Raw genomic sequence first — 288358 nt, 5'->3', positions numbered from 1 at the left:
CGACTGTTCTGGTTTAGTAATAATCTATAAGATCGTGAGTGTAATAACGAAGATATATTAACCATAGCAGTGGGTTCGAAACCCTTTTAAAAAATTTGTTTGTCATTGTTTAAATATTATTTATAAGGTTTATAAATATCGATCTCACTATAATGATTTCGAAAAGAGCAGAGATAAATTTTTAATTCCAACTTTTAAAGGATACGTGTACGTATTTTTTGTATTGTAGGTATATCAATGTATACGATAATATTTAAAGTAAAAGCAACCAGCGAAAAAAAAATGTTTTTAAAGTAAAACTTATTTACGCGTGCTTAACTTGGGGAGTAAGCTGGTGAATGCGTGACGAGAGCGTTACGAAAAGTGTGATCGGGTGAGACGAACGGAAGTTAGTGAAGATAGAAAGAGAGCGAGTTACGTTTCGTACATTACTGTAGGGGCAAAGGAGAGAGTTGTTTATTATATAAAAATATACATATATATACATAGCAAAAGAAGTTTTACTTCAGTTGTGTTCTTATGAGCGTTTTTTTTTTTACATTTGTTAAAATTACAACGTAAAATCAGAATGTCTATATGACATACGTCTTAACAGATAACCTATTGAGACGGAAATATATATCGGGAATTCCAGAACGCTATAACACTACGGTCTCGGGGAAGGTATATAATGCCCGACGGAATATTCATTGCAAGATGGGATATCCTATTCATAAACATCGGACTATTAATATAGCCTCATACAACGTCATAGCGGGCTAAAACCTTTCCAGTACTTTGGTACTTAGCAGTACTAAATATTTCTTTTGATATTATGAGGAAATCTTAACTCTAGAACTACTCTAGAAACGTAATGAAATGAAATGAAAACATTTATTTCATCATAAGGTGATATACACATTTAAGGAAAGTCAAAATCATGTCATTTACAAAAATAATAATACAAATCAATTAAAATAAACTCGACAATAATAAAAGAAAGTTAATGCAGCAAAAAAATCAAACAATAAAATAAAAATTGATATCTTCACATTGGGTACATTACAAACTTAGGTAATATACCTAGTGTTATGTGCAACCTTAACTTAGTCAAAATATTAAGTTACTTTAAATTTCTAATGTCTCGGTAGACATTACCTTCCTATTATGTCCTCGGATTTATTAAATATTACAATAAATAAGATAAACTAATGTCCCCGAGTATAGGCCGAGAGAAAAAAAAAGCCGGACGAAAAAAACTCTCGGTACTCTTTTAAAAATTTAAAGTCAATTAGTTATACAAGACAAAAAGTAACATTATGACCATGAAATGATCAGGACAAACACGAGACAGCCAATCGTGTGTGTCGAAACCACCACGTCACCTGCTCACAATATTTTAACTATATCTATTTACAGATTGAGATCAAAGACAGCCTGGTCGAGCTCTATTCAATCCCATGCCTTTTCATCATTAAGATATTCATTGATGTTATAATAGGACTCACTACAGTAATTTTTAACTTCAGTAAAGGCAGAGATTGAAGCGCAGCCGAAATCTTATTGTATGATAAGATAGACATTCTTATAAAGGAACTACCTATTCTCTGAGTCGGCATTTAGGAAATATTAATTTGTGGTCGATATTACATCATGTGAGGCATGTCGATCACTATGACTAACAAATAAATGCGTACTTTTCCGTATGTATATTATATTTTATAAATATACTGTGATGCAAAGGTCAGGATGTTTATCTCTATAAATTTCTCTTTCACAGATTCTTTACATCCCATTTTGTAAATATAACGGATAGCCCTTTTCTGCAGAATAAAAATGACATTAATATCAGCCGCAATGCCCCATTGCAAAATGCCATAAGACATTATACTATGGAAGTAGCTGAAGTAAACTAATCTAGCTGTATCTGTTAAATAACGTTATTCTTTTAACCGTGTACGCTGCAAAACTCAGTCTATCCGTCAATTGACAGATATGGGGTCCCCACTGCAACTTTGAATCAATGGTGATTCCTAGGAAAACGGTCTAGTTAACTAAGTCCAATTTATCACCATTGAGTTTTGGATGCATATCAATTTGTTTTACATTTGGAGCAGAAAATTTGATACAATCAGTTTTTTTTACTTTTGAGAAGTAAGTAGACAAAACAGGAATTGTTCTAAAAACCCAAAAAATTCAATAGAATTTCGCATGTGTTAAACATTTCGCAGATGTTACCACCTCCTATTACGTAGTTATCTTTACATTTTTTTACTATTTACGAACTATAATTAGCATAATAGTAAATTACCAATGCAATATCTTAATATATATAAATCTCGTGTCACAATGTTTGTCCTCAATGGACTCCTAAACTACTTAACTGATTTTAGTCAAATTTGCACACCGTGTGCAGTTTGATCCAACTTAAAAGATAGGCTATATTTTATTTTGATATATTATGTTATTATTATATTTCAGAAAAAAATAAAGTGATACGAAGTTCGCCAGGTCAGCTAGTATATACATAAATTACATTAAAAAGAAAATAACATTACATTTAAATTTTGAATATTTGTAAAGTAGTATATACTGAGGTAGGGCACAGAAACATGAAAAAACAAGAAAACATGTTGCTCAAAATTCTGAAGCAGCCTTGCTAGGCAAGTATCCTTACAGATTCCTTACCTTACAGACCTTACAGATTCATCACAGCAGCCTTTTCAGTCCACTACTGGACATAGGCCTCCACATGTTCACGCCAAAAATGCCGTGAACTAATGTGTTTTGCCCATAGTCACCACGCTGGGCAGGCGGGTTGGTGACCGCAGGGCTGGATTTGTCGCACCGAAGACGCTGCTGACCGTCTTCGGCCTGTGTATTTCAAAGCCAGCAGTTGGATGGTTATCCCCCCATCCGTCGGCTTTTTATGTTCCAAGGTGGTAATGGAACTGTGTTATCACTTAGTCGCCTTTACACCTTACAGATTACAACCAAGTAATACTGTTCTATAGAAGTAATCCTTTGATGAGTAAGGCAGCTTGAAATCCTCGAGTAACGTTGTGTACGCAGCGGATCTAGGGCTGGCAGAGCACCTGATGTTGCAGGCATCTACGAACTACATTTTTACACACAGACGACATATATTTGTATAAAAAAGTTAAAAAAATAAAATTAATATTATTTATAAATAATATTTAATGTATGTTACAGACGTCATCCCGCGTTCAATTAAAAAAAAGTGTGTGTCAGCTCCGACGTACGACTGTAGTTACACGTTCAGATCGACTGTCTAAATAGGCACAAAAAGGCTTACTAGTCTAAGAAAAATTGGATACCATTACATCAAATGGTAAATAAATGAAACAAATAACGCCATCATCAAAAACGTAACGAGGTCATTCGTTCAGTAAATTTTACTCATCATATTTTTTTCATACCGGAGGCATTATATGAAAATCGAATCTTACGGAGTGAACGTCAATAACCTAAACATGATAAAACACATTATAACGTGTATTTAATAATAAACAGAAGCCAAACTAATCTAATTTATTGTTTATCGGCATTTTGTATTTTCAAGGCTACACCGGAAAACTAATAACGTTAATTTATAGCAAGAAAGCTTTGTTTCAATTGAAATAACAAACGTGTATCAAATGAAGTCGTGTAAACGCCTATTATGATTTAAATTAAGAGAAAAGTGCCCTTAACTAAACTAAAGAATAAAACTTATGAAGTGTAACTTCTTCAGGCGCATGAGGGTAAATTTTTTACGGATGAAACGACAACGTTTTGATGAAACGGCAACGTTTTGATGAAACGGCAACGTTTTGATGAAACGGCAACGTTTTGATGAAACGGCAACGTTTTGATGAAACGGCAACGTTTTGATGAAACGGCAACGTTATTGTCGATGGCGCTGGAACGGAAATCTAAAGCTTTATATTTGTATAAATATAAACGAGACTTAAAAATTAGTTTGCCAAAGAAGTTTCACTTCTGACATGTGTACTTTGTACTCACGCACTTTTTTTTCTAATAATGACTTAATAATAGTGATCCTAAGGAACATAATGACTACATATAATTTAATAGAGTTCTAATAAAATAACAACATGGATACAAAGGATACTGTAGGCTACTAAAGATTAGATTACTTTTTATTGCTGTTAAGATAAGACCACTTATTTCATTGCCGTTTTTGTCTGTTTGTATCCGCATATCACATTAAAACTGCAAAATAGATTTAAATAAAATTCACCACGATTTAAGTCCATACTAATAGGAAGAATATTGGACTCTTCAACTTTGGGAAAGGAAACGAAACTCAAAATGTGTAATCGTGACAAGGCCGTAAGTAAGTATAACCAGTTCCTCATAGACGTATAAACCAATTACGAAACAAGTAAATAATGGATTCGAATAATAAAAATTACAGTTGAAACGTGAGTATTCCGTGTAGCAACTGACCTAATTATCCACGCCGATAGCACACGTAAATGACATATTTTAAGCATTTCCGGGGAGACCTTGAAACATTGGGCAACCTGGTTTGAGACATGTAACTACCAGGAATTGTAACGATAAAAAACCTATTCGTTTAATGTATTTATTTAGGACATACAATTTTTTAAATAAATTATCTAAATTAATCAATTAAAATAATGTTTCGGCTTAAAATGTCAAATGTTATATCGCTGGCCCCGGGCAATAAAGCGGTATACGCCGGTTACACCCTTTTTAATGTTATTTAATTTTTGGCTTCTCTGAGTATCAATCTATCACTCTTATTTTTTTCAGTTTTTTTTATTAATATTTCGTTAGAATAAATGACAATAACCGTTTTATTGCATGGATAATTCTCTTACGACTAAGCTATGTATTATTGCATTATTCTTAAGAAAAATAACACAAAAAACCGGTGAACATCTTTACAGTAATTGTTAATGATCTTGCAATTAAAATAGTATCATCTATGAATTGTATTATACATTTTTTTAATTATTTAATTAAAAAAATATACGATTTGTTTTTAAAAAAATATTTTTAAACGCTTAAATTGGTAAAAAAAATAGCTTTCATTTGACATATTGAACATCTGTTTTGGATCACTGTACACTGCACTATAAACAAATTAGCTTCTTTTATTTCTCCTGTAAAATTTGATTTTTGATATTACCGCTTTATTGCCCGGGGACAGCGATATGAATTATTATGGAAATTAAAGGGTATTAAAATGATATCAAGTGTTACTTGTGTTTATTTTTTACCACTAGATGTTAATTACGGTGTCACTTACGTTAGGTTTTAATAACCATCATGTACTCGTATATTTATTGAACGGAACAGTATGTAAATTGTCATAAAATTGTGCGAAGAAGTATTTTCTATACAACTATCAAAATTAACATTAAAAATTACTTTTTTCAAATAAGCTTCAAAATCACTTTTGAATCCCACATTTATAAATTAAAATTATATTTATTTTAATAAATAAATTATATTTAGAGTACAGCCACCGTTTATTCATAATGTAGATTTTGCAGAGACAAATCAACCAAGAAACACCGAATTTTCTTTAAAAAAAACTATGTTTTCTTATAAATTCAGTCATATTTAGACAATAGTTGAATCTTAATCCGCCAAACTAGATCAATGCATTTTCTCTACCTACAGTTTTTTTTTTTTTTACTTCAGGTATTATTGATAACAACCGGAACCGACAACTTCGCATGTCTTCCGAAGCACGTATCAAACAAACTACAAAATACTCGTAGATTAGTAGAGAAATACAAGTACTTATCTGCTCCGAGATAAAACCGAACCCACGAGCATGAGAAACGATGCTTCATCTATTAGCACTACTATAGAAAAATATTACGTCAATTTAATTGTAATAAATCAGTCTGTATTTACATACTCTATTTAGATTAGCTGAGAAAGGCTATTTTCATTACGTAGAATAAGTTTTGGAGCTTAACCTACCACGCTGCTCCTCCGCAGGTTGGCAGATGATTTCCTTCTATGAGTTGGATCGTTATCAGCTGTCCACGATAAGAACTAGGAGACGGTTCCACGGTTCCCGCAAGAACGTACGTCCAGACTAGAATTAAATATTTGTGTAAACATAAATTTGTGCCCAAAGAGAGTCCATGAAATATTGTGACTGATAATAAGTTAAAATTGGTGAATAATACTTTGTAAATAATCTAAGACGTAGCTTTTTTAAATTAATTTTTGTTTTTGCTGAAATTGTATTTATATTTTTTGAGAATGTAGATTTGTTTTAACGTTTGAGAAGTGTGTATAAATGCACTGTGTATCATACACGTATATAATATCTTACGGCATTTTTTTTATTTCATTTAATTTTACTTCTGGTGCTAAAGCAATCATCGCACCACTACACAAGAACAGTTGTCATATCAAACTTATCAATTAAATTACTAGAAATTATACCTCCCACCCAAGGCTAACTATAATGACATTACAATTTTCCCTAAGTCACATTCCACTTTCAAGGCAAAAATCATTCAATCTAATAATGCATCGTTTGTTATTACGTAAGTACGTGATAATATGGTTGTAGAAGTAATTCAAGGTATTATGTCACGACGCGAGCCGATAACGTCGGAATGTTACGGAGAAATCACGATATATTTAAAGTTTTAAATTGATAAACATTTTTTAATATCATATCAAAAATCGACTTGTATCGAACCTGCATCTCCGACTGACCGTTTCGGTATTCTAGCCAGTTAAGCTATGGAACGATGTACCCGCTAGATCGAAATTTTTGATATGATTATTTTATATTCGGTCTAAGCGACTGTGGCGCCGTCTATAGTGAGTTCTTTAGAGAAACCCGAACTATTCAAAGTTTCATATTATTGGAACTAAGCTCCTTAAGGCAGGCTTGACATTTGCTAGGCGACCGAACTGAAAAAAATGTGATAACAAAACCGTATGAAAAATATATAACGGAAGTGACGTAATATCAGTCACACGACTGTATAATATGAATAGTGAACAGTCTTATTTGGCTGTGACCTTCTGTATGGTTGAGATGCTTAACTAGTCAGGCAACACCGGATTATGAGCAAGATATTTCCTGCTGCACCATTCAATTGTTGCAACTGACGAAAAATTGTTTATTTCGCAAACTCCGATGCCTATAAAAATCAATGTCGCTGCTTTCTTAATAAATAAAATTCGTTCCTTACATATAACCAAAATAATGTCTTTTAGGCATAATAAGCATTTTGATTCTGATGTAATTTCAATAACGGTATATTTTTGTGATGGCTATCACTAAAATCTCATTTTTCAATAATTTCAATAGGTATCATTTCACTAATAATCGCTGTGATTAAGAGTGACAGAAGTATGTAAATTTCGTCATGCCAGCTGAACATCGTTCTATGTGATTCAGGCCGGAAAAGCAGATTAGATATAATGACTAATCAATACGCATTCTAAGTTAGTTATAGATTGCACTGCAGCATACTGGTGTACATAATGTGTATTATTCAAATTCCGGTTTGAATCGAAATATCATTCGCTCTCTCGTAGTTATACAAACACTATTTTTTTCTCTTGGAATTTACTCACTACTGGAGTAAGACGAAGAGGCTTATGCCCAATAGAGATTTGTCCCTTGGAATATTTATAGGCTAATTTAATTCCATTCACATTAGATGCAAGAATATACCTGCAGGAAACTCGATAACTTTACACTATAATAAATAATAAATAAATAAATAAAAATACATAATCTTTCTGTCTGTTTGTCTCTTGTTTCGTAGCTAACCGAAATGAATTTTAATCAAATTTTATTTCTGATTTATATGGAACTTAATTAAGTGTTTTTATAAATATTATTTTTAATTTATCCTTTATGAATTTTTCGTTCGAATTTTTGATTTCGTTTCATTTCCTTTAATTTTCAATATATTAAACACAGTTTTAAAAGCTGATATATACTGATAACTATATGTTCAGATTTCTTCCGCATGACCTATCTATCATATCATCATCACCATCATCATCATTCCAGCCTATCGCAGTGCACTGCTGGACATAGGTACCCATAAGTTCTTGCCAAAAATGGCGTTTAATCATGTGTTTTGCCCATAGTCACCACGCTGGGCAAGCGGGTTGGTGACTACAGGGCTGGCTTTATCGCACCGAAGACGCTACTGGCCGTCCTCGGTCTGTGTATTTAGAAAGCCAGCTGAAGGATGGCTATCCCGCCATCGGTCGGCTTCACTACTTTCATGGTGGTATTGGAACTTCGGAATCCCTTAGTCGCCTCTTACGACACCCACGAGATGAGAGGGGGTGGCTAAATTCTATAGTGCCGTAGCCACACAGCGTATCTCTATATCATCATATAGCTATGTTGTATTTAATTGTTTTATACAGGTTTAAAATGTGTCTATCTAGAAGGTGAACTGTATGAACTGTCGATGTATATTATCTATTACCATTCACAAACAAATAAAATAAAGTTACTAAATATAAATAAATAAATTTTAAAAAACTAGAAGGTCCAATATGGTTTCATTCGCGTTGTCATATATGTCATACTGCCTCATTACTTTATAGTGATGTATCTTCAGAGAATATAGATAAGTAACAGATAAATGTTTCCTCATCTAATGTTAGTAGACATGAATAAATAAAATAAATAAAACGCACTCAAATCAAAACATTTTAATCTATTTTGTTACTGTAGATAAAATCATGATAATATCGATTACATACTTATTTTAAAGTCATTGCAGGTGTTGTATGTTGCTAATTATATCAATCGCGATCTTATTTAAGGTTACATTTATGTACCGAAATTCAGATATGTAACTGAATAACGATATGAAATAAGTTTGTAACTTGTGTAAAAGTAATATAAAGGTCATGTGTATTTTGCGTATATATATTATCAAAGATGAAGATAAATTGTAGAAAACTAACCTAACTGAGGTAGGGCACAGCACGAAATATCCTGCTCAAAATCTGGAGCAGCCCGACTGGAAGAGTACCTCAAACTTACAGAAGATCACAGCTAAATAATACTATTTTCAAGTAGTGTTGTATTCCTGTAGTAAGTTGGCGGGTGCTTCTTTGAAGGGTCAGGGTTAAGGTTAAGTTAAAGTTTAAGCGTTTGCAATGCTTCTGGTGCTGCAGACGTCTACAGGCTACAGTAACCGCTTACCGCTAGGTGGAGCCGTACGCTTTTTTGCCATCTTGGTCGTATAAAAAAAAAATTAAGTAACATGATTTAACTGAGGTAGGGCACAGCAGGAATTTCCTGCTCAAAATATGGAGCAGCCCGACTGGGGTAGTACCTCGACCTTACAGAAGATCACAGCAAAATAATACTGTTTTCAAGCAGTATTGTGTTCCTGTTGGTGAGTAAGGTGACCAGTGCTCCTGGGGGGATTGGGGATTGGGTCGGCAACGCGCTTGCGATGCTTCTGGTGTTGCAGGCGTCTATAAGCTACGGTAATCGCTTACCATCAGGTGAGCCGTACGCTTGTTTGCCGACCTAGTGACATAAAAAAAAAATGATGTTATACAAACTACAAGTTTAATCGTATAATTATCAAATTCTTATTACAAGAAAATTCCACTCTTCATACTAATTCTCTTACGTAAACAGAAGCCCTCGAAACTTACGTCACAGACCTACGCCAACACCTACTATAATGTATACTAAGTTTTTACAAGCTTGTTGGGTCTTGAATAGTAATGAAGTCTTAGATATGTTTTACTACATCAACGCTTGGAGATGTTTTCTTGTTATTAACACTTTTATGCTTATTTATATATGTGTTCAAAAATTTTAACTTTACATACCTACGTCATAAACAGCTTTTTTAGATTTTATCGCGGTTTATTAAGTTTTTTAGATGCCCGACGTTTCGGATGCTTTACCGCACATACGTCAATGGAACATTAAACTTATTTGATGTATTATATAAATGAATGTTATGGCGCGAACTTGTGGAGGCCTATTTCCAGCAGTGGACTGCAATAGACTGAAATGATAAATGATGACTAATACAGTGTCTGAAACGCGATATGTTTTGTCAATATGAAAGTAATAGTGAACGTGAAAACTTAATTTATTAATATACAATACAATAATATATATAATATACGGTTACGTTTTTCTTACATTTATGTTAAATTTACTTTACAATATATAGGTACTGTAAGCTTGTTTTTTTAAGCTTTTTATAACTATGTAAATAAATTTTTTTTTTATGTATATAAAACAATCTTATTTTATAATTTAAATAACACAATACAAATTAATTAATTAACTATACAATTATAAATTTATAGTACCTATTTGATTCAGATCACGTTTTTCTTTAACAAGCTAATGACATATAACATAGCAACATCATTACTTCGTTAACTGTATTACATACATAAGAGATCGCTAACAGAAAAGCTTTACAATGGTTTTAGTTTTGTTTCGTGGTAAGACAACTGTTAAACTTTTAGTAATAAATCACTTACTAAAACTTATAATACAAAAAAAATATATTTTGCACTTATTTTTTTAAGTCTAAAAGATCTAATTCTTATATAGTAATTGAACTAAATAAAAACATGAGAATCCTATAATCAAAAAATATATAATTCCACGTAAAACTGCTATTATTATATTGTATAGAATGGTAATACTTAATGGAATAGTTATTCTTAGTATGGAATAGTTGTGGATTAACAATGCGACGCGTGACCCGCAGAAAGGTACGTAAAACGTGATGGCCAAGGCCAGCCGTTGACGTATTAATATGGTTTATCAATAATTGCCAATTACCAGTTCTCGTGTCACTCGTTTGTATTAGATGATGATTACGAAACATTTTAATATGATTGATAACGTGTGATTACGTGAAAATTATATCGGCATTATATCAACATATATTGTACAGAGTAATAGCGGAATTACCAGTCGATAACTGTTTTGATATTACAAGAGGACATACCAATTTTTTTTTTTTTTTTTTATTAATTTTATTTATTTGTATAGATACGTTTAAGTTGATAGCATACTGAATTTCTCAGTTTAATATTTTGTTATTTCACTTTAGCATTGAAAGTTTGATGGTTACAGTGTTATTTCTTAATTTAAAGGAAACCCCTTATTGGCAATACTATGTAGCATACACATATCTGTAAGGTACATAGTTTGTAAAGCTGTTGGTTTTCTGAATAAATAATAAAAAATAAAAATAAAATAGGAGACTCGACGTGTCAACGACTACTATTATTACTACTTCTACTACTACTGCGGTTGCTGTAGTAGTAATAATAGTAGTCGTTGCCACGTTAGATTAGCCTTCTATTTTTTTTACTACTCGTTGTGGGTTCTGAGCAATTAAGAATTTGGGCATGAAAATAATGACAAAACCTACTATTTTAAATTTTCTGTAACTGTATGAAATTTTATTTTTTTAAATTAGTTTTTTTGCGTGTATTTTGGAAAAAAAAAATTTCCAGAAAAAGCAAAGGCAGACATTTAAAAATGACATATTCATCCAATTAAGAAAAGTAGTTACGAAAGTGATGATAACGAATTATTCGTAAATTTGATCGCATTATAATTTTTGTATAATTATTATTATTAACTGGCTATTACGTAATAGAGAGAAATTCGCAATATCACCAAATTGCAATATTGACTAACAGTACAGTCATACAGTTCAAGGCAGTTTCATTTTGGTAATGGTGGATATAGAATAAAGTAACACATTTAAATTTTGTTTGTTACTCTACAGTTTCCTACACCACCTATATGTCTTAAATAACATGAGTTATATAACCCAAAAAAAGACAATCACAGTTACCCTAGTTAGTTATAGTTAACTCCTGGGGGAACTGGGGATAGGGTCGATAACGCACTTGTGATGCTTTTGTTCTTGCGTCTATAAGCTACGACAATCACTTACCATCAGGTGAGCCGTACGCTTGTTTGCTGATACTTTACGATTAACTCCTCTACCAGTACACCAGGTTTTATAAAAGCACCGAGACCAATAGTACTACGCGCTCTCAGATGCAAGGACACACAAGATCATACATACAGACCAGAAACAATTTGGCTTTTTTTATTTGCTTAAAATAGGTATCAAACCCACATTTTTAATAGAACTGTCTGGCTAATGGAAATGTACCACTCTATTCCAAAAAGGATAACATACGACGAAAGCCTTTTATACGTGTAATCAACTACGTCAACACCACAGACAATGAGACACACATACAAAGTCGCACCCACTCAAACAACCGCATAAAGCGATAAAAAGTTCGAACGTTGAATCTCTTAAATTATAATAAAAGAATTTCTCTTTAGAATACGAAACAATGTAGAAAATTGAGAAATCGCAACGTGACCACCGTTCACGTGGCCCAAACAACACGTGAAGCGAGATTTCAGGCTCGTTATGTAAGGACGACGGTTTATAGGGAGGCTCCAGCAACCGGGAACAAGGCGTGATTCGATAAATATTATATTTTTATTATAAAAACCTTACGACTTTACCTAATTTCAGTGTAGTAGTCGGTATAAAGATATAAAGAATTTTTCCATACTTTTATTTAATTAAGTTATCGTCAATGACTTGGTATTCAGCATCACAACGTGTCGGCAGATATATCGTTAATAATAATAATAAGCTTTGTTTTTCATATAAATTTTAGAAGTGATATTATGTATCATCATCTTTACAGCCTATACAGTCCACTGCTGGACACAGGCCTCCACAAGTTCGTGCCAAAAATGGCGTAAACTCATGTGTTTTGCCCATAGTCACCACGCTGGGCAGGCGGGTTGGTGACCGCAGTACTGGCTTTGTCGCACCGAAGACGCTGCTGCCCGTCTTCGGCCTGTGTATTTCAAAGCCAGCAGTTGGATGGTTATACCGCCATCGGTCGGCTTCTTAAGTTCCAAGGTGGTTGTGGAACCGTGTTATCCCTTAGTCGCCTCTTACGACACCCACGGGAAGAGAGGGGGTGGCTAAATTCTTTAGTGCCGTAGCCACACAGCACTTATTTACATTATATATATTATTACTTACACACACAGATATTATGTATACATTTAACTTATGCCAAGGTTTGAATTACACCAAAAGTTTAGATAGATGAAAAATGCTATATTATGCGTCTTTTTAACGTTACTCGCGTGATTTAAATCACTACAATTGTGAATTGATATATTTCAGTAAAATAAACAATTGTGAATTGATATATTTCAGTAAATATACGAATTCATTCATATAAAAATGTTTCAAATAAATTACGTAATATTTTGACATCAAATGAAATTGGAAAATCGTCGTCAATCCAGCCTTATCGCTTTGTGATACTAATATTTAGGGAATACACGAGGCACGAGTTTGCAACATCAGCTATCACATACCGCTATTGTGTAACACATACGACCGATATTCGTAGCTCTATGAATTTTATCAGTAAACATAATCAGCTACGGTGAATGATGTAATTTTAGGTTAAACAAACTCGATAACGACGGATTTAACACTCACCTATATTTGTGTTGCCCAAGAGAAATAGAGTAATGATAAAATCATTGATGAATCATTGTATTTCTAACTCTAAATGATCTAATGTTTGGTTAAATAAGCAAGTCAATTTATTCATAGAACATAAATCTGGCAATCAGCTTTGGTCACTCAAATATTAACCTATACCAATTATTTTGTCATATGAAAAAATCTTTGTATATCTCTGCTTCCTTTCCGCGTTAAATCTCTCTCACACTGCTTCTTCCTTTTTTCTTTTTCTCTTCTCTCTCTAACTGAGGTAGGGCACAGCAGAAAATTACCTGCTTAAAATATGGAGCAGCCTGACGGAGGTAGTACCTCGACCTTACAGAAGACGACAGCGAAATACTATTGTTTTTAAGCAGCATTGAGCTCCTGTTGGTGTGTAAGGTAACCATAGCTCCTGGCGGGGATTGGAGATACGGTTGGCAACTTGCTTGCGATGCTCCTGGTGTTGCAGACTGCAGTGGAAATCGCTTACCATCAGGTGAGCCGTATGCTTGTTTACCGACCTAGTTATATAAAAAACAAAAATAAAAATCTGTTCCTTATTCTTCATTTATAAAAGCATTTTAATAATTATTCTGATCGTAAATATGACATAAAAACTAATTATTTTATAACATGCCAAATTTAATAGTAATGTAACATTTGTATATATTTTTATGATTTTAAAATAATAACTGTAACAGTCATGGCGGCGTGAACTGCTATCGACATTTCCCAGTTGAATCATACTTCTAAAGTCCAATTTTCGAATTGTCTGGACAAAAATGAGTCAGCATTATTCATACAAAAACAGAATTTATTTATGTATTCCCTAATATATGTGGGTAGTACAATATTTCGGAAAAATCGCGTATTTTTATAAAATTTAAATATATTATAACATACACACCGTCGTCTGTTCCTATGGTAAGCAACTTAATGCTTGTGTTACTGGTAACAGCCGGCTGATATAGCTAAAAACTTTTTGTTGATAAATGTACATAGAAATATTACATTTATAAATACAAAAATATTACACCCAGACTCAGGCGGGAATCTAACCCGCAACCCGTGGAACAGAAAGCACTTACAAACTGCGCCAACGAGCTAGTCAAAATATAAATAATCATATATTTTCCTTAACTGAACAATTAGATAAATAGAATTCACGGTGAATCAATTGTATGATGACCTACCAAATTAAATTTGTGTAGTTAATATTTTAATTAAATCATTTTGTGTAATAGAAATAAACATCGTCGTAACACGTGGTTCAATAAGTCCCGAGACTAAGTACTAAAAAAAAGGTCTTTTTTATAAAATTAATTTTTATTCATCAACATAGTCTCCTCCAAGAGCGATACAGTCCCTCCAACGCTTTTCTAACTTTTCTATCCCATGTGTGTAGAACGATTTGTCTTTGGCTTCAAAATAAGCCTCCGTTGCTGCGATAACTTCACTATTTGAGTCAAATTTCTTACCCTGAAGCATTTTTTTGAGGTCTGCAAACAGCCAGTAATCGCTGGAGGCCAAGTCTGGCGAATAAGGGGGATGAGGAAGCAATTCGAAGCCCAATTCGTTAATTTTGGCCATCGTTCTCACGGACTTGTGACAAGGCGCGTTGTCCTGGTTAAACACCACTTTCTTTTTGTTCATGTGAGGCCGTTTATCCGCAATTTCGTACTTCAATCGCTCCAATAAGCACATGTAATAGTCACTATTTATATTTTGCCCCTTTTCAAGGTAGTCGATGAAAAGTATTTCATGCGCATCCCAAAATATAGACGCCATAACCTTACCGGCCGATTTCTGAGTCTATGGACGCTTCGGGCGGCTTTCACCAGCCGCTCTCCACTCCGCTGCCTGCCGATTGGATTCCGGAGTGAAATGGTATATCCAGGTTTCATCCATTGTTACATACCGACGTAAAAAATCCTTTTTATTATGATTCATCAGCGCCAAACATCGCTCTGAATCATTGATACGTTGTTCCTTTTGATTAGTTGTAAGCAAACGCGGCACCCACTTAGAAAAAAGCTTTTTCATGGCCAAATTTTTATGTAAAATAGTGAAAACACTACCAGCTGAAATCTTCACTACCTCGGCTATCTCTCGCACTTTTACCTTCCGATCTTCCAATACGATTTTGAGGACTTGGTTAATATTTTGTTGAGTCACTGCTTCATTTGGACGACCTGAGTGTTCCCCATCATTGGTGTCCATGCGACCGCGTTTGAAGTCGGCATACCACCGACAAATGGTTGCTTTAGAGGGAGCTGATCCTGCATAACATTTTATAAGCCATTGCTGTGCTTCAACGGTATTTTTTCCCATTAAAAAACAATGTTTTATCAACACGCGAAACTCGTTTTTTTCCATTGTATCGAAATTACAACCGTAGCGTCACTTAAATGTTTCAAAATCAATAATTTTATTGTTCCATTTTTAAAAATTTGACACATATTCTTGTATTGATAGCCAGTACTTTTTAAAAATCAAAAGAGTTTTTAATATATGCGCCATTTCCAGGTTAGTCTCGGGAGTTATTGAACGATCTAGTAGGTACTTATCGATACCTTATGTAACACAACTTACATCCCTAATTTTATATAACAATAGTTCGTTCAAGTACAATGGATATATTTAAACCCTTTGAGCAATTGTTAATTTATAGAAGAGCTCGAGAAAATTCTTTCGAAAAAAATTTCTTACGCAGTTATTAAGTTTCAGTTTTAAAAAGTATTTAGCATGTGACCGACCGTTCTCGTGGCTTCTGAACCAGGCTTTGTTTCAACTTGTTTCTTTACATTGTTTCAACTTTCGTTTGTCCTTTTTATTTAAATCAATAGACTACGAGTACTAATTATATAACTTGGTAAATTATCCAAACGTTTTGTTTATAGAACTCCGTGGAACAATGTTATAATAACTTTACGTCAAACAGCTTTTAAAACAAAACACTGAAATTTCTATGAAGTACTGTAAGAGTTTTAATTTGTGTATTGATACTTAGGGTATTTAGGTTTTTGCACATGTATATACTAGACGCTCCGCGTTGTTTTATCAGTATTCAGATCCATAGACACTTACAGTTAAGCGGTAATACGTTATTTTATTTAGGTTTAAAATATATATATATTATATATATAAAAGGTATGTTTAAATTTACGTTGAAATTATTATTTTACTAGTCTAGGAAAAGCAATAGCTTCGAATACAGGTTTCACAGATAAAAGCCACAGGGTAGACAGGCGACTGTTTTATACAAAACAATTGATTGGATGAAAATTTTATAAGAAAATTCAAGTTGACAAAGTGACATATAACTCTGAATTTTATTGTAAACATAGAACCTGTTCACTTAATAAAATAATAACACAAAGTTTAAAACAAAAGCAGAATAATATAAGATACAAAGTATATTTGACAAGTGACCATTCTGATAATATGGTTACCGTTTTGACGTGAAGAATCCATAAAATCTTAGAGTTGTTCTGGTCTGCAGATAAGTTTTTATGTTTAGATCTTCCCACAAACGCCTTTACAATAATTAACTACTTTTCGCAGGCAAATGATCCGGTAATCCGCATGGATGCAACGTGGTAGGAAAGATCAACAAGTCTATACAAAATAGATCATTCATTGGGTCGACCTTATGCTTTGGCCAATAGTGGACCAATTAAAAGCCAAAATAAAATGTATTTATTATAATAATTTATCAAAACATATTATACACAAAAAAAAAACATGTAAATAAGCGAGTGATTAAATTCATCGGTCCTTACATTAATTTGTAAACTTCCGTTTTCAAACATCGTCAACACAAAATATTTTGATACGAAATTATTTAATAAGCTCACTGTTTATTTGCGGTTACGATTTGATAATGCTAGTTACGTAATCATATAGGTACTAATTAAAACAATAATAATTTGACTAGAACACCGCATAAAAACATATACAATCTTAATTTAATTAACCTAATTGTTTGATCTCATAATTGTAATATATCCCAAAATAAAATTAAACGCCTTTTTTTAGAGTCAATAGCGAGTCGAATAGCAAAGATATTCATTCCATTGTACAAACTCAATGAGCAATAATTGTCTTTACACGCAAATGAAAAAAAACAGACTTCAATTACATCGAGAAGTACCTAATACAATATAAGTAGACGAAAATAATCAAGTAAATATGCATTATTGGAGATAATTCAAAAAGTACTCATTTGACCTCGATTCAATTTAAATGACGCCATGTGACAAGCACCGGCTTTCCATTAAAAAAATAATTATCAAAATCCAAGTACACTAAGTAGAAAGTTATGAGGTAGCACAAATAACAATTACATCGTCCAAGTTGACAAAAATACTCATAAAATAAAAACTACTGAGCCAAACTGAACCAAGAGACCAAATGACAACGATCCCGCATAAAACAAACAAAAGAAAAAAAATATCACGTAAACAGTATCAGAAATCTAATCATAATCGATGCTCATAGATAGATACATAAAAAATAACAAGCGAATTAAGAACGTCCTCATCTTTGAAGTCGGTTAAAAATACCGAATTATCACATTCAATGTCTATAATTTTTTCTTATAATTCTTTATGTAAAAAAAAATTGTATACCTTGGATTATCCATATATCTTTTCTTATGAACTTGGACTATCTTTTTGTCTTGCAATATCTATGTATAGGTAGGTATGTGGCGACTAGTAAGGACCATCTAGCCATCAGGACCCATCAGGACCTAAGTGGTTCAAAGTTGTCCAGGGACACACAATGTTGTTCCTACACACAATTTAAAAAATAAAGAATTCTATCTATTCCCTATGATATGTAAACTGCACCTAGTTATTTTTTTTTTTACTCTTTTTTTGGGTAAACAAACAGTAACTATAACAAAAGGTATAAAAACAAAAAGTACTTAACGAAACAACAACACCGTTTACTACAGATTACTTCAAATATCCCTACTAATATTGTAAATGTGAATTTAAGTTTGTTTGTTACGCTTTCACGCCAAAACTACATAACCGATCATCACGAAACTTTGTACACATATTGTTGGAGATATTAAAAGTAGCATAGGATACTTTTATTTAAAAAAATTCAATCCGAGTGAAGTTGCGGGTAAAAGCTAGTTAAAAAATAAGTCGATAAAAGACAAACAGAACTTGTAAGATAAAAATTATAAAACAGTATAATGTTCGACGCATATTTTTACGCATCTATTTAGTAACAAAGTTACAATAACATTAAATCACATCCATACCTATTCACATCGCACGAGTGTAACATTCTAATCATATAAAATTGTTATAGTCTTTTCCTCAATAAAGACCTATCTGTGTATTGAACAATAAAGCGCTGTTAAAGCGCTACGTATGCTTTGTTTTTTATAAATTAAATACAATTTTTTTTAATATTCATTTTAACTTTTTTTTAATATTATTATTATTATAATTATTACGGGGCGTTCATAAAATACGTGAGATGTTTAAAGGGGGGTCGCGTCAAATCTCATCTAATCTTACGTTGGAGAGAGGGCAAATCGCACGCGATTTTTTTTCTGATTGAAACAAAAAAAATAATACTATTTTGGTCCATTTAATTCAGATTGTACATGCTTAAGATTTAATCTTAAGCGTAATCGTAATACGATTAAGATCATTCACTAATTCGTTCGAAAGAAAATAATTTCATTCATACTTCGACGTTATAATATGTACATCTACTGACTGTCGGATTTGTTGATTGTGTCTGATTAAGTCTTAACTAGTCGTAAATAAAAGCACAAAGCAATTATTTTTTCTTTTTACAATAACAATCCAACGCGTTTACATAAGAAACCCATATTTTGAAAAATCTCACGTGAGATTGGGGGATGGGGGAGGGGGTTGAATAAAATCTCACGACATCTCAACAGGGGGAAGGGAGGGACAGAAAATTTAAAAAACACCTGACGTAATTTATGGACGCCCCCTTACAAATAACGAAATAAAATATAGCCTTTATTTTAAGTTGAACATAGGTATATATATATATATATATATATATATATATATATATATATATATATACATATATATACATATATATATATATATATCTTTGCAAAATTACATTTAAAATCGATCCAGTAGTTTCGGACCGGACCCGGACAAACATAGTGACTGAAAACTTTGTACATGTATTATGATATCTATCAATATTTTCAACTTAAAATTTGTCTCACTCATCATCATCATCACTTCAGCCTATCACAGTCCACTGCTGGACATAGGCCTCCACAAGTTCGCGCGACAAATGAACTCATGTGTTTTGCCCATACACGTAGGGCAAGCGGGTTGGTGTAAAATTTGTCGACAAAACGTTAACTTAAAACTTGAACTTTTTGTACAATTTCGTTTTATGTACGTAACGCGAACGTGTAGGTACGTTGTTTTGTGATAATTAAGAGTTCCAGTGATCAGTATGCTATCAACCACCTCTTATCAACTAGGCACTTCCAGCCCGGGGCCCAGCAATCAATGAAACCTCATTAGCCCCTCGTTATCATCACCATTATCATCTATATTCTGCGAAAGTCAAATGATGGTTCTTAGTTCCCATTTTTCTAAAGTGCCCAAGTCCCCCATTACAAGACAGATATAAAAAAAAAACTTTCAATTTTCTAACCAATTAATTGTTTACTCTATAACCTAAATAACTTTTTTAATCCAAATTCAGAAACGGAAGAGGTTCTATTCGACTGTATTTTTTATGTGTTGTATTTGTGAATGGTTATCTCGTAAGTTTTTACTGGGTGAAATGATTTGTCACATGAAATCATGAAAATTTGATTAAGATCTCGAATGCTTTTTGAGCTAATTATTTCTCATAATAAGCTCATATTTGACCGTTTATTTTCATTAACACATTTTTATAACTGTAAACTATATTCATTAGAAGTTGTTTTAAATCTGTATTCGTTTTGTATTATAATTAAAAGTATTTTAAAATATTTATATTGTACGGTAAAACATTAGTAAAGTTACCGCGTCACGGTTGTTACAAAACGAAAAAAGCTATTGCCTCAGTTAGGGTTTATTTTAGGTTAATTACGTGATGATATATGAGTTTTATTGACATTGGGGCATTATTCAGTTTTGAGCAATTTTCCCTTTGGACTACGTGTGAGAAGCACGTAGGCAATAGGCAAACAAAAATAGACTGTTTCACCAATTCAGTGAAAAAAATTGATAAGTGAGTAATTTTTGGATTTTTGGCTGGATGAGGATTGCGGAAAACCGGGATATCTGGCGCGTACTTGGAGGCCTGCAGTGGACTGCAATAGGCTGAACTGACTGACTGAGTAATTTTTTGTCTTTGAAACTCCATAATATTGATGTAAATATATATACGACTTTCATTCGCCATATTTAAATAACATGACAAAAAATGTTTATAGAAACAAAAAATTATTTTAGCATATTTTCGTCAATTTGGTCGTTCTTCTTTAATATAAACGACTTACAAACAACAAGTCAAAATATAAAGAAATCTAACTCGTCATTATGGAATGGTAATTTTTTATTGAAAATTGAAAAAAAAAACTAATTAACATAAATTTTTACACTTTTGCACGTAATAAGTAAAACTTCTTAATACCAGAAACTTTTCTGACGTTGGAAAATGCTAAAACAAGTAAAACCTACTGCAGCCTGCAGTTTTCATAATAAAGGATGGCAGCGCTGTCAGATATATTGATATTACGTAAGGTGACCTTGCACGTTGCGCAACATTCACGTGCGCCGGCGTACGATCACGCCTCATGAGGGCTTGTGCCACCTGGCAGGAATTCCGGGAATACTTCTAAAATTCTACTCTAACTACGGAGATTCTTATCATCTACGTATATGTTCTAATTTTAATGAAAATAAAAATAAAATCGCCGTAAGTTCCGTAAAATAAAAAGTGTTTATTGTACACGCTACGAATCTTTATATACTTATATGAATATAGGAATAAAAATTAATTGCCGAAATGTATGTACTTATTATATATGTGGCTACAACAGTAAAGAATATAGCCGCCCCCTCTCTTCCCGTGGGTGTCGTAAGAGGCGACTAAGGGACAACACAGTTCCTCTATCACCTTGGAAGTTAAAAAGCCGAACGATGGCGGGATTACCATCCAACTGCTGACTTCGAAATACACAGGCCGAAGATGGGCAGCAGCGTCTTTGGTGCGTCAAAGCTCTGCGGTCACCAATCCCGCCTGCGCAGATTGATGACTATGGGCAAAACACATAAGTTCACGACATTTTTGGCGCGAGCTTGTGGAGACCTAGGCTGAAGTGATGATGTACAGGTATAACTTCCGAAAAACTACGCCAACGTAGATTTTTCTGTGTTCGCTATTGTCAATTATTGTACATATTAGAAAGATAAAAGTGTTTCAAAGAAGTAAAAACAAAACCTGATGGTATTTACAGATTATATTGGAAAATGGGCAAACTCGCAATTTCTTCCAAACAACCCAAAACGTAAAAGGAAAACTTAATATCGAAACCGGGTCGTACATCGTACATCGTCTGTAGTTATATAATCAACTTACATACTAACATCTTTATTCTAATGTTTATACCAAATACGTGCATAAAAAAAAAAATATATATATATGTAATACAACTTATCCATCAAATTAATAATTATTAATAAAAGATAATCATAATTAAGTCTGAAGCAACAAACATGTCAATAAGTGAATTAATTGCACATTATTTTGATAAATATATTTAGCTTGTGTTTTATTAGTCTAGAATACCTAGTACACGTAATATGTTTTGATACTTTACTGATAAATATATAATAATATTGTCGAAGAAAATAATAACGACGCAGTTTTTCAAAGTGATTCATTTCCGCCTGTTATATTCAATAACAACAAATATTTGGCTACGCAAATAATAACCGGTCTTCACGATCAAGTTTATATTAATAATGGAAATATATTACTTATATTATGTAATTCTTTTATGGAATATGGTATTAGTGCAACTTGAGTATAAGTAAATAAGTATATATATGTACATACTTGCGACCCGGTATGGGAATCGAACTCAGAACCCGCGGTGCAGAAAGCAGGGTCACTACAAACTACGCCAATGGGTTATTTAAATAGTTAATATATTTTAAGCTAAATACACAAACAACAAACAATTCACGCTCCCAAACAACGGCTAAGAGATCCTGTATACCTTCCTGTAGGTAGAAAATCCTGTATATATACATAAATTGCCTCACTCATCAAACACACCCACAATAAAAATATGAACTCCCAGGCTACAATAATCATATGCTTACCTATACAAACGTTTGGCCAAGCGATGTGCAAGCGACCCGCAATCTCTAACACAACAATTAGTTCTGGGGACTTCCCAAACCTATCGTACAAAAGAAATCTACCATGGCCGTTGCTTCTTTGGGGCGTATAAACACTAGCAACAAATATTTATTGACTATCGTTGGCGCCGTGTGAAAATTATCGGTCCTGTCTGTTGTCATAGCCTAATAACAATCATCACTCGTGGTAGAGAAATAATCCGCCAACGTAGTATCAGCGTAGTGGATTAAGCACTTCTCCTTACATGGACAAGAATGCCTTGCCCAACAGTGGTATTTACCAGGTGGTACAGGAACTTTGTACATATTCTAAATCCTGTATACGTAATTAATAAATCATAACGTCATCAAAAGTAATACAACAAGTTATCTAATATATAAAATTTTCGTGTCGCGGTGTTTGTAGTTAAACTCCTCCGAAACGGCTTGACCGATTCTCGTGAAATTTTGTGTGCATATTCGGTAGATTTGAGAATTGAACCACATCTATTTTTCATCCCCCTAAATGTTAAGGGTATTCCACCCCTAATTTTTTTTTTTTTTTTCAATAAATTATTTTTATTTTATTTTATTATGTTTTGGCGTTGAAAAATACATACAACCTAAATTTTCACCTTTCTACCACCAACCCCTATTTTTAAATAGCGTTTAGCGGCAAGACAATGTTTGCCGAGTCAGCAAGTATAGATATAATATTCATATTTTCCACTTCTTAACATCCTGAACGTGATTAAAAATCTCGGCGCTATGACGTTTCGAATTGAATAATACTTTGTTAGATTACGTCAGATTGACGTAAAATTTTAGGGGTAGGGTCGGCAACGTGCCCCCAATGTTTTTTGGTGTTACAGGCGTCTAAAGGCTACGGTAACCGCTTAAGTGAGCCGTAAGCCTGCTTGCCACCCTATTCATATAAAAAAGGTTGATGATGACGCTTATGATGTCCATTTGAATCTAGAACGGTACACCCTGCGCGCGTTCGTACCAAACTCTTGTAGGCTCATGCACACAACTTTGCTGAAGATCATGACATGATCAATTAAACATCATGCATTATAATTAAGCTTATCCTACAGATGCTAATGTGCTACAGACGCTTTATCACTTAAGACTACAGATCGACAGTCCTGCTCAGTAAAGCTGCCAGAGGACACTGTCGGTAGCTATGTGTTACAATATTTTTTATCTGTACATTGTTATTTTTTTTTTTTTTCGTATTTCGTATAACTAATAACAAAATGCTGCTTTTTATGATGATTTGCAATTATTTAAGTATGAAAAATAGATTTCCCTTATAGACACAAAATAGTAATCCTGTAATTTAATTATATACATGACAAAACAACTAAAATTATAAACAATACTAATATAAAAGATCAAAAACGTTATTATATATAGTACGTAATAGGGAAATAACATTTGTATTATGTTATGTCCTGTTAGCTGATAATTCTTCTTAACAGTCAAGCATGACGTTTCAATTAATACCTGTATTTTCTTCGAACTCGAAATAATGACGGAAGCGATTTCATGACGTTCACCATTAATGACAACTATTAACATTTGTGACGTCACTTCTCATTTATCTTATGTCAAGATCCGTTTGAAATGCCCATTTTGAGTTGAAATAGTTTTAAAATAGTATGCTTTGTGATTATGTTAAAGCAATGTTATTTATTACTTATTCATTTGAAATAGTAATCGGTTTACATAGACACGTTTCTTTTACAAAGGTTACGTGGATTCAAGAACTAAAGTTCATTCGCATTAAGAAAATAGTCCATCGCTGTCTCTTAGCTTAGCCCCACCCCTTGATCAATTAAATTATAGTTAACTAGCAACACGCCCCGGCTTCGCACGGGAGCAATGCTTATACTAAAAAAAGGTTACTGTGGGTTATTCCTAAGAGATAGACGTATATCATTGCAGACTTTTTTGTATACTTTTTTGTAGACCTGTTTGTTGTTTTAAGGTGTAAAATACTGTAGTACATTATTTTGATCTATCTCGGAGGATTCAGTCAGCGTATGCAATGTAAGCGCAAAAAAAAGTTTAAATATGACATAACATTAGAAACCTCTACAACTATCAGCGTTCCTCTACTATTTTATGCATATAAACCTTCCTCTGGAATTACTCTATTCACTGAAAAAAGCCGCATCAAAATCTTTTGCGTAGTTTTAAAGATCTAAGCGTACAGACAGCGGGAAGCAACTTTGTTATATACTAAACTAGCGACCCTCTCCGGCTTCGCACGGGTATAAAATATAATTATAACCTATGTCATTCACTCAATAAATGATTAAAATCGATCCAGTAGTTTTGATTTATTCATTACTGCCCGTGGCCCGCACGCGTTAACTTTAGAGTAATAGCCGGCCGGAACCGTCGCAAACGCTACGTACCGCAATTTTTAAATCTGTAATATCTTCAAAAATATTCATTTAAATCATATGCAGTAAACGGCCATATAGATCTATATTAAATCAACAATGTGTTTAAGGTATTTAATTAGATAAGAATTAATGCTGTATTGGTTAAAATCGCTTTGAAAATTAGCCATTATTTGTCGTAAAAAGTAAATTAAAAAAAAATGCTATTGTGGGATATCCATAAGAGATAGACATATACCATAGCGGAGTTTTCTGTAGACCTTTTTAATGTGTACAATACTTAGTACATTATTTTGATATATCTTGTAGGGTTCAGGCTGCATTTGCAACGTAAGCGGAAAAAATGTAATTATTTACGACATCACATTAGAAAGCTCAAAAATAACAGTATTTCTCCACTATTTAATGGATGTTATTATACATATAAACCTTCCTCTTCAATCACTCTATCTATTAAAAAAACCGCATCAAAATCCGTTGCATAGTTTTAAAGATTTAAGCATACATAGGGACAGCGAAAGCGACTTTGTTTTATACTATGTAGTAAAGATGCGCCGAATGTAGGTTTAACCAAATACGAATGTTCGGCCGAATATTCGGTCCAAAATGTACCGAACCGAATGTTCGGCCGAATCATTCGCTTCATTTTTTTGCGGTAAACAGGTTTTTACGCCACCGCTCCCTCCCGTCCCTTTGCTGAATGAATTGCAAAAATAGGACGACGCGTTGGCGCAGCGGTCACAGAACTGACTGTTGCGCTGGTGGTTGCGGGTTCGATCCCCGCTCACGACAGATATTTCTATTGACCATATAGATGTTTGTCTTGATCTGGGCGTTTGTGCTTGTGTATTGTGTGTTTCCGGATCCCCAACACTGGAGAAAATCCTACTGGGGTCCGTTGAGTGTGAAGCGTTTATTTGAATGAGACTTTATACTACGCAGTATGAGTCCTTTTACATGGTAGGTAAAAAATCAAGGAAAGTATGAACTCATGGCTATTTTAGTCAGAATTTTTTTAACTTCTCCGGCAACGACTGTGTGCACAGTTATTCTCGGAAGCAGGAAATGTATATTATGTAAAAATAGATTGTTGCCTCACAGGGCTGAGAATCTAGTATTTCTACATCATAATTTACCACTCTTAAATTTTAATTATTAAATATGTTGTTTAAATTTAAGTATGTTAAATTTACGATATGATTATTAAATGATATAATAGTAATCCTATGGATCAGATTTTATTTTGCTAACATTGTCACCTGTCAAAAAAACTTAATTTGATTTTTTACAGATATATTTGTTCATTGTTGATTTGATAGATCAAAAAACTTGATTAGATTAAAACTACAAATAGTTATGACAATTCTTAGTTTTTATGTTGCTCAGTAATTATTTGTTACTTAAGTTTTTTTGGTTTTATAAATTTTATTTTGCGTAAATAAGCATTAGTGATGTTCCGGATATCCGTAACGGGTATCCGCGGATATCCGCGGGAAAAATGAGATCCGTATCCATCACTTTTCCATACCCAACCCAGCCTGACACAACGACGCCGATACACCGACACCGACATAATGACACACCGATACACAGACACAATGACAACGATACACCGACATAATGACCCACCGACACAACTACACCGACACCGATACACCGACAACGACACCGATACTGACACAACTACACCGACATAATGACACACCGATACACCAACACCGACACAACTACACCGACATAGTGACACACCGATACACCGACACCGACACAACGATATATCGATACACTGACACACTGACACAACGACGCCGATACACCAACACTGACCCCGACATAACGATATACCGATACACCGACACAGTGACACAACTACACCGACACCGATACACCGACAACGACACCGACACAATGACACGACGACACACCGACATAATGACCCACCGACAACATGACACACTGACATAATGACACACCGACATGGTGACACACCGATACAACGTTACACCGACACAACGACACACCGACAACGTAACAACGACAACGACACAAACACCGACACAATGACACACCGACACAATGACACACCGACACAATGACGCCGATACACCGACACCGATACAATGACACACCGACACAATGACGCCGATACACCAACACTGATACACCGAGACCGACACAACGACAACGACACAGACACTAACACCGCGACACCGATACGCCGACATAGTGACCCTCCGACACCGATACACCGACATAGTGACCTACCGACACAAGTACACCAACACCGACACACCGACAACGACACCGATACTGACACAACTACACCGACATAATGACACACCGATACACCGACACCGACACAACGGTACACTGACACCGACACAACGATATATCGATACACCGACACAGTGACACAACTACACCGACACCGATACACCGACAACGACACCGACACAATGACACGACGACACACCGAGATAATGACCCACCGACAACATGACACACTGACATAATGACACACCGACATGGTGACACACCGATACAACGTTACACCGACACAACGACACACCGACAACGTAACAACGACAACGACACAAACACCGACACAATGACACACCGACACAATGACGCCGATACACCGACACCGATACAATGACACACCGGCACAATGACGCCGATACACCAACACCGATACACCGACACCGAAACAACGACAATGACACAGACACTAACACCACGACACCGATACACCGACATAGCGACCCTCCGACACTGATACACCGACATAGTGACCCACCGACACAACTACACCGACACCGATACACCGACAACGACACCGATACTGACACAACTACAGCGACATCATGACACACTGATACACCGACACCGACACAACGATATATCGATACGCTGACACACTGACACAATGACGCCGATACACCAACACTGATACACCGAGACCGTCACAACGACAACGACACAGACACTAACACCGTGACACCGATACGCCGACATAGTGACCCACTGACACCGATACACCGACATAGTGACCTACCGACACAACTACACCAACACCGACACACCGACAACGACACCGATACTGACACAACTACACCGACATAATGACACACCGATACACCGACACCGACACAACGGTACACTGACACCGACACAACGATATATCGATACACCAATACAATGACACAACAATATACCGACATTATGACACACCGATACACCAACACCGATACACCGATACATCGACACAACGACAACGACACAGACACTAACACCACGACACCGATACACCGACATAGCGACCCACCGACACAACTACACCGACACCGATACACCGACAATGACACCGATACTGACACAACTACACCGACATAATGACACACCGATACACCGACACCGACACAACGATATATCGATACACTGACACACTGACACAACGACGCTGATACACCAACACTGACCCCGACACAATGACACAACGATACACCGACATAATGACCCACCGACACATCTACACCGACACCGACATAATGACCCACCGACACAACTACACCGATACCGATACACCGATAACGACACCGATACTGACACAACTACACCGATATAATGACACACCGATACACTGACACCGACACAACTACACCGACACCGACATAGTGACACGTCGACGCCGATAGAGCGACACTGACCCCGACACAATGACACAACGATACACCGACATAATGACCCACCGACACATTTACACCGACATAATGACATCGACACAGATACCGACATAATGACCCACCGACACAACTACACCGACACCGATACACCGACATAGTGACACACCGATACAACGATACAACGACACAATGACACAATAACACACCGACACCGTAAAAACGACAATGACACAGACACCGACACAATGACGCCGATACACCGCCACCGTCACAACTACCCTGACACAATGACACACCGATACACCGACAACGACATTATGACACACCGATACACCGACATAATGACCCACCGACACCGTATCGATGTCGTATGTCGGCGTTGGTGTATCGGTGTCGGTGTATCGGTGTGTCATTGTGTCGGGGTTAGTGTCGGTCTATCGGCGTCGATGTGTCACTATGTCGGTGTAGTCGTGACGGTGTCGGTGTGTCATTATGTCAGTGTCTGTGTCGATGTCATTATGTCGGTGTAGTTGTGTCAGTATCGGTGTCGTTATCGGTGTATCGGTATCGGTGTAGTTGTGTCGGTGGGTCATTATGTCGGTGTCGGTGTAGATGTGTCGGTGGGTCATTATGTCGGTGTATCGTTGTGTCATTGTGTCGGGGTCAGTGTTGGTGTATCGGCGTCGTTGTGTCAGTGTGTCAGTGTATCGATATATCGTTGTGTCGGTGTCGGTGTATCAGTGTGTCATTATGTCGGTGTAGTTGTGTCAGTATCGGTGTCGTTGTCGGTGTATCGGTGTCGTGGTGTTAGTGTCTGTGTCATTGTCGTTGTTTCGGTGTCGGTGCATCGGTGTTGGTGTATCGGCGTCATTGTGCCGGTGTGTCATTGTATCGGTGTCGTTGTATTGGTGTGTCATAATGTCGGTATATTGTTGTGTCATTTTATTGGTGTATCGATATATCGTTGTGTCGGTGTCAGTGTACCGTTGTGTCGGTGTCGGTGTATCGGTGTGTCATTATTTCGGTGTAGTTAAGTCAGTATCGGTGTCGTTGTCGGTGTGTCGGTGTTGGTGTACTTGTGTCGGTAGGTCACTATGTCGGTGTATCGGTGTCAGTGGGTCACTATGTCGGCGTATCGGTGTCGCGGTGTTAGTGTCTGTGTCGGTGTCGTTGTGTCGGTCTCGGTGTATCAGTGTTGGTGTATCGGCGTCATTGTGTCGGTGTGTCATTGTATCGGTGTCGGTGTATCGTTGTGTCATTGTGTCGGTGTGTCATTGTGTCGGTGTTTGTGTCGTTGTCGTTGTGTCGGTCTCGGTGTATCAGTGTTGGTGTATCGGCGTCATTGTGTCGGTGTGTCATTGTATCGGTGTCGGTGTATCGGCGTCATTGTGTCGGTGTGTCATTGTGTCGGTGTGTCATTGTGTCGGTGTTTGTGTCGTTGTCGTTGTTACGTTGTCGGTGTGTCGTTGTGTCGGTGTAACGTTGTATCGGTGTGTCACCATGTCGGTGTGTCATTATGTCAGTGTGTCATGTTGTCGGTGGGTCATTATGTCGGTGTGTCGTCGTGTCATTGTGTCGGTGTCGTTGTCGGTGTATCGGTGTCGGTGTAGTTGTGTCACTGTGTCGGTGTATCGGTATATCGTTATGTCGGGGTCAGTGTTGGTGTATCGGCGTCGTTGTGTCAGTTTGTGTCGGTGTCGGTGTATCGGTGTGTCACTATGTCGGTGTAGTTGTGTCGGTGTTGGTGTATCGGTGTGTCATTATGTCGGTGTAGTTGTGTCAGAATCGGTGTCATTGTCGGTGTATCGGTGTCGGTGTAGTTGTGTCGGTGGGTCACTATGTCGGTGTATCAGTGTCGGAGGGTCGCTATGTCGGTGTATCGGTGTCGTGGTGTTAGTGTCTGTGTCATTGTCGTTGTTTCGGTGTCGGTGTATCGGTGTTGGTGTATCGGCGTCATTGTGCCGGTGTGTCATTGTATCGGTGTCGGTGTATCGGTGTGTCATAATGTCGGTATATTGTTGTGTCATTGTATTGGTGTATCGATATATCGTTGTGTCGGTGTCAGTGTACCGTTGTGTCGGTGTCGTTGTCGGTGTGTCGGTGTCGGTGTACTTGTGTCGGTAGGTCACTATGTAGGTGTATCGGTGTCGGTGGGTCACTATGTCGGCGTATCGTTGTCGCGGTGTTAGTGTCTGTGTCGTTGTCGTTGTGTCGGTCTCGGTGTATCAGTGTTGGTGTGTCGGTGTCGGTGTATCGGTGTGTCATTATGTCGGTGTTTGTGTCGTTGTCGTTGTTACGTTGTCGGTGTGTCGTTGTGTCGGTGTCGGTGTATCGGTGTGTCACTATGTCGGTGTAGTTGTGTCGGTGTTGGTGTATCGGTGTGTCATTATGTCGATGTAGTTGTGTCAGTATCGGTGACATTGTCGGTGTATCGGTGTCGGTGTAGTTGTGTCGGTGGGTCATTATGTCGGTGTATCGTTGTCATTGTGTCGGTGTATCGCTGTCGTGGTGTCGGCGTCGTAGTGTCTTGGTGTTGGCATCGTAGTGACGGAGTCGGTGTTGTTGTGTCGGTGTGTCACTATGTCGGTGTATCGGTGTCGTGGTGTCGGTGTCTGTGTCGCTGTCGTTGTGATGGTCTCAGCGTATCGGTGTATCGATGTGTCATTATGTCGGTGTCTGTGTCATTGTCATTGTGTCGGTGTCGGTGTATCGGCGTCGTTGTGACGTTGTGTCATTGTATCGGTGTATCAGTGTCATTATGTCGGCGTAGTTGTGTCGGTATCGGTGTCGTGGAGTCGGTGTCTGTGTCGTTGTCGTTGTTACGGTGTCGGTGTGTCGTTGTGTCGGTGTATCGTTGTATCGGTGTGTCACTATGTCGGTGTATCGGTGTCGTGGTGTCACCGTCGTAGTGTCGTGGTGTCGGCGTCGTAGTGAAGGAGTCGGTGTTGTTGTGTCGGTGTGTCACTATGTCGGTGTATCGGTTGATTTAAATTATTTGGTTAAAATTTTATTTAAATTGATTATTAAAGTTCATCTTTTTTATTTTGTCAATAAATATTTGATACAAAAGGAATGTTTCTTTCATTTACCAAAAAAAAACTATGCACAACTTTCGCAATAAACCACACTTATTTAGTAATTACCTTACTATCTAATTATTCGGTAATTATTCGGCAAATATGCTGAATGTACCGAATACGAATATTCGGTCAAACATTCGGCGCATCTCTTAATATGATATCTTATATAAATAATCTTCTATTTTTTTACATAAAACAATAAATTAAACTAAATTAAATTTCTATGAAAATAACAATTTTAAGAACACTGCTTTGAGTAATAACTTTTCTTAGAAAATATTTTTTTAGAATATAATATAATAATTACTATCTTTAGCAACCAACATAAGTATTAAAATATATATATAATCAAATTAAGTTATTTAAAATAAATGTCTATTAGTGATGTGCCGGATCGTCAAAAATGTATATCCGTGGATACGAATCCGGATACGGATATTTAGTGTCAAGATCCGCGGACACGGATACGGATACGGATCTTTATTTATTCGCGCAATCGGTGTCGGTGCGTGATCTGAAAACGATAGTTGACGTCACGCTTGCCGTAACGACGGGTAGGACAGGTTTTAACTTGCATTGCGCGCGTATTTTTTTATTCTTCTTACTTTCAAAAAGTATGAGATTTTCAATTCATCTGTATTTTTTATGTATGATGCTGCTACCTCGTCACTTTTTACTGAATGGATCGATTTCGATGATTCTTTTTTTAATCGTGGTGCCATTAAAATTTAAATGAGATTAAAAAAGTACTTTTCCAGTTATATCTTATAATGTGTATTTACTGGACTATTTTTTCGTCGATTTACGTTTGTATTATACCGTGTGGTGTCAGCTGAGTAGAATAGCACCACCCCCTTTCTTCCCGTGGGAGTCTTAAAAGGCAACCAAGGGATAAACCTGGCTCAAAATCATCAGGGTCCTGGAGAAGGAAAACTTCGTTTGAAACCCGAAATGGAGTCTCCGTCAAGCATTCGTGGCATAGCACTAAAATGCGAAAGGCTCCTACAGCCGAACTGGCTCCACACGTTTCAACTCGTCGTTCCTGTGGGCCTAGCCAGTGAGGTCGAGAGGGTGGCGCAGAGCTTAAGCAACTCTGCGTTTTCCTGAAGAGTGTCCTAGGCGACACAGTATCTATCTGACACTGTCTAAATCGTCTGCAATAGACGGACTAAGGCCAATGATGATGATGATGATATACCGCATAACTTTTCACTGGGTTCACAGATTTTAATAATTCTTGTTTTAATCGAAGTCTGGTGCTTGTTTGTAGTTTAATTTAAATTTGATCAATATATAATGAGTAATCTTTGATGACCCGTATTATATATAACGGTGCGTACGCGTCGTTGTCGTCACTTATTTTCCCTTTAACGTTATTAGAAACTCCTTCGGTTTCAACTATCCTATAACGTACTGAGCTATGTTATCCACTAGAGGGCAGTGGCAGTTTATTGTTTATAAATAATTTTTATGATTTTTGTTTTAATCGAACGCTGATGCTTGTCTTGTGGTCCCATTTAAATTTGATCGAGATTTAATAACTAATTTTATAATTGGTCGTTTTTATTTTCGTTTGCGAGAAACAATTATTTAGCAACCAGGTCTAGGAACAGCGATAAAATCTTAAAAAGTTGTTTCAATAAAAAAGTTATTTGTTTTTCATTTTCTTATATTTATAAAAATAATGTCATAACTTTCTATGTGTAATAGTGATCTTATAAGATAGTTGATTTAGTATTTTTGAGTTCTATACTATTAGTATGGTAACTTACTAGAATATATGTTTGGTATTAAAGGTACCAAATATTTGATTTTAAGAAAGAATAAAAAATACTCTGAATAGGATTTTTTTTTAAATTATGCTACTTAATCACATAATCTAAGTTATTTTGCAGCATTTTATTCTGTTAACTGAATTTGAAAATTAATAAAAGATCCGTTAAAGATCCGGAAAAATCCAGCCTGCTCTGGTGGGTGGAATTCGTCGAGTCTTCTGGCGAGACGATTCTAACAACCCTCGAAAACAGCTTATGGACGTGGCTCAGACGTAAGATCAGTCTGTATTCACAATGACACACTGACACAACGATGATACATCGACACCGACACTACGACGGCGACACCACGACACCGATACACCGACATAGTGACACACCGATACAACGATACACCGACACAACGACACACCGACACAACGACACACCGACACACCGACACCGTAACAACGACAACGACACAGACACCGACTCCACGACACTGATACCGACACAACTACACCGACAAATGGCACTGATACACCGATACAGTGACACAACGACACAACGACGCCGATACACCGACACCGACACAACGACAATGACACAGACACCGATATAATGACACGCCGATACACCGATACGCCAACACCGTCACAACGACAACGACACAGACACCGACACCATGACACCGATACACCGACATAGTGATACACCGACACAACAACACCGATATCGACACTACGATGCCGACACCACGACACTACGTCGCCAACACCACGACACCAATACACCGACATAGTGACACACCGATACAACGATACACCGATACAATGATACACCGTCACAACGACGCCGATACACCAACACTGACCCCGACACAATGACACACCGATACACCGACACCGAGATAATCACACACCGATACACCGACATAATGACCCACTGACACAACTACACCGACACTGATACACCGACAACGACACCGACCCTGACACAACCACACCGACATAATGACACACGGATACACCGACACCGATACAACTACACCGACACCGACACAACTACACCGATACACCGACATAGTTACACACCGAAACAACAACACCGACACCGACACACCGATATACCGATACACCGACACAGTGACAATTACACCGACACCGATACACAGACAACGACACCGTCACAATGACACAACGATACACCGACATAATGACCCACCGACAACATAACACGCTGACATAATGACACACTGACATAATGACCCACCGACACAACTACACTGACACCGATACGCTGACATAGTGACACACCGATACAACAATACACCGACACTACGACACACCGACACACCGACACCGTAAAAACGACAACGACACAGACACCGACACAATGCTACACCGACACAATGACGCCGATACACCGACACCGATACACTGACACCGATACACCGACACCGATACTCCGACACAATGACACACCAACACAATGACGCCGATACACTGACACCGATACACCGACACAACGACAACGACACAGACACTAACGCCAGGACACCGATACACCGACATAGTGACCCACCGACACAACTACACCGACACTGGTACACCGACAACGACATCGACACAATGACACAACAATACACCGACACCGACATAATGACACACCGCTACACCGACACAGTGACAACGATACACCGACATAATGACCCACCGACCTTACTTGCGCGAACACAGACGTTGTGTGAGACGTTGTCATAGTGAAAAGAAGAAGAAGAAGTTGTCGGTGTATCGGTGTCGGTGTCGGTGTAGTTGCGACGAATGTGAGAAAATACGCCAAATGTACCGAATACGAATATTCGGTCTAACATTCGGCGCATCTCTACTATGTAGTGATAATGATTAGAACCCCCGTCTCAAGCTTACTTGAACTGGTCAATTTAAAGACTTCAATTTGTAATCTTACGTATTGTAAACTTTATTTATTTATGTTTCACAGAAAACGTATTTTAAATTTACATGGTCTAAACCTTTTTCATACTTTAAAAATAAAACAAAAATCAAATATGATAACAAAGTACTTAAAATTCAAACGTTACTCAACTTTTACGAAAAAAAAATATTCAAAATGGAGTGCATGTTTTCGTAAAAATATACCGAATACATCAACACTGATGCGTGCTATGTCTGAAGGTTGCGCATGGAATGTTATGGCCTTGGCTTTTATACGTAATACCATCCCGACACCTGGTCGGTTCTTCAAATATTTATCGCGAATCACTTCAGAACATGCGACAATTGTAAAAATACGTGTTATGTAAGATGTTTTGAATTGAAACGACTAAAACAACTTGTATTCGCTTACCTAACTATTTATCCAGTAGTTGGACAAACAAAAATCAGGGACGCTTCTCTGCTATTTTAGTCATATTCCAAGTCGTTTTGCGATGAATTTTATTTTTATTTTTTTTTTTTTTTGTTCGACGGTATACAACATTTGTGCATATTTAGGTACATGTTATACAATTCTGTGATTTTATAGGTGTTTATAGTTAATGCTTCGTACGCATGCTAATGAGCATAGCGCAATAGTTTAGTAGTAGCCGTAACTTAGAAGACTGTTACTTTGCTAGTTTTTTACTTTGCTTTACTCTGTACTTTGTTTACTTTGCCAGTAGATCCTGATTTTAGGTCGTTAAAAGTAATAAACAATTATTTAGCCTTGTACATTTATCTTTAATAAAAATATACGAGTGTAAATACATGTCAGAATATCTCTCGATAAACGCATTTTGAATCACGGTATTTTGATTCATCTACAAATGCTAAATACATTTTTATATATATTTATCCCACTTAATAAACTCAATCATCATTATACATGATCATTATTCCGATTGAAATGGTGATTACTGGAACCATCAAAAATTAAACTCCAAACTTAGTCATGGCTACTGAGTATTTAGTACCAGAAAATGATGCGTAGTTTTTCGACAGCAGCCAACACTCAACGTTCATCCTTCCATCAAAAGTGGACTTTCCAAAAGTGTTCCCGTGAAATAATGACACACATTTTTTTCCTGTGTGTGTTTTTTAGGTTTGTATAAAAAGCAATTAAAAAATTATTGTTGCAAGATTCCATCCTAACAAACACATACTTACACAACATACATTGCAAGTTAAATAAAAGCTTTAAAAAAGACATATTTGGGAAAAAATCCAGCGTCACCTATTATCATATAAATATTTTATAAATAAACTAATGTTGATGTTTTTATTAATTACGTCGGTTCATTTGGCGGTGATCCAATTGTTACGACGACCTGCCAATCTTATGAGTATTAAATGCCAGCTGTTTCGTGCAATTTAGACTAGGTACGTGATTTTGTGCGTTTCGTACTTAAGAAATATAGGTATATCCTAGCTTATTCCTCCATCCTATATTGTTTCACTGAAATTTCATTGGCGGTATTTGACAGATTTATCAGCATTTTTTTTTAAATTGCTTTGTGATTTTTTTTTTACTTAAGCCCTCCTTTTTAATCTTCTAATATATATTTTTAACTATTATCAAAAAAAAAACTATTTAAAATGGAAATTTTACGTAACTGTTATATTTTCTTTTTCTTTTTTTTTTAGGTCTTTTCCTTCTCTCCTGCAAAAGAAAACAGAATATTTGGCCAATTTTACCCACAAACCAGATTAATCTATATGATCTAATTTATAATTTCCGTTAAGGAAACCAGGATCTGATGATATAATCCCAGAGAAATCGAGGATATCCTCGAAAATCGTAATGACGACTAGTGCGTTTCTTAGCTTTTTCCTTTAATTACGTTATATTACTTGTCGATAATTATAATTGAAGTCGGTTTTTTTCGTTTGCGAGCAAACACAATTGTTAGTACAAAGAGTTACATATGAGATCAAATTCGGCAACATATTATATCCCATGAAAAAAGTCTAGAATATTGTTTTAAGATAATACGAAACACACACGTGTTTGTGATATTTTTAGTGCAATTCGGTCGCAATAGTATGAATTGCGCAGTACAAAGCACATTCAATAAACATACCTATTACTAAGTACGAAAGTTTAATTTACCTTATAGTCTGGTATGTGTTGAAGTTTACAAACAATAAATGTACATCTAGTATTGAAGGACTTTATTTGAGGCTACGAAAGTATTAAGGAAATTACGTTTCAATAATAAATATTTATCTTTATAATCTAAATTTAAAAACAGTTTGTCTGATAAACAGACTATGACAAAGCAAATTATGACTACTATTTAAAAATTAGATAACAATCTGAAGACAAAGATGTTTTGTCTGGTTAAACGCGTTAATCAAAAGATTTTTTTTAAAATAATTGTTCTTTTTATTAAAAATCGTATTAGTTGAGAGAAATATGTATATATATTTATATATATAGGAGGCTATAAAAGAGCAACCTACGACATATGGGGATAAGGAAGTCAATGCGGGTTCACGGGTTGCTAATGAAAAATACTGTTTTTGCTAAATCTGTCAATAAGGAACAATAGAGATACTTTAACTTATTACTAATAATGTGAGTAAGTTACATTATTACATAATACAGACTACATCACGGTCAGTGACTAATTTTATCCCTACTTAATATTATAAATGTGAATGTAAGTTTGTTTGTTACACTATCAAACCGATCATCATGAAATTTTGTACACATTATTCTTGGGTGTATTAGAAGTAACATAGGATACTTTTACTAAACAAAATTCGAAGCCGTAGGTAAAAGATAGTAGACATACATACATATAATCACGCCTCTTTCCCGTAAGGGTAGGCAGAGACCACTTCTTTCCACTTGCTACGATCCTTACATACTTCTTTCGCTTCGTCCACTTTAATTATTCCATTCATACATGCTCTTCGTTTTAGGGTACTCTTGACCTGGCCTTTTTTCAAGACGTCCCTTATTTGGTCTCGGAACGTCCGCCTAGGTGTACCCCTTCCAACCCTTCCATTTACACTCGCCTTATACATTTTTTTCGTCAATCGTTCTTCACTCATTCTCTCGACATGACCAAACCATCTGAGCATACCTTTCTCAATTTTGGTCACTACATCTTCTTTTAGACCACAACGTTCCCTTATCCTGTCACTCAGTTTAACTCCTATCATACTTCTTAACGCTCTCATCTCAACTGCATTTATTCTGCTTTCATGTTTCTTCTGCCATACCCAACTTTCACTTCCGTACATGAGTGTCGGAACCAACACTCCCCCGTGCACAGCCAAACAAGCCTTGTTAGACACCTCCCGACTGCTCATAAAGGAGTGCAAAGCTCCATTCACCCTGTTTCCTGCATTAACTCTTCTTTCAATATCACTCTCACACTTTCCATCTCTTGTAAACTTTGAACCCAGATACACAAACTCATTCACCTGTTCAATTTGTTCATCTCCAATCAAGATATTGCAGTCTGTCACTGCCTCATCTCTTTCAAACACCATCTCTTTCGTCTTCTTTCCATTAATCTTCATTTCCTTTCTTACATAAGCTCCACTCATATCAGTTACCATCTCCTGCAACTCCTCGGACGAAGATTCAAGTAATACTTGATCATCAGCATAGAGAAGACATTTGACGAGTAACTCATTCATTCTCAACCCACTTTCACTCTCTTTTAAATCTGTCAAACAATAGCTAGAAGACAATAAGAGCTACTTATAATTAAATAAAATAAGTTATATAATAATGAATTATTATTTTTATAACATTATATTATTTACAAATTAAAACCAACAGTATAAATATGTATGAAAACTCTCTAATATATATGAAATATTTAAAAAAAAGCTTTTTTTTTCTAAAACCCAAATACAAGATCATTACTTTAAGTTCAATGGCATGTAACACGCATCGTAAAAAATAATTTGTCGATCTATTTTTATAAAAAACAACATTGCTATAATGTAACAAACAACGGTGACTCACCGTTAATAATCAAGGTTTGTTTTCAACATTACTCGGAAAAATTCCTGAAATATAAAAGTAGATAATGAAAGTGCATAAATACCTAATCTATACACAAGTAAAACATCCGTAGACAGGTCGATCATTATTGAATATTAGATCTGGGAAAAAGTTTCTTCGTATTTTATATAGATATTCAAAGTAAGATTTTACAAATTTTATTTACACTAAATATAATATGAGATGACTTACCGCCATTGCGTAGGTAGTGACAGGATTTCACTGCTGTAGAAATTTCGGGACTTCTCATTAAAAAAACGCGACAAACAGTTTTGACAGGCGTCTCTTGATGTTAACTTTACATTACCTAAAGAATTATGTAGAGCCCGTAGCAGATAGAAGTCTGAGTGTGCAAGATCGGACTATATGACGGATGCATTAAGACTTCCCGTTCAAACTCTCTCAATTTTTGATGAGTGGCTAAAGAAGTATGTGGTCGGGCGCTGTCGTGATAAAATACCACACCTTTTCAGTTGATCAATTCTGACTGCTTATTCTCAATTTCTTGCTTAAGTCTAATCAACTGTTGACAATAGATATCCGAATGTTTTTACTCGGCGGTAAAATCTCATAATAAATGATGCCCTTACAATAAATACCACCATACACTCAACATCACCTTATTGCATGTGAACCCGGGTTTCGCAATAGTCTGTGCAGCTTAAACGACCTTTGACTACGATTTATTTTGTACATTTTTGCCGAAGGTGATCTACTTTTCTTCACCAGTGATCAAACTCTTCAAAAATGGTTCGATATCATTACGTCTTAAGGGAAAATCGCATATGAGTACACGGCCCATAAGGTTCTTTCAGGGAGTTGATGTGCCACCCATGTCTCGAGCTTTTTTGTATAGCCCACCTTTTTCTAATTAAATTTTCACGAATCAAATTTTTATGAGTAAATTTAATTCAATTTGGCTCAGTAGTTTTTTTTATGAGCATTTTAGTTAACATGGACGATGTAAGTTTCACGATACCTTGTTTATATGTACACCGATTAATTAAAGATTTCTGATGTGATTTGCGTGATTCTTTTTTTTTCAACGCTAGCTATAGTTATTATACGTGTATAAAACAACACGTTTTGACTCATAGTAGCGAAAAAACGTTAAAAAGAATATCGAGTAATAATATATAATTTGTTTCCTACACTTCATTTCAAATGGATTTTATTTATTTATTTATTGTTTATTTATTTAAATAGACTATTAAACATGAATTGTCGAAACATGACTGATTGACAATCGATTTGTTTAACACTAGCTTTTTCGACGTATTTGCCCGCTTGGATTACAAGATTTTGGCTTTTCCTTTTTTTCTCGTTAAAATATAGCCTGTATCACTTAATGGTAACTTAGCATTCGAAAATTATTCGAAAACGGGATATTTACCATGTTTATTATTTTCGCTTTGCGGAGCTCGATATTTCGACATTGACTTCGAATGTCTTGATCACGAGTCTCGTGAGGTAATGTAAGGTAGGTAAATATCCCGTTTTCGAATAATTTTCGTAATAGAAGTAACCATGTTAATCTAAAAACTTAGCATTCTACTGTTTAAAGAATTTTTAAAAAAAGATTCAGTGTTTACTATGTGTATCCATCACAAGCAAGAAAAAAAAACAATTTTTACTTTTTATAATATTAGTAGGTATCGGTTAAAAATTACCAAAACTTTCTTTATCTATATCTATATATTAATTAATACGGGAAGCAAAAACCGTGTATTTGACACACACGCATATATAATCTTTTTTTATTGTTAAAGTCTGTGATCAAATTAAGAATAGATTATAGATTAATATTGTTTGTCTTTATTGAAATTTTTATTTAAATTTCATATAATGTTTGAAAAAAAGTAGGCAAATTGATAGTGTAGCCTTAATCTGTTAAATCTGTGATTACAGATGTATAGTTTCTGACAACAGAACCTTAATAATGTTTAAGCTAATAATTTAAATTAATTATGGTCGAATTTCGACCACTGTGCGACAACTAGTTTTTGAAGTGTAACTTCTTTTAGCGCATGGGAGTAAAATTGTTACGGATGAAACGGCAACGTTTTGATGAAACGGCAACGTTTTGATGAAACGGCAACGTTTTGATGAAACGGCAACGTTATTGTCGATGGCGCTGGAACGGAAATCTAAAGCTTTAGGTTTGTGTAAATATAAACGGAACTTAAAAATTAGTTTGCCAAAGAAGTTTCACTTCTGACATGTGTACTTTGTACGCACGCACTTTTTTTAAGTCTCTTTGACTAGCCCGTTGGTGCAGTTTGTAGTGCCCTGACTTCTCCGCGGGTTGCGGGTTCGATTCCCGCCTGAGTCTGGGTGTAATATATATATTTATTTATATATTTATATATATATATATATATGTATTTATATATGTATTTATATATGTGTGGCCGTAGAAGAACATCTTGGCTAAAAAATCTACGCCAATGGTTTGGGAAAAGCACCCGTTCGTTATTCAGGGCTGCGGTATCAAGGATACAAGTTGCCAAAATGATCGCCGAACTTCGTGAGAAGATGGCACTTTAAGAAGAAGATGTGTGGCCACATCGAACTACGCGACTACGAACTACGTAACTAGAGAAAAACTGACGTATTATTATTTATATGTATGTTTATTAAAAATAATTGTTATAACAGTCGGCTGTTACCTGTAACACAAGCATTAAGTTGCTTATCATAGAAACAGACGACCGTGTGTGTATGTTATAAGAGGTCTCAAGCCTCTAAGTCTTTACGTAAATCATATGCCTTTAATCATTACTATATATTGTGCAATAGTTCTTATCTGCATGTATCGAGATACAAAACTTGTATAGTAAACATTACATGTAAAATGATTTTTAAAATAATAATGTATCATTTTATTTATCTTATCTATTTTGTCTAAGCCGGTTTATCGAAGGAAGTTACACATAAGCGCTATTTAATATATATCGATCTTATAATTCAAATAAATAACTTTAATAAGGTAACCAAGCGTATTTTTATACTTATATTATAAAGCTGAAGAGTTTGTATGTTTGTTTGTTTGCTTTAATGCGCTACTCACATGAACTACTGGTCCGATGTGAAAAATTCTTTCAGAGTTAGATAGCCCATCTATCGAGGAAAGCTATAGGCTACATATCATCACGCTAAAACCAATAAGAGCGGAGCTCCAATGAAGATAGTTTCAAAATAGAGTTTTTTTTTCCATTTGATAGCTTCCCCAGTTAGCCCAATGTAAAACTATTCCACGCGGACGAAGTCGCGGGCAGAAGCTAATGTATAATAGAAGTAAATGAAAAAAATTTGTTTAATTTTATATATATGTTTCTAGTTCTTGATTATTTTTTGTAATTTTGTTGATTGATTTTTAATTAAGTGCATAAAAGTATTTAGGAAATTTAATATTTTAGAAAATAACAAATACCGTAAAATAAAATAAATCAAACAAAAAAATAATAATAATTCAAACTATTAAGTGAAATAAAAGACATGCGTCCTTATTTATTTTTGTCGACAGTATAAAATTACATAAATAATTTAAAAAAAAGTTTATTAGTATTATAGGTGATTTTTATTAATCAATTCTCATTAATAAATTCTATTACTGAAACTAAACTGGCTTGTGGTAACTATATAAAATAAGATATATATGATTGCGATTTTTGTTCAAATATCTTGAAAAAACAATATCAATAGTAGTACCATATCTCGTTGTCGATTCTTTTGGATTTTTGTTAATACGTAAGTTAAATTTTTCTAAAAGAAATGTTTTTTGTGGTTGTGATTTTTCATCGGCAAAATTGACGCCAGACAAAATCATCGGAAGCTGATGGAAATTTTCACCAAGTATTCAGAAACCTCTTTAGTATATTCTTTCAGTGCTCGATGGATGAAATGTTTTCATTGTCAATTTTCGTATTTGGCGAAATGTAAATTAATACTATGACAATTTTAACCCCATTATTCATTTTAAGATTATGTCCATATTTGGTGTCTAAAATATTAGTAGCTTGTTGATTTCTTTTTCGTTGCTGGAACTCTTCTTGACGCTGTGCCTTAGTTTTTGGAACTTTCTCGGTTCTAAAAATTATTCACATTATAATATAATTATTAATATTATAATGATAAAAATAAAATAAATAATGTATTGAGAGTGATACATATTATGTACACATTACATTACAGTAATCAGTAATCCTTATTGCAAATGCAGTACTTGCAAAATGGTGGTTTGGAGATAAACGCGATAAACATATTTTTTAATCATATTATCACAATCAAATTTTTTTTTAATTCGTATTTATAATCAATCTACAAAACTTGTTTCAGAAACAATTTTTATTATAGTGTTTAAATATATTATCACAATTAAATTATTAAATTATTACATTTTATTTTTAATTTATTGTTTTAATATATATTGTTATAATTTTTATTATTTTGAAATATATTATTTTTATTTTTTAAATATATACCTTTACATATATAAATTAAATTAGAAATAGTAGTCAACTTCCAAAATCTATTGGTCTACAATTCTAAATTATAGTATCGAAACTAAATTATATATTAGAGTTATTATCACAATTAAGATGGTTTCATTGTTAATTATTAATGTAAACAGTCTCATAAACTTTGCTTTGGGAACATTATTTAATTCTACTAAAAATATCGTAATGGTGTTGTACTGCATTTGGCTTTAGTTAGTATTTGTTGGATAAAAGTTATATGCTAAATGAATATAAATAATCTTAATTAAAAATATCTAGTCAACTTCCAAAATTTATTGGTCTACAATGAACTATAGTATCGATTACTGCAAGTGCAATTAGTATGGCAGAGTATACAAATATACAAAACTAATTATTTATTAACCATGTACATTAACTATATTTATAAACTAATACTTACGTATTTAATTTTGTGCTAATTAATTTTCAACTGGCAGCATTTTCACTGGCAGTTTCATTTAAGTATCTTGTTAGTTCACTTGCCATTGTTACTATATTGTACCTATATTTAATATCGTATTGAAGATTTAAAGACTATACAAAAACAAACGTGTTTACTTGTTCAGTAATTCATATTTTTTAAATTTTTAATACGTCAATTATGTCATTTCAACATCTTTTTTATAAGGCAAATAGGGATGTGGTGATTACATTTTTAGAGGTGAAGTATAATTGAATGAACAAAATGAACGATAAAATAGGCCGTATTCTTTACCTATATTTTAAATTTTCACGAACTACAATTTGTTATTAAGTTATAAAACAATGTTACCTTAGAGCGATTTGTTATTAAGTTTATTTATTTATTTATTTTACTGGAAAACTTACAGCTAAATAACATGGATTTAAATATACAAATAGGTAAATAGGTACACAAAGGCCAATTAAAAGTTTCCTAGATATAGTTATACAAGTAAACTTAAATATAGGACAGACACGTACACTAATGCGCTAACACAAGACTAGAGGACTATAGTTAATACACAAAAAAAAAAAAAAAAAAAAATTTGGTTCCCTAAACCAACAGGCTACCTATGGTTGAAAAATTGATCAACCATAAGATTAAATTGTTAAATATTGTTTGTGTTTTTATTATTATATACAAATTATTTATAGATTATTATTATTTTATATTACAAATGGTAACCTTTTATAGTAGTGTTTTGTTGTAAAGGTTTTATTTAATATTATGAATATTTTTGAATATAAATTTCACCCTGAACATTTTTATCGCTATCCCATTTAATATAAAATAACTTTGCCTTTTATAAAGATGCTCGATTATTTATTTATTTTTTTCATAATTCTGTACCTCTGCTAATTCTTAACAAAAATATTCAATATATTATCGGTTTTGAAATAATTTCAACAATATTTGAATATAAAATGAATTTTACTCTCATCTATGGCTTATTATTATTGTTATTATTAGTATTGTTCATTCATTTGCTCTTTGTGTCACTTTACTAAATTACACTATTACTCTAATTTTCTGTAGTCGGAAGTACGGTTTTAGTCTTACATTTTTTTCGGTTCGGTCGCCCAGCCAAATCTCTATCCCCTGCCATTGAAAATAAATCCACTAATACGAAATGATAAAAAATTTATTAGTTTATAAAATTTATATCAACATCCCGAATATAACTGACTATTAAACATATAAATTATTCAAAAAAAAAAAAATAAGACAACCATGGAAAATTGATACTATTTAGATAAAGAAACTCAAGCAATGTTGGACTGGCGCCATGAGTTTGACCCCGCGATAAAACATTAAAATGTCTACCTTGAAAAAAAGAAGATAGCTAATTGATTATAATAAAAAAGTACTTCTAGGTTTTACTGGAAATTTATATGAGAAGCTTAATGCTTCTCAAATAATCGCCGATCGTGACATAGATATTCTAATATAAAAAAATTCTCGTATACCGAACTCCTCCGAAACGGTTGGTCCGATTTTTATGAAATTTTGTATGCATATAGGCATGCATATAGATATGCAGATAGGTCTGACAATCGGTCAAGATCTATTTTCCATAACCCTAAATGATAAGGATGACCCACCGCAAAAAAATTTTTTTTTCATTTTTTGGCAATTTTTTTTATTTTTATGTTATTATGATTTGGCATTGAAAAAGTACATACAACCCTATATAGCAAAACAACGTTTGACAGGTCAGCTAGTAACATATACATATTTTTGTGTATGTGTAACGTACATAAATAAAAATGGATTGCACAATTTAAAATAAAAACACATTAATTAAAAGAAAACACACAGAGTCACAAGTTAATAATGCAAACACGGTTATTAACTAAATTATGTTATGCATTCTTATCAGTAATTTATCAGAAATTCCGAACATCCTGCAACGAAGAACAAAGAGAAATTTCACAATAATATTATTACGAAATTATCGTCCCTTATCGAAGCGATAACGACCCTATCAGGCGACTTTCATGACCATCGTCGAAGGGCACATAAAGAACTTCCGTTTGTTCCTCCTTTGTTAATATAATGAAAATGAAGCGATTTTCACATATTTATGTGAAAAAAAAAACTAAAAAACTATATAATACAAAAAAATATATATATATAGTACAAAGTAATGCTACAACCAATATTCTATATCTGGCTGAAAATAATTATTGTAAACGCGTAATTAAAAAAGAAAATAGCTGTCAAAATCAGAAATAATGTTAATATACTCGTAAGTAATACGTATAAAAAATTTGCCTTATAAACAGTTTTTTTAATGTTTACCCTGCAGATGCTGAACCGATTTTAACAACTTTTTACCTATTACAAATATATAGTCAGAATTTAGCAACCAAACATCAAGTTAAAATGACAATTGTAACAGAAACTATAAATGTCAATACAGGCGTAACCGCGAGAGACCCCTTCTCAGTTCAACACTTATCACAACAACCCCTGAACGACTATCTTGTGTTGGAGGTCCGTAAATATACACACAACAAAAACACAAACGCCCAGACTACATCAAATATGTTTATGAGCTATACATATCTATTTTTTTATACAATACATAAATGCAACTATTCACTGTGACCACTGTGCCTATACGTCATTTATATACTTATCGATTTAGTTATATAAAATACGATTATTACATAATGTTTAATATTCGGACGTATGACTGGACAAAGAAAAACGCTGAATAATTCTACCGCAAACACAACGTGAGTGCCGAGTACCTACACATTCCATTACATGTAGGTATCTAATAAAATTATAACACCTATGTTTTATACAAATCTGAGATAAGTATGCTTATGAACACTTACCTACTTACAAATAAATAAATAAATTACTTTACTTTTTCATTTAACAATAATTAGTACATTACTTTTTATGAATATAAAAATGTAAATGCAGCAAAAACGTTTTTCGTAAGCAATATTCGTTCAAAAATCCAGCACAAACTTGAAGAAAAAAAGTATTTATAAGTAAAATTTATACATCGAAGATGTGTCAAAATAAACAATTATATAAAGTTTTATATATACTTGAATGCATTTAATATTTTTTTTTATAATGTTAAGTTGAATATTATTCAAAGGAATTATATTTTGAAGACGACAGGTGTTTACATGGGTCATTCTGGTACAACAGTTAACATTATTATTTAAATTCTTGTACCTACTTATAAAAAGTTTTTTTTTATGAAAATAAATAGGTTTTTTATTACATATTAAAATTATAGTCCAAAACGAATAGTAGCGGCGGTATTACCTTTTCTGTTTTAATATAATGAAAGTAAAATTTTAACAAACTCAAAACGAAAGACGAAATGAAAATAGGAAAATCTCCAATAAGCAAAACTGTAATTGATTAATTTACACCTTAAATAAAGAAATTTGCTCTGAGTACTATTGACAGAACTCTGGGTAATTTGATTTTGGTACTTGTTATTCGATTGGTAGTAAGTCCCTAATCCCTTTTAGAAAAAATAACGTGTATAATTTAGAATTCCAAGATCGGATAATGAAAAACAGTGATAATAAAACTAATATGGAAAATTATTCCTCGTCATAAACAATGTTTGATTCACACAAGATGTCGCTTCCGTTTCTTGCGAATTGCGAATGAGTCATGCCGAGTTGGCGCCAAAACTCGATGTTAGTTAGGTACGTTTTTATTTGGTGTTCTCGAAAATGACGAAGTTATGTTCTATATATCTTTCTTGTTTTTCCTTTTTTATCATAAATACTTTTTATACATATATTAGAATTTAATTATATTCTTTATCAATAAATTAGTTTATCTATCTACTTAATAAAAAATCTTCTTACTATGCGTACATTATAGCACGTAAAGTTATTTAAATTTACTTTTAGTATAATACTAAAACAATAAGTACTTACCTAATTCCACCCTTTTCTTCACAGTATGCACCACCTGTTTTCCGCGGTCTTAACAACGTTCATTTTACTAAATTATTATATATGGCCTATAGACTCTTTCGGTTGATAGACTACCCGGCACAAAAATAATTTTTCTATTCGAATTTCAATCTTTCAAAACAAAAAAGCTCTAGCTTGTTTAATATTAGTAAAAAAATTAAAAAAAAATTACGATCAATTTATTTTACAAATATGTATTTAAATTAGAATACACTATTAGAAAAAAAGTTTACAACTTCATTAAATCAATAAGTTAAATACTAATAAAAACTCATTGCAAATTAAAAACATTATCTTAACGATTTTAAAAATAGAATAAAAATGAGAGAATGTATTTAATATTTAAAAAAGTCCATAGATACAAATATCTTTTGGCGTCTGGTCACAGATAATAATAATCAATGAGTTATAACATATTGCATAATACTGAGTCTGAGATGACTTATACGTCACGATCACGAGAGCAAAGTGCGTGTAAACATTTTATATAAACAATACTATTGTATAACGCGATTTATATTTATAATAAAGATTGTAATATTAAAACGCTGTACGATATTTTAATGCATTTATACAAAATTAAAAATATATATATTCGTGAGTATTTATTTACATGGTTTTATTTTTTATGTATTTAAATATATTATTTTTATTTTGATAGAATTTTTGGTTATTTTATGACATAAAGTTACAAAAAAAAATTGAACTACCAATATTCATGGCAGCATAATCTTTTGCTTAAGTCAATACTCTCGTAGCAAAAAAAAAGTTATGTCCTTAATAAATGCGTTTTAGGAATTTTTAACAAATTAATATATTGATATATTTTAGGTCTTTGAACCAAAGCGTGTATTCTCAAGGATCAACAGATTAGTCATGTCTAAAAGAATTTTGTTATTTTGCATCTTGTTTACAAACGAATTAGTAAATTACCACATAACATTGGCCAACTCGCACAATAAACTACTACTGCAATTTAAAGCTCAGCGAAAAATAACTAATTTTTGTACTACGTGCTTTTTGATCTATTTAATTTATTTAAATGACAATTTAAAAGTGCTTTTGAAGTCCACTTGAATAAGGTAATTTTTTATTTTTTATTTATCCTACTTCCCACTGATATTACAAATGTGATAATGATGAAGATAGACGGATTTGCGTTACACTTTCACGCAAAAACCACTAAAATCACTGTGATAAAACTTGATACGTACATAGCTGGAGATTCAGGACAACACATAGGCTACTTTTACTCCGACTAATTCGAAATTAAGTCGAATGATACCGCGAGCCAAACTAGTATGATTGTATGGTAAACAACATCAGTTCCAAAAATCAAGCAATATATCTTACATGGTAAATTATGATAGTTATCAAAACTTACCGCGTGAGAACAACTACACCCTAGACTATTCGCAATAAATCCTATAACGACTTACAAAAATTGCGGTTTCTGTTTACCATAACGGCTGCAGTGATGTCATAGTCTCAAAAATTTCTAGGAACTCGACGACTGATCTTTTATTAAACAATTTAATAATTTAGGCCGACGCTTACACGTAATTTATTATTCCTTGTTATTTCCTGGGCTGTTTTTACCTATCAGATAAATAGTAAGTCATCGTCTGGTGATGTTAGGATTAATTTAAGAAAGGAGAGAAGATAAGAGTCACCTTTCGTGTGGTTGAAAAGCCTTCCTAGTGACATTCCTGTCAATCTTACTTGCCACGTGTTGCTCTACCTATAGCAACTATAGGTAGATTAGATCTCTGAAAAATTACCCATTACCATTATTTCCTGAGTTATTTTTATTGAATAAATAGTAAAAAAGGTAAAATTTGAAAATGGAAGCAGAATAAGAATAGTTAAAAATCGATTTTAAGCGACCACGTTAGATAAATTAAGAACAAATAACTGACTACCCCGTCGGCGAAGTTAGCTTTCTGCTCTAGGGGTTTTGGGGTTGAATTCCCGCTCCGAATTCAAAAATAGTTGTGCAATACACGTATTTATTATATATGTATGTATATTTATCAGACGACAGTGTGTGTAGGTATGTTACAGATATCTATTTATTATTAAATATATTTTATCAAATTTTTACAATCTTCTTATCTTTCTTTACCTAGACGTCTGTCTACCCATTTCTACAATAAAGTTCACAAGATAAATATTCTTACCAAAGTCAATGTAAAATTACCGTAGCATACAGATGACAAATACATAAAAAATCGTACGCAACTAACTCATTAGCAAACGAACCTAATATATAACACTAATAAACAACCCTATTATATATATGTATAAAATATGATCACCTTAATTGAGACAGGCGAAAAATTATCATAGCAGAAAGAAACACAAAGAAAACACATTGCAAAAAAATCTAATTCTTAAATGTTGTCTGCGAGGCACAGGTCTCTCTCTCCATATTAACGCTGTTCCACTATGAATTGGGAGATATTTGCCTACCACTGAGGAAGAGGGCAGAGCTAGTAATATCCTGTTCAAAATCTGTCTGAAATCTGAAATGTATTATTTCATAGTTGATACAAATATATACATCCCAGACACAAAATATTGTACAATAATATCAAAAAATTATCGCAACGGTAATTCCCAAATGACCGATAAACAAATGTCTGAACCAACGTTTGACGCGAAATGGAGCACGTGACAACAATTCTGAAAGATTACAATTTTTTTTGTGATTATTATTATTAATTTTCTTTTTTTTTTTTTTTTGATGTAATGATTGTCTAAACTATTTTAGATATACAATTTTAAAGGATTGTAAACTAGCTTTCAATTTATATAAGTATATAAACAAAAAATTATAACTCTTTTATTATATTATATCATACTAATACATTCACTTCTCGATGGTCAAATATATTGGGTTCAATATTATTATAACTTTTATACAAAAGAAGTTATATCTGTTTATTATAAACATCTTTATCACGCTTCATTGTAAAAATATGAAACATAAAATAACTGTACTAAAAATAAAGTACGCCACTATTTATCAGATCGCTTCGTAGAAACAATAAAAACGCTGGCATTTCCGTCGTAATCTAAATTAACGCGATGTTACATCATGGAAGCGTGCGATACGGAAAAACGTGTTTTTAAAGATATATTATTAATGTGTGTATGCGTAAAAAGAAATTCCTACTATCAACGGGAGTGTAGCAGTCACAGATTTTATGGAGATAGCGCACTGTAAAAAATATCTGCTCAAAGACTGGAGCAGCAAGACTAGGGAAGGGAATAGCACCGCTCTTAACTGGTGTTGTGTCCTTGTGATAAATAATGTAGGCAGAGCTCCAGGCATCTACAGTATGGCAGGCTACATCTACTCTGCTTACCACTAGACGAACCGTACACTTGATTACCCTAGTACTTAGTATACGCGGAATCGATCCCCGCACATGACAAAATGGATTCTTATACGACAAAACAGCAAAGACATAATCTATAATAATATCATAAAGAGGAATGGTTTGATTGTTTGTTTGTTTGCATTGAATAAGCTCCGAAACTACTGAACCGATTTGAAAAATTCTTGGCTGATTAAAATGGGCAAAAAAAATTACAGATCCTTACTAAAACTCCAATTATGTAACCAAAGGTGTAAAAAAATAGACGACGCAAATAAAAGGGTTTATGTGTGTGTATTATAAATTTTTAATTTGAAATTTTTGTAATAAAAAATAATTTGTAAATAATAAGTATATATAGGGGTGGTGTAATATAGGGGTGGATCGTAGAAGGTTGAAAATTAAGGTTGGTATATATTTTTTAATGTTGTATCATAAAAAAATAAAAAAATAATCTAAAAATTAAAAAAAAATAGGGTTGGACTACCCTTAACATTTAGGGGGATGAAATATAGATGTTGTTCGATTCTCAGACCTACCCAATATGCACACAAAATTTCATGAGAATCGGTCAAGCCGTTTCGCAGGAGTTTAACTACAGACACCGCGACACGAGAATTTTATATATTAGATTTTATATCAATACTAATTTTATCATTCCTGTAAAATCTGATGAAAACCAGTTTTGACTTACTTCAATCATTTCACGAGCATTTCTACAAATCCATCATTTTCTGTTTTATCAAACAAGTATTATGAAATGTTTTTGTATTATATAAGCTTAATACCTTTTATATATATATATCTATATCTGTCAATATAATTCATTATAAAAACCTTAAAATTTTTAAATATTGCATTTTTGTTTCACGAAATTATTATACAGCAAACAATTAACTACGCGTTGGAGCAACGATCACAGCACTGGTTTGTGGCTGTTGCGCTGGCGGTTGCGGGTTCGATCCCCGCACATGACAAACATTTGTATTGGCCATACAGATGTTTACCGTGGGTTCGGTGCTTGTGCAGTCCTTGTGAATATCCCCACCATGCCTTGGAGAGCACATTAAGCCGTCGGTCCCGGTTCTTATCATCTATACCTGATAACGATCGTTACTCATAGTAGGAAATATATGCACCAAACAGCATTGGATCAGCATGGTGGATTAAGCTCTGATCCTTCTCCTATGTGGGGAAAGAGGCTTATGCCCAGCAGTGGGATATTATAAACAATGAACGATGCTTATCTATTATGACATTTTTTCTTTGTGTAAGAACCATCAACAGAATATTATTTATTAGATATTTATTTATATTTGTGTAAGTAATAATAGTGACATTTCTTTTCAAAATGTTCTCATACATTACGGTTAATACAAGGGAATAAAATATATTAAATTAAACCTAAACAAATATGAATTATATTTAAAAGGGTCTTTCAAAAACCCAATAACTAAAAACTTCAACTGTTCTCAGAAAGTCGAACGCATCACAGTAAAAATTACGAGCTTTAGTTAACAAATAAAATAATTTAAAATATTAATATATACCATCACAAGTTAACCTCGCGACCAAACGATGACGTACGAAAAGTAAAACTGATGAAAAGTGAGCACGAGACAAAAACTGACTGATTCTATTCATTAGAATACTATGAAGTATTTTTTTAAATATGTTGTAACATACAGTCGTCTGTTCCTAAGGTAAGCAACTTAATGCTTGTGTTATAGGTAACAGCCGGCTGATATAGCTAAACTTTTTTATATAAATATACATGGAAATAATACATATATTACACCTAGACTCACGTGGGAATCGAACCCACAACCCGCCGAGCAGAAAACAGGGCCACTACAAACTGCGCCAACGGGCTAGTCTTATGGACATAGAATTCAAATGTATAAGAAAGATAAAGAAATTAAGATTTTTAGTACATTGGTACATTGGTAGTGGTGATTATTAGCCATTACCGACCCCGGTAAAAAATGCCACTATTTTATAACAAGTGACAATAAGTGAATAGAATAAAAGTGTTATTCTTTCAAACTCCCCTTTGTAACGTTCTTCAATATGTGCTTGTGTATTTTGTTTCTGGAACCCTAATTCAAAAGTAATCTTACTGAAGACCGTCGAGTGTGAGCATTATACAAAACTTGTTTTGAACATATTGTTATGAAGGTTGATAAGTTATACATTGACTGAAAGCATAGAGATAAAAATTGTTATGAGTAGGAAAAAATTACAAAAACAATTAAGATAACACTTACGAGGAAAACACAAAAATGCAAAAAAATACATATTTGACCTTGAAAGACAGCATATGTCCGTGAGGAATTTGGCATTTTATTATTTAATATCTAATCTGAGCTTTTTTTCATGTTATATTTAGAGCTACTGCTCATTTATATGGATCCTAGCGAATTTTTGCAGCCTAAATTGTGGTCAGTATAAAAACGTGGTTTATTGAACAGTAGAAAATATTTTACTCACAATCAGAATCAGAGCGACTAGGGCAGTACTTCTGTCTTAAAGGAAATCACAGCTAAATAGCTCTCATGTAGTGCAAGTCTCAACACTTGCAACACCTGGTTTATAAAAAACAAGTGTGTCTATGACTACGGTAACTGCTTACCATAGACCATACGAGTATATTTTATTGACACCCAATTGGTAGGTATTTAGACTATAACTTATTTTTGATATTACTATTTATCAGCTCACACAATCTGAGATAGCATTTGTTGTTGCGATATGTTTCATCGTCTACAAATGTGTAATTCTCTGATGCATCCCGTAAACACATTTAGTTATTAAAAATATACGGCAGTAAATTTGATAATCGTTTATATATTCAGTTAATCAATTTAATATCTAGTATTTACGTATATCATAAACTAAACTAACAAAATAACAAAATTATAATTAAAAACAAAATTATAATTAAAATAACAAAATTTTAATTAAAAGTGATACAATGTGCAACCACCCCTATTTCTAACCGATTTTTTTTCCTCATAACTATTTTGGGTGTTCCGATTTCGATTTTCATTTGGCCTCTCTATTCAAAAGCTTGTCACGTGGGCTCATTGAAATAGCGAGAATTGACAAGTTTCTGAGTTATTGCTAACTATGCGTATTTGAACTAGATTTTTTTTTTGTTTGAGAAAAACACAATTATTCAAGGAATCAAATTACACCAATTTATTTCCTAGAAATCGAAATGTGATTAGTGCTTTAAAAAAAAGGCGTTTTAAAAAATACGCGTCAAACGCTTTATTAAATTAAGTATGTAAAATTTTCAAAATTTATGTCAACCTTTTTCATCACCACGACGTGTTTTTTTTTAAATAACTTATAGATAGCATTAGTCGCTGACGTTCAAATACTAAGTAAGTTGTTTTTGGCAGTCACTAAAAAATTGAAAAAAGTTTTGTTTGAGGTAACTATTAACAAGCATATTCGTGCAATAAGAATTTCTAAAATAATATAGCAATATTTATAGTTATATTAACTGTAAAGTAACTGTGACGCCGCGTTGGCGCAGCGGTCACAGCCATGGATTGTATCTGTTGCGCTGGCGGTTGCAAGTTCGATCCCCGCACATGACAAACATTTTGTATCAATTGGCCATACAGGCTCCCCACCGTGCCTCGGAGAGCACGTTAAGCCGTCGGTCTCGGTTGTTATCATGTACACCTGATAGCGATCGTTACTCATAGTAGGGAATATATCCGCCAAACCGTATTGGAGCAGCGTGGTGGAATAAGCTCTGATCCTTCTCCTATATGGGGAAAGAGGCCTATGCCCAGTAGTTGGATATTACAGGCTGAAGCGAACTGTAAAGTATACAGTTTTTCAGTACCTAAAAAGTTAGTTAACCAACATAGGTACATAGTGTGAAAATTTTATCGACGATATAAAAAAGCCTGCTAATAAACTAAATATATCTATATAAATAAAAATTAATTTCGAATTTTAGTTACGCGCATAATATCCGAACGACTGCGCTTAATTAAAACGCTTATTAATTAATAATTTTTTCGTGTCAACAAGGGTGACAAAAATAAGTTTTTGTATTAGTTTTTGTATTATTATTATTTATGCTACTCACGACTGGCGTTTACTCCCTGAGAACGATTATTATCATCATATTTAAAAATATATTTATCTCTTTCTCACAAGGTATATTTCGCAGTAAAACGCCAAACTCTCTCTCGCTGTCTCACTCTCTCTCTATCTCTATCTTAGGTCACACGATTTCATTCCCCCTATCTTTATAATATGAATATCGTTCGACCTTTTTTAAAATAATTCGGCCAGTAGGTAGGCAGTAAATCAAACGAAAACCAAAGTTATGATAGTGGGTCGAGCGGGAAACCTATCAAAAGATACTCTCAATAGGGGCGTTAACACCGTCGATCGCTACATTTATCTAGGCGCCCAAATCTACAATGACAGCAGTTGTGTCCCCGAAATAAGAAGGGGTATTGGAATGGCAAAAGATGCTATGATGCGTCTGAACAACATTCGGAAGAAAGGGGGAATTGGTATCAGAACCAAGACCAGACTGATACGAGTCCTTGTATTCCCTATCTTCCTCTATGGAGTTAAGACATGGACAATCCTGGCCCGAGAAAGACAACGGATTGATGCATTCGAAATGTGGTGCTGGAGGCGAATGCTGAAAAAACCTTGGACTGCGAAACGCACTAATGCATCGATCCTGGCCCAGCTTCATATAAAAACCAGGTTATCCACCATATGCCAACAACGTATTTTGTCGTACTTCGGCCACACGATACAAAGAAGCGATGAGAATCTGGAGAGACTGATTGTGGTTGGGAACACGGAGAGCAAAAGATCGCGCGGTCGTTCACCAGCGAGATGGGCAGACCAAGTCAAAAAATCATCTGCCACTAAGTTTTACACGGTCGTAAGAGGCGCCATGGACAGAGACCGGAGAAGGCAAATCATCCGCTCCAGATGCAACCCTGATGCTTACCACGATCCTCAGAGATGAAGGACCGAGACCAGAGAAAGAAAGGGAGAGGTAGGTATATAAAATATTCATCAATTTCAATAACATAACATTTTAGTCCGAAAATAATTGCGTGACCAACATCGATCATCATTACTGTTATCAGTTAATTTATTGCAAAATGTTATAAACACTTGTGTGATTTGCAGATTAATTATCAAGAGAGACCCCGCCTTCCTCAATTACGTAGGTATTATTATATATTGACGATCTTTGGTCATAATTCTGTATAAACATGAGTTAAGCGTTTCTATTATGCAATGACCTTTTAGTCCTGGAGTTGTGGGTCCGATTGCCGTCTCTATCATTGATATAATGTGTGCATTGATTTGTATTATATTTGTCTAATACATGAATTAAAAAAGTTTTTTTGCGATATTTTTAAAAATATCATTAAAATCGTGTGTCATTGAAATTTAACCTTATCGATTTTTTTATTATGTTATACTTTATTCAAAGGCTATATAGGTATATATCATTTATACATCAATTTATTCTTTATATAATGATGAAATGAATTTTTAAACAATGATGTAATGAGTTATAATAATATGTATAATATAGGTATAATAATCTATATACTTGTTTTATAGTAACGAACAAATATATAAAAACACAAAATTAAAATAATGTACAGAATGTATAATAGTGATAATCTATCGACCCGCTAGCGCAACGGTCACAACACTGGTATTCGTAGCTATTGCGTTAGCGGTAGAGGGTAGGGTACAATCCCCGCATACTGTATACATTTGTATTGGCCATAAAGTCATGTACCGTGATCTGGGCGTTTGTGAGTGTGTTTTGTGTGTGTTAGCCGGACACTCTACATAGAAATAAAGCCTAGTAGCGTCCGTTTAATGTAAGACCTTTATTTATTATTTAATTACAATTAACTTTTGGGTTAGGTATGATATAGGTAAATATTTAATAGTGATTTTTTGATGTTTTTTCACCAATGTTTATAAAATTTTTACTCTAAATCATCCTTACGGTTTTTACTTATACTTATAATCATAAGAATAACCGAGACTTACCGCCACCGGTGACCATGGTGTCTGAAACGTAACCAAAATATCAAGAATCGCACAAAAACAATCGTGTTAAGTTCCGACACTTGAAAAAAATATTAAAATCTTTAAGTGTTTTTAAACTTAGAATAGATTAACATAATCGCTAGTTTATGGCACGATTACGATCATACCTAATACTATATCTAACGCGGAAAATAACGTATCCACGTTAAATATAAATATTAATACATTATGTAATAATCCGTATGAACCTAATACAGTATTTACAATAGCCCAATATGAATTAAATTCAAAGTACTCTATAAACCTGAAACATGAAAACTCTTTCTCTCTCTCTAAACCTGTAGCTTTAAATATTTCATGAGAAACAAACATTCTCACTCAAAAATGGTTTAAATCAGTTCAATAAATCAGCGAAATACTCTTAAACAAAATCCTATACTTCCACTAGCCCGTTAACGTAGTTTTCAATGGCCCTGATTTCTGCTCTAGGGGATTCAATTTTGCCTCTGGTTGAATATGATCGACGTATTTATTTTTATATGTATGTTTACCAAAAAGTAAGTATTTATAAGTAAGTAGCTTTTATCTAAAAGAAGTATTAAGTTATCGATCTTAGAAACAGACAATCCTGTATGTGTGTCAAAGATATTTATTATTTATTTCTTTGCTGCGTCAGCGCTCCACCATTTACTTACTTTGTTATAAATATTTACAATTAATCAATGTTGAATGTACGAAGCGTACAATCAATTACGATGCGAGAACAATTAATGGAATTTGAAAACAGTTAATGCATTTGTGATTATTTGTTTAAACAAGCTTTGTCTATTCAACTGTGACCCAACAAACAATATGTAAGCAACATTGCCGTAAAAGTGTTACTGGTTTTGTTTCTGCTGATATTTCTATACCGCTACGAGGTAGCACCAACTATTCAAGGTAACTACTGATTGTCAAACTTCTAGAGATAGAGACTGAAACTTGTCCGGAAAAAAGGAAGGTTGGCGGTAACCCACCTTAATATACTGCGAATAGGGGAATACCTCTGGAGGTGTAAGATAGTTTTATCTATGCTAATGTGCATAAAATTCCAGTCAATACATGCAAAATAAATTTTTTATAGTTATGTTATTATTCAAATGACCAAAATTTTTATATCTCGTGCACGTGTGTAGTGTGTGGTGTTGTCACAAACACGCACTGTACAATGTATTTACAGTACCAAAAGGATCTACGCCGTAGCAGCTTTTTTTATTTATTTACGCAATTAATAATATATAATAACCTAAAAAAGTTACATTAATTATAAAATAATAACTCATTATTATTATCTTTTTACAATTATATAAAGTTTAATTAACATGATAACGTGGAAATAAACACGTTTAAAATTTTTTAACTAATAAATTATATTATGTGTACTTAACTGACAGGTAGCGCAGACTTGATACTTCTGATCGACAGAATTGACAATGGCATAAATAAATAAAAAATAACGGTTCACATTGAATGATTTTAACTAGGATTTAAATCTGGCGTCGAAGGTTAAGTAGTAACCCTTGGATCACAATAAATACCTATATAACAGCCTATACAAATATTTTGCAAGTGCGAAGATCGAGCTTACTAACGCATCTGTCAGATGCTGTAACTTGCATATCGATATCACTCGTGTGTCGAATATATACTCTAAGGGCTTGTTTCGCCGGTTATGGATAGCGCTAATTGACGAATAACGGTATCCAACATATAAAAGTTTTTGACATATTATTCTTTTTATACCATCTGATTCCTTTATATTTATGATATAATTCTATTTGCAAATATAAATTTAAAAGTTGTAGTTTATTAATTGATGAGAAAAGGTTCTATTAATCTATTCTACCTTCTGCTGTTAAAGTCTATTCGTAACTTATTTGCTGGATAAACTTTACTCACAACCGGTTAAACAGGCCGTTAGCGGTATTCGTAATAATTATATAGAGGTAGGTATATAGCAATGTACAATAACGAGTGGAGTAAATATTAACCAAATAATAAGTATAAATGTTTATTGCGTACATTTACTTTGTTTTTTTTCAATATATAAGAATTAGATATAAAAAAATTTATAATAAAATCAAGACGTTAACCAAACCTTTACAGGCAAAAGACAATAAGCGCAAACATTGTTTACATATAAAACACCTAATACAATAACTAAGTATCGTATCGCATATACAAATAGAATTACGAAAAAATTTATATATTTTTTATTTTATATATTGTAATTTGTTGGGAACGATCCCAGCAGTCTTATTTCTGCGTTCACCTGTCAATTAATCTCAAAATAAACACGCTTGATTTAATAAATCATAATAAATGCAATTTTACTCTAATAAAGTGTTATCATGTTCTTGACCGCATTTTTTTTCAAGATATAAACGTCAGAATTGTGTTATTCTCGGTAATTCTAAAACAATAACATTATTTTAGACAAGCTGATTCGTTCGGTTTCGCCTGCATTAATATCAACAGTAACTGCTCTATTGTAAACGGTACAGCACGATATTTTATTCCATGTATTACGAGTAATATTAACAGTATAATTGTACAAAGTTTCATTGAAATAGTTCGAGTAGCTCCTCAAATTTACGAATTCGTAAAAATAGATATATACTGACGAAAGGTTACTACAAAACTTTAAATACATTAGTAACTACAGTGTGGAAAAATATGGTTTCAAAAACGTCTGAACTTTACAGAACTCACTTCGTTACGATTTTATTATATACAATAAATTTTCATAAAACATTTCATGAAATATTCATAAATTATTATCATTTAAGACGTAAATCATTAACGATTTAAATGTTTTAAGCAATTAATTGATTATGAAATTTTCTATTAATTTAAATAATCTACCGTTTTCTTCGTTTGAATTCTAATTTAATTTGTATCTTTATTTATAGTTATCGTAATAAATATATACTTATTATAAAGTTTGTGGATTTTTTATTTCAGAACTGACCAGATAATTAACTTCTATGATGAGATTTGAACTTAATATAAAAACATATACTGATTCAAATTCAAATTCCAATTTTGAAAATATCAAGTCTCTGTTCCTAAAACATAAATGATCCTATTACAGTCGAACAAACAGCAGAGTCTTAGCAACAGAATTGTCTTTGACTCATTGGTTGCGGAACAATAAAGAGGTTGTATAACGTCAAAACAAAGCATGTCGATGTAGGCCGTATGTAAAATTGTTTTTTTGTTATTCATTCCAATTCATGATATTCTTGATAATAAAAATTGTGACTATAACAGTTATGTTTTATTCATCACCTCCAAATCATGAGAGTACAGTAAGCCACAAAATACTAGATATTTTTAAAATTTCCAACCCAAATTACTTTATTAAAAGCTTAGTAGTTCCTTTTAAACCTAACCCGAACTCCTATCAAAACTTTTCTTAAGTTGTTCAGGATTATGTGTACCTAGGCCACACTATTCAACAAGGCCGAAACAACTTCGAGAAGAAAGCTGATAGGAGGATTTGGTTGGGATGGGCGGCGTTTGGTAGGCTTCATCTAGTCTTCCCTTCGAAAATTCCACAATGCTTGAATACAAAAGTCTTCGAGTAATTCGTCCTGTCTCTTTTAATATAATATGCCGAGACGTGTACACTGACAAGAATACTAGTCCACAAGTTTAAAGTCGGTTAACGTGGAATGGAACGGGATATGCTTGGGTTCTCTCTAAGATAGGATCAGAAAAGAGACTATCCACGAGAGAACGAAAGTAACCGACATAGACCACAGAATTAGCAAGTTGAAGTTGAAGTTTAAATATTATTATATTCTTATATTTAAAAGATATTTCTTCCAGTCAACCCAAAATCACAAAAAATGTGTTGTATAGCGAGACAGGCGGTGCAAGACGAACTTAATTTGACATGAACTAAAAAGTTATTAAAACAATACCGTCAGCGTCGTACCACGTCTTAGCTTGCCTAGGCAGTAACGGGACTGTCTGATAAATCGCCTATTGGATAAGGATAAATACAATGCATGATACATATACATATACAATGTATGAGGATTTTAGAGTCTTTGGATATTAATTATAAATAAAAATAATAGCTATTATAAACATGTTATCTTAATTTACAAATAAAAATCTAAAGAGTTTTACTTCACCGCTTTTGTCCCATGTATCATTGTGTAACCACTGCAAGACTATGTCCGTAGATACAGATAATTTCAAGGTTATGAAATATTCCAGAATCGATATCGATGAATTCATTCATACCCCGGAAAATATCTTTTGTAATAAAAACAATGTTATACAAGACACGAGGCTTACGTAATATGTTTTTTTTTCCCTTTGCTGCGCAAAATGTTGAAGGTTAAAAAGTAGAGTATATACCTACTTACGTCATCGTTGGAAATTTGTCTCCGGCTATTTGCCTAAATAATTTTATAGGCTTATATTTATTAAGAAATTGGACTATATTTAGACAGATTACCATTACCATTTATTTAATCATATAATCATTTATTTAAACATATTAATTACCATTTATTTTTAGTTTTTTACATAAACTGCTGTGCAGGCATTTAATTAATTTATTTATTTATACTTTATTGCACACTTACAATAAGAAAATTAAAAAGAAGAGAAAAAAACATACTGAATAAAGTGCAAAGGGTCTACTTTCATTTTTATTGTGTCGGTTTACTTTTATTGTGTCCATTTTTTTTTGTTTTGGCCCTTTTTACATTAGTGTTTATTGAACAGTGTTTGTAAGTGATGTCCCTCACAGGTGTACATATTTGTTTTCAATTTTCAAAACTACGTTGAACATCTAGGAGTATTCTTATTAGTTTTATTATAATTAGTAGAATTATATTTGTTGTTTATTGCAAAAAAAAAACTCTTTGCAACAGCGACTACCGCTTTCTGTGCAGGGATAAATACAATATTTTGTTAATAAAAGTTGGCAAAGTCAACCTAGCCACCTAGCAGATGGTCATAGCCAAATGATACTACTCGCAAGAATTATTGTTTACCTATTGGCTAAGATAGCCAGAGATTCTAAGTAGGATCAAGGATAGGATCGGTGATGCGCTTCTGATTGTCTTCTCGTTCCAGCCATTCATAAGCAACGGTAGCTTATTAAGTTATTATACACGTACGCTTGTTTGCCACTCTTATTGTATTTAAAAAAGACATGCACAATATTTACTGGCTTTTTAATCGTTGGGGCCAAAAAATAATAAACTGGTATGTATTATTTCTTTTTATGACATACCTGGGTCAAGCACACGTGCGGAATATTCTTTTGTTTATACAAATACGATGTCCTTTAGTATTTTGTGATGGAAAAGTGCAATAAAACAAAATTGCTTAAAAAATCACAAAGAGAGAGAAAAGATTTTTTAACATGAGTTTTAAAGTATCTTACATTCTTTTACAACAATTTAATCAATTGGTTGTAGGTATCCGCTTCAAAATTGAGTTGCAAGATTTCACCCGAACTTATTATTATCATAAATTGCAAGTCAAATAAGAGCTTGTAAAAAGAACGGGACTACAAAGACAACAATAAAGGGGAAAGGCAATACCTAGATTCCTACCTCAACTCATTGTTTTTGAATTTGCTGCCAAAAACGCTTTTATATGGCAAAAACTGTAGTGGTAACTAAAGGACGTCAAACGTACATAAAACAAAACACAATGGGCGCGTTCCACTAAAGGCCCGTAACGCCATCGAGCAAAACCACTGAAATTGCCGCTATACTAACTAAAAAACGCCGCGGGCGTTGTAGGCGAGTTTTATAAGTAGAACGCATATTTTAGCGCTGTCAGAGGTCAGCTATGTGCTCGCAATTTGATATTGACAGTTGTTTTTTTTTAAATTCCCGCCACGTTTTGATGAAAGCTAACTCTGGCTCACCTATACTTTGTGGGCGAAGTGGGCGCGATGTGGTCGCTTAGTGGAACGCTCTAACGCACTAACTTAAGTATAAACTTTTCTCAATTTTTGTCACTACATCTTCTTTCAGACTACAGCGTTTCCTTATCTCACTATTTCTTATCCTGTCACTCAGTTTAACTGCTATCATAGGGAATAGTAATACTGTATATTATAAGTATATCATACACAGACATAGTCGAAATACATATAACATTATATAAAACTAAAAAAAAATTAGGACGTAAGCAAAGTAATGAAATAGCAGGATAACGTCGTAAAAACGAGACTTATAAACGTACGAAATTTGTTTGCCAAACTTGCTGGTAAAGCGTCACGTTTTCAGCATTGACACATCTACACTTTATTTCAGTTATTTTTGTTTACATAATCTTAGCTTTTCGTACTTTGGTAGACATTTTATTTTACAAGCATTGCCATAAACTTGTTATCAAACATGCAGCCACGCGTATTTATTTTTTAATAAATCGAACACGTAGAATGCTCGTGAAACTTCTCAAAAGGTGCATACCATTACCTCAATGGGTCTTACATAATGCGTACAAAAACACTTTTGCAAAAAAGCTAGGTACCTAATTTCTAGGACTTGTGATCATGAACGGCCACAACTTCACCGAAATATCACGAGTTTCAAAAGGACAATCGTGAAAAGTCCAATATTCGCAAATGTATGCGTTTTAACTGTCCTTTGCACTGGAGCAAGTACTGTCTATTAAATATTATGTTAATCAAGTACCCAGGTCAAAAGATGAAAAAGACAAAAGAGACTATTTATGACTCTCTATCTTCTTAATAAATGAATATTTTACAGGATACTCGAGACCTATTTATAATTTGAAAGCTGAAAAGAAATTTGCAGGTTGTATCAATACGTAGAGCTCATCGAAATGTTTTATTGAACGCGTAAATTTTGACAAACGACATGATCGTTTACAAGGTTATTTAATAAAATATTAAAATTATTCACATTGCTTGATAAACAAGTCGTCGGAAGCACTTATTCCGATCTTGATTTGTTGAAATATTCAGCACGTGACCAAGTTGATAATGTTGGCCCTGACATTCGTATACACAATCAGAAAATCTTCGAAATGTTCCAAATCTTTTCATTCGGACTCATAAATAGCACATCTTGTCACAAGATATGGATCAAACCATACATAAGTATTTAAAACTTATCTACAAATTTGAATAATCTAAGTTTATTTTTATACATATAAAAATTTTAGACCTGTATTTGGTCTGAGCAACGGTAATGAGCAACGTTACAAATAACAAGAGATAATTTCAAAAGGCGGAATGAGGAATCTCTTCCAGGCAACCTTTCAGCAGAGTAAGTGGTACATAGATGGCATTCAGTTTTCATACAACCTATACCATCATACATACCATAGATCGTATACAGTTTTGATCTATACTCATTCGACACATTCGGATAAAGTAAAGAATGTAAAAATAAAAAACATAATAATAGAAATAGCAAAAGATTCATATACATATATATTCAATAATGATATGTATCAAATGTTGAGGTAATATACGCTTCAGCCTGTAATATCCCACTGCAGCCCTCTTCCCCCATCTAGGAGAAGGATCAAAGGATATATTCCCTACTATGAGTAACAATCGCTATCAGATGTACATGATAACAACCGTAACCGACGACTTAACGTGCTCTCCGAATCACGGTGGGGAGACCCGTAAGGACGGCACATACACTCAGACTACGGCCAACATCTGTATGGCCAATACAAATGTTTGTCATGCGCAGGGACCGAACCCGGATCCGCCAGCGCAACAGCTACAAACCTGTGCTAAACCGTTGCGCCAAAGTGACTTAATATAGCATTCACGTTATTAATTTTAATTATGGTCAAAACCATTTCGAAGTTTTTACAATAAAATTATAATAATTTAAAGGATAATACGACGGTTTTTTGGGAAAACACGTATGTGAACAATTTCCCAGTAAACGTATTATTTTTAATAAAAAGTTACAAATTAAATGTTATTTATTTAACAATACTCGATATCATATTATTACATTAGTTTTGAAACAAAAAATAAATGACACGAACAAGGAATATTGTATTTTTAATTGTGCTAATAATGCCTTGCTTAAATAACAATACAACAATCAATAATACTTTTTACATCTAAACTAGATAAGTAGAATTTCAAAGTAGTGCTGGAGATAATGGCGGACTGATTTGAGTGCTGCTACATTCGGCTTTGCTCGAATGATGCGATAAACAACTCAAAACTTTCGTTGGATATCGATTAAATTTAAATAAGACCGCTTGACATGCACTAGCTTTCAAATCAAATGAATAAAAAACCGACTTCAATTACATCGACAAGACATACAATGTAGGTAGAAGAAAAAATAGTTAAGTAAATACGCGTTATCAAAGATTACTCAAAAAGTTGTTATCAAGTCTCGGTTAAATTTAAATGTGACCGCATAATAAACATCAGCTTTTGATTAAATTAAAAATCATTAAAATCGTTAAACCCAATAAAAGTGTACGTGGAACACATGAAAAAATTGTCAAAATAGAGAACCTCCTCCATTTTTGACGTCTATTAAAAATGAGCACAATGTATCAGACGCCATTAATGTCGTCATTAAATATCTCGATGAGTCATTATTAGAATATTATTTACATAGATTATTATTAATATTACATAACACATTGTGGTTTACAATGAGTCATACTTTTTAATTATATTGTTTTTTTTTTCTTACTAAAATCGTAAAAAAATAATCCTCTGGTACTGCTCTTTCTGGTTTAAATATTACACGTACTTATTAGTGTGTAATATAATATCTGTAACACTGTTAAATTAGTTTTTAAAATTACAGAGAAACAATCATTTTATAGGTGTTTGATAGGAGGAATACAGATATATCTATCTACATTATCCTACATTCTTGCTTTCTACCAAAAACCATACACTACATAAATTCAAAAAAAAAAATTATAAATAAAAACATCTGTGCCGCGCGAATAAAAAACCCGCAGTTATTGGGAAGTCAGATTTTTGTTACACCAAAACAAAACAAAATAGGTCAATATCGATAACAATATTATTAAAAAATATTAAAATAAAATAAAAAAAATATAAAAAGTCGAAGAATTCATTACTAGTAATAACGGTCCTTTACACTTTGTTAAGATTGAACATTCTAATTTTTAATGTTATTTTAATTAAATTTAAAATGGGCAAAAAGGTAATAACTAAATATATGCGTTTGCTGGCAAACGAAAAGAAACCGACTTCAATTACCTACATCGACAAGTAATACAACGTAGGTAGACGAAAAAATAGTCTAGTAAATACCCATTATCAAAGATTTCTCTAAAAGTTGTAATCAGATCTCGATGAAATTTAAATGTGACCATTTCAAATAGACATGATAAACATTGCCTTTCGATTAAATTAAAAATCATCAAAATCGGTATATATATACATTTACGGTCGAATTGAGTAACCTCTTCCTTTTTTGAAGTCGGTTATATAAAACAAATAAGACAAATAAACAATTTGTCACAAATTCTTGTATCTTCAACCCATTTCCGTCTACTATTTAAGCGAAGGCCTCCAATAAGGTCAATAACACGCCACTGAACTTCTCAAAATCAATCTCTATCAATCTTGATAAAAACAAAAACAAACAAAATATTCATTTTTATCCAGAAACAAATCATCTCAATTTCGTTCGCTTCTAGGTAAAGGCATCTAATAGGTCAATAACACACCACTGTACTCATGACTCAACTGAATCTTCAGCCGGTCAGCCCTTCCTTGCGTTTCCATACATCTTTGTCTATACAAATAAATTATTAAGCACAAAATCTAAGTTTGTGTATTTTAATCATTGTAACTGTTGATTTGATTTTAAAGTTCCTATAAAACTATTACAATCAAGACGATACAAATATTTTACAATCTACAAATAAGTTAATAAAATTAAAATAACGTTACCAATATTAGTAGTTATCAATAATTATTAATACCATAATTATAGGTAGGTAAATAATTGTTTTTACGTTTCATTCAAATGCTGTGAGTAAGAAATGAGAAATAACAATCAAATTATAAACATTGAGTAAAAGTCCACAGACTAACGATTAAAATAATTCTATAGAAATATAATACAATATAAACAAAAAATAAGACAATATTTTATAAATACGCCACAATACTTAGTTTTTGAAATTACCGTTTATAATTTGGTTCATAGTAAAATTCGACTTATAAAATTAATTGCTACACAATTGCATTTGAAATTATTTGCTGAAATAATCTTAAGAGTTCTGAAATATCACAAAGTCTGAGCTTCAATATCTACCTACATTGCTATATTTTTACGTCAATTTGTTACAATTAACTACCGAAAAATTTAACAGAGTAAAATTTAGTAGAAAATTTGCTCACACTACAATTAATTCATTACGCCATTTTAAATTGCTAAAAAAAAACTAACGCTTATCAATCGATTACAGATTTCGTTGAAACACAAAAACGCCACAAATACATGACTCAATCGCAAATTAGCTAAAAAAATCGGACACTACATTGACTCAATAGCGCCGACTAAAATGATTACACACAGCCAGGTTACGTAAATAAACTCACACAGACTCGGATACGCACACATGCGTAGCTACACACACAGACGTAAGTTACGCTTGTGTGAGTGCTGCAGACCGTGAGTCGGTCGACCCCACTACAAAATTTAGTCGCACTCTAGACTTCGCAGAGGATAGACAAGTCCAAGTGACTAGAGTACTACGCCATTCACAGTGAAAATTTCGTCATAACAACATTGTGATAGTGACAAAATCATTCGGGACGTGTAAAGTGGGTGCCTAACATTTATTGTTCCATTTTAACGCACTATAAACTATACCGAAGACGGTTTTGTGATTTGCTGTTTTTTGTGATATTATGACATTGTTCTCACTATTTGGATAATTCCGGATAAGGAGTGCAAAATTACCGCAAATATTTTTGTAAGTATTTCTTGTGTATAGTTTTATTTTATTTTAATTTTAGTCGGGTTTTTGAAATTTATTCAGGAAAAAAATTGCTGATATTTTTATTTGTTAATTTTGAGGTAAGACACTTGTTGCACGAAACGATTCTCTTTAGTAGTAAACAAATGTTGAAATACGAAAATTGTAAACATTTAAATATTAGTTTGCAAATTAGTTTTATTTGCATAATAATTTTAGATTTTTACTCAGCTTAAAATAAATATTCTAGTTGAAAAAAAATTGTTGTAATTAAAATTGTAATGTAAAAAAATTCAATTTAAAACTTTCATTTTTCATTTTCTTTTAAAATGCGCATACTGCTCGATTTTTAAAAATCAAATACAGGAATCGTTGAATAAATTAAAATTTGAAGATTTTCTCGAAAATTTTAAAAAATTTAAATAATTTCAAGAATAGATGAGTCAGTCAACTAATCGAGTTGAGTTCGTCGTTTCATAGAAATATATAATGTCATTGACATCGGCGTCAAAAATTTGTTTACTCATGGTCGCATTTCGTGCCAAAAGATTTTCATGTTAAATCATCATTCAGATTTTTCTCCTTGTTATCATTTCAGATTAACCATTTTTTTTTAATTATTCAACACTTTTTAAACGGTTAGTTGTCCTGAATGAAATTTAAAAAAAAAACTTTTTTGAAATTTTTATAACTTTAATGATGTAAATTTGGGATCCTTGTTTTTTTATATAAATGAATGATATGGTAAAATAAATTTTTATTTAATTGGTCACGGTCGATTTGTTTTTCTTCCGTGATAATTATTGTTTGGATATTTCATGTAATTTTCAACTGTTTTCCTTTTTATCTTTGTTTACACCAATATGATTCTTTAGATTTATTGCTTATCTTCTTCTTCATTCCTTTGTTTTATAATGCAGTTTCTTTGTCTCTATATTTTACGTTTTTATTTGGGCAGTAAAATTTATATTTAGGATTTTTTTACTAGTATTGATACGTTAAAATAAAAATTTTTAGGTACGGTTTTTATCTTATAATGTTTAATTTAATATTACTCTAATTATGCATGAAAAATATCGACTTTTTCAATGAGTATATTTCGGTCTATAGATAAATTAAAGTTGAGAAGGACATCTTAAGTTAATAATTTATTTTTAATTTTTGATAAAAAAAAATTTTTTTTGCACACTAAAAATACTGAGACATATTTAAATAGGTAATTAAGGGATTGTGATTGTTAGTATCCATAGTGTCGTAAGCGGCGCCTGGCACGACGGCTCTGTCGTAAGCCATTGTAAACGCTTACACAACTGGTTCAAGGTTCCAATACATCGTGCAATCGCCTGCGGATGTACGGAACTATGTACACTTAAGAACTGTCAAGTGTTATACTTATTAATTTTTAAGTATTTTAATTGTCATTTTGTATTTTAAAAATGTTCTAAGTCTTAATATTTTTAAATATGCTTTTAATAATGTCTTTAACATAGCTTTATATTTCAAAAATAAATTCACTTTCAACGCCTACATCTAACCAAAAGTACAAAAGTTATATCAACTTAAAGATAAAAAAGAGTCCAGAAATAACTTACTGTTGAAACAATTGAAACGAATCGTTCGGAAGCAAACCTGCGGCATGAATCGATCGCTTAAAGGTCAGTTAGCTATCTACGTATGACGCAACGTCCCTAGGGCGGCATTGCGCAATCCACTGCAAACACAACCCAACACTGCACACAGATAATGAGAGAATTTATAACAAACTTAAACACGAACTAGAAACGGAGCAATGTTAACTTGTTTTCTAACTTCCGCACTCTAATAATAACTGTCAGACAAAGAAGTACAGCACTAAGAGTAAAATGCATTATCGGTACGCAAGTGATGTAATACAGGAAGTGAGAAGCAAGGTCATCCGGAAGGTACAGCAAAGACCTTAAGGTCACACCCGTATGCATTTGGTTAAACATGCATCGTGACTATGCGATACACGTAACCATAAATTTTAATTCCCATTATGTATCCGATTGTAGTGTAATTACGACCTTGGTTTTATTTGTTTTGGCTCATTCGATGAGATGAAATCATCTTCGTAATTGTTAATACAGTATATTGTAATTAATGTTTCGCACATTGATTTTCAAATCGATCGTTCGTCAACACGAGCCTTATATAGAAAGTAATTTGTTTTATATAACAGTTATCGTCCTCGTAAACTGAAGAATAATCCTTATCGGTGTAATCGCGTAACGCGTATAGATGTTATAGATCATCGTTGCCCATAATGAGCACACGTTACGTAATCTACAATTTTTTTCACGCGCAATACAACGGCCGCTGATAATTTCATCGTTACGAGGACAAGCAAAGATAACTTGACCTATTTTTTTTATCTCGCCCGCTCGCGTAACTAACCTACTTACTGATGTGCACGTGAGTGTTCACAGCCAATTGCGACAAAGTAGACCAGTGTGCGACGTATCACGATGGACGTCCTTAATTTCCACATCACGAGAAATAAAGAATAAAAATTTAATAATCGTCTATCGACGAAACGACATGATAGTTATCATAACGCTTATTGTGCTTTAAAAATATTACCGGGATATCCCGCTGAGTCATACAAACCAAAAACGGTAAAACAATCTATTTGTATAACGTAAATATATAAAGCTATTACGCGAATGAGCAATAGGGGAAGTTGAAATGCTTTAAGATCTTGGCCCTGCACACTATACTTCCTAGAAACAATATATTGATGTTGCGTATGAAGTTAAAGTGAGCAGTTAAATTCAAAGAATCTAGCTCATGAAAATAGGTTAAGTGTTTCTTAATAATGTAGCAATTAACAGTGTAGAGCAAGGTCGGTAATGAGTAGGTTTGTCTTTGTCTCATCCACATGCGTAACTATTTAAGGATTAATTTTATCAGATCGGGAAGTCTCTGCCGGAAAAGTAAGGAAAAGAGCCTTGGCACATATCGTATTAGCCGTTTATCGCTCGAGGAGTTACGAAACGCAGCCTTGACACCAAACTATTATCGGGAGACTGAGAAGGCGATCCAAAAATAGCATGTTCTTTAATTGGGCCTTCGCTAAATGCGAATATGAAAATCGGTCAAGTATACGCAATTTTCAGCAGAAAAATGTTTGAAACGAATCCAAAACGTCGACCTCTCTCGTGATCCTCAACCTGAGGTTAAATAAAAATAACAATACAATAAGGATTCTCGACAGACACAACAGTATAAAACACATCGAATGTTTTGAAAACATCCTCATCGTGACCATTCACAATAATCGTTACTCAAAGATAATTGTATGTAGGCGCCATCCACAGTCAACGCCAGTTTGATCAAAGAAAAATACAACGCGCCGAATCAAATACAAAAATTATTTAATCTTTACTATCTAACACGTATGTTGCACCTTTGGGATAGTAAAATGTCAAATGAAAGATGGCGGCCGGCCTACTTTTCCCGTGCAATAGCGGCGAGCGTGTGGAAAGTTACCGCTGTACTACTTTCTCTACTTTTTCCAAGATGGCTGATATTGTCTACGAGCATTAATGTAAGCCAGTAATTGTCTTTGGTAGGTCAAGAGCGTGAATAACGCTTTATTAAGGCTTTTGAGTGTTCTTTAAGCAGCAGCACCATTTATTGTATGCATTGCGTATTCAGTCTTCTTAGATTAAGTTCTATATTTAAAAATGAATAGAGAAAGGTACGAGTACAACACTAAGACTAAACCATTTTAGTTCAAGATCGTAACATCTAATTAGCTACTGATTAGATGGCGTTAATTTGAATAACGGTTTGGAGAAGAATGTGCTATTACGCAAGCAACGTGAGTTCAAGTGCACGTGTCACGGGCCGCGTGACTGCCCGCCGACGACACACGTGCAGGACAATAACGTTAAGGTCATGTCCACTGAGCCACTGTGAGCCAACTGAAATTTACATTTTGGATCATAAGGTCCTCGCACGAATTATCTTTCTGCGTCATTTAAAACTACTTGACCTTTGGTATACTGCAATGCGTGACTGCATTTTAACAATTTTTAACAATGATAAAATAGCATTTCTTTTTTAATTGTAGTCTTTAAAAAAATTTAAAGCGATATAATTCTCTAACACCATTAAATGTGCACGTCCTTTAAATACGAAAGTACGAAAAAGTATACAGTCGTTGAGCAGCAGTTTAATTGTGATTGCAAATACGTTATTAAGTAACTTGTTTACAATCCAACCTTCAAAATTATTACATAAGCGAATAGATAAAACTATGTACAATTATTATATGATAAATAGACATCGACGCATAACTATACTATAATTATTTAGTTACGACTTATTTTCGATAAAGAAAGGTCTGGAACATCGGTTATCTTACAATTATGTAATTGAGATGAAAATCAGACTTACAAGGAATGTGTTGAGTTATGTATTTATTACATTTAATTAAATTTATTTGTTTGAAATTGTACTCAATCCTTGCACATTCATTAATATACAACTTTTTTTTTACTTTTAAGTATATCTACCTCTTTATAATCATCAAATATTAAATGGCAGTAAAAACCTTCGCCCGTGTAGGAGATTGCATTAAAAGTAATATAATTTCTAAAATAAATTGTTCATTCATCATACAAATTCTATTAAAATGAATAATATATTTATCACTCGCTTACTCATCAAGATATGTAGTACGTGAGATTAGTTTACAATAAAGATAAAGCATTTTAAATGTTTTATATTGTATTTATATAAAGTAGAACAGAAGTACTGGATTAAGTTGCATTAATGCAGTTAAAAATAACTGAGGGGGGGTTACACGTGACCCCCCCCCCACGTGTCCCTTTACGTACCTGAACGTGCAACGTGAGGCAGCCACGTGTGCTAGTTCAATGCGAAGGTCACTAGAACATAACCTAGCTCAATCCGTTTGTACTGAAAAAAAAAATGTTCAATTTACAAAAATAAAAAAAATGAATTTTAAATTAGAACGCCAAGAGCTATCTGTGTTGCCCAACCCAACCTTGACAGCGGTGACGAAACAGCAGTTTCATAACGAGTTTTAGACGAGATGAGCATAAAAAGTTGTACCGTACAGTGCCAGTTTTTGGCTAACGGTGAAACGAAAGTACATGATTAGCGATAACTGTTCAAACGTCGAATTGTTATACAAGACGACCGTTAGACGCGAACCCGATAGTAATATCGGATTCTGGTATCGATTTTGATAACTTGTGTGTATTTCGTAACTAGTCTAGTAAAATGTTTTCATTTCGTTTTCGAATTTTAATTTGATTACGCTTTCATAGACTTCAGTTAGGCCGTTTACTATTAAATCTTTGTACTTATAAAAAAAGTTGTAATGGTTGTGGAATACAACATAACTTCTTCGTACTGTAAATCTTACATAATATCTATTCAATATTCTTGCAATGTCTGTCCGTTACTCATTAACCATATTTAACCGTTTGTGCCGCCAACCGTCAAATAACGGACACTTTTTTAGTTTAAAATAGAGCAGTTCTTTTTTAAACTGTAAATCATTATACATATTTGTGCAAAGAAAAAAATAGAAATAAAAATCAAAGAATATAAAATTAACGGATCAAAATCTTCTAAACTAAAATTATTCAGATTTCAAAGTTATAAAAAACTTCTCAGGTCCCGCAATTTCAGACTCGTATGACCTCAATTGTCATTAACACCTACCGTGAAACGGTAAAAAAAATGTAACCGTACTCTATAGAAATATCATAAAAACTACAACGGAACTTTAATATAAAGTTCCTATTAAAATATTCTTCTATTATGATATGACAGAAAGTTATAATGCAGTTATGTAAAATTTTGAAACTATCTTTCACACTGACACACATACAATTACATGAATAATATAACACGGTATTTTTTTTTAAAATCGCTCGAAACGTAAAAGATCCACTGACATTTCGGCCAATTAGAGCTGGTTCTTAATCGAACAGTTAGCCGTAACGGGTGCGCGCGCGCATCTAGAGCGGCCTACTGACACCGAACGAGTAACAATCCGTTCGTAACCTGCCAACAGCGTCTGATAGTTCCGTATACTGTTCTAATAATTCTTTATCACATTATTAATTTTATTTATTTTTTAATTTCAATACTAAAAAGTATTATATCTAATGTCTTATCTGTATTAGTAATAATGTACCTGGCAATAACATAACAAAATTTAGTGTCATTTATTTTAAGTTTTTATTTTTCCAAAGTAAAAGAACCCTGAGTTTAAAGATTTTAGTGACGCGGCCATGTTCTTCTCCTTACGTATGTGTGTATGTACGTTATTCTTGATTACAACAATACTATGTCAACATAACTGTAATTGCATCTGTTACATTTACTCTGCGGTCGCAATAAATTGTCTACAATTTAGTCTTTTTTTTTAGTCATTGTAAAAATAAAAATTATTCGTCTCAAATACTTATAACAATTTACATGAAAGAAAGATATATAGATACAGGAAATGATTATATAAAGCTTTCAGAATGTAATGAGATCTTTCAAAAACATATTAAAATTCTCTTGCGCCGTTCTAATGATCTTTTTCGAATTTCATAAGAAGTAAATTGTGAATAATCCCGTATAATAGGTTCCGAGCACGTGTCCCGAGCTCCGGAATAGTTAAAATCACATGCAAATAGCTTCGTAAACGAATAATATCTGAAATAGAAAGAACTCTCACGTTGCTCGCGAGTTCGCCGCGTGTCAACTAACGTGACCGTTTAGCTCTTTTTTGTATTCGCCTGTAAAACTTAAGAAAAAAGTGACCAGTTTTATAGCTTCTCTACAATGGGTGATTGGCTTGATTCTTTCATTGTTATCCACGTCTGATAACAATAATTTTAGTCTTTTTGCTGCAAACTTCCTGCCGTTGTTTAATTTTGCCATAATCGGTGATAGGATATGCAGCGCGGACCTGAGCTCGGTGTGCTGAACGATCAAAGTGTGAAGGTAGCGTTACGCAACGGTCATTGACTTCGGGTCGATAGGGTCGTGAATTTTATATTCAATAATTAAATGCTGAAGTCGGCGTTTTCCGTCCACGTCGCTAACAACGTGAGGCTTGCGAAATCTAAATATTATTGTTCGAAAACCGTTATTAGCTGATAAAGCACCTACTCGACTCTCGTCACATGCACTCAGGCGTGGATTTTTCTTCATTTCAGATTAAATTGGTTCGAGTAACGTTTAAATTTAAAATTTGTTCGATTAATTAATAAACAATTATTCGTTATTTTGCAAGAAGTTTTATTTATTTTATTTTGAGTATACCATTATCAAAAAATGTTTTATATGTTGGATCACGAGGTGAAATATATTTTATTATGCTTAATATTTCAAAGGGAATAAAAAATGTCAGTGTGGCAACGCTATTACACAAAGGTGATCCGCGTGCGAAGTTGCGAACGATCTTGCAACAGCATTTTTGCAAGCGTATTTTGTAAGGCTATTTAGAAAATTGCGACGTTTTACTAACGTTACGTTTTATTTGTTACAGAACCACATTCAGGATCCGTGCGGACAAGGCGTCGTCCGCCGAAACATGGTCGCCGAGTTTATCTTAAGCCAGCAGCAGTTGCTGAGCGCGGGAGGGGGCGCAGCTCTGGGCCCGTCGCCGACACCATCTCGCGTGCCACCGCCGTCACGCTCCAGACTTTCTGTGTCACCCCATTTTCCACTAGACCAACCACTACCATCCAACGGTAGTCCTGGTGACCCCAATGACTATAACAATAGCTTTGATTATGCTAAGAGGAAGGAATTCTTCGGACAACGAAAGCAGAGGGAATTTATTCCCGACAATAAAAAAGATGATGGATACTGGGATCGTAGACGGCGCAATAACGAAGCCGCTAAGCGTTCCCGTGAAAAACGCCGCTTCAATGACATGGTACTTGAACAACGCGTCGTTGAACTGTCAAAAGAAAACCATGTATTAAAAGCTCAGTTAGATGCTATCAAGGAAAAATACGGTATTTGTGGGGAAACACTCATAAGTATCGATCAGGTCTTAGCGACGTTGCCAACTTGTGATCAAGTTCTTTGTGTAACTAAGAGAAGTAAACTCACAAGCAGTGCACTGTTCCCACCGGCACCACCACCGCCACCTCCAGTTCCTCCAGCGTCTCCACCATCGCCCCCACCTCAACGTGCTCCGGAACCTTACCAAGAAAGGCTCCCTGCACCTGAAGCTTATTACCCACATCCAGCACACTATGAACCACCCGGTTCAGTACTCAATCTCTCCAGATCTCGCCGCGCTCCTTCGCCATACGAGCTATCATCTCTCTCCGGTTCCGGCGATGAAACAGCAGAACAATATGCTCCTGAGAATAATTGTCTCCCCTTAAAACTGCGCCACAAATCACATCTTGGTGACAAGGACGTCGCCAGCGCGCTCCTTTCTCTTCAACACATCAAGCAGGAGCCCGGTCCTCGTTCCTCACCTTCCTGGGATGGAGAAGGTTCCAGCGACGAGAGGGATTCAGGGATCTCATTGGGCGCAGAGTACAGGCCTCCAAGGTCTGACGAGAGACTCGCCGAAGAAGAAGACGCCCACTTAAAGGCAGAACTCGCGCGGCTCGCTACTGAGGTAGCGACCCTCAAGAACATGATGCATCAAAACAAGGCACGCACGCTCGAGCACTGAGCCGGGCGGTTGCCTGAGAGATGCCCCGCGCCTGCGCCTGGACCGCGCAGCGTCGCGCTACATCGCTAGTTGCGGCGACTACTCGTGTCGCGAAAACGTGTCGATCTTATTCGTACAAACTGTCTCAACCTGCCCTCCCTAGTAGTCGAAGTTACCAAGTTGTAAAGAGAAAATATATATTTGTATGATATTGTGCAGCTGTACGCGGCTAAGTCGCATCGCCTAATTGTAATCCTTCCTAGTAGTCGTATCGTTGTACTATTCGTAGGGTAGAGATAGTCGCAGTTGTCGACGCTTTCGTGGACCTTTCGTGTATGAGACTAATTGTTCGGTTTACAGACTTTTCGAGCAGATAAAACTTATCTACTCAGTGATAGATATAAAAAAATGCATTTTTAGTGGTGAGCTATGTATAATGTATATGTAATATTAAGTAAGAAGTAGATCTGTTTCATCTATTCGAAGACTCGGTATGAAAATCGATGGCTTAAGACTATTTCTCTTTTAAGCTAGCTTTAAGTCTTAATTAAAATTAAGTCCAACTTAGATGTTTATTTATAACTTTTAATGTATAGTCTTTCTCAATCGGAATGCCTGTTTTGTTCGAAACCAAAAAAAATGAGATAGATCCTCTAGCTGTCAATAATTCGCAAATTAATTTTAACTTAAATCCTATTATAATACAGAGTATCGGTTAATCAGACTAAGAATACCAGTGCCTTTGACAATACATACCTACCTTAAAATAGCTACATTAAATTAATATTTTTGTAAACTTATTAGAAATAAAACATGGTTATGTGAAACGACCAGGGGCTTTCAAATACTCTTGAAGCATAATTGGATAAACAGATTAGACTGTTTCGTTAATAACTCTAGAAAAAGTTTTTGGAAATCCCTGGTTTGTACCATCTGGTCCTCACCATGAGCCGCACTCGTTGCGATTGAATCGCATTTATGAGTATTATAAGCCCTGTAAAGTTTCCCTAATATCGATGTTGCGTCTCTTTAGTGTCACCCATCGTTGGGACTATTATATCAAATCCTATTAAGGCTAGATTGAATATTGTAAGTTTTCATACTCCTAATTGTCCAAAAGGCATGTGATAGGACTGAGGCCTGAGGGAGTTATACTAAGTATTTATTTATTCGGACCGAGAAAGAGGATTTTACAGTTTATTATCTTTGTATAAGAAACACTATTCGATATAAATAAATTGTGTACATTACAATTAAAAATGAATTTTATTTTACTCTACTACTACAGCCTGTAATATCCCACTACTGGCCATAGGCCTCTTTCCCCATGTAGGAGAAGAATTACTCTACTAACCCTATATAAATTATAATTACGATGAAGATAAACGTACTATAATAACAGATCAAATATCTCTCTCTCTGTCTCCCATAAAGGAGACACTGCTCTACTGCAAGTCGACTGTAAACATTTCTCAGAATTTTTTTAAGACATTGACAGCCGAGTACTAGATAAATTTTAAAGAGTAATTAACTAATTGAACACAAATGTACGGCGCTAGCCAGAAGTTTGAATCTGTGCCACCTCGACAAACAAGTGTCTACATTCTTTAATTATATTCGAACTTTAAAAAGTATCAGTTCATTGTAAAAAAAATTGTACTCTCACTAATTGCTATCACTTCTGCCTATCGCAGTTCACACTGGATAAAGGCCTCCACAAGTTCGCGCCAAAAATGAGGTGAACTCATGTGTGTCGCTCATAGTCACCACGCTGGGTAGGCGGGTTGGTGACCGCAGTAATTGCTAAATACATAGTAGTATTTATTACATTTTAAAACATAGACATTTTACATTTGATTAGCTGGTGATGTTTCTGAATTTAAAGAAATTCAGTTCAAGTTCGATGTAAAATTAAAAATAGTTATCTTACATAGAAAGTTGTTTCACAGACATCACAGCTAAATTAATAACCATAAAATCTATGACATCCGCCACACAATCGCCGGTATGTGTTCCTCAAACCTACATGACACGGACGCAGCAAAATGCTGCATACGTACTTCTTACAATGTTGAATTTAGAATTTGTAGTTGAAAGCAAAATTAAAACACCTATTACTTTGTCGCTGAGCTAAAAAAAGTAATATTACTCAAAAAGAAAATTATTGAATTTCTTTTCACATTAGATAGTCTCTACCTTGATTAAAGTAATAGTAATATGAATAAATAAATAAAGGCTTGAAACTCAACGGCCCACCACGATAAACACCTATATGGCCAATATAAATGTTTGGCATGTGCGGGGATCAAACCCGCGACCGCTGTTCGCAAGTCAGTGCTGTGTCTCAACACGAGTGAAACCGGAGTTGTGATGTGATGGAACGACAACAAACAAATCATAATAACAGAGTCGTGGGTTCAGTTCCCAATTAGCATGGATACTATACACTAGATATTTGTATTAACGTAAGTCAGGATTTTTATCTTGGGACCTCTCCGCCATGCCTCTATGTGCCATTTTTGTTGCAAAAATTATTCTCGAGTAGGGCTTGTTCTCGTCCTAAAGGTCAGTTACACCGTTAATACCTATCAGATCTGGATTTTCATAATTAAGAATCCAGTTAACTAGAGTACGACAGGGTGTGTATAATAAATATGAGTATATTTAATTGAAATAATTACTTAATTACCCGGTTCTCTAGAAGCTCAGAATTATATGAGTTTTTACAATTTTTTAATATCTAAATAACATCCAAATCTTTAGAAACTTATTAAGGACCATTTAAGTAGATATACAAAAATCATTATTACACAGAAAAATAAAATTATATTAACTATTTTAAAGATGGCGTTGATGTCATTCTCCTTAAAGAAAAGAACCAGGGCGGCGCGCGATGTTTAAGCTCTTCTGAGTCTAAAATAAAAATAAAAAAACAAAATGAATTTTTAATGATTATAAATAAACCTATCCTAGGATGTAAAATGAAAAAAAAAATAGTTTTTTTTTTTGGTTAGTGTATTTATAACATATTTGAAACGAATCGACTGAGAATTTTTTCCACGCGCCAGGCTCAAGAAAATTAAATTTGAACGTATTCTTCCTTACGATTAATTAGCTAATCTAGCACCATATAGTATACCCGCAGTCCTTTCAAACTTTTCAAATTCTTCAGTTTTTTCACTTTTCGAAACTAAAATATTTCCCTTTACTACATACAACTCAGGTAAATAAACCGAAGATGGGTTCCACCGAACAATAGAATTACTCACTTGGCTGACCGGTTCGACTACCTGCTTTGGCGCTGACCTTCTAAATAGGTTTTACAACATTAAATACTGAAAACATCGTCACCAAATTTTAACGAATCGTAAACCACGTTAACTTCAGCAAAGTGTTGTGCATGAGCCCACAAAGGTCTGATTTGCTACGACCAAAAAAAAAATTTAAAAAAAGCGTAGCAACGCGCGCATGGTACAGCTAGTTTACTATATTTTTTGTTGGTCATTTTGAGTTCTCGATTTCAGAAAAGGTTTTTTATTTTACTGATAGACATATAGGTCTTTCTAGTAAAATTATTAAAATAGCACATTAATAATTATTTATGATTAATTAAATTAAAAAAATAAGAGGAGGATATATCATACTATATAATTGTGTTTGTAGGCAAACGAAGTAAAACCGACTTCAATTATATCGACAAGTAATAGGTACAACGTAGGTAGACAAAAAAAATGTCAAGTAAATACGCATTATCAAAGATTACTCCAAAAGTTGAAATCAGGTATCGATGAAATTTAAATATGACCACATGATAAACATCGGCTTTCGATTAAATTAAAAATCATCAAAATCGGTACATCCAGTAAAAAGTTATGCGGATTTTCGAGAGTTTCCCTCGATTTCTCTGGAATCCCATCACCAGATCCTGGTTTCCTTATCATGGTACGATACTAGAGATATCTCCTTTCCAACAAAAAAAGAATTATCGAAATCGGTACATAAACGACGGAGTTATCCCCGAACATACATTAAAAAAAAAAACATATATATACGGTCGACTTGAGTAACCTCCTCTTATTTTTTGAAGTCGGTTAAAAAGGAAAAGTATTTTATCTATTTGTCTTTTCTTCAATTTCAATTATAAATGAAATAGGAGTTTATTTATGCATTATAATATCTGTTTATTATGGAAAGTAACACACGACAAATAATTGTGTTTGCTCGCAAACGAAAAAAAAATCGACTTCAATCACATCGACAAGTAATACAACGTAGATCGACGAAAAAATAGTCAAGTAACAACGCATTATCAAAGATTACTCAAAAAGTAGTTATCAGATCTCGATGAAATTTAAATGTGACCACATGATAAACATCCGCTTTCGATTAAATTAAAAATCATTAAAATCGGTACACCTAATAAAAAGTTATTGCGGATTTTCAAGAGTTTCCCACGATTACTCTGAGATCCCATCATCAGATCCTGGTTTCCTTATCATGGTACCAAACTAGGGATATCCCCTTTCCAACAAAAAAAGAATTATCAAAATCGGTACATCCAGTAGAAAGTTATGCGGTATAATACAACGTAGGTCGACGAAAAGCGTCAAGTAAAAACGCATTATTAGATATAACTCGAAAAGTAGTTGTTAGATCTCAAATAAATTTAAATGGGACCAATTGGCACACACCACCTTTCGATTAAAACAAAATTTGTCGAAATCGGTCTACCCGGTCAAAAGTTCTGATGTAACATACATAAAAAAAAAAAATACAGTCGAATTGAGAACCTCCTCCTTTTTTGGAAGTCGGTTAAAAAATAAACAATAACCAAAAAAAGGTGACGGAAACCGCGGTATTCCTATTTCATACTAATAAAACAAATAAAAAGCGATTTTTAACTTTATTTATATCCATTATTTTATATTAAGTATCATATACATTTCATTAGCTTTGCTATAATACATCACAAATCCGTTGTTATCATATATTTAATAATCACACAGAAATTTGATATTTTTTCAAAAAACTCAAATTATAAATTTAACAATATCGAAAAAGAGGGTTAAGGTGAATCGAAAATGTTATTATATTCTGTAAATTAGATAAAAACAATAATTAAATGTTATAGGTATAGTGAGTAATTCATGGAAACGTACGTTTTACAGCCATCATAAATACTCTATAGAAAACATTTCAATGTTAAATACCATTAAAATTGTTTTGAAAAAAAAATCGACGATTCGTTTTGCATTTCGAGTTCGAAATTTGAAAACTCGTAAGTAAAACGAATGAATCGAATCTTAAAAAGACCATTAATCGTCATTTTTATCATATAATCGAAATGTATTATAAACAACATTCAAATGATCACACGATTGGATGTTGTGACTTATCGAAAAACGGTAAATCATTGTCTAGACACACAGTGGAACAAATTTTATAAAGTAATCTGCTAACGGCCCGTTTCACGGGTTGTAGATAACGCTATTTGTCGTATGACAGTATCCAGCTGATAAAATTTAATATAGCTTTTTTTACTATCGAATTCCACGTCAGTTACAAGATAAAAAAAATTATTCCAAAATATGAATGTAATAGTCTTAGTTTATTTATTCTACTTCCTGCTGGTAAAATCTATTCATAAGCTATTGGCAAGATAAACTTTATCAGCAAGCCTTAAGGCTTACATGCAATTATATTATGAAACAAAAACATCCGAGGCAACTATACTCGAATTTTTTTTTTTATATGTGGATTTCATTCCTTTTTATTTTCTCGTATTACCGTAGATATCATATTATGCTTAGCTCAAACCCTGGATTTATTTGCGTTTGTCATTCATAAATCAACACTTCCTTGTTTGATGTCAGCAAAATTGCAACAATTATCAATACGTTTACATCATAATTATTACATGCAACGATAATGTATACGTTATCATATTACTGTTATATAATATGTCACATACAAAGTAAAGTAAATTAACAATCTTAAAGAAAAGTATTATATAATGGTCGAGCACACTAATCAACGCTTATAAGGTTACAATTTGACTCTTATTTTCACTTGACCACTGTCAAATGTCCAATGAAATTTATTTAATTCTTTTCCAACGACGTCTTTTATGATGTTAATTCCTTAAACATTATTTTAAGTTAATCTGTACTAAAAAAAATACAATATACTAAGTGAAATTGTAGAAAAATTAAGATAACAGTTTTAAAAATTATACAGGATTCGGCACTCGAAGTGTTACTAACTTTACGTAGCCATAGCAACTAAACTGTTTACAGTATGGCGCCCATTTTTTTAAATTCCTTAGTCTATTGTATTGTTAATAAACTTACAAAAGCCTATTATTTTTCGTCGTTGTTAAAAAAAGTTTTGCGGATGGAAGTCAAACGAAACAGTGTCATTTCTTTGTATTTGGCTGGAAAATCGCAGTCAGTCATCGTTAATGAGCTAGGAGACATTTACATTTGAACAAAATGTTTGTGTATCGGACCATCACGCGTTACAATGATACGGGTGGCATCAAAAAACGCCATGGAGGTGACATCCAACAACAGCAATATCATCAGAAATGGTTCGAAAGGTAAAGGCTAGAATTGAACGAAATCCACGACAAAGTGCAGTTAAATTGGCGAAAAGTCTTAATGTATCTGCCCGGAGCATAGGACGCATATTGAAAAATAAACTTCAACTGAAGCCCTACAAATTACAAAAAGTGCAAGACCTAACACTTGCACAAAAGGCAACACGTCTAGAAAGAGCTAAGAACTTAAAGCACTTGCACGTTGGTAGCATGCTTGAAAATTTGGTATTTTCCGATGAATTTTTTTTTACGGTTCAGCAATATGTGAACAAACAAAATAATCGCGTATGGTTAAAGTGTAAATCAAATGACAATTTAGACCAACGAATTGCCTTGCGAAAGCAAGCACCAGCATCTGTGATGGTTTGGGCTGCGGTAACTGCCACGGGACGCTCACCTTTCGTTTTCATTGACCAGGGTGTAAAGATAAACCAGCAGATCTACGGTAAAAACATTTTAAACGATGCTTTGTTACCTTGGGCACGTAAAAAATTTGGTAGAAATCATTGGACCTTTCAACAATACTCGGCACCATCCCACAAAGCACGTGACACCCAATTTTTTTTACAAGAAAATGTTCCGAGCTTCATTTCTTCGCAACAATGGCCACCATATTCCCCGGACTTAAACCTAATGGATTTTTCTATCAAAATTTTTCGGTCAATTCTAGAAGCCAAAGTGTCAACAAAAAAATATGTGACGGTCGACGCCTTAAAGATTGCTCTCCGCCGAGAATGGAACAAAATACCAGCAGACCACATTCGTGCAGCGTGTGAAGCCTTCTCGGTCAGACTCGATGCTGTTATCCGCGCTAAAGGTGGTCATATTGAACAATAATTTCTTTTTTATTTATTTTATAGGTTTTCTTTTCGATACTATAGTTTTAAAATAAATATGCTCATAATTAACAAAATTACAGCATTTTGTATTAGTAACACTTCGAGTGCCGAACCCAAGTGGTTCATGACTGACATCATTATTGTTGACATTGACAGTGTTGACGTTATAGTGATGTATCTATGACGTTTCAAAGTAACATTACGTACCTTTTTAATTTTAGTATAAAGTATAATGACAGATTGTGAATTAATTAATACTTGTTTATATTATATTGCATAACTTTTTTGTAATTTAAAAAAAATAAAATTATTTTAAAATAAGAGCCTGTTTCACCGATTGTAGATAAAGTTAATCCTGCATTTAAGCTATGTATAGACTTTGTCAGAAAGTATTAAGATAGGTTATTAAGACCTGTTTCGCCTCAATTAATTAGTTAAAAAATTTCAATTTTCAAATTTTCAATTCATTTTTCAAGAATCGAATAAATATAGTGGATTTTGATGCTAAAAACGTTAATTTATTATAAACTGTAAATAATATATTATCATAATCTATTGCATACCGTCATCCGTCAAACAGCGTTAACGATAACCAGTGAAACAGGCCCTAAGTGCCTCTATACCAGGGATGTCAAAGATACGGCATGTAATCGCAATGTTTCATAGAAAGAAGAATCATGACTTCACTCGATTCCTTTGAGGAAGCTGTAAAATGCACCCACTACATTTTTTATATGAATCTGGCCCATCTACACGTTCTAAATTTAATATATGGCCCTCTGCAAAATTGAGTTTGTCATCCCTGCTCTATACACTATTAAATGTTTACATGTCAAGAAAAAAAATAAGGTTAATACTTTTGATACGACAGATGTGTTCACTTTAGAAGTTCACAAATTAATTAAGAGCTGTTTTTAATGACAATATTAATGTACCTATCAAAACTTTCTTTTATACACATTTTTTATTTTATTTTACACTTTATTATCTCTACCGAGCATCCCAAAATTCTAAACCCTGCAAGAACCAACCGGAAAATCGTTACATTATAATTTTACGTAAATATACAAAATATATATATATTAAATTCAAACACATTTATTCTAATAAAAAAATTTTTTTATATATAATAATGGAAAAAACTTCATTGAAATTAAATTTTCTACGTCTTTTGACTTGGTCTCTCGTAAAACCTAAGTAATATATTCCTATAGTTTAGACAATGACACCTCGCGTCTATTTCAGGGACCCGAGAAATGTAATATAAGTTCATATATTTATTAAGAAATTAAAGAATCAAGATTGAAAAAATACTTTATGAAACAAAAGATTACGTACGCTAGTTATATACAGCGTAAGCAAGTTAGAGATCTTACATATGCGATAGATTATGAAGCTGTATAGTAAGTACAAAGAAAGGTACTTAATTGTATAAGTTAAACCCTTAAAAAACTCGTATATATCGGTTTTACTTTTTTAAACCAAAACGTTATAACAAACGCTATTTTAAGATATCAATCATATATAAAACAAATGCATAAATTGTAATAAAATACATTATAAAAATTAAATAACAATATTATTTACATAGTGTTTTCAGTTATACTTTTATTAATAAATACCATAAACATATTATTTATTTCCGTATTGAATACTTATACATAAAATTAGTTACCATAATCTTGATTTTAGTTTTTTTATTGTTATATACCTAATGTATATTTTCATTTTGAACTATTTAATTTTCCAAATGTGACCGATCTTATGCCATGGATTTTGTGAAGACAATAAATATTTTGACACCAATTATAAAATAGATACATGTTTATTTCAACACTTATCATAGTTGTGACTCGAGTCCATATTTGTGCGTCACCGTCAAAATCACAAAATTTTATTGCACTACAAAATAAAAATGAGTAAAATATGAATATAAACTCTTTTATAAAACTACCTCTTCCAATGTAAAACAGAGTAAACGCACAGAGAAATATTAAATTATACCGATTAATATAATGTAAGTGAAATCAGCTCACTCTGTATGTAGATAATAAAAAACGAACTTAAAAGAAATAAATTATAATTATATTATTATAATTAAAAAAAAAACAAACTAATTAAAATACAGTTTAAGATACTACTATTTTTCTATCGTTGTTCTATATTTACATACAAACGAAATAATAACATTTAATAAATAAAATTTCGTAACGACTATCAAAATTTTTTCAAAACAATCTATAAGCAACAAACTCAAACCGCAAAAAAAGAAAGTTGTCATCTGTCATTTTGACGTTGACAGCTATCATTTGAAACTTGCCAAAAGTAACCCGAACAAAAACCCGGTAATCTCTTACATATGCTTACGAGACCGCAAGTTCTCTTTCGGGCCGAGCTGGCCTCATTCCACTTTGGGGATGATCTCCCCGCAGCTGAGGGGGTGCGGCTCGAGGGAGGGAAGTGCAGGGGCGGTTGGACGTAGCTTAGCAGAGCTTAACTCGTTGCTTTGGACCCAGAGTTCCACCTAGAAATAAACGAAAATTAGTTTAAATTAGAAAAAAGTTATGATAGCAAATGTTCCGTAAAGCTCCTTCGTGTGACTCATTTAAGAGGCAAGTTAAGGGGTTCTTCTTAGCCAAAATTTAACCTAATTTGGTGAACTCAATAAACACTGTTATTGTGTTTTGATTATTGTGTGTGTGCGTGCGTGAGGGCGTGCGTGCGTGCGTGCGTGCGTGCGTGTGTGCGTGTGTGCGTGTGTGCGTGTGTGCGTGCGTGTGTGCGTGTGTGCGTGTGTGCGTGTGTGCATGTGTATGTATGTATGTGTGTATGTATGCAAGTTTGTATCTGTTTATGTATGTATATATTTGTATAGGTATATATATGAATTATTTTCCCTTGTATATAACATAACGATTGCCGCTAACTTTATTTTATTATTCCTCCCTTTTTTTCTTCTTAATGTGACTTTTACTAATACTTAATTTTACACACCTACAAACGTCTGCTCTTGTACGTCCTAAGGTTGGCTGGTAGAGGATTCTTTTAGCATTAAGCCCGCCTTTTGTACAATTCTTTAATGTATTGTGCAATAAAGTATTAATAAATAAATAAATAAATCATTTAGTCGTAAAAATAATAAGGGGCTAAGTCATAATTTTGCTGTACAATAGATTACACTCACTCACTTCAGCCTATCGCAGTCCACTGCTGGACATAGGCCTCCCCAAGTTCGCGCCACATATCCCGGTCTTCCGCAATCCTCATCCAGCCTACACCGGCAATCTTACGTAGATCGTCGGTCCAACGGGCCGGAGGACGTCCCACACTGCGTTTGCCAAGACGCGGTCTCCACTCTAGGACCCGTCTACTCCAACGGCCATCGGTCCTGCGACACAGATGACCAGCCCACTGCCACTTCAACTTGCTAATTCTGTGGGCTATGTCGGTTACTTTCGTTCTCTCGCGGATAGTCTCATTTCTAATCCTGTCTTTGAGAGAGACCCCAAGCATAGCCCGTTCCATTGCACGTTGAGCGACTTTAAACTTGTGGACCAGTCCCTTGGTCAGTGTCCACGTCTCGGCTCCGTATGTTAACACAGGCAGGACGCATTGCTCGAAAACTTTTGTCTTCAAGCATTGTGGAATCTTCGAAGTGAAGACTCGACGGAGTCTGCCAAACGCCGCCCAGCCCAACCGAATCCTCCTATCGGCCTCCTTCTCGAAGTTGTTGCGGCCTAGTTGGATAGTATGGCCTAGGTAAATATAATCCTGAACAACCTCGAGAAGGGTACCATCGACCGATACTGGTATCGGTATGACTTGGTTGTTAAACATAACTTTCGTCTTATCCAAGTTCATACAGAGACCGACACGTCGAGAGGACTCGTTTAGGCCGGCCAACATTTGGCCTAACTCATCCAGCGTCTCCGCAAAGATGACAATATCGTCGGCGAAACGAAGGTGAGAGATGAATTCACCGTTGACGTTGATGCCCCGTTCCCCCCAATCTAAGGTCTTAAAAACATCCTCTAGCGCAGTGGTAAACAGTTTCGGTGATATTACATCCCCCTGTCTTACCCCGCGCCGGAGGGAAATAGGTCTTGTTCTTTGGTCATTGACATGAACGGTCATCGTCGCCGCGTCGTACATAGATTTTAGTACCTCGATATATCGCCAGTCGATATGACATCTCTGCAGAGAGTCCAGGACAGCCCAGGTCTCGACGGAGTCAAAGGCTTTCTCGTAGTCCACAAATGCCATACACAGCGGTTGATTATATTCTTCCGTCTTTTGGATAATCTGCCGAACAGTATGGATGTGGTCCACGGTGCTGTAGCCATTTCGAAACCCAGCCTGCTCTGGTGGTTGGAATTCGTCGAGTCTTCTGGCGAGACGATTCGTAACAATCCTCGAAAACAGCTTATAGACGTGGCTCAGAAGTGAGATCGGTCTGTAATTCTTTAACAGAGACTTATCGCCTCTTTTAAAGAACAGCACCACCACACTCCTGGACCACGCCTCCGGCGTGGTACCTCGGTGGATGACGGCGTTAAATAGTCTTGCCAAGGCTTTCAGGACAGGTCGCCCTGCGGCTTTAAGGAGTTCAGTGGTAACTCCGTCATCCCCCGGGGCCCTCCCGTTTTTAAGCTGCCCGAGCGCTGCACCAATCTCATCCTCTTCGAAGTCCGGGATACACTCCGAATAATGGCGCAACAATGGTGCCCGTGGATCTTCGGTGTCCCAAGTCGCAGGCTTGCGTGCGCTCGACGAGTACAGCTGTCCATAAAAATTCTCAACCTCTTCTCGGACCTGAGGGCGAGAGCAGACGGTTCTGCCATCTGCTGTTTTAAGCTTCGCAAGAAGGCTTCTCCCCAATGGTCTTTGGAAAACTTTAGACCCCCTATTCTGCTCAATCAGAGTAGCAACCTCTCTCGTATTTGAGCAGCGGAGGTCTCGGCGAATAATTTTCCGTACCCTCTTGGAAAGAGCCCTCTGTTCTGGCGAAGCAGCCGGCAACTCGCGCCTCTGCCGCATCAGATCCAAGGCTTCGGGAGAAAGTTTGGACTGCTTCGTTGGCTTTGTTGGTGGAAAGTGCCTGCGACCCAGTGTACACACCGTCTTCACCACGTTGTCGGTTATCTCGTCCACGTCGCTAGTAGTTTCCAGCGAATCGAATCGGTTTTGGAGTTCCAACTGAAACTGCTCGGAGCCACATAGTATTTGGGGCAGCGTAGGTCGGAGAGTAGATTTCATCAAGCGGGTCCGCTCCTTTCGGAGACATATATTCAGAGTGCCCCGTACTAGCCGGTGGTCGCTGCCGGTGTTAAACCTGTTAACCACTGAGACATCTCTGAATATATGCCTTTTATCCGCTATGATGAAATCTATCTCGTTCCTCGTCACAGTATCGGGGCTTTGCCATGTCCACCTCCTTTGGGGCTTCTTCTCAAAAAATGAGTTCATCAAGAAGAGCCCCTCCGATTCGAGGAAGTTGACAAGCGTCTGCCCCCTGTGATTCCTGTGCCCCAATCCGTGTGGTCCGATGCTCGATCCGTCGCGGCCTTGTACTCCCACTTTAGCATTGAAGTCTCCCATAACAACGCTGTAGAAGGTCGAAGTAGTGCCATGTATGGCCCTTGTAATATCTTCATACAAGGCTTCGACTTCATCATCAGAGTGTGCCGAGGTCGGCGCATATACCTAGATAGATACAATTGATTAATATATACAAATTTTCTTTCTGTTATCTTATCTTTCGTGGAACGAAAAACGGTAACTCAAGGAGTGGAAAAGCATCTAATATTTCAATTACTTACAACCTTTTCTTTCAATCTTTCTAATTTGAATTGCCTTATTTAAGCAACACTTTTTTGAGAGCGTTACGAAAAATGTAATCGGGCGAGGCTAACGGAAGTGGAGAGGGTGATATAAGTTAGATGGAGCTAAAAAAGTTTTACTTCAGTCGTATGGTCTAAAGCACACTTGTTTTTTTATAAAATCTAACTATCGAATAATTTAATACATTTAAACTAGAATATTTTATCTAGATTTATTTATTTTTCTCACCAAAAGATTGCAAACAAAATGACATTTGATAGGCACATGAGCATTATTATTGTGGGAGACTGGTGCCTAAGCTAGGCTCGAGGCCACCCCTTAATAAAGTACATTTCAATTATCATCATCATACGGTCATTAACAATTTTGTTGTAAAAAAATAAAAGAAATAATATATCATTGTTCATATAAAACTTTTTTCATCAAGGTATGTGTACATAATATCTTGCTCAAAATCTGAAAAAGCCTGACTGTCAAATACCTCAACCTTACAGAAGATCACAGCTAAATATTACTCTCAAATAATGTGTGTTCTAGTGGTGAGTAAGGTATCTAGAGCCTGGAAAGTGTTGGGACTAGAGTTAACAACGCACTTGTGCTGCTGGTATTGCATGCATCCACAGGTTACATTAGGTTAGGTATTGTTTTGTTAAATAAAGCCATCAATACTCACCTCGGAAGGCATCTTCTCTGGAGGCGACTTACAACTCCCCGAGCAATGTAATTGCAGCAATAGTTCAGCAATCGCCGCTACTGACGTATCAATTATCCGCTGACGACACAGCGCTACCGCGTGGACGAAACCACCGGGACCAATGAACTCATGTTCCATAAAAAACGTCTTCTCATCCCAGAAAATGGCCTGGAAACCCAAAAGTAACAAATATGTAATAAATCAGTTATAATATAAGTTTTTAAGCTTTCACGATCACTATGACTTGATTATACTGACTTCTGACTCTTTTGATTCTACGGGACTTACCGCGATTAGATATCATTTTAAAATTCTCAATATTTCTTTTCGACTGTTTATACGCGAATCTCACTCATTGTAATGAAACAACTTTTTCGGATTAATCGCGGTTTATTAGTTAGTCCTCCTGTGACCATGGTTGCTGTAAAGTATCCGAAACGTCGGGCATTAAAAAACCGCTATAAAATCCAAAAAAGTTATTTCATTATACTTTCAGATATTTCATTCGATATTTGAGTAACACTTGAACTTTTCGTCCGCAATGTTACCAAAATTAAAGTAATCCAAATAAAAAGTAAATCGTATCGTAGTATCAGTATCAATATATCGCTTAGAATCAAAAAATAATAACAGATATTTAACAAACTAGTTACTATTTAATGGAATATAAAATGTTTTATTAGTACAAAGGTGCTGTTAAAGTTATAAATACAAAAACTTGTGTAGATGGACAGATGTTTATTACTTTTTCATGTAAAAATACTGTAAGTGATTGTAATGGGTACAATGATAGTTGGAGATCCAAGATACCACACTGGTTACTTTTTCCTTCAATTTTCACTGAACCGAACAGCGAAAGAAGCAAGAAACCGCGAGGCGCAACTGTTATAAAAAAAGACGAAATCTATTGTTTCTACCTCACTGCGACATACTTAGTCCACCTAAAAATAACTTCATTTATTCAAATCGTAATCGCAATGAAGTAGCTTAAAGATGAGAATTCCTATAATACGTAATGCAATTCATAAATATATATATATATATATATATATATATATATATATATATATATATATATATATATATATCTATAATATGAAAATGAGTCGCTGAATGTGTTGCTAAGCGCAAAACTCGAGAACGGTTGGACCGATTTCGCTAATTCTTTTTTTAAAATATTCCTTGAAGTACGAGGATGGTTCTTAGGGAGAGAAAAATTCTAAAAAAAAAAATTTAAAATTTCCTGAAAAATCTAAAAACAACACTTTTCTATACTCCCATACAAAAGATTTGTGATAATACTTAAAAGTCAATTTGAACTTTAATACCATACGATAAAGTTTGTGTTAGGCGATACGAAGTTCGCCGGGTCAGCTAGTATATATATATATATATATATATATATATATGTTTGTATATATATTGATGAAGAATAAGGAAGATCTAAGCTATAATACAATTATGAGTCACAATAATAAGTTTAGGTAACACAAGACATCACATTTCCTAATCTATGAGTATGTACTTCAAACAACTCTTACAAGAAACTGACACTGACTGACAACACATACACACATAATATACTCCCAAGAACTCATAGAACATTTATGCTGTAGGCATATTTATGCTTTAGGCTAATAAGCAGGCTTTTTAAAACAGCACCTAGCGATGAGGTTTTATTTGTTCTCAGCGCAGATGACACAAGAAAGTTTTTTTTTTCCAAATTCCAACATTTTACCTTATCTTTTGTATCAATAGAAAAAGAAAACACACAGGCCTTGCACACATGTATAAATCTTATTATCTTATTTATTACATATAATAAAATGGTAGGAAAGTCAAAACTCTACATGAATATTTTTTTAAAAGAATACTTGGGGTGTGATCTACAATCGATACCGAAGCCAAAAATATAGTTTTTAGAATTTTTGTCTGTCTGTTTGTCTGTATGTATGTCCGGGATAAACTCAAAAAGTACTGCATAGATTTACTTCAAATTTGGCAGGAATATTATTAAGAAGTCGGGTCAACATATAGGCAACATAATATCACGCTATCACCTACGGGGAACGAGCAGTGAACCTTTATTTCTTCAACGCATTCTGTAACAACCATAGATCAAGTAAAAAAAAGTAGATAATGCGCGGCCTTTGTTGTTACTGAAGCCACAAAACTCGGCTCCTTCAAGTAAACACACGCGCTCACGCACACATATGCATCAAACTACGCTCATTTTCGTTAGTATCTCAAAATGCCGTTCTTATGTAATTAAACGGTGCAAAAACAATACCAAAGTGAATAAAAAGTCTGAAGAAATATCGTTTCACACGTAAGTACATACAAAACTTTATATTTCTTGTTATTCCAAAATAATATTGAGGTTATTCGGAACTTATAATTTCGATGTCCCGAAATGACGTACCGAGGGAGTGTTACCAGTAATCTTTATTTCCATTAGCACAAAATGCGGGTACGTAAGTTGTAGGCAATCATAGAAAAATAATTAGTAGAAAGTGGACAACATTATTGTTTTTTTTTTTTTATCGTGTGATTTTTATGTTCCTAAATTGAAGTCAAGTTACATATGAATTTTTAACTCGTTTGTTTCTGTTTAAATTTGTGAATTAACTACTCATATTTTACTACTAAATGTCATGGTTTTAGGTTTCCAACGAATATTTTAATAGGAGATGAATGGGCAGCTGCTTTACGACTGAGCCGAAATGAACTACAACGACAGCCATCCTCATCTAGTTGGTTTGTTCAAACCATTTTGATAAAGTACAGTCAACTACAAACTACAGTCATGGGATACTCATCCCAACTTACCTGTCCGGTAGTTGTGGTATGGTATACGGGTATGCGACCCCGGCTTCCCTAGCTATTACTGCCCTATCCCTTGCACTCCTGGGTGGTAATATCCTACATTTCCTATTTTCCCACTCTAACTTACCAATCTTCCTTGTTCACACCACCTATTCCCTTCCCTTTCCCTATTCCTACCCTCCCCGCCAATCCAACGTCTGCCGCGCGGATGGATGCATGGCTAGGGGCAAGCCTAGTCGTAAGCGTGCCATATTGCCCTGGGACCGGGCGACCCAGAATAAGGCCAGCCTTACCCTGGCATGCGGGGCTCTGCCAGGGTGGACAAACTTTTCCCTAGCTACTCGTGGGAACGCAATGGATAACCGAAAAAATTTTATTCATAAAAATGGCGGCGGTGTGGTTCGCCACCCATCACGTCTCGTTTCTCGCGGGGGCGAAAAGCGGCCCATGGAGAGCCGCTTTGCTACGTTGAATGTAAGAGGAGGAATGGATGGTAAGGTAGATGAAGTATGTCAGATGATGGATGAAAGATTCATAGATATTTTGTGCGTGAATGAAACCAAGAGGAAAGGGTGTGACACCACGGTACATGGACCCTACACGGCATACTGGTCGGGAGTCCCCCAAACCAGCCGAGCCTGTCAGGGAGTTGGTGTGATCCTTTCCTCTCGAATGGTTGAATGTGTGATGGAGCATGAATGTGTAAGCCCAAGACTCCTCTGGATTAGGTTGAAAGTCGGACTCACTCGCTTGTTTATCCTTGGGGTCTATGCACCGACGGATCTGCGCGGAGGTGGGTCATTAAAAGACCAACAAGAGAGAGAGGAATTTTGGGATAGCATGAGAGAGGTCTTGAATAAATGCGGCGAAAATGAACGGATCGTAATGTTAGGGGACTTTAATGGGTGGGTTGGAGTAAAGCGTGATGGGTATGAAAGAGTTGTGGGTACGTTTGGGGACGAAAGAGTGAATGACAATGGGAGAAGTCTGCTTGAAGTATGCTTGGAATGGAATCTTTGCGTGGTCAACACAATGTTTGAACACAAAAAGATCCATTTGTATACAAGAGATGAGGGTGAGTCTAGAAGTATGATTGATTTTGTAATTGTGGATGAAAGACTGAGAAAGAAAGTGCTTGACACTCGGGCATACCGCGGTGTTGGTCTCGACACAGACCACTTCCTGGTCATAGCCCGAATACGTGGCCTCTTTAAACGATGGCGCCACCGAGGGGCCGAGCCTACGAGTGTTTTAGCCAGAATAAAAGTGGAAAACCTACAAGGAAAAGAAAAGAAAGATGAGTATGTAGAGAAACTGAAAGAAAGTTTTAAAGGCATAGAAGAGATAGGTGTGATTGAGAATTTGTGGGAGACTTTTAAGAAAGGGGTCGTGAATAGTGCTATTGAGGTGTGCGGGGTAGCTAAAAGAAGGAAAGGAAGAAAGAACTATAATGTGTGGATGGATAAAGATGTACAAAAGGCTGTGCAAGAAAAGAAGAAAGCGTGGTTGGATTGGTTAGCAACAAAAGCTAACCAAAAGGTTCAAAAGGCAACGGATGACGAGGTAAAGGAAGCAAGAACGAAGTATAAAAGATTGAAATCAGTAGCGAAAGAAGTTGTGTCTAGAAAGAAAGAAGAACGAAAGGATGATTTTGATAGGAGGCTCACTGAAGATTTCCAGTCAAACATTAAGTTTTTCTGGAAATCCATCAAAACAGCCAGAGGAAAAATTTCCCCCTCGGAGCTGAGCACAATCAGGAGTCAAGATGGGAGCGTTATAAATGGAGAAGAATGTGTGTTAAAGAGATGGAAAGAGTATTTTGAAAGTGTGTTTGAAAGAGAGGAAGTGCAGGTACAACATCCGGCACCTTCCATTGAGAGTAGTATAAATGTCGATGAAAGTGAGATAAGCATGGATGAAATAGTGAAAGCGCTGAAAAGTATGAGATTAGGTAAGGCTGCAGGGTATGACAGGATCACCGTCGAGATGCTGAGGGCTGGACAGGGTATAGTGGTTAGCCAGCTGTACTGCCTTTTCAATTTGTGCTGGCGAAATGGGCAAGTACCGGAAGACTGGTGCAAAGCCGTAATCGTGCCGTTGTATAAGGGAAAAGGGTCACGGCAGGACTGCATAAATTACCGCGGTATAAGCCTTCTCAGCGTCGTCGGTAAATTGTATGCGAAAGTGTTGATTGAAAGGGTTGTGAATGAAACAGATGAAAAAGTATGGGATGCACAAGCGGGATTTAGAAAGGGAATGGGATGTACGGATCAGGTCTTTTCCTTGCGGTGCATAGCCGAAAAGTTTTTAGCAAAAAACAAAAAGGTCTATTGCGCGTTCGTGGATTTGGAAAAGGCCTATGATAGAGTGGTGAGGAATGAATTGTGGGCAGCATTGTCCGTGTACGGTGTGAGCGGCGCACTCATGCGAGCACTACAATCTCTTTATAGGGATTCTAGTGCTTGTGTGAGGATAAACGGGGCATACACTGAATGGTTTAATATCGAAAAAGGTGTTAGACAGGGATGTGTAGCGTCACCGTGGCTGTTTAACTTGTTCATGGACAATTGCTTGACAGAGTTAAAAGAGAATGAAAGTGGGTTGAGAATGGGTGAGTTACTCGTCAAATGTCTTCTCTATGCTGATGACCAAGTACTACTTGCGTCCTCGGCCGAGGAGTTGCAGGAGATGGTAACTGCTATGAGTGGAGCTTTTGTTAGAAAGGGAATGAAGATGAATGTAAAGAAGACGAAAGTGATGGTGTTTGAAAGAGATGAGGTAGTGACAGACTGTAATATCGTGATTGGAGATGAACAAATTGAACAGGTGAAAGAGTTTGTGTATCTGGGTTCGAAGTTTACAAGAGATGGAAAGTGTGAGAGTGATATTGAAAGAAGAGTGAATGCAGGAAACATGGTGAACGGAGCTTTGAACTCCTTTATGAGCAGTCGGAAGGTGTCTAAAAAGGCTCGTTTGGCTGTGCATGAGGGGGTGTTGCTTCCGACACTCATGTACGGAAGCGAAAGTTGGGTATGGCAGAAGAGACATGAAAGCAGAATAAATGCAGTTGAGATGAGAGCTTTAAGAAGTATGATAGGAGTTAAACTGAGTGACAGGATTAGAAATAGTGAGATAAAGAAACGGTGTGGTCTGAAAGAAGATGTAGTGACAAAAATTGAGAAAGGTATGTTGAGATGGTTTGGTCATGTCGAGAGAATGAATGAAGAACGACTGACGAAAAAAGTGTATAAGGCGAGTGTGAGTGGAAGTGTTGGAAGGGGTAGACCTAGGCGGACATTTCAAGACCAAATCGGGGACGTCTTGAAAAAAGGCCAGGTCAAGAGTACCCTAAACCGACGAGCATGTATGAAGGGAATAATGAAAGTGGATGAAGCGAAACAAGTATGTAAGGATCGTAGCAAGTGGAAAGAAGTGGTCTCTGCCTACCCCTACGGGAAAGAGGCGTGATTATATTTATATGTATTTTGATAAAGCTGACATGTACGGTACAAAACGAGGACTTCGCAGAGTACCATCAAGTACATACTGCTACTTACTACTACGTATTTTAATGTTATATTTTTTGTTCTAGGACCCACCGGATGAGTCTAAATCAGTCGTTAACCAAGATTCAATCTTTGATACACCTAGAAAACATAAACTAAGAGAAAAGTTAAAAAAACAGGAACTTAATTTAAAAAAATGTAAAAATAAAATCAATTTATTACAGCAAAGAGTTAGACGTCTTTAAAGCAGGAACTTGCTCCTCAGAGGAATCATCAATTACTTAAAAACGCAAGTTTTCATTGACACAGATTTATATAATTAAATAAATCAAAACACGGCTATAATAGATTTATGTAACAATTTGAATCGAAAAAAGGAATAAATATATTTAAAACTATAAACAGGTTTTTATTTTCACATACCCATTTTACCTATATTAAATTAATTGTTTAATAAAAATTTTAGGGACTTTTTTTAAAAAGTGTCAACACTTCACTCACTCACACATCTTTAAAAAAGTGGCTTCAGTTTTCTGTTCTAGGTGCATTATCTATTTTTTTTTTACTTTATCTATGGTAACAACGTGTAATCTAACGACGCATATTTGAATGTTGTTGTTATTATGTTAATAACCATGCTATAAGCTAGCTTCACACTATAAATAAAGACATTCTGTAGTATATTTAGTATCACCATATTGCACCCGTGCGAAGCCGGGGCGGGTCGCTAGTTATTAGTAAGACCTTTAATTGATTGATTATTTAATTCCATCACTCCTAACCAATATAGCGGTCATATTTACACTGCAAGAGGTGTGAGTGTTTGTTTACTTATTACAATGTCAATATAACTGTAGCATACAATACAATTGTCACCCATTCGATTAAGAAACCCAAAATAGAAAAAGAAGTAAATCACCTTAGAAGTGATGGTAAACTTGGTGAAAGGCTTCAAGTATCGCCTGTATCTGATGGTTGTAGCTGCTTGAAGCACAGAGCCTCCAGCTGCCTTTATATTCGCATATAAACCACTACGCTCGTAGAAGTCAGCACGAGCAAAGTCCAACTCACGAAGATAGCGAGCATTGTTCATATGGTACAATAAGGTATCGATATCTGTCAAAAGGCACCAGGCTGAAAGAATAAAACGCAAGCAATGTAATAAACAAAAATCTGAATAAAAATTTCGCTAAAACTTGATATTTGCTAATTTGACTATTAAAAACTAACTTTAAATTATTACAAAACTTATAGTAGTAATCGCCATGTAATTGCATTGACCATAAGATATAGCCTAATATATTTTTAATGATTAAAGTGTAAGTACTAAGAGCATCATAAATTTCTACTAACTAGCATTTTCATTCATGTTTCTTCTGATTAACTGATTGATTGGTTCAGCTCATAACATTCTAGTGCTGGGTATAGGCCTCTTTCTCTACGTAGGAGAAAAGTTTCTTCTGATATATAAATACAAATGTTTTAACACAGAATAACTACGATCTGACCTTAGGGAACTACGAGTTCGAACCACTAACAATTATAGATTAGAATAATTATCCTACTAAACTAAACAATATTTTTATGTTGGGTGACGAAAACCGACACCGATGAAAAAAATAAAATACAAAAAGGTATTTCGATCTAGAGTTAATTATCATTATTAATTACTTACATTCTACTTTTGTTGTGTCCAAAATGCATATCTTCTTTCTAAAGTACCTAGCCTTTGCAACCGTATACATCATACGCGCAAAATAAGCCACGTCCAAGGTTCCATACAGCAGCAACGTGCCCGCTACCATCATAGCTCCCCATCCGGGTACGCAAATAGTCCACATGTTGAGTTCCCTATCACGTTCTTAGTCTAAAGAAATAAAACTGTCATTGAAAACATGATCTAAATTACTTGTTAATATTAAATACGCAAATAAACAACGGAACTTCAATAGTAAAAAAAAAGTATAAAACATTTTAACGCCTGATATAACTTTTAAAAAATATTTACCAATTAGAAATTGGTAAATATTTTGTTCAGGCGTTAAAAGGGTAAGGCGTTGAAGCTATTACAAAACATATTTAGTCTATATTTTTTTTCTTAATATAACAGTAATTTTATTATATATCTTTCTAAATAGTCATACTAATGCACCAAAAGTGAAATTTTGAGCACTTGATTGTAAGAAATGAAACTGTATGTAGTCCATTACTAATACTCTAAAAACAATATCCAATATAAGGTATTAGACAATTTAATTGCTTAAAATGTATAAAACTAAAACTTACGACAATATTTCTTGAAGCCGAAAAAATACTAAAACATTATACAACTATGTGATAATTAAAACCAACTTATCTTTTAATTGTATCTCAGGTTCTTATATCATTATTTCGTAAATATTCTTAATAAAACTAACTTCTTTTAATATTTAAATAACCTCTGAGGCGGTGTCAAGAATTTTTCTCCTACAAAATAGTGACATTTTATAAGATGCGCGCGCAGACCGATCGATAGTCAGTCTATGTGTGCCACATGTATTTACAAATTTTTAACCTTATATGCTCTTATGTACTAAACATATATATATATATATATTTTTTTTTGATTTATTTAGAAGCTCCAAAAATTTATCGTAATGTAAATAGATATTTTGCAATTCCAATAGTATTGCTCTATGTATGCACACTATCGTGTCAAATAGAAACCTATATTTTGTTAAAGTCGGTCAAAAAAAGAATTGGAAAAAAATAAAATATACAATCACTCATCATCACTTCAGCCTAATATAGTTTACTGCTCAAAATAGGCCTCCGCAAGTTCGTGCCAAAATGGCGTGTACTCATGTGTGTTGCACATAGTCACCACGCTGGGCAAGAGGGTGGGTGACTGCAAGGCTGGCTTTGGCTTTGGCTATATCGCACCGAAGACGATAAAAAAATTCAAATCTAAACATAAATATAATTGTTTGTGCTTTCAAACGAAAGAAAAAACCGACCAATTACATCGACCTGTAACACAACGTAGGTAAATGAAATGAAAATATTTACCTGCTCACAATATTAGTATCTAACTGTATCTATTTATTACAGCTTTATTCAATCTCATGCCTCTTCATCATTAAGGTATTCAATGATGTTGTAATAAGCTTTACTACATAATGTTCGCTTGATAATTGTTTTGAAACTTCAGTAAAGACAGAGATTGAACCGTAGTTGGAATCTAATTATATATTAAAATAGACATTCCTATAAAAGAACGACTTTTTTCCTAAGCTGGTAGATGAAAAACTACACATTATTAGAAATAACTCAAAAAATACTTATCAGATCTCAATCAAATTTAAATAAAACCACAAAACCTTTCGATTAAAAGAAAAATCATTGTAATCTGTCCACCCAGTAATAATACTGATACACATAAAAAATGAATACTTCTAATATATTATATCTTTTGCTTTGACCACATGAGAATTATTAGCTTTAGATGTAAAAAAAAATCATCAAAATCAGTACACCCAGTAAAAAGTTATGAGGCATAATACAATTTAGGTCGGCGAAAAAATAGTCAAGTAAATACCTACGCATTATTAGGGATAACTCAAAAAGACCTTGTCAGATCTCAATTAAATTAAAATAGGAACACATGACAAGCACCACCTTTCGATTAAAAAAAGATGTAATCTTAATATTGAATAATTTTAAAGATACGTATCGAAATCGCTCTCAGTAAAAGGTTATGAGGTAAAACGGAAAAAAATAGTATTAGAAATCTCCTCCTTTTTGACGTTGGTTAAAAAAGCGTAACTATTGCTTGCTCATATTTTACTCTTAAAAGTTGATTCATTCTACAAAGCTACATATGACTTGTTCCATATATGTACCCATTAGATGTCATTAAAAATAAATTATTAACATCGGTTAACAATTGACAAAAATTGTTATAGGTGTCGTTACTGATTGTAACAAAAAAATCAGGCGTAATAAAATATTGTCATTATTGACTATCTTTGCTCGTTTTTGAAAAATAAAATACGAAAAACACACACAGAACTACTTAGTCCTAATTTTTTTTTAAGGTTTATACGCCGTGACTACTGTTTAAAATCTCAGCAATAGCATAATTTCATATTAATTGTTCAGTCAACTTGTTTATCGTCAATGAAAATCAATGTCTGCAGAAATTGTGATTTGAATTTCTATAATTACGAAAGTAAGCCGTCACGATTATTCTAACTAAGAACCACTTGCAGAGATCTTTAAACGTTACTTCAATGATATGTAACAGAGACCTTAATAAAACGGACAACGAATGTGTAATTGACGGGCCGAAGTACGCGATACAAAGTCGGTGACCTCGGTTGTTTTTATCTCTCTCTTTTTTTTAAGCTGCGTTAGAAAGAGATGTAAAGATACGACACGATCCGACATTTTGACGCCGCGCAGTGACGTGTTAGCTAAGAAAGTGTACACAGTATTTTCGTTCTGATTGAACACAAATAATTTACACAAACATTGTATTACTTATTATTTTTAATATGAGGGAGTTTAAATACGATGTTGTGCAACTTATACACGCTGTGAGAGATCGGCCTTGCCTTTGGGATAGAACTTTAGAAGTGTATAAAGATCGTGCAGAAAGACGAGCGGCTTGGGAGGATGTGTTCGGACTTCTTGATAAAGGATACGAGGAAATGACGGCTGAAGAAAAACGCGTGACGGGTAGGTTTTTCAGATGTGTCTTCTTAACTAAATAGATTACCTACATAGAGATCAAGCTGTCGTCAGTATGTACTTATGTTTTTGTACTACCGGAAAAATGCATAACATTTTGTAGTAGGTTAGGTACCTACATATACATAATTATGTATATAAAGATTACTTTCTTTTCATTTTTAATTTATTTTGTTTACGGAACCTATGGACATATACATTTCATTATTAGATATTTTAGATGTAAAAAAATAAAAATGAATAATATATCTTTTAAAAATAGGATTTATGTTTGTTTTCTTTCTTTTTAACCGACTTCCTAAAGGGAGAAATTTCGCATTTCGATTGTATTTTTTTTTATTCCATCGTACCTTCTAAACATAACAACCAATGGTTAAGTATATATGTTCCTGCCCAATTTTACAAGCAAATAAATATTACGTTCTCTGTTAAATTAACTTTCTTACACATAAAGATATTTTCCCAAATATTAGCAGTAGATAGTGTCTACAAAAAAAAAAAAGAATTAACTCTAGAATCCTCCCTTGTATCTAAATTAGGTACCTACACCATAATATGAACATTTAAAATGTGTGGTCGTATTTTTTATTGTTTCTCATGTCTATTGTTTTCAGGTGAATTAATACTTAACAAATGGACAAACATCAGAGATACCTTTGTAAAGACGCTCAAAACAAAAATGGGCAGACCAAGACGGAAGTATCTTCTCTATGAACATCTCAAATTCCTCATAAAAGTGACATCAACAGATGAAGACTTTACCGTAGATTTTAACACAGAAGACAGTTCATCCTATATGAAAATAGAAAGAGAGAGCCCTAAAGATAGCACTAGTCATAGAAAAAGGTCGCGAAAATCTGATTATTATGAAGAAGAAGCTAAAAAGAGTAAGGACTCTGATAAAACAGAAGTGGATTATGTTGAAGTTGATGAGTGCAATGACCCGAGAATCATGAATGAGGATGAAGCCTTCTTTGCGTCTCTCCTGCCATCAGTGGTTAAATACTCTGAAGATGAAAGATTAGAGTTTAGAATAGAGGTTTTGGCGGTTATGAAGAGAATAAAAGAAAAAAGTAAATGGTCTAGTGATGTGTAGAAGTGGACTATGGAACTCGTGCTGTGCATTTTTTTTATTTTAGTTTTATTAAGAACAGAAGTACGTCCGCCTAAATTATTTTTACGTACAACCAATAAGTATGCAATAATAATTATTATAATACTGTCTCGTTTTATTGCACTAATATCACAAAAATAATTTAAATTAAAAGAGAGTAATTTTTGTATTGTTCAATAATTTCTGAGTACCTATAGCTGTAAATATTCGGGAACAATTGTACAATTTTTGTGACGGTATAAATACCTCTGTTCTACTCTACTTTACTTTTGCTGCTAAAAGTTAATGATACGTTCATATTTCTATGAAGACGCTAAATTCGGTACACAAAGCAGTTTAGCATTGTAATTTACCACGCTGTACTACTAAGAGGAATATGTTTGATTCAGTGATGTAACGAATGTTGGATTTATCATATTCGCGAATGCGAATGTTGAATTTTCAAATAAAGTCCGCTTCGAGAAGTCAACTTGGCCACATGCAAAAAGATCCTGCAGGCCTACCAGCGAGGCAACGAAAATTTAATTATGGTGCTGCTCGATGAGGCGGAGGCAGCCATATATAATAATGACACGTCAGTAAAATATATAGCAGCTCTAGCTGTGCCCGCGACTTCGTCTGCGTGGTATTTAACAAAAAAGCTATTTTTCAATTCGCAGTTGTAAAATAAATAAATTTCTAAAATAAAAGTAGCCTAAGTTACTCTTTATTACATCCGGAAGTTACTCTTTATTACAGTGGAAGTCCCGTGATAATCGGTCCAGCCGTTTCAGATATAAGCCGGAATAAACAGACAGACAGGCAGACAAAAATTGTAAAAAATGTTATTTTGGTATATGTGCAATGTTACATCCATAGGCATTTATTTTACCCTTTAAGTATGGACGTCATTTTTTCTTAACACTACTGCGGACGTGTAGTCTCACAGACACTCACAATTTTTTGGGGAATTTGATAAAAGATCGCTTTAAAACTGATTAAATATTAAAGTTATGTGATTTAGCTATTAAATAAACTGCTTATATAAACAAATTTCATTTAAAAAATTATAGAAATATTAAAAATCAAAAATTATGGCCCTTTTCAGTCTAAATCTACTTCGGTTACATTTTTAGGTAATAAAAACAGCCAAACTTATTCGTATAACAAAATAAGTCTTTTTTCTCAAAATATAATGTAAAAGAAACCAAAAACACAAAACACCTACTTCATGTAACAAATATAAAAAATTTTGACAACAGTCAAATAACGTAAATTTATTGGCAGTCAGTGCACAAAGGTATAGAGTATTGGAGACACACGTTTGTTGCACCCCTTTTTTTTTGATATCGCATGGTAACCCATTTACGGTTGATATCCAGGATGCCCGGGTAGGCATTCCTAGACCGTATGTCGGCTTCAGCACTTGGGGGTGCACTACCGACCAAAACCCCTGCGGGAGTCTTCAGCCGCTTTAATTGGAGGGTCCCGGATCTGCAGGCAACAGGATCCCTCCAGCGACAGGCTGGCCTCGGCGAAAAGACCAGACTTCTCCTCCATGGGGACTATCCGGCTCACCTCTGAACAATCCCGACGACGCCATGTCTAGCAGGACCGGGTTCCCATCCCGACCCGACATGGGCACAGGGGCGTTACTGGAAACGCATTAAGTAGCGCCTCCTACGCACCCCCGTTCGTCGCCTGCGGACGGAGGCCTCGTCGGCGGCCCCCTCTCTCATCCGCTCGTCGTTCTCCTTCTGGGACATTACTGTCTCGCAGAAGGAGACCATCGCCTTCCTTTCCGCCTTTGTTGCACCCAATACAAGCATGGGTAATCATCCTATGTTTTTTCGCTGTTTTCTTGATCCTGGACATCTTCTGTTACCATATAATTACCTAAAACTAGAGTCATGGTCAACCTCAGCTATCTTGACAGTCGTGTATTTATAGAACGTCTTTGCACATAAGGCACCTTGTGGTGTACATGCGCTATTTTTTTTTTTTTTTTAAATCTCTCCGCAGCTTTTGATTGGTGCATCTCATATAAAATGTACGCATTCATGGCACTCAAGTCTAGGACACGATATAGCAACACCATGGGTTATCTCTATCACTACAAAATTCTTCTCCTAGGTTCTGGTCCTGGTCTTCATCACTGTCACTGATGATCATCACTTTCATGTTTTTGTATCAGTTCGGATTCCAATATAAAAAAAATCTTCAGTACTCTCTTAATTGTCAGACTGATCCGAAGCCAAAACTCACTCACTTCTTGTTAAAAAGGTGGATCTCCTGCACAAAGTTTTTCTCGCAGGGCCCTGAACAGAACTCGTAGATGGATGGCTTTATTGTTTTTTGACATTTTGTACTTCTAAATCTGATACAAACATAATCGCGCTTATAAAATATATCATGGGGCAAAAATGGACGTGTAGCCTGACAGGCTCCGGTCTATATTTTGATGATCATTACTTAGGTGATATTCATTGGAAGACGCAACCTCCACTCTCGTTGGAAGTTTTATAACTAAGACAAAAGCTACTGAGCCGCTCAACCGCTGGGAGTTAGGGCAATTAGGTGAAACTAAGAAAACGAAAACGTCTAGTAGCCTGTGAGACTCCACGTCCACACTTAAAGGTTCTACAACATCCATTGAGTTACGGATCGTCGACAATGTAAACCGCCCGGCGATGAATAATCAAATAGTTGGAATTGATATCGAGGAGCAGATGCCTAAAGGTTCGAACAGTACTTTACAAAGCAGAAGCCGATGTTCCCATGTGAAAGTGAGGTCCCTGCTCAGAATTCCTAGCTTTTTTGCAGCCACTGGCTTTGATCTTCAAGTGATTCCGGATTGTGCATTGTGTTTCGTTTTTTATGCCTAAGGGTATAGCTATTATTTTATGATTCAGTGTATAATATCCCACTGCTGGGAATAGGGCTCTCTCCTTGTAGGAAAGTATCGTTATTTATTATGGTGAAAACGGTGCTGTGACACTTTTTATATTTGCGCATAAGGGGGAAACCCTTATGCGCAAATATCGTCAAGAAAGTTTTTTAGTATTTTAGTTCCAAGTGAGTGGATTTGAATAAAAGAAATTGTAGTAGATAAGTTTTAATGATCATTTTCTGTAGCATTTTTAAAAATAATGTTTACATAATCACAAAAACGCATTTTTGGGTAATTTAAAAAAAATAATGACGAAAACTCCTAAACGTTATCAAGTTTTCATTTATAGCTATTAAATTATTAACTTCTAATTGAAAAATAACAAAACGCATCTTCAATAAGTCTGACAGTAATATCGAAGGTAAACCGACCTACAATATCGAACAATAACAACTTACTGGATTATATAAAAAACTCGAATCTTACTTTTAGAAACGGCAGAAAAACTGTCTTTTAGAGAAAAAAAATATATATTAAAGGTTCCAAAAAACTTACGGAAAACACGCGTCCCGATATTTGGACATTCGCCTTTAGCCTGACTTCAAAGCGTTATCTATCGAGGTGTTAACCATTCAAAAATATTATCAAACCATAAAAGTCGGACTAAAGTCTTTATATACACATACTGTGAACTTTACCTAATAACACTATCTTACGACTATCTGAAGTAACATCCTGAACTATGGTTTATATCGAATATACGACTCGATTACGAACGCACAAAACATCTTGTTACATTTCACTATAATAAAACCGTCAGAGAACGATCGAGCTCACTAAATTCACTAATTATCTTACCATCATTTTATATACAAATCATCGCGTATATTTAGTACGACGAAAAAAATCTGTCATCAAAAACAGGGGTTTTTATGTCACTACCAACATCCATTTCAATTTATATACAAGCGGCTAAATACTGAAGAATAGTGGCTTTAAGCCGAAAATCGGAGTCCGATACCGCATTGAATCTAAATATACGATATTCTAACGGTACGATAGTGACTAGATGGTCCCCAGAACAATAGTTGGGGACGTAAGTTATTTACACCCGTACATTGAATATTATTAATTCACACTAACTTAATATAATTCTACTATAAATGTTTTTATTTTATTACAACGATACGTCAACGCCCTCTGCCGAATGTAAATTAAGCACGGATTGACCAGTATTGGCACCGTATGTTCTCGAATAACTAAAATCTCGAAAAATAAACCGCCAAAGTTAAAGCTCACCGTCGAATCGACGTTAAATTTGTGCAGTTCCCATGGAAGTTGCCATTTTAATTAAATTACTAATATAGTACAAGTATAGAAAATAAACCTATAAAATATCGACATCCAATTTAAATAGCGATACACTAAGAAATTATCGTGTCAACATCAGTCTAGCTTTATAAAGAAGGGCTATTATATAGATTTCTTCTTACATCTTAAGAGACAAATTCACATTTGAGTATGGCCTGTATTCACTAAACGGAAACACTTAACTTAATATGGAGATAACCTATGTAATACAATTATTTTTATACAATCTATATATTATCAATACACTATATATAAGGTAATTACATGAAATTTAACAATCAAATATAAATATTTTTATAAAATCATATTTATCATTAAGAAAAAAACTATAAAAATTAAGTTGAAATAAAAAAAAAGATTTGAACTAATCGGTGTCAGTTTTATTTTCTAAAAACTAAAAATTATAACAGCTAAAAGAAAAGTTTTAATATTATAATAATTTTTAACAAAAAAATTACACATATTAATCTGAACGAAAGCTATTCGATTAATGTTATTTACAAAACAATTTCAACAATTTATTAATATATTACACTTAAGTGAAACCTCATTGTTTAAGAGATCGCGTTCAGTCTGGCGCGAAAGGGGCTTTCCCGCGGCCTTTTAAGTCGATTAATCACTATACTTTAACTAGAAACTTGGGAGTTCCCCTCGATTCAAAGTCGATTAACCACTGTAAGTCATTAATTGGAAGTAAAGTCCATGGTTGGTTTTCTCTGCCTAGATTTTTTCGGCCTAGATGGCGCTGGGGATCCATTACAGCAATGGCAGCCACGTTTCACCACTCCCCTATTGGACGCCCTTCGCCTGACTTCGAGGCTTTCTGACCTCTCCTCCTGGAAACCAGCTCTAGTCTTTCCAGACATACTCCTCTCTATTTCTCTGTCGATTGTATGGTACATCCGTTTAGCAGGATAAGTGCGTAAAGGCGGATGTGTGTCATCAGCTGAAGACCCTTCCGCACTACCGCTTCTCTCGATCCCTCTAGCGTCCTTTATAACTGAGTCGAGTCTCATGTGAGTCCCCACACCGCTAGAATCCGTAGAATTAGTTTCATCATATGATGGACTTTTGCAACACTTTTCGCTATCACTGCTGAAATCCAAAGGTCGTCTGCTCTCTGATCTTTCAGAAGCGGAATTCGACTCCCAAAATAATTCCGCGTGTCTTTCAGGCGAAGAATTACCATCGTCTATTTCACCGGCCATAGATTCGAGCGTTGCGTCTCTAGAGCTATCTTCGGCTACCATTTTAGCATCGTCACCAGCAATAAGAGCTTCGGGTTCATCCATTAGGAATCTTGTATCTCTCTTATCGTCTTCATAACACACTCGCCTGATAACTTGAGTCGCATTTCCAGTTGAATGAACAATCGCTGATGCTGTATGAGAAAGATGCAGTTCTCTTGAATCCGTGAGTATACTGTCGAATTTCGTAAGTCTATCGTCTTTGACCAGTACTGAGGAAAGATTGAGATTTCCATGTGTCACTGGTGAGGAATTGATAATTTGGTTGATGTTCGCAAATTTAACGTTATTGTGGGCGTTGTCCGGTGTTGCTTGCGATATGACGGTTGTTTGAGGAGGGGTTACTAGCACGGTGGCTGGAGCTCTTCCAGCGTGGAATATAGTCGATGTTATGTGACGTCCTTTTAGTCCAGTTATTGTGAATGGTTGGACCTGAAATTTTTTTTTATAAATATAGACTAGAAAAGTTTGAGTCCATCGAGTGATTTAAAAAAAAAATTGCTGGCTGAACATTATTGTTCATTAAGTTATATGTGAACTAACTGTTAGTTAATACATAAAATACAAAAATGGTATCTACCTCTCCTTCATCTGTGGGTTCACTATGAAAAGTTGTATTGGGATGAGATCTTGCAAATTCTTCTTGATCTAATGCTATTGTCGCTTGCATACCATCTTCGCTTACAGTAACAATACCCTCATCCAACCCAAGTGTGACTCCAAGATCTTGCTGGTCATCAGTTACATCGTGATGTAGGAGTCTATCGGTGGCTATTTGATCATCTATATCCGGTTGAGGTATTCCACTTTGGTTAATGATTGTTGGCTGAGCTGCAATATGATTTTATATTTATGCTTTGTGGATTGTAATTTAGATGATTGTATTGTAGGATTTCGTAACTAAACAATTTTAATTTTTCTTTTACTAAAATAAACATTTGAAATAATTATTATATCTATTTCAATTAATTTGTCGACGCGTTGGCGCAACGGTCACAGGACTGACTCATGGCTGTTGCGTTGGCGACCGCGGGTTCGATCCCCGCACATGGCAAACATTTGTATTGACAATACAGATGTTTGCCTAGTAGTAGACTAGGCGTTTGTGCTTGTGTATTATGTGTTTCCAGACTCCAGTACCGACCGCTTTTTTTAAGCGTTTGTGAATATATAATAAAAGTAATTCAGTTTAATATTTTCTTACGTGTATGAGAGTGTTGCGGTGCATCGTGAGCCGGTGATGCGGCGAACAATAATTCGGCTTCTGGAAATAGTTCGGAAGCGGAAGGAGAGTCCACGCCAAGATCTTCACACTCCTCCGATAAGGATTTCTGTAAAAAGGCTGTACCCTGGAGCCAAAACTTTTATTTAAATACTACTACTATGTAAATAAAACAAAAATTGTTTACCTTTCGAATAACGTATTTTAAGTACATATCGTCGGCTAAGCTACAAGCGTCGTTTAGGACAAACAAGAACAAGATTGCAATCAATCGCATTTTTTTAAGAAAAAATTAAAATTTGAGCTAAGTGTCACGGTCTTTCGATGCCGATTTTTTATATAAAATTAATTTTTTTATACTACTAGAGTGGCAGATAAGCGTACAATACTCCTTGTGGTAAGCGGTTACAGTAGCCTATACGACTGCAATGCAAGAAGCATCACACGTACGTTCCCTGGTGCTATTTTTGGCTGTGATCTTCTGTTTTTACGATCTTACGATTTTAAGCAAGATATTTCCTGCTGTGCCCTAACCAATAAAAATAATGGAAGACACGGCAACTAGATTAGCCGACGATAAGTTATTATTCTTACTAAGTTTGTTTTAGTTACTATATTTTTTGCTCTTTAATTATAAACGAAGTAATAAAAACATAAGAAAGAAAGTGATGTGTTGGCAGAGTCGTTAAAAACTTCATTCCCTTGAAATAAATGTAATAAATGAAATTATGATTGATTTTACCTGTAATCGTAATTCATGTTCCAGTATAGCGTATTTATGCCTTAGCGCTGCTGCAGATACATGAGTAAGCCGATGTTGGCGATGTGAACTGCCGTCTTTTCTCTGAACCACCTGAATGAAATAATTCCCATATTATATAATATATGTTTTGGCAAACTCAGTAGGCGAAATCAGGCCAGGTATATTTGAAGCGTATTTATTTAAATTTTTATGTAAAATTACAAATAAGTTACGCAACTGTTACTTATTGTTTTTTTAAATACAATTTGACTAAGCTATCAATGTAAGTTTTGTGGCTAAAAGCAAATATCCATAGCTAAGGGACTTATATTTTTTTAAATGAATATTTTTTACTGACCAAAATACTATCACAGATACAATTTAAACCTAAAATTTATTCAAATTCATAATTAATGTGCGAGGGTTTACATACATCGAATATATCCGTAACTAAAACATCTATTAAATTAAGGGGTTTTTAATTGAAATGTGTTATAAAAATAATTTCAAACGTAGGGATTGATGTCATCAATAACGTAAAGATGAGTTGCATGCACAATGACTTGTCGCATTGATTATGGAACAATAACGACGTAACTGCCACATGCAAAAATTAAAGGCATTTTATTTTCAACATTTTAGTTCTACGACGAGAAGATTCGTAAACAAGCGTATACGAGACACTTTTTAGTACATCTGTTTAGAAAATACAAAGAATAAATTATAGAAAATATAAGAGAAAGACTATAATTCGGAAAACATTTATGAGACTTTTACAACAAGGACTTTCTTCGTTTCGGTTGCAGGATGCCATATAATTGACTATAGAAGCGACGTTTTTTTTAATATATTATTGAAATTAAAATCATTTTTCTTGTTACGCATCAGTTATTCTGCACAGCGGTAACATTTGTATTATGTATTATTAATGCAAGCAAGCTTTAAGCGATGTGTCTTTAGAGAAATTACTTAAAAAAATATGTTTTGAATGACTTAACCTTTGAAATTTCAATATTATATCTTGTCGTTCAAAATGTAGTAGTATGAAGCAATGATGTCGCATCTATAATACTTTACGGCAAACTAACACCGAACGAAAAAAAGCATATAAAAGAAACTGATGCGTGCATGTCTACTAAGAGGCTTTCTATGTCTTAGGGGTCGGCGTCAGAACTACGATATGATCACCTGGTGGTAGGCCTTATCGTCGCTATCTGACGCGTCAATATCGTATGCGCAACGGGACGTATCGTCTTGAGAATCAACGATGTACGACCTTTTCGAGTCAACGTCGAACATCTTATCAAATATCCTTTGCGCCTCCATTTCGGGACTGTATCGATCTGGGATCGCGTCCTGAAGTTTCAAATTATGTTAACCACGATTTATCTACTTGGTTAACGTTTTGTTACACCATTAGTAGATAATACACGCGTACCTACTCAGATTTCGAAATGCATATTGAGTCAAACAAATGTTACAGCTTCAGATCTGTAAAAAAATGCTGTTACAAAATACCTAAGGATGTTAATGAATACATTTTTTTTTTAATAAAAGTATTTATACAATTTTTTTAAAAGAAATAAGGAAACAATATATTAATTTCTTGCTCAATGTAAAACTCGATTCTGAAGTTGCAACAATTGTGAACAAATAGAGGACTATATAGCGAGATAAAAAATGAAGTTTTAAATACTTACAAGAACAGTTCTGTCCATATTGTCTGTCCGAACTGTTTCTTCGTAGGTGTAATCATGAGGGTCGGCGGATGATGGTAGATTCCACGGCTCCGAATCTTCAGGACTGGATCCGCGTTCCGGTTTTATATCTTGAGACTCACGATCAGTCCAGGGCGAGCCGGCGGCTCTAGTTTCTATAAGTTCAGGTGGAGTTGGGGCCGAAGCCGCCGAAGCTGTGCTATCAGACGGACGGATTGTTGTTGCCGTCGCAAGATTAAAAGCCTGGAGATTGTGAAGGGCTGCAGTTGGTAAGCGGACATGACGGACTCCTGGACGAGCTAAAACCGGTTTCAGACCAGCTGGCCCAATAAGACGTTGCAATAAAAGGGCGTTGGTAGCTCCACCTTCACCTCCGCCAACCGTTAAGAGTTTCGGGCCACGGTTTGTCACTATAGCAATCTGCTGACCACCTTTAACCATTGAAACGGGCAAAATGTAATTCGCGGGCATTAAAACCGCTGTGGTAGGTTTGCCTGCTGTTCCTCTAGCAACAGTAATGGTTTGACCATCTGCAACTATCACATTACGCTGAGGCTGTGGTCTTGGTCGGTTTGTTTCATTTTCAAAACTAAGTTTTCTAACAACTTTGCGGGGACTATCTTGAGGTGAATGAGTCTCAAGGCAACTCTCAGTGCAATCGCCTTGTGAAGTACCACAGCTACTATCTTCAGATCCCATTGTACGACACGTCTCATCACCGTGTACTGGACTCATATCCCGACCACCAGGTCGCCTAGAACTACTAGAGCTTTTTTTACGTTTTGATGATCCTGAAGGGTTTGAAGGTGGATTGGACCTTCTTCTAGGAGCTGGTTTATCTTTATCAGGAGAATTCTCTACTTGTTCTTTATATTCTGCTAATATATAAAGTATACGTTGCGTAGTCTGTTCATCTTCAAGAGGCTTTTGAGTTGACGTTTTTGGAGGAACAGTATTTATTTTTAGCGAATTTGGTGGATGTGATGATTTTGGTCTTGACTTTGATTTAGAACCTACTTTCGCCGCCTTTTGTTGATTGGGCTGGGTTGTGCCCTCGCTAGAAGACGTTTCACTAGTAACAGTATGAGGTATTTGTACTTGTGTTGAAGAAGAGGGAGACTCAATAATACTTGATGAATCTGGCGATCTAACAAATGCTGACTGCGTGGGCGTTGTTGCGTTAGGTTTTCTGCTGACATACGCAACATTAACTGATTGGTTAGACCCAATGGAATATAAAACTTGTTGGGTTGATTCTGTGACGGTCGAAGTTATCGGTGTGGGGTCAGTTGCTTCCGATGTTGGCGTGTTCAGTTTTGTATAAGTATTGTTTACGTTTGGATTTGGTTGAACTGTACTTCTCTCCTTAACTTGTTCTAACACCATATCGAATTCCCGTAGCTGTTCAAGGGTAGATGAACTCATTTGAGATTCCGTTGAAGACTGGCTTTCGGAATTAACTTTTACCGGTCTAGTCGTTTGAGTTTGCGGTAAACGAATAGTATGTTGACCAAGAGGGGGCGCTGCTGTTAATACTAATTGTTGATAAACGGGTTGATTGGCTCCTCCAATCACATTCCGCTGAATTTGAAAAAACGACGGCCGTACTACTCTCGTTCCAGATACCATTTGAGGAGCTTTACTTAACATTGGCAATTTTATTCGCATTTGAGTTAAAACTGGCTGATGTTGTGATGGCGTATTTTGTGAGTTTTCATTTGGTGGCGGAAGATGACTCAAACTTTCGTCTGAATTACTATCTGTATTAGAAGTTTGATTTTGAGGCACAATTTTTATAATTGGTGAATCTATTTCATTTTGATTAACAAACTTAACATCATTTTGTTGTTTTTGATTATTCTCATCAATTAGTTCTGTACTAGGAACTGTTATTAAATTAATTGTTTGTCCTCCGCCAATATTAACGGGTATTTGACGAGTATAAATAACACCACCATGCATTGTTTGTATATTCATAGGAGATATAGTTTGTTTAATTTGTTGCATTAAATTAGGTTGAGCCGAAGGTGCTTGTGTCGTTTGAGGTGTAGTCTTTCTCAAAAGCAATGGTGGGCTGTTCATTTGTCCTATGTGATCCAAATTCAATGCAGAGTCAGAGGATTGACACTCAGGATTTTCTGTATTTAAATTTACAGATGGTAAATGAGACGTATTCGAGTTTATGTCATTTGATTTTTGATTACCATCTTGAAATACTTGCTTCCCAAAAGCTTGATTAAATTTTGGTAAGCTTGTGGACTTTTCCGGTAAGGATTTATTTGTGGAACTCTGAATAAATTTAGCATAATTTTCTTCATACACAGATCGTGACTTTATTTCATGCTGGGCATTAACGGACTCTTTATTAGATGTTGTTATGTTAGTATTTCCTGAAGGACTTAAATCTTGAGTGTCCGATTTTTGATTAACTTGAATATTTGACGATTCTATTGGTTGTAATCGTAATACCATGCTTCTTTGATGTGAAGCATTTAACTGTATAGATTTGCCATCTGCGGCTTTACATAAAAATTGGACCATTTTTTGATCATTAGTTCCTTGCACATTTGACAAATTAGTTAAAAGATTCACCCTTTTTAACAATTGGCCTGAAGTAGGATTTTTTTGATTACCAGTATTTACGATATGAAGAAGCTGATTATTACCCTGTTGCAGACCTGTTTCTACTAATGATAATCCACCATAAGTAGCGGATTGTTGTCCAGCGTTTGTATTTGATGTACAATTGGTGTTTGCTCCTTTATTTTGAACAATATGTAAGACCGAGGTATTAGAATTATTAATTACTGAATTCTGTGTGTTGTCTACTAACGTAAGTTGGCTTCCATTTGTATTTTTACCTTGTACAATATGTAAAACTTGTGAAGTTGCTGTCGAATTAGTGGCTGATTGATTATTATCCTGTGAGTTAGTCTGATTTAATGGGGGCGGTAATATTTGCGCCAATGCCTGATGCAGGGATATTGCATTAATAGGCGGCTTTGAATAATTATTTGTTTGAGAAACATGATTAGTAGCATCTGATCCCATTTTCGGAGACATTATATTGACTAAGCCTCTTTGATTGCTAATTATTTCTGATGTAGTTGTTATACCAGCAGCATTCATGGCATGAGCAATTTGGTCTGTTTTTTCAGCAGAACCATTTTGTTGCTTCTGCTGAGCTATAAATTCCGCGTTATGTTTCTCTAACGTTTCAAATATCATATCATTATTTGATTGTGCTTCTAGTGACGAATTATTTGCATTGGAATCATATGAATACTCAACATTATTTATGTGTTTGTTTACTAATGATTGTAAATCATCATTATCATTATAATCGTTTGGTTCATCTTTTATAATGGGTAATTCCTCGTGTTTGACTTCAGTCGTTACTTCCATTTCCACTGGTATATTCTCATTACAAGTTGGTATTTTCGACGATTCTTGGGATTTCATATGTCTTTCATATTCTTGTACTAAAGGTAAACTGAGATCTGCAGTAGTTAATTCAGTATATTCAGTCTTAATTGGTGATTGTGAATCATCTTGAGGGCTATTTTCGACCGAACACTGTGATGGACTAGCATCTGTCACTTGTGTGACTCGTGGATCACATGTAACAGGATTTTGGGCTGCTGCACTGACGGGTAACTGACCTACCTGAACCACTTGCACAACAGCTTCAACTGGAGCAGGTTTAATAAAATCTGGATTAACCAAATCGTATGGAAAATCGTGATTACTCTTATTATTATCGATGGACATCTTATATGTATTTTTTAAGTTGTCTTTAACCCAATTATAATTCAATTCTAAACTTGTTTTTTTAAAAAATGAACGCACTTTATCTCGCAGTTGAATGTATGAAATGTAACGTTTAAAAATATCAAACTGGTCTTTATTAAATTTACATATTTCTACACATTTGTCAGTATTTTCCTCATAGTCCTCGGACAATAAAAACGGCTGAGATTGCTTTACGTCCGACAGAGTCGCAGCCGAAAATTTTGAAATATTATCTCCATCTTCCGAAATATTTATGACTCTGCCGGACCCCTCACCAAAACCCATACTAAAATTGTTTTCATTAATTTGATCGCAAGAAAATTGATGCTCGACGTACTTAGAAGAAATTTCTTCAGCTAACGTTTGTTGTAGGGGATCATAGGGACGTTCTTTATCAACATTTTCATCTAAAAATAGAACACTTTTATCATCAGTTGTTTCAGAAACGTCAATAGCAGTTTCTCTGATAGGCCAACATTTAAGTACACCCGAAACGTCGACGTATTCTTTATGAAATGGCCGTGAAAATGAAAATTTTATAGAGCTACAATAATTAAATAATCGTTTATATTCTTTAGTATAGGACGACTCAGCCATAGCGGTAACTGTAATCTTTGGATAGTCAATATTTTTGCCTTTTCGGTATCTTTTTTCATTCAACTTATTATCACCGCCATCAGTTTTACGTTTTAAAGTTTTCCTTTTTAACTTTTCACTGTTTTGTTTTAGAATATTGTCTTGGATTCTTTGTCTTGAATATGTAATTTTTGGTACAGTAACATCCAAATTATAGGAATTTTCTCTTTCTTCAAATTCGTCATTTTGATCTTCAACAACTTTATTTTTTAAAGCTTGAATGACATTAATAGTTTTTTCGTCACATATATTACTGCAAGCAATTTCACCGTCATATGAGGTTTTATTTAATATAGGGAACACATAACATGTACCAACTACAGGATCTTCATATATTGAACCTTTTAAAACAACGCTAGAATCACCTTTATAAACAAGTGTAACATTTTTCTGTAAAGCATTATTTGAAGATTTGGTAATCAATTCATTCTGTAAAAGTTTACAATCAACTGAAGTCTTAGTATCTCTGTCTTCTACGTCAATGTTATGTTGTAACTCTTTATCAATGACATCATTATTTTTGTTTTTAAGTATTATATTATCAATTTCTCTATTCTTATTCTCGTTTACTGAATATTCTTGATCAATTTGATTTTGTAAATTATTTATTTCACAAAACATTTCGGTATTTTTATTTAGAATAATATCTTCTAACTCTTTATTGCAATTTGTAGTTTGTACATCATTTTTATAAACAGAAATAGAAGCTGGTTCTTTAATATCTCCTTTGTTTATATTTTTATCAGTGTTTCGATTTACTTCTTGGAGATTATTACCCTCAACTCGATGTAACTTTGTTTCTCTGCTTTTATTATCAGTTGTCGGTTCTTCGCTTAAGCAGTTATACCTAAAATTAGTTGAATTTAATGGCAAAGATTGAATGTTTTCGTCATCAAATTTTTCTAATGGTATTATGACTTCAATTTTATCATCATCGTCAGAACATTCCGTGAAAGTTTTTCTTGTTTCAATCACGTTATCAGTAAAAATTGATGTTGGTTTTGATTCATTATGACATTGAATCTGCTCATCTGGTTTTTCAGTACTCATTGGAGGTTGAGAGATGGCGTTTATTGTTAAACATGTTTTCTTTTCTTTTTGAAAACATTTGCTTGAGTTTTTTTTATTAAATATATTCAAATGATAGTTTGGAGTGTTTAAAACAGAGTCATTTAAATCAACATTTAATTCATTACCACTCATATTAACATCGTCATTAAACGTATCACTGTCCTTTTTTGTATCTATCTCATTCAAACTTAATATTTCATCATTATTTTTATGGGAAATACCCTCATCGATTTTTTCTCTATCGACTATCACATTATTTTGAAAATTTTTAATATCTACGGTTTTCATTAATGAAAGGCTTTCTTCTTGTGATACTACTTGATTATGAGAATCAATTTTATTAATTCCATCGCAACTCTGTGGGAGAATATATTCTATTTTTAAAATCTTATTGCGATTTTTATTCTCAGTGACACCTGTTAATTTTCTTTTTAATGGAGATGAACTTGCTATTGGCTGGGTATCATTATTTTGACGAATTGGTCTCAAATCCTCAATTATATTGCTGTTATTGATAAAATAGTTCACAATTATTTTAATAAGACTTGGCACTTCGTATTTTATTTGTTCTTGAACACAACTATTATCTTTTTTGATATTCGCCACATTTATTGATGTTGAGATTTCAAAATCGCTATCACAATCAGTTGAAACGTCGTCGTATTTTAAATTTTCGACATCGAATTCACTTCCAAATATAGTATGTGCATTTTTGTGATAACAACGATGTAAGTCATATTTAGTCATTAGCCAATCTGCACTACATTTATCTAAATGTTTTTGAGTTTGTTGACTAAACAGTGCAGCATCAATTGATATGAGATCATGATTTTGAATTTGTGCAGAGCCTTCAATAGACTTACTTTCATCTAATACCAAAAAGTCGGTTAATATTGATAATGATCCACTTCGCTTCATAGTTGAACTTCTTTCCGAAAGTTCATCTAAAATGGACATACTCTCTTCAGAAGAATTCAGTATATTTTCTGATTTTTCTTTTGAGTTATTTAACAGCAAGTGTGAGTTATTTCCTAGGTTTTTTAGAGTATCATCACACCTAACTAAACTAACAAAACACATATTTTTTTTAATTTGCATTTTTTCTACAAGTTCATCACACTTATCTATCCTTAAAAGACATTGTTTTGATTTTTCTTCATCATTACCGTCAGTTGTTATATTTTTGTGTGGTAAGTTAGCAATGGCTAGTTCGTTTAAACTATTTTGTAAGTTAATTGTGGTATCTTCAACATTGAAATCTTGAAGTAACAGATTTTTTAAGTCATCGATATTTTCAGTTAACTTTATCTTCTCATCCGCATTTGGAAGAATATGAATTATCTCACTTTCATTTGAAAAATCATCTATTTCTATATAGTCAGCTATAGGTTCCTGTAAAGATGATTGTTGCGAAGACGTACAAGAGTTTATGTCTTTATCAGATTCACATAATATTATTGTTGAATTTTCTTTAGATTTTTTTTTAATTTTCGACAAAATAGAACATCGTTCAAGTTTCACAGTACACTTTTGGGATAATCTTTTTTGATGTTTAAGAAACAAATCTGGATTCATAAACGCAATATCATAATTTCCAAACTCTGTTTTAAAGGTTTGGGTACTATCCTCATCGTCACTTATTAAGTTAATAGTTTCTGTATTTATCACAGGAGCATGGACATATGATATGTCATGTACTTTTGTCACAACAGTTTCAGATTTATTGGCCGTCTTTATCGCAACTTGTTTTATATTTAATGTACATTTTGTATTGTTTTTTATATTTTTCCATAATAAACCTTTTATCGCTGGATCCTCAAACAGTGAATCCACGTTTGTATTTAACTTGCCAGATATAGTAGCTTTAAATGTATTTCCATTCGGAAGTTTAATACGAACAATTTTTTTAAATGGGTCTGTACTATTAGTTGGTATTTCTTCGATAATAACTTTGCTTTTACATTCTAAAAGTTTATCATCAATTGATTCATTTTGGATATCTGAGTTTTGGTTACATTTTTCAATAATTTGAGGGATTTCAGATGTTCGTTCATCGCCTCTACTAATTGTACTTTTACTAGATTCATCACTTACTATATTATTAATAGGTTTTACTTGAGTACTCACTGATATTATTTCCTTATTTGGTATGACATCTTTACTAACAGTTGACTGATAGATTGTTTTTGTGTTTTTATTTGCACATATATTATTAATCTCATGTTTTTCTTTCTCATCACCTTTTTCTATTTCCTCGTGAATAGATTTCATTATATTAGTAGACTTGGCATGTGCTCTCAGATTCGATTCTTTGGTATTTTTATCCATGGAAGATGTAGGGTGCTTCTCCGTTGGATTTAATTTATTTTTAACTGATTGATTGATTGTTTTTGTGTTTTTATTTGCATCTATAATATGAGACTCATGTTTTTCTTTCTTAAAACTTTTTTTTATTTCTTTGTGAACAGGTTTTATCATTTTAGTAGTACATTGGGCATGTCCATTTAGACTCGATTCTTTGGCATCTTTGGCCATGAGTGATGTAGGATGATTCTCCGTTGTATTTAATTTATTTTCAGTTGATGGATTGATTGATTTTGTGTTATTTGCATCTATTATATAAATCTCGGGTTTTTCTTTCTCAACATTTTTGTTTTGTTCGTTGTAAAGAGATTTCATCATTTTGGTCGTAGATTGTACATTTTCTTTTAAATTCGATTCAATGGCATCTTTATCCATGGGTGATGTAGGAGGATTCTCCGTTGTATTTAATTTATTTTTAGTAGATTGAATGATTGTTTTTGTCTTATTTGCATCTATTATGATCTCAGGTTTTTCTTTCTCAACACTTTTTTCTGTTTCCTTATAAAGAGATTTCATCATTTTAGTTTTAGATTCTACATTTCCTATTCGATTCGATTCAATGGCATCTTTATCCATAGAAGATGTAGGGTTCTTTTCTGTTGAACTTAATTTCTTTTCAGGTGTTTTCTTAATATTATTCTTTTCTATGAAAATGTTAGGAATTATAGCCGATGTTATTTGTTCTTCGATATCGACACATGTATAATTTAGTTTCTCAATAGTTCTGTTTACAGAATCTGTATTTTTCATATTACTTTTTATAGTACTTACTTCAGTTTCAACATTTATTACATTACTTTTTTTAATCTTTATTTTATGTTTTATTTGCTTTGCAAGCTGTTTCGGCGAATTAGTTTCTTTAGATTTTTCAGAAATCTTTTTTAAGGCTTTGGCTATGACAGGCTTTTGAATGGGAAGACGTTTCTTCAGTAACGATCGCTGCTTTGGTTTCATTTTTGATTTAATTGCTACAGATTTTCGTTTGGGAGAAGGCAGTGCCATCGAATCGTTTAATAAACGCAATGAAATACGCCGAGAAGGGGATACAATACTATTTTCACTGACTGAACTATCGTTGATGGAACTATCGATGGTAGAAGTATCAGATGATTTTTGAGAAAATTTTTCACACATGTTTAAATCCACATTTTTTTGCAATAAAGTTGTCTTCTTTTTAATATCAATATTGAATATTTCATTGTCATTTTTATTGTGATGTTTATATTCAGTGCTTATTTTTTTGTTATCATTAATAACACTTTCTAAAACGTTGTCTTTATTTCGTCCTTTATCGGATTTGTGAACATTATTCCTTGATATAAGTGATTCATAACTAAGAGCTATGGGTTTTTCATAAATATTATGTTTATTTTGTCTATTTATTATTTGCATTCGTTTCTTTTGTAATCTATCCCTTGCTTCTTTTTCATATATTTTATTTAAGTGTTGGTTATTTTCTTGACAAAATTTTATTTCAGGTATAGGACGACCTATAAGTGATTGTTTTACTTGCTCATGGGCAATTTCTTTTTCTATCTTTTCAACTTGTTTCAACGATTTATTATTTTCTGTTATATCGATTGTTTTTTGTGTCGATTCTTTTGAACTCAGTTTAGTATTGTGATTGTTACTCTGTATAGTTTCTAACAGTGTGTTGTTATTTGACGTATTATTTTTTGAACATTTTTCGATATTATTTGAACATACGTGACTTTTATTCTTTTCAAGCATTCCAGAAAATGTATTCGAAATATCTATTTTATTTTCAGACTTTTCAATATTAGATTTTGGGACTTCAATTTTTAGTTTATTTCCCTGACAATTTCCGGTTTCAACTTCATTTTCCTCGTGGAATTTTGCACACGTTAATTTCTTTTCAGTTTCGGAATTCATGGTTTTTACATTTGTATTAGAACATGAAATTATTGACATATTTGGCGACACCCTTTGAACAACGGGCAAAGTGGTAGAACGTTCAATAACAACAGGATTCACACAAGGGGCGACAAACTGAGTTGTGCGATATATAGTTAAATTTGGTGCCCGATTTACAGGAACATAAGTATTAACATTTGACTGATCTACTTTTACTGTAGAAAAAGAATCGCAAATTAATTCGTTACCAATTAACATTAAATTTGGTGTTACATTTCTTTGAGGTACTGTTAGAATAACTCTAGTTGGATCTAAGGCAATATTTTTGCAATAAAGCAAATTGTCAGTATTAGTCTTTTGTACTTCTTTGATGGGTAAATCTTCAATTTTAGCTTTGATATAAGCATTTGGAAGAGTACTACTTGTGGACATTGTATTTTCAGGTATAACAGTTGTTTTCGATTGTTGAATGACATTGTCAATTTTTAAATTACCTGGTTGATTAATTATTGGCGAAGTTATTAGTTCATTAGAAATTCTTTGAGGTTTTTTATTTGCATTATTACTAATCAGTGTATTTTTATTACAATTTATTTGAAGGACATGGTTATTGAGTCCATTACAGTTCAATGGCACATCTATTGTCGATTTTGGAGTTATAATTATATTTTTATTTTGAAGGTCTAATTTTTGGCAAGAATTAGCAGTTGCAGTCTTTTCGTCTGTCATTGTATTCAACTTTTGATTTGGGTACTTAATTAAAAGTGAATTTACAAGTTTGTCATTATGAAAATTCTTTGATTTGGGTGTTTGAGTTAGTGTACTATAAGCTTCTTCATCTGACATAAGTTCTCCAATCTCTTTGCGCAAGTCATCGTCCATTAATTCTTCTAGTAAATCATAGTCAGAATTAGGTATACCTGATATGAATGGATCTTTAGTATTTTGAATAATACCAGGAAAACGTTTCTCAATTAAATCTAATGGACTACTCCTTCCTAATTCTATGTTTTTGTTCTTAATACATATTTTCTTATCCTGTTTTAGTTTCGGTTGTGGCTGAATGGTATGTGTATTTCCACTGCTTACTACAGATGAATTTGATTGTGTAGTTAACTTTTTTAAGTTTGCAGAATCTGTAGCAGCTCTTGTGTCAGTACTGTTATGATTTGTTTTAGTATTTTTATTTTCCATTTTATTAGAAGACCTAATTTCAAATGAATCTTTCTTAAGTGCAATATCAAGCGCATTAGGACCTCTGCTCGGAGTTTTATGCGCCAAAAGTGCATTCATAACACTTTCCCAATCAGAAGTTTCATTATTCTTTACTGTCTGCTTTGGATTTTTGCCGCACCCTTTTACATTCCGTACCTTTTTTTGTTCGGATAATGTCAATTTGTTGTTTGGAACTTTGACTGATATATCTGACCGAGTTGTAGAATTTCCTAAATTTGGGACAATCTCATTAACAACAGACTCTTTAGGTCGAATATCATTGATATTAGAATTTAAGGTCGATTTTATAGTTGTGATTATTGTTGAAGAGTTATCAAAAATAACTTTTGGGTTTTCAGTTATGTGCTGTTTCATTGGAGGATTCATTTTAGATTGTTGCCTTAATAACAATAGTAAATCACGCTTATCACTTTCTGATGGATAAGTTGAATTTGTTAAAGGTTCTACTGGCGTGACAGTATTATTATGTAAAATAGCTCTGTTTTCACTATCTTTAGGTTCTTTTGAGTCAAAACTCTTAGTGTCGGAAATCAACATTTTTGATATTATTGGGTACTGGATATTAAGGCGTAGCGGATTTTCTTTTGACAAACAGTTGAGGTTTTGTGTCTTTTGTACAACAACCTTAGTACTATCATTCGAAATAGTTTTTGATTTATCAACTCTCGATATGACTATTTCACCTTTAGACTGTAAATGACTTACTTTGTCAATATTTAAGCCCAAATTTGATTTATTTGCAGTAGAGCTATTTGTAAGTTTAATTTGATCAGCCATCACTTTATTTTTACCATCATTCTGTTTATTTTTGTGCAAATAACTAAGCCTTGAAAACGTATTAGGCGCATTGTCTGCTCTCTTCTGTTGTTTTACTTGGATAGGGCTACAAACCTTGTCAGAGACAGATAATTTTATTTCAGATTTCTCTTTAGAAGCTCCAGCATTTATCGATGCCTTTAAATCTCGTACGAAACTTTTAATGTGATTCTGAGTGGGTACATCAACATTAGCTGTACTTTGACCAGGAATAATTTTTATACCTTTTGTAGGGCATAGCCTAGGTTTTTCCAATGGCGAATCTAGTACATTGACTTTATCGGAATTTGTTTGCAATATTTGAGGCTTTTTAGTTGTTGATTGTTTTATGATATCTCTCTGAATAATTTCAGGTGTTACATTTGCATTATTTAAATTATGCCTTGAGTTAGAGACTAGTTTAGGAGGTTCTCTAACATACTGCAATTGCTTTGGACTGGATGTATCAATTACATTGCTCACTTGAGGACGCGTTTCGACGACGTCATAACGTCTGTTCTTAAGAAACTCTTTGTATTGAATTTGACTAGGAGTTTCAATACTGTTTACGCAACTGGATTTTGGTATCTTTTGCTCGAAAGGATCATTTGCTTTGCTCACTAATTGTTTGTAATTTCTAACTGAGCTACTTTCTTGTAGAGAATCTCTATTTATAACCTTATCAATGGTGCATTCTAAGTTTATTTTATTTGTTGCAGTGTTTAACTTTTGAGGCTCACTTCCAAGTGTTGAATGTTCAACAAAATTTCCTTTATTACCGCAATTTCTTAAAATGATGTCTACTCCATCCTTTAAAGCATTCAACTGGTTAACTGCCTTTTTATTTACGAAAACTTTAGGTATATTTAACTTTGTTTCTTTTTCTGTGACAGTTTTAGTGGTACTTGAATTCTGATTTGTTGATAGCGAAATTTTACTAGCAGGAATAAGTTTTGGATTGAGTATTGGAGCAGCTAGCCTTGTAAGTGCTTCCCTAGAATTTTTGTGTCTCCTAAACTCGATAAGTTTCTTAATACTTTTTTTAACTTCTTCTTTAACATCATTTTTTGTGTTAGTTTGTGCAGCAAAGTTTTGTGTTTGAATTGGAATAAAGGGCATAGCAGGTACACTGAGAGAATTATTTAATATACCATTTGAAGCTCCAAAATCTTCGAGCTTAGGTATTAAATTTGACCTCTGAATGATATCTATAGATTTTTCAGGAGACTTTATTTCATCCATAGAAAATAACCCATCAAACAGAACGTCAGGGTCATTGGCATCGGAATTTAGTGAAGATTTACCTTGACTATCATAATCACTGTCAGTAGTGTATAAGTTATTATTGCTATTTGTGTCTGGTTCGCTTTTCTTAAATTGTTTGTTTATATCAGATATTCTTGCAACTTTCATGCCGACAAGTCTAGATAAGGGGCCACTTTGCGGCGGTTTTTGTTGCTTTTTTTCCAACGGTTTTTTCACCGCCTTATCTTTCTTCTTTCGCTCTTTTCTCTCTTTCTTCTTTTCTTTCGTATATATTATGCCATCTGTTTTTTGGTTTATCAAGTGACCTTGTTCTTTAATTTGTTCAGTTACATTGGCTGGATCTTCTTTTATTTTATGCTTATCTTTTCTCTCTTTTCTATCCTTACTTCTTTCTTTGCTATGTGGTCTCTCTTTTTTTTCTGATCTTTTTGAATTTTCTCCAAAACTAAGTGGATCGGTTTCTTCATCTGAGAAGTATTTTAACCTTTTACTTTTCTTCTTTCGCCTCGGTATTACAATGGGTAGCTCTTCTACACTGTGTGCACTATCAGTTTTTTTATTATCATCTGATACCGCATCTTGCCATATTTCTTCTGGTTCTTGGAATTCTACTAGATGCTCGTAACCTATTTTATTAAAATAACTTATGTTTTACACTGTCATATTTCAATTCAATTACATATCTATTTTTATGCATTTTAATACTAATTTCGATACAATCTATACTCTTACTAGAACTAGAAATCTCACCTTTTTCAATACCATAGAAGGCGTCATTTTCATTGTCGATTTCCTCCGGTAAGTGTTGAAATGACCGTGGGTCCAAGTTGAGGTACTTCAGTTCGGTAGTGAGAGCACGCGTCCCTCCGTGTCTACGCTCCATATATTTGCGACAGCTATCAAGAAGTAATTCCCTGAAAAATTATAAGGTTTTATATTATTTTAATTGTAATTTACGCACATTTTTTTTTTTTGAGAAGTGTTATTACAGGATATACATACATTTGACATATATCTTTTGATAATCAATTTATTATCCCAACAAAAATAAATCGTAGTGGAGACTTTTGAGACTAAGGTGATTATTTACTTAAAGAGCAAGATTAACACTTACTGTTTATTGATAATTGCTACTACAACTAAATGTATATTAATATAAATTTAAATTATACAGGAAAGGATATTATAATATTAATTTTGCTGTCACTTTTTCTCAAAATAAACTTTTATATATTATCGACATTAACTATAATATATTAAAGACATGAAACAATAATAAAAATTCATTATTAACAAAAATATTATTTGTATTTTTTGTTGTGTATTTTTTCTTTGCAATGCTTTTTTTTTAAATATATAGTTGATATAATACCTGTCCATATCCCAAGATAAAGTTTTAACTCGTGGGCCAGAAATTAAAACGGCAAGATCCTGGCAGAGTTCTGCACCGAGCCCTAGGGCTTCTCCTTCGGCAAATATCGCTGTTGATAGAACATTAGCTTGTTTCTGTGTTTGTTTTAGATTGAGTGTTTCGGATGTTTTAACCAAATTTGTCTGAGTCCGACTGTCTGTCGCCCAACTACCAAACTCAGAGTTTGTTTCGAATCTTGGTTCTTGAGTATCCTGTTGAAATATGTAAGAAAATTTAATAAATTTAAGTAACATCAATGAAAACATTTTCTACAGTATAAATTATTTAATTAATTAATAGTAAATAAATTTTATTTTACACGACATTTTTTTCTTGTATAAAAAGTGAAAAACTAAATTATTATTTTTTTACACGAATATGTTAGAGAAACTTGTGCAATATTGCAAATCCAATAACAGTGTCACACTTGCATTTCAATAAAATACTACAAATAAGTAATATATTGGTATGTTAAATGCAAGCACATATTTTAAATTTAAAGACCAAGATTTTTTATATATATATAACTAAATCTCTTAAGCAATTACTGTAGCCTATAGACGCCTGTAACACCAGAAGCATCGTAAGCGCGTTGCCGACCCTACCCCTAACTCCCCCCAGGAGCTCTGGTTACCTTCTTCACCAACAGGAATAAAACACTGCTTGAAAGCAGTATAATTTAGCTGTGATCTTCTGTAAGGTATAAAACATGTTATTGAACTGACGTCCATCCATTAAACTGCGATATTAGAATCGATAAACCCAATATGTCGATATAACCCAAATATGTAACTTACTTGCCCTAATGCTTTATAAAAATTATATAATTAATTATTGAATAATTATTATTTATAAAATTACCGCCGTGTGTAATAATATTAGTGAAGTGTAAATAACCGAATTATCTGAGTTTACAGCTAGGTCTGTTATATATTTTTTTGCCAATTTTCCCATGTCTTCGCAATATTATTTTTTAGTTTGTCGATTTTAAAGTTATATAAGCTTGTCGTATTAGCTATATTCCCTACTGCTTCATTTTTTTCACGTATAATTTCAGCTATGGTATACTTCCAGGTCATCTATATGGCCCTAAACGGAAGGTCGCCAGTTTAGTTACAGATTGTATATTATCTACCTTTAGTATAGGAGCAAGTAGCGGAGCTGCCTCAACTCTTTTGTACATAGATGACGATGGGTGTATTGAGAAAGCCGTCAATACACATTCATAGTTCATACGAGAACTTGAAGATAGCAACGTCCCCAGCTGAATGAACCATGTTGACAGGGTTTCCTCTGTAGAACGAGCCTCGGATTCCTATAATATATTAATTATAATTGATAGAACAATATACAAGGTCATATATTTTTAAATGAAAATCATAAGGTATTAATATTGGACAAATTCTTTGAAATTTTACAAAGGATATGTGACTTCACTTCAACATAAATAATAAATTTAGAACATAATAGGAAAAAACAGTTTTAAATAAATCAGAAAAATTTAGCTTTAAGTCACAAGTAACATAAATAACGCATTTGGAATACGAAACCTAAAAACAGTTTTGAAAATATATCACTTTGTCCTCAAAAATACATTTTTCATTATTTTAAAACAAGCTTAAAGCATTTATAATTTTAACAATCTAAGGGTATTTATTATACATATATTTAATATTTATTTAATATTTAATATATTTTTTTTAATATTTATAAATTTCAAATATTTGATACATGCATATATTATACACTGCAGTTCCTTTATCCCAAAAACTATATGGCATAAAATGTTAGATGAATATGTCCATATAAAAATTTAAGTATAATCCACGAAAGGACACCTAAGGCTCAGTTGAGTTTCAGATTTCATAGTTTTTTGTTATGTATTGTAAAATTTTAACTAACTGTCAATTACAAACCTTCTCAGTCTTAAGTTTGAGTCTCTCTAATTCATTCATACCAGCAGTGATTGCACGCACGAACAATTCGCATACAAAAGATTTTCTTTCGTCTTTGCACTGAAACAAATATTATAATTATTACATTTATTATTATAATAACGACTGATGACTACAAAAGGTTCAATTCTTGATTTGTATTATAGTTTATTTGCATTAAGAAAATAGTGACATTGCTGTCACTGAGCATAGTCATGTCCTTTGATCAATTCGCTTCAGCCTGTAATATCCCACTGCTGGGCATAAGCCTCTTTCCCTATTTAGGAGAAGGATCAGAGCTTAATCCACCACTCTCCAGCTGCTCCAATGTGAGTTAGTGAATCTTGATCAATTATATTATGGTAAATTAGAACGCCTGTTCGAAGGCCGTACTTTAACTATTCAATTTAAACACAGCAAATCAAAAATTATTATCTTTGTATGAAAATCTGACGAAATAAATAATCCCAAATTACTTAGATTACTGACTATATACAGTTTTAAGCTGCCAGTGAAGTCAAATAAATTTGAATAGATTATACTCTCGAATTTTCGGTGGTATACTTGCTTCTCCAATGTCTATCATATTGTTGACGATTGATGTTATCATATTATTGACTCATTAACCATGTTTGATTGTAGGGTTAGAATTAGGTTATGATGAGACAGTCATGTACATGTGTATAAAAGCCCTCAAATTTAATAAAGAAAAGAAAATAAAAAAACAGTTAAGCACTATAGAGTATTAATGACATTTTACAATTACAACTTACAGTTTTCACTCCAGATGTACCATCACTGACTTCGGCATGTACTGCAGTAGCCAAAATATACAAGTGTTTGGACGTAGCCGCTGGAGCCGCTAGGGCTGCCGCAGCGGGGGGCAACTTGTCTACCGGTAACAGCCTTACAAGGGAGCGAGTGCAGCCGTAGAGGGCAACCCTAGCCGCTTCGTTGCATGTTGGTACCACCATGCATCGCGCTATCACCACCTGAGACATTGAAACATGATTAATAATAATATAACTCTTTATTGTATAATGGCGAAATGGGTACTGGTCATCTAGTATACTATATAACAAACCTGTGCAATAAGTGTAGCAACATCCTTGGCATTTTTCCATAGTTTCTTGTCCTGCGGCGACATTTCAAGCCGACTTTTCAAACGTTCCACCAATGGAGGACCATTGCGGAGTGGAGTTTGTTTAGCCTGACAAAATATTATAAATTATTTTAAATTATTATTAAATTTTAATACATTATAACATTGTGAGAGAAGAATAACATTTTTATGACATATTTATAAGTAGTAACTGAGGTAGGGTACAGAAGGAAATTTCCTGCTCAAAATATGGAGCCCAGCTAAATGTACTGCTATATACTGCTTTCAAGCAGTGTTGTGTTCCCGTTGGTGAGTAAGGTTGCCAAGTAACCAGAGCTGTTGGGGGCAGGGAAATTGGGGATAGGGTCGGCAACGCGCTTGCAATACTTCTGGTGTTGCAGACGTCTATAAACTATAGTAATTGCTTACCATCAAGTGAGCCGTACACTTTTTTGCCAACCTAGTTATATAAAAAAAATAATAAATAATTAACATGTCAATATATTGCATACGCCCTCTTTTATTATTATTTTTTTTCGTGTTAGTTTCTAAGCCTCAAATTGAACAAATAATGTTTTTAGTTCTTATCAAATGCGATATAACAACAGTGCACCTTAGTACACAACAATAATGTGACAACGACTATCTGACAATTGTGATGACAATTATTATGACATTAAAAACCAACCTGAGAACGGAGAAGGAGAAGGAGAAGGAGAAGATGCAATTTATTAAAGAACTTTTATTTATTTCTTACCTTTACCTCCAACAAATATATAACAATTATCTTTCCTAAGTTTTTAAATACATACATATACACGTATAGATAGTTACATTGTGTATAAAGGTTTGTAGAAATGTTAATGAAAAAGAAATGCTTACTTAAGTTAACATAATGAAACTACTTTTTCGGCTTTTACTGTGGTTTATTAGGTTTTTTATATACCCGACGTTTCGAATACTTTATACCAACCATGATCACAGGACTGAGGTCTCAGTCGTCTTAACGTTACAAAAATATTCGAAACGACTCTAAATATTCGAAATTTACTCACCAGTTCAATGCACTGTGAACGTGACTCTCCTTTGTGCAAGAGTACAAATTCAATGTCCGTTAACAGCTCCCAAACATCTATTGTAAAGCCCGCTTCCTCTCGCAATATATCCATAAATGATGGCTCGCCTTTGGAAGCTTGGGATGGTTCTGATGGATAAGTATTAATTCTTATATATAAAAAAAAAAAAACATAATTATATGATATCAATCTAATTTGTAAACTTGATTATTTATTTAGTATTAATAATCTTTACAGAAATTCACAGTTCACTATCCAAAGTTAAAACTTAATAATCAGTCATGAGATCTTGCATGGTATTTTACAATTCCATTTAAATATGTTATTAAGCATGAATCTAATTTTACTAATGTATTTATCAGCATTATCTATAATACATTTAGAATGTTTAAAACAAAAGTGTAGAGCAGTCTCTTGCTCAAGACAGCTAAAATCGTATGTAAGAATTATTATCTTTTTATTATTTATTTATTTAAATACCAACAGATAAAACACAAATTTTAAAAGTCAATATAAGTAAAAAAAATCTCACTGTCAACAAAGAATTCTATGATTCATTCATCTTGTAATACATACAGACACAATAAATATACCTGTAACGCCCGCTGCTTGGTCTATATCCGACACTACAGTAGTACAGTCCCTCGCTCGGGTCATAACAGCCGAGGTAAGCAAGAGAGCTAAGTCGTCGCATTTCGACGCGGCGAGTTGACGAAGCCGCGTCACGAACATAACCTCTCTCTCTTCTCTTAGCCATCGTAGAACTAGATATATTAATAGATAAAAAAACCATAATTAAACCTTGTATATAAATCATTTATATGAATTTACGAATGTAAGAATTATTAGTTTTCCAACTTTTCAAATCACTGTATTTTGTAATACAATGGAACTATTACAAAATACACTTCAAAACAAGAAATTCACAAGGATTTTTCTCGGTCAGTCACAAAGCTTTCTAGAACAAGTGCAAATTCATTCAAATAAAAAATAATTATTACATATGTCATTAAATTGTAATCTTACATTAAAATATTAAGTTAAAAAATTAAATAACCTTCATCATTCGTTGGCTGTGGTCCCCTAGAATCCAATAAAGCCTTAAGAACTGGGTGACCCCATGGGTTTGATAATATTGTTTTGAACCATTTCGCCCTATGGAGTAACTGACTCTCCCACGATTGAGCATCTCGTGTGACTTGACACTCTTCAATAAAGGCGTTGATAGCTTCTTCAAGCAACGAATGTTGATCCTTGCTTTTAGGTGACTGCCATTCAGTCTGAAAAATATAATAACTAAGTTTTAGTTGAGTACAATGTTAAAAATATTTTAATGCTAAAAATAGTTTAAGTTAATTTTTATAGTATCATTTGTACTTGTACGTTGTGTTTTTTTCTGGACCCAGGAACAAGATATTTTTTTTGTTTGAGATAGCAGTTAAATTACAGTTTTATATGATAAGCACAAACTACTGGATATGCTGTCTACTTAGAAATACATAATCCTCTTATAATTTTTGCAGTTGAATAAAGAGCTTTTCAATTAATTGTGATATGAGGCCCAATAAAAAGTGTAGGCTTGATAGACATTTATAGTAATACTAACTGACTTGAAAGATATACTCCTATTGTATTAATCCCAAGCATCTGAAATTCTAAATTATCATCAATTAATTTTTCAGTCACATTGTGTTACCGAACTCCTAAACGTCTTGACTTATTTTTATGAAATTATTGGTGTATATTTTTTAGGTTTAAAAATAGGTCGAAGGCTACTTTTTATTCCGCTAGGTTATAAGGGTGCCCCTATCCCTATGGCAGACAATGTTTGCCGAGTCGGCTAGTGATCTGTATATACCTGTAATATAGTATATGAGGTGTGACGCTGGAGCCATGTCAGCAGGTGAGGGTGCGTTTTAGGCGCAGAGTGCTGGCACAAACTGTATATGCGGCGCCACGCCTCGCACACCAGTCGCGTGCGTTGCTCGCCTGTACACTCGCCGCTCAGACCCGCTTCGAGCGACTGAAATTAGAAAATTACTAATAACTAATCCACCAAATTAGATTTAATATGACGTCACTTTATTTTATAGTTATTCTCAGTAAGTCCTTTCATTTGATACCATTATTGTAGGAGTGCATTAATAATAACTACTCCAATATGTGTGATGTTCCGCCATGTTGGATTTAAAATGACGTCACATAGCTAACTATGCATTATCATAATATAAATAAGTATAACGAATTTTATAAAAGAAAAATATAAAATCAGTACATCCTAATATTAATCACTTAAAAAAACACTGAACTAAATTAATAAGTTTTGACTGTAAAACATTTAAATTATATTAAAAGAGCAATTTTGAAATACAGCGTTCACTAAGTTATGGTAAAATATTTGAATAAAGTTAAGCTTAGATGTGTTAACAATATAGTTACAATTCAATTTAAATGGGTAATGATGCTTTATAAGGACAAAGAACAAGTAAAATGTATAAATGAATAAGTTTTTATTTTTCATCTTGATTTACTTGTAAAATATTACAAAATGTTAAAAGCAGAACAGCAACATACAAAAATAATTAAAAAGCAGTAATAATTGAAAATAATAATAATTGAAAAAAAAACTAAAGATTTTTTATTATATATTTTATTTATATAGATTATCATTATTTTATGTTTTTGTGTTTGTGAGATAGTTTTAATGTAACTTAACAGTTACTGCTGTGTGGTTACAGCAGTAAGGAATACAGCCACTCCCTCTCTTCCCGTGGGTGTCGTAAGAGGCTACTAAGGGATAACACAGTTCCACTACCACCTTGGAACTTAAAAAGCCGACTGATGGGGGGATAGCCATCCAATTGCTGTCTTTGAAATACACAGGTAGAAGACAGGCAGCAGTCTTCTTTGCGACAAAACCAACCCTGCATTCACCAAACCGCCTGTCCAGCGTGGTGACTATGGACAACACACATGAGTTCACGCCATTTTTGCGCGAACTTGTGGAGGCCTATGTCAAACAGTGGGCTGCAATAGGCTGAAGTGATGAACTTAGTAGTTTGTTTTAAATGTTTCTTTATTTTCCCTTCAATATTTTTTTTTATTTTAATTTAAAAAGAAGGTCAAAATGCATACCTTTCTGTTAACCTTTATTTTTCTATCAGTAAAAATTATTAATAATCACACTTTTTTCCAGAGATATGATTAAATATTAACAAAATAATTAACATTCTATTCATTTGTCTTTATTCCTATTATCTATTTTACATTTTTAAAATGTTTGTTACGCAGTATTTAAAGGGTTAAAGATGCAACAAGTATGTCATTCAAATGACAAAAATGTTAATGTTCATTAAAGTAAATAAAAATTAAATAATTTAACAATTTTTATAGAATTTTAAGTCAGGTAGTTTATATATCAGATAATTTAGTTTGTTTTTTTTTTCTAAAAAAAATATAGATGATATTTTAAAATGAATAATTATGTTTGCACACAAACGAAAAACAAAACGACTTCAATTACCTAAATAAGTAATACAACGTAAGTAGGCGAAAAAAACAAACGCACTTGTCGTCACTACGATATTCGAGGGTTTCCCTCAAAAAAAAGAATTATCAAAATCGGTTCATAAACCACGAAGTTATCCCCGAACATTTATAATAAAATTATATATAATACACACGGTCGAATTGAGTAACCTCCTCCTTTTTTGAAGTCGGTTAAAAACAAAAAATATTTTATCTTAAATTAATAATTTAAACGCAACCTGTAGTAGAGTGGCATGGTGGATTAAGCTCAAATCCATGTCCTATGTGGAGAAAGAGGCCTATGCCCAGCACTGGGATGTTACAGGCTGACTCGTCAAATGTCATATTTATTATGTTTAATTTCTAATTTATTTTAACCCACAATGCAAAGGGGTGTAATAAGTTTTATATGTCTCTGTGAATGTCTGTGGCATTGTAAATCCTATATTTGGCATTGTAAGTCTTAAACAAATAAACTGATATTAAATGTATATTTTTTTAGTTAGAAACCTAGATTATTATGGATCTAATAGTAAACCTATCAAGTTTTATCTAATACAAGGGGAGATTCATCTACTAATTTGTTCATTTCACCTGATGACGTAGACCGTAGGTGAATCATATACGGAAAGCTTATCAGCAAACCCACTGTGAGCCTATTTGTTTTATCTGTCAGTTATGAATCATGTTATTGTAGCAATCATGGGCTGCATCTTCACTTACCATCAGGTGAGATTGTAATCAAGCGCTAGTCTATATATTAAAAAAAAAGCACGAATTAAAAAAAAACATGAATAAAACAAAAAAAAAGAATGTTGCTATAGAATATAATAGCTATACCATACTAATGTTTTATAGTATAGAGTATTAACTTCCTTATTATATTTCTTTTGAAAATAGTTTTGTTATAATTAAAAATAAAAATTAAAAACTTTGCTGATTAATTAATTTGTGGCTAATGTTTATCCTGTAAATAACTTATGAAAACACTTAGAATAAGACCAGTTTCTAAAGAAACTACACTTTTACAGAATAACCTTTAGATTCATATTTGAGAACAAAATATCTCATATATATATATCATATAAATATAAATAAATATAGCAGAATTCAATAGTAAAAAAGAATAATGTGTCAATAACTTTTATCACATTGAAGTATTAACTAGACAACTACATATTGAACAAGTGTATTGTCTGTCTCTAGAATGTGTCATTTTGTAATCTTTACACTTCAGTCAAAGTATTTGATACAAAAAATTTTATTTATGTTGCAAGAGTAATTAATAAAAGCTATTCAAACAAAAACTTAAGAATCTATACAGTACAAACATATACGATATCTTATTCTGCATAGAAGAAGTCTATATGCAGCAGTTGTTCAATCTCAGTCTTTTACAGTATTCTATTTAAATTAACTAACACCATAAATTTATGTGACCCATTATAATATATATCCAGAATATTTTCCTTAGTAATTAAATGAAAATCAACACAACTTGGACATACAGAATGTTAAAAGAATGAGTAGTTAGTTATTAGAGTTAGTAAGTAGAGGAGTTAGTTTATTGAAAGTTTTTTTTTTTAATTTTGTTTTTCTTTTAATTTTATTATCATAATTCCATTACTTTTTATGGTTATTTATCTTATAGTATAAGTAAATGAAAATAAATAGAAGTTTTAGTTTTTTAACCACACAGTTTAATTATTTTTCTTGATCATATATAGAATCTACTATCATATCTAACTACCATATCATATCATTGTTACTATTAAAGGAATAATTTTTATTTTACAAACATATTTATAATAAGTGTAATCATCATCATAGTTTTGGGATAATACGAAGTTTAAGTATTTAAATATTTTAAGATAAACAAAAATCTTCTGAATGTTTAAGTTAAAAAGATAAGCACTTGTTTTGTTACTATAAGATGTATGATAATGTTGTAAGTCGATATTTTTCCTTAAAATAACCAAAATACTGAAACACTGATAGTGACATACCTAAGATGAATTACAAAAAATTATAATATTATTAAGTTTGTAAAGATTTATAGCAAACTTGACATGGGCGTTACTGAAATGCCGATTATCTAATACTCATTGCAAATTACATAATCTAATTTGAAAAATTTTAGGCTGTTCGCATGTTGACAATTATTATTTATATTATTTTTTATTATTGGAACGAAGTTCCTTACAGCAGGCTTGACATTTGGCTGGACGACCGAACTGAAAAAAATATGATACTAAAACTGTAAGAAAAATATATAACGGAAGTGACGTAATATCAGTCACACAACTGTATAATATGACGTTTGTAGAACTAAAATATTACTAGTCAATTTTTTTTTAATTATGTATGTAATTTTATACTGTCGACAAAAATAAAAAAAGATGTTTTTTTTTCTTTCACTTAATAGTTTTAATTATTATTATTACTTTGTTTGATTTATTTTATTTTACCATATTTGTTATATTCTTTAATACTAAATTTCCTAAGTACTTTTATATAAAAAAATCAAGAACTAGAAAATATATATAAAATTGAACATTTTTTTTTCATATTGTGTTGCTTCTGTACTATCCAAAGGAACTTCGTTTTAGGAATTTTTGCAAAAAAATGGTGTAAGTAATTTTATAAAATAATTTTATTCCTTTTTTTTATATATAAAAAATATTAAGAATGTTAAGAATAGTTATAAATTTAGTATTCTAAAACATTATTACTGTTACTATTTATTTATTCATTTTGTCATACAAGACAGCAGGATATTATAAAATACTATTATGAAATTGATATACCAAACTAAACAAATAACAATGATATCATCTTGGCATGACCAAACACTACACATATTATGGGAAATTTTATACATATATAAATGTGTGGAGTACGTGACTTTTGGTGAAGTATGGCTGTCAAACAAATGATCATCACACATGATTGACAAACTTGATATCCATACTTTTCGTATTCTAATTTAAAAGACACTACGTATTGTGTAGTTTCAATGAAATTGAGCACTATTTAAATATCCGAAATGTAAGTAATATCTAAATTTAATTGAAGATTATACCATCGTTTCTGATGCACGTATTTACTCCATCAAAACCAAAATAGAACGTGAAATACTCAAATAATGTATTCTAAAGATATGATATGTTTTTTGGGGCACACTTTAATTACGTATAGAATGAAATTACTTTTTTAATTACAAAAATATAGGAAAACAAGACTTCGCAGAAGACAAATATGGCGGACCTAAAGTGAACTTTACGACCACAACGGCGTCACATTATTTCTTGTTATCTCTAAAAATAAAAGAATTACACGCACCTTGTAAAGTTCAATATAATAAGTCTTGGCTTTCTGGCCACTTGTTTGATTACTTTTCACGTCTTTTCCGTCATTTGTAGAAGTCATTTCTCAAGAAAATATCGCGGAGAGACATTTATGCGCTTGTGTTTTCGTAATGTGCTGTCAAAGTTATACGTAGTGTTGCTATAATCTCTTATTTTACTTCCATATATTATATTTTTTTCGTACGAAATAAAATTCGTAGTACAACACTACAACTACAAAACTACAAAATGGATTCTGTGTTGGATAATGGATTTCTTTTTACTTGTTTGAACTCTTTTATACTTATTATAAAAAAATATTTTAAACCGCTAGTTTCATGCCATACGTATGAGTATGGTAAGAATTTTTATGATTCTTACAAACTCGACTCTTTTTTTAACCGACTGCCAAAAAAGGAAGAGCCTCTTAATTTGATTGTATTTTTTTCATGTAAGTGCTCAGTACACTTACTGGGTGGACCGATTTCAATGATTATTACTTTAATCCAAAAAGTTTGCGTGTTAAGTGGTCCCATTTAAATTTAGTTTGATAAATAACATAGTTAACGATTTATATCTAATAATGCGTACTAGAGTTATTGTTATATCTAATATACTTGACTACGTTATATCATACCGCATAATATGGAAGTCAGCTGGTGAATGCGTGACGAGATCGTTACGAAAAGTATGATCGGGCGAGGAGAACGGAGCAGGAGAGAGAGGTCCGAGCATACATTTTCTTTCCCTCTTTTTCTCATAGTCAGTTACGTTTCATATATCTAAGACACACTGCACCGTGCCTATTGTGCAGAAGTTTTACTTTAGTCGTGTGGTCTAAAACACATTTGTTTTTTCATTCATAATCCGACGTGACGATATTTTTAAAATAATTCTGGTTATTAGAAAAATAAAAAATAAATTTAAGCGCATATATTATATGATTATCATAATTTAAATTTTTTGACTTGAAATTTAATTTCTTTGAATTTTTTTTATATCATTAGAATATTTTTTGCGTTTTAAAAAATATTAAAACTACTTGTGATTTTTATTTTTTAGCGGTGGCTATACTGGTTCATACAAAGCAACGCGAGTTGTGTCAGTCAAAGAATATTACGTTTTCATCTAAAATTAATGGATTAGAGTGAAAAAAAATGTGATTTATCCATTTTATAAACCGATAAATATGTATGCGATCGATTTTCGTTACTATTTTATGGTTCTTGTTTCTATTTTTGAAAGGTTTTCCAATTTGATTCGATGTGTCAAAGTATAGGGCTATACCACTGAGAACACAATAAATTATCTTTTACGATTCTTATTTCGAGGGGTGTCTTAATATATATAATATATTTATCGTTTTAATCGACGGCTTAAATTATATTGTGTGAGATATATCCTTAATTTTCAGGCTTTAGTTACATATTAGTACCTTTTCAACTTATTACGCTCAGACGTACATTTTATCATTTTCACTAATTAGTAGAAATAAAAAAAAAACATCTAATTATATTGCGTACACAAAAGGTTTTATAAAAAATGTTATAACAATAATGTTTCTATTATCTGTGGTTTTCTTGCTTCAAAAGATTAGTAAAATTATTGTATGATTTGCTGTATTTGTACTATTATATGCAAATTTATCGGTTCTGTTTATTACAAATATAGTAGGAACAGTGTTGTGATGTGTGTTATAAGTGATTTTACCCTACTTTACAATATACCACTGGAGTGATTGATAAGAAAATGGCTAAAAAGTCTGAGAACACTGGGGGCAAGCTGGTAACAATATCAGTTGTTGGATTGTCTGGTAAGCAATTATTGTAATAAATATTGAAATAAATAGTGAAATAAATTAGTTATTATAAATATTTATATTGTAAAAAAATCATCACTATCATTTTGTTGTATGTGTTAATTGTTGTTTAAAACATTGAAATCTTTGTTTTTATAGTAAATGGTATTTGGCTCTTTTTAATTGAATAACAGAGTTTTATTTTTAGCCTAACAAGACATTTATGTATGTTATATACATCATTTTCTTAAAAGAAATATAAAAATGTTGTCATCATAATTCTTAGGATTAAATAAAGAAAACAATAGAACATAAGAAAACAATAGACTTGAATAAAAATTAAAAAAAAATTCAAAAATTTAAATGATAAAAAACTATTTTAAGGTAATTATACATAATTAATATTCAAATAATGCTATAAGAAGAATTTAAATTTAAAACAAACAAATAAAATAAATAGATGAAAAGTTAATAAACTTTACTTTTAATGGTACATAAAACAAAATAATTTTAAATATATTAGATACATAGATATATTTATTTATAACAAAATACTTGTTTATGTATTGACAGAAATGGTTTGTAAACTGGAAATCTTCACCTAAACTAATAGCTTAAGTATGCATCATGATAAGAAATGTAATATACAAACAAACACCAAGGTTATACCTCTTATGTCATGTTTATAACTATTATATCAAATTTCGTATCCTATCACACATCTTGTAGAAATATGAAACATTTTTTTACATAATGATTATTATTAGTTTTAATTGTGTTAAAAATACATTGTCATTACTTGTTTTATAAAGTTAAAAGAGTTTTTTTTTGCTGAATGCTAATCTTGGACTGGTACCAATTACCTGGTACCTGGTCAAATTGATTTTTTTGGCGGATATTCAATTTATTGAGGGAGGCTATAGCCTACAATTGATGTCTCGCTATGAACATTAAGTGTAGAAAATCAATGAAATTTGTTGCAAAAATGAAGCGGTAATTATGTACAATCGAGGAGTGTAATTTAACCCTAACCTATCTAACTTAAGAAGTACAACGTTTAATGACAGTTTCGTTTAACAAAAAAAAATAAAAAATAACCCTAACCTATCTAACTTAAAAAGTACAACGTTTAACGACAGTTTCGTTATACAAAAAAAAAATAACCCTAACCTATCCATACACTCCTCGATTGTACATAATATCCAATGAAGCAAAATCTTTTTATTTGAAAATATGTCACATGGGATTACATGAACATTACTATTTAACCGACTTCCAAAAAAGGAGGAGGTTCTCAATTTGACTGTCTTTTTTTTATGTATGTTACATCAGAACTTTTTCGACAAATTTTTTTTTTAATCAAAAGGTGGTGTGTATCAATTGGTCCCATTTAAATTTATTTGAGATCTAACAATTACTTTTCGATTTATATCTAATAATGCGTTTTTACTTGACGCTTTTTTCGTCGACCTACGTTGTATTATACCGCATAACTTTCTACTGGATGTACCGATTTTGATAATTCTTTTTTTGTTGAATAGGGAATATCCCTAGTTTAGTACCATGATAAGGAAACTAGGATCTGATGAAAAGATCCCAGAGAAATCGAGGGAAACTGTTGAAAATCCGCAATAACTTTTTACTGGGTGTACCGATTTTGATAATTCTTTTTTTGTTGGAAAGAAGATATCCCTAGTTTAGTACCATGATAAGGAAACCAGGATCTGATGATGGGATCCCAGAAAAATCGAGGGAAACTCTTGAAAATCCGCAATAACTTTACAGGGTATACCGATTTTGATAATTTTTAATTTAATCGAAATCTGATGTTTATCATGTGGTCACATATAAATTTTATCGAGATCTGATAACTACTTTTTGAGTAATCTTTGATAACGCATAGTTACTTGACTATCTTTTCGTTTCAAATAATTTCGTTTGCGAGTAAACACAATTATTTGATGAAGTTTTGGACAAAAGCTAGATAACAGTAAAAACATTTAAGGGAGCTAAATTTGTTCTTAAAAGTGTCCTATAATGAATTATACAAAGAATCATAGAAATCCAAACAACACTGGATATTATTAAATGTTATAGAAATTCTTTACACATGTCAATGCTAAGATACTTTCAATTTGATATGCAAAATTATTTTTCTTAGGTATATTGAATTTTGAACCATTTTAAGTTGACAATCTATCACCTGCTAACCATGAACTAAGATAGTACTTGTAATGTAAAGCAATCCCATTAATAATAATAGTACTGAACTAAGATGGAACTTCTAATACCACCTGGTATCATAGTTTATTAATAAAACATTGGTTACTTAATATTTGGTATGTAAGGTTAATAACCTCTTTTGTACAAAGGACACAAAACACTCATGAAAATTGCATAATTATTAAGTGAATTAAATAATTTCCTTTTTTTATAATTTTATTATTAATTAATATTTATTTTTAACATTTATATTACCTAATTGTAATTATTTAAATTGTAATTTAAATGTTTGTTATTTTTTTTTCATATTTCTGTTACTGCATTTTTTATTGGCTTTATATTGGTATTTTTTAGAAAAAATCATGTCAACAAAGGTGTTACATACTTTACCATTATAAAATTTATCTGTATATTAAAATAAGTACAGTAGTTACAATTCTACTTGTCTGTTTATAATACAGTACACTTTTGACTATTTAACCCTCTTTGATATTTATGTTACTTTCAACCACTGTATACAAATATGTCAAAAGTTGCTAGTAAGTTTCACAGTGGTGGATATTCTCAGAGGAAAAACATTATAATGTTACATTGATTTTTTTTAAATTACAATTTTGAAAATAAAACAGAAAGAAATATTAAACTTGCTCTAAAAGTTTCAGAGTTTATTGACTAAGAGCCATCCATAAATTACGTCAAACAAATTAAAGATTTTTGAACCCTTCCTCTGTCCTTGTCATAGATGATCACATTTGTAAAATCTACTTAGTGTGATGTCACATATTTTGCAAATTTTCACCTATAAATTCTTATTTATTAAATTAAAACACCAGTTTTGTCATTATTTGTGTATCCATTTAACTAACAATTAGATATATTTTGAAATGTTATGTTACAAAATGTACAACCCCTCCCCACCCCTTGTCACACAATGTCACACTTTGTCGACCCCATCGCCCCTAACGTGTGATGTAATATATCTGTATGCTTTTATTTAAAAAAATGTTATTATGTATAATAGTCATCTGTTACCAACTATATACAACTAGGTCGGCAAACAAGCACATGGCTCACCTGATGGTATTATACTCGATTACCATTGCCTATAGACTGTCTGCAACAACTGCTTGAAAATAGTATTTTATAGCTGTGATCTTCTGTAAGGTCGAAATACTTCCCAAGTCAGGCTGCTCCAGATTTTGAGCAGGATATTTTCTACTGTACCCTACCTCAGTTAATAGCTTAGGATTCTTTATTTATTAGTATAGTTTTGTTTAGCAATGTCTGGTAAAATACATAAACATATATAAATAGTCATGTAGTAAGTAATAAAAATTCTTTTTTATTTACACTGGTAATTTAAAATGTTCTCAATCTCGGAGATGGTATGAATCATACATATGTAACGGTACTTAAATACATGACCCTTAATGAACCAATTGTGAATCTCTATTGTAATGTTATCATTTCTTATTTTCACTTCCCCATGTTTGTTATTACTTCCTTTTAATCATTTTCTTATCAATAAACATAGAGATATCAATGTTTATCCATAATTTAAATTTGATTTGTTAAATTAATATGCTATTACTTTTTGTTACTTGAGTTGTTTTTTTATTTCCATTTTTTTTTATAACATACCAATATATTTTTTAAATAGACCATGTTTTTCATTTAAAATTTAAACAATAAATTAGTAAAAGTAGTTACTAAAAAAAATTAATAAAGGCTGTAAGTAACAACTAAGATTGTAAGAAACATAAAAATAAAATAAATGCATCCATTCCTTTTCTTTACTTGATTGTTTTGCAAACAATTTTGTTAAAACAAGCATAGTTTGTTATATATTTTAAATATAGTCATGATGAATTGTATAATAGCTGAATACATACGGGTCAAATTAGTATCTTTTCTAATATATAAATAAATTGGGTAAATGTAAAAGGTGTATAAGGTGAGTTTAAATCATGTAAAGGAGATTTTCTTTTTATTGGGTGACTTCTTGAACTTATAATTATTAGAATAGTCTTGTAGGTAACTACAAAATAGATGATACTATTGTCATAATCAATGCTAGAATAAAATATTGTTTTACCAAATTTCAAACACAAAAAAAAATTACAAACATAATTGAGTAGAGAAATTTAAATTTAATTTCAATTACATATAAAATATGGTTAATTACCAAAATTTTTATAAAGAGGAGGTTGGACTTGCAATGATTTAAATTTTCGTGATTTACCCTTTATTATTTTAGACCTTAGTCAGGACTTGGTTGGGGTATTACCACAAGTTTTGTAGAGGGTTAGTCTGAAAAGAGCACCTTTATCTTACTTAAGTCTTTCCCACTAAACTTCTTATAATTAAAAAAATCAAAATTGAAATGACTTTATTCATATAGGCTTCAAGAAACCAATCGTCATTTTACAAATTAATAATGTAGATTCAGCTGAGAAGAATAGAAAAGAAATTCCACAGTTAGGTTCCACACCTACTCTTTATAAAAAAGAAAACTTTTATTATAAAGTTTGTATAGGTCACTAAAACCACACATCTTTTTATTAATAGGTATAATCCTGCACCAAATAATAAGCTTTAAGTATTAATTTCATTTTTAACCGACTTCCAAAAAAAGAGGAGGTTCTCAATTCGACTGTTTTTTTTTTTATGTATGTTACATCAGAACTTTTGACCGCGTAGACCGATTTCGACAAATTTTGTTTTAATCGAAAGGTGGTGTGTGCCAATTGGTCCCATTTAAATTTATTTGAGATCTAACAACTACTTTTCGAGTTATATCTAATAATGCGTTTTTGAATGATAAGGAAACCAGGATCTGATGATGGGATCCCAGAGAAATCGAAGGAAACTCTCGAAAATCCGTAATAACTTTTTACTGGGTGTACCGATTTTGATAATTTTTAATTTAATCGAAAGCTGATGTTTGTCTTGTGGTCACATATAAATTTTATTGAGATCTGGTAACTACTTTTTGAGTAATCTTTGATAACGCGTAGTTACTTGACTATTTTTTCGTCGATCTACGTTGTATTACTCGTCGATGTAATTGAAGTCGGTTTTTTTTTTCGTTTGCGAGCATACACAATTATAATACAAACTTTAAATTTATTTTCTATATTATTTCACGCTAGAAACGCATTTTTGGCTTCGTATGCTTCCCGCAAATTCGTAAAGTAGCTGTAACAAAACAAAAATAATAAATTAGTAAAAATTAATATATACAGTTATACACTCCATGACGTGTGTTTACCCTGAATAGGTGTTGACAAAGCCTATGTTTGTTTTTGGTTAGGCGTTGTTTTCGTCGGACTTGTCAGCATAGACGCGTAAAAAATGTTGTTTATACACTAAACATTCCAATGCAAACCAGAAAACAAACAAGATAAAATAAAGAAATGCTCTTAAGGTTACTAGTTCAACTAGAGTATTGTAATGTATGAAACCTTATGGTGAAGATTATAGATTTAAGTAGATCAAGGCACTGTGTCGTAATTAATAGGATAAAAATTGTGCTGCGATGAATAAAACACTTCTAATACATTACTTGTTATTGAGTTAATGTTTTGTTGCGTATTTTACTCGCGATTGGCCGCAAACTTTTAACGGATTATCCATTGTTCATTTATGTGTAGAGATTTCGTTCGAGAGTGACCCAAAATTTCACTTGTGTTGTTTTGTTAAGGCAAGGGAAACATTGACTTTGCCAACTAAAATTCAGTCCGACAAAATTATATCCGAAATAAATACAATTCCTAATTAATTTTTTTTACGTATTTTCATTTTCATTTTAATTGATTTCACTAAATATAATTGGTCAACCAAAAGCGAAAAATGGATATATTTTTTGGGTCAATCTATTGTTTAAAACTGTGATATTTTTGAGTCACTCTTTGTTGAAAATGATATAAACGGTACCGAGCAGAGGAACGGAACTCATTAATCGCAGATGACAATAAATCATTTGCGATTAATTATTTCGTATTAAAAAGTAAACATTTTAACGGAGGGTCACAGAAAATTTAAAATGTAGTAAAAAAAACCTTTACAAAGCTTTTGCGATTCCTGTAGTCCTTATTTTTCGTGTAATTTAAAGCTATCTGTCAATAATCTACATGAAAAAAAGTGATTCGCCATAATGATGTACTAGTATTTCTCTTGAATGAGTGCATTAAATAAGATACTTTTGTACTTTTTTTGAGTTCGTTATTGCCAAGACACTGTTTACATAAAAGAAAATTAAAAAAAAATGTACCTATGATATACGCAAAAAAGAAAATAGCTATAGGAATTTCGCCTTGTATCTAGCTAACAATAAAATTAATACATTGGTTAAACTGTAAGCATTTTTTCTTTAAGAGATATACTTGAGGCGACCTTCGCAGATTCACTCGAAATGAAATAAGTGGTTACTACTTCGCTCTAACGAGTCGTGTCGTGGTCATTTAGATCCTGAGATTTGCACATTCAAATTTCAATAAAGTTAGGTTTTATTTTTAAATATTAGTATGAGTTGGCTTAGATTAAATATACGAGTATAATAGTTGATTGATTGGTTTAATGGCAGTATCATAGTTGCCGATAGTCACCGAATTGAACTTGACGCGTTTATTATTTGTACCAACATGTATAAAACTGGCATTTTTATGTATCGAGAATTATGAACTATTGTCTAGTTTAAAAATAGGATTTCAATGTATCATATTTTTTTTTTTTTTAGGTACTGAAAAGGATAAAGGACAGTTAGGTGTTGGAAAATCGTGTCTCTGCAATAGGTTTGTCCGCACAGATGCCGACGACTATAATGTTGACCACATATCTGTGTTAAGTCAGGTGAGTTACAATAAAGTAAATTTAAATTTCGTAATACTATAATATGAACATTGTAAATTGATAACAATGTAAAGATGAAGACAAGGACGATGTGAGAAATAGAATTTTTGTGATGACTGTCAAAAATCTAATCTACACATTTGATCATTTCGCCTTTTCTTACTTTTTCTCTATTGTTTAGTTAACTAAACTACAACAGTCTACAAAGATCACAACGCTACGAAAAGGTCTCATGTCTTATTAGGAATAGGAATGGCACTTAATCTTCTACGCGCGTTTCACGTTCCAAGTTTTCACGATCATGGATAATATTAGCTGTAGTTTTTTCTCTCTATATGTATATGGCCCTCTATAAGTAAGTTTAAAAGTAAATAATTATTTACAGTCGGACTTCAGCGGACGAGTAGTGAACAATGATCACTTTTTATACTGGGGCAACGTTCAGAAAGAGCAGGATGAACAAGAGTATAGATTTGAGGTGGTTGAACAGACGGAGTTCGTTGACGATGCCTGCTTTCAACCGTTCAAAGGTTAGTTACGTTTCAGCCTGTAAAATCCCACTACTGGGCATTGGCCTCTGTCTCCGCGTAAGAGGATAGGAGCTTAATCTACCACGCTGCTCAACTGCAGGTTGGCGGATATATTCCTTATTATACTATCAGGTATTTATGATAATAATCGGGACCGACGGCTTAATGTACTCTCCGAGGGACGGTGGGAAGACCCACAAAGACAGACATCCAAGCTGGAACGAAATATTTATCCATCCCTAGCGAGAATCGAACCCGCAACCGTCGGTGTTTTCGGCGCCCACAAGCAGTGACACCAAAGCGGTTGTTAGTTACTTATAATTAGAAAAAAAATGTCATCAATACATAAGACTTTAAACGTACTAAAATCGTCTTAAGAGTTATGACCGCCTGGTAGCCAATATAAACGCATCACAAGGTTAGTTCATTGGTAAATGTCATAAATACTATTAATATAATCTTTAAGTGACATTTTAAGAGTTATGATCTCCTTCTAGGCGTATATTTCACACAGTCGAAGTCCTTGCGAATATATGAATGACTTTCTTTTGTTTCGTAAAAAAAAAAAAACAAATACAAACCACAATCAGGATCTAATATAGCCTATACGAAAACTTGTTACAAGCGAGGGACATAATCCATAGCCGCTAGCGTGATAGCCTGTTGCTGCATTTATTGCTCCAGCACGTTGTCAAAAATAAATGAATTTTTAAAAAGTTATGTAGTTTCTATTATTCATTACTTGTTCTTTAAAAAAAAACAAATACGGATACGCTACGCTACGCTTCAGCCTGTAATATCCTATTCCTGGGCATAGGCCTCTTTCCCCATGTAGGAGAAGGATGTACATGTAGGAAATATGGATATAAAAACTTACATTGCTTTAAAGTCGATGAATGTTTTGAGTGTTATCGCTGCCATAACTTTTCTAGCTATGTTTATTTACTGATTTAAACCAACGTTAACCGTTTGCTCACATTTTTTATTAATGCGGTATATTAGCAAAAGATAGTTAAAAATTTTTCTGTTACGTCATGAAAGTTGAAAATATTAGATTTATTGATAATTTTCATGGTTTAATGTTATGTGTATACTGTGTGAATAAAAAACTTATTTATGCTATAAATACTTATTTATGCTATAAAGGATCTTGAATATTTTATGAAGTATTCAATTTCGTAAATGTTTTTTTTTTAGCCGTGGGTAAAACGGAGACCTACGTAAAAAGATGTGTCGCTACAAAATTACAGTCAGCTGAAAAGTTGATGTACGTGTGTAAGAACCAACTGGGGATCGAGAAAGAATACGAGCAGAAACTCATGCCCGATGGAAAATTATCCGTGGACGGTTTCCTCTGCGTGTATGATGTTAGCCTGGTACCCGGACGTAGTTGGGAGAAACAGGTAATTAGTTTTTTAATTAATAAATTGTCAATCTTAACTAAACTTGTAATAATTGATGATTCAAATTAATGATTAAAAACAATTTTACTGTAAAAAAATGTACGATATCTCGTTGTCGCAAGAGACGTTGCGCGGTCATACTCAAGGCAGGCCAGCGTTAGTTTCACACGATTTCACTCATCATAATTTTTCATACCGGGAACTTTATAGCCTTAAGAAATTAAAGAATTAACTCCAAAAAAACAAGATTGCTGTAGACAAAAACACCTATGGCAATAATAGGATGTCCAATTCTGTAAAAAGCATGTAAGGTTAAAGTCAACAAATTATCTGTCACATTAATCAGTTGAAATTATCCTGAGTATATGAAGTGTGAAATGCATAAAGACATAATCTATTGTTTGTTTCTACGTTACATGCATTACACACGTGAAATTGAAAGAAGTTTGTTCCAGTGTATATTTTATCTATATTCTATTTTTTTGGAATAGTCCTAAATAGTAAACAAATATGACCTACCCCACCCCAGCCTGCAAAATAATGATATTTGTAATAAAAAAAATACTAATTGATAGATTTTGAATAGCTCAATTCAACTACGTTGTCCTTTTAAATTGCTCACCTCAAATTATATAATTAAAAATCAAATTTTTTTAAAAAAATCAAATATTTTCAAACTCCTATATCTTTTGATGTATACAATATTTTAAATTGCTCAAAGTGTTAAAAAACTGCTCAAGTTGCATTTATAATTTCTCAAGTATAGTTTGGAACAGATCCACTTCTCTTAATTTTTAAATAAATATAAATAGTTTGAACAAATAAAATAATGATATTTGTAAAAAAAATGCTATTCGATACATTTTCAATAGCTCAATTCAACTACGTTGTCCTTTTAAATTGCTCACCTCAAATTATTTAATTAAAAATCAAAAAAGTCGTTGAAAAATATTCTTTTATCAATATTTTCAAACTCCTATATCTTTTGATGTCTACAATATTTTAAATTGTTCAACGTGTTAAAACCCTGCTGAAGTTGCATTTATAATTGCTCAAGTACAGTTTGGAACAGCTCCACTTTCCTTAATTTTTAAATAAATATAAATAGTTTAAACAAATTTAACGTTTATATTATAAGACAGGTGTACGCTGCGCGTGCGCATAGACAATGATGCGAAGCAAAAAAATTGCGGATATTCGTAATAAAAAAGACACTAATCGATAGATTTTCAATAGCTCAATTCAACTTCGTTGCCTTTTTAATTCATCTTTACAGCCTATACAGTCCACTGCTGGACATAGGCCTCCACAAGTTTACGCCAAAAATAACGTGAACTCATGTGTTTTGCTCATAGTCACCACGCTGGACAGGCGGGTTGGTGACCACAGTACTGGCTTTGTCGCACCGAAGATGCTGATGACCGTCTTCAGCCTGTGTGTTTCAAAGCCAGCAGTTGGATGGTTATCCCGCCATCGGTCGGCTTCTTAAGTTCCAAGGTGGTTGTGGAACCTTGTTGTCCCTTAGTCGCCTCTTACGACACCCACGGGAAGAGGGGGGGGTGGCTAAATTCTTTAGTGCCGTAGCCACACAGCACACACATAATTACACATAATTGCACATATATAATTGCTCAAGTACAGTTTGACAAATTACATACTTTTATTAGTTATCAGGACTCACATACATTGTTAAAGTAACATTACTTACCACTTTTATCCTCATTTGCCGGTTGCTTTAATTAAATAGTTTAAGGTGAGCAATTTAAAAGGCCAACGTAGTTGAATTGAGCTATTGAAAATCGAACGATTAGCATCTTTTTATTACGAATATCCGCAATTTTTTTTGATTTTTCATCATTGTCTATGCGCATCTGCAGCGCTCACATTATCTTATGATATAAACGTTAAATTATAAGATGAATTAAAAAATAAGATGAATTAAAAAGGCAACGAAGTTGAATTGAGCTATTGAAAATCTATCGATTAGTGTCTTTTTTATTACGAATATCCGCAATTTTTTTGCTTCGCATCATTGTCTATGCGCACGCGCAGCGTACACCTGTCTTATAATATAAACGTTAAATTTGTTTAAACTATTTATATTTATTTAAAAATTAAGGAAAGTGGAGCTGTTCCAAACTGTACTTGAGCAATTATAAATGCAACTTCAGCAGGGTTTTAACACGTTGAACAATTTAAAATATTGTAGACATCAAAAGATATAGGAGTTTGAAAATATTGATAAAAGAATATTTTTCAACGACTTTTTTGATTTTTAATTAAATAATTTGAGGTGAGCAATTTAAAAGGACAACGTAGTTGAATTGAGCTATTGAAAATGTATCAATTAGCATTTTTTTTACAAATATCATTATTTTATTTGTTCAAACTATTTATATTTATTTAAAAATTAAGAAAAGTGGAGCTGTTCAAAACTGTACTTGAGCAATTATAAATGCAACTTGAGCAGTTCTTTAACACGTTGAGCAATTTAAAATATTGTATACATCAAAAGATATAGGAGTTTGAAAATATTTGATTTTTTTTTAAATTTGATTTTTAATTATATAATTTGAGGTGAGCAATTTAAAAGGACAACGTAGTTGAATTGAGCTATTCAAAATCTATCAATTAGTATTTTTTTTATTACAAATATCATTATTTTGCAGGCTGGGGTGGGGTAGGTACAAATATGGCGTACTTCCGACCACAGACAATAGAGTAATATTGTAACTATAGTAAAGTGACACAAAGAGCAAATGAATGAACAATATTAATAAGCCATAGACAAATATAAAATTCATTTTATGTTCAAATATTAACGCTAACATATTGCTAAAATTATTTCAAAACCTAATAATATATTGAATATTTTTGCTAAGAATTAGTAGAAGTTACAGAATTACGAAAAAAAAAAAAATATTAATCGAGCATCGAACATAAAAGGCAACAAATTTATATTTCGTTTATGTGAAATGGTCGGTAAAAAGGCCGCCAAAAATAAAATTGACAACGAAATAGGGCCATATATTAATATTATTCTCACATTATTTGTATTCACTATGAATAAAAAACCTTGCGCCAGCGGTACACTCTCTCTAACATCTAAAAAAAAGGACTAATAACATTGTACTCCACGAAGCTCTTATTGGGTAATCCTAAGTCTCATCCTAAAGTCTCAAAAAAATTTCCTGTGAACTACAATAAACGTTTATGCCGTTCTATGTGGTATTAAAAATGTATGTACATTTATTATTTACTAGCTGCTGCCCGCAACGTCGTCTGCGTGAATGCTATTCAGTACCAAAAATACCTACGATTATACCTTTTAAAATAACATTGATTTACCCGTGTCTTCTTTACATTTCATATCTACAGAAAAATCTCATAGATGGCGCTGCTTTAAAATTGTCTCGTCTACTTATATTCATTTAATTATGTTTATCGGCTTAGTTACTTATATTGCGTGATTTTTATAGTGTGAAGCTAGCTTATATAGCATGGTTATTAACATAATAACAACAACATTCAAATATTCGTCGTTAGATTACTCGTTGTTACATAATGCGTTGAGGAAATAAAGGTTCACTGCTCACTCCCGGTAGGTGATAGCATGATAATATTGTTACGCGTTAGAGTCAGCAGGTTTTTCTCTCCAACCAAGGCGTGTATATAGCGCATTTTTTCCCTTAAATCGCTGACATAGTTTTGTACGGTATTTGGTTCCTCCGGTGACCCTCCAGTCAATAGGTCTACTGGTATTCGTAATTCTCTACCGCCATGACATACGGCAGACCCATAAGATCCGCGAGGTCTCTGAGGAAGTCAAGGAGGTTAAGGCTCCTACGAAGAAAAATTCTGGAGTTATGTGCTATAAGTGCGGCGAAAGGGGTCATCTTCAGCTCAACTGCCCGCAGAAGGAGACCCAGATAGCAAGGATGAAAAGGATCGAGGAACAGATTGAGGAGCTGAAGAAACAAGGGGCTTCGTCCCTTGCACGGGAGCAGGGAAACGAATAAAAGCCAGGACTAAGGGGCGAGTACTGGCTGACGCGGAGGAAGCCCCAATAACTGTTATCTCTCAGGCATGCAGCGGGAATAGTCTTGCGATTCAGGGAACTATTAACGGGACGGATTGCAAAATGACTCTAGACACAGGCGCCTCTAGAACAATAGTGAACCCAAGGCTGGTAAAAGTCGCAAGGGAACACAAAAAGAGAATTAACTGTCGGCTTCTTACGGCCTCCGGTCAACCAATACCCGTCCTGGGAGAAATGTCAGTTACGATGTATGAAGGGGGGTCCTCATACTCTCATAACGTTATCGTGGCTGAGATTATGGATGATTGCATCTATGGTTTGGATTTCATGAAGAAACACAACTGTAGAATTAATGTCACTGACGGAGTTTTCAAGTGTGGTGAAGAAGAAGTCTTCATTCTTGGTGGTGCTTGCGGGAAAGTCGCATGTGTAAAGAAAGTCATTACACCTGGAAGAGCGGAAGCTCGGGTGTTGGTGAAACTACCGACAACTGGAAAGAAAAAGTTAAACAGATGCGTGTTGATCGACGGCACACCTACCAAGACATCGGCGCAAAAACTGATGACGGCGAGAACCCTTGTTAGTGGAAGCAGTACCGCTGTGGCCAAGGTTTTGAATCTTGATGATCGCGAGATCTGCTTGAACAAAAGTGACGTCATTGGAAAGTGTGAAGAAGTGGTCTGGATGAAAAGGTGTAGTTCGACGACAGGCGCAGACTTGGCAAAGAGCAACAACTACGGATTAGTGACTGAGCTATTCGATGACTGCAAGAGTAATCTCTCTTATTCGCAGAGCATGAAAGCCAAGAAGTTTTTACAGCGCTACGCGCATATCTTCTCCAGTCACGAAGGGGACCTTGGAAGAACATCAGTGGTCCAGCACAGGATAGATACGGGAAGTGAATAACAAATTCGTCAAGGAGCAAGACGGATACCAATTGCAAAGGAAAAAGAAGTTGAAGGCCTTTTGGAGGACATGAGAAGGAATAAGATTATTGAACCGTCTGCAAGTCCGTGGTGCTCACCTGTTGTATTAGTGAAAAAGAAAGACGGTAGCACGAGATTTTGTGTGGGCTATAGGCGTCTCAATGATGTCTCTAAGAAGGACAGTTACCCGTTACCTCGAATCGACGACACTTTGGATACCTTGAGTGGCATGAAATGGTTCTCAACCCTAGATCTAAAATCTGGATACTGGCAGGTGGAAATTCATCCAAAAGACAAGGAGAAGACAGCTTTCTCGACCGGTAAAGGTTTAGGCAATTTAAAGTCATGCCCTTCGGATTGTGCAACGCACCCGCCACATTTGAGCGACTCATGGAGTGTGTACTGGCAGGCTTAGTTGGAGAGGCATGCTTAGTCTACTTAGATGACATCATCATTGTCGGCTGTGACTTCGAGGACCATTTGCAAAATTTGGAGCAAGTTTTCGCCAACAAATTAAAGTTGAACCCGAAAAAGTGTCGTTTATTCAGGAATAAGGTCAGTTATCTCGGCCATGTTATCTCCAGTGATGGAATCCAGACAGACCCGGAGAAACTGGAAGCAGTCCAAAAATGGCCTACCCCTAAGGACAAAACCGAAGTGCGGGCATTCCTCGGACTGTGCTCATACTACAGGCGTTTTGTTAAGGGATTCTCAGAGATAGCCAAGCCATTACATCGGCTGACAGAAGATAAACGACAATTTAGTTGTGATAGGACTTGTGAAGATTCTTTTCAGAAACTGAAAAAACATCTGTGTGAAACACCAATCCTGGGATATCCACAAACCGAAGGCCGTTTTATAGTCGACACGGATGCAAGCAACACGGCCATTGGATCTCAAAAAACAGGGCTCAATAGGCTCAATGGGACAGTCTGATACTTCAAAACGGAATACTCTACCGGAAATTGGAGAAGACTAACGGCCGAGAGTTCCACCTTCAGATAATTGTCCCAAGAACGAGAGTACCAGATGTTCTCCGTGAAATACATGATGGCGTATCAGGAGGTCATCTAGGTGTCAAGAGGACGTTAACAAAAGTGCGAAAACGATTTTACTGGTTGCATTGTCGAGATGATGTACAGGATTGGTGCCGCAAATGTACTACTTGCGCTGCTGTAAAAGGACCACAGACCAGGAGCCGTGGGAACCTGTGGTTGTATAACGTCGGTGCACCGTGGGAACGAATTGCAGTTTACGTAGCGGGGCCATTTCCTGTAACGGAATCGGGAAACAACTATTTTATGGTCGTCATGGACTACTTTACCAAATGGCCCGAAGTATTCGCCATACCAAACCAAGAAGCTACAACAGTCGCTTCTAAGTTAGTCGAAGAAGTGATATGTCGCTTTGGTGTGCCTCTAGAAATCCATTCTGATCAGGGCAGGAACTTCAAATCGCAAGCATTCCAGGAAGTGTGCAGAATTTTGGGCATGCATAAGACGAGGACCACCGCATACCATCCACAGTCTGATGGAATGGTTGAGAGATTTAACCAGACCCTTGAGAGGCATTTAGCGAAGTTGGTAGACGACAAACAAAAAGATTGGGACAAGTATATACCGCTCTTCCTTCTGTCGTACCGAACCGCCGAGCATGAGAGCATAAAAGCTACCCCGACGTATGTCAATTACGGTAGAGAATTACGAATACCAGTAGACCTATTGACTGGAGGGTCACCGGAGGAACCAAATACCGTACAAAACTATGTCAGCGATTTAAGGGGAAAAATGCGCTATATACACGCCTTAGTTCGGGAAAATGGGTTACAGTCAAGTGAGAACACCAGTTGTTACGTGTTAGGGTTCCAAGGATTTGGAGAGAAAGACCTGCTGACTCTAACACGTAACAACTGGTGTCGGAAGTGAGATTTGGAGATGCCATTGACTCCGAGAGAAGACTTCAAGGGGGGCGTCAGGACAAGGGCACAACGAGCTGCAGAGGCCACAACCATTGGGGACCAAGCTCCGCCCACCGTGGGCCAAGCCCCGCCTACTGTGGGCAAAGCCCCGCCTACTAACCCCGTCTATCATGCGCCGCCCACTGACCACGCCCCCAGGCTCCGCCCACTCGGGCTCAGGCCCCGCCCTCTCGGGCTCAGCCCCCGCCTACTCAGGCTCAGGCCCCGCCTACTCTGGCTCAGGCCCCGCCTACTCTGGCTAAGGGTCCGCCTACTCTGGCTCAGGCTCCGCCCACTTTGGCTCAGGCCCCTCCCACTCGGGCTCAGGCCCCGCCCACTTTGTCTCGGGCCCCGCCCACTGGATCCGCCCACCTTACCATCCCACTTCTGACACCACTAACTAACGAATTCACTAACACTAGGTCCAACACAAAGCACTAGGTTCAAACACTAAGCACTAAGTTCTTCTTCTTTTTTTTTTTTTCATTAGTCCTGGTATTTCGGCTTTCATAGAGTACGATAACATCTTTATAGTATAAAAAGAGTTATTACAATATGGTATGAATATTTCAATTATTTTCCTTTCAGAACGAAACCCTAGCAGCGATACTCCAAAACATAATAAAACTAAAGAAACCGGTTGTGCTAGTGACAGCTAAGAACGATGAAGCATGTGAACAAGGAGTGAGAGAGGCGGAGAGATTGGTTCAAAGAAAGGAGTTCAAAGGTTCAATACCTATAGTTGAAACATCGAGTCATGATAATGTCAATGTAGATCAGGCGTTTTTCCTGCTGGCACAAATGGTTGACAAATCTAAAGCTAGGATTAAGGTTTGTATAACTATTTTATGCTTATTTTGAACATAAAGATCTTAATTAGGTTAATTCCTTAGGTTCTCACTTAAGTTAGCTAAGTAAACTCTAGTAAAGTTAATTTTGAATATTATTTAATTAATGATGTAGCTTGCTTTTAAAATTTTTTGTAGAGTCTGATACAAGAAAACTAACATAAGTAAAATAACACTAAACTGTTCGTACTTATGTATATTGTTAAATGTATTATTAAAGTATAATTATGCTTTTATAACATATATAAATGTTTGCGTAAGTGTAAAATAAATAAACCAGTTTGTCTAAGTAACTAGTGAATTTATTTATTTATTTATTTTATACTTTATTGTACACCACAAATATATTACAAACAAAGTATAAATATAGTTACAGACAGTGAAGTACAATGGGCGGACTTATGGCTAATTAGCCATTTCTTCCAGTAAAATAAAGATACGCATCACAAAAATAAAAATGATAATTTGTTAACAGGTAGCGAACTATGCAGAGGCGTTGCGCATTAGAAGAGAGACTTTAGATTTCGTAACTGAAGCCTTTACGCAGCTGATCAGAATACACGTCCAAGACCATAAGTAAGAATTTTTACTTTCTTTTTCTTTGTTAATGGATATAGTACGAAAATACCTTGGCCACTTGTGAACTCAAAATCTTGAAATTTGGTCGAAGCAACGTCTTATAGCACACATATAGAAAAAATTGCGAAAAGCATAACTTTTTAGTTATACCATATAGTAAAAATATTTTTAAGAGTTTTTGTATGGAACCCTCGGTGTGCGAGTCCGACTCGCACTTGGCCGGTTTATTTATTTATTTATATTCCTCAACTCTTAAAGCTGAAACAACGGGGATGACTCAAATGACTCTGTATTGAGTTATTTTACATATTTCTAAATTTTTTCATCTTTTTCAGAGAAATTTGGTCAACAGTCAGTAAAAGGTTGTGTCACTATCCTGAATGGATCAAATTTGTCCAGCAATTTGGTAATGATGGTACTCAGGTGTGTATTATTTATATTTTTTGGCATCGATTTGCTAGAATGTTAAAAAAAGCTAATAACTATAACATAAAATAGCTAATGTATTATTACAAACTATTAATATAAAAGAAACCTGAGAATTTTAGTTAGTATAAATCCACAAATATTATCACATTACCGGTGACTTTTTTTTTAATAGTTATCGTTAATCAAACGCTACACTAGTCTAGACATCGATATGAAAGCAATTGGATAGCTATAAAAATACATGGTAAAAATCACGTGACTGAAAGACTGGTGTACGATAAATTGTATTTATATGTAATTATTATTTTTTTATTGCTTAGGTTGTCTTCCGTCGTCACATAAGGAGGTTAAAGGAGGAACGTTCAGCAAAGAAACTTCGCAAGCAGCTGGCTAAACTACCACAAATACTTACTCGAATGCAACTACCCACCGATGACTTGCAAGAGAGGTATGTATCCAAAGCGTTTTAGGCTAGTAAACTATGGATAAGTAGTCAAAATTCTATCAATAATTGTATAAACGTACATTTAGCTAGATCAGCGAATCGAATCCTTGACCGCTTCTATTGATGAACTCTCGCTCCTCAACACGAATGATGCTTAAATTGCTTAATGGCAACGCTTGTTGCATTACCCTCGATGATATGCAAGACATAGTATGAACTAAGCTCGTGGTGTCCGCCCGCAGCGACTGGTCGACGGTGGTGCGACAGCTGCGCGCGCACCGCGACTTCTCCGTGTACTTCAGCGAGGCGCGCCCCGCCTCGCGCTCCAACAGCGGCTCCGAGCCCGACAGCCCGCGCGCCGCCGACGCCACGCTGCGCGTGGGAGAGCGCGCGCGCTACCAGGTACCTCTCGCTACCTCTACCTCTACCTCTACCTCTACACGCCGCGCTCCAACAGCGGCTCCGAGCCCGACAGCCCGCGCGCCGCCGACGCCACGCTGCGCGTGGGAGAGCGCGCGCGCTACCAGGTACCTCTCGCTACCTCTACCTCTACCTCTACCTCTACACGCCGCGCTCCAACAGCGGCTCCGAGCCCGACAGCCCGCGCGCCGCCGACGCCACGCTGCGCGTGGGAGAGCGCGCGCGCTACCAGGTACCTCTCGCTACCTCTACCTCTACCTCTACCTCTACACGCCGCGCTCCAACAGCGGCTCCGAGCCCGACAGCCCGCGCGCCGCCGACGCCACGCTGCGCGTGGGAGAGCGCGCGCGCTACCAGGTACCTCTCGCTACCTCTACCTCTCTAGGTAGAGGTAGCGAGTCTTTCATAATTATGTATTAATGCTGAATTCGGAAAACCTTTTATGACTTGGGACTTTTTTTATGTAACTAAATCGGCAAACAAGTGTACAGCTCATCTGATGGTAAGCGATTACCGTGACTTATAGACGTCTGCAACACCAAAAGCATCGCAAACGTGTTGTTGACCCTATCCCAATTCCCCAATTTTGAGCCGAAATTTCCTGCTGTGCCCTACCCACCTCAGTTAAATATAATTTTATTCGAGGATTCTCCTGCAATAATAGGATTTTTTTTTTGTTTCAGACTCTAGGCCAGTCACAGAAAATTCCATACGAAATATTAGAAACCAATGAAGCAGCAACAATATTTAAGTCTTACCTCCACGAGGCGCAAGAAAAGCAGAGAAATTTCGAGTAAGTTATACCAGTAGACAAATTAAAATGCACGCTAGAAGAGAATGTATACCAAAATATTATCAATATATCACAGTAATATTAATAAATTACTCACATTGACAATATCTTCAAGTTAAAACACTGTCTAATAATATTCATTGGCCTTCTCAATTACATATACTTACACATATATACAATAACTACTAATAAATACTTACATATTACACATATCACATACATATACAATAATTTATCTGACCAATATTTCTCTGCCATCAGATGGTGTCAACAATTCAAGCGTCTCCTAGAAGAAACTGGGTATGTTACTCCTGGAAAGCAGTTGTCGGAAGTAAGGGTGCTTTTAATGGGACGGGAGTGCTATGAAGCGTTAACTGAGGAGCAACAGCAGAGGGTCTATGATGAACATCAAAGGGAGATACAGAGACGAGCGAAGCATAATTTACAGGTAAAAAGCTTGTATCTCTCTCTAAATGTTAAGATTTATCATAATTTGTCCTAGATATTGGGCTTTATAGATAGATAACTAGCTGACCCCGCAAACGTTGTTTTGCCATATATGTTATAAACCCCCTTAATCCCCCCCCTTATAACTTAGGGGTATGAAAAATAGATGTTGGCCGATTCTCAGATCTACCCGATATGCACACAAAATTTCATAAAAATGGGTCCAGCCATTTCAGAGGAGTATTGTAACTAAAATTGAAACACGAGAATTTTATATAATGTTGTAAGATTATTATGATTCAATACATCATGTGAGATTATGATTCAATATATCATGTTTTCTACTGCTTGTTACAAAGTAAGTTGTTAGAACAGTTGGAGTTACAAGGTTTAGGCATAAATAAAACTGGTATTACTACCGATTTATCACAACTACAACAGTCTTTTCACTGCAGGCTTTAGGCCGAAAACTTTTTTTTATAATTTTAAATAGTATTTATTTTTAAATTATAAAATATTATAAATGATAGTTAAACTGTGTAATGTTAATTGTGTCTGATTTCTTAGAAAGTATAATAGTCTAGTAACTAACTTATAAAGTAATTTTTCAAGATAGTTTTTAAACTAATATTCTGTATTATTTCTAGGAACTTCTATTAGAACATGCAGACTTATTCTATCATTTCAAAAGAATATCACCTACTGGTACTATCACTCAAGAAGACATCAAAGAAATCACTGATGTCCTTCAAGATGATTTCAGGTAAGTTATCTCATTTCCGACTGAAGGCTTACTTTAAATATTTTGGTTAGTTTTTTCTATAAAATTCTAAAAAGTCGTGAATAGATTATATGCTTTGCTTCTTCGTTTGTGTTCCTACTGACTGAGTAAATCCTAATATTCAAAAAGGATACAGTAGTATACGTTTGTGTCATAATGAAAGTAACATGCTCCATTGTATAAAGTTTGTTTGGATAATCATCAAAACGATTTTGTAACTTTTGTTTTAGATACAAGATGTTGGACCGCATGGAGCAAGACCGCAAGCTAATGCTGTTCCAGCACCTCGGCTTCGTGCACTGCCCCATGCGCGAGCACTGCCCCGCCGGCGCCGCCTGCCTGGACGCCGGCCTGCCGCTCATCCTCAACACCAGGGTTGGGTGAGTAGCGAGTGGCGAGTGCGAGACACTTCGTGCACTGCCCCATGCGCGAGCACTGCCCCGCCGGCGCCGCCTGCCTGGACGCCGGCCTGCCGCTCATCCTCAACACCAGGGTTGGGTGAGTAGCGAGTGGCGAGTGCGAGACACTTCGTGCACTGCCCCATGCGCGAGCACTGCCCCGCCGGCGCCGCCTGCCTGGACGCCGGCCTGCCGCTCATCCTCAACACCAGGGTTGGGTGAGTAGCGAGTGGCGAGTGCGAGACACTTCGTGCACTGCCCCATGCGCGAGCACTGCCCCGCCGGCGCCGCCTGCCTGGACGCCGGCCTGCCGCTCATCCTCAACACCAGGGTTGGGTGAGTAGCGAGTGGCGAGTGCGAGACACTTCGTGCACTGCCCCATGCGCGAGCACTGCCCCGCCGGCGCCGCCTGCCTGGACGCCGGCCTGCCGCTCATCCTCAACACCAGGGTTGGGTGAGTAGCGAGTGGCGAGTGCGAGACACTTCGTGCACTGCCCCATGCGCGAGCACTGCCCCGCCGGCGCCGCCTGCCTGGACGCCGGCCTGCCGCTCATCCTCAACACCAGGGTTGGGTGAGTAGCGAGTGGCGAGTGCGAGACACTTCGTGCACTGCCCCATGCGCGAGCACTGCCCCGCCGGCGCCGCCTGCCTGGACGCCGGCCTGCCGCTCATCCTCAACACCAGGGTTGGGTGAGTAGCGAGTGGCGAGTGCGAGACACTTCGTGCACTGCCCCATGCGCGAGCACTGCCCCGCCGGCGCCGCCTGCCTGGACGCCGGCCTGCCGCTCATCCTCAACACCAGGGTTGGGTGAGTAGCGAGTGGCGAGTGCGAGACACTTCGTGCACTGCCCCATGCGCGAGCACTGCCCCGCCGGCGCCGCCTGCCTGGACGCCGGCCTGCCGCTCATCCTCAACACCAGGGTTGGGTGAGTAGCGAGTGGCGAGTGCGAGACACTTCGTGCACTGCCCCATGCGCGAGCACTGCCCCGCCGGCGCCGCCTGCCTGGACGCCGGCCTGCCGCTCATCCTCAACACCAGGGTTGGGTGAGTAGCGAGTGGCGAGTGCGAGACACTTCGTGCACTGCCCCATGCGCGAGCACTGCCCCGCCGGCGCCGCCTGCCTGGACGCCGGCCTGCCGCTCATCCTCAACACCAGGGTTGGGTGAGTAGCGAGTGGCGAGTGCGAGACACTTCGTGCACTGCCCCATGCGCGAGCACTGCCCCGCCGGCGCCGCCTGCCTGGACGCCGGCCTGCCGCTCATCCTCAACACCAGGGTTGGGTGAGTAGCGAGTGGCGAGTGCGAGACACTTCGTGCACTGCCCCATGCGCGAGCACTGCCCCGCCGGCGCCGCCTGCCTGGACGCCGGCCTGCCGCTCATCCTCAACACCAGGGTTGGGTGAGTAGCGAGTGGCGAGTGCGAGACACTTCGTGCACTGCCCCATGCGCGAGCACTGCCCCGCCGGCGCCGCCTGCCTGGACGCCGGCCTGCCGCTCATCCTCAACACCAGGGTTGGGTGAGTAGCGAGTGGCGAGTGCGAGACACTTCGTGCACTGCCCCATGCGCGAGCACTGCCCCGCCGGCGCCGCCTGCCTGGACGCCGGCCTGCCGCTCATCCTCAACACCAGGGTTGGGTGAGTAGCGAGTGGCGAGTGCGAGACACTTCGTGCACTGCCCCATGCGCGAGCACTGCCCCGCCGGCGCCGCCTGCCTGGACGCCGGCCTGCCGCTCATCCTCAACACCAGGGTTGGGTGAGTAGCGAGTGGCGAGTGCGAGACACTTCGTGCACTGCCCCATGCGCGAGCACTGCCCCGCCGGCGCCGCCTGCCTGGACGCCGGCCTGCCGCTCATCCTCAACACCAGGGTTGGGTGAGTAGCGAGTGGCGAGTGCGAGACACTTCGTGCACTGCCCCATGCGCGAGCACTGCCCCGCCGGCGCCGCCTGCCTGGACGCCGGCCTGCCGCTCATCCTCAACACCAGGGTTGGGTGAGTAGCGAGTGGCGAGTGCGAGACACTTCGTGCACTGCCCCATGCGCGAGCACTGCCCCGCCGGCGCCGCCTGCCTGGACGCCGGCCTGCCGCTCATCCTCAACACCAGGGTTGGGTGAGTAGCGAGTGGCGAGTGCGAGACACTTCGTGCACTGCCCCATGCGCGAGCACTGCCCCGCCGGCGCCGCCTGCCTGGACGCCGGCCTGCCGCTCATCCTCAACACCAGGGTTGGGTGAGTAGCGAGTGGCGAGTGCGAGACACTTCGTGCACTGCCCCATGCGCGAGCACTGCCCCGCCGGCGCCGCCTGCCTGGACGCCGGCCTGCCGCTCATCCTCAACACCAGGGTTGGGTGAGTAGCGAGTGGCGAGTGCGAGACACTTCGTGCACTGCCCCATGCGCGAGCACTGCCCCGCCGGCGCCGCCTGCCTGGACGCCGGCCTGCCGCTCATCCTCAACACCAGGGTTGGGTGAGTAGCGAGTGGCGAGTGCGAGACACTTCGTGCACTGCCCCATGCGCGAGCACTGCCCCGCCGGCGCCGCCTGCCTGGACGCCGGCCTGCCGCTCATCCTCAACACCAGGGTTGGGTGAGTAGCGAGTGGCGAGTGCGAGACACTTCGTGCACTGCCCCATGCGCGAGCACTGCCCCGCCGGCGCCGCCTGCCTGGACGCCGGCCTGCCGCTCATCCTCAACACCAGGGTTGGGTGAGTAGCGAGTGGCGAGTGCGAGACACTTCGTGCACTGCCCCATGCGCGAGCACTGCCCCATACGTGAGAACTGACTCATGCACAAGATGTGCCCCATGCGCGAGAACAGCTGCATACGTGTGAAACGCCCCATGTACAAGAACTGTCCTGGTCTTTTTGTGAAACTAGCTGAAGTGCTAGTGTATCATTAATAAAAATTGACCACTGCTGTTTATTAACACTGGTAGCACTAGGAAAAGTGGAAAATGCGTTACTGGGAAAAGTGGAAAATGCGTTACTGGGTTAAGAAACGATGGAAAGGAGTTAAAGATTCTATTCCCGCAGTCGCCATAAATCTTTTTTTTATAAACAAATATATATTAGAAGTATAACTTTGGCACAGATCCCTGACATCATCGGGAGAGGCACAAGTACAAGCGGGTCCTCCGGCCGCACCCTGGGCGCTCACTGCGGATGCAAATAACATTAACATCATTATATTAGGGGTATGTGTTTTACTATTTATTTTTTGATAAAGGATCGGTGTCCTTTTATGTCCTAAATTGATAGCTAATTTTGTTTTATTCTATTGTATTTAATTAGTAACTTGCTTTCTCCAAATTCAAGTTCGATTACTAGAAATACGGTACAAGCAGTAAAAAAGCAAAGAATTAGTACAAATTAAAAAATATATAGTTGAATTGCGAACCTCCTCCATTTTTCGTAGTCGGTTAAAAATAATTATTATACTCAGGTGGAAGGTATAGCGGGTGAGTTCGGGAAGCGTCTCATAGCTGGTTGCGATAGTGAGCGACGAGTGAGTGTGGGTGGTTCGATGTGGCGTGTAGATCAGCGCTTGCAGACTGACGACTTCGCTGCAGATGCGCTGCGGGACTTCGCGCCCAACGGTACGTTATTGTCGGTTACTTACTACTACAATAGGGTTGAGCAGGATATATCCTGCTCAAAATCATGAGCAGCAAAACTGGGTAAGTACCTCGACTTTACAGAAGATAACAGTGTTTTGTTCCTGTGGTGATTAAGGTGACCGTAGCTTCTGGGGGGTAGTTGCATAAAAAAAGAGAAAAGAGGGTCGATTGGGGGATAGAAGGGTACTCAAAAGAATGATTTCGGGGGATTAGCGCCTAGTACTTACATGGAATAAGTTGGAGTTTATTGAGGACTAGTTATCGCGTGATTTTCGATGCGAGGAATTCGGAATCTGGTGTTCATGATATTATAGACACCAAAAACGTGTATGGTGCACAATTGTATGCAGTAGTTTTTATATGGTACTAGAAAAAAAAAAACAAGTAATAATGTGGGGCAAAAAGAAGTTTTTTTACGATGATCAGACACAGACATAGTTATATAATAGGTTTAATTTTTATTAAAACTATGATTTTGACAATTAAACAAGTTGATTTGTTTTTTAGGATACTTTTGCGTGTATCAAGATCAAGAATCGTTCGAGTACATTCGAGGCTGTGCAGAGAAAACTTTATTATCTAGTTTAGAGCAAGAAGATAAACTTCCATTTCAGGTTTGACTTACTGTTGTATGAAATTTTTTAACATATATTTAACAACTCTTCTTACTATTTGCTAATCCACTAAAAAACTAGCATCCACATTTAGTAAGTTCTGGTCTAAAAATGGAAATGGGAGTGGTTAACGGAGGAGTCACTGGGCTCGTTTGTGAATTTACAAATAACTTTTTGCAAAAATTCTCCATACCAATAAAATCACCTCCAAAGATTGAAATCATACAATCGACTATAATAAATGACATTATTATACATGAATTTTATCTGTTTGTTTCAGGGCTTACCATTAGTAGTGATGTTCGTCCAAGACGAAGGTATGGATAAGAAGGAGCTGGCCAGGCTGCAGGAAGAGGGACAAAATTTAGCTGATAAGTAAGTAATTTCGGTTTTTTATCAGCCTTGATAACCACGACCATGTGATTGATTTGACCAATACGCTAACTTATCGGAAAGTTGTAAAAATCGGTAATATTCGTCAAATCTTCCTAAATCTCCTTAAATGATCCGATCTTCTACCCAAGGAAAGATTCTAGACCTAATTCTTTCGACCGAAAATGTCGATCATTTGCAAGCAAGCAAGTACGTACTCAGCAATGTTGATTCAGATTTGATCAGCCCGGATGAGAGAGGGGGCCGCCGACGAGGCCTCCGTCCGCAGGCGACGAACGGGGGTGCGTAGGAGGCGCTACTTAATGCGTCTCCAGTAACGCCCCTGTGCCCATGTCGGGCCGGGATGGGAACCCGGTCCTGCTAGACATGGCGTCGTCGGGATTGTTCAGAGGTGAGCCGGACAGTCCCATGGAGGAGAAGTCTGGTCTTTTCGCCGAGGCCAGCCGGTCGCTGGAGGGATCCTGTTGCCTGCAGATCCGGGACCCTCCAATTAAAGCGGCTGAAGGCTCCCGCAGGGGTTTTGATCGGTAGTGCACCCCCAAGTGCTAAGCCGACATACGGTCTAGGAATGCCTACCCGGGCATCCTGGATATCACCCGTAAATGGGTTACCCTGCGATATCAAAAAAAAAAAAAGATTTGATCAGCCCGCGAATTTGATGTTGCGACCTTTGGAATTTGTTTTGTCATTTTACGGCGCACCTGATCTTCTTCCCGTGATTCCCAGTGACACGTTTAATTTTCACAAGGCGGATTTCGGCAAGATTGTGGGCGAACAACTCTATTTCGTGGGTCGATGAATTCTCAACCTTGACGAATGTTGATGATAAGTTGTATAGGATAATTAAAAAGGCAATCACAAGGCACGTACCACTAAGTAAAATTACACATCAAAAATATCCCTGTTAGTAAACCAAAGAACTTATAAATTTACTAAAGGAAAAATATAAGATACGTAAAAGGTATCGCAAATATAAAAATCCCTTAGATGAGCTGTCTTATTTGTTACTAAAAAACGCTGTTCAGTATTAATCGAAACATGTTACAAGAACTACATTGATAGCATAGAGGACTCTATCCAAAAATCCAAAGATATTTTGGACCTATAAAATAAGCGTCAGATTAAAAGTACATACCCGTCATTAATGTATCTAGACGATAGACGAGCTTCTAAGGGCTCTGGTGTTTGCGATCTCTTTGCGTCATTTTTCGCATCCGGACATTCGCATAGGACAACCCCTTCTCCTCCAACATTTTATAGTGACGTTACATTCCCAACCTCTTCATTTGCAAATTATCTCACAGGTTTATTCTTTTCACTACATGACGTACGTGGTTTGAAATAATTGGATCGAAGTAAAGGAGCTGGATCTAATGGTATACCATGTCTCTTTGCAACGGAATGTTGTGATGCGCTCTCCTTACCACTCTCAATAATAATAATAATAATAATAATCTTTATTTCGGGACTAGCCCATATTGTGTTAGTAACAATGATGCTTATAATCTAATGTTAGTACAATTACATTTAAATAATTAAATGATTACATTTTAATAAATTTTGAATTAACAATAACTATAATAATATTTCTTAATAATAACAACAATTTTAAAACAACTAAAATGTGCATTCCTTTTTTTAAATATTATATTAATGTGAATTATAATTTAATTAATTATTAATTTATTTACCATTTACCATTTCATTATCATTATTAACAATTTATAATTAAGGAGTTAAATACAATGAATTAAAACACACAAAACACAAAATAGACATGAAAAAATATATATATCAAGTTAATCAGTATCATTCAATCCTCCTTTCACTCTTCGTGGCTTTCATCCATATCGTATGTACCTATCATGCTAATGTTATTAATTTATTTAGCGGCTCGGTCCGACGGCATAACATGCATGGTGATCCAATGCTTTATTATGGATCCGTCAAACCGGTCCGCAACTGTACGCAGGATGCTGTTTGTGCTCGCGCGTATCCGCCTCCACAGAGATGCCACACGCTTACGCATAATTGCATAAAAGCCATCTGTATGCTCCTATGCGAACATCCCCGAGGCACTGCAGTGTCGCGGGAGCCCCAACAGCGCCCTAAACGCATTATTAACAATAATATACAACAGATCAATAAAGTCCGGATATTTTCCTGCTGCTTGGAAAGAGTCTAAGGTAGTACCAATACCAAAATCTGGGGATATTGCGTACATAAAAAATTATAGACCTATTCCTATTTTACCTGTATTCGGTAAAGTATTTGAAAGACTAATAAGACCTACACTTTCCTGGAATATAAAACAAATTATATCAAAACAACAGTCTGGTCACTTCAGGGCTCGATCCACAAAAACCAACCTTGCTTCATTTGTGACCTTTTTGACCGATTCAGTTGATTCTAATAACGTTCAACTGGGAAGTCGAACAAAACAATTTATACAGACGTAAACAAAGCCTTCGATACCGTGGACCATGTTATTCTCCTTCACAAACTTTCAACCTTTGTTATAACAGGTAACTTGTTGGAACGGTTTTGCTCGTATCTAAGCAATCGGAGTTCCAGGGTAGTTGTCAGTGTATACTCGTCTCAAACATTTTTAACCCAATCAGGTGTCCCCCAAGGATCAGTTCTGGGGCCAATTTTGTTTAATAAATTTCTAAACGATATTGTAGGAATATTTAAACACAGTAAATGTTTTCTTTACGCCCACGATCTCAAAACTGCAAAACAAATAAAAAACCAACATGACACTAAGGACTTAAACCGCTTAGTCGACTGGTGTGAGAGAAACGGTTTGACACTGAACATCGATTAATGCAAATATATACGATTCTCACGTGGAACTCACCCGAACTCGCAGACTTATACTATCGATAATGAGACGTTGGAGGGGATGGTTGCTACCAAAGACTTGGGAATTAGTTTTGATGGTAAAATTAGATTCCACACACATCGACAAAATAACAACTAAGGCGTTTCAAATGCTGGGTTTTGTTATAAGGGACGCTAATGATTTTAAAAAACCGCAGACCAAGATTGGCCTTTATACGGCCTTGGTTCGCTGTGGTCAGGTACTGTGCTCAAATCTGGTCATACTATGAGGTACATATTAAGCGTATTGAAAGTGTCTAAAAGCGTTTTCTATGGCACCTTTCTTACCAGTGTAATAAAGTAAAACTGTTGCCGACATATCATAGTCGTTTACAACATTTTAAACTTAACAATTTGTTCGATCGGAGACATTTATTGGATCAGGTTTTGCTGTATAGATTGGTTAACGGTATGTTGGACAGCCCGGATCTTATAGAAAAAATATATATAAATGCGCCCACTAGATTTCCCCGTGCAAGTAAATACATTCCATTTTCGATTCAACGTTCAAAAACAAAATTAGGTCAGACGCTACCATGAATAGATTATTTGAACAGTATAACCGAATAACAAAAAACAACGAAATTGATGTGGATATCTTTTCAGACAGCCATCCAAAATTTAAAAGTGAAGTTATTTCAAGCTTTGCTTCTCCTCTAATTTAAATCATCAGAAATCATTCGGGACAGTCAGCAGAAATTGATGCAATTTCTAACCTAACAAAAATAAAAGCAAATAATACTCACATCCAAAACAAATCCTGTTACAGAAGTTAAAAATAGAATATAATAAGTAATTACTTTTTACTTTACATTTTAAAAACGCAAATTATTTTATTTTTCGGAAAAAACATATACTCCCTTCGACTACTCAACATGAACTTTCTGTCTGCTTCTCTTCTATCGTGATATTAAATGCATCAATCACTATGTCCTTCAATATCAATCATGTTCTGTATGTTTCCTCATGAGATGTATGAGTGTATATTTTATATTTTGTATGTAATCATTCTTTTAAAAACTGTATAGCTAACGTTGTTATTGTTTATGGATAAATTGTCTTTTTTTTCTTTCTATCTCTTTGTAAATTGTAATATGTATAAGAATTTGTTATTAGGAGTTTTTAGGTTTTTGTTTTTTACATTTGTAAAAATTTAAAAGGAATAAAATAATTACTTTTAAGGCATAGATATAGTAAAAAAAAGTAGATACTGCGCGGCCTTTGTTGTTAGTGAAGCCACAAAACTCGGCTCCTTCAAGTAAATACACGCGCTCACGCACACATATGCATCAAACTACGCTCATTTTCGTTAGTATGTCACGAGGCTTCATACAGTAACTTTGCTTATAAAATGCCGTCTTGTGTGATTAAATGGTGCAAAAACAATACCAAAGTAAACAAAAAATCTGAAGGAATATCGTTTCACACGTAAGTACATATAAAACTTTAAATTTATTGTTATTCCAAAATAATATTGAGGTTATTCGGAACTTATAATTTCAATGTCACGAAATGACGTACCACGGGAGTGTTGCCAGTAGTTCTTTTTTTCAATACCCCAAAATGTGGGTAAGTAAATTGTACGCAATCAGAAAAATAATTAAGTAAAAAGTAGACATAGTTATTGTTTTTTTTCTCGTGTTATTTTATGTTACATAAATTGAAAATAAAAAAATCAAAATATATTTATGAATTATTAACTCGTTTGTTTCATGTTTTAACTTTTTACAATTTTTGAGTAAACTAGGTACCCATATTTTACTATCAAATTTCATGGTTTTAGGTTTCCAACGAATATTTTAATAAGAGGTGAATGGGTAACGGCTGTAAGACTGAGAAAATGACCACGATTATGCTGGCCATGCGCATAAAGTCAATTTAATACGATTAGTGATTGAAAAATATTTGAACATAAGACTACATCATATTAGTAAAATGCAAACAATGACGATGACTCTGAGTTCTAAGCGACAAAAATTTAAAAAACTTATACAACATAAAGGATTCTAGGTTTAAGAAAAATAGTTAAAAAAAAAACCGACTGCAAACTGAAAAGAGATAAACAGAGGGGATAGGAAGTGTCCATTCATACGATTATCTTACGAATATTTTTTTTTATTATTCTAACGATTTTTTGTTTTATTTTTAGTAAATTTATTTAAAACTATAAACAGGTTTTTATTTTCACATACCCATTTTACCTATATTAAATTAATTGTTTAATAAAAAATTTAGGGACTTTTTTTAAAAGGTGTCAACACTTCACTCACTCACACATCTTTAAAAAAGTGGCTTCAGTTTTCTGTTCTAGGTGCGTTATCTACCTTTTTTTACTTGATCTATGTTTTAAGGTGAAACTGTCCTTAACCACGCCGTGGCAACTTGTAAATAAAACAACACTCAGCAAATTATTGTAAACATTTTTGTAAAATCTGTATTAGTAGTGTATGTTTTGTAAGTTGCCCTATAAAATAAACAAATAAATAAATATTACTAATAAAGAATGCTGTCCCATACTAGGACATTTACTATCACAGTAGTAACAATACTATGACATTGTCACTAGTTTAAAGTTTAATCTTGCAAGATTTATTTACTACGAATTATTTTTTTTTACACTAATATTATTTCTCTTTTTAATTATTTGAATTTTTTTTTGCAGTCTTCACTGTTCCTACATGGAAGCGTCAGTTAGCGAATTAGGTACTGAAGCGCTTACAGCTGATGCTGTGCAAGAATTAATAAGAGCGAACAGAGAGAAAGCAAGCTACGCTCACTTGTATCGTGACTTGATTGTTTGTTTCGACGCTGATATACGGTGAGTTTTTAATTTCATTATTTGAATTTTTTTGGAGACCCTGTCTTGGCAAACGCACTATGCGACATCCTCCGGCCCGTTGAACCGACGATCTACGTAAGATGGCCGGTGTAGGCTGGATGTGGATTGTGAAAAACCGGGATGTCTGGCACGAACTTGGGGAGGCCTGTCCAGAAATGGAATGCAATAGGCTGAACTGACTGACTGATTTTTTTTTTATAGTAAAACTATCCTACGTGATATGTGGTGAGGTTTTAGACTCTCCTAAACCATAATCCATACCCACCCACCCATATTGAAAAATTTCAGAATATTATTTTTAAATACAGGTTGTACGTTGCTGGTTGTCTTTATTTGTTTTAGAAATCGCGTGTTTAACATAAAATAAATCCACGTGATACCCCATTACAGCACCCCCTCCCTGCTTATGATATTTCGCGATTGTTTCCGAACCCCCCCGCGCCCACTAACTAATTCCGCCCGCTCGGCCGCAGTATAATGGTGTGCATGTTCTGCGACGACCCGTACTCGCCGGAGCGCGTGCTGAGCCCGCTGCTGCTGCACCGCGCCTGCTTCCTCACCGGCGACCGCTCCATCCTCATCGAGACCTTCCTGGGCGACTCCAAGCGGAAGGTCGAGGTGAGAGCACTGAACCAGCCGCCGATATCTTTTTTTTTTTTTTTTATATCACTAGGTCGGCAAACAAGCGTACGGCTCACCTGATGGTAAGCATTTACCGTAGCTTATAGACGCCTGCAACACCAGAAGCATCGCAATCGCGTTGCCGACCCAATCCCCAATCCCCCCAGGATCTGGAGCGACCTTGCAGAAGATCACGGCTAAATAAGCTCGTTAAGTAGTGTTGTTGCTGTGTTCAATTTAATGGTCCGGTCTCCTTAGGATTGTTGGTGGTAAGGTCGGCAAAGTGTTTGCGATGCTTCTGCTATTGCTGGCGTCTATAAGCTACGGTAATCGCTTAGTATCAGGTGAGCCGTACGCTTGTTTGCGAATGAAATTATATTTTAAATAAAAAACAAAATGAATCCGATCTGCCACAAATTTATCAAGATATATATAGGCAGAAGTATAAACATCATATGTGCAGTACGGAAATCTTAAGTATATGAAAAACAGCAATTTCACAAGTCCTAACGTAAATTAAAGAACGTTATTAGATCGCAAAGACAATTAAATTGCTCAGTATTCAGTAACCCATAGTGGTACAAGGTCATTGACCACCTTAGTAGTAAAAGCAAACAATATAATTTTAAAAAATTGTTTCATTTAATACTATAAAAAATGACAAGTTAAAGTAAATTTTTTCTTCAGGTGATAATATCCAGTTTCCACGGTGCTAGTCAGTTTAGGGAAGAGCTAATACACGGTTTCATTTTAATCTACTCTGCTAAAAGAAAAGCCAGTTTAGCTACCCTCAAGTAAGTTCTCAATCACTTGGTTCTGTTTGTCGTTTACGAATGAACATGTTGCAAAATAATCTTATGTTTTTTTTTCCAGTGCTTTTTCAATGAATATTCCAAACTTACCCATACAAATGGTGGCTGTGACTGACGGAGGTGGATCGGCAGCGAATGCGTTCTTTGGTACCGATCTAGGACATGTACTTATTACTGAAGGTAACGCCACTGCCGACAGACTAGGAGCTCATTTCACGACTTATACTTCGAGTGCTGAAAATAAATGTGAGTGTGTAAAGTATAGTAATGATTATTTATTTTGTAAGAATAGTATGTATATAGTTATGGGAGATTCTGTAGGACGTGGATGGTTCCTGCTGTGGGACGTCATTTTAGCAGTTTTATGATTGTAATGAATGCTTACAAGTTGTTGGAATCCTATTACAATTATAAATGCGAAAGCTTGTGATGATAGAGATCTAGAATTCACATGCGATAATTTTTATCCTAACATTCCCACGGGATCGCAAATTTATGCGGGTGAAACCGCGGGGCGCGGCTAGTATTATATATATATATTTTTTATTATAGCCGCCTTCTACACACCATTCTTCAAGGAAGTGTGGGAGCGCAAAGGCGAAATCGAACGCGCGTTCCGACTGGAAGCGCCTCACACGCGGTCACACAACGCACACAACCCGCACAACCTGCCCGACGTGGCGGCCGCGCGCCCCGCGCCCCCGCCGCGCCTGCACTCCTACCACCTCGACCACAAGTGAGTACAGAGCGGGCGCACTACACACGAGCGCACGTCACACGACACAACACACAGACACACACACGTCACACAACCCACACAACCCGCACAACCTGCCCGACGTGGCGGCCGCGCGCCCCGCGCCCCCGCCGCGCCTGCACTCCTACCACCTCGACCACAAGTGAGTACTTAGCGAGCGCACTACACACGAGCGCACGTCACACGACACAACACACAGACACACACACGTCACACAACCCGCACAACCTGCCCGACGTGGCGGCCGCGCGCCCCGCGCCCCCGCCGCGCCTGCACTCCTACCACCTCGACCACAAGTGAGTACAGAGCGGGCGCACTACACACGAGCGCACGTCACACGACACAACACACAGACACACACACGTCACACAACCCACACAACCCGCACAACCTGCCCGACGTGGCGGCCGCGCGCCCCGCGCCCCCGCCGCGCCTGCACTCCTACCACCTCGACCACAAGTGAGTACTTAGCGAGCGCACTACACACGAGCGCACGTCACACGACACAACACACAGACACACACACGTCACACAACCCGCACAACCTGCCCGACGTGGCGGCCGCGCGCCCCGCGCCCCCGCCGCGCCTGCACTCCTACCACCTCGACCACAAGTGAGTACAGAGCGGGCGCACTACACACGAGCGCACGTCACACGACACAACACACAGACACACACACGTCACACAACCCACACAACCCGCACAACCTGCCCGACGTGGCGGCCGCGCGCCCCGCGCCCCCGCCGCGCCTGCACTCCTACCACCTCGACCACAAGTGAGTACAGAGCGGGCGCACTACACACGAGCGCACGTCACACGACACAACACACAGACACACACACGTCACACAACGCACACAACCCGCACAACCTGCCCGACGTGGCGGCCGCGCGCCCCGCGCCCCCGCCGCGCCTGCACTCCTACCACCTCGACCACAAGTGAGTACAGAGCGGGCGCACTACATACGAGCGCACGTCACACGACACAACACACAGACACACACACGTCACACAACGCACACAACCCGCACAACCTGCCCGACGTGGCGGCCGCGCGCCCCGCGCCCCCGCCGCGCCTGCACTCCTACCACCTCGACCACAAGTGAGTACTTAGCGAGCGCACTACACACGAGCGCACGTCACACGACACAACACACAGACACACACACGTCACACAACCCGCACAACCTGCCCGACGTGGCGGCCGCGCGCCCCGCGCCCCCGCCGCGCCTGCACTCCTACCACCTCGACCACAAGTGAGTACAGAGCGGGCGCACTACACACGAGCGCACGTCACACGACACAACACACAGACACACACACGTCACACAACCCACACAACCCGCACAACCTGCCCGACGTGGCGGCCGCGCGCCCCGCGCCCCCGCCGCGCCTGCACTCCTACCACCTCGACCACAAGTGAGTACTTAGCGAGCGCACTACACACGAGCGCACGTCACACGACACAACACACAGACACACACACGTCACACAACCCGCACAACCTGCCCGACGTGGCGGCCGCGCGCCCCGCGCCCCCGCCGCGCCTGCACTCCTACCACCTCGACCACAAGTGAGTACTTAGCGAGCGCACTACACACGAGCGCACGTCACACGACACAACACACAGACACACACACGTCACACAACCCGCACAACCTGCCCGACGTGGCGGCCGCGCGCCCCGCGCCCCCGCCGCGCCTGCACTCCTACCACCTCGACCACAAGTGAGTACTTAGCGAGCGCACTACACACGAGCGCACGTCACACGACACAACACACAGACACACACACGTCACACAACCCGCACAACCTGCCCGACGTGGCGGCCGCGCGCCCCGCGCCCCCGCCGCGCTTGCACTCCTACCACCTCGACCACAAGTGAGTACAGAGCGGGCGCACTACACACGAGCGCACGTCACACGACACAACACACTGACACACACACGTCACACAACCCACACAACCCGCACAACCTGCCCGACGTGGCGGCCGCGCGCCCCGCGCCCCCGCCGCGCCTGCACTCCTACCACCTCGACCACAAGTGAGTACAGAGCGGGCGCACTACACACGAGCGCACGTCACACGACACAACACACAGACACACACACGTCACACAACGCACACAACCCGCACAACCTGCCCGACGTGGCGGCCGCGCGCCCCGCGCCCCCGCCGCGCCTGCACTCCTACCACCTCGACCACAAGTGAGTACTTAGCGAGCGCACTACACACGAGCGCACGTCACACGACACAACACACAGACACACACACGTCACACAACCCGCACAACCTGCCCGACGTGGCGGCCGCGCGCCCCGCGCCCCCGCCGCGCCTGCACTCCTACCACCTCGACCACAAGTGAGTACAGAGCGGGCGCACTACACACGAGCGCACGTCACACGACACAACACACAGACACACACACGTCACACAACGCACACAACCCGCACAACCTGCCCGACGTGGCGGCCGCGCGCCCCGCGCCCCCGCCGCGCCTGCACTCCTACCACCTCGACCACAAGTGAGTACAGAGCGGGCGCACTACACACGAGCGCACGTCACACGACACAACACACAGACACACACACGTCACACAACGCACACAACCCGCACAACCTGCCCGACGTGGCGGCCGCGCGCCCCGCGCCCCCGCCGCGCCTGCACTCCTACCACCTCGACCACAAGTGAGTACAGAGCGGGCGCACTACACACGAGCGCACGTCACACGACACAACACACAGACACACACACGTCACACAACGCACACAACCCGCACAACCTGCCCGACGTGGCGGCCGCGCGCCCCGCGCCCCCGCCGCGCCTGCACTCCTACCACCTCGACCACAAGTGAGTACAGAGCGGGCGCACTACACACGAGCGCACGTCACACGACACAACACACAGACACACACACGTCACACAACGCACACAACCCGCACAACCTGCCCGACGTGGCGGCCGCGCGCCCCGCGCCCCCGCCGCGCCTGCACTCCTACCACCTCGACCACAAGTGAGTACAGAGCGGGCGCACTACACACGAGCGCACGTCACACGACACAACACACAGACACACACACGTCACACAACGCACACAACCCGCACAACCTGCCCGACGTGGCGGCCGCGCGCCCCGCGCCCCCGCCGCGCCTGCACTCCTACCACCTCGACCACAAGTGAGTACTTAGCGAGCGCACTACACACGAGCGCACGTCACACGACACAACACACAGACACACACACGTCACACAACCCGCACAACCTGCCCGACGTGGCCGTATAGTTTTGTTATTAATATTCGTTTAATTCAAGTAGTTTAGGAATGTTACAAATATTAGTATATTGTTGCAGGATAGACCATAAGCTTACAAATTCATTGGATCTGCTGATCGGGCCGGATTCTCGTGCTGACATGGATTCGGAGTTTAGCGATACGTTAAACAATTCTAAAAATAGAGGATTCTTGAAAGGTAAAATATATTTTTAAGAATATTACACCATCATCTCAGTAAATAATATTTACAATGATCATTTTCTTAAAAGTTTAAATAATAATAGTAGACAGCTTCATTAGAGATTAACAAAACTAGTTATAGTTTTGGTAGAGCTGAAGAAAATAGTTCTTGAAACTTTGCACTTAAAAATTCCTTTTGAAAAACAGGCTTCAGTGTATACCCACCACCAAGTACCCCGCCAGAACCAGCGCCACCTGATCACAGGATGCATGCAGATTTGTCACGTAAGTGTATATTATATGAATATAAAGCCTAATAAAATTAATTAATATTACGCTATCAACGAAACTAGCTTAAGTAGTCTTAACAATAAAGTTACGGAGTTATTAAATACTAAAACTCCTCCGTACATAGCGTGTATTTTATAGCACTTTTAAAATATATCGCCCTTGATTTAAGTAATTATAATAATTAATTAAGATTCTTTTGTAATAGTCGCCAAGACACAATAAACTTTTCTTTTGGTTAAAAATATTTTGTTTTAAAACAAATATATAAATAAATTATTATAACGCAGCGGATCTCAACTGTTCGGAGGATTCGCTGAGCACGCACGAGTCAGGTGATTGCATGCAATCGACTATAAACATTATTACTATGTGGGACGGTTCAAATTTGTGTGTAGATAGTGTACGTCATTAGGCTATACACCCTCCAAGACGATCAATTGAAGTTAAAGATGTTTTAATTATATAGACACACGGTTTTAAATGTATGTTAAGCTCGTATAAATACAGAAACGACGTGGACATTGCAAAAACTAAAACAAATAAATAAATTAACATATTGAAAAACAAGCTATGGACATGCTATAGTTTGTTTTTCTAAATTTAAATGATAGATAATATCTGCACAAAAATGTCACACTATTTAAATGTTATGTTCTTATAAAACACAGCCATAAAACACGTTGTTGCTTTCATAAAAATTGTGTGACCAAAATTAGCAAAAAGTGGATTAAATGTAGATGAAATTGATAATTTATATTAAATGTAGAATTTAGTATAAATTGTCGCTTTGTCGATAGATGGCGCTGATTTAAAACGCGTCATATAAATCTGAACTATCTATATAATTTTTACTTTATTGGCGAATGCAATTTGTTGTTGATTGGAGATATTTTTGAAATGATTGGCAAACTTGAAGAGTAATAAATATGTTCGATTTAATGTTTTAGTAGTAGAATTAACATTCAAGCAGCAGCATTGCAGATTGTCAACACACCATGTGTTGAAGCAAAGTGTAATCCATAACAATCACTACATAGTATAAAACAAAGTCGCTTCCCGCTGTTTGTAAGCTTAGATCTTTAAAACTATGCAACGGATTTTGATGTGGTTTTCTTGGTTAAATAGGGTAATTCCAGTGAAGGTTATATCTATAATACATGCATAATATAGTAGTGGAACACTGATCGTTTTAGAGGTTTCTAATGTGATATCGTGAATAAACACATTTTTTACGCATATATTACATTTATTTTATATTATAATTTAAATTATATTTTATATTCACGAATAGTATCGTAGTGCAAAAGTAGGGGCGGGTCGCTAGTATTAAATAAACCGAGCGAAAGGATAGCAATTCAAACTGCTTCGAATTGGCTTAAGGAGCAATTGTAAGTAACATAACGGAATTTATCATTGGTATTGATCGTCTCTGGGGGTATTTCAGGAATGTCTTGTGTTTGTTTTAGGTCGATTTTTTATGCATGACTTTAGTAGAGTTTTTTCAATAATATTTTATATTTTTCTATTTATTTTTAGCGTAGAAATTAAAGCATACTTAATGTAAACTAAGAATATTTTTTATTTGGCTTTGTTTCAAATTTATATTTTAATATCATATTGGACACAATTATTTCTACGCACGAGATGATTTAACTTTGACAATATTTTTATTATAATTGTTTTTTGTTTTGTAAAAGAATCAAATATTCACGAAAAGTTAATACTTGAATACAATTTCCTTCTATTTATCTTGTATTATTTATTTTGTATTAGTTTATTACCATTGATAGACCTTATTTTGCGAATGGTAATTAATTATGTAGTTATTTTTAGTATTAAAATATCAATCTAGACAATACCGTTAGTAACACATGCGCATGCGCAGATGGCGGTGGACTATGGCAACCGGCGGGTTACGGTCAGAGAGCCTTCACGACTGGTCGAGCGAGGGTTCCTCCGCCCCATCACCAGAGGCTACGACACTCGCAGACACTCAAGGTTCTACCACTTTTACGATCATAGTATATCATTTGATTAGTTCACCTTTCGTAGTTAAATGATATAGCAAAATAAATCAATTATTATAAAATATAGTAGAAAACTATCCTACTTAAAATATCAATTTTTATAAACCAAGTAAAGTAAACAGCAAAAAATTTGTATGATTTGTTTATGACTATGTTATATATGTTCTTTAAATTTTAACATTTAGTAATTTTAAAATTATAAATAAGTTTTTAAAATTGTCATATAATAAAAAAACATATACAGAATTTTCTTTTAATCATATTTGGAAACACCTACATACTTATAATACATAGCATTTATTTTTCTTTACAGCAACCTGGTAAATTAGATATGAACAACTATACGATGGTCAGTGATGCACTACAGCATATCACCATCGGTCCACAACATCCGAGAGAAAGAAAGGTATGTGTAAAATACATTGTATCTGTGCATTATGTACTCTGTGTATCTATAGTTATGTGTATCTATAGTTATGTGTATCTATAGTTATGTGTATCTATAGTTATGTGTATCTATAGTTATGTGTATCTATGTATTTATATGTTGCTGTTATAGATCACTTTCCACGTGAAAAAAAATCCTAACTTTAAATTTTGCTTTGCCTTAATATACGAGCTACTCTGACAAGGTAGTTCTACATAAACTGTGTAATTTTCAATGATGTATCTACCATATAAAATGTAAACTTGTTCTGTTTTTCTTACTTTCTTCTTACACTTCACTATTAGGTAATTAAAAAAATAATCGAATATTTTTTTAGAATCGATTTTAACAATCATTTATCGAGACGTGACAAATCGATTTTGAATTAATCGATTTCTCGAAATAGAAAATAATAATTCGATTTTTCTTGTACTTTGTTGTGGCATTGTGTTATTTTATCAAAAGTTAAGTTAAAAAAAATAAGTCGGCTGAACTATTATTTGCATTTATTGTAGTAACCGATAATTTTATGGAAAGGTGACCTAAAAAATTCCTACTGAAACTACGAGTATTTTGAAATAATTTGTGTATTTTATCTATCAAATCGATTTCTTACTAATCAATTTATTTTATAGAGAAAATAATTGATCTTTTAGTGTGAAATGTCGCGTCCCTACTCGCCACTGCATTCGTCGATAACATCAGTTCCCACTGTTGTATTTTTGTTTTTTAATTTTAATTTTTGGAGAAAATGAAAGCCATTTTTTTAATCAATTTGTCTTGACCACAGAGCACAGAGTAGCGGGCGAGCCAAAGACAAGTTTATTGTTTTTTTTTAAAGAATTATAACATAAAGGTTTTATCAGACAAAGGATTAATAATTATTACTATCTAACACACTCCCCTAATTTTAATTCCTTTGTCTTTTATAATATGTTGTACAGCGGTTTTACAAACGTAAAAGAATGAATTTAAGTAAACAATTTTTAATAAGTGGCTAACACATAAGTTTTAAGCATAAACAAAATTCCTTAAATGTAACTTACATAACAATCTTATTTGTATGATAGATAAATTTAACTTTAGCTAATATTTTTGTGAAAATGTCTGCTGTTTGTTCATTTGATGAACAATATTTAATTATCACATCACCATTTTTCACTTTTTCATGAATGAATTTGTAGCGAACGTCTATATGTTTTGAACGTCTATTTATCACTCCATTTTCAATAATTCTTATCGCACTTTGATTGTCCACAAACATTGTCACTTTAACACTATTAGAGTTCAAAAGTTCTTGAATTACTGATTTTAAGTATAGAAGTTCTTTGCAACATTCAGCCGCAGCTATGTATTCCGCTTCAGTGCTGGAAAGTGCTACTATAGGTTGACGTCTTGTGCACCAGCTTATTGGACAGTTGCTAAGGAATATAATATATCCCGTAGTGCTTCTTCTTGTTTCAGTATCTCCTGCATAGTCCGAGTCACAGTATGCAGTTATCTCAATATCTCTTTTCCCTTTTGGATAGGTTAGTCCTTTCTTTTTTGTTCCTTTTAAGTATTTTAGAATTTGTTTTAAGTTGTGAACATCTTGATCTGTTGGATTTTCTACTTTTCTACTGCAATAATTTACAGCAAAACTTATGTCGGGTCTGGTTTTATTTGAAATGTATGTTAAGCTTCCTAGTAATTCTCTGTAAGGAAATACAGTGTTCTTAGCAGATTCTACTCTTTTACTTGATTCTATAGGTATTGCTGATACTTTTGATCCCATCATGTCGTAATCTTGCAATATGTTTTCTACAAAAAATTCTTGTTTTAATTTTAACTCGTTTTGATTATTCATTATTTCCATTCCAACATATTTGTTAGGGTTATTATTTACCTTGGTTATAAATCTTTTACCAATTTTTGTCATGATCTTGTCTATTTCGTTTTCGTCTTCTCCAATTACTATTCCATCATCCACATGAATACCTAAGAATATTGTGTTATTTTCATTTTTTAAAATACATGGTTCAGTTGCAAGTTGTACTAAGCCTTGCCTGTTCAAATAATTTGTAAATGTTTTATTCCATTTTAGAGGTGCCTGTTTCATGCCATACAGGGCTTTTTGCAGTTTGCATATACCTTTAGCACTCATTCCCTCTGGTGTGTACATATAGATTTCTTCATCATCATTTAATTCGCCATATAAGAATGCAGTTTTAATGTCAAATGTTTTAATTTTAAAATTGTTTATGGCTGCTATAGCTAAAATCATTCTTAAAGGACTACTGCTTATCACAGGACTGAAAATCTCATGATAGTCAATTCCTTCTCGTTGTTCAAATCCTCGAACTACTAAGCGAGCTTTGTAGGTGCCATCATCTTTTATCTTCAATATCCATTTATTACTTAGAATCTTTTTACCTTTAGTGTCTTCTTCGTTTACAATTTTCCATACTTTATTTTCAATCAAAGATTTTTTTTCATCATCAATAGCTTTTTGCCATTTAAGTTTGTCTTCACCGTTAATCGCTTCACTGTATGTCATCATCACATAATCATCATATCTCTGTGGTGGTTTTCTTAGTCTTTTTTCTGGAGCAGGTGTAATTTCTTTATTACATTGTATAAATGTAGTTGGTTGTATGTCTGTGTTTGTTGTGTCTGCTGTATTATTTGGTATACATATATCTTCTTCATTAGATGTTCCTTGTTCTTCATTTATTATTTCTTGAATTTCATTTGGTATGTTATCCTTTTCATTATTTTGAGTTTCATCATAGCTTGTTGTTAATTCAATTATGTCATTTTCTTCATTTGTAGGATTACATTTTTCTTGGTTGTTAGTTTTTACAAACTTTACATCTCTTCTTATTATTATTTCTCTATTTTCAGAGTTCCAGAGTTTATAACCAGTTGGAGCATAACCAACCAATATGAGCTTTTCACTTCTTTCATCAAGTTTCTTTAGCGGTTTTAATATTTTTGTGTATACTTCTGAGCCAAATATTTGTATATTTTTCACATTTGGTTTTTTATCAGTCCACATTTCTATAGGAGTTTTTAGTTGACCGTCTCGTGGAGTTCTATTTAACAAATAAGTTGCTGACAATACTGCTTCACCCCACATTTCATTGTTCATGTTCGATTCATATAGTAATGCTCGTACTTTTTCCATCAAGGTCCGGTTAAAACGTTCAGCTTTACCGTTTTGTTGTGGAGTATAGGATACCGTATAGTCTATTTTTATTCCTTGGTTTTTACACCATTCTTTCAGGTTATTGCTGGAGTATTCTCCACCCCCATCACATCGTATGACACTGACTTTAAGGTTTGTGTGTCTTTCTACCTCTTGTACATATTGTTTTAAGTACATAAATACTTCACTTTTGTTAGTTAATAGGTAAACTTGAGTATAGTTTGTATAGTCGTCAATGCATGTTAATACATATTTCTTGTTATTCCATGTTTCAGGTGAAATAGGTCCACATATGTCTGTATGTATTGTATGTAATATTCTTTCAGATTTTTGTCGAGTATGAAATGGAATTCTGGTTTGTTTTGCTTTCATACATATATCACATGTTGAGGTAAGTGTATCTATATCCTTATTGGTAATATTTATCCCTTCTACTGATTTAATAATATTTTTTAATGTTTCTTTTCCAGGATGACCATATCTACGATGCCAATCTTCTGCGGTTTCTTTGTCATATGAAATTAAGACATTTTCTTCAGTATTTGTGTTAATATTTATGTTATATAAACCTTTTTTATCTTTCTCACCTTGTAGTATTATTTTATTATCCTTTTTTATTGTTACTTTATCTTTAGTAAATATGACAACTCCTTCCTTCTCCGTTATAGCATTAACTGACAGCAAATTTTTCTCTAGTTTAGGAACATATAGCACGCCATCAAAGTTACAGTTTTCAGACTTAATTTTACCGATTTTAGTGGCTGTGATAGTGTTATTTGTTTCTGCAGTTTTAATTTCAATATTACATTCTTTTTCATGACTTAAAATTGAATTTTTATTGGTCAAATGACTTGTACAGCCCGAATCTACCACAAAAGTTTCTTCGGTAGCCAAAAAATATACCTGATTCTTCCTGAAGAAACAGTTTCTTTCTTCATGATTATTTTTCTTGCAAATAGAGCAAGGTTTTACTTTTTTCTTGAAAAAACAATTATTTTCTTCATGATTATTTCTCTTGCAAAATGTACAGAATTTCTTTTTAAAGTTTTTATTGTTGGCTTTAAAAGCAATATTTTCAGTAGTAGTACTTATAGTTGTTAAACGTTTTTCTTCGGCCAAAAGTCTTGAAATTAAATTATTAGTAGTTTTGTCAGATGTTGCTGTCGACTCCCATGCTGTTATAAAGTTATTGTAATTTTCTGGTAATGTTGATATAATTTTTGTTATGAGCATGTTATCGTTGATATTTTCACCCAAGCAGTTTAATTGGTACACTAGGTTTTCGAGCGAACTTATGTGGAAAGTCATGTCCTGTTTGGTATTGTATGAATATTGGAAAAATTCTTGTAAAGTATTGCACTTTTGTTGGTCACTTTTCTTTTCAAATATGAAGCAAAGTTTTTTATACATTTCTGATGCGGTTTTACATGACAATAAAAGTGGTAAATGTTTTCTGTCTATTGTACTTGTAATAATTTTCTGGGCCTGTGCATCTTTTTTTAATTTTTCTTTCGAGTCTTTTGGCGTAACATCGCCATCATGCACAATTTCATATAAATCGTTACTTCTCAAATGGATTTCCACTTGGAATTTCCATAGTATAAACGTTTTTTCATTCGTAAGTTGCTGTATACGCGATAAAGAATCTTTTTCCTCCATCTTTAAACACGCCGACTTTTAAACTTTTTTATGTTTTTATAGTTGGTTGTTATTGTATTTTCACTTTACTTTAACGCTTTTTTTTTTTTAATTTCCGTTTATAGGAACCACTTCTATGCTACCATGTTGTATTTTTGTTTTTTAATTTTAATTTTTGGAGAAAATGAAAGCCATTTTTTTAATCAATTTGTCTTGACCACAGAGCACAGAGTAGCGGGCGAGCCAAAGACAAGTTTATTGTTTTTTTTTAAAGAATTATAACATAAAGGTTTTATCAGACAAAGGATTAATAATTATTACTATCTAACACCCACCATCATATCGCTCTTAAATACATCAATAGACATCTCTCTTAGATAAATCCATATTGTTGGTCGATTATTGACAAAGTTTTTACAGTAAGAACTAATCTACATTGTCGATGGTGTCATTATGACTAGAAATATTCATATATTGCCGTATAAAAAAATGAAATAAGTATATGTACGTAAAGTTTTGCTATATTTAAAGTTATATTTCTAGTCTCAGCGATCAGGGTGGTCGCACTCAAGTAGCCAGCCAGGTCACCACCATCCGTCCGGGGTCAGTTCGGAGACTGAGTTAGATGCGCAATACGCACAGGTATTATTTATAAATAATAAATATAAGAAAAATTGTTTAGTTTTTTTTTTTTTTAATTTGTTTCTAGGAATGCAGTATAGCCATAAAAGTATAAAATTAACTAACCCGTTGGCAGAGATTGTTGTTGTCCTACTTTCTGTTCCGTGGGTTGTGGGTTCGATTCTGGATGTAATATTTGTATTTATTTGTATTTATTCAGCTATAACAGTCGGTTGTTACCTATAACACGAGCATTAAATTGCGTGTGTCTATAAGTTGTTCATTTATTATTTATTTATAAAACCTTAAAAGTTCGAGTTTATTTACTCTGATAAACAGGGACGAAATTAGATTTTTATCAAACCTCCTCCACCGGAAAAGGCAATTTGAATATCAAATAGAACAAAATGTATACCCATTCGACTGAATTGTCCCAAAATTTTTGGCTTAAATAACGTCATTCACCATTTTGATAAAATTTATTAATTTATATTTCACAGATAAAAGAAACAAATGAATACATGGAAGCGCCATCGATGACGAGGTTAAGACGACATCGGAGACATGATAAAACACCCTTACACCAACCATGTAAGTGTTATTTATTTATAATATATTCTTGGAGATAAGACAAAGTAGGATTAAGATACTTTCTTTGTACATATGTTTATGTGCTATTTCTGATGATTCGTTTAAGGTAAAACATTACGCTATAATATATCAGTTATGGGCCAAGTGTTAAATTGGGGCTTTTTTATAATGTCCGCATATTTTGAATAAGACAAGCTATTTAGGGCGAAATGAATAATTCTAATTTGACTTTCATTGTTTATAACATTTTTTCGACATTATGACAGAATATAATAAATAAGAATGAATGAAAATTACCACGCAGCTTTCGGGTAATTTGACGAATATTTATACAATGGGACATTGCAAGACAATTACTATTGTCTTGCAAATTTAAACTCATTGTGTAATTAGATACGTAAATTTTTTATTACTTTATCGCTACCTCAGTCCGTGTTGCAATATATCATTATCTATAATAAAACTAAGTTGATAAAATGTGCGTGCCGACAAAACTTAAAAAGGAGTCCCGGCACGATAAAGGGACTATATGGGGATAGCCCTTTATCCCTCCTCGAACAAGAAAGCTCCCGTTTTAGCATAAAGGGCGTGTTTTTAAAGATATATATATGGACTTTTCCAAACCTTCACCTTAAGTAGTAAGTTAAGTGTAGTGGTGCCATCTGTTGTCGAGTATTTGAACTTCATTCAGAACAACAATTATTTGGATTGCATTTCGAAAGGCGCTGCGAGCAATTGCAGCATGTGTAGTAATGGCGCGAAATTTAAAATTCTAATTTCAATAAAGTCTTAAATTACATTTGTTACTATAATAAAGTTATTAAATTTTATGTGTTTATACAGCAGTAGCTAACTTACATTTTGGAGTTAAAGCTACATAATTTTAGTTATTCAAATTAGTTCTTTTTCAAATTTCGCGCCTTTACTACGTATGCTACAGCTTCAGAACCTATTGTTACGGCGGACGATAATGTCGAGAACATTCTAGAAGGTGTGAGAAAGAAAATATTCTTAAACTTTCTCGAATATCCTAGAGCCTAGCTCTTTGAATATATAAGAGCCCGGTGTCGCCCGCCAGAGTTAGTTCGATTTGAACAGCGAAAGTAGCGATTTCGAAACGAAAAGGAAAGAAGTTATTTAAAAAAAAAAATTTGGTTTGGAAATTTTTGTTAAATACCCGTGCAAAGCCGGGGCGGGAAGCTACTATTAAATAAAATATCAGCTTCCATCCTGTCTGTATTCATATAAATAATATAAACTCTTTTCTCCTTAACGTGCTGTCGAATGAAAAGCGTTCTTAAATCAATATGCTTGGTTTTATTGCTAACAATTTCATTCTTGCACATCTGTATGGCCGCTTGACTGTCGGTATATATAAGTACACTATTTTGTTGCTTACAGGCAATGCTATTCCATAACATTTTTAAATGTATAGCCTCCTTTACGGCTTCTGTTAATGCCATGTATTCTGCATCGCCATGTCCTCATTTCATGCGACGCCGGTGTGTCATGTATGGGCCAAGTGCCAGGTCTCATCGGTAATTAGTTGAGGTTACTGGTAGGTTGGTACGGTCGATCACAGTCGGACAGATCGGGCAATTGTGTCCGATACCCATATAACCTGGGCTTTTGACTTTTCATATTGGTTCATTAACATAGCGCAGGTTTTTTTTTTTTCTTCTCAATTTATTTATTTATTTATTTTATAGGCAATCCGACAGCGTTATGTTACAATAGTATGTTACAATATAATTTACAAATATGACCAAAATAGGATCACACTGATATATAAAAATATTATTCTTTATAAAATACATAGCTAGACACTATATTTAAGAAATAACAGAAAGTAATGAAAAGTAAACGGCTATGTTCCGTCTCCTCCACTGCAGTTAGAGGTGAGTGTAAGACATGAAAAGGTGAATGCGTGTTCGTGTAGGTGTGTGCATGTAAGACGAAGGTGTATTAGTGTGGGTTTGTGTATAAATCTGTAGGTGCTGGTTTTGAATATTTTTGATAATACTACGAAAAATGCATCATTTTGATTTCTTTTTTAAGTGCCGTCTTCGTTCTTAGGTAAAACAGGTCTAAGTTTGGATACTGCGTGTTATACGTATTGACAATACGGCAGAGGACCGAGTTACGTGCGTAATTAGTTCTTACTCGAGGTGTATGGAACAATGGTGTACAGTGGTGGCAATATGTCTAGAGCGTCTTGATGGTATTCGGAATTCAATCTGGGATAAAAGCTCACTGCAATCTATTTTCCCACTCACGATATCATGCAATAGGATAATATCGTACTGCTTACGACGTTGGGATAGGGATTCTATTTGGTAGTGTTTACATGAGTCAACATAGGTGGGACAGATTCTGTGACTTTTGAAATTTAAAAGTTTTATAAATTTTTTCTGGAGTGATTCAATCCTGTCGATGTGTACATTGTATACAGGGGCCCATATACTACAAGCGTATTCCAGTATAGTTCGAACGAAGCAGAAGTATAAAATTTTGATACAACCTATATTATTAAATGTGTTGCAAACTCGTGATATGAAACCTAGTTGACTATATGCTTTAGAAATTATTGTATCGATATGATTTACAAAAGTCATTTTGGAATCTAGTATCACCCCTAGGTCTCGAACAGAATCGACTTTTACGATGGGGACATTGTTTATGGCATAAGTATATAATATAGGATTCTTTTTACGAGTGAAAGTAATTTGATGACATTTAGCTGTGTTTACAGTGATACGATTAGTTAAATAATATATGTATAGATTATTTAGGTCACATTGTATTTTGTGGCAATCAGTGATGTTATTAATATTTAAATAAATCTTCTTGTCGTCAGCAAACATTATAAATTTAGAGTAAGTTAAACATGAACCAATATCGTAGAGATACGCATTAAAGAGTAATGGACCCAGTATAGACCCCTGAGGAACTCCAGAAATAACTGAAACGTAAGAACTTTGCACTCTTCCCAAGGTTATGGCTTGACTCCTATTTGTTACGTACGAGCTTATCCATCTAAAAAGGTCACCTCTTATACCCAGGGCATGCAACTTGTGTAACAGAATTACGTGGTCAACCCTGTCGAACGCCTTTTCAAAATCTTTTAAATTTTTTATATGCCCATACACTTGGTCCATGACGTAACCAGAATATAATAGTGAAATATAAAAGAAATGTAATATAAATTATAAGATTTTAAATTAACATGGGTATTTTTATTACTCAAATGATTTAAAACGGGATATTGCGGAACTCGATATTTCGACATTACCTACGAACATCTCGTTCACGAGACTGAAGTTTGCGGGTAGATGTTGATGGCAGAAGTGTCCGTACTGGACCACCTCTGTCGTCCGCTACAAACGGTTTCCGCACAGCGTTCTCGGAGACGGACAGCTCGGGCTCGAGCGAGGCGTCGGGCGGCGCGCGCGCACATGTGCGGCGGCGGCACGCGCACCACGCGCACCATGCGCACCACGCGCACCACGCGCCCAGGCACTACAAGAAACGGTGAGCGCACGACACTGATAGCTATGTATATTTATTATCGGAACGAACTTCCTTATGGGACTATTCGGAGGAGTACCCAAGCCGGCGAAAAATGTCCCTAACGAAAATTCGTGGAGTAAGATTTTAATACTGTATAGTCTATTTATATTATTATTTATGAATCATTGTGAATAAAATAAAAATTTTAAGATAGTTTCGTAAAGGATTTTTTGATTTTTATAGATGATAAAATTATAATATAAAATTAATACCCGAATAATTATTTTCTTTTTTACTTCGACTACAATTTGAAATTAATATTTATGTAAGAATTAGCCGCAAATGTTGTTTTACCGTATATGTTATTAACCCCCTTAATCCCCCCATAACTTAGGGGTATGAAAAATAGATGTTGGCGGATTCTCAGATCTTCTCACCTACCCGCTATGCATACAAAATTTCATAAACATCGGTCGAACCGTTTCGGAGGAGTATGGTAACTAACATTGTGACACGAGAATTTTATATATAAAATCTTTATGTCTCGATCGATTCAGCCTGTAACATTACACACATAACACAAAAGTCAGATATGTAGCTACTTAGCTAGCGTTTAAATATTTTCAAATGAACGAAATCTTTAAATTATTGCAACTACAACCTCCTCTTTATACAAATTTTTGGAATCAATAATTTTTTTTTTTTAATTGAAATTTAATATCAATTCTCTTTTCGATTTCAATTATGCTTGTAATTATTTTTGTGTTTGAAATTTTACGACATAATTTAGCCTGTAACAATGCCAATATGCCATAGAAAATTAAAGTAAAAATTAATCTTCCAGGTCGTTAGGTAACCTAGTCGCAGTACAGAGCCCTAGAGTGCCCAAGTTAGGAATGTTTGTTGGTCCGCCGGAACTGCCCACCGGCTACAGAGCGAGAACACAGGAAGACAAAGGTATATAGCATAATATTGTATACACATGATTTCGATACATAGTTATTGAGTTAATGTATATAAAAAGTAGTTTTAATCTTGCATCATGTGCGTTTGGCTTTTTTGGGAATAGTACTAGTTGACTTTCCTTTTTTTACTTGATTTTAATTCCATTCCTATTAGTACTGTCAAGATGACAAATCTATAACAATAACATAACATAACATAAAATAACATAACATAACACAACAATACACTTTATTGTACACCAATTCAGAAATATTACATATCAGATTGATTTTAACAGAGTATCATAAGGTACAAAGGGTGGCCTTATCGCTGAAATGCGATCTCTTCCAGGCAACATAGGGGCAAAGGAGATGGCATTGTGTCGGTGTAGGTGTACAAATTGAGACATAAACGTTTGAATATATTTACTTAAACACATATACATATAGGTACATACATACATACATACATACAAATATATAATTTTATTCACGTTGAATATCAAGAAAATGCTTCCTGACAGCCTTTTTAAAAATAGAAAGCGATTGTACACGTCTAATATGCAAGGGTAAAGAATTCCAAAGTCGAGAAGCTTGAACAATGAAAGATTTAGTATAAAAGGAACAGGAGTGAGAGGGAATTTCAAGAAGTAAGCTATCCTCAGAACGAAGACTGCGTTCATGGAAATCACTAAGAAATTTAAATCGTTGCTTTAGATAAGCAGGTGCAACAGGGTTAAATAGAATAGTAAAGTAAGTTGAGAATATGCGTATTCCTGCGAAAGCGAATTGGGAGCCACTTAAGTTTTTTACGGACATATATACTAATATTATAAAGCTGAAAAGTTTGTTTGAATGCGCTAATTACTCAGTAATGAACTACTGGTTCAAATTGAAAAATAACCTTTGCGGTGGATAGCCCATTTACTGAGGAAAGCATAAATGCTATATAATATTTTAGTGCTTTTTTTTTCTAAAATTAACAAAGATGAAATCGTCAGTCACCGCTGTGTAATGTATGATTAATATAATAATAATAATAATAATTTATTTATTCACTCCTTTTAAAAAAACAATTTACAGCACGTTAAGTATTCACATTTTAAACAGAAACATATACAAGTTAACGTTGGTAGCCGTAATAGTATAGACTGTGATACAGCTGCCTGCGTCTTCCACTGTGAGATATAAGACATAGACAGACATAGACATAGAATATTGACATTACACAGCGGTAATAATAATTATAATGAATATACCCTCCATGTCATGTTATGTTATAAATCGTAGCCGCCTCCGACTCGAGCGAGGGCAGTTCGGACGCAGAGACGCGGCGTGCGCGTGCGCCGCCTCCGCACGAGCCCACCCACAAGGTAGGCGGTGACTATACTGTTTTTTTTTTTTTTAACATACAGGGTGTCTGTTCCTATGGTAAGCAACTTAATGCTTGTGTTATAAGTAACGATCGACTGTTAAAGGTAATAATTTTTTTGATAAATATACATAGAAATAATACATGTATAAATACAAATATTACACCCACACTCAGGCGGGAATCGAACCAACAACTCGTGGAACAGAAAGCACCACTACAAATTGCGCCAACGGGCTAGTCAAGTAGTTTTGATCGATTGATTGATTCAGCTTGTAACACTCTCATCCTACTACTGGGTATTTGGCCTCTCACTCGATACAGGAGAAGGGTCGAGCTTAATCCCTCAAATTACTCCACTGCAAGCTTATGTGTACTCTGTAATAACATTCTTACTACTGTTACAAATTCGAAATTCGAATCTGAAATTTGGAATTCAACTGTTCACTGTAAATCCTATGTAGACAATAACTGAAAAACTATTATAATCGTATGTTGTATCTTTTACGTAATGCAGAAGCAAACACACAGTTAAACAAAATTAAATAAATAACAAAGTGTGTGTTAACACCCGCACGCGACTGGAATTCACTTCTTAAAAACGATAACCGTGTAAATATATCTATCTCTTTCTCTCTAGAGATGTTGCACGGTAAAAAGTTATTTTCATTTCAGATCGCCTTACTGTCTAATACGAATTCACTCCCCATATATTTTTCATACGACGGCCTTATAGCGCATCTTAAGGAGTAAATTTCAATTGGCATTTATAGTGAGCTAATTGTGTTTTGTTGTCTAATAGATGCTATCCGGGGAATACCCTTCGTCCGCTCAAGATAATTCGTCATCAAGTGCCGCAGACTCAAGAAGGCGGCCTCAGGTTTTCGGTAAACATGATAGGAGACATAAGGTAACTTTGTTTATTTACTAAATAACACCCGGTTTCACTCGGTTATATGATTCTAGTTTTGTAAAGAATCTAGTTACGGAAAACTTTAGTTTAATTCTTATTTTCATTTAACAGGAAATATCAAAGAGTAAAGACAAGAAGAATTCGTCCCAAATGCAAAACGCGAATGCGATACAAAATTGGGGACCTCAGGTACTAACATAACTTTGAGTTTCCTAATTTCACTCATTGTAATGAAACAACTTTTTCGGAGTTTATCGTGGTTTATTAGGTTTTTTAGATGTCCGACGTCCTCCCGTGACCATGGTTGCTGTAAAGTATCCAAAAAACATAATCAACCACTATAAAATCCGAAAAAATACTTTTATTATAATTATAATTACTTTGAGCTTTATGTTTTCTTTTAAGGAACAAATACTTCTTAAAATTAATCTTTATATATAAAAAGACAATTCCTGACTCACTCATCAACGCCCAGCCCAAGCCCTTGGACCTAAAAAGCTAAAATTTTGCACAGAGTTTCCCCTTATGATGTATACAAGGAATAAATAATGATATTTCGAAATTCAACCCCCCAAAGGGTAAAATGGTGGTTCAAAATTTGTATAGCGAAACAATATCAAATAGAAATTTCGATTCGAAACTTTGTAGTACTCCCAAAAATAAATAAGCAAATACGTCTTCGTGATTTTCTGAAAATCAACCCCTTAGGGGGTGAAATTGGGTAAATAAACCTAATAATCGACATGGGTGTCTTATCGGTGTATATATCGCGGATACCACATATACCGACGGAGTACCCATTTCGAGTCAGCTCATCTAACAACTTGGTCGTGTTAGCATCTGAAGGCAGAACCTCTAATGTAGTATATAAAGAAGTACTTTCAGCATAGACTGAAAAAACAAATGGTCTTAACCCTTAGGTAGGTTTCCTGCGCGAGCGAATCCGCGAGCAAAAGCTAGTGTATGTATAAAATATTTTTCTGTATATTATCGAATTTCCCAATTTACTGATAAAATTGTATTTTCAAACAAGGGCTTTTTGCATCGTATATGTGTAATTTTTGCAGGGCCCCCACGGAGTACCGCTCTTTGTAGAAAAATGCGTGGAGTTTATAGAGAGAGAGGGCCTCGCGTCCGAGGGTCTGTACCGCGTGCCGGGTAACAGGGCGCACGTCGATATGCTGTTCAGCAAGTTTTACGAAGGTAAGGGTAGTAAAAATTCATCAAAAAAAAGGAACGTAAATGAATATGTACTAGTGGTCGCCCAGTGCTTGAAATTCGACAGTAATTAATTTGAAATATAAGTTTGAACATTGTTAAGGTTCTTTTGTCAAAGACATACTTCTGTAATAATAAACAAAAGAGTATATATACGTGTGTGTGTCAAATAAGTGGTAGTGTGTTATGTTTTTTTTTTATTGAATTAATGTATTTTTTATCTATAATTTAAAAAAGTATTAGCATTCTGCACTTCTTCTCTATATAAACTATAAATGTGCAAAATTTCATACTCCGCCGTCGGCGCAATTTTAAAATATAGGAAGTTGGCAAGAGCGAACTTATCCCTAAAAGAGATCTCTTCCAGTCAACCCATAATAAGGTATTATTAACATACACAAAAAAGATATTAGAATTTGTTATTTATTGTTTTTTGAAGTCAGTTGAAAAAATGTGTTTAACATCTTTTTAGGATTTATCATTAATAAAACGAAACTACATCTTTATCTATGGTAATATTTATTTTGTTTCACAGATCCAAACATAGATCTAGACTCGCTAGATATACCGGTGAACGCGGTAGCGACTGCGCTTAAGGATTTCTTCTCGAAAAAACTCCCTCCTCTACTGGATGAAGCTAGTATGGCACAGTTAGAAGACATTGCAGGTCAGTTGACTTTAGGTTTCATATTAAAAAATCTATACAAGTAAATAGCAGTCAACAATCATGGGCTGTGTTGAAAACCGTATATATGTATGTATATGTGGTATCTAGGTGGTAGGGGGTGGATATGGACTCCCCCAAATAACTGATCACTAATCATGTCAAAGCTGAACCGCCTACTATATTCCGATGTGTTCCAGTTTGATGGCATGTAAGCCAGTTTCCCTTATCCCGCCCTATCCTTTACCTTTTCGAGTGGCGTCCATCAGTCTTTGGTCCTAAACCAGTGGCATAGTATTTTTGCGGTGAAGCATGTGGCGCAATCATAAGGTGTAGCGAGACGCGATGAAACGGTACACCGCTGGTTGCAGATGGTAATTTTATATACAATTAGGTCGGCAAACAAGCGTACGGCTTATCTGACGACAAGCGATTAACAAAATAAGCAAGCGCAAGCGCGTTGCCAAATTTACCCCCTATCCATGCCTGTTTAGCGAACCGATTCGGTTGAAACAAATGTTGAGTACATGGGGAGGTCTATGTCCAGCAGTGGACTGCGATAGGCTGAAGTGATGATGATAAAAAAAACACGCTGTATAGCAAACATTTGATGTATATAAAATGGCACGGGCTAAGAGGCCGTGGATATTGTTAATATAATGTGACGTTGGCAGCGATGCGCGGCTGCATCGCGGGCGGCGTGGAGCTGAAGGACCGCAGCTGGCGGCTGCTGGCGCTGCGCGCGCTGCTGGCCGCCGCGCTCACCGCGCCCGCGCGCGCCACGCTGGACTACCTGCTGCACCACTTCGCCAGGTGGGGCTCTCATTCTACATAATATATAGCGTGGAGCTGAAGGACCGCAGCTGGCGGCTGCTGGCGCTGCGCGCGCTGCTGGCCGCCGCGCTCACCGCGCCCGCGCGCGCCACGCTGGACTACCTGCTGCACCACTTCGCCAGGTGGGGCTCTCATTCTACATAATATATAGCGTGGAGCTGAAGGACCGCAGCTGGCGGCTGCTGGCGCTGCGCGCGCTGCTGGCCGCCGCGCTCACCGCGCCCGCGCGCGCCACGCTGGACTACCTGCTGCACCACTTCGCCAGGTGGGGCTCTCATTCTACATAATATATAGCGTGGAGCTGAAGGACCGCAGCTGGCGGCTGCTGGCGCTGCGCGCGCTGCTGGCCGCCGCGCTCACCGCGCCCGCGCGCGCCACGCTGGACTACCTGCTGCACCACTTCGCCAGGTGGGGCTCTCATTCTACATAATATATAGCGTGGAGCTGAAGGACCGCAGCTGGCGGCTGCTGGCGCTGCGCGCGCTGCTGGCCGCCGCGCTCACCGCGCCCGCGCGCGCCACGCTGGACTACCTGCTGCACCACTTCGCCAGGTGGGGCTCTCATTCTACATAATATATAGCGTGGAGCTGAAGGACCGCAGCTGGCGGCTGCTGGCGCTGCGCGCGCTGCTGGCCGCCGCGCTCACCGCGCCCGCGCGCGCCACGCTGGACTACCTGCTGCACCACTTCGCCAGGTGGGGCTCTCATTCTACATAATATATAGCGTGGAGCTGAAGGACCGCAGCTGGCGGCTGCTGGCGCTGCGCGCGCTGCTGGCCGCCGCGCTCACCGCGCCCGCGCGCGCCACGCTGGACTACCTGCTGCACCACTTCGCCAGGTGGGGCTCTCATTCTACATAATATATAGCGTGGAGCTGAAGGACCGCAGCTGGCGGCTGCTGGCGCTGCGCGCGCTGCTGGCCGCCGCGCTCACCGCGCCCGCGCGCGCCACGCTGGACTACCTGCTGCACCACTTCGCCAGGTGGGGCTCTCATTCTACATAATATATAGCGTGGAGCTGAAGGACCGCAGCTGGCGGCTGCTGGCGCTGCGCGCGCTGCTGGCCGCCGCGCTCACCGCGCCCGCGCGCGCCACGCTGGACTACCTGCTGCACCACTTCGCCAGGTGGGGCTCTCATTCTACATAATATATAGCGTGGAGCTGAAGGACCGCAGCTGGCGGCTGCTGGCGCTGCGCGCGCTGCTGGCCGCCGCGCTCACCGCGCCCGCGCGCGCCACGCTGGACTACCTGCTGCACCACTTCGCCAGGTGGGGCTCTCATTCTACATAATATATAGCGTGGAGCTGAAGGACCGCAGCTGGCGGCTGCTGGCGCTGCGCGCGCTGCTGGCCGCCGCGCTCACCGCGCCCGCGCGCGCCACGCTGGACTACCTGCTGCACCACTTCGCCAGGTGGGGCTCTCATTCTACATAATATATAGCGTGGAGCTGAAGGACCGCAGCTGGCGGCTGCTGGCGCTGCGCGCGCTGCTGGCCGCCGCGCTCACCGCGCCCGCGCGCGCCACGCTGGACTACCTGCTGCACCACTTCGCCAGGTGGGGCTCTCATTCTACATAATATATAGCGTGGAGCTGAAGGACCGCAGCTGGCGGCTGCTGGCGCTGCGCGCGCTGCTGGCCGCCGCGCTCACCGCGCCCGCGCGCGCCACGCTGGACTACCTGCTGCACCACTTCGCCAGGTGGGGCTCTCATTCTACATAATATATAGCGTGGAGCTGAAGGACCGCAGCTGGCGGCTGCTGGCGCTGCGCGCGCTGCTGGCCGCCGCGCTCACCGCGCCCGCGCGCGCCACGCTGGACTACCTGCTGCACCACTTCGCCAGGTGGGGCTCTCATTCTACATAATATATAGCGTGGAGCTGAAGGACCGCAGCTGGCGGCTGCTGGCGCTGCGCGCGCTGCTGGCCGCCGCGCTCACCGCGCCCGCGCGCGCCACGCTGGACTACCTGCTGCACCACTTCGCCAGGTGGGGCTCTCATTCTACATAATATATAGCGTGGAGCTGAAGGACCGCAGCTGGCGGCTGCTGGCGCTGCGCGCGCTGCTGGCCGCCGCGCTCACCGCGCCCGCGCGCGCCACGCTGGACTACCTGCTGCACCACTTCGCCAGGTGGGGCTCTCATTCTACATAATATATAGCGTGGAGCTGAAGGACCGCAGCTGGCGGCTGCTGGCGCTGCGCGCGCTGCTGGCCGCCGCGCTCACCGCGCCCGCGCGCGCCACGCTGGACTACCTGCTGCACCACTTCGCCAGGTGGGGCTCTCATTCTACATAATATATAGCGTGGAGCTGAAGGACCGCAGCTGGCGGCTGCTGGCGCTGCGCGCGCTGCTGGCCGCCGCGCTCACCGCGCCCGCGCGCGCCACGCTGGACTACCTGCTGCACCACTTCGCCAGGTGGGGCTCTCATTCTACATAATATATAGCGTGGAGCTGAAGGACCGCAGCTGGCGGCTGCTGGCGCTGCGCGCGCTGCTGGCCGCCGCGCTCACCGCGCCCGCGCGCGCCACGCTGGACTACCTGCTGCACCACTTCGCCAGGTGGGGCTCTCATTCTACATAATATATAGCGTGGAGCTGAAGGACCGCAGCTGGCGGCTGCTGGCGCTGCGCGCGCTGCTGGCCGCCGCGCTCACCGCGCCCGCGCGCGCCACGCTGGACTACCTGCTGCACCACTTCGCCAGGTGGGGCTCTCATTCTACATAATATATAGCGTGGAGCTGAAGGACCGCAGCTGGCGGCTGCTGGCGCTGCGCGCGCTGCTGGCCGCCGCGCTCACCGCGCCCGCGCGCGCCACGCTGGACTACCTGCTGCACCACTTCGCCAGGTGGGGCTCTCATTCTACATAATATATAGCGTGGAGCTGAAGGACCGCAGCTGGCGGCTGCTGGCGCTGCGCGCGCTGCTGGCCGCCGCGCTCACCGCGCCCGCGCGCGCCACGCTGGACTACCTGCTGCACCACTTCGCCAGGTGGGGCTCTCATTCTACATAATATATAGCGTGGAGCTGAAGGACCGCAGCTGGCGGCTGCTGGCGCTGCGCGCGCTGCTGGCCGCCGCGCTCACCGCGCCCGCGCGCGCCACGCTGGACTACCTGCTGCACCACTTCGCCAGGTGGGGCTCTCATTCTACATAATATATAGCGTGGAGCTGAAGGACCGCAGCTGGCGGCTGCTGGCGCTGCGCGCGCTGCTGGCCGCCGCGCTCACCGCGCCCGCGCGCGCCACGCTGGACTACCTGCTGCACCACTTCGCCAGGTGGGGCTCTCATTCTACATAATATATAGCGTGGAGCTGAAGGACCGCAGCTGGCGGCTGCTGGCGCTGCGCGCGCTGCTGGCCGCCGCGCTCACCGCGCCCGCGCGCGCCACGCTGGACTACCTGCTGCACCACTTCGCCAGGTGGGGCTCTCATTCTACATAATATATAGCGTGGAGCTGAAGGACCGCAGCTGGCGGCTGCTGGCGCTGCGCGCGCTGCTGGCCGCCGCGCTCACCGCGCCCGCGCGCGCCACGCTGGACTACCTGCTGCACCACTTCGCCAGGTGGGGCTCTCATTCTACATAATATATAGCGTGGAGCTGAAGGACCGCAGCTGGCGGCTGCTGGCGCTGCGCGCGCTGCTGGCCGCCGCGCTCACCGCGCCCGCGCGCGCCACGCTGGACTACCTGCTGCACCACTTCGCCAGGTGGGGCTCTCATTCTACATAATATATAGCGTGGAGCTGAAGGACCGCAGCTGGCGGCTGCTGGCGCTGCGCGCGCTGCTGGCCGCCGCGCTCACCGCGCCCGCGCGCGCCACGCTGGACTACCTGCTGCACCACTTCGCCAGGTGGGGCTCTCATTCTACATAATATATAGCGTGGAGCTGAAGGACCGCAGCTGGCGGCTGCTGGCGCTGCGCGCGCTGCTGGCCGCCGCGCTCACCGCGCCCGCGCGCGCCACGCTGGACTACCTGCTGCACCACTTCGCCAGGTGGGGCTCTCATTCTACATAATATATAGCGTGGAGCTGAAGGACCGCAGCTGGCGGCTGCTGGCGCTGCGCGCGCTGCTGGCCGCCGCGCTCACCGCGCCCGCGCGCGCCACGCTGGACTACCTGCTGCACCACTTCGCCAGGTGGGGCTCTCATTCTACATAATATATAGCGTGGAGCTGAAGGACCGCAGCTGGCGGCTGCTGGCGCTGCGCGCGCTGCTGGCCGCCGCGCTCACCGCGCCCGCGCGCGCCACGCTGGACTACCTGCTGCACCACTTCGCCAGGTGGGGCTCTCATTCTACATAATATATAGCGTGGAGCTGAAGGACCGCAGCTGGCGGCTGCTGGCGCTGCGCGCGCTGCTGGCCGCCGCGCTCACCGCGCCCGCGCGCGCCACGCTGGACTACCTGCTGCACCACTTCGCCAGGTGGGGCTCTCATTCTACATAATATATAGCGTGGAGCTGAAGGACCGCAGCTGGCGGCTGCTGGCGCTGCGCGCGCTGCTGGCCGCCGCGCTCACCGCGCCCGCGCGCGCCACGCTGGACTACCTGCTGCACCACTTCGCCAGGTGGGGCTCTCATTCTACATAATATATAGCGTGGAGCTGAAGGACCGCAGCTGGCGGCTGCTGGCGCTGCGCGCGCTGCTGGCCGCCGCGCTCACCGCGCCCGCGCGCGCCACGCTGGACTACCTGCTGCACCACTTCGCCAGGTGGGGCTCTCATTCTACATAATATATAGCGTGGAGCTGAAGGACCGCAGCTGGCGGCTGCTGGCGCTGCGCGCGCTGCTGGCCGCCGCGCTCACCGCGCCCGCGCGCGCCACGCTGGACTACCTGCTGCACCACTTCGCCAGGTGGGGCTCTCATTCTACATAATATATAGCGTGGAGCTGAAGGACCGCAGCTGGCGGCTGCTGGCGCTGCGCGCGCTGCTGGCCGCCGCGCTCACCGCGCCCGCGCGCGCCACGCTGGACTACCTGCTGCACCACTTCGCCAGGTGGGGCTCTCATTCTACATAATATATAGCGTGGAGCTGAAGGACCGCAGCTGGCGGCTGCTGGCGCTGCGCGCGCTGCTGGCCGCCGCGCTCACCGCGCCCGCGCGCGCCACGCTGGACTACCTGCTGCACCACTTCGCCAGGTGGGGCTCTCATTCTACATAATATATAGCGTGGAGCTGAAGGACCGCAGCTGGCGGCTGCTGGCGCTGCGCGCGCTGCTGGCCGCCGCGCTCACCGCGCCCGCGCGCGCCACGCTGGACTACCTGCTGCACCACTTCGCCAGGTGGGGCTCTCATTCTACATAATATATAGCGTGGAGCTGAAGGACCGCAGCTGGCGGCTGCTGGCGCTGCGCGCGCTGCTGGCCGCCGCGCTCACCGCGCCCGCGCGCGCCACGCTGGACTACCTGCTGCACCACTTCGCCAGGTGGGGCTCTCATTCTACATAATATATAGCGTGGAGCTGAAGGACCGCAGCTGGCGGCTGCTGGCGCTGCGCGCGCTGCTGGCCGCCGCGCTCACCGCGCCCGCGCGCGCCACGCTGGACTACCTGCTGCACCACTTCGCCAGGTGGGGCTCTCATTCTACATAATATATAGCGTGGAGCTGAAGGACCGCAGCTGGCGGCTGCTGGCGCTGCGCTCACGCTGGAGTTCTCATTCTACATATTATGATTGTTAGTCCTCGTGGGTCTTCCCACCGCGCCTCGGAGAGCACGTTAAGCCGTCGGTCCCGGTTATTATCATATCCACCTGATAGCGATCATCATTCATAGTAGGGAATAATATCTGCCAACTCGCATTGAACCAGAGTGGTGGATTAAGCTCAAGGGAAAGAGGCCTATGCAAAGCAGTGGGATATTACAGGCTAAAGCGTATATTCTAAAAGAGTTGAAGATACAGAGAAGTAGCAAAAATATATTATTATTATTATTATTACTTATCGCATAGTTTACTAATATATACAATTAAATATTAAATTCAATTTCGGACATTGACTCCAGGGTGGCGGACAATTCGAAATTAAACTCGATGGACAGCAAGAACCTGGCGATCTGCTGGTGGCCCACACTGTTGCCGGTGCAATTTTCGGACATGGGCCGTTTCGAGATGACCCGGCCATACCTCGAGGACATTGTACAAACAATGATCGACCAGCACCCCTTCCTGTTCCGGGGGCAGGAGGCCTTCGTCATGGTGTGAGGCCAGTGCGTAAGTATAGTAATTGTTAATAATAGTAATTTTAATTTTTAAATAAATTTTATTAAAATTAGTTAACAATAGTTAATTATAAGGAGTGAAATTCGAGTAAACATTAGGTTTAATGTCTGTCAGTGCATAGCGTTTTAAATAAAAACTTTTATCAGTATTGTATTAGTTATTTTACACACTTCCGATAAGCATATAATGGTATTCCCATTTTGCATTTCTGTTAAAAATGCTTTTTTTATGTCTCAGGAACCCACAATGCAGGTTGCATTTGTGATGGACGACGTCTGACGTCAGCTTTAACGCCGTCAAAGGGACAGTAACGTTTATATACCGTTAAATAACGTTTATATACCCGTGTAGTCCAGTGAAGTACGAATAGTGCGTAAGGCTATACGGACACTACGTGTTACACGCGATTCTAGGCTTTATCGGTTCCCAATAAGTGTCTATATTTGTATGAACGACAGAGAACGCTAGAACTATTCGTCTATGTTCTAGAAGTACCGTCGTGAGTACCGTCGTATCGTTGTTGTATTAGGTATATCGATAACTGACGGTTTATTTTTACAAGTGTCATATCATGCTTAGAGTACACCGCCACGCTTGAGTACGATATTTAACGCTTATTTTATGTCGGTGTCGGTTAGGAAGGACTAAACGGATTGGTATCAAGGATCAGTATTTTAAAGGTAGGCGTTTATTAAATTATATAGCATTTCTAATAGGCGTAAGGTTGAGATTCGTGCACAAAAGTATTTAACGAAAAAAAAGAAATGTTTAATCTAAGTATTATTGGTACGTTTAAAGTATTTGAATTATCAATTAATGGCAACACCACGTAAAGAGCACATTCCGTTCAGTCGATGACTAATTATCAAATAAATGTTAATAATAATTATAGATTAACGCGTATATGAGTTTATTGAGCAAAAGTGTATTATATTCAGCTTTTATTTTTAATTTTCGCTAAATATTTGATTTCAATCTGTCAAAACGTAACTTTAGTTCGATAAGAAATAATAAGTCTTGCCTGAAACGCTTATTCGATTGTGGAAATTAATTTTCAGTTAAAGGCAGATTCTTGCCAGAAGTTGAACTTGATACACGTCGACATTTGTTATTATTTTTATACGTATCTTTAAATATATTTTATAATATAATTATTAATAAAGCAGTTAATTAAAGGCAGCTGATGAGCATCTTATTATCTTTAAATATATTTTATAATTATTAATAAAGCAGCTAATTAATGGCAGCTGATGAGCATCTTATTTTAAAGAGACTGATTTTATTTTATTTGTTTAGAATCAAAATGTGGTCAATGTCAGATTTATCACCAGGATATCATAAATTCAAGAAACAATTACAAAATATTTAGAAGGTATTCAAATTCAGTATAAAAAATTAACTCCCTCTTGTATTAAAGGCATTGACACTACAGTCCTCTTTATATAATTTTTAGTAACTTTATTTTGTTTATGATTTCTAAGTTTTATTTTGCCTTCATTGTAACTTAAAATATATTTATTTATGTAAACATTAGAAATGTGTTATACGGGAGGGTACAAGTATTGTCTAAAATATACAAACATGTTAATTTTTCAATAAAGTTTTAGTGATGAAAATGATATCATGATTTTGGTTTGGGATTTAAGCAACAGTAAAGAATTTTTTATGATATTGAGTGAAGTTCACCAGTTGAAATGAATTTTCTTTATAAAAAAGGTTCACATAATGAAATAACTTATTTACTTACAGTACTTTGAACCCTTTTCATGGCATGACTTTATCGGCGTAACTGAAGCAAAAATATATAAATAAACGAAAAAATAGTTTTTATTAAGTTCAAGATTTTTTTTTAAATTCTTAATTTTAAAAAAAAACAATAGTTTTTTTTCCATTAAATTAAGGACATTTTTTATATATTTTTATTGAGTGTCTAATATTTTTAACTTATATAAAACAGATCTCCATGAAATTGTTTTTCACTTGTATATTTAGCGTCCAATATAATCCGTTTAATTTTTTTTTATAAATATATTTATTAATTTAATATATTATTTTTAACCTATACATCACATGTCTTTAATTTTAAGGCGAAATTTGTGATCCGTTTATAAAACGGGTGGCCTATTTTGTACGTTTAAGTGTTTTATGAATATAGACTGAATATTAGAAATTATTTTCTTTGTATATGCAAAATGAATATTTTTATATTTAATGCACTTAGTATTTTTGTTTTTTTTTCTCTGTTACGGATAGAATTTTAGTCATTCTTTGTCAAAGAAAATAAAAATTGAACACATGTATTATAATAATTATTTTTAATATAATACACGATTTCTATTATCACGATTCTATTTTTCTTACACATAAAATAACAATAAAATAAAATGTATGATTTAATCATCCTCTAAAACAGAGCTGATTATAATTTTGTGCTAATGATAAAGTGTAACCATATCCTTAAAAAATTAAGGTATCTTTAGAGGCTATAATCAAACTTGATGTGTGAAATGAACTTACAAAAAACATGGAGTGACTTTAATTCCATCCTGCTGCTTAGAAGTGTGTCAAATGAAAATGGCGGCGATTATATTTCAAATAAATAATTTATTGCACTTGCCATAGATTATATTTAGTTAAATAAAAATACCTATCCAGTGCAATTTATGTATTATCCGTTTATTTATTTTTCGCAATAAAAAAATGTATCCTATGAAAAGCTTTTTAAAGAATTGTATCGAAAGAAATGCAATTTCTATATATTCGTTTGCGTTTAGCAATATATAAAATCGATGTAACTATTCATAAGTAATGTTTAATATAATAGATGTCTCCGTTAAGCATAGTTAAGGTGTATTTAATTGTAAGTTTTTTATCGATATGTCATTATATCATGTCTCTTTCTCACACGTTGAGTAATTTGGAAACTATCGCGTGCGAGGAAGAGATGGTTAATCGTGTCCAATAGGGGGAATGCGAAGGAATTTTTTATATTTTACTATGAATCGAAAAAGACATAGAACCTACTTTCGTTTGTTATTTTTTTTTTTTTTTTTTTTTTTCTAGAAATTAATCGCTTCTAATCGCCACGACGCATGTTTCCCCTTTTTTAATTCGATGTAACTCGTATATAAATATTCGATGTAAATATTGTACATTGACTAATTTTTTCGTAATTTATTTATTGAAATATTATTTTTTTATTGAGTTTTGAAAGCCATATGTTTGTTATTTTATACGATATATATCGAAGTGTTCTGATTTATATATTTTCACTTTTTACACGAAACACACACTCATTTACAATTTATGTGCCATTTCATTTGAAAACGTATAGCGATTCGGTAATTCCTATACAAAGTGTATTATTGATGCGTTGTGTTTGCGTCCAAAAAAAATTTTTAGTAGGTTCTCGAATGTTCTAAAGTAGAATCAATGTACGCTTCGATGACTGGAGGTTCAATGGCTGCTTAATTATGAATAGTAATCTTACTATTAACATTTTAGGCTTGACTTATAGTGGAGTTATATAAAAACTACAGTATGTCATGTAAAAAAATATAAGAAAGAACGGAAAAAACTTATCAAACACTGTACGTAAATCATAACGTGTAATATCTAATAATTTTTCATTAACATTAAACACAATTCCGCCATGATCATAAAACTTTAAAATATTTGAAACTGAATTTAAGATTAAGGTTTTTCCTATTTTAATAATATTTATAATCATTACATGAAAGTGAATTCCTAATAAAATATGTCTTATAAAACAGCCATTGAAGGTTCAGTCAGAACAATTTTGCTATGTGCGTCTCAAATAACTGTAAACACAGTTCAAAAGAATGTGTCATATTTTATAATAAATAACCATCTATGTAATAATATTGTGTTTTATTCATATACCTTAAAATTCTTACTAACTTTATGGTATATAATTTGAACGTTTTCAAGCCTCGTCTCCCCTAATTATATGTCAATGGGCAGGAGTAACTTAAAACATCAAGTGCAAATTATCTCCCTTTTTTTGGATGAAAAGTTATGAATTTTGTATTACAGCAAATGGTTTGTAAACGTCCCACTTCTGAAAATGTCTTATCCACTGCAAACTGGTTGGCACACATGGCTGAGAGGTTTTCATCATCATCATCATTTCAGCCTATCACAGTCTACTGCTGGACATAGGCCTCCACAAGTTCACGCCGAAAATGGCGTGAACTCAAGTGTTTTGCCCATAGTCACCACGCTGGGCAGGCGAGTTGGTGACCGCAGGACTGGCTTTGTCGCACCGAAGACGCTGCTGCCCGTCTTAGGTCTGTGTATTTCAAAGCCACCAATTAGATGGTTATCCCGCAATCGGTCGGCTTTTTAAGTTCCAAGGTGGTAGTGGAACTGTGTTATCCCTTAGTTGCTTCATACGACACAACGGGAAGAGAGGGGGCGACTATATTCTTTGCTACCGTAGCCACACGGCAGGAGAGGTTTTATTTAAGACAAATTAATTGATCTTAGAAAACGATTAACTATTAATAACTAATATTCTTTAGTCATTATTTATTACTTCAAGAGTGGATAAAAATGTTTATAAATTGATTTCAAATCAAGTAATTGATTAAAAATTGTTTAACAATTTCGTTTCCTTTTTAACCGACTTCCAAAAAAAGGAGGAGGTTCTCAATTCGACTGTATTTTTTTTTTATGTATGTTACATCAGAACTTTTGACCGCGTGGACCGAGTACGACAATTTTTTTTTTTAATCGAAAGGTGGTGTGTGCCAATTGGTTCCATTTAAATTTATTTGAGATCTAACAACTACTTTTCGAGTTATATCTAATAATGCGTTTTTACTTGACCCTTTTTTCGTCGACCTACGTTGTATTATACCGCATAACTTTCTACTGGATCTACCGATTTTGATAATTCTTTTTTTGCTGGAAAGGAGATATCCCTAGTTTAGTACCATGATAAGGAAACCAGGATCTGATGATGGGATCCCAGAGAAATCGAGGGAAACTCTTGAAAATCCGCAATAACTTTTTACTGGATGTACCGATTTTAATAATTTTTAATTTAATCGAAAGCTGATGTTTGTCATGTGGTCACATATAAATTTTATTGAGATCTGATAACTACTTTTTGAGTAATCTTTGATAACGCGTAGTTACTTGACTATTTTTTCGTCGATCTACGTTGTATTACTCGTCGATGTAGTTGAAGTCGGTTTTTTTTTCGTTTGCGAGCAAACACAATTATTCTATATACGTTTCTGACTTAGCATTTAGAAATCCAACCTCGAAGTAAATTATATGGATAGTGCATAGTAGATAAATATTGCCATTCTAAGAAGCTTGAAATATGTATAACGTGAGTACCAACCAAGAAAACTGAACTATTTCTCGCACAGGTAGATGAATCATACTTAAATATTTATGTCGTTTTTAGTGCGAAGTAGGTATCTGTTGGCGTAGAGTGAATTCTATTTTTCGAATAGTCTTGACATATTTAGTAATCGCTATTTAGGAATAGAAATAAAATATTAATATAGTTTTGAGATTTTTATATAATTTAATTAACTAATACATTTTGATTACTAGCTTTGCTATAATGCCGAAATAGCGTTGTTGAATAATGAATTTATTAAAGACGCTAAGAACGGAGAGGCCACGAAGAAAATTGTTTGACTCACAATTGAGAGCCGTTAAATCAAATGAATGATTTTCTTTTTTTATGTCACTAGGTCGGCAAACAAGCGTACGGCTCACCTGATGGTAAGCGATTACCGTAGCTTAAAGACGCCTGCAACACCAGAAGCATCGCAAGCGCGTTGCCGACCCAATCCCCAATCCCCCCAGGAGCTCTGGTCACCTTACTCACCAACAGTAACATAATACTGCTTGAAACAGTATTATTTTGCTGTGATCTTCTGTAAGGTCGAGGTACTAACCCCAGTCGGGCTGCTCCATATTTTGAGCAGGAAATCCCTTCTGTGCCCTACCTCAGTTAAGTTGAGAACTGATTGAGATTGTTCTGTGCGGTCGAGATTACAAGTTAAATAATATTTTAAAGACCGTAGAAATAATAGGTGGTTTACGGGTAAACTAGTAACCAGAACAACACAAAAATTAATACAAAAGATTATTAACACTAATGCTATAGGCTCGTAAACGTGTTTCAGTTCTATTATCAGCCGCAACTTTTGCAATTAATTATTTCATTATGATCAAATTGAAAATTATTCATTGTATAATTTTTCTAAATTAAACAGTGTTGTATAAATAAAATAAAAAAAAAACAAATAAGCTGATTTATAAAATTAAATTTTCTGTGTAAGCGCGATAGTAATATTTATTTAGTCGTTGAAATTTCGTTTGAAATTTATCTGAAGAAAAAATAAAAAGATTATTATATGGTATTAGAATAATTTAATTTATAGCTCGCTAATGTACAGTCACAACAGTATTTACACTACACATACATCGTGTAAGATGTCTATAGAGATTAACAATCATGATTATGGTATATGTACATTGTAAGTGTTGCTATCAAAAAAAGATACACAAAATATGAGAGCAACATTTTGTTACATTGACTTTTTTAAAAATCTCTAATATAGGTTTTTTACAGACCTTTCATATTTACATCATTGAAAACTATTTATATATTTGTTATAAATTGACATGTGGCACATTAACGTATATGACATGATAGATTTTATTATAAATTGACGATGCGTTGGCGCGTCGTCAATTTCACATACGGTCATAGCTCTGGTTTATGGCTGTTGCTGGATTGCGGGTTCAATCCCCGCATATCGCAAAAATTTGTATTGGCCATACAAATGGTTGCATTGGTCTGGGCGTTTGTGCTTGTGTATTGTGTGTTTCCGAACCCACAGTAGATAATCCTAGTGTGGGCCGTTGAGTGTGAGGCATTTATTATTTATTTACTGTGTAATAAAAAAAAAAAATTACTTTCTTTTCAGGGCACAAACCTTTCAGCCGTGTTAGACTGAATGTGAACTTTTCAAATACATTTAAAACGAAAATCTATTACATTTTTTGTTAAAATACAAAACTGTTGTCTATTTAGAATTATATTGAAGTCTATTCATCGTATTTTAAAGTTAGTATGTTTGTGTTCTTGTACAAAACACAGCTACTGTTTTGTTCATTTTCACTTTCACACATCACTTTATTCATGTATCTTGGTTCACAGTTCAAGGTTAAACACAACCGGCTCCCCAACAGCCACACCAGGGTATGGAGCCGTCTTGAGGAGCAACGGATAACTTTCTAGACTTGTGGGTGCAGGCTGATCCTAGGGAATTCACAGATGAGCACATACTGTTCGTGCGTTCGTGCTCTGAGTGTGATGTTGTCATCTCCTGGGAGAAAAAAAAAACTATAACGAAGTGTTCAAATGTAATATGATTTGTTTGGGGAACTTTTGAAATTGATTACTGCTTTTTTACGCAAATGACGAGGATAGATTTTTGCTAAGAAACATGTTTTCATAAAGATCGATTGTCATATTTTAACCACTTGTTTTTAGCAATACAATATAATTTTAAACGATGTGAAAATGTGCATGATGTAGGGCAATCACACGCATACTTTTGCCGCTACATTTTTGATGGTAATGGAAGATATGATGGTGTTTTGTGGAATAAGGATGCGGTTTAGAATAATACAAAATGTTGGTGAACGTATTGTAATACATATACATGTATATATAACAACATTACATATAAACATATACAAATGTGTGTTCAATAAAGAAAGATCATGGATACTCTAAACTTGACAGCTACGTACTTACATCAAACTAATAATAAAATGCATGAAAAAGCGTGTGACTGCCCCAATCTTCAACAATGCAAGCAATTGTAGCATCGCAGAACACGATTTTCTAATAAAAATTCCAGAAAGTACCTGATAACTATCCCGCTTATAACGCGGGCTATAGTTCGAAGACGACATGGCGCTACGTGGCATCGGCCGATGCCTTGAGCAGTGCTTGTGCTTAGGATCCTGTTCCTCAATCAGCCTTTCATTATCACTCTCTACTTGAACCGGTACACCATTTTTTACACCGTTTTTAACTTCTGCTTTCTTCTCTCGTCTTTTTCTTTCTCGTTTTTTGAATGTCAATGAAAATCTCTTTCGTTTTTTTGCCTTCGGTGATTCTGGTCTTTGCGGCACCGTTGACTTTTCTCGTTCTGATCGACTCGTATCGTCATCTGGAGGTGGTGGTTGTGATTCTGTATCAGTTTTTAAAGTAACCTCAGTTCGTGTAGAAGATTCTACTTCACTTGTCTTATATGCCACTTCCTTTTCAAGATTTGCCAGTTCCATTCTTCTCAGCTTCTTTGGTAATTTATTTACTGTTGCATATATAGGTTCTTCATTTTCTCCAACTGGTGCAGAACGCGATCTAAAAAAGAAATCAAATTTCTTCGGCTTTACTGGCATCTTTTTTTCGACAAAAACAACTGTGCTTGCAACCTCTGTGGTGGTCGTTTTTATCTCATCTGACGATTTTTGGCTAGGGCTGCTTGGAATGGGTGTCGTTCTAGGGTAATCATAAGTCAATTCAATATTCTTTTCTGTAACGTAACATTTTGGTGTTTGTTCTTGACAAACTTCAGTCTTTGTGTTTGATTCGCGGTTCTGACAACAGCACTTATTTTGGACAATGTTTCTAGTATTACACATAAATATGGAGTTTTGTTGAATGTATGTTGTTTGTATTGTAGCAGTAGATGATTGGACATCTCCTAATAAATCTTCCACGTTACCGCCTGTATGGAAGCGAGGAGGCTGATAAGGGGCTATTACAAATCCCGGAGGAGGTGGTTCAGCCACATGGAATGGTGTTGACGTCACTGATTGGAAATATCTCGGAATATTTGGAGCATCATGTACAAGAACATCGACTGTTCTGTCAGAGGTATTTTCCTTCGTATTCGATTGCGTTTGAGCATTGGGTTTTGATTGTGTCGTTTCTTTACTTTTTACTCCCTCTTTTTTATTTTTTTGCTTTTTCTGTTCATCTCGTTTGTTCTCATCTTCTTTTTGGCACTCATCGCAAGTGCAAGGTGTAGTAGCACCACTCTGAAACAATAAATTATTCATTTTACATGTTATGCAGTAAAGCTCACAGAGTAGTTCGAAGCATTCATTTGCGTGCATGTGTTATAATGTGACTGTAAATTATATTCGTAAAAAACGACGTTTAATTATGACAAAACATGCATGGTTCGGTTAGAAGCACGCGCGATAATTACAATATGTACAAAATACTGTGCGTTTATTTTGTTATTTAAATTATTACATACTGTAAAATTAAATTAAATGATCCAATATTGCGACTTATAAATAGACATATTTGTTAATATCAAAATTTAAATATAGCGTTTGTTCTTATATCCTTACATCTTTTTCAATGGAAACGTTGAACTTACGTGGTTAAACATTCTCAAAAATGTTTCTTTTACTGCCGTTTTAATTGACACACAGTGGTTTTGTCCAACTGTTTGTTAATCGTTTCAATTCAAAATTAGGTGTAACGTCACCTCGACAGATTTGTCACGTTAAAATGATTTGGGAAGGAGACGTGCGTCACACTTCCGCAACTATCGATTGAATTATAAGCAGTTTAAGATCCAGGTAGAATAATTTGTATCATTTATATGACATGACTATAGAAATGAATTTACATGACATTAAAAATCATAATCTTTCTTAAGAGAAATTGTAACCATTTAATAGAAAAAAAAAACCGTGAATGATGTTATTTTATTAATTGCAATAGAAATATAATTGGTCTGAGTTCATTGGGGGTTGAAATTTAAGATGTTTATTTGTAAACTGTATAAAATGTTTCCGACACTAACATACCTATTAATCGCCGCTTAAAAGCAAAGCCAGCTGTCAAAACTAGGCAGCATTGCAAATATCACAAAAACAAAATTAAAAACAAATGAATATATAAAACATTTCAACAAACCATATCCAACAGTCATCGAGACACACAAGCACAATAATAATCATCAACAAATCACCATCATATTTCCTGAACTGAACATTACGAGTATCACTGTGCAATCGAAGCGGCCGGCGAGACTGAACTGAGTTTATTTATAATTTCTTTACAAGATGTGCCACAATATTTTCATACGTCCATCGGTGGCCGTCCTTGACTCAGATTTTTCCAGTTAAATCTTTCTCATATAGACCCAGTCAATGTATCAGTATTTTATTGGTTTCGAACAGTTTTCCGCGGTTGGTATTGCTAATGGATCTATTTCTGAACGTAATGGTTTCTAAAGCTTATGGATTAACACGTCAGTCTATTATAGGCTCGCGTTTCTAAATATTGTTTTGGTCTATGCAAATGGTACGATTGTTTTGAGCTTGACTAATAGCAACTACGTCGGTTCCGTACGGGATTAGTGGATGCATTAGGAATAAATCAATTATACAGTTCATTTTACGGATGAATGTTCCAGATTTTAGAAATAAAAGAAACACTATTTAGAGTATAGTCAACTAATCTGCCGTTGTTGAATCATTAGTAATCAAGAATTATCTTCAAGGAAAAAATATTCTTGGACTTTGGTTTGTTAAACTATTTAAGCATATTCCATATTCGGGATAACTCTTCTTAATAGCAATGCTTTCTTTTCAGTTGTTAGTATAATTTTCAATCTTTTTTACAGATAACGTCTAGTAATTATGAAAAAGTTTATCTTGGAAAGGGCTTTTCAGAAAACTTGGTGAAGTACACTACATTTTTGGAATGCGATTTAATATATAGATCCTTTTCTTAAAAGTGAACATCATGCGTTAAATATAACTTTACCTACTTACACATTTATATAACATCAAGTGAACTTGATGTCACTTTTCTATGTTTAAGCGCAATAAAATCTTCCTTCTTACACTAACTGTTGCAGACTTCAACTGATAATCTGTACAGAAGTCGGATAATTGATTCATATTTTTACAGCGGCCACAAGTTGCGACGATATTAAAATGGTTCCATTTTGACGAAGTACATATCTAATTTTCGGAAAAACGGGTAAAGGATAAACGGATGGCTCATTTATCTTAATAAAATGGGCACTAATTGATATAGTAGTATACAATTTGGTCCTTTTTGTGACAGAGGTTGACGAAGAAGCGAATTTGGATTTGAAGAATGATATTTCGAGTGTGATCGAAGTGTGATCAATATGTGCGGTACAAAAAGGAACTTCACTGATTGTGAAAAATTTAGCTAAGATTAATTATTTACTAATATTACCTTGAACTCTTGCTCCCCCTCCTCAGGCACGACGCTCAGATCATGAAATGCAACAGCTCGAACAGAACCGTCTGCGCTTGCGCACTCCGGGCACGCGCTGCATGCTGACGCGCTGTCCTGCCAAACAATACTGTGCTTTATTTGCGTTCAAGATAGTTTGATTTTTGTGTGAAAAGATATTTATATTGCAACACCCGTACTGGATACTCATTAATAAATGAAATTATATATATTATTATTGTTATTTCGGTTTATATTTTATTGTGGACTATTGCAAAGCTTTGACTGCAAAGTTTTGATTGATTATTGCAAAAAAGAATCAAGACAAAGATTTTTAAAACAAATTCAATACGATTGCTGAGGCAGAAAGAGCTATTATTAAAAAAAACAAACAATCTTAATTTTATACTGGTTTATATAGCTTAGCTTACTTTAAATATTTAAATATATATTTACACCTGGGTACCTACTTACCTAGGTACCTCTATACTGTAGGTCGTTTCTTTAATCCAATATTTAAAGTAATGAAAATTAAAACTTTTTTATTAAAGCAGACGAAATGGTACATCTTTTTTAAACATATTAAGTAGTTACCTTTTTAAATATTTAAAGTTTCAGTTCATAACGACTAAATAGATTTAAGTGTTATAATTCAAATGAAATAATTATATAAATGGCTAATGGCAGTAAAAAATGGTCTAATTAGCTACAACGTGCATAAATTGCTGAACTACTGTAATGAAAATAAAAACGAATCACAACATCATATTATATTAAACACACATGAATAAACTTTGCAAATGAGGATGTCATTGGTAATAAATAATTAATGTAAGTAGTGTGATATTTTTGAGGATCAGAAGGTCTATTAAGACATGCACTTTTAATATTTTACTTATTTAAATTTATACATCTTGGTCTGTTTCTCGAGCTGGTTATTATTCCGTTACTTTACGCTGTTTCTATATGACATTTAATAATCTATCTTAAAGAACCGATTTATGTAAAACGAATTTTATCGGATTCGAAAAAAATATTTTAACAATTTAGTCTCATATACTATAATGCAGAAATATTTATTTTTTTCATAATTTTTAGATATATACAGATTTAAATACTCATCTTGCTACCAAGTTTTTAGTGTTATTTTTTCTTTGCTTTGAATTAGCGTCAATGTATTTTCTACTGCGAGGTAATTTTTTCTATAAAGTTGTCATTATTGAATTGACTTTACCTTGATGGTAGTAGATTATCAAGCGAAAAATACATAGAACACAGAAATATGAGTAGATGTATCAAATATTTAAAGCAAATTGTTTTACAAGATATAGTGTCACTTACGCTTTGGTCTGTCGGCTCGATATTGTCGGGTAGATACTAATGCATGAAAATAAAAATCTGTACTACAATTAAATAAAATCATTCTCATTAAAAGCTATAAATGTACAGAAAGTATAGACAAAGTAACTGTTGCCTACGTTATGTCAGGTTGTTGTAATAACGCTTGACTGAATTTGATAAAATCTCAAACATGGATTTTGAATAAATATTGTGATAATAGTTTTTTTTTCTTACATTTTATTAGAAAAATCGAATTCTAGAAAGACGTAATAACTGAAAGATTTATAATTGTGCAAAAACATTTTTTTGTTACTTTTTTTAATAAATTCAATTTTTGCTGTAATTGACAAAATAAAACATAGGTATAATCAATCTGGAATTTTCTCATCATAGTAATGCCTTCAGTCACATTTGAAGTTGCTCTATTATCTAACTTCTCTCTATGATCAAATTATTAGTTTCAAAATGTTGATACTTACATCAGGGTATTCGGATTCATAAGGATCTGCCTGGGATTGCTAAACCCGTAAGCAAAATAATAAAATAAATTATATCACTAAAAATAAGGCATCTAAAAAATAAAAAACAAATTAAACTTCGAATTATAAGTGTCGAAATATGTAAAGAAGTGTTTATCTATAATTATTGAGTCTATGTACTTTTGAAAACAAGTGATAACTATTAATAAGTAATAACTATTGTTGTAAGGTCAGTATCATGATTTAAGCAAAATTTGTAACGTGAATGTATGTAGCGTATTGCTAGTAATTGTAGTTAAATAACAAGTGCTTCTTAACAGATATCGTTCCCTTCGTAAAAACTAAAATAATAATAATAATAAAAAATGCTGTTTATAACTTTTAACTAAGTAATTGATAACTGTACTAAATAAATATACTTGATGCTATTTTTAGGGTTCCCTACCTCAAAAGGATAAAACGGAACCCTTACAGGATCACTTTGTTGTCCGTCTGTCTGTCAAGACCATTTTTCTCAGAAACATAGAAAGTTATCAAGTTGTAATTTTTATTAAATACTCAGGTCTACTGTCCCTTGTAGCTGTGAAAAAATCAAACTTCTAAGTCAATCCAATCAAAAGATACAGCCGTTTATGCTCCAAATTTTTGACGCTCTCAAGGGAATCAAAACCTACTACTACTACTACTACTACTGCTACTTCCCTTGAACTCAGAATCTTGAAATTTAGTACGAATCAACGTCTTATAGCACAGATAAAAGAAAAATGGTGAAAAGTATAAATTTTTAGTCACACCATATAATAAAAATATTGTAAATAATTTTTGTAAGGAACCCTCGGTACGCGAGTCCGACTCGCACTGGGCCGGTTTTTAATTAATAGTTAAGTTAAATAATGCATTGTACGTGTATGTATATTTATTCCTTATATTACAACAACGTTTTATTGTATACTGATGACAGATTTGTAATATCTATTTATATTATTGTCAATTTTAGAATTATGCATGTTTAAAGACCATACTCGAAGCCAGATAGTAAAAAGCCAGATAGAAGATTTACAATAATGTAATTGTTTTAGTTGTGTTACTAACAATATACATAATTAAAGTGTTATTCTTATTGAAAAGTCATAGTAGAGCTTAAGAGGTCTAGAGAATGAAATTTACCTACTAGTAATGGAACCCGGAATAAAACATGTTCGGTTACACATCTTCAGCTTTATATTAAATTGCCATAAAATTGAAAACGACTTTAAGTATTATAAAAATTAAACTACCAAACCAGTTTAGTTTAAGTTTGTGTGTTTTTTTTTTTGCAATTTGTTTTGAGAATGAGACGAGAATAATGGTTATAGCATCATGTAGCGGTCGCGGTTTCAGTTTTCTCAGATAATAAATATTTGTATAGAGTCTATATTATTTGTATACAGATTATATTGTATAGAGTTTATATTTGTATAGAGTATCTAAACTATTGACTATAGACCTTAGAAACGTTTGTCGTTGTATGGGAGTTTTATTGTTTGTTATGTTGAGTGTATTTTCGGACTACAACTTCACATCCTAGTGGGAGCCGTTGTTTGTGAAACTTCTATTAATTTTGTTCTTCAAGTTATGTTATTTGTCCTATTCGGGATTTGTGAATCCGGCGTTTATTTTTTATTGTTAATTTATATTTGTATAGTAAAAGTTTTTACTTATACGAGATTTACTTATAGTCACAGGCGACTCAGAAACATTCAGACATATCAGGAGTTTAAAAAATGTGTTTGCTCGCAAACGAACAAAACCGATATCATTTTATGGCAAGTAATATAACGTAGATAGTCCAAAAAATAATCTTTTAAATATGCATTATTAGGGATAACTGCTGTGTGGTTACGACATTAAAGAATATAGCCACTCCCTCTGTTCCCGTGGGTGTCGTAAGAGGCAACTAAGAGATAACAGTTCCACTACCACCTTGGAACTTATAAAGCCGACCGATGGTGGAATAACCATCTAACTGCTGGCTTTGAAATACACAGGCTGAAGGGCAGCAGCGTCTTAGGTGCGACAAAGCCAGCCCTGCGGTCACCAACCCGCCTAGATAGTATGGTGACTATGGGCAAAACACATGAATTTGCGTCATTTTTGGCGCAATCTTATGGAGGCCTATTGAGGGATAAATCAAAAAGCACTTATTCAATTTCGATTAAATTTAAATGGGACCACAAGATAAGACTAGCTTTGTATAAAAAAACAGAATCATCAAAATCGATTTAGGTACTCTATTACCTCATAACTTTTTACTGGGTGTAAAAGTGTTTGTAAGTCTCGTATAGGTAAAAGTGTAGATACTGACCGTAAAATTTTGAACATGTATATAATAAATGCTATTAGCAACCTACGTCCGAATGTTCGGGCGACGACCGCCGCTCCCGCAGAATTCTGTCGAGCCTGTCATACTCGTAGCGGAGCGCGGATATCTCTCGTTTGAGCTGTTCGTTCTCACGTTTCAGTTTCTTTATGTCTGACTGACCTGAAAAAAAAATATTGTGACTGATAACTGATGGTTACCCACAGGTCGTGTTTTATATTCATAAATTTTAATTCTTGACGACATTGAACTGAACATTGACCTATTTAAATTATTTATCAACAGAAATTTGTAAAATGACGAATCACAAAATGCTTTTGAAAATAACTCGAATATTTTTGATATGTATTAGGAAAAGAGATTTGTGCTGTTTCGCCACGCTACTTCACTATTGCTATTAATTTCTCCATTCTAGACAGAAGGTTTTCTCTACCAAGCCAAGCGAATATTGTAGGACGTTTTTTTAACCGCAGAGAATTTTGCTGTTTAAAAATTTGATAATGCCATCTTGAATTAAGCTACTCTAATAGGCCTTATTAAGTAAACTGGTATAAAATTTCATAGACTATATTGTAAGAAATTGATATTATCATAATGGAAGATGTTGGTACTGTAATAAAGTTTATAAAGTTTTCTAGTGACTCTTGCTCTGCTTGCCATTGTGCTTTGTCCTGTGCTACTCTGGATCACAGACTTATCATCATTAAAGATATTTTAATATAAAGATATTCATATTAATTTTACATTGTTTTACTTTTATTGATGATGTTCATATGTAGTTATCCTATTTTCTATGTTAATATTAATGAAATATTATTTGTCTATGTCTAATGAATCGTGTTCGGTCTGTAATATTGAATGCAAATAAGAAATACGCCACGCTACGCTTCAGCCTGTAATATCCCACTACTGGGCATAGGCCTCTTTTCCCATGTAGGAGAAGGTCCAGAGCTTAATCCACCACGCTGCTCCAATGCGGGTTGGCGGATATATTCCCTACTATGAGTAACGATTGCTATCAGGTGTACATGATAACAACCGGGACCGAGGGCTTAACATGCTCTCCGAAGCACGGTGGGGCACCCACAAGAACTACACAAACACCCAGACCACTATTAATATCTGTGTTTGTCTCATGTGCTAGTATCGAAATCGCAAGAAATAAATAAATACAAAAATGGAATAATATTTACAACTAGCTGACCCGGCGAACTTCGTATCGCCTAACACAAACTTTATCGTATGGTATTAAAGTTCAAATTGACTTTTAAGTATTATCACAAATCTTTTGTATGGGAGTATAGAAAAGTGTTGTTTTTAGACTTTTTCAGGAAATTTAAATTTTTTTTTTAGAATTTTTCTCTCCGTAAGAACCATCCTCGTACTTCAAGGAATATTTTAAAAAAAGAATTAGCGAAATCGGTCCAACCGTTCTTGAGTTTTGCGCTTAGCAACACATTCAGCGACTCATTTTTATATTATAGATTACCTCTTTCAACTTCTGCATTTATATTTATGGTGCGTAGACGTAGTTCTTCGTTCTCGTACAGCATGCCCCGCGACGACTTCCGATCCAACCTGTTTAGGAGTTACGAGCGATAAATGTATAAAAATGATAGACTTCACTCGGAATACAAATAGCATATTTATATATTGTAACGTATATTTTATTTTTATTATAAATTATATCAAGTATTGCCACACACAGCGATGTGATTTTTACATTCGTATGCTAGGCACAAACGCCAAACATGAAAAAGAGGTTTCTTTCTATTTCTTCGCACTTTAATTATCAATATTAAATATAATTCTAATAATATTTTTTTGTTCCTTATTGATTAGCTTTTCGGTCTCGGGTTAATCCGCCCTTTTTACCCGAAATATAGCGTTAAATACTTAACGCGATTAACAACTTGTACCCCAAGTTGTCAACTATCGGTATTCATAAATTTTCTCATACAGATATTACTTTGTACAGAAATCATTTCCGCAACTATAGTAGATAGTATAATGTGAGTGTGTGTAGGTTAGTGTGTGTAATAGTATAATGTGACCAAAAAAACGTATTTTTTTCCTTATAATGCCAATAATCATATAAGACACACATTTATAATTATTGTTTACTCACTTGCGGTTCGGTTTGACGTTGACATCTTTTCTGCGCGTGCGCAACATGCTCGTTCCCGTCACGCTCGACATGTTGCCGCCCCGCCATGCGTCGACTAACACCTGGACAAAATACGAAAATTATAAGAATAAATGTGTACTTTTTTTTTATCTGTACTCCTTTTCGCGGTTATATACTGACGTTTGATATTGACACGTTGATATATGACATGATAGAGTTTATTAGAAACTGAGTTTGAGGCTGTTGCGCTGGCGGTTGCGGGTTAAATCCCCGCACATGACACATATGTATTGGCCTATAGGTGTTTGCCGTGGTCTGGGCGTTTGTACTTGTGTATTGTGTTTCCGGAAACCAACAAAGAAAAAAAGAAAGCTTATCTGTTATCCTTGTTCTTGTGGGTGAAAATGTGTGTGGATTTAGTGACGCTGTATTCATGCAAGATGTTACCAATTTTGTACTAAAACACAGTTTATATTTTATTTTTCAAAAGAGTAACTGGGAAGTTTCTTGCGGATTCTTCTCTGCAGAATCTACATTCTGAATCAGAGGTAGCTTTACTTTTACAGAAATAATAATTTATTTTTTAACCGACTTCAAAAAAGAAGGAGGTTACTCGATTCGATACTATATATATTATGTATGTTCGGGGATAACATATGATTTTGATCATTCTTTTTTTGTTAGAAAGCGTATTATGATACTGGTGTGGTATCATGATAAGGAAACTAGGATCTGATGATGGAATCCCAGAGAAATCGAGGGAAACTCTCGAAAATCTTCATAACTTTTTACTGGGTATTTGCGATTTTAATGATTTTTAATTTAATCGAAAGCTGGTGTCTATCATGTGGTCATATTCAAATTTCATCGAAATCTGATTTCAACTTTTGCAGTAATCTTTGATAATGCGTATTTACTTGACTTTTTTTTTCGTCTACCTACGTTGTATTACTTGTCAATATAATTGAAGTCGGTTTTTTTTTCGTTTGCCTGCAAACACAATTATAAAAGTTTTAATTTGTAAAATGACGATTCGAAAGTGCTCATGGGGGCTATTTGAATAAAGCTATTTTTGATTTTGATTTCGATTTTCTGCTATCTCAAGTTACATTACAATCATTTCAGTATTTTTCATCTATCCATTAATCTCCGAAACTTTTTGTATTTATAGTATAAGTATTATTTACATAAGAAAAACTTATAATTATAAAAATAATAGGTAAGAAAATGTATGTATATAAGGTCATTTAGAAGTATCCACCGATATTATTCTGTTTTGTTACCGAATTATGAAAGTCCTTTTGAAAGAATTGATTGTGTGGATAGACGAATTAGGTTTTTTATAATTTCAGTAGGATAAGTAAACTCAACACACACTGTGCGAATTTATTAAATTTCTAAATAATAATAATAATAATAATAATAATTCTTTATTTCAGGCAACAATTTGACCCATAAAACAATTTGACTGTTTTCAATTCTTATAATCAAATACAACTTAAAAAAAAATTAATAAATGTCACGACAATTTGAAATATACAATTATAATAATAAAATGAAACTAATTAAAAACCGAAAATTAGATCACAATAGAAAAATAAACTATCTTTTGAAAATGTAAAACTATTTTACTTAATAGTAATATAAGTGATCTTAAAGTGATTAATTTGCCGACAATATGTTACTAATAGATTAGTTGAAACAAACAGACAGAAAAAAAGGAAAACATTTTGCATACATTTGGCCTGTAAGAGATCACTATTAGTGACAAGAGCGCCTATACACTTTTATAAGTTAGAGTACTTATTATTTTCTTTAATGTATGTAATTTAACTGTGCAATAAATTATTTAATAATAATATTTATAAGTATTTTGTAAAAAGCTATTAAAATTTTAGTCATTAAAAAGACGGGTCATATGGGTGTTTCTTTTGTTTTTGTTTTGAAGAAATATTTACAAACGCAGCTCTGAGGCTTTAGCAACGCGAACATGAAAGCCTTGCTAAAGATTTCATTTGTTTCGTTTGAAGTGGAAACACTTGATCGGAAAGCTTTAACGTTTTACGTAGTCTTTATCTATATAAATAATCTGTGACCAAGACATTCTCAGCTCAGAAATTTTAGGAGTTTATATTTCTTAACTTGTTCGATAAGTAAAGTTCTAATGAGAAAAATAAACGCGAGGATGATGAAGTATCTGATCATTATACCTTTTTCTCCTGCTCTGGTGAAGTGCCCGACTAGAAAAAAGGTCAGGCTCAACCAGATCATGTATCTGGACCGGATCAGAATAGAATGAGGAATGCCAGTTGCGGCAAGCTCTATGAGGACCAGGTCTGGTCCAGACAAGGATAGCCTGATGTAAAATATAATCAAGTATGGTAAGGCATACTGGATCAGGACCCGGTCCGGTCCAGATCAGGATAGCCTGATGTAAAATATAATCAAGTATGGTAAGGTATACTGGATCAGGACCCGGTCCGGTCCAGATCAGGATAGCCTGATGTAAAATATAATCAAGTATGGTAAGGCATACTGGATCTGAACCCGGTCCGGTCCAGATCAGGATAGCCCTACAAAAATTACGCGCTATGAATGTTTTTAAGCGCACTTAGTATATATATAGTTATCAGGACAGTCTAGCAGGGAGTCCATTTCTACACAGTGGAGCAGTCGTAAGTAATCTTATATATAAAAATGAATCGCAAAATGTGTTGCTAAGCGCAAAACTCGAGAACGGTTGGACCGATTTCGCTGATTCTTTTTTTAAAATGTTCCTTGAAGTACGAGGATGGTTCTTACGGAGAGAAAAATTCTAAAAAAAAAAATTTAAATTTCCTGAAAAAGTCTAAAAACAACACTTTTCTATACTCCCATACAAAAGATTTGTGATAATACTTAAAAGTCAATTTGAACTTTAATACCATACGATAAAGTTTGTGTTAGGCGATACGAAGTTCGCCGGGTCAGCTAGTAGGAAATAGTTAATTAGTAGTTAATTATTAGAAGTTAATAAATAAAATTTGATTAATAATAATAATTAATTAATAACAAAAAAAAAATAAAAACAATTAATATTTAAAGTAGAAACATAAATAAATAATACATCGGAAAAAATAAACGGAAATAAATATCATAATAATTATGTTAAGTAACATACATATTTATAATATCAATTAGCCTTTTTTTTGTTAAACAATTTTTTCAAGAATATATACATTCGTGTTTTTTAAAAGGACCAGACCGAACCGGCTAATCAGGATGAGATCAGATTTCCCGATCTGGACCTGATCAGAAAATCTCATCTCATCCTGTTCAGGTCCAGACCCAATCATCTGCGTTACATGCCTTATCTAGTCCTGATCAGGCATGCCTGGTCCGGTCATTCAAAGGAAGACGAAAAAAGTTCTACTCGGGTGGTGCGTGTTGTCGCCTAAGATACCGGCGACTTGCGACGATTCCCACTCAGGACGAATATTTGAATTTGTACAAATACTTTTTTCCGGTTTGGATGTCTGTCCTTGTGAGTGTCCCCACCGTGCCTCAGAGAGCACGTTAAGCTGTCGGTTCCGGTTGTCATGTAAAGATGATAGCGATCGTAACTCATAGTAATATACACCATAGTATATATACACCAACCCACAATTAAACAAAGTGGTGAATTAAACTCCAATCCTCCTTCATGATGAAATATTTTATACATTCATATATTTATTTATTTAATGTACTTCTATACATAATCTAAACAAATATTATCATTCTGCACTCCTTTTCTATATAAACTATCAGTGTGCGAAATTTGATACTCCTCCGTCCGCGAAATTTTCGTAAAAAGGGGTTCAAAATTTTTGCTCCACGTATTAATATATAGATGACAATGTAAAAAGGACATATTTTTTGTAGAATAAAAACGTAATGTATGTGAGTAAATTGGAAATAATACGAACCAAGGTATGAGCTCGGAAATGTGAGGGTACTATTATACACTGTACACGAGCACTGATAGGTAAACTAGTTACAGAATTTATCTGCGCTTAAAGGAATGTACAATTTTAATTGCGTTTTAAGATTTGTTATTTAAAATTCGTAACAAATTTTAACAGAAAATATTTTTGAGTCTACCAAAACATATTTAAATTATTTAAATGACAGTAATAATAAATGTTGAAAGGAAAATTGTTACATTAGAATCATTAACAGATGGCGCTATTTGCTGTCTAAGTAGAAGAATTATGTTAGAACTAATAATCCAGAAGACCACCCACGTCGGATTATTAACTTAGCACTATTAGATAAAAACCATGGCGATACGAAAAACGAATAGCATCCCAATTTATGTGGCCTTCGGAGAAGTCCATCTTCTATTTATTGATTTGTACGCTAAATTGGATTATGAAATTATATCAATACAATAAAATTATCGCTATGTATTTATGACACACATATAAATAACACATATAGGCAAACAAGCATAGGGCTCACCTGATGGTAAGCGATTGGCGTAGCTTAAAGACCCCTGCAACACCAGTGGCATTGCAAACGCATTGCCGACCCTACTCTTGACCCTCTCCAGGAGCTCTGGTCACCTTATTCACCACAGGAACACAACGCTGCTTTAAAGCAGTGTTATTTAGCTTTGACCTTCCGTAAGACAATATACATTTGATTTTTCTTTTTTTTTACCATTAACTTATGAAAGGGATGAACTTATGGATGAACTTATGGAAGGTTGGTTATGATTTTAGTTCATATAATTATACCTAAGTCCGCCACGTGAGTACTATTCTCAGAAAAAGTTCTATGCCCAGCAGAATCAATTTCAACTGACTGTGTGTATGAAATTAAATGTATTTTTTACGTTTTTCTTTATCAACGAAAGTCGATGAAAATATTAATAATTTTACATACAGACATGCGGAAATCCGGTATATATGAGGAGTACTTATATAACCGACGTGTAATCCTCAGACATGTGAACGCACTGACACACTAAGCCGAGACCTACTTAAATGATGGAAAAAATGTGACTTAACACATGAACCCACAAAATAAACCCTAATATTTACATGTAAAAGTTTCTTTTTGTTTGTATGTTCATTCTTTTTTTATTTCAGTATATTAAAATGTATATTGTAAATATTAGACGATAGTTACGATAAAGTTTTAACGACATCGTTCTAATTTAATAACTATGCTGGCAACATACACCTATAATTATGTTTTACGAGAAAATAAATAAGAGCTTGGTATATTATTCCCATATTTTTACATTAATAAAAAATTAATGGTTGCCTGGAACCCTGGAAGACATCGCTGTGTTAGCGATAAGGTTGCCTATTGCGTATGACGATTGATTTGTTTTTTAATATTTTGTCTTAATGTGTAATAAGTGTTAATAGATAAAGAAATGATTATTAGCTAAAGAGCTTAGAAAGTAAGTAAAATAGAAGATTAATTTGATTTATTATTGAAAACCGTAGATAAGTTACGATTTATGTCGTAATTCTGGTGTGGAGAAAATTTCGATGACTCCTAAGTATACTGAGTCAACTTTACTTCTAATAACTTTACAAGAAGTCGATAAGAAGAGCGTAAGGTTTTAATATTTCAAATGTTAACAAAATCAAGAAAAAATTAATAATCATTTTGAATTAAATCAATTGATAGCCTTAAACTGTGTAAAATAAAATTCATATTATGTTATTGATTTATGAGAATATTTTTTTTTTGTTGTTTATAGGGATATAATTTTTTTTTAACATAGGTAGATAGGAAATGAAGTAAATGTTATTAATATCTTAAAAAATGAAATTATCGAAAATTGTTAGTTGACTCAGTATACTTAGGAGCCATCGATTTGTTCTGTTAGAGTCTATAATGTTAACTGTTCTATCTCCAAGTATATAAACGAAATATTGAATGAAAAAATATTTCCCGAGAAAGAGATGACTTTTAAACGCAAAGAATTTTGTAAAACTAAGCAGTTTAGACTGAATCGAACGCAAGGCCTATGTTTGTAGGAGGCACTTCTTTTATCCATCGGGGTCATCTCTATTTTAATGAGTGAAAGAATGTACCTATTAAAGATGTTAAAACTATTCTGTTATTATTAAATGTCGTAACAATGGAACTGATTATCACATGTCATTGTTGAAGTTCTCACACCACGCAAGTATATTTTGATGGTTTTGACATTTTGATACTATTAGTTTGACATTATCATTAGATTTGATGATTGGATCGCAAAATAGTTTCAGGATCATCAAATATGGCCAATAAAATCTTGTACAAGAAAAAACAAAATAACAATCAACATGTGAATCTATTATTTTTTATTTATTTAACAATTTATGTACACTAGGATAGCAAAAGGAAATAGCTCTTATGAACAATGCTGGTACAAAGGCACTACTTATCCCATGATGGAATCTCTTCCAGTAGTTCTGCCACAGAAAACAGTCGCAAAATTAGCGTGTACAATCTAAACATATTGAGCATAAAAATATAATATATAATAAATAAATAATTATACAATATATAAATGCACACATACATAATAATGTATACACACGTAGATACAAATAATATGATACTTATAGATACACGCAAACACATATACGATACATAATATAATACATACGATAATATATTCCAATACGCATAAGGACACTTAATTAAATTGATTTTAGACTAGGATTGATTCAGGTAGAATTTTCTCACTCTTTTCTGCAATAGCGATAGTATATAACAGCATATAGTTTTTTCTCTCTCCAGAAAAGTTGATGATTTGATTGAATTGAAGTACATAGTGTAAGAACGTCAATGACGATAATCAGATACCTTTAGATTGATTATACGATAAATAATAATATTGAATATGTATTTGTCTAAAAATAGATAGATTAGAAAAAAATATTGTGTTCCTTGTGATCTATGGATTGTATTTAAAACAATTTGATTCTATTTTTTTTTAAATAAGAAAAGAATAATTAAGAATACATTATAAAACGTACTATAGTAGTTTTTAAGTAATATATAACAACATAAGTAATATATACAGACAATAAAATAATATTTGTAATATTAGCAAATATTCAGTCTCAAGTTTTGAATTGTAAATATGTATAATATTGTAAAATGTCTAAATAAATGTATATATCTATTGGTTATAAAATATATATATATATATATATATATATATATATATATATATGTACCTAGTAATAGAATAAAAATTAAATGTGTATATAAAATAGAATATTACCAGGCCAAGAAATGTTACCTTTTAAATATTTTAAGTGCTATTAAGTTATTATAAAAAATAATATCTATTTATTCATTTGTAAGAATGGCGATAAAACTCTGTTTAAAAAGGTTAGATAACCCACGTTAAATTCTAATAAGAATATTATTGGCTTACGCTTCAATTTTCTTTTAGAAAAAAGGCTACAGGATTTGAATACTTAAGCGAACGCATAAACCTTTTTCTATCAGTTTTTAAATTATGTTAGAACCTATTTAATTGAATTGTTTTTAAGTAGGTTTATTTATTGAAGCCAGTATTTCGCAACATAGTCACGTTTTTAAAGTTACTTTTATTTTCGTCTTTAATGTGTAACTAGATACAGTTATGGCAGATGTGATATTTTATTAGTTAAATTTAGTTTAATTTTCTTTTTTTTTTATTACAGCTAGCATTTATAATTTGAATGAATTTAAGATTAAATATACAAAAATGAAATTTAAAATCATTGAAAATGAAACAGCGTACTTAACAATTTCAAAATAAGCCACACTAAAAATTAAATAAGTAATTTAAAAATCTATATTTCTCAAAATGAAATACACACATTCATAAAATTCATTCCAATTTCGAAACTGGTATGAAATTTGAAAACGCAAACACTTTATCACGACACGAAATATGCACTTCACGAATACGATAAAAAAAATGTGTTAATTTTTGTATCTAATAAGTGGATCTTACTTGTTAATAATTAGAATAGCTGGATTCTATTAGTGTATAATGAGATTACGCGGTACACGAACCAGCAAATCTGTAAAACTGACTGTAGTAGAGAACTCTTGACCCGCTCTAGACTTGACTCATGCGCACTGCCCGACTAACTTAATTATGTTGAAAAGCATATCCCTACATAATAGTCTTTATAACGAAAGTCTTAAGATCTCCCTATTACATGGCTTTTCGTCACGTATACTGTTTACTGTTTGGTGCGCACATTGATGATTTGTGATAATGCGTAAAAAATGCTATTTTCAGCATTTTTCTCATTTTTTTTTGTAAAATTATAATATTTTATGGCTGTATTTTACTTTTGGATAGTCATTATGTCACTATTAATATTATTAATATTTTCGTATCCTCTTTGATCATACTTCAAATGTAAATTTATATTTAGTAGTCAAATTTAAAAATAAGAAAGCTGAAAATATATATCTATGAGAACTTTACTGTTACAATCTAGCAATGCAATTTATTAATAATTTTAGTGGTACAAAGCTTACTAATAACCCTCAGTCATTAGGCTCTATAGAACAAATTGTATTAATACGACATCATAAAGAACCGGCGCCGGTCTCAAAGCAAAATATTGTTTGAGAGTAAGTTATTCGTAATATCAACTATAATTCTACAATATGCGACTATCAAATTAAGATTAATATCGAAATGTTATTCGTTCTGGTAGTCCGTTAATTTTTATGGATCGTCAATACAGCCATATTTTATAGCTAGGGGTGCCTGGGTTGATTTGAAAGATACGTCCTATTTTTCTTAGTAAAGCTTTGGTGGTAGTTTCACATAAAAAGGAATTAAATTTCTGAATATTTTAATATACTTATAACTAGAAAATGATTTTCGCATGTTTAAATTAAAACTAAAAATTTGACAAGGCTTTTTCTGTGATACCCACAATTGTAATGTTTTTATCTCGTCCCATTCGATCCTTGAGTTCTAGGATGAGGTTATATTGTATAAGCGATAGCGTTTTCGAATCTGACAGTAAGCTCGTAGTAACTTTTTCTCTTATCCCAGATATTTCAATTTCTATTAGTGTAACTTTAACCTGTGTCAATTGTTTTAATTGTTTTAATTTCCTTTGCAGTTTGTGTAAACTAGTGCTCAACTGATATCTTAAATGTTTTCATGTCATTAGAAATCTCATAGGTATATTTAGGCAAGTTTGTATGTGATTTGTGTGTGATCTTTGCGTTTTCTTTGATTAACATTTATATATTATGACTAACTGTGCCCGCGGCTTCGCCCGCGTTGAAATCAGTGCGTCACAAAGTTTTCCCGGCAAACTTCTAGTGAAACTCTCATCAAAATCGGCTTAGCCGTTCCATAAACCTTCCTCTTGAAGCCCTCTCCATTAGTGAAACCGCATGAAAATCCGTCCAGTAGATTTTGAGGTGCTGCTGTGTGGTTACGGCATTAAAGAATATAGCCACCCCCTCTCTTCCCGTGGGTGTCGTAAGAGGATACACAGTTTCATTACCACCTTGGAACTTAAAAAGCCGACCGATGGCGAGATAACCACCTTACCGCTGGTTTTGAAATACACACTGCGGTCACCAACCCTCCTGCCCAGCGTGGTGACTATGGGCAAAACACGTGAGTTCACGCTATTTTTGGTGTGAACTTTTGGAGGCCTATGACCAGCAGTGGATTGTCATAGGCTGAAATGATGATGATGATGATAATGAGATTTTGAGGGAATCGATCACATACACTTTTGGAGACTTTGTTTTATAATACACTAACTGTTGCCCGCGACTACGTCCGCGTGAAGCGCGCGTCGCGTCGAACAGTGGTTCGTTGAATTCGTCAGAATTGGGGTATGAAATAATGTAGTAATAATTAAATAATAGTATTGTAGTGTAAATATGTGTAAAGTATACTGCATGCAAGTTAGTTTATGTAAGTATACGCCACGAAATAGCGTAACGCACGCTCCTCCGTGACAACAGGGGTAAATAAAAAAGTATTCTAGTAACGTAAAGGATCAATATAAATGTTTCTTGAACACATAGGGTTGCAAACGCGGTTATTTTCTTTTAAACCGACCCAGCTATACAGCATGTTTACATGTTTCACACAAACTATCAACCCCAATTAAACCCCCTTAGCGTTGAAATATCGCAAAACTCGTTCTTAGGGGACGTCTACTAGCTATAATCTACCTCCCTGCCAAATTTCATCTTTGTTCATCCTGGATTAATGGACCATCCAGCGGTTTTTGAGTTCTCGTGATGAGTGAGTCAGTGACCTTTCTCTTGTATATATATAGATTACGATGCATTATTTGGACACCTCCTCACCATCTATAGAGCATACATTTTAAATTTCAAGTCTCTTACTTCAAAAACATATGACTTTCATACAAACTTCCAACTCAATTTGATAAATTCTTGACACGCCCGCTGCCGCTTGCCAATGAACGATTGCCAATGAAGAAGGTGATCTGTTGATTGTGCATTATGATCCGTGCAAAAGAGTCGATATTTCATTTTATTAATATTTACAACTAGGATATTATCATGCAGAACTGAAATCTCGATACAAATTTTGTCCGCTACTAGGAAACTTTAATAATTACGCATTTATTATTTGGTTATTCTTACAAGAACCAAATATTCGTCTGCTTTTTGAAATGTATAGGCATTAGATGTATGTAATGAATAGGTATCAGAAAGTAGCATATGTAGCCCAGGTATACATGACTAGCTATGTTCTAGTTTCATGAATTTTCAGGTAGCTTAGACGGTATCAATAAAGATCCATAGGTCAAGGTCGAGGTCGAAATATTGCAGAGATATTTATTTTCGTTTTATTTAAGGTTGAGACTAATTTATTGTGTCGCAAACATTTATGAGATCTTTATTCTATTTGTTTAAGAACTGTCTTATAATTTTTTTATTATTGGGGTGCTTTTAAGACTTACTAAAAGGAATATAAGATGATATAATGTTATGTAACGTAACATTACATAAAATAATAGTAAGGTATCTTATAATATATATAAGGTGTATTTAATTTAAGGTATATATTAATACGTGAAGCAAAAACTTTGTACCTCTTTTCCCGAAAATTGAAAAAGAATTGAAAAATTGAAATTTATCCTTCCTTTAATTGGGTTGTCTGGAACAAATGACCGTGTGTGTATATTGTATTACAAAAAAAAAATTAGAAAATGTTTGCGTTATGGACTACATAAAATGTAAATAAATAAACTTTCCATACTTTATATCGGGACCATACTTATACTACATCGTAGTATGTAGATGTCCTGTATCGGGTGTCCGGACACAAACTTAACTCTAACATCATATAGCTTGTTTAAAGCATATATAGGCTTTCATAACCTTTTATCCGTTAGATTGCTTTATACGCCAGATAGCTTAATCAACTATCGGAGAAAAAAGGTGTCAAGTACTTAAAAAGTTAACACTAGGTAAGATAATCTCAGTATTATCCTGCAAATGCGTTATACGTTAAAGACAGTTGAAATAACTCGATAAGTGATCGCTTTGGTGGCTTCTCTGCGTGTGGGAAATGCATATCTATAACGCGAGCACGTGACGTTAGCGTCAAAAGTGAAATTGTTGATGATTTTGAAATATTTCAACCGTCATAACGAAGAGTGTAATAACAATCAACAATAATAATAACCAGGACCGAATTCAAGTGTTTCAAGGCAAAGCAAAAAGACATAAGTCCACACTCGCAGTTTATAAGACAGTTTTGTGATATCTATGGCTGTGCGATGATGACCATGCGGTGCTAACCATAAATTGTGTTACTATAGAAGATAAATGATCTGTCAAACCGAAGCGATTCAGTTGTGCCTTATTCAGATTGCTCTGCTGGATGACAAAACCACTCGGCTATAATTTAGAACAATCACAATATTGGAATTCAAACCTGAGAATAGGCGATAAAGGCATTTCCCATACTGTATACTCCATGAAAACGGTCTTATATTTAAAAACATTCAAATAGGGGTTTCGCGATGTGTCCCTTTTGAGCGCGATGTGTACCGGTGTGAGTTTTGAGTAGCTGGCACTATGTCCATCTTTTTTCTTTGAAAGTAAACAGACCTACCTAACTACCATGTATAATACTATATAGAACTACTACATTCTGTGGCTTAATGCGCTCAAACTATTCAACTAACTTTTATGTAAGTTACTTTTTTACTGCTGATTTATTAGTATTTATATAATCAGATTTTCATAATAAAAATTTAATGTACTTTAGTAATAGTATGGCTCCTGATTTAATATTTGTTAGGATTTTAACATAGTTATATCCATATAAGAAATATGTTTAATTGTATAAATATAATTAATATATAACAGTACCTATATACTTTACATTTATACACGCATTATATTATACTATTGTGTCTATTTATGAATGGATATTTGTATGTATTTATGTGTATACCAATCCGCCAACCCAATGCAGCGTGCAGCAGCGTGGTGGATTAAGCTCTGATTCTTCTCCTACATGGGGAAAGAGGCGTATGCCCAGTAGTGGGATATTACAGGCTGAAGCGATGTGTATGCGTATGTATTATTGAATCTATTAAGCACTATTATCATTCATCCTTAGAATCTTCATATTGTAAACTTCCTATCCGTCGCTGTTAAGTATATCGTGTATTGTCTCCAACGGTTATCTGGAAGGATCGCTCTTCCGCGATAAGATCGCATTTGTACAACTCGTTTTAGTTAATACTCTCTTTTATTATTATTATTATTCGTATTAATATTGGTAGAGGTGCCTAAAAATATTAAGGAGAGTTACTCAAACTTAAGTTTTTAACAAAGCATATCATATTGTTATGCAAAATTGACTCTTACATTGCATTTAAACTGAGCTTACAACAATTCAGTTGAAGCATCAACAATTTTGTAATATGTGGATCATAATCGCTATCACCTCGTCCTTAGTAATTGTTCAAAAATATAGCTATATATAATTTTTATGACTTGATAATTTTTGTTATACATTACTTCCCACACTTTTAGAAGAACAGAGCAAAGACAAAATTGCAATGTAATAAGTAAGCAAGTGATGTACAAAATATAAGAAAGTAGGGTCGAACGAGTGTAATAAAAGCGGCTAAATCGTCGAGGCGTGTCGTGTGCGCGGAGAGGGGAGCGGGAAGTACGAGGAAGATGGCGATAGACTCCAGCGGCGGCGGGAGCGAGCTAGCGGGCAGCGACGGGCGGGGAGCGAAAAGCGGGCTGCGTTCAGTACACAGGCGTGCGTCGCTGTTACCGCGCGTATCGCTCCCGCTAGCGCATCCGCTCCGCTATGAAGGTGAAAGTCAAAGGCGCCCGTGCCAAAAACATGGACAAGCTGATCGCGGCCGTCCAAGCCCGCGAATGCTTGTGGGACAAAAGCTACAGGGGGCACAGGAATCGGTTCAAGTTGGAGCGGTATTGGAACGAAGTGGCCGCTGAGGTTGGGACTACGAGTGAGTATTGCAGGTGAACGGCCGGCGGGCGGCCATGTTGTGGCGATATTTGTTGTGCAGTCGACGCGCAAGCGACATTAGCGCTAACTTCATACAATTATTTTATATACCGATTTGGCGCTAGTTTAGTTCATTAAAAACGATTGACAAAAGAAAGCATAGAGTATATAAATGATTATTTATGTATGTTCAATTGTTTGCATGTAAATTAATTCTGATTAATATTTTTATATTTACTACTTGATGCTTTAAAAATAAGCTTAATAAATAAATATATGATTACATGAAAATTAAAACGTACAATTGTAGGGTACTTGTGTTAAATGATTTAAAATTACCTACATAAACTATTAAATAATGTAATAATTTAAATAATGTGTACCTACCTAAATACTACGATACGACCTAATATACGACTAGTAACCCGGTGCCAAACGATCTCATCACACTGTGCCCGGCCAGGTATCTTCCATTATCAATCTTCTATAGGTATTAATGTTTCAAAGCGAAAGTTCGTTTGTTTGTTAGTACGCGATCTCTAAAATTAAGTTTTTGCGTTATACAGTCTCCTATATTATAAATACGGAAAGAGTTTCTGATGCTTAGTATTGTATTTCATAGAAATGTAACCATTCATCGCAAAAACATGAAAACCATAAAAATAAAAAGCCAACAGCACCGCGTGGGTTGTCTAGCCAGTTTTATCTAAGCGTATGGAAATATGTATCGGCCGTACCTACAACTAAAATATTTTATTAAATTTTTTTAGGCAGCGCAATATATATTTTCTAAATATTCTTGCATAGTTCTAATTCTATCACATAAAAATATCGCAATGAATTTTATGATTCTGGTACATATATTTGAATGATAAGATATCGTATTTAAATATTATTCGATATATTAGATTTGCCTGTGTGCTAGTAATTAAATCTTATCTATATTTAATTTTTTTAGGTAGTCACAGGTTTGATTCCCGCTCGGAGTGGATATTTGTATATGTGAAAATATATGTTTTCAGTCTAGGTATCTCTCCACGTGGGTCTCCCCAACGTCCTTCGAAAAACATGTAAAGCCATCGATCCAAGTTTTTATCATGGGCGTATAGCGATCGTTATTTACAGTCGGGAATATATCCGTCAACCCGCTCCATCAAGCTCCGAATCTTCTGAGACATGGAGAAAGAAGGCTATGGTCAGCTGTAGGACTTTGCAGGCGGAATCAATCAATAATTTATTTTTTATACATAAACCAGCGAATTTACTTTTGGGCTACTACAGAATACAGTATTTACACTATTTAAGATCAACTTCGAAAATACGAAAAAAAAGTATTTCAGGAAGTTTTAACTTTATACAAATTACCCAATACATTTATTTCTACAAATTACATTTTATATGATAAATTTCGATTCCAAATTAACCGTCTTGTCGCTAACGATCAACAGATATTTTATAAAAGGGTTTCACGTCTGTGTACATTTCGTATACTATAGTCTAAAAATAATTAAAGTGCACCCACCTCAGTAATTTAACTTTTTAACCGCACTCATTATTATTATTAACGACCGCTCTGGTGTAATGGAGCGCGTGTCGTATCGGCGGTGCCTAAACACCAACGGGTTCGATTCCCGCTCGGAGTGGATATTTGTGTTTATACAAATATTTATTTCCGGTCTGGTTAATAGTCCTTGTGGGTATTCCCACCGTGCCTCCGAAAGCACGTTAAGCCGTCGGCCCCGGTTGTTATCGTGTACACCTAATAGCGATCATTACTCATAGTAGGGAATATATCCACCAACCCGGATTGGAGCAGCGTGGTGGATTAAACTCTGATCCTTCTCCTGTATGGGGTTAGAGGCCCAACAGTTTGATATTACACGCTGAAGCTCATTATTAATGAGGATTGTGCCCTTTCTATACTTATTATTCTAAACTTGCGTACAAAAAACTAGCTTAAACCTAAACTAGATTAAACCACACGTTGAAACGATGGTATAAACCGCATTCGATGTACTAGCTGTGCCCGCAGTTTCACCCGCTTTAATTAGAGAAAAAAAAATTTACTAAAATATTTTTATACCAAGTAACTTTGCGACTTACAAGCGTGGCGCGCCCAAATTAAATGCTATAAAAGGCAAAGTTTACATTCATAAAATTTCCTTGTTAATAAAGTATTTTTCATTCGTAAGGCTTCATATCGACGATGGAAAGGCATAATGTATTATCCGCCATTTAGTAAAATGATCAGGAGAGACGATTAAAATTTTAAAAACTTTATAACTTTTAAAGTATTGGAGATATCTCTATGAAATTTTGTGAAATAGTAATAAAATTTATTACAAATGTATACATTTAATAAAAAATATCTTATGTCTAATATTTGTATTATTTTACGGAGTTAACACAAAATACCATAAAATCTCAGATAGGTAAAATTAGTCTATATCCAAATATTACATCCAAAAAATGTCAAGCAAAGTGTTTTATATCCAGAATATAATTTAATATTTTCAAGTAAATTGTTTTATATCCAAATAAATGTGATATTGCTATCGCGTAAAATGACTTAAAACAAATCCAATCATGACCAGAGAGAGGTAAACACTTTTATGTAACCTTTTCATATCTATGCGAACCTGGTAAAACAGTTGTACAGACATCAATGTATTCGAACAAAGAGGGTCAAGTAGCTTAACCATACACTTAACTACCATTTAAGCCACAAACTAAACTTTAAAACAAAATAAAAAAAATGAAAAATAGATGTTTTTCTTAGGTAATACTCGGTTATCATCTATCTCAACATTAGAAATTTCTTCAAAATCTGAGTCTGGTAGAACATCTGCCTTATTGGTGGAGGTACGAAGATTCAAATACTCACTATGATATCTTTGAGGAATGACAAATAGTCAGTTTAAATGCAGATTTTATTTGTAAAAAAAAACAAGTAAATTTTGTTTTATTGTATTAAAATAGATTCTAGAAAGAACAGAAAAACGACTCAACGCATAATGTTGCCTTATTTTGGATAGGTAAAATGTATTATCTTGGAAACAATGGCATTTTAGAGTAGAGTAAAATGTATTAACTTACAATGACTAACATTTAAAATCGGAGTAAAATGTTTTAATTCTACTGATCAAGAAAAGTCAAGTTGGGTATAATGTATCAATTACAAAAATGATAATATTATAATTTGGTAAATTGTTTTAACATTTAAATTTGGTTAAAGTCAAGCAAGGCAAAGTAGCATAACATAAAATTTTTAGTTATGAGGTGTTTTAATGACAAAATCCACTATTTACTATAGAGTTAAAACACAAGAAAATATGAAAAACTTCAAAATCAGTGGTGTATTAACGACCATAAAAGTCGTCAGATCGAGCTGTAACCAGGACCATTCGAAAGAGTTCATTCTCCCGATTCCAACGGTATATATAACTCGATATCGCCAAAAATGGCGGTTAATACAATATGCCTTTCCACCATCGATATGCCTGGCTAATAAAAATTCAATAAGATCACCTTTTAATTTTTTATTATCATTAATTCGATGCAAAGTTATTTTAAAACTAAATATAAGATCTACTAAGATATGAATTAAAATTGAATGATGAGGACAATTTTGTTCAAAAAGAAATACTTGTTTTTATTTTTTATTATAACTCATACAGAATAATAATCAAAAAAAGCTAGTAACAAGCTACCCCATATAGAAACTAAAAAAATCTATATAATGCTTAACAAGAATAGTTAGTGGCACACTGGTAGTGTGCACAGATTCCATCATAGATCCAACAATCGCCATTTTTATGGTACTTGTGGTGAATAATGTATTTTTTTGGATAAGTATTTATATCGTCTATAAAGCCAGATTCGCAAATAATGCATTACTCTAAAACAAACTAGATTACCATAAAAAAAATTAAAGATTTAAACTTAACAGATAGACATATGCTGTTGCGTATTTTTTTAGAACGTTGTGGTGATCAATTCCATCATACGCAATTTTCTTATATTTTTTCATATAATTTCTTTTTAATAAAAAAAAAAAAAAAAAAAAAAAAAAAAAAAAAAAAAAAAAAAAAAAAAAAAAAACTTATTTTAAAAAAACATGTTTTGATGGTAAATATTTCCAAACTTTAATAATTGTCAACCTTTTTTGTTTTTTTCCAAATTTTGTATTTATAATCCTTGTTTTATTATTTGTGTTGTCATCTTTGTATACAGACTAGTATTATTTATGTATTCGCTATCTGAACGCAAATTCTGATTATGTAACAATAAACTAATTTTTGGGGAAGACACTGTGGCCTGTAACACAGCTTTTTTAAGCTAGCACGGGTCGCAGGGCTTCTTGATAATGTAAACTACATAATTTGAGCAAATAAAAACTATTTATTATTATTATTATTATTAATTTCTTTTTAATGATCAGCTCCTATTTTGGCGGTAGAGTGTTGTTATGTTACTTTTTTATTTGAATTAACAATCCAATATAAAAATAAATTTTCAATTCGAACTAGTAGTTCCTGAGATTAGCGCGTTTAAACAAACAAACAAACTCTTCAGCTTTATAATGTTAGTATAGATTTGGTTCTATAGAAATCCTACATTACCTTTACCACAACCGTGGGCGCAACTTTTCACATCCGATTATAATAATATATTATTAAATTTAACTTAAATTCTGTTAAATGTTTTTTTTTTGTATTGGGGTATAATAGAAGTTTATTTATTCATTTTATTTATTTATTTCCATAAATATACTACCATTACAGGCTCATTCCGTTAAGTTTGTAATATAACATAAACTTGAATCGTTATAAGAAAATATATTCTAAACGTTATTAATTTTCAGGTCTAAATTGCAGAAAGAAATGGAAAAACCTCAAGGACCAATGTCGAAAAGAAATGAAAAAGAACCCAAACGTATCCGAATGGCCACATTTTCAAAAACTAAAATTCATACATCACCAATTTTTAGCTGAAGATGAAGAAGGTGATGAAGATACCACCGACGAAGTGTTTAACTCTTTAGATGAATCTATAAAAAGACCAAAACTTGGATATACAATGAGAAAAAAGTTACTTATGAACAAAAGACGAACGATTGACGTTGATATGAATAAATTGATTGATCTTGTACAAGCGAGAGATATCATATGGAATAGACAATTGAAAGGACATCATAATTGGTATAAGTTGGATGAAAGTTGGAAGGAGATTTCTAAAGAGTTAGGAGTTACGCGTAAGTATTTATAGCAAAACACTAAAATATATTTGTTATGACTACATTTACTTACTACACTAATAGACGCCGAGGTGGCGCAACGGTCACAGCTATGGACTGTGTATATTGCGCTGGCGGTTACGGGTTCGATCCCCGCACATGACAAACATTTGTATTGGCCATACAGGTGTTTGCCGTGGTCTGGGTTTTTGCGATCGTTAATCATAGTAAGAAATAAATCCGCCTACCCTCATTGGAGCAGCGTGGTGGATTAAGCCCTGATCCTTCTCCTACATGGGGAAAGACGCCTATTCCCAGCAGTTGGATGTTACAGGCTAAAGCGCTATGACTACATTTGAGTATGACTACAACTCTACTTTATATTTAAAGCCTATTAAATTGTATCTAAACTATCAAATTGTTAATTTATAGGAGACGAAGCGAGATTGAAATGGAAATATCTAAGGGACCAAGCAAGAAAAGAAGTTCGTAAACAAGGTTCAGAATGGGAGTATCTTCCGAAACTTCAGTTCCTAACCAATCAGTTTAATGATTACGAAGGAAACGACACTGCCGATGACCATTTCAATCAAGATACGGACTTCGATACAACAGCTGATCAGAGCAGTAGCTTCTATATGGAACCAACAACAACACCAACACCGAACGACGTTAGCGTCAAAGATGATGAATTTGATGAATTCGACACAAAACCCATAATCATGGAGACCGATTTCTATGATGATGACGATGAAGCTCAAAAAAGTGTTGGTAATAGCAATGACGCCCCTGAAGTGACAAAAGATGAAGATATAGGTTTCTTTAATAGTCTCATACCGCATGTGAAAAAATTGGGACCAGCAAAGAAATTGATGTTACGAATGAAGATACAAGAATTGGTGTATAATACGGTGTATAATGAAACCTAGGACATGCTTAATAAAGAAGACCTTGAGGTGCTTCTTTTGAACAATCTTTAAATGTGAAGTAAATGTAATATTATTCTTTAAAAGTTAAAAGTGAAAATAATAGAGATGACCATTATATAGTGTTGAGAATAGCTAAGTGTTGAGTTCTGGAAATATTTAATAAGTTGATACTGTTTATTTTAACTCTGTCTATTTAACAATTTGACTTTCATTGCTAATCAATGTACAAATACAGTAATTAGTTATTTAAATCAAAAGCAGGATTTTTATAAACAATTTCTAGTAAAACCTTACAATTGTATATCTTTAATAATTGTATAAATAGTTGATCAGGGTCCAGGAGAAGGAAAACTTCATTTGAAACCCGGAATGGGATCTCCGTTAAGCATTGTGGCACAGCTCTAAAATGAAAAGACTTATGCACCCGAACTGGCTCCACACGTATCGACTCATTGTTCTTGTGGGCCTAGCCAGTGAGGTTGAGAGGGTGGTACAGATCTTAGGCAACTCTGTGTTTTTCTGAAGTGTTCTAGGCGACACAGTGTCTGTCTGACACTGTCTAAATCGTCTGCAATTGACGGACTTAAGGCCAATGATGATGATGATGAGTTGATAAAAAGAAAACATTTTATATAGTAGAAATATCATTTATTTAGAATTATATTATCAAACTCAAAAATCGTTTACTGCTATTTGTGAACTTAGAGATTTTAACTATTAGTGTTAAAAGTGAATGCAAAACTCCTTATTTTTTTCAAAAGTAACAACATTTAGTATGTATATATGCGTATGTAGTTATTTTTCATTAGGATATATGTAGTTGAAAGAGGTGATTTCTTGCCTTGTTAAGGAACTATACATAAAAGTATAAATAATATTAGATTAAACAGCAAATTGTTTAAATTATTATAACTAATCCTGCCTCTTATGGTATATGATGTTTAACCATCAAAATTGTATAGGTCGAGATGATGAATTTGATGATTTTATAAATACTACACGTAATTTCAAGGCTAGGTCTATTAGCAAGCTAGCTGTAGTGTCTAGACTTAAAAATATTTCATGAACTCTTGAAATTTTTAGATATAATTAAAAGACTGTTTAATTCTTAATGCACAAAGGATTTTTTTTTTTCTATTTTACTATTTAGTAACAATTGTTGAAAAAAAATGTTGTGGTGTGTTTTTAACAAATTTTGATCTCTCATACATCTCTTAATATCACTTTTAAGTATTATATTATATAATTTATACTATTAATATTATTTTTAGTATTTAAATTTTGTTTTAATACATGATTGTTTCTAATGACTATAAAGTTAAATATATCTCTTTACTCAGATTTTACCGGAGAGTGTAGAACAATAAAAACATTAACAAACCTTAGAAATATCTTGTTACAAAATATTTAGTGTCACTAAGCAATTGTTTACTTTAGTCGCCTGTGGTTATGAATGGTAAGATGCGAGTTGTTGTATAACAAATCTCTTTGAAATGTGCCTCTTAAAAACAACTGTTATTAAAATTATTGTTCGACTACTAATTTACTGTTGTAATACAATTTTTAAAATAGAATCGCTTGCCTAATAATTTGATAATCGCTAATTGTCAGTTTATGTTATATAAAGATAGGTTTATGTCACATTTTATATCAAACTTTTTAAGCAATGGATGTTTAGCAAATGACCACTTCCTTTAAAGACTGAATTAAATTTTTTTAAGTTCTTGAACCCATTTAAAAGAAGCTTATTGTCTAATAATATTTTAGTTGCTTACAGTATCAGTAGATGCTCGCGTTTATTTCTTTATGAATCTTTATAGAACCTTACAAATGATAATGCGTTAAGAAGCTTATATTAATAGCACTGCAGACTTGTGTTCGACTACGGAATGAAAATTGCAACTTATTATTAGAGAATAACAAGCAATAATTTATTCTAAATTAGGGTATAAAAACTTATATTTAGTATATTGTAAAATTATGTTTAAATATTGTCAATAGTAAAGTAATTAGACAATACTGGAAATATATAAATTTTGGTATTGAAGTTGCGATTTTGTATTTAGGAATTATTATGAAACTTTGTATAATTTTTCATAACGCCCCAAGTACCTTTTTAAAAAAGATTACCAGCTTTCGATTGAGATTTATGTCAGTATTTCTTTATGATTATTTGTTAAGATATTTAAGAAATAAAGTAATGTTACATTTATATATGTTAAGTTGTATGACTTGACCTTTATTTTGCTTTTTAATATTTTTCATGATATTTATCTGTAGTTGCCGTTTTTCTTTGTCTAAGTGGTCAAATCTAGATGTTGATCTCCGCTCGTGACTATCTGAATGCCCATTATTACGCACTACAATGCTTATTATTAATTTGGATTAAAATTGGTCGTAGTATAATTTTCCGGATAACGCATAATTCACATTATTTTAGTGTTTGCGAGTTATTTCTTTATTTAGCTTCAGAATTTTTTATTTTTTTAGTTTTTTTATTATTATTTTTTACTGATTCGAACTGATTTCGTTAATAATTCGAATTTGAATATTATATCGTATTCTATATTTGAAGCAACTAAATCAAATAGGATATTTAGTAAAAATAGGTTGTATAACATCATGCTAGGACTGATCACAGCAGTCTCCACCTTCTGCAGTGCCGTAATGCTGCGGAAGGAAGCGGCTGAGCGGGAGCGGGAACAGGATCCAAACTCGCTCCCAAGTCGTCGTGAAAGGCGCGGTCTGCGACGCAGGGCTTACCTAGCCAACCTGCCGCCCCAACGCCGGACCAGAGGGTAATATACCGGGGAATTTATCATCCGCACTTCACAGTCCCGAGGAGGGAGGCAATCTTAGTGTTCGAGGGAGCTTCTCGGAGGTCGCTTTTGGTGACGAACCCTAATTGGGCAACACCGGCGGGATCGCGGAAGTGCTTAGCGTCCCCGTGATCCCACTCCAGGCGAGCGAAGGAACACGCCAGATGTTTTAGTCCGTGCGAATCGGACATACCCTCCAGCTCCCCCGAGCTGGAGGCATCCGTTAGTGATTTCCTCTGGGTCAACAAAAAAAAGGACTGATCACAGCGAAGAAGTGAGCATAAAATTATTATTCAACATGAATTTTAATAAATACAACGCAAGTAAAACCTAGATGTCGAGTATTGACTAAATATAATTTATCTAAGGGCTATAAAACTTCTAATTTTGAGTACGAGGGTTAAAACAATGTTAAATTTCATCTCAAAAACCAAATAAATGACCAGCCAATATTCGTGAAATGTTTTGAAATATATTTTATTAGGCTTTAAAGTAGTAATATTAAAATGATTGATGAATTGATATTGCTAAATTATTTATTTAACGTATTAGCGTTTATGTTTAAGAATATTGCATTATATCTATTACTTTACTTACCCACAATTTCATCGTATTTCTGTGCTTTTTTATATATAACTAGGTCGGCAAACAAGCGTACGGCTCACCTTGCGGTAAGCGATTACTGATTAGCCTATAGACGCCTACAATACCAGATGCGTCGCAAGCGCGTTGCCGACCCTATCCCCAATTCCCCCGAGGAGCTTTAGTCACCTTAGTCACGAACAGGAACACAACGAAAGGGCTAAAAGGTACTCCCCCAGTCGGGTTGCTCCATCCTACCGTTCTTACTCGGGATGGATATTTGTGTACAAATTAGTAGGAGAGTTGGTACCAATTTTTGTACCAGCTCTCGGACTAATATTACTTTCCGGTCTGGTTATGTCCTTGTGGGTTTCTCCACTGCGCCTCGAAGAGCACGTTAAGCAGTCTGTCCCGGTTGTTATTTAAGATAGCGGTCGTTACTCATTGTAGAGATCTATATAGAAATGAATATATCCGCCAACCCGCAGTGGAGCAGCGTGGTGGATTGAGCTCTGACCCTTCTCCTACACCGTACACGGGGAAAGAGGCCTATGCCTAGGTGTAGGATGTTATAGGCAGAATCTTATCGTATCGTATATATCTAACATAAATAATTAATTCGAAAAACGATTGCAAACTTTTAGGATTAACAAAATTAAATATAATCTAACAACCTTGTTTCTTTTATCAAGTATTTAGAGCATAAAAAGAACATTACCTAAGTGTATATTATAATCTATATTATTTATATCTCATTTTAAATATCTAAGATTTGTTCTCATGCATATGTACGAATATATAACAAGTATTGAAGCCTCGATCTGTAACCTTCCCACCTCTTATATATAAGGGTCGATTATACCTTGAGAGTCGATCTCAGCGATTTTTGAAAACTGGGTCATTGTTGAGACACGCCCTTATCTTTTATTTAGTCGAGATATTTGGGTGTTATTTAGATGACATTGATACGTCAATATTTTGAGCTTTTCGGGACGTGTCTTTGCTTGGTAAGTCTTGGGTTGGAAAGTTTAGAAATTATGTGGTGTCATGGGACATCAGGTAGGAACGAAGTTCCTTCGGATAGTATAGAAGCAACACAATTTGAAAAAAAAATGTTGAATTTTATATATATTTTCTAGTTTTGATTTTTTTTATTTTGTCGATTGGTTTTTAATCAAGTAAATAAAAGTATTTAGGGAATTTAGTATTTTAGAAAATAACCAATACCGTAAAATAAAATAAATCAAACAAAATAATAAAAATAAAAATAATTCAAACTATTAAGTGAAATAAAAAAAAAACACGTGTCTTCATTTATTTTTCTCGACAGTATAAAATTACATAATTTAAAAAAAAGTTTACTAGTAATATTTTAGTTTCACCAACGTCATATTATACAGTCGTGTGACTGATATTAGGTCACTTCCGTTATATATTTTTCTTACGGTTTTAGTATCACATTTTTTCAGTTCGGTCGCCCTGCCAAATGTTAATCCTGCCGTAAGGAACTTCGTTCCAACAAGCAATCAAAAAATTATGAAAACTACAGTACCTATCTACATATAAATGTTAACATCTATAATATAATATTATGTTGTAACATTAATGTTGATATCTATGATAATATTCATACAGAATAGGCATTTCAAAAAAACTTTTTTATTGTAGTTTTTAGACACTGGCTACTATTTTTTATTATATCTCTCGTTAGAACTCAGACTAACATGGTAACAGTGACGATAGTTTGATGTTGTCATGGATATAGCAACTTACTGCTGTGCTGGCAATCTCGGGTTTAATCTTTGGTCATAACAAATATTTGTATAGACGATACGTCTGTATACGTCTGTCGTAGTGTGGGAGTTTGTATATGTGTTCATCGGGATACAGATGATGTATAAAAATTCTTTCATACCCTATTGGGAGCTATTTTGTTTTATAAAACTAGATCGGCAAATACGCGTGCGGCTCACTTGATGGTAAGCAATTAGCGTAGCTTATAAACGCCTGCAACACCAGACGCATCGCAAGCGCGTTGCCGGCCCTACCCTCAATTCCCCAAGAGTTCCAGTCACCTAACTCACCACAGGAACACAACACTGCTTGAAAGCAGTATTATTTAGCTGTGATCTTGGGTGTGGGACGTTTATTTATGTAATTGTAAACTAGAATTTACCTCAATAAACATGATTTCTAATGCTGTAGATCTCAAAGTTATCGCGCCTAAACACATATACAAACAAAGGAACTCGTTCCGTTGATAACGTTAGTACAGATTTAACTTGAGTCTCATATGGTTTTTGGTATTTGAGTTACGCTTATCATAATTTTAGAATATAATATTTTTTTGTAAAAATTACATGTCACAGGAATTATTTTAATCGAAAGATTTAATGTTTTAAGTGTTTTTTGACGACGCGTTGGCGCAGCGGTAATGGCACTGGCTGTTGCGCTGGCGGTCGCGGGTTCGATTCCTGCTCACGACAGACATTTGTATCGACCATATAGATGTTAGTCGTGGTCTGGGCGTTGTGTTTGTGTATTGTGTGTGTTTCCGGACCCCCAATACAGGAGAAAATGCTACTGGGATCCGTTGAGTGTGAAGCGTTTATTAATTAATTAATTAATTATTATTATTATTATAGTGTGACCGCTTAGATTTATTAAATAGAACTACATGAATTGTTTATGTTAGAGTAACCTTACCTGTAACTGTTAGTAACTAAGAATTATGTCCCCTATTAGCTTCATGAGTTCTCTAAGAACAATAGTTTTATAAACAAAGAAACCGGAAAGAACTCAGATATCAAAGAGATATTTAGAAAAATACGAATATCTACTTAAAAAAAAATAGACACCTCGCACCACACTCACACCACACACTAAAATTATCTGAATGAAAATTATTTCATAGGAACTTCATTGCGTGAAGTAATTCGTTACATCAATACAATCATTGCTAAAAGCACTTAAAAACAATCAAAGCAAAATAAGCATGTATCAAAAATGGTAAGGTTACTAATTCGACAAACTATTATTTTAAAAACTTTATTAGAATAGATTGATGAATGGCTGTTTGTTTTTCCTACTAAGCGAATGTGATGAAAGTTAAAATGTTGATAGTATCAGATTCAGAATAATACATAGGATATTAGTCATCTTCAAAATTCCATTGTATCGGGAATTACGTGGGTGAAGGCGTGAAACATATATTTCATGTTACGTTACATTTACACAATTTCAGAACTAAAGTTGGTTCCTAGCACTTATCACCGGTTACTGATAATCTATCGGTATTTATATGTATAACGGTGTCCAACAGATAATCTAACAAAAGTTTTTGATATATCTTTTATTTTTACCATCAAAGTCCAATTTATCTATAAAAATTTCTGTTCGTAACTTGCGCATCCAACAAACCAAAAGTTCTAATGTATTATTATCATTATTATTATTATTTAACTAGGTCGGCAAACAAGCGACCTCGATCTTGTAGAAGATCTCAGCTATATAATACTGTTTTCAAGCAGTGTTGTGTTCCTGTTGGTGAGCAAGGTGACCAGAACTCCTGGGGGGAATTGGTTAGCAACGCGCTTGATATGTTTCCGGTGTTGCAGAGGTCTATAAGCTACGGTAATCGCTTACCATCAGGCGAGCCGTACGACTTGTTTGCCGACCTAGTTTTATATAAAAAAAAAACGTACTTCCCCAGTCGGGCTGCTCCATATTTTGAGCAGGTTTCCTACTATGCTCTACTTCACTTAAAATTAAGTAAAATAAGCTAGTATTAATTTAATTAAAAAAAGTTTAAGATTATATTTTATCTCCGGTTGGTAAAATCTTTTGTTAACTTATGAGGGAAATTAATTTATATACCAGTTGACCTCGCAAACGTTGTTTTGCCATATACATATATTAACCCTCTTATCCCCCCCACTTATAACTTAGGGGTATGAAAATAGATGTTTGTCGGTTCTCAGACCTACTCGACATGCGTGCAAAATTTCATTAAAATCGATCCAGCCGTTTCGGATGACTACTTTAATGAACATTGTGACACGAGAATTTTATATATAAGATGTAGGTACTTTTTTTAGATTTATGTCTTCTAGTTTACCTAAAAAACTGGTACTCCTGGTGATAATTAACCCAATAAGGTCTAGAAACTTAGAAAGCTTTGTAGGAATCCCGAACACTCTCATTAACTAAAAGTAGGACACTTGTGCTGTTGTCATGAGAAACTAGTATTTGTAAAATAGCTCAAAAGTTGTAGTAAAACAAAAGAAACTATTTTTTGGATTTTAGAAAAAGAAAATTATGTGCACTATTTTTACTTGTATAATGTTTCAAGACGATATATAATATAAAATGATATATTCAAATTGCGTACTTTACATATTTTTTGTTTATTGTTTTGATTTAATTGAATTTAATGCAACAAATATATATATATATATATATATATATATATATATATATATATATATATATACTTAGGTATAAATTTAATATTAGGCTTCAATAGGTTGTAACCTAAACAATCCTTGTTATGTAGATATTAGGTCAGTGTTGATTGTTTATCTATAATTCCATACACTGAAACTAACAGTCAATAACCATAACGCTAAATATATCAGTTAACCAATATAAATTTAACTCAATGAAGTACATGTTACATTCAAGTAATGTCCTATCAATTTATAACAGGCTGCGACCCAAATCCGTTTTAAACATAAAGATCCCAAGATCTTTAGAATAACTGACCCTCAATATTCTCATTTCATTAATTAAGACCCCTCTAGGATTATTTAAGATGATGGGACCCACATGAGATAACAATCTTGTTTTATTTAGTACAATTACATTTTCGCAAGTTCTGTCATAAATTGAGAAGTGAATACCATTGGCCAACTGCTTTGAATAATATATCACAAATAATGAAGATGTTATATAGAATATACATGCAATAAAAAGTTAAGAATCGAGAATTAAAATACACAACACTGTAAACCAACGTTTAAATATTTTTAGTTTATGTTTTGATATGAATAAAATAATAAAGCATGAGATCATTTTGAACGCAAATGTTTACATTCTGTTGTTTTGGCATAACATATGTTTATAAATTCGTCGAATTATTAAGAAATTTTAAAACGTTGTGATCATTGTCGATATAACCAATATGTTGATATTCTATTACAAGGAATCTCTAGAAATACGAGTGTGTATTACTTGCGAAATATGTACATGTATGCGAAACGAATAATATGTCTTTGAAAATAATTAAATTCGCTTAAAACCTAATAAAAACTGTACATGTGTATAATTCTTTTTACTTCAGAGGATCCAATAAGTGACGACAAAAATGAAGCATCACAAAATTAGTACTTTCAATTTTACAAGACAAAGTTCTGGTTGACAAATTGCTAATATCATCTGGTTGTTGTTTCAGCGGTCGCGTTTGCATTTTTGTTGTGTGTTTTAAAAATTCGTCCTGCTTAGGAGCCTCGAGGTTTTATTTATTTTATAAGATAACAACATGAAAGTATTTGAACTAGAATACGGAAGGTGTTTTATAGTTGCACCTAGCATTGATGATAATCATCCCTCAATTCATTCATCCATCCATCAATGCTCCAAAATTTCGCATTTATAATATTAATAGAGTGAGCAAGACAGTATTCCCCACGTTATATTAAGAAATCGTACACATAATAAATCTGTGCAGCTAAATAACGTATACAAATTAGAAGTGTTTGCCCGACTTGAGATAATGACCTTTAGTAATAGATATTCGTCTTTCGTCTGTTTCATCTTGGCTAATTCCAATAGCTAACCAAGCTTCGCTCGGTGAGTTTCTTGTTTAATACTAGATGACGTTGTAAAATAAATATTTATTAATAATAACAGTTAATGTTTACACTCGGTATATCTTACGGTATAAAGTCAATAATTGACAATATTTTTTTTTTGTGAAATCTATATCTGATTTCCTTAAATCAATCAATCAATCAATCGTTTGTTTGTTGTCCTTAACTAAACTTTAAGGCGTTTAATAATAGTTAATTAGTCGTAATAAGCCTTTTACAATTTGCTTCTCAATAACAAGTCTATAACAATCAGTTTAACTTATACCATAGTATTAGATTGTAAATGTGGGTTAAACTGGGCCTGTCATCTCGCTTCACGATATATTACGATGCGCGTTAGAGTAGGTCACAGTACCCGACTAATGAACTTGTGGCTCAGGTTCAATCCGCATGTATGGCAAAAATGTAATTACATAAGTAATACAGATGTTTATCATGGTTTAGGAGTTTATGATTGTATTGTGTGTGTTTCCAAACATTGACAGATTATTAAATCCTAGTGGGGGTAGTTGAAAGTGCAGCGTTTATCTAGTTTATTTATTCTTTATTGCACGACGCTCATAATAATAATATTTAATTTTGTATTTTTGTCTTATAGTAATACATAATTTTATGTTGTACCTACTCATTATTTGAGACATCCAATTCGACCTCAAATAACAAAAACCTGAAGAGGAAAATTCGAAAAATCGTTGCTATCAAATATTTCAGTAAGACTTGTCACGAGAAGAAAAACAAATCTCTTCGCTGAAAAATCTGGTTAATCCATATTGCATAAAGGGTTTCAAAAATAAACTTGATTAAATTAGTCATGTAGATTTCTTTTTTTGGTGCGCTCGCCTTTAGTTCTATTAGGTTATTCACCTTACTTTTAAGTAATACCTACTATAAATGCAGTTCGGAAAATGTAGTTATACTTTTTTATGGATTAACTTTAAATGACATATTTTAATGGTGGTGATTTACTTTACTGCTGTGTCCCTAACCAGCTCTTAACGGTACCGAGGTTTTAAACCATGACTCGCTTCGCTTCAACTTGTCGTAGTCCACTGCTGGACATAGGCCTCCCACCATGATTGTTCTTTATAGAAATAAATGATTAGAAGCAATATTACTACCTTTGCAAATATACTTTCAGAAAAAGTATACAGTAGTGTTTTTGTTACGTGCTACGCATTTAATGTTCATAGCGTTATTATAAATATGTATATTATATACATGTATATTCGAGCTGTACAAGAACACAATAAATTGTGGATAATTTAAATTAATTTTATGATTTATAAACTCCTCTTTTTTTTCGTAATTGATAATACACACATACATCATTTCTTTACGCATTTTTGATCATATAACTTATTATCATATTAAAAAATGTAATCAAAGAATAAAAATTAAATCTGAATAAAAAAAGCAAGGCAAAAAATTATAATAACGTAAAATAACATGGAATAAGCCAATTTTTTCAAATATGTATATGAAGATATATACTATTGTATATATATATACAATGGTATAAAACAAAGTTGCTTCCCGCTGTCTGCATGAGACATCCTTGCCGTAAATATCTTTCAAGCTACGCAATGGATTTTGATGCGGTTCTTTAGTAAATAGAGTGATTCCAGAGGAAGGTTTATATGTATAATACATGCATAGGCTAGTATAGGAAAACTGATAGTTTTAGAGGACTCTAATGTGATGTCGTAAATAAACGCATTTTTTCCGCTTATATTTTATTATTTTATATTTAGTATCAGCATTGCACCCGTGCGAAGCCGGGGTCGGTCGTTAGTTACTTATATAAAGATATATTTAAGCATATATTTTAACACCTATGAGGTACACACACTTACGGTATACTTGATGGTAAATGGCTAGCGTAGCCTGTAGACAGCTGCAACACCAACATCATCAAATCATATTCTGCAAGGTTGTAGAATTGTAGTAACTCCCCAGGCGAACTGATCCAGAATTTTATCAAGAGATTTCCCGATGAGGCCTTGCCGCAATAAAAATTGAAAAACAAAGTGAAGCTTGATAATGAGTTGCTTTTTGAAGTAAAACTTCTTTAGGTGCATGAGGGTAGAATTTTTACGGATGAAACGGCAACCTTTTGATGAAACGGCAACGTTTTGATGAAACGGCAACGTTTTGATGAAACGGCAACGTTTTGATGAAACGGCAACGTTTTGATGAAACGGCAACGTTGCGATGAAACGGTAACGTTTTGATGAAACGGCAACGTTTTGATGAAACGGCAACGTTGAGATGAAACGGCAACGTTGAGATGAAACGGCAACGTTTTGATGAAACGGCAACGTTTTGATGAAACGGCAACGTTTTGATGAAACGGCAACGTTGCGATGAAACGGCAACGTTTTGATGAAACGGCAACGTCGCGATGAAACGGCAACGTTTTGATGAAACGGCAACGTTTTGATGAAACGGCAACGTTTTGATGAAACGGCAACGTTATTGTCGATGGCTCTGGAACGGAAATCTAAAGCTTTAGATTTGTATAAATGTAAACGAGACTTAAAAATTAGTTTGCCAAAGAAGTTTCACTTCTGACACGTGTACTTATTACGCACGCACTTTATTATGTAAACTTGATTCGCATAAAATATACTTATAAAGGTAAATGAACATGAAAAGTGGGCGTAAATCTTGTAAATAGCACATCTATGCCTCGTGTCTTCTTTGAACACACTTTCAAAGTTTATTGCTAACAAAATGAATGCAACGTGAAAGCTAAATAGGTATCTGTAGGCATTTATTATTATTTATTGAATATGTTTGCGGTGTGTGTATGCCATTGAGTAGTGTAATTGTTTTATGGTTTTCAATTTTGGCTGGGTTTCAATCATGTGATGAATCATGGCGCTTCAGCAGTTATGATCGGTTCAAACAGTATTATTTATAATTTCACTTTCATATGTATTGTCATTATATGAAAGGCGATTTTACGTAATATTTGTGTGCTTGTGTAGTCTTAAACACGAAGTTAGGTACTAACTCCTCATATTATTGTAATTTATACTTATTAGCAACTTATAATATAATAATAATAATTAGATAAATAACATTAAACTAAAAAACCTTAAGTATATATATATACATAATATAATAATTAAAAAATATTATTAAAAGGAGTCCCTTTAGGCAAGGTTCCGAAGATACTGGCAGCGTTCCCCCTTTGAATAGCAAGACTAATTCTTTGTCCGAAGTAGCTGCCAGCTCTTCGGTCTCCTGTGACGTCGAATAACCTTTTCGCTATTTCCTTAAAAAGTGTTATAGCACTAGGACCCCACGGACCAAGGGTCTCGACACCGAATGGGACAAAATCATATTCGGAGCCTAGACCCCTGTATTTGTCTGCTTTTGTTTTTTCAGCCGCTTCACAAGCCGCACCAGCTCTATATTTATACTTATATACATGAACGTGTTAGGTCGTCTTATTTAACGAATTTAATTTAATTCCCTTGTCAAAGGAAGGTTCAATAACATTCAGTCTTTTTTAAGTTTATTTTAATGGTATTGGCTTTGTATTATTATAATAAGTTTGATTGTAGCGACAGTGACTGAAAAGTGTAGAAACAAAAGTTCAAATTTCGTTTATGTACCCATTAAGGTAGTGTCCTAAAAAGAAAAAAGATGGAGACTTTTGAATCGTAATTTTACAAACTAGAATTTCACTTAGTACTAAATTCTTATGATTGTCTTATATAAAGTTATATATGCTTAATTGAAGAGACGCTTTACTCTATAAAAAAGTAAAAGTAAAAATAAGTCTGAAAATAAATAAATTGGGTAGATGTCAAACAGGTGTTCCAGTAGCCGCATAAATAATAACAGTGTTATATCTAGCGTATGGCTTACTAATAAAAGCCTGACAAATTACTTATAACGGGTGGCCATACTCTTCAAATATCGTTTTTTTTTTTTGACTTTGTGACAGCAAAAGTAAAAAGTAAAAAACAGATACCAAATTCAACGAATTGGTCTTGATAAGACTTCTTTAATCTATAAAATAAGAAGATAAACATTTATCTCATAAATCAATGTAGTACTTTTAGCGTTTTCTCTCAGTCAAACAAACGTATCTGCTTTTCTATAAAACTACTAATACTATTACTATAAAATCCATCTTAGTTATTTTTGTGTGTTAGTGACGTAAGATCGAGTTTAGAGCGTTTCTTTAACTAACCGATACTGAAAAATCCGACCTCCAAAACGAGAAATCGAATGAAAGTGTAATATAAACATATAAACGGACAGATGACCTTGCAATACACTAATAACACAGTGTTTACTAAACGGCGTGTCTTGGAAATTTACGAGAGATATTAAAATTAACCCATTATGAAGATAATAAAAAAAAAAGTTACATCTAACGAAATTACCGTTTGTGTTTTAACTCAATTTTCTTGTTTACTGGTGATGTTTGAAATTTGTCTTATTACAATTTATTTCATGATTTATTTATTTACAAAGCGTTACATAAAAATTAACAATTCACAGTTGTATAGCATTTTTTTTTGTTTTTTTTTTGTTTCACATTTGCAAATAGGGTTGTGTCGCGAGTTTAATCTCACTGAAATAAAAAAAAATAGGTATCTATACAGTCACACAAAAAACGACTAAACGTTAGTTTATAGATTATATTATAATTAATTATATTTAACTGCATCTAAAAGTGCAGCAAAATGGTATGAAATATCATTTATAAATGCTTGTTCAGTTAAAACATTAGCCGTTAAGTTATTTAGATGGCAATATGAGAATTAAATAAAAAATGGTATTTGGTTAGGTTAATGATACATTTAAGTCACGTTAGCACTGTCACGTCATGTTCCATATAGTCCAGTCACGTGAGGGACTCACGCTTTTGACGTTCAAATAAAAAATACTGAACTAATAATTATATAAAAACTTCTTTTGTAACTTGGTTTGTAATCAATTTGAAAATTTCTTACTAGACGTAAGTTACAAACTAACTAATTTAGTTATTCTTATTCATTTACTAAAATTTAAAGTTTATAATTAGTTAACCTAGTTATGATAATTAAAAAGAAAAGCTTCTTTATTAATATTCTTATAATAAATTGTTTTTAAAGCTTTCGTAAAATTTTAATATTAATCAAATTGTTAATTTTTATATCAATTAAGATAGAAAAGACGTGTTCGAATTCTGTGGCGTGAATGTATAAGTATTGTTATAAATAGAAAAATTTATAACACATCGGTTTCTTAGTAATATAAAAATATAAAAAAATACAATTTTTTAAATTTTATCACATTTAAAAGATCGTAAAAAACGTAAACTGGGGATTTTTATCATGGAATGTAAGTGTTAGTCACGTAGCATCGTTGCTATTTTTATTTTGATATAAATACTTTTACAACTGGAGCAAGTTCTTGCCCCTTAGGGTTCGGCATTTTTTTCTGTCTTTTGGTCCCATTTTTTGTGAGTTGGTTAGACATGCTTCCATGTTACAATTTCCTTTATATAAATTATATAAGCCGTAATCCTTGTACAATTTATTTTAATAATTAATTTTTAAGCTTTAACTCGATATTTCCGTCAGCTACCCTAAATCTATCCACATTCCATGTTTATCTTCTATAACACTGATTCTGTCTGATACAGAATTTTTATTCTCTCAAAATAATAGTAACATAAAACCAAAAGCATAACAAAATTATGAATAACTTGCTAAACTAACTGCTGAAATTTGTATTGATATTATCTGCCAGCTATTGTAGCTATAAATTTATCTCGATCACGATTTGGGAATTCGATCCCGGTGTTCGGGATTTCGGGATCCCGGCGCTTTTTTTGGCGTTCTAATGCCGGGATTATATTTGTAAAGTCCCAGAATTTTCGTGATTGGAAATAAAACAATTTCTTGTAGATAATTTACATTATTTAAAATAAAGATACAATACGTTTCGTTAATAAACTTTTAAATTCTGAACAAAACGTAAAGTTAAGTAAGGTGAGATATTTAATTGTTATTTTTACATTTTTATTTTCGCAATACCAAAAAAAAAATACCTATAATAGAGAAACAACTCTAACACGGGAGGTTCCGTGACCATGGTTTGCTGTATAAAGTATCTTAAAGCTTGAAAAAAATCTAATAAACCGCGATAAAATCCCATAAAGTTGTTTCATTATAATGAGAGAAATTCGCGTAAATATTAGAAAAAAATACCCTGTAATTGTGTTTGCTGGCAAACGAAAAAAACCGACTTCAATTACATCGACTAGTAATACAACGTAGGTAGACGAAAAAATAGTCAAGTAAATACGCATTATCAAAGATTACTCCAAAAGTTGTAATCAGTTCTCGATGAAATTTAAATGTGACCACATGATAAATATCGGCTTCCGATTAAATTAAAAATCATCAAAATCGGTACACTGTCGATTTTTCTGGGATCCCATCATCAGATTCTGTTTTCCTTATTATGGTACCACTTAGGATATCTCCTTTCCAACAAAAAAAGAATTATCAAAAACAGTTCATAAACAACGAAGTTATCCCCGAACATACATAAAAGAAATACAATATATATTTATATACGGTTGAATTGAGTAGCCTCCTCCTTTTTTGAAGTCGATTAAAAAAAGTATTTATTATTTAATTATAATAGTAATTGTGAATTTTTGACTGACAGCTGATATAATCTACGTTTATTATTAATATTTTATTTCTAAAAACTTAGTAGGTAACTAGTTACTTCAGCGAAATGTTAATGTTTGAGGTTTATTGATTGTTTATTGTACAAAATACTATGTCAAAAAATTAGTATTTAATAATAATTATGAGTAAGTAATGAAACTTTAGGAGCTATTGAGATTAAAAAATTTGATTACAAAATCTTGAATAAAAACTGATTTTATATGTTTTCAACACTTTTTTGCGAAATTCTAAAATTCCCGCAGATCCCGGGATCCGGAACATTTTTGCCAGTACCGAAATCCCGGAATCGAAAAAAACGGCCGGGATCGGATTCCCTAATTACGATCAAGACTCAGATGTAACAGCCCACTACTGGGCATAGGTTTTTTCCCCAGGTAGGAGATCGCTACTCGACTGTGGCTTGGAGGATATATTTCCTACTATGAGAAAAAATTGCTAAGCTGTCGGTCCCAGTTGTTATCATATATAAATGTATAATGCAAAGAAAAAAAAAAACATAACATTCTTGATCCGTACAGCCAAAGAATGGAACTCTCTACGAGCGTCTGTGTTTCCAGAAAATTATAACCTGGGGATCTTTAAGTCGCGAGTGAATAGGTTACTTCTAGGTAAGCGTGCTCCATCTTAGAGTGCATTTTCACTTATCATCAGGTGAAATAGTGGTCAAACGCAAGCCTATCATTGTATAAAAAAAATAACGTACCAAATTAGGTCATATGCATATTAACTCCCTGTTTCACGCTTAATCGTGTAAATGCGATGTCGGTAAGCGGATTACACGTCGAAGTCTTTGTATAGTTTGTTGTGCCAACAACCAATATTTGCAACTTTTTAAATACCTTTAATAAAGCAAAAACTATAATAAAACTTTGTCACTGATTTTAACTGGCAGAGCTAAAAACATTACTAACTAATAATAAAAAGGTAGTTTAATAATAAAACTAGCCGTGCCCCGCGGATTTACACGCGTTAATTTGAAAAAAAAAACCTGTAGCCTTCCTCGATAAATGGGCTATCTAGCACTGAAAGTTTTTTTTTTAATTGGATCAATAGTTCCTGAGACTAGCGTGTTCAAACTAACAAATAAACAAACTCTTCAGATTTATAATATTAGTATAGATATATAGATAATTGTGTAAATGTGTATGCTCAATCACATCAGCCTATCGCAGTCCACTACTGAACATAGGCCTCCACAAGTTCGCACCAAAAATGGCGTGAACTCATGTGTGTTGCCCATAGTCACCACGCTGGGCAGGCGGGTTGGTGACCGCAGGGCTGGCTTTGTCGCACCGAAGACGCTGCTGCCCGTCTTCGGTGCGCCAAAGCCAGCGTATGCTCAATACAAAAAAAAACTGACTTCGATTTCTGTTCCCAAGTAATATTACAACGTATGTTAGGTAGTCCAAATATTATATGACAAGTTGGTACTACCAGCTTTCGATTAAAAAGAGTCATCGAATCGGTACACTAAGTAAAATGTCTGAAGACGGGTAGAAGCGTCTTCGGTGCGATAAAGCCAGTCCTGCGATCACCAACCCGCCTGCCCAGCGTGGTGATTATGGGCAACACACATGAGGTCACGCCATTTTTTTGCGCGAACTTGTGGAGGCCTATGTCCAGTAGTGGACTCCGATAAGCTGATGTGATGAAAATGCATTTAAATTATACATGACTAGCCGACTCATCAGACGTTGACCTGTTTTACGGACTGCTATCGTAATTGTTCTGAATTTTTACTATTTTCTGAGCAATTTTTTTTAATTGTTAATTACTAATTATTAGAAAAGTTAAAGCAAAGTTTTTGCTACAATTGATTTTTATTTAGCAAGTTGAAGTGACAGTGGCCTGGTTAACTGTGTCGTAGTAGGTTGCCGGTATAGGCTGGATGAGGATTGCGGAAAATCGGGATACCTGGTGTGAACTTGGGGAGGCCTATGTCCAGCTGTGGACTGCAATAGGCTGAACTGACTGATAAAGCCGCTCTCGAGTTTTGAGTTTAGCAACACTTTTAGCGATTCATTTTAGTTTATATGAGATTTATGATATACATCGTGAACATAAAATATAAATACTGTAATTAATTAAAAAGGGAATAATATACCTTGATATTTGTTATTAATTCGTACCTGATTTTTATCGCATATGAATTAAATTATATTTTTATGCTTCTTATTGTTGATATAATTGTTAACACCTTATTTTATAATCTTGAACTTGTTAACTGTAACATTTATCATCCTTGCATCTGGTTCACATTAGTCGTGTTTATTTGCTTGTTTGATTGCTCCTATACTCGAACATTAGTTCCGGTTATTTATTATATGAGAAAATCAGGTACAAAATACACTTCATAGAGGTTATTAAACTTAACGGCTTTACTACACACATTGCTATACACATATTTCGGCCTACATTCCCTGGCTCGCCTGTTGTCTCGGTCAGAAATAGTTTCGCTAGCCGCAGCAGCTATTCTCCGAAAGGGCATTCAGGATTGAAATGGACATCGCCGCTTCTACGTAATAGTAAAAATATTCTATATTATATAATTGTATTAAGTGTGGTCAACGAAGATCCTGTTTCCTAAATTATCGATACTTACGTTGTTATCACGCGGTACGTGTTTTAAAGTGCAATTTAAATGCGTTATCTTTTATGAATGGAATAGGAGTTAATACGAGTATGTTCAGAATAATATATTTTTTTTTTATATTATACTAGGTGGTATACTAGCTTTTTATAATCTGTCAACATTGTATTGCTACTTTTTTTCTATCCAATTTTCTGTTCGATTGTTTATTTATTTATTTAATTTATTTTATACAAACCTTATTCTGAAGATAACGACGGCAAAAAAAGAATTATCCAATTTTGTACATACATTATGGCGGTTAATTTTTATTTATATAAATATTTTTTACGTATTTACTGTAATTAAGTACATTGATTGAAATCTGATCTATGTTGTAGCAATAGAAACATCAAAATAAGAAATTGTGTGACATGTTCAAGTAGATAAAATACGTAAAATGTTACAAACCGTTTAGTATTACAAGTTAGCTCAAAAAATCTCTTTTGATTAATTTGATAGTCACTTGAAAAAAAATTATTTCAAACATTCAGTTACATTTTTTATTAATACTTTAATCTTCTTGCATGTTTTGAGTCTCGTGGTTTTAACGCTGACTAATTGACGGTAGGAAAACTCCATAGCCGCTGGTTTTAGAAATATTAATTTTCTGCAACTCTGGTTCCTTTTAAAAAGTAGGTGAACCAGATATAAATTAGATTAATGAAATGAAGCTGATGCTGTTTTTTACTGTTTACTTATACGGCAAAATCATTTAAAATTAATTAATAGTTAAGATGGTCGTGGGTGATGGTTATATGTGAGGTTTTATTTTACGAAACTTTGACAAAAATAGCCATTTCCGTCTTAAGTTTCTAAATGTGTTGAGGGATATGGATGCCTCAAAACTCTTTTTGAGATATTAGCTTTCAGAAAAATCATATATTATTCTGCTTTGTGTCATAATACATAGAACGATGATACAAAATAGGAGAGTAAAAAAGCCCCCCCCCCTTAGTATTATGCTGAAAGTGTGAAGCAAAAATATTATGGAAAATAAATATTATTTGTTTTTTTTTTTTTTTTTTTTTGTATATAATTAATAGGAATAATATAAAAATATAATTAGGTCAGCAAACAAGTCTAGGGCTCACCTGATGGTAAGCGATTACCGTAGCTTATAGTTGCCTGCAAGACTTGAGCGTCTCAAGCGCGTTGCCAACCCTATCCCCAATTTCCCTCCAGGTGCTCTGGTCACCTTAGAAAGCATACCCAATAAAAACATATACAATAGATAGATAATACATAGGTTCATAAATAAACAAAAAATAAAATAAATAAATAATAATACCTAAATAAAAAATTGTAACAAAAATGAATAAAAAACAGTAATTATTCATCAACACCGCCTTATATTATTACTATAAATTCAATATTCGTAAGATTTGAGTTCGCGAATTTTTTTTCAATGATCCACATATCATATCCACATAATAGTCACGGCTCTTCATTCAATTATCATTAAAACATAAAAAATAGTTTCAAAACAATAAAAAGTAACAAATAATTTTTTTTTTTTTTTTTTTTTTTTTTTTTAAATATATAGACTAGCGCTTGACTGCGATCTCACCTGAAGTCAAGTGAAGATGCAGCCTAAGGTGGTGCGCGCTTGCCTAGAAGATGCCTATTCACTCTTGATTTAAAGATACCTAAGTTATAGTTCGTTGGAAAAACGGAAGCCGGAAGGGCATTCCAAATTTTAGCGGTGCGAATTAGGAACGAGGAAGCAAATCGTTTAGTGAAACTTACGAGTGACGTTTAAATAAAAAGGTATGATGACATAGAAAATCACTAGCATTAGTGTTGAAAATGAAAGTATCAAATCTCTGTCCCGCTGCCAAAAACATTACATAACGGTCGTTCTGGTTCTTATACTGACCACTTAGCGAAACAATTACAACGAAAATGATACACTAAAATGTTTACGATCAATAAAATAATTTACGTTTCAAAGTTAAGGAACACTTTGTAAAATGAAACACATTTTCAGCGCCCTTTGTGTGTCATATTGTTTTGATTAATAGTTTGTCTATCTGAGGTGATGGTGATGCGTCATTGTCGACATATATTTTCCATTAGATAACAATAGTAACTTTAATGTATCTTTTAGTTATTTCTTTCTTTATTTTTTTTCATAAATATTCTGGGTTTTCCGCTAAAAATATTCATTACTGCTACGAAAATTTAAAAAATAATCTGAAAAAAAATGTCTGTATAGTAACTGTACGTAAATATAAACCGTTCTGGTTTAGTGATGCGTGTAGGCGTCTAAAACACCGACAGTTTGCAGGTTCGATTCCCACTTGGAATGGATATTTATAATATGTGCAAATATTTCTTTCCGCTTTGCTAGTCTGTCCTTGTGTATATCCCACCGTGTCTCCGAGAGCACGTTAAGCTGTTTGTCCCGATTGTTATCATATACACTTGATAGCGATTGTTGTATTGGCTAACGGAGTGTGGGACGTCCTCCGTTCCGCTAGACCGACGATCTACGTAAGAGTACTGGTGTAGGCTGGATGAGGATTGCGGTAAACGGGGATGTCTGGCGTGAACTTGGGGAGGCCTATACCTAGGCTGAACTGAACTAGCTTGTGCAGAATAAGGCAGAATTTGATTATTATGCTAGTAATCATTACAGTTAGTTTCGTCCTTCAAGGCGGTTATGATTCAGCGACCTAAGGATTCATTCGTTTTATGTATATATGTTTTAAAAAATATAGCGAGACATTGTGATATTAATAAATTATAATGAATTAAATTAAATCAATTTTATTTTATATAATAAAAAACAAGAGTTAGAATTCTATTTTTCTATCCTAAAAAATTAGAGTCGTTAAAGTGCACGGGCATGCGTTTCTTTAAGCTTAAAACACGTTCAACAAACATCAATTTGTAAACGCTCCTTATTTATTACTTCGAGAATGTTCTCCAGAAGTATTGTAAAAAACAAACGGAATGGTACAAATAGTTGTTTTTACATGTTACTCGTTCTACGTTTTATTGCTATCAATTTATACGTATAACAAATTTTGAGAATTTAAATATAATTTCATCATTGTATTTTGTGCGTTGTGTGGAATGCAATATAGGGTAAAACCGGGATAGATGCCTCACTTTTTGAAATAGCCACCTAATTTAAAAAATATGATTTTTATACGAATAATTTTTATTAATGTAGCTAGCTCAATCCTTTATGTTGAATTATGAATATTTTTTTTCAACCTAGCCAATGCAGATTAAGCAGAAATTAGCTTTTCGTGAACCCTTTTTTTGAGGATAGATGCCTACCTATATGGATAGTTGCCCCCACCATGAAAATAGTGAGTAGGATAGATGACCTTTAAACCGTGTAAACGAAAAACCCAAACCAAATGTTAGGTTAGGTTAGGTTAGTTCTACTCCTAAAACATCGATTGTTTCCAAGAAACATGGGCCATAGCAATGAAAAAAATTTTGTGTTTTTTTATATCTTTTAATTGTCATAATTAGAATATAATTTTTATATCACACAGATTACTATACCTAATTAAATTTTTAGAGCTTTTGTTTAACTAAAATATAAATTCTTAAGTTTCAACATGATATACACACACACATATATATATATATATATAAATTTAATTAAATTTTACAAGCATTTATTCAAAAAAGTATAAATTCTTAATTGTTGGTCTAAAATATTCATATCAAGTGTCAACATGCACATTGCACAATCATACTTTCTCATCGAAAGCTGACTGTAGGTTTTCTATAATCCAAGAACATACTCGAGCTCGCATTTCTTCCTTTCTTTTATAATTTCGTGGCATAGTTCTGCTAGAATCAGAAAAACATCCAAACATAAATATACGTAAATACATAAAAAATATAACAGACACAAAAAAAAATTATACATATAAACTTACTCTGTATATGGTGAATGAAGGGATAGATAAGGGCACCTATACCTCAAAAAATCAGGGCAACTATCCTTTGTGATTGGGATAGATGCCCACGTATTTTTTAAATAAATTATAAACAAAATAGCATCTATTTACAACTATATGCAGACTCAATGACCCAGTATATAGACGTGATAAAAAATATAACGGAATTTATTACTATTTATAAAATTATACAACCTTAAATACTAACCTTTAAAACTTTGACGTGTTTGTAAATTTCGCCACGGAGAAAATTACACACACGATCCAAACGCGTCCTTTTGCCACACGAATATCTGTGGATATCTGAGGGACGGGGTGACTTCGACTCCTACTTATGCGATTAATTTTTATTTGTGAGTTCGGGATATTAGGTTTTTAGAACATGAGGCATCTATCCCACTGCGGCATCTCTCCCGGTTTTACCATACATATGAACCGAAATAAAACGATGCAAATGTTCCACTGCTGGGGAAAGTCTTCGTCCATATATCCCTACTGATATTATTAATGTGAATGTAAGTTGTTTGTTACGCTTTAACGCGATAACTAAGTACTTAAGCCGATCGTCATTAAACTTTGTACACATATTCTTGGAAATATTAAAACTAACATAAGATAATTATTATATAAAAAAAAAATCATTGCGAGTAAGCTGTGGGTAAAAGCTAGTACGAGATAAATATAATTGTGTTTGCTCGCAAACAAAATGATACCGACTTCAATTGAATTGAAAAGTAATACGATGTAGGTAATCTAGAAAAAGTCAACCCACCAAAAACATTTTCAACACACTATTGACATTATATCCCCAGAATTTTGTTTATCTGGTATAATCCAAACCCAAGTTATGAGGGTTAAAAAAACGACGAAGCGCTTCGAGAAAAGATAGGTAGTGCTTTTCGTTTTTTCTTTGGGCTCGTCTTGGCGGGGGCACTACCGTGCCCCCAGATTAAACAAGCGTTATTCGCGATAGCTCGAAGAGTACTTGTCAAATCTCGATCAAAATGAAATGGGCTGTCCTATGACAGGCACCAGCTTCATATTAAAAAAGTGAATCATCATAATCGGTTCACCCAGTTAAAAAATATTTATTTATTTTATTTATTTACACTTTAATGTACACCAAACAAGAAATAAAATAAACAAGCAACATTAACAATAATTACTAGAAAAAAATGTACAAAAGGCGGTCTTATTGCTTAAAAGCAATCTCTTCCAGGCAACCTTAGGGCAAAGGAGATGATATAAAAATAATAATAATAATACACTTTATTGTACACCAAAAACAGTAATGATACATATCAAAGAAAGAAAAAAAAATATTGACAATATACTCATTAGGATATATTGACAGTGTAGGTACACATAAACTTTTTAAAAATTATGAGTTAATATACATAAAATACAGTCGAATTGAGAGCCTGTTTCTATTTTTTTGTTATTGTGTACCTGATTGCGAGCGTTTCTTATAATAAGGAATATATCCGCCGGTATATAGGTTCTATATATATATCCGGGTATAGGTTTCGATCTTTCTCCTACATGGAGAAGCCAATGTCCAGCAGTAGGGTGTTAAAAGTGGAAATGACTGCGTTTTAAAGTTATCTCCTGATATTCGTTTTGTCAAGTTTATTAAAATTGTATAAAAAATGGCAAATACATTAAGAAAACAAATTATTCCTGCAACGGTCGAACGGTCGGAACTGTCGAAAGTTTTGTAAGCTAAATTATGTACATAACCTCGAAAAATGTTCGAAATAGCCAATAATTTTTACCTAAACGTAGAGCCAGAATAAAAATGCTGATTTAAGATAATTTAGTCCGTAGATTGGTGATTCATACGCATCATATTTTCTAGTCAATTTTTTACTCTTAACGTTTACTATTTAATACATTTTTAAATAAGTTTATAAGAAGACAAAAGTATTTAAAAAAAATATTAGCACTAGAATTTTGTTAAGTAATTAACGTTGGTACATAATTTTCACAATCATATACCTACAATTCTAAGGGATAAATACTTAATATAAAGAACTGATATTACGAGAAATTACTAATCTGTCAAACAAAAATAAAAATTAACTTGGGGTGATTTTGTAGAATATTTTGAAATTCGAATTAATTTAGCTTATTTCCTTGAAACTCAATAATTTTTTTAACTATTTAAAATTGTTTAATGAAGCGTACTTGAGACCATCTACAGCCGTAATCAAGTATCAATTAACTACCGAAATTTTTTCAATATACGTACACAATGTTTAAGAAATTTATGACTATGTCTTCGTAATGACAAATCCTTTTTCTCACATCATAAGACGGTCGTCGTAGAGTACTGTTCGGTTCATTATCGAAGTATGTAAACTTAAAACGCACTGAATAAATGTTTCTAAACAAAGGCTATTTATATTAAACGATGTTTATGTTTCGGGTGTAAACGTTCTGGGAAACGCCGAGAAAAAAACCGCAAATATTTTAAAATAGAAAATTTGCATTCGAACTGTAGCAGTCATTGCTACAGTCATTTAATCAAATTTTTTATTTAATTTTATAAATAAACTGGTTAGCAAATTTTAATTTAAAAGTTTCCTATGCATATGTATATAAGGATCAAGATTGTCCACATTGGTAGACATTAACATGATATTTTATTAAGTATAATTCAGGCTCAGTGGATAAAAAATAATAATTGTAAAACAGTAAATAACAATGTGAATTGACGTGATGTAGTGCGATGAATACTCGTGACCGATTTAATGTGAGTGACAAATACCAGAAAGATACACGGCACAATGAAAAAACATAAAAGAGTAGGTATAATATTATAATGTAATGTATCTCAAGGCAGACAGCTAGACAGTATTTGATGTGATTCAGACGCGCAATATCGCCTGACGTGAATGATACGACATCATAAAATAAATTAAAGCCAAACAACAAAGTCACATTTTAGCTTTCTGTCATAGCGCGTAAAGCAAGAAACAATTTTTAGTAAGGATAAAGTAGGAAATTTCTTGCTTAAAATCTGAAAAAGTGCGACTAAGGAAGTAAATCCACTTTACAAATGGTCATAGCGATCGCATGACCGACCTTAACACACATCAGCCTATCGCAGTCTACTATTGGAAATAGGCCTCCACAAGTTTGCGCCAAAAATGGCGTGAACTCATGTGTTTTGCCCATAGTCACCACGCTGGGCAGGCGGGTTGGTGACCGCAGGGCTGACTTTGTCGCAACTAAGACGCTGCTGCCCGCCTTCGGTCTGTGTATTTCAAAGCCAGCAGTTGGATGGTAGTGAAACTGTGTTATCCCTTAATCACCTCTTGTGACACTCACGGGAAGACAGGGGGTGGCTATATTCCTTGCTGCTGTAACTTCACAGCCTGACTTAAAAAAAGTTAGAGCAAATCAAATAGCATGACTCTAGCAGTGTCCCTAAGTAAGGTTGCCAGTACTTATTGAAAGCGAAGTATTTACAATAGGGTTCTGTTGGCAACCTTACGTTAAAGTGTCCTAAAAATAAAAATCAGTCTCTTAAAGGTTAACATAAATATTGATACTTTACATAATATATATATATATATATATATATATATATATATATATATATATTATTTTTGTAATTTCGTCAGTCAGATAATTTGTCAGAGTCAGATTTTCAAGAAATTATATTTTTTCACGCCCCTGCTGAGTGTCACTCGATAAAAAATATATTTTAGGTGTATTGTAAATATTGTATCGACCGAAGACCAAAATATTTTAGAAATAGCATTTAATTATTTAAATTTAATAAAATTTATTTATGGTCAGCCGAAAAACCACTACAATAAAAACAATTTATAAGAAATTAATGTATTAACATTGACATATTACATTCATATAGCTGAAAAAATAAATCAACTAAACACACATAATTAGAGATAGCTAAAAAAGTACTCGTCAGATTTAGACCAAATTTAAATGACACCACACGATAAGCTGGTTTTCGGTAGTTTTCTTACTTTTGGCTTGATAAGAAAAATGTGGCAAGTGTAAACTGAACATTATTATAAGGAAACCTATGTGCAATCTTATATTTAAGATTGCACCTATAATAGGATTCCTTAGAATAGAATCAGCAGAATCTTATATTTAAGATTTTTTTAGTATCTTAATCTCATAATAAAAATACTGTGGTGAGTAAGGTAGGCAGGGCAGGGGTATGATAGCAACGCGCTTGCGATGCTTCTGGTGTTTCAGACATACCTGTAAGCTACACTAATAGCTTATCATCAAGTGAGACGTACGCTTGTTTGCCAACTTTGTTGTATAAAAAAATACAGGTTATTTAGAAATATCAACAAAATCAAGATATAAAATATCTTGTTTAAGTAAATGAATTTTATCCCATTTATTTGTATACATGATTACATTTCTGTTACATCATAAAGGTACTTCACCTTGCTTATCTGGATTTGTTTAGCAATGAGACTGTCTGTTATAACAGACAATTTCACAGTTACACAGTCAGACAGTTAGACAGTTAGACAGTCAGACAGACTGGTTATAACCAGTACTTTTATCAGATGACTAAATTGTATGTTTATTTTTTTTTAATCCACCACGTTGCTTGACTTGATGAGATGAGTTGGCAGATGATTTATCAATCTTTTTGGTTATGATATTAACTGGAATCGGTTTTGCTTACTTTAAGAGGCAAAGTGGAGAAACGCTCAAATATTAACGCTTACGTTAGACACACATTAATATTCGCTCTGAGTGGAAATCGAACCGGCGACCGGCGGTCTTTGTTAAATGTAGTCAACGCTACTCTAGAATAACCGTGTAAATATTGTAATATGTATTTGTATGAAAATATAAATAAGCAACATATATTTTAATTCTGTGATAAAGATTGATCAATTGACAAAGCTGTAGTAAATTGCTTACGCTTACGCTTTAAGCTTTACTTGATGAACGCTTAAACAATTTTGTTACATTTTGGGTAAAAAAACTATATAGCATCATATTTATGTTTTTTTTTTCTGGTTCCAGCTATTGCTCTTTGTATCACTTTGCTAAACTATTACTCTATTTGCCTGTGGTCGAAGTATGCCATATTTGTTTTCCATATAAATTTACCATTAAAAAAAGGACTCTACAACTAGACATTACACATAAACGATAGCTATTGTAATTCATTATTTTACCAAAGAACACCAAATACATATTTATAGCTGTTAACTTTGAATGAGTTCGATCTTACATATGTCATACACGACTCTGGTTGGCAAACATCGTCTAGTTATTTGTCTATCAAAATTAAAATAAACCGAAGTTTATCCGTCATATTATAACGTTTGTGTTATGATAATGGCAGTCTGGTCTAGAGCGAGATTTAAGACGTCATTTTTGATGAAATGTCAAAAAAACAAGTATTTACTTTTATTTACTTACTAGCTAACCCAACAGACGTTGTCCTGTTTTAACTATGAATATTGAATTCAAATTGGTATAATTATTAAAAAAATAATGAAATAAGTGTTATAATCAATCTTCTGTCAATTCTATGTCAAACGTCATAAGGTTACATTAAAAAGTTTGTACTGTCCAAAGCGTTAGAGTAGACTTAATTTTATATGGTAGTTAAGTATTCTTAGATTTTCCAATTTATGCGCAATTTTTTTTTTTCATATTAACCTTCTCCTGACAGCAACAAACACAACAAAAAAGAATTAGCGAAATCGGTCCAGCCGTTCACGCGTGACGGCATGACCAAGGGAAATAGGGATTAATTTTTTTATAAATAAAGATTATTTGTGTTGTATTCAAAAATGTTAAACAGCTGGGAAATAGATTTTTAGGTGTTCATAATTTTATAGTAATTATACAACTTTATTATATCTTTTATTTAATAACGCGAATCTTTCCTAATAATTAACTCAATAAATAGTTAATTATGAGTTTTATGGGACAAACATTTTTGCTTTAAAATTATTTCTTTTACTCAATTAGACGGTCGCCAGACATTTTAACGCTTCATAATTTTTCTTAGTTGTGAAGAAAATATTTAGTTCAGGGTTGCGAGTCGTAAATACATATAAATGTGTTATTATACTCATTTTTCGATATAAGTTGATTTCGTAAGAGAGTAAAAAAGTAATCGGGGCTGCATTTTCAACGTTTGTGTTTTCTTATAGTGTTAATAGGATACAGTTACTTTTTTAAATGTACTAATTTCATGTTCTCGGCTTCATTTTTTTTTTGAAACAAGATGAAATATGTTAAATAACAAACAATATGTTATTTAATTTTTTTATTTTGCGTTTTAACTATTTTATTTTGCGTTGGCGCAGTTCGTGGTGTCACTGCTTTCTGTTTCGCGGGTTGCGGGTTCAATTCCAGCCTGAGTCTGGGTGTAATATTTGTATTTCCACGCTTTTTACTTTGAATTGAATTATTCTCTTAATAACTTAAATTTTATTATAATTTTATTTTGAAGTAATTAATTATGATTGATTGTTCGATCTTCTACTACTGCAATATGAGGTCTTTGTAATTAAAAATTATTTTCTACTTCGACTAGCTATAAAAGCGTGATTTTTTTAGTTTTTTAAAACTATAATTTATTTTTTATTTTTTAGTTCGATTTTTCAATTAATTGTTTGCGGACATGGCATGCGCAGATTGCGCGCCAGCTTTATCTCTCTTACTTCCTTACAGAGGATCCACGAAAGAATTTATTAATTCTGATGGTCCTAATAAAGATATTGGGAAACTGTTATTGAATTATTGTATTGTAATCGGTCCTTGATACGTGTGCAAAGTATTAAATTGATCAAACTTCTGGAAATTGGTGAAAACAATGCTCAAAGATTCCATTACATACATACGTACATACAACCCAAGCTAATAAAAAGCGTGGTAAAAATGCCTTACTGCGAATGAAATAATAAGTACGTATAGCTAGTTCAATATAATGTTGTTTATATAATTACCAAATATATCTTATCAATTAATTATTATTATTATCTATATCAATAAATAAAATTGGAGTGCCTGTTTGTAATTTTAAAATAACCGCTTTTTTACTAAATGCATATGACAGATGAACTGAACTTTTTTCGTTAAATTCCACGCAGATGAAGTCGCGGGCACAGCTAGTTCTTATTAAAAAAAAATATATTCCTAATGAATTTTTGTTCATAAATTCGAAAAATATTCAATATTCTTACGCTGTGATGATAAATCGCTGACAGCTCCTGTGAAATGTACATATCTGTGACAGATTACACTCATTTTAAGCCAAGAGTGTTGACCTATTTTAAATATTTATTATTGTTGTGCTGATGGAATTAATACGCATTCAGTCTGTAACATCTCACTGCTTAGCATAGGCCTCTTTTTTCGTGTAGGGGAATAATTGGAGCTTAATACGTAAGATGTAAGTGGAGTATGGTGTAAACCAATAGTGCAAGATGCGTAGTAGGCGTAAGGAGGCATTTGAAGACATCAATACTTCTAAATAACTAAAATTGTTTCGAGATTGAAATTTAAAAATGATAGTTATAAGATTTAGGGTATTTCAGACCATAAGTATTGGAGATCTAAAATAATCTACGGTAAGTATTTTGCAAGGTAAATTTTAATTGTAATTTTGTAGATTGTATGTCTGTGGTTAGATCAAGAAGCAAGTTATCTAAATTAAAATCTTACGTTTTACTTAATCTACGTGTCAACGGGGCTTTTATTTTCAAATTAAACGAAACAAGAAGAGAACGGTAGTTAATTTTACACAATTTTTAATTTTACATAATTTTTAATAAAAATGGCCGCTTTAATGAAAATAGTGGATACATTACACCAATATGAAATATGTTTAGTCATAACAATGTATTTTAAGTACACGCACAAGAAAATACACTAAAACAATTCCCAATGCAACTGTGAACTGCTGGTCACTGTATTTTAACCACATTGCTATTAGTAACTTCTTATGTAAGTGATTTTATGTTCTTAATGGGAAATTAGTATTCTTTAAACCTTCGATAAAAACAAAAATTAATCATTACATAGTATAAATAAAGTCGCTTCTCGATGTCTGTATGCTTAGATCTTTAAAACTACGCAACGGATTTTGATGCGGTTTTATTTAGTAAATAGAGTGATTCCAGGGGAAGGTTTATATGTCTAATTCGAGCATAATATACTCGTAGTAGGGGAACACTCACAGTTTTTGCACCCGTGCGAAGCCGGGGCGGGTCGCTAGTACTATATAATTATGAAAGAGATAACGCACACTGGAAACGTATTTTTTTAATTCTATTTTAAAATTACATATGTATATAAGTACTCGTATAAAGTGTAATATTTGACTAATGAAAACAAAAACCTATTTATTTTATTGAATTTCTAAACGACAATCCTTTTCCTATACTATTCAAACATGGCTTCGTCGAACAGAATATAAAAAACGAAATTTTCATTTTCAGTATTATAAACAGGAAACCATTTTGAGTAATTAAATAAACAAAGTCAGTTTCATAAATAGTTATCTGGTAATCAGCCTTGGCACCTCTTCGATTTCATCACATAAGTACATAACTATAAATATACTATAAGTACATATACACACTGTTTGTTTGTGTTTATATCTCTACCTACGTGATGTGGGTCAAGTTTGATGGTGTTAGAATACCCATGGAGAGTGTGGTATTTTATTATAAATAAAGAGTTTATTATTTACTTTGATTTAGATACTGGAAATGTTAATGTTAGTTTTGTGTATTATGTAAGAACGTGTGGTATTTGCTATAGGATTTTGTTTTATTGTGTATGAAGATTCTGTCGATCAAGATGTCTGTGCGTGTAAGTGTACGCGTGTGTGCGTGCATGTCTGTGTGTGTGTCTCTGTGTGAATGTGTCTGTTTTTCTTTCCCTATTTTAACAAGAGTATTTTGCATTTTAAATCGAATTTATCGTTTGTTTTACTTTCACAGATTGAAATCTTTCTAGTTCTTTATAGTTTTAAAGCCAAAATGAAAGCAAATAGACGAAAATATATGATTTTTTCGCCAACCACGGAATCATTACAGTCAATCTTTTAGCATGGTTGAATGCCATTAAGAAAATAATTGAACACTCTTTCATGTATCTGCACTTAACTGCCCACTCGCTGACCATCTACCACCATTGTGTTTTCAACAGCACGCTATTATATCGTAATATTTTTAGTGCTCTTAGCTAAGTAATGGCTAAACTAGTCAAATTTATAGCAATAAGAAGTCAGAACCGTTAAACGGCTTCTTGAAAAAGTCGCTATCGAAAATAGGTTTTAAAAGGTTTTTTTTTTTTTAAATTAACATTGTCCATAATCTTTTATTAATGAGTAACATAAATAAAATTGAACAGAATTTTTAATTAAAGTTAAGTTCATTTGGACAGTTTCGGACTTTGGAGGTGGATTAGGGAGTAATTGGACGCTAAATTGGTAAAATAATGATTATTTTAATTCTAACTTAGGAATTAACTTAGTAGGGAGGATAGTAGGGATGAAAACATACAGAAAAATAGTATAATAATAGAGTACTTACGCTCCATAAAAAAATACTCAATTTGAACTGCTCCGGAATGAAAGTGTGAATTTTACGGCGTTCTACATAAAATTATATAATATAGCGATCGTTACTCATAGTAGGGAATATATCCGCCAACCCGCAATATTACAGGCTGAAGCGTAGCTACATAACATTATGCGTTTTTTCACAACGCAGAACAGATTTTTTACCAAATAATTTTTGCTACACAAATGATATTTTACCAAAAATAAAAACCATTTACTTAATTATGATCGAAAAAATATTAAAAGTAAAGGTATAATAAATATCCTTAGAACTACTAACGAGTTCGTATAAAGCATCTGATTTCGGAAATAAAAGATTTATTTTCCTGGAGATGTAAGTCTCTAAGTTGTATGATTGGGTTTTCATTATATTTCTTTCATACACCACTTCAATATATACTTTGTGCTGATCAGTCTCAAGCGCTAAAATAATGTCTTCTAAATTAGCGAGGCCTTGACTGTTTACTTTGATCTTTATTACTTAAGGTTTCCCATCCGCACCGTTAAATGTCGGAACGATTCGAGATTTATATTAGTTTGATGTATTGAACATTTTATTAAAAACTAGTTCTTGGCGATTCGAAAAGAAAATATCGGTAGTAGATACATATGCTTATGGTTTAACTTAAAAATCAGAGCTTCTGAATACTTAAACCTTTTACTTTACAATCTCAGGTGTAGTATTTAGATAGTATATAGATTATTAAAGTGCTGAAACAAGCGATTTTAACCGACATCCAAAAAAGGAGGATGTTCTAAATTCGACTGTATTTTTTTAATGTATACCTCAGAATTTCTTACGGAGTACCCATTTCGATGATTCCTTATTTAATCGAAGGATGGCGCTTGTCATATGTTCCAAATTTAATCTAGGTGTGACAAGTACTTTCAAAGCTATATTTAATAATGCGTATTTACTTGACTATTGTTTCGTCGAGCTACGTTGTATTAAGTCGTTTTTTTTTTTGTTTACGAGCAAATACAATTAAGTATTTGCTGAAAAATGATAATGGACTTTTATACAAACTCCAAACACACAACCTTATTTGATCTCCTTAGATGACACAACTTTTTACTGAGTGTACCGATTTTGATGATTCTTGTTTTAATTGAAAGCTGGTACTTGTGCTTTGGTATAATTTAAATTTGATCGAGGCATTATGATTACTTTTTGAATAACCTTTGATAACCTGTACTTACTCGTCTGTTTTTTCGTCTACCTAGATTGTATATATGACTTAAAGACGTCATTGAAGTCGTTTTTTTAGTTTGTGAGCAAACACAAAATATTTGCTATCAAAAAAAAATAGATAAAATAATTGTGTTTGCTCGCAAACGAAAAAAAAACCGACTTCAATTACATCGACAAGTAATACAACGTAGATCGACGAAAAAATAGTCAAGTAAAAACGCATTATTAGATATAACTCGAAAAGTAGTTGTTAGATCTCAAATAAATTTAAATGGGACCAATTGGCACACACCACCTTTCGATTAAAATAAAATTTGTCGAAATCGGTCTACCCGGTCAAAAGTTCTGATGTAACAGACATAAAAAAAAATAAAAAAATACAGTCGAATTGAGAACCTCCTCCTTTTTTGGAAGTCGGTTAAAAAATGGTTAATGGACTTTCATACAAAATTCAGTACATTGTATGATCTCCTTAGATGTGAAATTATTTGCCTGTTAGGTAAGAGTTACACTAAAAACATAAATATATGAAAAAGTCTTGAAAAGTTTAGGTTCTCGTAGAGTGATAATTTCAGCCAAGAGAAGATACACTTTAAGTAGAAGGTTTAGACCGTTTTTTGTATCGGTTTCTGAACCCGTTTTAATATCAAACTCAATCGATGGTTTTTTTAGTTGCTTGGACTGTTCCAATCTACTCATCAAAAGGGGTCTTCAAAAAAGGAGGAGGTTATCTATTCCACTGTATTTTTACGTGTATTGACATTGCGAATCTGATTAGGATTTTTTTTGTCGATTGAAAAAATCTTGGTGATTTGGCCGCCCCCTTTCATGTATCACCCGGGGCCATTCTCAGGGCAATTCATATCACCAGGGCCTCCCGACACCTCCCACGACACCCCCCTCGACACCCATTCACTGTATTAGTATATTTCTTATATTTAATTATATAAGAAATATACTAATATATATACTTGCTCTACATGTTGTCATATTTTAAATAAATGTATGTACAAGTATTACACATCTATTTGTAACACCCATGCTCAGACAGGAATCGACCCTAGAGCTCTGGTCTAGAAAGCAGGGCAACTAAATATTAAAGGGGGCATATTTTTTACTTATGAGTTAGAATTTGATGTTTCATAGTCTACACTGTTTCTATTTTCATGAACTAGTCTTGTAACAATAATTTATTAAATCGGTCAAGTAGTTACCAAAATCAGATCAATCAAACAAACATAAAAATAAACAAATAAAATCATTCTCTTCCTTATAATAAAATTGATTAAGGGGTTGAACTAAAAGTTTTAATAGAACAAAAAATGTTTTAAAATGTCTTTGTAAATCGAACGATATAAAGAAATAACTGTGCAGTAAAATATGAACGTTATGATATATGTTCGAACTGGCATTGAACCCGTAACCGAAAAGATGTATGTACAATGAAACGACGATAAACTGAGAGATATATTTGACGTCATTTGTAAAACTAAATACACACTGTGCGTGTGGATCAGTCAAAATAAACCAATTTAAATGTGTGATAGATTTTGATTGGACTGTTTTAGCTTTCGTCTATAAGTGATTTGTTTATGATGCGTCATTATTGTATTTACAACATATTTAAATTTAAAAATAATTATGTCCAATCATTCAGAAATGAATATCCAAACATAATAACATAAAGATTAAAATTATTTCATAATTTTAAAGCTCATAAGAAATAATTAAATAAAATAATTGATTAGCTTGCAAACGAAAAATCCCGACTTTAATTACATCGACAAGGAATAAAAACAGTCACACAAATAGGCATTATTAGAGATCACTCATAAAATACTCGTCAAATCTCAATCAAATTTAAATGGGACTACAGGAAAAGTACTTTTCGCTAAAAAAAGAATCTCCAAAATCGGTACATCCAGTAAAAAGCTATGACATAACACAAAGAAATACAATCGAATTAAGAACCTCCTCCATTTTGAAGTCGATTAAAGACATAACATAGCATATTATCATTTTCAAAGTCGGTTAACAAACTATTTGACGTAAAGTTACAATGTTTGTGTTAAAGAAAAATATGAACTATTTCTGACGCCAGCGTCATAAAACACAGGAATCTCGAAGATATATCTGCCTTGTTCAGTTTTAGATGTGTTGATAGATTTAATATCACCTGCTGTTAGCCCTTTGATTGTTTGTATAAATTTACAACGACAAATAATACAAAAAAGTACGTCAAAAAATAATAATTAAACACGAATTATTAGGGAGAACTCAATAACGCAATGGTGAGGGGGCACATGAGTTCACGCCAAAAATGGCGTGAACTCATGTGTGTTTTCCATAGTCACCACGCTGGGCAGGCGGGTTGGTGACCGCAGGGCTGGCTTTGTCGCACCGAAGACGCTGCTGCCCGTCTTCGGCCAGTGTATTTCAAAGCCAGCAGTTAGATGGTTATCCCGCCATCGGTCGGCTATTTAAGTTCCATGGTGGTAGTGGAACTGTGTTGTCCCTTAGTTTGAAAGATGAACAGGAATTAATGTCTTAGCTGTTTTAAGCGATGTCTCTTAATTTTTTTTTTATTAATTATAAATTGTATTTGTTTTTTTTGTGATTTTTTAAACTTATTTATCTGAATTTCGGTAAAATTCAGATAAGTTAATATTTTTTAATATTATCGCAATTAATGAATTAAGATCTCTTGTTGAAAGTAAAAAAAAAATTCGTTATGATCATACGAAGACACTTTAAGATGAAAGTCCGAAACATTACTACGCAAATGTCTAGACCACATCAAAGTAAAGAATGGTAATGGTAAGTATTAGTGATATCAGCCGCATTGACTTGTGATGTTCGCTAGTTTGATTATCATTGAAAAACAATATAATAAAAATCCTATTTCTTACTGGTATATTCAGAAGGTCGGTTATTTTGGCTTTTTATTAATGAAAAGACAATTTAATACGAGTCAGACATTCACGGAATGGGTTATGCATCACTATAAAGTTTAACAAATACATGTCCCCTGAGATAAAAGATTAAGTAAATAAAATATTAAGTTACATATTAACATGGCATAGGAAAATAAAATATTAGGTTCTGAATGAAAGAGTAGCAGTAGTTTTCTCATCTCCTGCTCTAGAGAGTAAGAAAAGTGATCGATTCTGGCTATTATCTACATACTAAATTGTCACTCAAGGTAAGAGAATTATAGAGTCGTGTATCGATGGAGCAGTGAATTAAGCTTGAACACTTTTCCCAACTAAAAAATAGATCTCTGGTCAGCAGTAGCAGGGTGATTCAATTCAGTTCAGTTGTCTTAGGATTCTATTGGTACTCTTAGGTACGGATCTCTAAAGAATAAAGTAGGCCAAGACATACTTCAATACTTGTCTGCAGCGGCAAATAAGACAGGACAAAGGGAGATAATAGGTTAGCGAGAGCCACCCTCGTTAGAACGTGACTTTTTTATTCATGACTTTGCCCTTTGTTTTTGACGATAAAATTAGTCGTAATGTAATTAACTGGGCAAATGGCTAGCATTGCTAACAATAATTTAGTTTTAAATTAGGCGAGTTTTGTTCTTTCTAATTAATAAAGACCACTATCTAATCTTTCAATAAAAAATACTAGGGAATATATCTCGCCAGCCAGCAGTAGTGTACCATGGAGGATTAAGCTGTTATCCTTCTCCTACATAGAGATAATTACATGAAGGTATCTTAGGCAGATTTAAGTTTTCAACATTTTCTTTCTACCTACTTCTCTGCTTCTTGATCTCTGTCTATATGCTGGTTAGTGATGACCGCTGTTTTATGCGACAACAACAAGCTTTTTCCGTCATTAAAACCACACAGTTTACCTGCAGAGTGTGTGGCAGAGGCTACCGCTCACGAATCGCCTTATTCAGTCACGAAAAGAGCTGTGTAATTAACTCACGCTGACACAGTTTAAATCGTCTGCAACAGACGGACTAAGGCCAATGATGATGATGATGAGTTATTTGACAGTTTTGATTTTTTTTTGATGTATAATTAAATTTTAAATTTTTAAATAATTAAATTTTTTTATTAATAAAAAATATTGTTTAGAAGGTCCTATTTACAAAAATTATAAGATGATCTTGATATGTAAGCAACTCTACCGATAGACGATACTAAGGTTATAAATTAAGGTTTTGTTTATTTTACCAAATATTTTAATTTCCTTTGAGACAGATTTTTAATTTAGATTGAACTTCTTACCATTTGAATCTTCCTGATTTTAAGACCCGCGATTTATAACTGCATGTATAAGATTAAATAATTGATATAATTTTATTGATTAAGTGTGAGTCCCCAGCGAAAAATAAGCCAATGACTACACATTTTAGAACAAAAACTTTTTATTTTGCCGAATAAGATTTAAGGACTGTTTGTTTAAAGCATCTGACAAGTGTCAATGTGTGCAATATTACAAAATATACAGTGTACGAAATCTTAAAATAATAACATTAGTACGATACATACAATAAATTACATACATAGCTACATAAAATAGATAAACCATAAGTACATATAATAGTCATGCAGAATGCGTATGTTACGAGTAAGGCGCGCTGTTTTCGTTGTGGCTTAAACCGGGCTATGTCCGCATTACACATTCCTCGATAAATTCTTCGATTTTTGTTTGATTGATTTAGTCAAACGCCACTGTCAATTCTGAAACAAAATTTTCTGGACTTTGTAACAATGATATAATGTGATATTAATATATTGTCAATTGGTTAGTAAAGTTGTCTGTGTTTTGCAGTAGAGTATTTACATATTTTTTTTGTACAATTAGATCAACAAACAATACATCACGTGATGGTAAGCGATTACCGTAGCTTACAAACACCTGCAAGACCAGAATCATTGCAAGCGCGTTGCCGACCCTACCCCTGAATCCTCCCAGGACCTCTAGTCATATTACTCACAACAGTAATACAATACTGCTTGAAAGCAGTATTAAGGTACTTCCCAAGTCGGGCTGCGCCAGATTTTGGGGAGGATATTTCCTGCTGTGGCCTATCTCAGTTAATGAATGATGAAGAAAATCAACACACTAATTATTTTGTGATTTAGTATTACACTATAGTCAGTTCAGTGTTCTCTTATACTATTGTATGTCGTATATTTATTCCAATATAGTAATATTTTTGTATAGAAGTAAAAACAGAGTATATTTATACTATGATATTGTTATATTTGTTTGTAGTTTGTTGCTTAGTAAAGAGGTGTATCAAACCAATGGTAGATAGATAAAAGATGTAGTAATACGCAATATGTTATATAAATATTTAGTACCTGGGTGACCGAGCCCAGCTCGGTATTTTTAATAAATCGTGAAGGATTAGTAGTAGAAGAGAGAGTTAAAATGATTCGCTGCCGGTTTGGGTGAAGTCTTTTTAACCGACTTAAAAAAAGGAGGAGGTTACTCAATTCGGCTGAAGGAAACTCAATATATATATATATCGCACCTTCGGTGCAACAAAGTCACAATTCAGGACACTTTTTTTGTTATGTCTTTTATTAGGACTTTTTGATAATTTATTATAAGATTTTTAAACTATAGCAAAGAAAGTAAACTATTAATTTTATAAAGATTTAAAACCTACTATATATAGTAATCCAGAAATGAGTAAGTAAAAGCGAAAAAAAAAAAATTAAAAGTCCTCTCCTGTAAAATTAAGAAATGAGCTGTTTTGATTGTGTTGCACCGAAGGTGCGATATATATATATCACTACATAGTATAAAACAAAGTCGCTTTCTCTGTCCCTATGTCCCTATGTATGCTTAAATCTTTAAAACTACGCAACGGATTTTGATGCGGTTTTTTTTAATAGATAGAGTGATTAAAGAGGAAGGTTTATATGTATAATAACATCCATTAAATAGAGGAGAAATACTGTTATTTTTGAGGTTTCTAATGTGATGTCGTAAATAATTACATTTTTCCGCTCACATTGCAAACGCAGCCTGAACCCTACGAGATTTATCAAAATGATGTACTAAGTATTATACACATTGAAAAGTTCTACAGAAAGCTCCGCTATGGTATATGTCTATCTCTTATGGATATCCCACAATAACATTTTTTTGTCATTTACTTTTTACGACAAGTAATGGCTAATTTTCAAAGCGATTTTAACCAATTAAATACCTTAAATACATTGTTGATTTAATATAGATCTATATGGCACTTTACAGCATATGATTTAAATGAATATTTTTGAAGATATTATAGATTGAAAAATTGCGATACGTAGCGTTTGCTGCAGTTCCGGCCGGCTTTTACTCTAAAGTTAACGCGTGCGGGCCACGGGAAGTAATGAATAAATCAAAACTACTGGATTGATTTTAATCATTTTTCAGTGAATGACATAGGCTAAATTATATTTTATACCCATGCGAAGCCGGAGCGGGTCGCTAGTATATATATATTTTAATGTATGTTCGGGGCTAACTTCGTCGTTTATGAAAAGATTTTGATAATTTTTTTTGGTGGAAAGGAGATATCCCAGGTGTGATAGCATGATAAGGAAACCAGGATCTGATGATGGGATCCTAGAGAAATCGAGGGAAACTTTCGAAAATCCGCATAACTTTACATTAACTACATAATACTTAACATACTACTGTGTGTACTGATTTTGATGATTTTTAACTTAATCGAAAGCCGATGTTTATTGTATCTTATATGTGTATTGTATATGATTAATAATTAATTAACGCAAAATAAAAATAAAAAAATAACGATAAATTAAAAATTGATACAAAAGACACAATTACAACGCTTCAGCCTGTAATATCCCACTACTGGGCATAGGCCTCTTTCCCCATGTAGGAGAAGGATCAGAGCTTAATCCACCACGCTACTCCAATGCGGGTTGGCGGATATATTCCCTACTAAGCGAGTAACGATCGCTATCAGGTGTACATGATAACAACCGGGGCCGACGGCTTAACGTGCTCTCCGAGGCACGGTTGGGAGACCCCAAGCAGACACCTGTATGCCCAATACAAATGTTTGTCACGTGCGGGGATCGAACCCTCAACCGCCAGCGCAACAGGTACAATCCATGGCGTAACCGTTGCGCCAACGCATGTCACACACAATTACAAGATTTAGAGTAATTGTTTCTCAAAACTGACAGGCGCTCCAACAAATCGTGTTTTTTTCTGAAAATCATATTTAAATACGAATTACGTTATTTATAAAATATGAATAATATTTTTTTAAATAATAAAAAATATAAATAAATATGAAAAATCAAAAATAAACAATAATTAAAAAATAATAATGTTAAAATATGAATAATATTTTTCGATTTACCGACATAATAATAAAATATAAGAACTGCCTATTTAAATAAAAAATAACAACTGCAATTAGAAAAAAAAAAGAAAAAATAATTGATCAGGGACATGGGGATTTGAACCATGATCTTCTCGGTTGATCCCGACCGGCCGATTTCCCACCGAGCTATTACAACTAAATTGACAGTTGCGACATTTACCTTCGTATTCTAACGATATTTTTCACTCCCTAAAAACAGGGATAAAACGACATTTTCTAAAAATGAATCCTAGCTAGATGGATTTATCTCCCCCGAAACCTCCTATATACTAAATTTTATAAAAATCGTTGGAGCCGTTTCCGAGATTCAGATTATATATATACATATATATATACAAGAATTGCTCGTTTAATAGTATAAGATAAGATACTCCATTAATATAAATCGAATTTTAAATTTTCTTTGTTAAGAGTATCCATTTTTATTTTAGAACAAGACTGATTTTATAGTTCATTTATTCTTATTTGGTTACTAGCTGACTCGGTAAACGTTGTCTTAAAAAATAAATAATTTATCTAAAAAATAAAAAAAATAGGGGTGGACTACGCTTAACATTTAGGGGGATGAAAAATAGATGTTGTTCGATTCTCAGACCAAACTAATATGCACAAAAAATTTCATGAGAATCGGTCTAGCCGTTTTGGAGGAGTTTAACTACAAACACAGCGACACGAGAATTTTATATATTAGATAATTTAAAAGCAAAAAAATGGTCATATAGTGATAAGAAAGTCTTCGAAAGATCATGTTTAATTTATACGGATACCCTCCCTTTTTATTTCTCACAGTCCCTAGGAACGCAAAGGATGTAAAAGACGGGTTATTTAAGGTCATCTGTAGCTGGGGAATTCCCTGGAGAGTGACATCTGCGTAAAATAGGTTTCTTATGTGTTCCGTTCATAGGGGTGATGTTATGTCTACCTCTATAGTGAATAAGGGTTGAAGTATAATAAAAAAAAAAGTTGAAAATATAAAATATACGTGAGTGGCCGCGGTTTAATCTAACAACATAGAATTTTCAAGTATGTTTCATTGTTTGAGGTAAAGAAGACTATTTTTTATACAAATAGTTCAAAAAAAATCCGCATCCAGCCTACCCTGGCAAACATACGTAGTCTAGCGGGCCAGAGGACGTCCCACACTGCGTCTGCCAATACGCAGTCTCCACTTCAGGACACGTCTGATCCAACGTCCATCGGTCCTGCGAAACAGCTGACCAGCCCACTTCAACTTGTTAATTCTGTGGGCTACGTCAGTTACTTTCGTTCTCTCGCAGATAGTCTTATTTCTAATCTAATCTTTGAGAGAAACCCCAAGTTAATTCCAATGCTTGAAGACAAAAGACGACACTCGACTCTGAGGAACGGACAGGTTGCGTACTTTAGGAAAATTTGATTGTTGCTTCTTGACGCTACAGTTAAGCTTGGTGTTATTTTCTAATATCTTAGCATAACGCTGTCAAACTGAACTACGGGTGTTCAGTAGTAAGAAATAGTTTGGCGAAGTCATTAATTTACTGTAACAATGAAATTATTCTGACACACGTCCATTAAAGTGTCAACAATGTGAAAAACATTTGTGTTGCTTTTTTATCGTGTTCAATTTACAGAGATTATATAAAAACATTATTAAATCTGGTTTTAATTCTGGTTGTAGATATAGAATTATTATGACTCTCTATCTATTCATGATTTGGAAAAAGACAATTTTTTTACACTTGTTTCTTTTTAGACCATTACTAACGTATGGAAATTATATATTTAGAAAAAATAATATAACGAATATTTATTATTTTTCTTTTAAATCCGATTAGTAGATTCGTCGCGAAAAAATAACAGGTAATAAAACACGTCAACAGGAAAATTCTGTCTGAAGATAGTCTGTAAGAGATTCTGTTTTAGGTACATCGTATCAGGACAGTATTTTATTTTGATTTTGTTGATTCGTAACTTTTTACTGAGTGTTGCGATTTTGATGATTGTTGTTTTACTCTAAGGCTGATGCTTTTCGTGTGGTTCTATTTATTAAACTTAAACGAGATTTGACAAGCAGTTTTAGAATAACATGTATTATAATTTGTCAATGTAAATTAAAGTATTTTTTTTTTGTTTTAAAACAAACAATAAGATAATTGATCTTTATACAATTAATTATGTTTCATAACTTTTATTATCACTCATCTATCATTCATTACTATTACGAGTCATTAATTGCGGTTTCATCTGAGTTGACATTTATGGCTGACATGATATTTCGTAGCGTATTTTACTTCTGGACATGTATTTATCTTATGATAAAAATAGCGTTAATTTAAATAAATTGTGTCATATGATAATAGTTTTTTTTTTGTAAAGTTATGAATAATCCCTTTTACATAAAACCGAATTTTATATTCCGGACGATGAAAACGATTTCTATCAATTACAAAAACGTCGTCTTGAGACGATTAAAGTTTTAATGAAATTGCAGTAGCAATATTATAAAATTGGTAAAAATAATTAAATAAACTTTCAAAACATATTACAACCAAATAGAAAGTATGAGTTTAATTAGCCATATTTAGAAAGCCTAAACTAATAAAATAAAACCAAGCCGATTAAAATTTAATCAAAATCCTATAACGAGATAGTATAGCATTAGAGAAATTCCAACTAAAACAGCGGTATAAGCGCGTTGACGTTGGTATTAGATAGTATTTTTTTTATAGATAGACTATGAAAAAAAAAATTATGGATAAAATAATTTAAAACCTGAGACATTATAATGAGATATGCCTGAATATTGCTACTCTCAAAATTAAAAATATTAACTTTAAATTATAACTTAATAAGTTTTCATTAAAAATACTAATTCAAAATTAAATGAAATAAAGAAAAATTACCTTAAAAGAAATAAATATCACTTCAACACACAAATCCGAACAGATTAACAAAACAAAACTCAAGCACTCACTGAAACCATTAGAACATTTCATAACATTTATAAGCCTTGTTGAACATGATTACTTTCTAACCGACACCGCGACCACAGTGTTTAATTTCAGAAAGCAAATAAAACAGTTTTCACTCAAGAAATCAGCACAGAAGCTTAGTTGGAAGACATCAAATTGAACGAGGTACGTTATCTTGAGCATCGCGATTTCAACTGGCTAAAATTAACATTGTTGATCGTATGCAGCGCAGGGCTGCCTGTTTTTGTTTTAAATATTATTATATTATACATGCGTGATTTGAAATGATATGCTTGAATTTCAGTATATTACAAGTGCTTTTTTTTAATTGGTGTTTTAAATTTAGATACAGTGATTCATACTATATAATAAAATTACGCGATGAAAAATCTCTACATATACGCTAATGTTTCTGATGCAAGTTTCTATATTTTCTATAACTAAATAGTAGTGATGTGATTGGGATATAATACAAAGAATTATTTAATTTTAAAATTAATAAGAATTAAGTAAAAATTATTAGAACCAACCGTAATTTGTATGTACGAATAAGTGTTCAAATAGAAAAGGTGATTTTTTTTAAATAAACAATGTAAGCCTTTTACATCTTGTACGAAAACTGTAGTTATCAAAGAAGAAACTAGATTGCATCTTTAATTTTATTAGTAGTCCATTAGATATTATATTTAGATATTATAGAATATATATATAGAAGATATTATAGAATTTAGATAATTAATATTTGATTAGTTATTAGATTCTATTTAATTACACTTAAGCAAATTATACGAAACGACTCGCCCAGTGACTTGGACCAGTGACGTGACGTTCTATAAATATTGTTGGGGCTATTTTCTTTAATAAGACTAAAAGAATAATTAAGTAAATAATCAAGAATGAAAACTTAATGAAAAATGTATATTTACATTGTCCATCCATCATTTTACTCACAAATGCAAACCTTTTAATTGAAGTATACCTCTGTAAAACCAGTTTTTTTTTTTGTTACTTGTTAGTAAATGTAGGGATTGATATGCTTTACGTATAAATTTAAATAATAAATAAAGCAGATTATTCTCTTAAATATTATTTATATATTAAAGGTGTATACGTTTAGTTTCCAATGAATTTCATTTCAGCATCCACTTTGGTATTTAAAAAGTTATGTTTTTACAAAAAACTGTTTTAAAAGGTTGGCCGTATATTTTGTTGATATCATTTGATACTTTATAATGTATAATTAATAATAGTAAGTGTTGGTTATTTCATATTAATAGTTAAGTAGTTACTTGTAGTTGCATTTTATGTTATTACTAGCTGACCCCGCAAACGTTGTTTTGCCATATATGTTATTAACCCCCTTTAATCCCCCCCCTTATTACTCAGGGGGATGAAAAATAGATCTTGTTCGATTCTCAGACCTACCCAATATGCACACAAAATTTCATGAGAATCGGTCAAGCCGTTTCGGAGGAGTTTAACTACAAACACCGCGACACGAGAATTTTATATCTTAGATGTTAATTATAAGAATTATTTCCTGAGTTTTGATTTTTGAAAATTATTTCTAAGCCTTTACAATATAACAAAAAAAATCTAGTTACCTAGAATAATACCGAGACCAGGTCAGGTTATGCTAAGAATTTATATACACACTAGCTGTGCCCGCGGCTTCGCCCGCGTTGAAATTAGTGTATCACAAAGTTTTCCCGGCAAACTTCCAGTGAAACTCTCATCAAAATCGGCTTAGCCGTTCCGTAAACCTTCCTCTTGCCAATGGTGGAGCCCTTTCTCGAATGGTGAAACCGCGTGAAAATCCGTTAGTAGATTTTGAGCGAATCGATCACATACACTTTTGGGGACTTTGTTTTATAATACACTAACTGTTACCCGCGACTACGTCCGCGTGGTTATGAAGATATGCATTACTATTAAAATGTTTAACGCAAATTATTTTTTTATTTCAGTCACTTATCGAAACGCTTATCAAACTGAGTAACTTTTTAAAAGGCACAATTTAGTATAATTTAATAGTTATTTTTATAAAACCTCTATACACCACATTTTTAGTTTTATTTTCAGGCTGTTTAAGTTTCATACAAACTATCAACCCCAATTAAACCTCCTTAGCGGTGGAATATCGTAAAATCCGTTCTTAGCGGACGTCTGCTGACTATACCTCCCTGCCAAATTTTATCTTTGTCCAACCTGGATGGATAGACCATCCAGCGGTTTTTCAGTTCTCGTGATGAGTGAGTTAGTGACCTTTCTCTTTTATATATATATAGATTACGATGCATTTTTTGGACACCTCCTCACCATCTATAGAGCATATATTGTACATTTCAAGTCTCTTACTTCAAAAACATAAGACTTTCATACAAACTTTCGACCCCCGTTTTTTGGATCGATCCCCCCTTAGGGGTCGATTTTCGTAAAATTAATTCGTAGCTGTTTACACTCTATAAGAAACCTACCTGCCAAATTTCAAGTTTGTAGGTGTTATAGTTCCCGAGATTTCGTGATGAGTGAGTTAATCTACCATCCCCCGTTTTAACCCCAAAAGGGAGTTGCTTTCTAAAGATACATTATTTGGTCACCTTTTTACCATCTATAGAGCATAAATTTTAAATTTCAAGTATCTTACTTCAAAAACATAGGACTTTCATACAAACTTCCAACCCCCGTTTTACCCCTTTAGGGGTCGAGTTTCGTAAAATTCGTTCTTAAAAGATGTCTACACTCTATAAGGAAATTATCTATCAAATTTCAAGTTTGTAGCTGTTATAGTTCCGGAGATTTCGTGATGAGCGAGTCAACCTATCATCCCCCGTTTTAACCCCATAAGGGAGTTGATTTCTAAAGATACATTATTTAGACTCTTTCTCATCATCTATAGAGCACACGTTTTAAATTTCAAGTCTCTTACTTCAAAAACATGGGACTTTCATACAAACTTCCAACCCCCGTTTTATCCCTTTAGGGATCGAATTTCATAAAATCCGTTCTTAGCGGATGTCTACGACCTATAATGAGCCTATTTGCCAAATTTCAAGTTTTTAGGTGTCATAGTTTCGGAGGTTTCGCGATAAGTGAGTCAACCTACTATCCCCCGTTTTAACCCCAAAAACGGGTTGATTTCTAAAGATACATTATTTGGACACCTTTTCACCATCTATAGATATACATTTGAAATTTCAAGTCTCTTACTTCAAAAAACATAGGACTTTCATACAAACTTCCAACCCCCGTTTTACCCCCTTAGGGGTCGAGTTTTGTAAAACCCGTTCTTAACGAATGTCTACGCCTTCTAAGGAGCCTATCTGCCAAATTTCAAGTTTTTAAGTGTTATAGTTTCGGAGATTTCGTGATTAGTCAGTCAACCTACCATCCCCGTTTTAACCCCAAAAAGGGGTGTATTTCTAAAGATACATTATTTGGATGCCTTCTCATCATTTATAGAGCATACATTTTAAATTTCAAGTCTTTTACTTCTAAAACATAGGACTTTCATACAAACTTCCAACCCCCCGTTTTACCCCCTTAGGGGTCGAGTTTCGTAAAATCCGTTCTTAGCGGATGTCTACGCCCTATAAGGAGCCTTTCTGCCAAATTTCAAGTTTGTAGGTGTTATAGTTTCGGAGATTTCGTGATCAGTGAGTCAACGTACCATCCCCCGTTTCAACCCCAAAAAGGGGTTGATTTCTAAAGATACATTATTTGGACACTTTTTTACCATCTATAGAGCATACATTTTAAATTTCAGGTCTCTTACTTCAAAAACATAGGACTTTCATACAAACTTCCAACCCCCATTTCACCCCCTTAGGGGTCGAGTTTCGTAAAATCCGTTCTTAGCGGATGTCTACGTCCTATAAGGAGCCTACCTGCCAAATTTCAAGTTTGTAGGTGTTATAGTTTCGGAGATTTCGTGATGAGTGAGTGACCTTTCGCTTTTATATATATTATTATTATAGATTAACACTCACAAAATATGGATAATATTAGTATAACAAAGTTTGTAAAAAAAAAAAACTATAATAAATTTCTCAATAAAGTGTACTTAGTAAATTTGAATCACGTTTATAATTATAAAGCGATTCATCACAAGAATAACCGATTGATCCATAACTCGCTTTCATAATGGATTAAACCGATGCACGAGTATCGGCATTCAATGGCTAAATATAAATTGTTGACTCTCACGGCTTAGGGCTTAACCAATGTATGAAAACAATTGTTGTAATTAAGCAATTTTAGCTGTTTTTTTCATTGTGTTTTTAAAAAATTTCAAACGTGGTTTCGAATGTAGTCGAATGACCACTTTTTTTTTAAATAAAGGGGGAGGTTGCCATTCCGCTGTATTTTTTTTTTCGTTCCATTTCTTCTAGGGCTGGTGCTTGTCACGTGGTCTCATTAAAATTTAAGAGAGATCTGAGGCGCTAGTATTTTTTTTTGTCTGAGAATGATTACAATTACTTAATTGGATAATTTTTGCAACCCGTTAAGAAAGGAATTAAAGCTAAAACAACGACCTAGGTCAATAATTTTAAAAATTAATGATACATACGTATCATTAAATAAAAAATAGTGTGAATGAACGGAAAATAGGGTTGTCGACTATTTGTTCGATATACAACCATTTTTTGTATAAACGCGTAGGAGTTTTTATTACCTCTACGTATTTATCGGAGCTATGAAGTCCCTGTTAATGTAATGTAATATGGAAAAAAACGATTCATCTGTATTTGTTTTTAATACAATGCTGTAATTTATACTGTGAAATGTTTTTTTAAATATTGTTTTTAAGAATATATTTCCACTTTATTTAAAATATATGTAAATAAAATTAAATTGTACCCATTTGTAATTGCAATCAATAATTTTACCATTTTGTTAATGTATGCTTCTCCAACACGGAGAAAGAGGCTTTTGCCCAACAATGGGATGTTACAGGCTGAATCGTTTTTTGTAAAAAAAAAAAAAAAACTATCATACCCAACGTAGCAATAGTAGAATTAATAAATTTGATTTCACAATAAAACATAATAATATAAACAGAGTCTCTCATATTATTATACAGTTATAATAACATAATAATAATATGAGAGAATCGACATAAACATAGCGTGAAAAAGAAATTACCAAGTAGCTCTACAAACGTGGGTAAAACCGCGCGGATCGCCTCACTAATGTTACCAAGATCTATTGTTTTACAGAATTTATCACCTGTTTCTACATCTGTTTTTTGGCACACGCGTGTGTCATATAATTAATTATGTATGTATTGTATTTAGTGCATCGTTAAATTTAAGAGCCGATAAAAATTTTCGCTATTGGTTTTGTCAGAAGTTGAAGCGTCGTATTAAAGTTGTGAACTAACTCATTTTCTGT

General features: G+C 34.9%; 8 protein-coding genes and 1 long non-coding RNA gene across 10 annotated transcripts; 5 read left to right on the top strand and 4 right to left on the bottom strand.

Moving 5' to 3' along the window:
* Positions 1–69026: 69026 nt before the first annotated feature.
* LOC123666368 (nuclear factor interleukin-3-regulated protein) lies at positions 69027–79235 on the top strand. The gene is made up of 2 exons (XM_045600462.1): positions 69027–69295; positions 76845–79235. The coding sequence occupies exon 2, from the start codon at positions 76890–76892 to the stop codon at positions 77994–77996; it is 1107 nt and encodes a 368-aa protein (XP_045456418.1). The 5' UTR covers positions 69027–69295; positions 76845–76889; the 3' UTR covers positions 77997–79235.
* Positions 79236–87813: 8578 nt separating this feature from the next.
* Positions 87814–100120, bottom strand: LOC123666452 (protein THEM6-like). Its single transcript, XM_045600544.1, has 4 exons — positions 99955–100120; positions 99199–99413; positions 91927–92115; positions 87814–87936 (listed from the first exon to the last, which is right to left on the bottom strand). Exons 1-4 carry the CDS (start codon positions 100118–100120, stop codon positions 87814–87816), a joined length of 693 nt encoding a protein of 230 aa, XP_045456500.1.
* Positions 100121–102711: 2591 nt separating this feature from the next.
* On the top strand, positions 102712–104189 carry LOC123666578. Its single transcript, XM_045600683.1, has 2 exons — positions 102712–102998; positions 103625–104189. Exons 1-2 carry the CDS (start codon positions 102815–102817, stop codon positions 104104–104106), a joined length of 666 nt encoding a protein of 221 aa, XP_045456639.1. The 5' UTR covers positions 102712–102814; the 3' UTR covers positions 104107–104189.
* Positions 104190–108770: 4581 nt separating this feature from the next.
* Positions 108771–138869, bottom strand: LOC123666451. Its single transcript, XM_045600542.1, has 17 exons — positions 138722–138869; positions 133693–133874; positions 132909–133147; positions 132445–132615; positions 131831–131979; positions 130758–130883; positions 130447–130665; positions 129656–129754; positions 128875–129054; positions 127701–127951; positions 127079–127242; positions 113276–126954; positions 112764–112931; positions 111576–111686; positions 110816–110942; positions 110192–110442; positions 108771–110043 (listed from the first exon to the last, which is right to left on the bottom strand). The coding sequence occupies exons 1-17, from the start codon at positions 138806–138808 to the stop codon at positions 109048–109050; spliced, it is 17199 nt and encodes a 5732-aa protein (XP_045456498.1). The 5' UTR covers positions 138809–138869; the 3' UTR covers positions 108771–109047.
* Positions 138870–139795: 926 nt separating this feature from the next.
* LOC123666450 (rho GTPase-activating protein 190) lies at positions 139796–201998 on the top strand. The gene is made up of 39 exons (XM_045600541.1): positions 139796–139917; positions 140398–140539; positions 147486–147598; positions 147984–148128; positions 149326–149531; positions 157042–157284; positions 157777–157877; positions 158216–158303; positions 158630–158757; positions 158997–159156; positions 159858–159967; positions 160229–160415; positions 161062–161177; positions 161426–161575; positions 164675–164777; positions 165026–165179; positions 165708–165814; positions 166095–166189; positions 171753–171908; positions 172403–172547; positions 173238–173344; positions 173424–173608; positions 173915–174059; positions 177471–177589; positions 177781–177858; positions 178152–178196; positions 179750–179862; positions 180205–180297; positions 185687–185785; positions 186265–186355; positions 189754–189886; positions 190710–190822; positions 192100–192182; positions 192984–193091; positions 193206–193283; positions 194162–194297; positions 194848–194979; positions 195651–195789; positions 201800–201998. Exons 2-39 carry the CDS (start codon positions 140476–140478, stop codon positions 201996–201998), a joined length of 4767 nt encoding a protein of 1588 aa, XP_045456497.1. The 5' UTR covers positions 139796–139917; positions 140398–140475.
* On the top strand, positions 181037–184091 carry LOC123666634. The gene is made up of 2 exons (XR_006745296.1): positions 181037–181275; positions 183584–184091. It is a non-coding gene; the product is annotated as an uncharacterized LOC123666634 (long non-coding RNA).
* On the bottom strand, positions 181211–182877 carry LOC123666633 (secreted RxLR effector protein 161-like). Its single transcript, XM_045600726.1, has 2 exons — positions 182204–182877; positions 181211–182118 (listed from the first exon to the last, which is right to left on the bottom strand). Exon 2 carries the CDS (start codon positions 182093–182095, stop codon positions 181361–181363), a length of 735 nt encoding a protein of 244 aa, XP_045456682.1. The 5' UTR covers positions 182096–182118; positions 182204–182877; the 3' UTR covers positions 181211–181360.
* A 6421-nt stretch (positions 201999–208419) lies between the features above and the next one.
* Positions 208420–283154, bottom strand: LOC123666635. 2 transcript variants are annotated; one of them, XM_045600727.1, is made up of 9 exons: positions 282896–283154; positions 219629–219729; positions 218990–219078; positions 217532–217662; positions 215142–215180; positions 214663–214698; positions 213322–213438; positions 209946–211127; positions 208420–209398 (listed from the first exon to the last, which is right to left on the bottom strand). In XM_045600727.1, exons 1-9 carry the CDS (start codon positions 282986–282988, stop codon positions 209237–209239), a joined length of 1950 nt encoding a protein of 649 aa, XP_045456683.1. In that variant the 5' UTR covers positions 282989–283154; the 3' UTR covers positions 208420–209236. The 2 variants fall into 2 exon arrangements, with proteins under 2 accessions (XP_045456683.1, XP_045456684.1); XM_045600728.1 differs by lacking the exons at positions 219629–219729; positions 282896–283154 and having other exon boundaries at positions 213322–213433; positions 218990–219077.
* LOC123666636 lies at positions 232917–239557 on the top strand. The gene is made up of 3 exons (XM_045600729.1): positions 232917–233136; positions 238000–238389; positions 238804–239557. Exons 1-3 carry the CDS (start codon positions 232974–232976, stop codon positions 239298–239300), a joined length of 1050 nt encoding a protein of 349 aa, XP_045456685.1. The 5' UTR covers positions 232917–232973; the 3' UTR covers positions 239301–239557.
* Positions 283155–288358: the final 5204 nt, after the last annotated feature.

This window comes from Melitaea cinxia, chromosome 26 (genome assembly GCF_905220565.1).
Source record: "Melitaea cinxia chromosome 26, ilMelCinx1.1, whole genome shotgun sequence".
In the NCBI taxonomy this organism is placed as follows: domain Eukaryota; kingdom Metazoa; phylum Arthropoda; class Insecta; order Lepidoptera; family Nymphalidae; genus Melitaea; species Melitaea cinxia.
Note: the sequence above shows the minus strand (reverse complement) of the source record. Positions and strands in the feature narration are given on the sequence as shown.

Excerpts from the sequence above, each read along its gene's own strand:
- LOC123666636 (XM_045600729.1), top strand. The coding sequence starts at position 232,974 with ATGAAGGTGAAAGTCAAAGGCGCCCGTGCCAAAAACATGGACAAGCTG. Across the intron at positions 233,137-237,999 it reads CGCTGAGGTTGGGACTACGA|GTCTAAATTGCAGAAAGAAA; the intron begins GTGAGTATTGCA and ends ATTAATTTTCAG. Across the intron at positions 238,390-238,803 it reads TAAAGAGTTAGGAGTTACGC|GAGACGAAGCGAGATTGAAA; the intron begins GTAAGTATTTAT and ends GTTAATTTATAG.
- LOC123666450 (XM_045600541.1), top strand. The coding sequence starts at position 140,476 with ATGGCTAAAAAGTCTGAGAACACTGGGGGCAAGCTGGTAACAATATCA. Across the intron at positions 164,778-165,025 it reads TTAACATCATTATATTAGGG|GTGGAAGGTATAGCGGGTGA; the intron begins GTATGTGTTTTA and ends TATTATACTCAG. Across the intron at positions 192,183-192,983 it reads CGCACGAGCCCACCCACAAG|ATGCTATCCGGGGAATACCC; the intron begins GTAGGCGGTGAC and ends GTTGTCTAATAG.
- LOC123666451 (XM_045600542.1), bottom strand. The coding sequence starts at position 138,808 with ATGACTTCTACAAATGACGGAAAAGACGTGAAAAGTAATCAAACAAGT. Across the intron at positions 131,980-132,444 it reads CCAAGCAGCGGGCGTTACAG|AACCATCCCAAGCTTCCAAA; the intron begins GTATATTTATTG and ends CTTATCCATCAG. Across the intron at positions 127,952-128,874 it reads TACTTGCTCCTATACTAAAG|GATACTCAAGAACCAAGATT; the intron begins GTAGATAATATA and ends ATATTTCAACAG.
- LOC123666633 (XM_045600726.1), bottom strand. The coding sequence starts at position 182,095 with ATGATGGGATCAAAAGTATCAGCAATACCTATAGAATCAAGTAAAAGA.
- LOC123666578 (XM_045600683.1), top strand. The coding sequence starts at position 102,815 with ATGAGGGAGTTTAAATACGATGTTGTGCAACTTATACACGCTGTGAGA. Across the intron at positions 102,999-103,624 it reads TGAAGAAAAACGCGTGACGG|GTGAATTAATACTTAACAAA; the intron begins GTAGGTTTTTCA and ends TATTGTTTTCAG.
- LOC123666452 (XM_045600544.1), bottom strand. The coding sequence starts at position 100,120 with ATGTGGACTATTTGCGTACCCGGATGGGGAGCTATGATGGTAGCGGGC. Across the intron at positions 92,116-99,198 it reads AGTTTACCATCACTTCTAAG|GCCATTTTCTGGGATGAGAA; the intron begins GTGATTTACTTC and ends TTGGGTTTCCAG. Across the intron at positions 87,937-91,926 it reads CAGAGAAGATGCCTTCCGAG|GTGGAACTCTGGGTCCAAAG; the intron begins GTGAGTATTGAT and ends GTTTATTTCTAG.
- LOC123666368 (XM_045600462.1), top strand. The coding sequence starts at position 76,890 with ATGGTCGCCGAGTTTATCTTAAGCCAGCAGCAGTTGCTGAGCGCGGGA.
- LOC123666635 (XM_045600727.1), bottom strand. The coding sequence starts at position 282,988 with ATGAAATGTTCTAATGGTTTCAGTGAGTGCTTGAGTTTTGTTTTGTTA. Across the intron at positions 219,079-219,628 it reads AACGTCAAACCGAACCGCAA|GTTGGATCGGAAGTCGTCGC; the intron begins GTGAGTAAACAA and ends ACTCCTAAACAG. Across the intron at positions 215,181-217,531 it reads CGTCGCCCGAACATTCGGAC|CAATCCCAGGCAGATCCTTA; the intron begins GTAGGTTGCTAA and ends TTACGGGTTTAG.